This window comes from Bos indicus x Bos taurus, chromosome 11 (genome assembly GCF_003369695.1).
Source record: "Bos indicus x Bos taurus breed Angus x Brahman F1 hybrid chromosome 11, Bos_hybrid_MaternalHap_v2.0, whole genome shotgun sequence".
NCBI lineage: Eukaryota > Metazoa > Chordata > Mammalia > Artiodactyla > Bovidae > Bos > Bos indicus x Bos taurus.
Window position 1 is genome coordinate 10,194,889 of NC_040086.1, and position 285,922 is coordinate 10,480,810.

The following is a 285,922-nucleotide window of genomic DNA, read 5'->3' on the forward strand; positions in this document are numbered from 1 at the left end:
TGTACAACAAGGCACACACCAGGGTGTCTGAGGTCTTTTCCACCCTCCTGAGCTAATTTAGTTACTCAGTTCAGTCTTTCCTTCATCACTGTCTCTCAAATCTGTTCACTTTTCCCCAGCCCCTTTACAGCTAACTGGGTGTGTAAGTTCTTGCTCCGGGTATTTCAGCAGTCTTGAAAATGGTTTTCCCACCTCCACTGCCTTCTCATAGATGCCCGAGGGACACCTTTCCAAAATACACCCTGGGCCATGTCATTCTCTGTTTAAATCCTGAAATGGTTCCTCCAAGTGTCTAGAGGTTAAACTTTAAATTCACTGGAATGGCGCGATCCGTGCTTTGGACCCTGCCCGCCTCTCCAGCCTCTTGTGCCTTGGGGTCTAGCATTAGTGCCCCCTGCAGTTGCTTCGCCACCCTGTGATTGCTCAGGCCTCTTCCCACTGCCCAGAATGCCAGTTACCTCCTTTCTTTCTTCCTACCTCTCTGCCCCCACCCCACCCCATCTTAGCTGACATCCTGGGCATTTATTAAGACAGTTCTGGCTTTGATACCTTAGGAAAACACCAATCCCAGTGACCTCTTAGGTGCTCCTCTTCTGGAGCAGCAAAAACCCAGAACCTTTTTTTTTCTCAGGTGTGCTTGGATTTAGTTTCTTTGTGACATTGTCAAGATTTCTCATCTCTTGGTCTGCCTTCTCAACTGCAAAATAGAAATAACAATAACAGGGCTGTGGTGAAGGCTGAGTTAATGCATGCATGGGTGGCACCCAGCAGGCCTCCTCCTCTTTTTTAGTACACCATCCTTCGGCATTCCTTTATGCCAGTAAGCTTCTCTTTCATACTAATTGTGAGTTAGCCCATCTGTCTCCCCCTGTAGCCAGACTGAGAGTTCTTTGAAAGTGTCTTTCATCTCTGCCTCCCCCAAAACACAGGAGATGGGCACATGTTCGTGAAGGAGCATGCGGTTCATTTTAGAAATGAGTGAGGTGCCTGTGAGAGTGTCCTAGTAGAGATGTCCATTGTGGTTGGATCCAGCTGGGTCTAGAGCTCAGCAGAGAAGTCTGGATTGCAGTGCAGTTTGGGGAATGAGGTGGGAGTGTGTCAGCGGTGGCTGAAGGCATGATTGGGATGAGGTGTATTGTTTTAATTCAGGTTACTTAGAACACTGAACCTGAGGCAGAGCTGGTGCGCTGGTGCTTTATTGGTAGATCCACTAGATCTACCACTACATCTACAACCTTAAGCAGTGGTTGAGGAAGGCTAGGCAGGGAAGGCGAAGGAAGCTCGAGGCGTGTTTTAACGAGTGGGCCACTGCTTCAGCAATACACAGCTGGCCTCTTGTCTGTGTGTGGTCTCTGGATAGATGATGCAGAAACACTTTGTTTGGGCTGATGGGGAGGGGGAGAGCTAGCTTAGCCTCCTCTCTGTTCTGTCTCCTGTCCTTCGTTGCTCCAGGTTTGCCCCATTGGGTGTTTGCTCCCCATCACTTGCTGGGATTGTGTTAGTTGACCACCAGAAAAGCCAGATCCCATGCCCTGCAGCATGGCATCAAATGCAGGTCCCGAAGTGGCAAGGCGAACAGAAGGGCGCTGGCCAACAGGACTTGATCAAGGCAGAGTAAGCAGCTAGAGGCCCGGGGATCAGGTGAAGCTGCAAATCACCTGAGGAGAGAGGCCAGGGCAGGAGGAGGGTGGAGCCCTGGGAGGTTCTGAGAGTTAACCCACAGCAGAGGACCGGGGTCACCCGCTGGACAAGAGGCCCCAGAGGAGGTGTCACAGGGCCAAGGCAGAGAGAGAGAGTGCTGATAGTTTCCGGTGGCCAAGGTCAAATGGGCTTGAGTTCAGAAAGAAAGTGGCATCTGATTCTGAGATGCCTGCTGAGCTGGCCAGAGCTCCCTCTACTGATGGAAGAGAAGGAAAAGAAACTGGTTTGTGGTGGTGAGGAAGGGGAGGGCAGTTTGTGTGCACTGCTGTGTCCCATACTCAGGTTCAAGTCGGGCGGCCAGGGGACTGGCAGACGCAAGCATGGTTGTCTGCAGATGACAATGGGAGCTGCTCATGGATCCCAAGGGATTTCTGGGACCTGGGATAGGATGTGACAGTGGGTAGGGAGGCTTTGTGAGGCACTCGGTGTACCAAGGATGGTGCAGAGCATGGGAACAGCCTCCTTTGATCCATCTAAACCTAGAACTGCCTAGAGTTGTGATAGAATACAGTCTCAATTTTATCTCGTAGGAGCCCCTCTCTTTTGGGGGACCTTGGGCAGATTTCCAGGGTCAACATTACCTTCCCCGAGGTAGAGACAACTTAATGAAGTTATATAAGGCTTGTGTCCCAGCTCTTGCACTTATAAGCTATATGAACTCAGGGAAGTTGCTTAACTTTTCAGCCTCAATTTCTGTATCTATAATATGAGGCTGATAGCACCTTCCTCAGGTGATGTTTTTTTCTTCAGGTAGCCTTTGGGGAAAGATTAAATGAAATAACATGTTTGACCCAGGTATTCAATAAGAAGTGATACTGGGGGAGGCTGATATTGAGTAAATGAAAAGGAAATGAAATATAAGCAGCCACGTTCCCAAGACATATACTTGTGACACAAATAATCATGTTTTGGATTCCAAAGGCCAGGTGGTCCCCAGGACCCCAGTTTTTGGCTTGTTTCCATGAGTGATTGCCATCCTCTTTCTACCATCCTACTCTTAGCCAAGGCTGGGGAAGCATTAAATGTTTGTGGTACTCCTACCTCACCTCAGTTTGAATTTGCCTTCTTCGTTCCCATCTTCTGTGCTATCCTGCAGTGAGAAGCGGGAGTGGAGGCAGTACAGAGAGCCGAGTCTCTGCTGGCTAATCACAGAGAGTAGGCCAGGCTCCAGAGCCAGCGCTGCCCTCCTCAGCCTTGAGGCTGAGTGAGCCCAGAGCCTGAGCGCTGCCGCACCGGGCACGTCCCTAGGGAAGCTTCACGGCACTGAATTCCTTGAACCCCATCCAGCAGGCCTGGAACACTGAGAGGACACGGCATCTGAGGGTGAGCGGCCTCTCCTGCACCCCAGGACATTAACCTCCATGCTGCCCTCCTCCTCTGTGTGCGGGGACGCATGTCCATTCACTCCGGCTTCCTTCATCTCTGCCACACGAGCCAGCTGAAACCGGCAGTGCCCCTCCCAAGGGCAGACGGCCCCTGTTGCTGAGGTGCTCAGAACTGGGGCCTGGGACGTTTGGCCTCCATTTCTCTGCAGAAGGCCGGGGAGTTTGGGAGTGAGACCTGGACTCATCTCACTCAAGTAACTGGTGTCTGAGTAGATTTATGTCTGTCTCTCTGTGATGTCTTACTTTTTATTGTGGGAAATTTTAGCATACAGATGAAAAGAAGTAGAGTGTAGTGATCCTCTTTCCTCTATGAGGCTCTTCACTCACCTCTGCCCCCAGATTATTTTGAAGCAAATCCCAGACAGTTTATCATTTCATCCAAAAGTATTTTAGTATCCCTACAAGATACTTAAGAAGAACTACAATACCAGTATTGCACCTAAAAAAAAATGTCATCAAATATCCAGTGTTCAGATTTCCCTGATTGTCTTAATAAATGTTTTGTTTTATAGTATGTGTATTTGGATAAGTTTCAAGAAAAGGATAATAGACTGTATATATATTATATAAATGGGTTTCCCTGATAGCTCAGTAGGTAAAGAATCTGCCTGCAATTCAGGTGACCCTGGTTCAATTCCTGAGTATGGAAGATCCACTGGAGAAAAGATAGGCTACCCACTCTAGTATATTCTTGGGCTTCCCTTGTGGCTCAGCTGGTAAAGAATCCACCTGCAATGTGGGAGACCTGGGTTTGATCCCTGGGTTGGGAAGATCCCCTGGGGAAGGGAAAGGCTACCCACTCCAGTATTCTGGCCTGGAGAATTCCATGGGGTCACAGAGTTGGACACAATTGAGTGACTTTCATTTTCATATTATATAAATAGTATATACTATACTATTTATATATAACTATATATATATAATAGTTGTCTCTTGAGTTCCATATTCTAAACTGCTATTATCATACCAATATAACACATATGTATATGAATATATCTTAAACTTTATTTTTCATTTGTCAACAATTCAAATATATCGAATGTTATCATCCCAGAATACAAAGAATGTAACATGGAGGAGGACTGAGATCGTAGGTTCTCAATACTTAGTCACTAGTGATGGTAGAGATTTTCTTTTTAGTGTTTTCTATGTAAAACATTAATTTAAAGATGTCCTGCCACGGCTTTGCAAGAATAGAGTTGCCAGAGGGGGAGTACAATGGAAAAACAGAAAAAGACCCAGGGGTGTTAGGAAGAGATTGAAGATGGAAGTCAAGGAGAGAGAATATGTTTTGAAACTAAATATAAGGATTTCTTTCATTCAGAGTGTAAGCATCTGTATTAGCTTGGACTGCTATAACAAAATACCACAAACTGGGGTGCTTATCAACAACCAAGATTGATTTCTCAGTGCTGGAGGCTGGAAGTCTGAGATCAGGGTGCTAGCATGGTCAGGTTCTGGAGAGAGTGGCCTTTTGGTTACACGTGGCTGACTTTGTATTCTCACATGGCAGAAAGAGAGTAAGCTAGTTCTCTGACCTTTTTTCTTGGGCTCCAAAATCACTGCAGGTGGTGACTGCAGCCATGAAATTAAAAGAGGCTTGCTCCTTGGAAGAAAAGCTATGGCAGACCTAGACAGCATATTAAAAGCACAGGCATTACTTTTTTGACAAAGGTCCGTATAGTCAAAGCAATGGTTTTTATAGTAGTCATGTACAGATGTGAGAGTTGGACCATAAATAAGGCTGAGCACCAAAGGATTGATGTTTTCAAATTTTGGTACTGAAGAAGACTCTAGAGAGTCCATTTGACTGCAAGGAGATCAAACCAGTCAATCATAAAGGAACTCAACCCTGAATATTCACTGGAAGTACTGATGCTGAAGCTGAAGCTCCAATACTCTAGCCACCTGATGTGAAGAGCCGACTCATTGGAAAAGACCCTGATGAAGGGAAAGATTGAAGGCAAAAGGAGAGGGGGGCAGCAGAGGATGAGATAGAAAGTATCACCACCTCAGTGGACATGTATCTGCGCCAACTCCAGGAGATAGTGAAGGACAGGGAAGCCTGGTGTGCCACAGTCCATGGGGTCGCAAACAGTCAGACTGAGCATCTGAACAACAACAATAACTGGCCTTTTATGTAAGGGTATTAATCCCATTCACAAGGGCTCCACCTTTCTGACCTAGTTACCTCTCAAAGCTTTACTTGGTAAAATACCATCACATTGGGAATTAGATTTCAATAAATGAATTTTGGGGGGCACAAACTTTCAGTCTATAACAGCATCCAAATGTGCCCTGAGGAAAGAAATTATATCCTCTTGTTTCTGCCTCAAATTACCCAGTAATGTGCCAAGTAGATAGTGCCCGGCACCTGAGAAGGAGTACTCTCCTCCCAGCATTGCATGTGGAAGGACTGGGGAGTGAAGAAAGGAAAGAAAGGAAAGTGATGGGAGAGCAACTTGCTTCTGAGTTGCTCTAGGTGATGGATATAAAATCCTTCACTTTGGGAAGCCTGTCAAATAGCTGAAGGGGTGATTTTCCAACTTTTCAAATGATGGTAGAGGTAATAAATTTATACTGAAGATTTGAAAGGGTTAAAAAAAAATGTTTATGGAAATGGACCAGGTAGACACTCAGGCAGTAGGAGAGCCTGGGTATTGAACAAGAGTTAAATGCTTTCAACCTCTGCTCCACAGGTCAGTTTCAAAATTCTAAATCCTCTGACTTTAGATTAAATATGGGACAAATACCAAGTAAAGCTTTTCTTCAAATGCAGCAACTGGATGGTTGTAAGAAACACTTCCCTAGAAGATAACTCAGAAGAGCCTTTGGAGCTTTCTTCATTCAAGCCATACCAAATTGGCCAAAGATGTTCCACTTTCAGAACAAATGGAATGGTAGAAGTGCCACAGGCACAAGCCTTTTATCACAGAAAGAGGCATGCAAACGGGCAAGAGAGTGATGGCGCTGCAGTCAGCACTGCGTGCAGTGAGGAAGAGTGTAGAACAGTGACCCGGAGAGACAGCCCTGTCTATCCCCAAGTGAAAGTGAAAGTTGCTCAGTTGTGTCCAACTCTTTGTGATCCTATGGACTATGCAGTCCATGGACTTCTCCAGGCAAGAATACTGGAGTGGATATCCGTTCCCTTCTCCAGGGGATCTTCCCAACCCAGGGGTCGAACCCAGGGATGGAACCCAGGTCTCCCGCATTGCAGACGGATTCTTTACCAGCTGAGCCACAGGGAAGCCTCTCTATCCATATTCCTGTCAAAATTATTTTTAAACACTGAGGCCAGTCTGTCTGTCTATCCATTTTCAGAGAATTGGCTTAATGGAGAAGGACGTGGCAAGTTTTTTGTCCCCTGAAATTGCTAAATAGGAGGGTCATGAGATGACTCTGAAATAAGTTGAGGAATTTGAAAGGTGGAGAATTTTATACATATTAGAGGTCATTTCTCCCCGCTTTGCTGAGCTCTTCAGAGTCTGCTGTGCGTATGGAATGCATGGCCCGCTATTTCCATCTCATTAATGACGGCTGCACAACAACAAAAGGGATGGCATAGATCAGCGTGCACGCAGTGGGGAAGCTAAGGAAAAGGTTGCCCAGCAATTTTCATCCTGGAGGAGGGAGGTATTTCCAACTTTTCAAAGATTTGTGCTCCCAGGGTAATTTGTTCTGTTTAATTTTTCATATTTTATTCCTGGTATTCATAGGTTAAGAAAGTACAACTTTCCCAAGTACTGATTTATAGATAATGTTTATAAGCAGCACATAAAATGTTCAGTTTCACAAATAATAACGTCCATTGATCCTTTGAAATGCAGTATCAATTCTTACGTGTAATATTATAGAGTGTAATATAGAGTGTAATAAGTGTAATATTATACACAAAATCTTTGTATCCTGAACTACAGGAAATTGAGCAAGTGGTTTCTGTAGCTATATTTGCTTTTAGTCAATAACACTTTTCCACAATGAACAAGTACTAACAAATATATTAATATTTGTTATGCCAAATGCTTATTCTTTCTCAACTTGTTAAGCAATGCCATTCTAGCTACTACTGAAAGCATTTATTTTAGAAGCTTTAATCTGATCTGGGAAAATGGGTTCTTCTACAACTTGACAGATAGTATATATACGTCTCAAAGCTTTTAAATAAACCTTCCAACACTGAAGTATTCATGTGAAGCTTGTTTCTAAAAAAAAAAAATCACTTGCTATCTGAAGAAAGTATTAAAACAAGTTATCTTTTGAAGCAGATAAACATTCTTACAAATCATCTTTTACTTAAAAGAACCACAAATTAACTCACTGTCCTTAATAATCTGTTAGATTACTGTTGTCTAGAAATAAGAATACATGAAATGCATTTTCAGCTATCATAGGGTCCAAGGTGACATTTAGTTTTCACATATTGAACAGTTATAGTATAGCCTACAATGGAATAAAAACACATAATGCTTCAGATAGTCAAAAGGAGCTACATGGTTTCTAAGATACTTTAGCTTTTGTGTGGTCATTAAAACCCAGTAAGTATTTGAATATGGCAATATAAAGGCAGGCAATTAAAATCTCGAATATCACTCTAAAATCAAAGACGTGAAAATCTTGTTTTTCTTCATCTTTCATTTACATGGTTAAATATCAGAACCTTACTGTAGAAAATATCGTCACTATTTATAGCTGTCCACAAAACAATGAAACTTTAGAAATTTAAAATTATAAAAGAAGCTTCAGTTCTTCATTCATAGTAAGCAAGACTTCTAACCTCAGCAAACTTCCCTGGATCCTTTCAAATCAAGATATCTTCAATTTGCATTTGACCTTGTCTTCCAATTGACATCTCCTTAAATCATTTCAGTGATGAGATCTATGACAAGGTCTTCAAAAATATCCACTGGCTCAGTATAAGGATTCTAACCATCCCCAAACCCATACATCTTGCCGGTAATTCTTTAGAGAGAAGTTTCTTTTACTAGATCTGCATTCTGTACCTCCTCCAAAACTTTCTTCATTTTCTTCCTCGAAGGTGGGGTTTTCTCTCCCCCACTTCTCAAGAGTATTTTTATTCTTCAGGTATGTCCTTGATGTCCTACCAGTGCCATTCAGACCTGGACTTGGTTGGCTGGCTGGCGTGCCAGGTTTGGAACAGAGCTGGATGCAGTGCCAAAGCTTCCCCGAGTCATGGCTCAGCGACGAGCTGGTATCATGACAAGAGCAAGAGAATCCCCCCTAAAGGGAAACCTGCATCACTGCTTCTGTGGTTAAGTGTGGATGGGTGGTGGGGCAACGTGATTGCTGATGGCAATCTTGGAGGATGGAGGGACAGTAGTGACTTTACGCCTAGAAGGGGGTTGGGGGTAAACTTAGAACTCCAGCCCCTTGCAGTCCTGAGCTTAGAATCAAGTCCTCTTTTGGTCATAATCTTCCTATTACTTAATGATCTCGTTCTTCCTGCAGCCCAGATTCAATTGGGATGAGCAGCCATTTCCTAAGGCTCTCAGGTACCTCAGATACCTCCTGCGTTACCCACCTGAAGTGATTTTTAGAAAGGAATATTAAAATCAAAGACATCACCCTGGTCTATGAAGCAAATGAAAGCTATATGAACGGTGACATCCTGGAGTTAGATTTCAAAATAAGACCTGGAATTTGTTACTTGTCATTGTTTCCTCAGCCAGGATACTGTTCTGGTGCCTGAGCAAAGAACTCCCCTGATACTTTGTATTTGAATTGATATAGGTAGTCCTTCCTTTTAAGATGAGTTGAATGGGAACAGTCTAAGCAGACTGCCTGAATTCCAGCCTGTAGGCACCATTGGAGGCCTGGGAGAAGCTTGGAGATGTTGACACCCAACTTCATGTGCAGGACAAGCCTTGTTTTCTGACTAGGCTGCTATCTTGGCCCTCTTCTTTATGCCTATTGTTTATTTTAATCTCTAGATTCTTTCTCACTCGCTTTTTCCTTATAATTTATTTGTTGAAGGAACTATTTCTCAGAGTCTGTTTGTAATGTATCCTCATGGTATTAATAGGTTCCCCTACCTTTCATATTTCCTATGAATTATTAATTAGATTTATAGCAGTGATATCCAAGTGTGGTCACCTGACCAACAACATTAGCATCACCTGGGGATTTGTAGGAGATGCTAAATCCTACACATCCAGAGAGGCTGGCTACCAAGGTCACCATCTTGGTGAGGCCTAGCATCCCATTTTTGTGAAGTCAACCACTGAAGTAGAAAGGTCAAAACAACTGGAATGGGAAGGGATGAACGGAGTGGGCAAGGTAGTGGCTGGTCTACAAATAGGTTGGGATCTCTAGTTGTTTGTTTGTTTTTTTTTACTAATAATGAGAATTTTGATTTTTTTTTTTCCTGCTTAATGTCAGAGCAAGTGGAGTAGAATGGTGGGCTTATGGTTAAACAGTTAGTTTAGCTCATTTAAAATACTTCAAAAACTATGATTACTAATGGTTGTGTTCCCTGCCTTTCTTATAGAAGTGAGGGGACAAGTGTTCACTCTCCCTCAAAGCATAAGTCATCACATCTTGACACTTTCTAGAAGACAAGGGAGCTCAGATATGGCAGGCCTTCCTCTGGAGTTTTAGGTTCCCTTCGTACTTGGCAGCCAGGGACAGCTGGTTTAGAAAGATCCTTCATCTGCACCAACATCTTGTTAATTTTCCACAGAGATAAATTCAGGCCTTTTGTCAGGAGAAATCTTTCCAATCTTAGTCGAAAGCATCCGCTCAGAACTGGCTGTCCTGGAAGACAATCAGGACTTAAACAGCTGAGGAAGGACCAATAGGTGGAACTGTGTTTTTGTGACCTCAACAGGCCTATTAAGTTGTGAAGCCAAACTTTGTTTTCCAGAGCCCCAGATAAGTTACTTTAAACCCATCTTGAAAAAATAAAAAGCAAAGGATATGTACGTATTAGTTAACACTTATGCAACTGAATCCCACAAGAGAATGGATTTTACTTCATATAACTTTTATTTTATTATTTTTATATGTATGCTATTTTATTTATTTACTTATTGAACTATAGTCCATTTACAGTACTATGTTAATTTGAAGTGTACAACATAGATTCAATACTTTTGTAGATTATACTTCATTTTTTCATTTAATGTGTATACACTTTTAAAAGTTAATTTTAAGACGAAAAGGAGCACTTAGATTAACATAATGATAAAACATGACCACAACTTGTTAGAATTTTTCTACATATTAACACTACGATATTGGAAATCCAGTTTTCAATGGAAAAAAATCCCAAGTTTTTATTTTGGAACGTAAGTAATTTGGCTCCTTTTTGTTAAAAAAAAAAAGATTATTTATATTTTTGGCTGCTCTGGGTCTTCGTTGCTGTGCTTGGTCTTTCCCTAGTTGCAGTGGACAGGGGCTACTCTCTAGCTGTGGTGCATGGGCTTCTCATTGTGGTGGAATCTCTTGTTGGGGAACACAGGCTCTAGAATGTGGGCTCAGTAGTTGTGGCTAATGGCTACAACTTGGTTGTGGCTCCTCGGGACATGTGGGATCTTCCTGGGGCAGGGATCGAACCTGTGCTCCTTGCACTGGCAGGCAGATTCTTAACCACAGGATCACCAGAGAAGTCCCTGGGCTCCTGTTTTAGATGAAGATATGTCTGAAAATGAAACCTGTGCATTGACCTAAGATCATTGGGGAGACAGTGAAGAAAGGTGCAGAGGCTGGAACGTATGCATTCTACTCTTGATAGACATTTGGGTTGCTTCCATTTGGACCACCTACAAATGATGCTATGTAAATATCCTTGTTCATGTGCCCTGGCACACACGTACACAAGTGAAACTGCTTGGTCATTTAGTGTATGTATTTTCATCTTTATTAAACCTTACCACATTGTTTTTGCAGAGTGGCTGTATCAGTTTACACTCCCACCAGCAGTGTGAGTTCACTTGGATGGATTCAAGTCATTTCCTTTGGGAGTGGAGAGACATAAGTCTTGAGAAAAAGGAGGAAGCCAGGCAAGGGAAGGTCTTGGGTGTGAATCCAAGAAGTTTAGACTTTATTGACTTTCCTGTGAAGCCACTGTTGATTTTGGAACAGGGAATAAAATACAAAAATGAGGCTTTCGGAGGATAAGTCTTTAAAGTTCTCAGCTGGTTTGTGTTGCAGGAGAGAGTGGTGATGGTGGTGGGGTTCACTTAAGCCAGTAGGATGCAAGCTCACAGAAGAGAGGAGAAAATTTGTGGGGCGAACTAAGACCCAGAGCATCCTTGGTCTACCAACTCTTGTCTTTAAATAATTTAGTTAGGGGCTTCCCTGGTGGCTCAGTGGTGAAGAATCTGCCTGCCAATACAGGCGACATGGGTTTGATCCCTGGTCCAGGACAATCCCACGTGCCACAGAGCAACTAAACCTGTGTGCCATAACCACTGAAGCCTGTGCACCCTAGATCCTGTGCTCTGCAACAAGCGGAGCCAGTGCAATAAGAAGGGTACGTACCACAGCTAGAGAGGAGCCCCTGCTCGCTGACACTAGAGAAAAGCCCACGCAGCAGCAAAGACCCAGCACCACCAAAAATAAGTAGATAAATAAATTTAAAAAAAATCTAGTTAGACTATAGCACACTGCTAAAGCCCCTCTAGAAAACACCACGGCATTATTTAGCAAAGATGATGATTCCCATAGCCAATGACTGAGAAATCCCCCAAATTTACCAAAACAAACAGGAAAACAAAATCACCCCAAAAGAAGGGATTTCGAGAAGGAAAGAAATGCCTACAACATCAGATGTATGGAGAGATCCATATAAGAACAGACCTGAAAGGCATTCAGACTTTGGCAATTAGTAATCTGATGATGAGCTTTGCTAGGGAAATGTCTGTGACACCATGGGGGCAGAAGTCAGAACACAGTGGCTTGGGAGGGAGTAGGTAGTAGCAAAAGGAAACCAAGTTTAGAACATACTGTCAGGATGGTTGGCTGAGCACAGACTCAGCACACACCAACATTTAGTATGTGATAAAGATAGTAATTTGAACCGGTGGGTAGAGGGTACAAAGTCTGATAAACGGTGATGTAACACTTGAGAAAAATGGTAAAGTGAAAACCTATCTTGTAACATATATCAATTTAAAGTCCAGAGAAAACAAAACCAGAAAAGAACTAAAAGAAAATGTAGGTGTACATAAACTTGGGGATAGTTAAAGCATTTCTGAGATTGACAACAAACCTAGGAACCTTCAAGAAAAATATGGATAAATAGGGCTTTCCTGGTGGTCCCATGGTTAAGAATCCACTTGCCAGTTCAGGACAACAGCTTGATCGCTGTTCTGGGAACATCCCACATGTCACAGGGCAGTAAATCCTGTGCACTCCAACTACTGAGCCCATGTGCTCTAGAGCCTGGAGCTGCAACAAGAGAAGGCACCACAGTGGGAGAGTAGCTGCCCCCCGCTCGCCTACAACTGGAGAAGCCTGCCCAGCAATGAAGACCTAGCACAGCCAAAAATAGATAAATAAAAATTTTAAAAAGAACGAATGACAAATGATAAAAACAGAAAAATATTTACAATATTTTTGTAAAAGGAAAACCGAGTTTAGAATAAAACGGATTCCTATAAATAAATAAGGAAAAAGAAATAACCCAATATAAACATGGATATGAGACAGTCACAAAAATTCAATTGCATTAGGGGTCAACAGAGGCACAGGTAGTACAAGCCCACTGAGTAGGCACTAGACACGAGGAGGAAAGCACTTTGCTGCCAGGGCACTTCCTTCCCTATTTATTCCAGCAGGAAGGATCCGCCCTGCAAACCTGTTCCCTTTGTGTAGCCTAGAGGAAAAGCTGCTGCTGCTGCTGCTGCTAAGTCGCTTCAGTCGTGTCCGACTCTGTGCAACCCCGTAGACGGTAGCCCACCAGGCTCCTCTGTCCGTGGGATTCTCCAGGCAAGAACATTGGAGTGGATTGCCATTTCCTTCTCCAATGCAGGAAAGTGAAAAGTGAAAGGGAAGTCGCTCAGTCGTGTCCGACCCTTAGAGACCCCATGGACTGCAGCCTACAAGGCTCCTCCGTGCATGGGATTTTCCAGGCAAGAGTACTGGACTGGGGTGCCATTGCCTTCCCATATCTTCTTGTCCCCTCCCCAACCCTAGATGAAGCTCACCCTCAAATTCCTGTAAGAAATAAAAGACAAAAATGAAAATTAGAAGCTAAAATAACCTGAACTAATGTCCAAATGGTCTAAATAAAACCTGGGTAGGTAGAAACCAAAGGGTTTTGCCTGAATGCTTTGCAATAATGTCTCCATTGGTCTTTCCACCTGTGCTGTGATCCACGCTGAAGCCAATTATTCCATTCTTGTGCAAAGTCCAGTCCCACATTCCTTTGAATTCAGACACATTTGCTGATGTTTATGTCTCTCTCTAGGATGGCCAAGGTTTACAGGCCCAAACCTTTTTCTCCCCAAACTTGCCCTGTGCCCGGGAAACCACCTCCATGTTCCCAGGGTACACTGTTTTCTTCCACCTCTCAGTTCTTCATTTCTATGGCTCCTTCCCTCTGTCTCAAATATGCTTAGAAGGCAAGAAATGACCATTTGTGAAATGAATTAATTCTTCAAACAATGTGGTTTTTCTTTTACTGAACACCTTCCTCCCTTTGAGCTCCTTTATGGGCCTCCTACTCTTCTGCTTGTCAATTTAATCTCTGGCCTGCTGGAAACTCCCTAAGGCCTGAGACTATGTTTCTTCTGGGCTAGGCTCTCCTGGTCTGCCTAAGCCTGCCTGTTTGCTTTGGCACCAGACTCTCAGTGCTCAAATCAGGAAAGTCTCAGGCAAATTAGGATGAGTTGGTCACTGGAGTCTTGCTACTCTTCCATTCCATGGATTGTGAAAAGAGCTAGGATGTACTGTTGCAGGGATGGCTCAGCCATGGCCTCCAAAACACATTTTTTCATCATCTCCTGCAGGCAGGACTAGGTCAAAGAGTGTGGTTTTTCCACTGAGAGAAAACGTCACATGATCTAAGAATAAAGTGAGACTAAACCAGCAGATAAATTTCCTAAATGAAAGGGAAGCAAACCCTGAAATACAAGTCTGAAGACACAGAAAATCCACAAGAAGGGCCTGTGAAAGAAGAGGCTTGGAGTTCATCTTCCAAAGAAGCTTCCAGCCCCTGCTCGTCCTCCTATGAATCCACGGGCAAGTATTGCATTCTCTGAGCCTCAGTTTCTGTGTCTACAAAGATTGGGGATGAAAATGCTGTTCTGGCAGGACCATTGAGGGAGTTAAAAAAGGGAAGATATGTGTAGTACCAAGCCTAGCACTTGGTACCTGGAGATGCCAGAGACTTCCCAGCTTGCTTTCCACCTCCCCCATCCCCTCTACTCGCCCCCCACAGCCCCCGCCCAAACCAACTGATGCCTGGCCTCCAACTTTCTTCTTTTCTTTTCACTTCCCATTCACTGTCTCTCTTCTCTCCAAGATTCCAATCCTCTACTTATTGCTCCCTCATCATATGTTTCCTAAATCCAAAAAAGGAATTAATAAGATGAGGGCGAAAATCAGCATAAAACCTAGAAAACTCGGAAAGTATGAAACATTGCTCTTGCAGGGTGTGGCTTGTTCTGTGGTTTTCCTTGTCTGTATCCTTCTCCAAAGAGTCATGAACTGGGGTTTGTAGAGCTGCAGTGGCCGTGGGATGTGGAAGATTCTCCTTCATCTCAATCCTGTGGCGAGAAGAGGCCAACGGTCTGACATCTTTCCTGAGGATTGCCTATTCTCCTGGAGTAAATGCCTCAGCTGGTCCTGTTGTGCTTGGACAAGCTAAACCAGCAAGTAACAGGCCTCCCTAGGACATGCTGATTAGATAAGCTGATGAGGACCATGGAAGACACAGACAGTAGATTAAAAAACATAACACGAACGTTACTTTTACAGTGTTGATGAATAGACAAAGACTTTTTGGTTCTAAAGTAGTTGGTTGGTGAGGCAGTAGAGGAAGGGCTATTTTAATAGCAGAGGTAGAAAAAAGGAGTGGTGGGTGGGTTCTAAGGTGGCAAGACCCACCTTAAAGGAACTGAATTCAAGGACCCAGGAGCAGCGGGCCACTGCAGAGTGGGTGAGTAGAATGAATTTTACATATATGGAATTACAACTTGGTTGTAGGTTTTGGTTTGGGGATGTGAGTGAATGAACTGGGTAGTCTAGGCAGAAGTCCCCAGCCCACTGAGGGTCAGGTGAGAATTTTATTGCTTTTTGCTAAAGATCTGGGGAAGACAGAGAGAGCAAAGATAAGGGGCAATCTAATTGTTTAAATTAATCTTTATCTATTACAACACAGTAAAGGACAAGTAAGAGAATGACCAGTTTATCCAGTGTTGTTTTCTGCGCTCTCGTCTCTGCCTTCAGAGAAGGGATCATGTATGCGTGTGTGCATCTGTGCAACATCGGACTTCTACAGTAAGGGGCTAAGATCTACCCCTAGTTATAGTCTCTGCATGGAAGTCTGACTGCCCGTTTTTAATCCGTGCTTTTCAGCCATGGAAGTCACAGTGGTTGGTCCTGTGCCTATTTCATACTTCTTCCTGTTTAGTAAGGATTATTTACAACCTTTTTGGAGGCTCCTAAGAATCCAGGAAACATGGAGCTTGTATAAAAATCCCCACTTGAACTAAGCTTTCCTAAGGGAGGCGTCCTTTTATGATGGACCTGCTGCTTTGGCTCTTGAGGGGGTAAGAAAGAGGGCACGCGTGAGGGGCCAAGGGGTGAGTCCACATCTCTCTCCCTTGATGGAACGGGCCAAGTTGTTCTTGTGTATCAGGACCTCTGGAGATCAGATGGCTTTCCAAAGTGTCACCCAGCCCTTGATGAAATTCTGCCTTAATAATCAGACCCCTTGGCTCTGTGGGCTTCTGTCCCTGAGAACGTGTGTTTCCCTCTCTCTCTAACCAGGCATCCTGGAATTTGGAACTGAGCTGTGAGCTCAGGAGCTGAGGGGTTTCCTCAGGAGTACCCCAAAGACCCACCAACTATGGTCTTTCTCCCTCTCACCCCTCCAGCTTGTTTTTTTTCTTTACCCCCAACTGATTTTGGATGGTCCAGTCTAAAAAGAGTCATCTTTCCCCATCAATTACAGGCACTCAATAAGTGGCTTGTTGCTTGAATGAATGCCTGCTCACTCTCCCTTCAGTCAAGTTCATTTTCCCAGAGAGGCAGTAATCAAGTACTTGGACTTAATTATGGAGACACTCATACATCTCTTTTTCCTCCCTACTGTGAAGCGGGATGGTGGCCAGGCCAACAAAGGAGATAACTTCAGCACGAGTGATGCCATCACAAGAAACAGCAGAGTGTGTTCTCCAGTGTTACCATTCCCCAAACCAGAATCAACTGGTCTTGGCTTTCTTTTTCTCAACCTTCATTGTAGGAAGGATTGCTTCTTGAGCTATTTGAGATCTACTTTCCTCTCTAAAGAACTGGGTTCTGTGTTTATTTTGATTTATTTTCTCAAAAGTACATGACTGGGATGATTTTTATATAATCTTGAGGACAGGGGCCCTTTAGGATTCTCCTAATCAAAAATGAATCCAGCTTGGTTTGAGGCTTAATCAGGCACTGAAATACTCACTTTTGTATCATAGGTCATGAAGTGGGTCTGACTCACCCTCCTCTTGTGTTTTAGCCATCATCACCTTAATCCAGTACAAGAACAGCCCTAACGGAGAAATAGAAAATGACCACTCACACCTCCTTCATCCCTGCTTCTTTTACCTGAAGTCTGGGCAACCTGCAGCATCATTTTATATCAGACTTCCTAGAACACAGTCTATCTCTTTAGGAAGAGTCATTTCAGCTCGATCAGGTCTTGTCACTCGCCTGCTCTGTGCTGGGTACTGTGTAAGCATACTACACAAAGTAGCCTGCTGCTGCCTCATATGGGGTCATTTCTCTTGGTTAGCAATTCAGTCAGCAGTCATTTCAGGGCCTTCTGTATATATGCAAGGCACTTTGCTAGGCTGTGGGGGCAGCATGAGGATGAACAGCACATGGATCTTGTCTTCAGAGAGCTTACAATCTAGGGGGAGAGGCAAGATACATGTGTTTCAATTAACAACTGGAAATAATATTGTGAATAAGCATGGCTCGTTGAATAAAATCAGAAAGTAAGTTGACTTCTGCTTTTTGTTGCTTTTCAAAATTTATTCTGTATGTTTAGAGCTTGCTCTGCCACTGGATAAAATTTAGACAAGTTACATGATTGTTCTGGTCCTCTTTGGTCTGATTTTAGTAATGATAATGTCCATCCCAGTAGTAACCCAAACTTCCGTTGCAACTTAAAATTGATGCTTCTTTCCAGTCCCAGCTTGGCATTGTTAGAGAATAGAAGCCTACAGCAGTTGGTGGTCTGGGTGGGGAATCTCCTCCTCCTCACTTCTATAGTACCAGGGATCTGCAACCCCTTCAAGATTGTTGCTGGGGGAGGGAGAAGAGGGAGAAGGGTGAGAATTCTGTCTACACATTTATGATTTCCAGCCTCACTAGGCTCCTCAGTGGAATGTGGTGATTCGTTTACATATCCCTGATCTGACCCCACTGTTGTTCCCCACAAAGGCCAACCTTCACCAGCCCCCTCAATATCTACCCTCCAACATTCCTCATGGAGAATGTCTATGTGGTGCGGCGGAAATTTCCTCTGCTTTTACCCTCACTGAGCACCTCTTCCCTTCCTGTTTCTTTGCTGTCTTAGACGAAGCTGCCCTCCTCCCCAGGTTCTGGCTCAGTCTGTCACGTGTGCTGTGTGCTGTGAATCCCTCAGTCAGCAGAACAGGATAAACTGGCATGGAGAATGCCAAGAGCTGGAGACCGAGTCCTTTTTCAACAGGGCTGTTCTTTGTTGTGGCTCATTCAATACAGCTTCTCATAATTAATCCCTGCATTTAATATAACTCCAATCAAAGTAAAAAAATGAATATTTTATTATTAAAATTATGTAACTGTTTCTTATGATAAAATGTTCATGATATAAAATTTCCCATTTTAACCATTTTTGAATGTACAATTCAATAGTATTAGTTCAGTTCAGTTGCTCAGTCGTGTCCGACTCTTTGAGACCCCATGAATCACAGCACGCCAGGCCTCCCTGTCCATCACCAACTCCCGGAGTTCACTCAGACTCATGTCCATCGAGTCAGTGATGCCATCCAGCCATCTCATCCTCTGTCATCCCCTTCTCCTCCTGCCCCCAATCCCTCCCAGCATCAGAGTCTTTTCCAATGAGTCAACTCTTCGCACAAGGTAGCCAAAGTACTGGAGTTTCAGCTTTAGCATCATTCCTTCCAAAGAAATCCCAGGGCTGATCTCCTTCAGAATGGACTGGTTGGATCTCCTTGCAGTCCAAGGGACTCTCAAGAGTCTTCTCCAATACCACAGTTCAAAAGCATCAATTCTTCAGCGCTCAGCTTTCTTCACAGTCCAACTCTCACATCCATACATGACCACTGGAAAAACCATAGCCTTGACTAGATGGACCTTGGTTGGCAAAGTAATGTCTCTGCTTTTGAATATGCTATCTAGGTTGGTCATAACTTTCCTTCCAAGGAGTAAGCGTCTTTTAATTTCATGGCTGCAATCACCATCTGCAGTGATTTTGGAGCCCAAAGAAATAAAGTCTGACACTGTTTCCACTGTTTCCCCATCTATTTCCCATGAAGTGATGGGACCAGATGCCATGATCTTCGTTTTCTGAATGTTGAGCTTTAAGCCAACTGTTTCATTCTCCTCTTTCACTTTCATCAAGAGGCTTTTTAGTTCCTCTTCACTTTCTGACTCTCAAAAATACAATATTTAAAAAATCACAAAATTATAAAAAATATATATGAAATTTGCTTTAAAAATAGAGCCTTTTTTTGCAAAGTAATAGGTTATAAAAATGAAAATTAAAGGAGTAATAAAGGACTTAAAATTTTTTAAATTAAATAATGATAATAGTAAAAATATATCTAGGAATTTCTCTGGAGCTGTTGAGGGCAGTGTGGGGTCAGTTCAGTTTCAGATAGTACCTTGTTCCAGCTTATGCTTCTTCTTAAGGTCTATAGGCGCCTTCCAATATAGTCGGTGCTAACTATAGGGTTTTAATCTGTTGCACCTGTCACTTCCAAAGCGGTTCCCTCTGTTTATTTTGGCTTCTTCTGCAAGTCTCTTCAGTGTCTAATTTCCACCCTGAGACAAGGTGAGGGGCAAAGGTGGTCACTTATTTAGGCTCACTTTTTCAGTTGTGCTGCAGGGAGGGAGGAACACTGCAAACAAATACCAGTGGCTGTGTGGGGAGTGCTCGCAGTGTTTGAGCCACACTGGGTTTGCCCCCACTCACAGTGTGCGTGCTTTCCTGGTCTACACTGCTCAGGCTCCAGGTTGCTCTGCAGGGGAACTCTCTCAAGCGGGCCCTGGGTTGCGTGCACTTCCCAGGTCTAAGCTGCTCAAGTTCTGGTTCTTGGGTACTCCACAAATGCACAGACTTGGTTGGGCATGCGTTTTGTGTCCTTCCCAGGTCCGAGCAGCTCAGGTGACATGCTGAGCACACTCTCCACAGATGGTCGGTGCGTCTTATCACCTCCCCTGTCCTAGCTGCTCAGTTTCCTGGGTGCACAGCAGGAGCACCATCTCAGGGGTGCCATGTGCCTCCTCTGGGGAGCTGATCTCTGGCTGGACCCTCCTGGCAGATGTCAACCATCCAGGATCCCAGGAAGACTTGGTTAGCAACTGGGAGCCTGCTCACAGTTTGGCAGAGGATGCCGTCTCTGGGGCTGAGATTGCCCCTCACCTTCTGGCCCTGGCTGTCACCTGCCTGCCTCTCTGCCTCGGGTGGCGGGGGGGGGGGGGGGGTGGAATTGGCCCCCCCTGGCTAGCTCTCCTCTGGTATTCGCTCAGTCCTTTGTTCTGTGAGCAGGCTGGCAGTGCCTTAGGTTAGAGGTTTTTGCAGGAAAGTTCTTTCTCTCTCTCTCTTTTTTTTCTCTCTCTCTTGCTATCCCACGGTTGGGTTGCTATCTCACGTTACCTCCCTCAGATTGTCCTCAGGGCATTCAGGCCCGAACCTTGCCCTAAGCAATGCAGCCCGCACCTCCCTGTTCAGCCCTTGCTTGCTGGTGGCAGATGCGAGCGTCTGGGCTACTTCTCCACTGGGAGTTGTGGTTAGGCGTGTAATCTGTGGGTTTTATTTATTTATTTTTTTCTCCCGGTTATGTTGCCCTCTGAGATTCCAAATCTCCTCAAAGACCCGCTGGTGAGAGGGTTTCCTGGTGTTTGGAAACTTTTCCTCTTTCACGACTCCCTCCCTGGGACGGGTCTCCATCCCTAACTCTTTTGTCTCTCTTTTTATCTTTTATATTTTGTCCTGCCTCCTTTTGAAGACAAGGGGCTGCCTTTCTGGGTGCCTGGTGTCCTCCGCCAGTGTTCAGAAGTTGTTTTGTGGAATTGCTCAGCATTCAAATGATCTTTTGATGAATTTGTGGGGGAGAAAGTGGTCTCCCCGTCCTATTCCTCTGCCATCTTAGGACTGTCCCTAGATTCCTTTTTATTTTAATTGTGTTTATATATTGTTCTTTGGAAGGAATGATGCTAAAGCTGAAACTCCAGTACTTTGGCCACCTCATGCGAAGAGTTGACTCATTGGAAAAGACTCTGATGCTGGGAGGGATTGGGGGCAGGAGGAGAAGGGGATGATAGGGGATGAGATGGCTGGATGGCATTGCTGACTCGATAGACGTGAGTTTGAGTAAACTCCGGGAGTTGGTGATGGACAGGGAGGCCTGGCGTGCTGTGATTCATGGGGTCGCAGAGTCGGACACAACTGAGTGACTGAACTGAACTGAACTGAACTGATATATTTTTGTAAAGATAAGATTGAAAATTCAACAGGAATAAAAAGGTATACAGTAGCCAGGCCTGCCTCCACATCTCTTGTTAGCTGCCCAATTTCTATCTCCAAACGCAATCAGTGTCCATTTCTCCTACCTGCTCCCATGGTCATAACTTGCCATTGCTTTTAACTTGTGCTACTCCATGTCTGAAATACTCTGTGTCAACATCCTACTCTGACCCCCACCACTGTCCTCTCAGCTCCACACACCACTTCAACCTCACCATGACCCCTCTCATCATGCAGCACCTGCCCTTTTTCCTGTCTGGGTGAGATTGTAGGCCCTCCCGAGCTTCACTGGCTCACAGCCTCCAGCCACATCCGCCTAGAAATCCTTACTTTCTGTTTCATAGCACCTCGCTCAGAGTTGATCAGCCTGTGGGATCGCTCATTTAAAAATTCTAAGCAGGGATTTCTTAAGTGGTCCAGTGGTTAAGAATCCACCTGCCAATGCAGGAGACATGGTTTCAGTCCCTGATCCGGGGAGATCCCATGTGCTGCGCGTGGAGCAGCTAAGTCCATGGGGCCACAGCTACTGAGCCCAAGTGCCTAGAGTTGGTGCTACTGTGATGAGAAGCCTACCCATGGCAACGAAGAGCAGCCCCCACTTGCCTCAACTAGAGGAAGACTGTGCACAGCATAGAAGACCCAGATCAGCCAAAATAAAAAAAATAAATAACAGTAAAAGTCTTAAACAGAGTAACCAAAGAACTTATTGCTTAAACTGAATCCCTTTTGAGGATGAAAGTGGACATTGCTAATAATGAAGCCAAGACAGCAGGGCAGATGGTGCCTGTCCAGGGCAAATTAGGATGCACGGTCAACTGCAGTCCTAAGGGACAATCACATTTAATTTCAGAGCAGAGATAAACACACTGAGTCCAACAAATGATTAAATTTCTGCCTTTGCTGCCAAGCCTTCTCCTCTAAATGTAAATTTTAAAATAGTGAATTTCCCCAACATTGTTTTCTTTAAAAAATTCTATCCTTTGGAATACGAGTTTCAGCTCCTAAACTCAACGGTGTTAGAAACATTAGTTTCTAAAACTCTCTGTCTATATTTTTTAAAGGTGCTGACATTTAACCCCTGTTGGTTCTGAGTGTCCCTCATGTTTTCCATTTTGGGGTTGGAGTGGGACACACTGCAGGGTTCTAGACTCCTAGGGACTTCCATCAGTCCCTACACTTGATGTTGTTTGTTCTTGTTCCATATAGTCCTGGTTCACTGGTGCCTGACTGTCACTGGGGAGCTCCCCCTTGTGTTTCCACGTGGCCTTGAATGAGGGACAGCAGATAGCCTTGCTCTTTCTTATGAACATCCTCTCCTACACTTCAATCTGGTTAGCCAGGAGTCTTTTCTCTTCCCCTAAAGGAAGAGGCTCTTCTTGTTTCTGCTTTCTGCTTTCACACATGCTCTCTGAGGCAAAGCATGGAGTAGTCTGGCTATTTGAATAGGGGAAAGAAAAGGAGGCAAAGAAAATACCAGGCTGGAGGAGGAATTGGCTCATCTGAGGAGTGGTTTTGTAGGGGTCTCAAGTTGGCCCAGGTTGCCAGAGCATTGTCTCTTGGCTCAGGAAGTACAGTCTAGGGGAGGGGAGGCGTGGCCTTGCTCTGGGTCCCACTTGGGGTCTGAGGGATGAATTCCTAGGTACCCACAGTTCCTTTGTGGTCTCAATCATTCCAATCAAGTTTGCCAAATGATGGCTCCAGTGGCAGTTCTGTCAAGGGCCACACACACACACACACACGCACACACGCACACACACACACACACACGCACACACACACACACACACACACACACACACACGCGGGTTTATAAATGCTGCCCACCACCACTGTCAGGCTTCCCAGGCGGTGCTAGTGGCACAGAACCTGCCTGCCAATGCAGGAGACATAAGAGACGCAGGTTCGGTCCCCGGGTCAGGAAGATTCCCCTGGAGGAGGGCGTGGCAACCCACTCCAGTACTCTTGCCTGGAGAATCCCATGGACAGAGGAGCCTGGAGGGCTATCGTACATGGGGTCGCAAAGAATCGGACACTACTGAAGCGACTTAGCAGCAGCAGCAAACTTAAGTACAGGACTGCCATCTGCTAAGCCTTCATTCTTCCCTAGGAAACACGTCCATCATTCATAGTCCCTAGTAAGGTCAGCTTTCACCAGCCTCCAAGCAGGACCTCCAGAGGGCAACAGAGAGCAGGCACAGAGGAGAGAAAAGGACTCTGGTTGAGAGCTTGCTGTGGGATCTTGGCTCCTGGAGAAGTAACTATGATAGCTCCATTCCTGCAAACTGCCAGGAATGTCACTCCCCACTTCCTCAGAATATACATGTCATAACCTTCCTGAGAGTGTAATAATTATAATAATATTCCTAGTCAATACTAATTATTTCCTGTGGGCCAGAAAGTGAAGTCACTCAGTTGTGTCTGACTCTTTGTGACCCCATGGACTATAGCCTACCAGGTTCCTCTGTCCATGGGATTTTCCAGGCAAGAATATTGGAGTGGGTTGCCATTTAACATTGACCTAAAATTTTATATGTGTGTGCTAAGTTGCCTCAGTCGTGTCCAACTCTTTGAGACCCCATAGACTGTAACCCACCAGGTTCCTCTGTCCATGGGATTCTCCAGGCAAGAATACTGGAGTCCGTTGCCATGCCCTCCTCCAGGGGATCTTCCTGACCCAGGGATCAAATCTGTGTCTCTTTTGTCTCCTGCAAAATCTGCCTTTTGTCTCCTGCAAAATCTCCAGCCACTGCCTAATCTGGGCCTTGTCTCTTTGGGCATCTCAGCTTCCCATTAAGATATCTACCATATATTTTTTTTTTGTCCTCCTGTACAGACTTGTCACTATCACAGTTCTCTCCTTGATCCTGGATACAGTTTGAAAGCAGCTAAAGTTGACAAGAATCTGGGGCAGCCAGTCTTGCACCACCTGCCAAATCTTGGCACAATCTGAGAGCCAAATGTTATATATACTGGAGTGAGTCTTGCCTATGGAGAATTTCTTATGGGTAAAAGTTCTAGGTAGGCCAGCTGGGGCCTTAAAATGCATCCTTATTCACATTAACACAAGGACCTGAACCTTGTAGGCCTCTCCAGGGTAGGAGGCTTGTTCTCGCTTCATACTTTGCCCCCCAGGCCAGGACCCTGTGTCAACCTGTTTAAACCCTGCCATATGTTAAACCCAGGTTGTGTTCGGATGGTATCTGGCCAGCAGATGGAAAGGAATCTGTCCCTGTGAGTAGCCACCCCCTCTGCCAGATCTCTAAAGAAAATGGAAGCACAGAAGTCAGAAGCTGAAGTTACTAAGAATCTCTGTCCCTCCTTCTTCCTCATAGAGCTCAGACTAGGATGGGTCCATGTGGAATGGTCTTTTGGCCTGGGTTACAGACCACCTGGGCTTCCCTGGTGTCTCAGATGGTAAAGAATCTGCCTGCAGTGCAAGAGACCAGGGTTTAATCCCTGGGTCTGGAAGATCCCCTGGAAAAGGGAATGGCTACCCACTCCAGTATTCTTGCCCAGAGAATTTCATAGAGGAGCCTGGCGGGTTACAGCCCTTGGAGTTGTAAGGAGTCAGACGTGAGTGAGCAACTAACACTTTCACAGACCACCTAGAGCCCAGACCAGAGGGGGCTGAGCTCTATTGATATCAGCACCATTGCCAACTGGGGCCAGTTAATTCTTTGTTGTGTGTGTGTGTGTTGGGGGGGGGGTGTCTTGTGTACCCCTGGCCTCTGCCCACTAAAGCCCAGAAGTACTCTCCTCCCAGGGTGAGAAAGAAAAATGTTTTCAGATATTGCCAAATGTGCTCCCCCGCAGGGTGGGGGGGATTGGATAACTGTGACTGAGAACCACTGGGTCCAACTTTTCCCTTCCCTCTAAGCTGATGCGTGGGTCTCTGCAGTTACCACTCTGCTGGGGAGGAAGGACCACAAGTCCAGGCACTTATCTTAGAGCTTAAAGCCAGCTGGGTGAACCAGTCTCTTTGGAAGTAACATGGAGAGAGGCCAGATGGAAGGGAGAGGAGAGCAAAGGGTTGGCCACATCTCCTCTTAACAGTTTTTGGCTCACAAAACTCAATCATGGGGGAGGGCAGGGATGGAATTGGCCAGAGGCATCACAGGGCAAGTCTCCCCCTCTCTCCCCATTCTCACTCTCCTCCTGCCCCGCCCCAACCCGCCACTCTGTGTATTGCTTTTATTTTCTTCCCCAGAAGACAGGATTTCCCCTAGGATGAAAAGGAGCTCAGTGCTAGAGGAGAAGGCTAGTGGGTGGGCTGATCTAGAACAAGAGATTGGCAGGGCAGGAGCCAGAGGTTAAGGGTGTCCCTGAGGGAAGAGTGAAGGGATTCATCATGGGGTCCAGGGAGCAGGGAATAAATGAAGTCGTGAGGTGGAGACAAAGTGGAAAATGTGAAGACTTGAGGTCTTCATTATGTTGAGAAGCAGGAAGGAGGAGAGTCAGAGATTAGGAAGTTGTTTGTTAACATTTTGTTTTTTCTAGAGATACAGACTCATAGGAACACAGGATGTTAGAGCTCGAAGGAAACTTAGAGACTGTTTGGTCCAATCAACTCCATGCAAGCTTTCTTATTAATTCAGCAGCATTAGAATTTGAGAGTGATAGTTGTTCCCAGTCTTTCTCTCTATGCATGGAATCAAATGAGAAATAAGATACAAAGGTCAAACCTCTGGAGATTAAAACAACTTCATAACAGATAAAGCTGATTAGAGAATTTGTTTGGAATGAACAGCCACAAGCAGGCTTCCTAACTCATGCCCCAAGAATCAAACTTCTCTTCGCAGCACTGGAAGACTGTACGTGCAGGACAAGAGCTTGTCCCGGGAAACTTACTGCAAAGAGAGGAGGAGAGGAGGGCAACGCAGGCCTTCTCTGGTGCAGGCAGGTCTCAGAAGGATCTGAGCCGTGGCACATGCCCATTTTATTCCCCAAATTCATCAGGCTCATGAGCCATTCCTCATTCACTAAGTTGTTGTTGTTGTTCAGTTGATCAGCTGTGTCCGACTCTTTGTGACCCCACGGATTGCAGCACTCCAGACTTCCCTGTCCTTCACTATCTCCCAGAGTTTGTTCAAATTCATGTCTGTTGAGTCAGTCAATGCTGCCATCCAAACATCTCATTCTCTGTTGTTCCCTTCTCCTCTTGCCCTCAATCTTTCCAAGCATCAAGGTCTTTTCCAGTGAGTCAGCTCTTCATATCAGGTGGCAAAAGTATTGGAGCTTCAGCTTCAGCAACAGTCCTTCCAGTGAATATTCAGGGTTAATTTCCTTTAGGATTGACTGGTTTGATCTCCTTGCAGTCCAAGGGACTCTCAAGAGTCTTCTCCAACACCACGGTTCAAAAGCATCAATTCTTTGGCGCTCAGCTCTCTTTATAGTCCAACTCTCACATCCATACATGACTACCGGAAAAACCATATCCTTGATAAGATGGACCTTTGTTGGCAAAGTGATGTCTCTGCTTTTTAATATGCTGTCTAAGTTTGTCAAAGCTTTTCTTCCAAGGAGCAAGTGTCTTTTAATTTTGTGGCTGCAGTCACCATCTGCAGTGATTTTGGAGCATCCAAATATAAAGTCTGTCACTGTTTCCATTGTTTCCCCATCTATGTGCTATGAAGTGATGGGACCAGATGCCATGATCTTAGTTTTCTGAATGTTGAGTTTTAAGCCAGCTTTTTCACTCTCATCTTTCACCTTCATCAAAAGGCTCTTTAGTTCTTCTTTGCTTTCTGCCGTTAGGGTGGTATCATCTGCATATCTGAGGTTATTGATATTTCTCCCAGCAGTCTTGATTCCATCCAGCTTGTGATTCATCCAGCCTGGCATTTCACATAATGTACTCTGCATATGAAAAAGCAGGGTGACAATATGCAGCCTTGACATATTCCTTTCCCAATTTTGAACAAGTCTGTTGTTCCACATGTGGTTCTAACTATTGCTTCTTAACCTGCAAACAGGTTTCTCAGGAGGCAGATAAGATGGTCTGGTATTCCCATCTCTTTAAGAATTTTCCACAGTTTGTTGTGATCTACACAGTCAAGGGAGTAAAGAGGTAGAGAGGTGAGTGGAGAGTACTTTTCTTAAAGATACAGAAAAGACAAAAGTTCCTACTTTGTAGGGAAGAATAAAATAATTGGATGGGAAGAAACGAGTTCCCCTTAACAAGCTACCATTTATTAAGTACCAATTCTGCTCCAAGAAGACTGAAACCGAGAGAGGTGAAGGGTTATCTCAAGGTAACACAGCTCTGGGGACAGAATAAGGTTCTCCAGATTCCTAATGTCAATACTCTGCCATTTCATACTTGTAATGACAGGAAGTCAGTTATGCAGATGACACCACCCTCATGGCAGAAAGTAATTTTGTGTGGGTTTTCTCTAGCCGTGGCAAGTGGAGACCCCTCTCTAGTTGTGGTGCTGGGCTTCTCCTTGCGGTGGCTTCTCTTGTTGCTAAGCGTGGGCTCTACAGTGTGTGGGCTTCAGTAGTTGGCACATGGACTCAGTAGTTCCAGCTCACAGCATTGGAGCTCAAGCTCAGTAGTCGTGGTACATAGGCTTAGTTGCCCTGCAGCTTGCGGAATGTTCCCAGACCAGAGATGGAACATGTGTCCCCTGCACTGGCAGGCGGATTCTAACCACTGGACTGCCAGAGAAGCCCCACCTTGGAATATTTTATGAAGATTGTGGTAGAGATACATAAACATAAGTGCACATGTCTATACAAAAACTCATTGACCACAAGTACACATTGCTGTAATTTTTAATCCCTAATCTAATAGCTGCAGATTTAGGTACCTGCAGTGTGATAAGATCCATTTTATTGCATCTCAGCAGTCCTCAAAGCTTTAATGACCCAACAGTTGAATATATTCAAGTGAGCTGTAATAATGGTGACAGCCAGTTTTGCTCACTCCATTATGCATTCCAGACACAGGCTTCTGCAGGATCCTGGATGTGCTACTACCTGCCTAAAAAGTGGGAGGCTGTGGGGCAGAACTGGGTCATCTCTGAGGTCCTTTAGACTTCTACCTCTCAGAGAGAACTCAAAAGGATAGAAATTATTCAGAGAGATAAGCCAGCATTTCGAAATCCAGGCTGAAACAACACTGCCGTGCAAAACCACCAAGTTAAAATCTAAGAAGAAACTTAGAGCAAAGATGTCTGCCTATGATCCTGGGCGCTCTGTTCAGACCCTGCACTACCCTGGTCTGTCAACCAACCAGGCATCAGAAGCCTGCAGGAGTGTCCCTTCCCCCACCCTGGTCACATGGCTGGCCGCCACTGAGCCCCACAAGTCAATCTCCAATGCCCCAAATACTGTTCAGCCTGGAAATCACAGAGCGTCCTTCTCGCCACCTAACAGCAACAGAACAAGTAACTCTGGCCTCCCTGAAATTTGGATTGTGGTTTCCAGTGCTAAGAGCTTGAAGGTAAGTTTGCAGTGTGGAGCTTTAGATAGTACACAAAGCTATGCAGATAAGGGAAACATGCTTTACAGAATGACCACAGAGTATTTAAGAGTGACCTTTACACATACTGAGGAGAAAAAGATGAGAGCTGAATAAATCCTCCAATTGAGCACTGAATATTTGCTTTTCCTTAAAAAAATTATAGTGCATGTCATCTTGGTGCTTTGAGTTCATTGGTTTGGGGCACAAAACCTCACACCAAATGAACAGAAATGACAGGAGACTCATTCTTTCTGACACGCTGGTGAGTTCTTTTTTGTTCTCATGTGGTGAAACCGAGGCTTTTTCTTCCAGGCAAATAACTTCCTATTGTTTTTGCCAAAGTTACAAGACTGAAATATTTATGAAGTAAGGAAAAGCCCTGAGACTTGCCTCTTCCCCAGAAAACTATGGGAAAATAGATCGCATCTTTTAACGTAATATCTTGGGATAGAAACTGAATAATGGCTAGTCTACTTACATTAGACATTTCTGTTGTTAGGTTTTGGATAAACCTGGTTATGTTACTGGAAGTTTGCTTACGGATATTTTGTTCCTTGTTTTTCTTTCCTCTCCTGGGACGTGCACAGTTGGGGTCTGCTAAGCCCAGAGGCAATTGATAACCTATCGATTGTGAAGATGGCCTTTCTCTGGCTTCTAGCTTAGTTTTTTCAGAAGTCCAGTACGACCCCATGCCATTCTTGTCAATTCAGTTCACAAAAGAAACCCTGATGAGCCCTTGGAGAGGTCCTTTTCTTAAATACTTTAGGCTATCAGAGGGGTTCATTGGATCCCATGTTGGGCAAGTCCCATGTTCTTAGCTGCTGCTGCTGCTAAGTCACTTCAGTCGTGTCCAACTCTGTGCGACTCCACAGACAGCAGCCCACCAGGCTCCCCCGTCCCTGGGATTCTCCAGGCAAGAGTACTGGAGTGGGGTGCCATTGCATGTTCTTAGATATAAGGTCAAATGGCTTAAAATATGGGATAGGAGGAAAAGCTCCTAAAAGACTGATCTTTTTTTTTAAAAGGCTGACTTTTGATTAATGTGGCACAACCCTTTTTTATAGTTAGTTTTTTTTTTTCCTTCAGGAAATATGAATGTCTAACTTCAAGGATTTATTATCACATTTTGCCCTTCTTCCCTAATAAACTAGTTCTGTTTGTTTGCAGTGTCTAATGCAAATATCTGGAACAAAGTAGATTTGTTGGACTGAACGGATGAGTCCTTGTGGAAGGGAGGTGGGGGTGGGGTTGGAGGTTGGGAGGTGGGAGATGCGGGGTGGGGTGAAGGGGAGTGTTTAAATGGCAGGTGATTCAATCACCAGGGTTTTGAAGGTCAAAACACACTGTTGGCCCCTAAGACAGGCTGTATCATCACCTCCTTGCTCCAGTGGACATGAAAGCTGTTGGGCAGGGACCCTGATGTTCACTGGTGTGGCACTCCGGTCCTTAGCCTTACAGGCTTAAGGCATTGATTTGATCAGTAGGGTTTTTATTCTCAGGCTTCCCAGTTGTGATTGCACACTGGTGGCAGGAGCAGTAAAGTGGACTGGGGCCTTTAAGTGACAATGGACAGAAGAGAATTTGGTCTGATCCCTCACTGTAAAGCCATGCTCACTCCCAAGACAATCTATCGTCTAAAGAAGGATGAGAAGACAATGGTGAGCTAGTTGCACAGTGGAGGGGCTGGTATAGGAAAAACTGCTGTTACAAGTTCTTTCACTAGCCTAAATACTGCCTGCTGAACTGCTGTGTTCTAACACCATTCCTCTGGCAATGTATTGAGGTGGATTGTTGTACTGGTTAATACTTTTTGGATGCAAGTAACTAAAATCAACTGAAGTTTGTTGTAGTTCAGTCTCTATTGTTGAGTCTTTGAGACCTACAGCATGCTGGGCTTCTGGTCCTTCACTATCTCCCAGAACTGCTCTAATTCACTTCCACTGAGTCAGTGATACTATCTAACCATCTCAGCCTCTGCTTCCCCCTTCTCTTTTTGCCTTCAATTGTTCCCAGCATTGAAGAGAAAGGGGGCTTAGTATAAGGCCATGCGGAAGTATTATGATTGGGACCTAAGAAAGGGTCTGGAATTCAGAAGTGGAAGGCTTCTTTCAGACCCCCTCTATCTCTTGTTTCTTTGCTTGTCTTTTCCCCTCCCCACCTCCATCTTTCCCTCCTTGTCTTTCTTCCTTTCATGGGTCCCAGAATCAGAGAATCCAATTTGATTCTTGGCTCCACCATGCCTGGCTCTGTGACTCAGGAAAATTTACTTAATTTCCATTTCCAATCTATAATGTGGGGATCAAAACTATGTACCTCACTGAATTTTAGTCAGGGTTAAATGAGATTATGAAAACAAAAATATTTAGCAATCAATTAATATATGTTATATGAAATGGTGGAGATAGAACTTCTGTTTCAAAGTTTAGGTCATGATTGGAAACTATTATGATTAGCCATGTAGCTGCCAATCAGAGCACTAGTTAATCTAAACATTTTCCTTATGGTCAACACTCTGCTTGAGTTGTTTTAAAAGGATGGCTTTTTTTAAAGATGATCTGGGGCAGCCTGGGTTCTTCTACTACTGTATTCTCCTGGAAGGGAGCTTCTCTCAGACTGTGAGGAAGCAGGATCCAGCACAGAGGAGGTGAGGACAGATTGGTCTCAGCCAGTGCAGAACTGGAAGGTAGGCATCTACCTGAATCTAAGCCACATTATAGCTCCATACTTCTGTGGCTCTGGAGAGTTTTCACCTCTATTTGCATCTGATTGTCCTTTTGATTTAATTTTTGCTTGGTTTCTAATCTGAAAATCCATAGACCGTGAAATATGAAAAACCATATTTTTTAAAACATGTTGGAAAATTCTTACTTCATTTGTATTATTCAGAAACTGTTGACTGTGTCAGAAAGCCAGCTCAAAATAAAGGGAATTTATCAGCTCAACACAACTGAGAAGGCCAGTTCAGAATTAACTGACTTAGGTAGTTACAGTTTTTCAACTTTGGGAGTTGCCTTTTTTATTTCTTTTTCTTGGGGATGGTTTTGATCACCACCTCCTGTACAATGTCCCGAACCTCCATCCATAGTTCTTCAGGCACTCTGTCTATCAGATCTAATCCCTTGAATCTATTTGTCACTTCCACTGTATAATGGTAAGGGATTTGATTTAGGTTATACCTGAATGCGGAAAAGGCAATGGCAATCCACTCCAGTACTCTTGCCTGGAAAATCCCATGGACGGAGGAGCCTGGTAGGCTGCAGTCCATGGGCTCACAAAGAGTTGGACATTTACTGAGCAACTTCACTTTCACTTTTCACTTTCATGCACTGGAAAAGGAAATGGCAACCCACTCCAGTGTTCTTGCCTGGAGAATTCCAGGGACGGCAGAGCCTGGTGGGCTGCCGTCTATGGGGTCGCACTGAGTCGGACATGACTGAAGCAACTTAGCAGCATACCTGAATGGTCTAGTGGTTTTCCCTACTTTCTTCAATATAATTCTGAATTTGGCAATAAGGAGTTCATGATCTGAGCCACAGTTAGCTCCCGGTCTTGTTTTTGCTGACTGTATAGAGCTTCTCCATCTTTGGCTGCAAAGAATATAACCAATCTGATTTCAGTGTTGACCATCTCGTGATGTCCACGTGTAGAGTCTTCTCTTGTGTTGTTGGAAGAGGGTGTTTGCTATGACCAGTGCGTTCTCTTGGCAAAGCTCTATTAGCCTTTTCCCTGCTTCATTCTGTACTCCAAGGCCAAACTTGCCAGTTACTCCAGGTTATCTCTTGACTTCCTACTTTTGCATTCCAGTCCCCTATGATGAAAAGGACATCTCTTTTTGGTATTAGTTCTAGAAGGTCTTTTAGGTCATCATAGAACCGTTTGGCTCAGTCTGGCTCAGCTTCTTTGGCATTAGTCATTGGGGCATAGACTTGGATTACTGTGATATTGAATGGTTTACCTTGGAAAAGAACAGAGATCATTCTGTCGTTTTTAAGATTGCATCCAAGTACTGCATTTTGGACTCTCTTGTTAACTATGAGGGCTACTCCATTTCTTCTAAGTGATTCTTGCCCACAGTAGTAGATATAATGGTCATCTGAATGCAATTCACCTATTCCAGTCCATTTTAGCTCACTGATTTCTAAAATGTTGATGTTCATTCACTCTTGCCATCTCCTGTTTGACGACTTTCAATTTACCTTGATTCATGAACCTAATATTCCAAGTTCCTATGCAGTATTGTTGTTTACAGCATCAGACTTTACTTCCATCACCAGTCACATCCATGACTAAGCATTGTTTTTGCTTTGGTTTAGCCTCTTCATTCCTTTTGGAGCTATTTCTCCACTCTTCCCCAGTAGCATATGCAGCACCTGCTGACCTGGGGAGTTCATCTTTCAGTATCTGTTATGGTCTTCTTGACAGACTGGAACCTGGGGACAGGAGTCGACCTAAAGAAAGCGAAGAAAAGAAGGACACGGGGGACCCAAGTCTCTAGTGGAGCAAGGGTACTTTATTCATGGCAGCATGTGCTTATATATTGTTATACAAGGAAGCTTTAGGCAGAAAGATAAAGTTGAGCGAAAAACACTGGAACCAGACACTTAACAACAGTAACTAAGGGAATAACAATAGTCACAGGGCCAGAAGACAATCCATGTATTGGAAATAGGAACATGACTAAGTAGTTTTACAGAAAAGTAAAAAGGGTCCTGAAAGGGATCCATGTATGCATTCCACCTCATGACCTCAGTCCTGAGAACTGCATGCAGCTGTGCTCGTTCCTGTTTTCCAGGAACTGATAAGGAACAGAAGGCCCTTGAGAAACAGAAAGCAACATATAGGATTCCTTAAAATTAAACATTCCCTGATAATTCCTCCTTTTTTATTATTTTTGTTAAAAAGGTCCTGACCAATTGAGTTTGTTTAGTTTGAACAATACTTGTTGAAAGGCATCAGTTCAGTTCAGTTCAGTCACTCAGTCATGTTCGACCCTTTGTGACCCCATGAATCGCAGCATGCCAGGCCTCCCCATCCATTACCAACTCTCAGAGTTTACCCAAACTCATGTCCATCGAGCCGGTGATGCCATTCAGCCATCTCATCCTCTGTCGTCCCCTTCTCCTTCTGCCCCCAATCCCTCCCAGCATCAGAGTCTTTTCCAATGAGTCAACTCTTCGCATGAGGTGGCCAAAGTACTGGAGTTTCAACTTTAGCATCATTCCTTCCAAAGAATACCCAGGACCGATCTCTTTTAGAATAGATCTCTTTTAGAATAGAATGTTCCCCATCTATTTCCCATGAAGTGATGGGACCAGATGCATGATCTTCGTTTTCTGAATGTTGAGCTTTAAGCCAACTTTTTAACTCTCCTCTTTCACTTTCATCAAGAGGCTTTTTAGTTCCTCTTCACTTTCTGCCACGAGGCTGGTGTCATCTGCATATCTGAGGTTATTGATGTTTCTCCCGGCAATCTTGATTCCAGCTTGTGTTTCTTCCAGCCCAGCTTTCCTCATGATGTACTCTGCATATAAGTTAAATAAGCAGGGTGACAATATACAGCCTTGATGTACTCCTTTTCCTATTTGGAACCAGTCTGTTGTTCCACGTCCAGTTCTAACTGTTGCTTCCTGACCTGCATACAGGTTTCTCAAGAGGCAGATCAGGTGGTCTGGTATTCCCATCTCTTTCAGAATTTTCCACAGTTTATTGTGATCCACACAGTCAAAGGCTTTGGCATAGTCAATAAAGCAGAAATAGATGTTTTTCTGGAACGCTCTTGCTTTTTCCATGATCCAGCGCATGTTGGCAATTTGATCTCTGGTTCCTCTGCCTTTTCTAAAACCAGCTTGAACATCAGGAAGTTCACAGTTCACGTATTGCTGAAGCCTGGCTTGGAGAATTTTGAGCATTACTTTACTAGCGTGTGAGATGAGTGCAATTGTGCAGTAGTTGGAGCATTCTTTGGCATTGCCTTTCTTTGGGATCAGAATGAAAACTGACCTTTTCCAGTCCTGTGGCCACTGCTGAGTTTTCCAAATTTGCTGGCATATTAAGTGCAGCACTTTCACAGTATCGTCTTTCAGGATTTGGAATAGCTCAACTGGAATTCCATCACCTCCACTAGCTTTGTTCGTAGTGATGCTTTCTAAGGCCCACTTGACTTCGCCTTCCAGGATGTCTGGCTCTAGGTGAGTGATCACACCATCGTGATTATCTTGGTTGTGAAGCTCTTTTTTGTACAGTTCTTCTGTGTATTCTTGCCACCTCTTCTTAATATCTTCTGCTTCTGTTAGGTCCATACCATTTCTGTCCTTTATTGAGCCCATCTTTGCATGAAATGTCCCCTTGGTATCTCTAATCTTCTTGAAGAAGTCTAGTCTTTCCCATTCTGTTGTTTTCCTCTATTTCTTTGCATTGGTATACAACAAATATAATTACCAGGACAATTACCAATGTTACAGCACCAGACCCAATACTATGAGTAAAACTTTGGAACCATCTTCGAGAGTGTAGCCCAGATAATTGATCAACTAGCTGTTCAGCTAAAGTTTTCAAATTATTGGAAGAGGGCAGACTTTTAGAGAAGGTTTCAAAGATTTCTTTTTGTAATAATTGTGCATTTAGGGAAGCATTATCGTGTATGTCTTGCAAATGAAATTTAATTTGTTCCCAGTTGTAGGCACTATAGTTGAACTGAACAATGGTGATACAAAATTGAGTAGAATTCCAATCACATTTTAATCTTATTTGCTTTTGTAAATCTATTAATTGATCTCTGACCCATTTGATGGCTATTTTTAGTTCCTGGAGCCAGTCAAGTGGTTTAAAGGCCACAGTCATTGCAGACGTCCTGGGAGTTGTGACTCCATGTGTCTTGTTTGGGATGGGCTGGTGATCTTACTCCTGGTTACAGTGGTTCTCATGTGACTGCTGCCTTCCATGATCCTGTAGGTGTGAAGGAGGAGCTGTACTGAGGTGGTAGAGTACACCACTGAGGTGGTTGTATATACTGAAGTAGTTTTCAGGAAACATACGTTTTAAAAATAGGTAATAGATACCTGATATCAGCATTTGGATCTTCAAGTCACTACTTAAGAATAGATTCTTGGGGGACTTCACCCTGGCTGTCCAGTGGTTAAGACTCTGAGTTTTCAGTGCAGGAGGTGTGGGTTCAATCTCTGGTTGGAGAATTAAGATCCCATGTGCTACACCGCACAGCCAAAAAAAAAGATTCTTGGATTGAGTCTTCATTTCCTACCTCCTTGCACAAATCCTGAAGGGAGAAAACAGAAATCAGGATAAGTTTGAGATTCAGTTCCTTGGGTCCTTGTCCTTCAGACATGGACAGTAGACATCATTCTAAAACCCACAGTGCTAAACTCTTTCAGATGGGAAATATCTTACTTGAATTTCTCAGAAGCCAAAAATGTACTTATCTTCATTCCATACATTCTGCATGACTTCACAGAGGTTGAAACACACACTGATATGGAAATGGAAAAATGCTAACAGGCTTGCACTTGTGTGAAAAACACCAAGTTGAACTACTTCCTGACAGCCCAAGCCTCTGAGGAGATGCTGCTTTTGCAGGGGAGGCAGTTGCTAGTCACAGTGTATGTTCTAGGAATGAGTTTCTGCCCTTCATGACATAAAGGTGTTATACCTGTGTGACCACATGGTAATGTTTGATGTTGAAATGAATAGACCTTTATATTACCTCACAGGATTCTTTGGAGGATTAAATTAGACCAGGTATATAAAGTGCCACTCACCACACTTACACAGAGAAGGCAATGGCACCCCACTCCAGTACTCTTGCCTGGAAAATCCCATGGATGGAGGAGCCTGGTAGGCTGCAGTCCATGGGGTCGCTAAGAGTCGGACATAACTGAGTGACTTCACTTTCACTTTAGTTCCTGTATTTCATCTTGAATTTCTTCATCTATCTGTGCCTGAGTGGCCCACATAGTATGAGCATCTTTGGTCCAATTTTGAATAAAGTTTTGTGTTTGAATTGAGGTTTGTTAAAGCGATACCTGCGACAGCGGCAGCAGTATAAATGGCTATTAATCTCAAAATGCCGAGAATTAACCATCCAGTGAACCGTTTAGATCGCTGGAGTAATTGAATGAGTAGTCGGGAGGCAAGTCCTGCCATGGGACCCTCTTTCTAGGGATTCGTATTTCAAAGAAACAGAGGAATTAAGACAAATATAAAATTTGTAATCTGTACAAGTCACAAAATGTAGAGTCTTATTACATTGTAAGTTCTCTATAGCTATAACAAAAGGAAGAGGAACATAAGCTTGTATAAAATTTGAATGACTCTAACGAAAGGAATAGTTATTATGAGTTGAAGAGCAAGCCCAGTGGAACCACACCAGCCACACTCACGTCCATCAGGGACCAGCAGTTGAAGCTCTCTTGACTCTTTTGGCTCTCTGTTGTATTGTTTTCGTAGAGTTCCACAAAAGTGTCCCAGTCACCATTCTCCTGGATCCAAGGCTTTAGGTGGTCATTTAGGTAAGCGGCCATCCAAGTCGTGACCTGACTCACCAATACCTGCATCTCCTTGTCTATGCTTTTCATGCATAGTGCCCCACGAAGGAGAAAAAAGCCATAATGCGACCCCAGTTTACCCTGTCCCAGAAGAGTTCATTTATTACCTGTTCAAAGCTCTGATACGCTGTCCCTGGGGTGATGTGGAGCTGGGACGTCAGGTCGCTGAATGTCTGTTGGTACCTCAGTTCAAACTCATTGCTTGCCTCCCTCAGGGCTTGCTTTACTGTTGTCATAGGGATCATTTTCCGGGCGTCCAAGCTTCTGCTGTGGCCAATGGCTCCATTCACTGCAGGGCTATCTGCCACATGCCAGGATGGGTTGCCATTGATGGCACTGGGGATTTCCATATCTGATTCTGTCCCTTCTGGGGTCTCAGTTCTGTTCTCTTCCATATCACTAAACTGACTCCAGCTGTATCCTTTCTGGGAAAGCTTGTAAGAGAGAAAGTCAACCACTAGTTCCCGGTTGCTCTGAGACATTTTTATAATAAGGATGGGTTCCACCAGTCTATTGTCTAAAATACCTGTAGTAAAAAAGGGGGTTAGGTATATAGGTCCAATAAGTATGATTAATTAATTCAGCTTGAGCAGGGGAAGCAAAAGCAAGCAATGCAAGCAGAGCAACAAAATTATTTTCCGGATTCTGACACTTTTGTGGAACTCTACGAAAACAGTACAGCAACAGAGAGCCAAAAGGGCAAGAGCACTTTAATTCCGGATTCAGAGGATTCCCTGTTGAAAAACCAGATTTTTAGCTTGATTAGTAAGGGTTTTGTTTATCTCTAGGTAAGGAGATGATAAGGTCGATGACATTGAGGGTGGTGTTTCTTGGAGATTTTTAGAGTCACCATGGTTTGTATTGGAATTTTTTTTTCCCAGGAATTTTGTTGTTTCTTTTTTATTTTTAACGCTGGAGGCTCTCCTGGGGTGGATCTTCTGAAGAGGGAGCCAGCTGATTTTCGCTGGATTTATCTGGAGAAATACAAGCATACCCTTTTCCCTGTAAGATTAATTTCCCAGATTTCCATTGTTTAGTTAGCCCATCTTGATACCAAATGGGCAGAGGAAGGGAAGTGTCTTTCAATTCCTAGAAATCTTTTTTCTGCTTATGTCAAGATAACTCCTTATGGTAAGTTTTAAAAATTTTTTAAATAAATAAAGCTGTATTAGCAATAGTTATAGGATTAAAGAATATCTTGCATTGGAATCTAGTAAAGTCTGCTCTTGATAGGGAAGATAGAATTGTTCCTGTGTATTCCTCCTTTTTTTATTTTTTTATTTGTAGTTTCAGTGTGTGAAATGGGGGAAGTGTGGTTCCTAATAATAGATTGTAATTCAAGAAAAAGTTGTTGAATAATAGATTGATTAGAATTTATGGTAGAAGTTTCTATATTTTTTAATATAAAAACTGAATATGAGGAGTCAGAAATTATACTAATAGGGTAAGGATGTAGGTGAATAACCTGAATAAAAGCATATAGTTTGTTTTGTTGAGCAGAATGAAATTTAGTATAAAAGACTTTACATCTTTTAAGAGACCAAAATGAGGCTTTAGTGTTTTTAGTCCCATCTATATAGAAAACATGAGCTTGAGGTATAGGTTGTGATGTAACAATCTGAGAGATAATAAATTCAATATATTTGAAGAAATTCCAAAGTTTATTAGAAGGGTAATGAAATGAAATTCTCTAAAATAGTCTAAGAAGGCTATTTGGAAATTGGTAGAAGTTTGTAATGTATTTTTAAATTGAGCTTCATCAATAGGCAATAAAATTTGATGAGGATCGGAGCCAATTAAAGTCTTAGTTTTATTTTTCTTATTGAATAATTATTAGAGCAATCAAATCAAGATAGGGCATAAGTGACTTTATCTCTCTAAAATGGGTATATATCCATTTTATTGGGTGTTCTTGTTGGGCAAGAAGTCTTGTAGGAGAATGGAGAGAGGGGAGTATAAACAACTCTAAAGGCAATTTAAGTCTAATATGAGTAAGAAATTGTTTTTGTAACTTATTTTGTATTAAACAGCGTTCTTTTTATGTCTCTTGTGAAAGTTAATGAGGGCTATTTAAATCAAGCTCTTTTTTCAAAGTATTAAATAAATTAGTCAGTTGATAATTTATAATGCCCAAAGAGGGTCTAACCCAGTAGTTGGGGAGTAATATGTTGTCTATTAACAACAGATTTTAAGTAAAGGTAAGGTGTAGAGGCTTGAATATTTTTTAGGAGCAATAATTAATCTAGAGTCTTTTGAGCATTATTGAGTTATGTCAAATATCTGTTGAGTCTCTAAAATAGATGGAGCTGAAAACAATATATCATCCATATAATGAATAACAAGAAAGTCAGGAAATTGTTTTCTCACAGGTTCAAGGGCTTTGGCTACATAATATTGACACATGGTGGGAGAATGCATCATTCCTTGAGGCAATACAGTCCATTGATATTGCTTATGAGGCCTGATATGATTAGAAAAAGGAAGAGAGAAGGCAAATCTTTCTTGGTCTAGAGGGTGTAAAGGTATAGTAAAAAAGCAATCCTGTGAATCTATAATAATAATAAGCCAGTTTTGAGGAATAGTGGTAGGTGATGGAATTTTTAGTTGTAATGTATCCACAGATTTTATAGATACGTTAACTTTTTGAAGGTCTGTTAAGAAATGCCATTTGTTAGATTTTGTTTGTTTTACAAAAAATGGGAGAATTTTAAGGGGAAAAAGATTTCTCAATATGTTTTAATTTTAATTGTGTATCGATAAGTTTCTTAGCAGCCTTTAGCTTCTCTTTTGTAAGGGGCCATTGTTTTGTCCAAATAGGCTCATCACTTTTTCAAGTTATTTTAATAATTGCATTGTTTGTTAAGTGAGCAGTGGCCCCTAAGAAAAATGTGGAATATATATTTGAGCTTGTCATTGCATAAGCAAATCTCTTTTTATTAAATTAAGAGGTGCATCTATCATGTAGGGTCGTAATGTTGTAGCTGGCCTTTTGGTCCCTCACATGGATATATTTAGACATTTTGATAAACCGCTTGTATTTTAGTTTGAGAAACTCTTGCAATTTGGCAAGAAATTTTCTGTATAGCCCAAGATTTGGGCCATAAATGTTTGGAGATAATAGTAATATCAGATCCAGTATCAAGAAGACCAGAAAAATTTTTGCCATTAATTTTTATATTTATATTTGGTTGGGTATATTCAGATATAATTGATGTTCATAAGGATTGTTTTTGATCTGTACTGCTGAATCCACCTGTCCACATACCATCAGAGGAGTTAATAGAAATGTAAGGCAAAAGAAGTAATTGAGCAATTTTATCTCCCTTTTTAAATTGCCATAATATTTGAGATGACATTATAATTTGAATTTCTCCCTTATAATCGGAATCAAATACTCTAGGGTGAATAGTAATTTCTTTAGAAGTCAGACTAGATTGGCCAAGTAAAAGACCGAAGGTTTGTGGGGGTAGGGGTCCAAAAAGTCCGGTAGGCATTTTGGAAGGGATTACTTAAGGAAAAAAGAGAAAATCATTTAAGGCTGGTATATTGATGGCAGCACTGCCTGATGTTGAGGATTTGAGGGAAAAGATGGAGTTTGTCCCTGGTTTTTATTGATGGGGACCTGGGGAATCTCTAGGTTGGAGTTTTTCAAAATAAGCTTTCCTTCAACATCATATTTAGACTGACATTCCCTGGCCCAATGTATCCCCTTATGGCAACGAGGGCAAATTCCTGGAGGTTTTCTAGCAGTTTTAATTTTCTCTGTGTGTTTTTTAGGACAATCTTTTTTTTTTTTTTTTTATGTGTCTTATCCCCATATGTAAGGCATCTTTCATTTCCCTTTTTAAAGGCAGCAGCCATTGTTTCAGCTAGTATTTTCATTTTTTTAGTTTCTGATCTTAAATTGCGAAAGCCTTCAGATAGTCAATAATAGTCCCAGTGTCACAAATTGGAGCGATAGCTCTTTGACATTCCTGATTTGCATTCTCATAAGCAAGCAGTTTTTCTAGCTGCCTTTTGGCTTTTCCTCCGATAACACTATGGGAAATGGCAACTTTCAACCTAGCTAAAAAATCAGCATAGGCTTCATTAGGTCCTTGAAATATTTTACTGTAACTGTCTTCAGGTTTTATTGACTTCTAACATTCCAGGGGGAAATACGATGTTGGGGTTTACCCACATCCATAGGTTGGGCTCAAAATATGGACCATCTTTGTCAGAATTGGGTGGCTCAATTCTTCGGAGTTTATATTTGGCAAGGTTTTGTTCGGCTAAGGGCAGGTGTGACGTGGTGAAGGTTAGAAAGAATTCGTTTTCCATGTCTGTCTAGTAACTCATAAAGCTTTTGTCGTGAAGGAGAATGAGTAGAAAGTTTTTTCTTACAAATGTGAGTGTATGTTAAAGGATTATCATTGTCATTTTAAAAAGTATTGTTAGCCTTAGTGTCAAAAAGAGCCTCAGAAGAGTCATTGTTAGAGTTGTTTTGTCCTTGAGTTGAGAGGACGTTCACTTTGGTGCCTGTTGTAAGAGGAGGAGGAGCAGTTGGGGCAACTGGAGCAGTGCTGGTGGGAAAATTCTAAAATATTTTATGTTGTTCTAACTGGGCCTTTTGTAAAGTTTTATCATCTAATTCATAGTCATGTTACAAGTGTTTTGCCTGTTGTCGAATATCAGGGGGGCTAACATTTTTTTGGAAAGGTAAAATCATGGCTTTAATGAGGGCCCATAAGGGCCAGAAACCTATTGGAATATTTTTTCCATGTCTTGCGGCTCGTTTAACATTCTCTCTAATCTGGTTCCAAATATTTAAATCAAAATTGCTTTCATCAGGGAACCAGGGATTATGTTCAATTACCGTTTGGAGACAAGCCTCTAATTGCTGACGCAAACCCAAAAGTCCTTGAATTTTAAATATATAATGAATAGAAAAGTGGTGGGGCTTTCCAGCCGTTTGTCCCATAACCCCTCACTTACCGACCTCAGTAGGTCCGCAGTCACTCCGTCCGCTTGCCAAGGGCGTACTCCAGGTCTCTGTTTTGGACGCCACTTGCTATGATCTTGACAGACCGGAACCTGGGGACGGGAGTCGACGAAAAGAAGGTGAAGAAAAGAAGGACGCAGGGGACCCAAGTCTCTAGTGGAACAAGGGTACTTTGTTCATGGCAGTGTGTGCTTATATATTGTTGTACAAGGAAGCTTTAGGCAGAAAGATAAAGTTGAGCGAAAAACACCGAAACTAGACGCTTAACAACAGTAACTAAGGGAATAACAATAGTCACAGGCCCAGAAGACAATCCATGTATTGGAAATAGGACTATGACTAAGCAGTTTTACAGAAAAGTAAAAAGGTTACTGAAAGGAATCCATGGATGCGTTCTGCCTCATGACCTCAGTCCTGAGACCTGCATGCAGTTCTGCTTGTTCCTTTTTCCCAGGAACTGATAACCCTTGAGAAACAGAAGGGTTTCAGAAGAGCCTTGAGAAACAGAAAACAACATACAGGATTCCTTAAAATTAAATGTTCCCTGACGAGTATCATATCTTTCTGCCTTTTCATACTGTTCCTGGGGTTCTTAAGGCAAGAATGCGGAAATGGTTTGCCAATCTCTTCTCCAGTGGAGCACGTTTTGTCAGATCTCTCCACCATGACTTGTGGCCATCTTTTGTGGCCCTACACAGCATGGCTCATAGTTTCATTGAGTTAGACAAGGTTGTGATCCATGTGATCAGTTTGGTTAGTTTTCTGTGATTGTGGCTTTCGTTCTGTCTACCCTCTGATGGATGAGGATAAGAGGCTTGTGGAAACTTCCTGGTGGGAGGAACTGGGGAGGAAGTGGGTAGGTGGGAGGAAGAGGCTGTGGGTAAAACTGGGTCTTGCTCTGGTGGGCAGGGCCATACTCAGTAAATCTTTAGTCTAATATTCTGCTGATTGGTGGGGCTGTATTCTCTCCCTGTAGTTTGGCCTGAGGTCAAACCATGGTGGGGTAATGGCAACCTCCTTCAAAAGGACTTATGCCTGCATACAGCCCCCAGGACTGTTGTAGTCAGTGCCCCAACACTGTGGCAGGCCACTGTCAACCCACACCTCCACCGGAGACTCCTGGACACTCACAGGCAAGTCTGGCTCAGTCTCTTGTGGGGTTACTGCTCCTGGGTCCTGGTGCAAACAAGGTTTCGTTGTGCCTTCCCAGAGTCTGTTTCCCTGGGAGGGGGGCGGGGCGCGGGGGGGGAGCGTTGAGTACTTTTACTGGACCTGCAGGTTGGGAAATCTGTTGTAGGCCCTAGAACTTTTGCAACAGTGTGAGAAATTCTTTGCTATAATTGTTCTCCAGTTTGTGGGTCATCTGCTTGGCAGCCCTATGGTGACGTACCGGGGTCCAGCCCCGGTTGGATCCAGGGATTCCCTCAGGATGACGGCGTCGGCGATTTAAAGGGATAGCATCAGTGGAGAGAATCAGAGGTCTAATTATAATTGGTTTACGTGGGAAATCAATATACCCCCACGCTCCAATTACTTTGGCCTGAAGAAAGAGTAGAGACAAAAGGAAAGAAAAGGAGACGAGAAAGAACGACACGAGGAGACCGAGCTTAGTGAGCAGGGTCCGTAGCTTTATTTCTACCAGGGGCTTTTATACCTCAAGTTGTACATAGAAGATAATGGGGGATGCAAAGTCATGTAAGGTCAGCAGACCTTAATCATTATCGCAAATACGAAAGCTTTGGGTGATTTACATCATCTTCTGGTCAGGAGACCTGCTAACATTTTCCTTCTGATAAGAATTAGTCAACCAGAAAAACTTATTTTCTCCAAAGGTGACTTTTCTTAGAGTTTAGTACCACTCCCCGAAAGCACTAGACAGGGTTGCATTCCTATAGGGCAAGAGTGTCGTGGGGGTAATCAAGGGAAGAATTTATTAGCTTAGGGGTCTAGGGTTATTATTAACATTAAAGCTTCTACTTATATTTCTTATATATCAACTATAGTAATCAATACACTCCCAGGAACACAGTGGGTAAGAAATATGGGAACTTGGCAGCAGGCATTAACTCAACAAAGAAATCTCTATCAGTTCTATTTTAACAGTTTTCTAACTCCCCGAGAGGCTCTGCATTGTTAGAATAACTAAGGCTCCTTGTGCCTCATATGGCTGGGAGGCCGTAAACAATCACATGCATAGCTGCAAGAGTCCGGAAACCTGTTAGGCAGGTTAGAAGGCTTTCTGAGGGAAACACAATTGGAACACACCTTATAATACCCTGGAGACTTATTAACTAGAGTTGCTTTTCTTACAGATAAAAATGGTTGGGGATAGCCCCTCATGACTGTCAGAGGAGTTGGTGAAAGTCATGAAGCAGTAAAACAGACAGGCTCAGGATTTGGAGTAGATGCTCAGGCAGGCCCAGAGGGGCACCCCTTGAGTTCTGGCTCGCCTTGCCCACCAGAACTCTCCCACATGACCTTGTCATGGGTGGGGACTCCCATGCTGGCTCCAGGCAGTGACACTAATGGTGATCTCCTCCAAGAGGACTTATGCCACACGCCTTGTCTCCCAGGTCTGCTGCAGCCAGAGCCCCTATCCGTGTGGCAGATCACTGCTGATCCATGCCTACAGAGGAGACACTCAAACACTCACAGGCAGGTCTGGCTTAATCTCTTGTGAGGGTCACTGCTCCTTCCCCTCAATTCTGGTGCACACAAGGTTTTGCTCGTACCCTCCAAGTGTCTCTGGTAGGTCTGAGATTTGATTTTAAATGTGACTGCACCCCTCCTACAGTCTTGTTGTGGCGTCTCCTTTGCCCTTGGACATGGGGCATCTTTTTTTGGTGGGATTGAGCATTCTTATGTTGATGGTTTTCAGCAGCTAGTTGCAATTTTGGTGTTCTCGCTGGAGAGGATGAATGCATATCCTTCGACTCCACTATCTTGACAGTGAAAATAGGCAAAACCGGGAAAGGAGTACATCAGGGCTGTATATTATCACCCTACTTATTTAACTTATATGCAGAATACATCATGCAAATTGCCGGGCTGGATGAAACAGAAACTGGAGTCAAGATTGCTGGGAGAAATATCAATAACCTCAGATATACAGATGACACCACCCTCACAGCAGAAGGCAAAGAAGAACTAAAGAGCCTTTTGATGAAGGTGAAAAAGGAGAGTGAAAAAGTAGGCTTAAAACTCAATATTCATAAAATGAAGATCATGGTATCCAGTCCCACCACTTCATGGCAAATGATGGGGAAACAATGGAAACAGTGACAGACTTTATTTTCTTGGGCTCCAAAATCACTGCAGATGGTGCCTGCAGCCACGAATTTAAAAGACACTTGCTCCTTGGAAGAAAAGCTATGATAAACCTACACAGCATATTAAAAAGCAGAAACATCACTTTTCAACAAAGGTTGATCTGGTCAAAGCTATGGTTTTTCCAGTAGTCAGGTATGGATGTGTGAGTTGAACCATAAAGAAGGCTGAATGCTGACAAATTGATGCTTTTGAGCTGTGGTGTTGGAGAAGACTCTTGAGAGAGTCCCTTGGACTGCAAGATCAACCCAGTCAAACCTAAAGGAAATCAATCCTGAATATTTATTAGAGGACTGATGCTAAAGCTGAAGCTCTAATACTTTGGCCACCTGATGCAAGGAGCCGATTCATCAGAAAAGACCCTGATAATTAAAGGCAGAAGAAGGGGATGACAGAGGATGAGATGGTTGGATGGAATCACTGACTCAATGGACATGAGTCCCAGCAAGCTCTGGGAGATGCTGAAGGACAGGGAAGCCTGGTGTGCTGCAGTCCATGGGGTCTCAAAGAGTCGGACATGACTGAGTGAACAACAACAGCAACAGCAACAAAAACAAGGGAGTTATAGTGTCATCAGAATTGTTTCTCTACTTTCCTTCCATGTATTCCTCCACAGGTTAGGTGGGATTAGCCCTCAAGTTCATCAGCTTCACAATGCCAGAATCAGAACAAGGCAGTGTTTTTGGATGGCTCAAGTGGAAGTGTCCTGGGAAGAATTCTGATTGGCCCAAATTTGAGCATGGGGTCATCTCTGAATCAATGTCTGTGACTGGGGACTGGGAAGCATTTAATTGGCCAACCTAGGTCATATGACCTTTCCCTTTTGTGACTGGAGGCATTCTTTGTGGGAAAGAAGATTTGTTACTCAGCTTCTCTTTACTCCTCAGCTATGCCTGAGGAGGAAGGTATCAACTTTCAAAAAACCACAAACCTATAGGAGCTACCAGTACACATTAGTGGAAAACCAACTCTGCTTATAATTTTTGGTAAAATTAACACATATTTTTATTTATTATGTACCGGGGTCCAGCCCCGGTTGGATCCAGGGATTCCCTCAGGGAGGACGGCGTTGGCGACTGAGAGAAATAGAGAAAGAGATAAGGAAAGAATTTTGCAGTTAAGAAAACAGAGGAGAGAAAAGAGGCTGATATTCCTTGGTTTACGCAGAAAGCCAATAAAGCCCCAGCACGGGACTTGCTCTGTTCACATAGGCCGCAGGCGCCCTCTCGAATCGTGGAAGGTGCCCCACCTTAGGCACCTTCTCGAGTGGGTCTTAGAAGCCCAGGCAGGAAAGTGAATGCAGAGAGCCCCTGCGCTCCATGGAATCAGCCTGAATAGGAAAAGGAAAGAGAAAGAACGACATGGGGAGACCAAGCTTCGGTGAGCAAGGCCCGCACTTTATTTTCCAAAGTAGTTTTTATATCTTAAGTTGTGCATAGAGGATAATGTTGAGGGGGCGGGTAGAGTCATGCAAGGTCAGCAGTCCTTGATCCTTATCGAAGCCAGGCTTTCTTTCTGCAAACTTATCATATGCAAAAGTTTTAGGTGATTTACATCATCTTCTGGTCAGGAGGCCTGTTAACATTTTATGACCCTTTCTTCAGAAAACTTATTTTTCTCTAAAGGTGATTATTCTAAAGTCAGATGCCACCCTCCAAAAGCATTAGATAAAGTTGCATTCCTATAGGGCAAAAGTGGTGGGCTATAACAAGAAAAGAATTAACTCAAGGGTCCAAGGTTACAAACATTAAAGCTACTACTTACATTTCTATACACCAACTATATTAATCAATACACTCCCAGGGACACAGTAGGTAAGGGATATGGAAACTTGGCAGCAAGCATTAGCTCAACAAAGAAATCCTCTACTAGTTCTATTTTAACAATTTTAACTCTGAGAAGCTCTGCATTGTTAAAATATCTTAAGCTTCCCATGCCTGTCGTGGTTGGGAGGCTGTGAATCTGAACAAACCTGTCAGGCAAGCTAGAAAGTCATCAGAGGGGTTTGAATTGAAACACTCCTATTATGCTCAGGAGGCTTATTAACTAGAGTTTTAAGTTGATTTTCTTACAGAGAAAGGTGGTCAGGGATAGCCCCCCATTAATGTCAGAAGAGTTGGTGAAAGTCGTGAAATAGTAAAACAGACCGACTCTGGTTTTGGGGTAGATGCTCAGGCAGGCCCAGAGGGGCACCCCTTGAGTTCTGGCTTGCCTTGCCCACCAGAACTTTCCCACATGACCTTGTCGTGGGTGGGGACTCCCATGCTGGCTCCCAGCAATTATGATTGTATAAATACTGACTTGCATAATGTACCATGATTGCTTTTCCTTTCTACAACTCTTTATTCTTGATAGAACCTTGGTTCCTCTCAAAATATTCAAACACATCCAGAGTATTGATTGTTCTAAGGATTCCCTTGGAGAAGGCAATGGCAACCCACTCCAGTACTCTTGCCTGGAAAATCCCATGGACAGGGGAGCCTGGTGGACTACAGTCCATGGGGTTGCAAAGAGTTGGACACTACTGAGTGACTTCACTTCCCTCATTTCACTTACTTCATACTTATCACTGGAGAAGGAAATGGCAACCCACTCCAGTATTCTTGTCTGGAGAATCCCATGGATGGAGGAGCCTGGCGGGCCATGGTCCATGGGGTCTCAGAGAGTCGGACACTACTGAAGTGACTGAGCATGCACGCAGGCAAGGATTCCCTTGGAGGCATTGTGTCCAGAGCCCGACCTAAGATATACCTGTTCCTCCCGGTACTGCTGCTTTCTTATTCTTTAAAGGTTCCAGGTTTGTTGCATTCTGCTTTTCATTTTGTCATGGATATGATGTTTTTCTCTAGTCCACTTGAATATGTTAATTGTATGGTTTTTTAATGGTTCTTTGGCTGCTTGCAGTGTTCCTATTTACTTGGACCTTTACTTTTCCTGTTTGTTTTGGTCTGTGTCATTCTGGTGATTCAGCTGGCCATCATAATTTGGAGTAGAGCAGCTAAACAGATGTTTGACAGCCTGAAGTTCTTGAATGATAGACTAAAGATGGGCAATTGGGTGGCAACTGGGGGCTTACCATATTGTAGGAGATCTTCAGAATGGCAGAATCTTTTAAGTCCTCCAACCTCCTCTCTGGAGTGTGTAATCTTCATTAGTGTTCTAGGAGTCAAATATTCAGAGGGCTGAGTGGCTAATGATCTTTAAGTAAATCCTTTTTTACCCCCAGTGAAATCACTCCTTCTTGCTCTCAGTTATTCAAGGGCCTTCTGAGCTAACCTTTCCATCTTCTGGGGTAGGGGAACCATTCTAGAAGACTGAACTTAGGGGAGAGATCCGAGGATTTAACTTAGTCCTTATAAAGATTTTCAACCAAGCTTCCTGTTTTCAGCCACATCCTTTATCCTGGTCTTCAGATATATTGACTGCCTCCAGCTCCCCTTTCCCTACTTTGAGAACAATTTTGTATAAGTTAAAGACTATGTAATACTTGATGGTTCAGGTAAAGCATTACAAAAAAACCTGTCTTCTTCTGCTGTTTATTTTTCTTCTAATTATAGAACATTTTCAAACAATAAAAATAGAAAAAATAATAGATAAAATTATTTAAATAGAAAAAATAATATGATGATCCTTTTGTACCTACAAAGCTTTCAATAATGCTTTTCAAAAGGCAGCATAACCATTTCAATTAGTGTTGTTGTTGTTTAGTTACTAAATCATGTCTGATTCTTTTATGACCCCTTAGACTATACCCTGCCAGACTCCTCTGTCCATGGGATTTCGCAGGCAAGAATACTGGAGTGGGTAGCCATTTCCTTCTCCAGGGAATCTTTCCAACCAAGGATCAAACTCATCTCCTGCATTGGCAGGCAGATTCTTTACCACTGAGCCACCAGAGAAGCACTTTCAATTAATGGTTACTGGTTAATTCAGGTTTTCTAATTCTTTAAAGTTATTTGATTATTTCCATTATTTTTCTAATCAAGTATCTATTTATTAGCCTTGTGTCTAAGAGCTTGTGTCTAGTTCCAGAAACTGTTTCAGACAGTCTGGGTTTGAATCCCTGTTCCCCCATTTAAGCAGTCAATAGAGCTCTCTGTGCCTCAGTTTACTCATCTGTAAAATGGGAATAATAATGTTACTTATTTCATAGCGAAGATTCAAGTAATTCATATGTGCAGAGCAGAGCATTTAAAACAGTGCCTAGCATATTGTAACAGTAGTTGCTATTATTATCTAAGTTAAATATATTGGCATGAAATTTTTCAAGACATTCACTTATAATTTTTAAATTCTCTACTATAGTTGTAGTTACATCCTTTTTTCATTCCAAATTATGTTTACTTATGAATATTCTTCTTGATTAGTCTTGCATGATTTGCCTATTTTAATAATCTTTTCAAATAATTGCCTTCAGATTTATTAACCATCTCTATGCTTGTTTTCTATTTCATAATTTTTGCTTTCATCTTTTATATTAACATTCTGCTTTCTTTTCTATCTTATTCTTTTTGTAGGTTCTTTGGTTAAATGCTTATCATATTTATTTTCCTTCTACTCTGCTCTCTCCCTCTTTCTTTCCTTTCTTCCTTCTTTCTCACTCTAAGTATATTATACCCCACAAGTTTCAAGTTGTAATTGTTCACTTCTAAATATGAAATAATTTCCATTGTGATTTTCTATAAAATCCATCATTAAAGATTATTTTAGTTTCCACATATATGTATGTATAATACATTTATTATATATATGTTTATAAATAAATGTTTGTTTATATATACAATCATTCTTTGGTATCTGTGGAGGACTTGTTTTAGGCTCACCTCCTCCATACCAAAATCTGTGATGCTTAAGTACCTTATATGAAATAACACAGTATTTGTATATAAACCATTTTCCTATATGCTTTAAATCATCTCTAGATTACTTATAATATCTAACAATGTAAATACTAAGTAAAAAATTATAAATACAATGTAAATGTTATGTAAATAGTTGCTAGTGCATGACAGATTCAAATTCATGATTTGTGGAACTCATGAATGCAGAATCCACAGATAATATGTATAGTTTTTTGGGGGTTGTTTTTGTTATCTTATTAATACTATATAAGTATGATACAGATTCTTTAAAATTTACTAAAGGAGGTCTTTAGTAAAGGTCTTTCCCAAGACCTAGTTTATGTGCTCTCTTTGTGTGCTCTTTGTAAATATTCCATATGTACTTAAAAAAGCACACCTCTTTTTTCAAGTACAAATGGAATATTTCCTAACATATGGCTTCCCTGGTAGCTCAGTTAGTAAAGAATCTGCCTGCAATGCAGGAGACCCTGGTTCGATTCCTGGGTTGGAAAGATCCCCTAGAGAAGGGAAAGGCTACCCACTCTAGTATTTTGGCCTGGAGAATTCCATGGACCGTATAGTCCATGGGGTCACAAAGAGTCGGACACAACTGAGTGACTTTCACTTTCACTTTCCCCAACATACATATATTTGAGGTTCCTCAATTTGTTTATATGTTTTTTTTTTCTTAATTTTTTTCATCTGCTCTAAGGTCTTCCATTGTATGAATTTGACCATTTCTCCTTGAAATTATACCTTTTTATGTTGTGTACATTTTGAGGTTGTGTTCATCTTTTACTTTATAGATATGAAGGTGGAGGAGGAAGAGGCTGGGGTAGGGAAGCTGGACTACAGGAGGCGATGTCAGGATCAGGAAGGTAAGTAAGGTCACTGTGAGGAATTGATGCAAGTTCTCAGAGGGTCTAGACTTTCCTTGGATATCTTTATAACAGCCCTTTCAGTTGGGGGAAACTACAGAGCTGATCCCTTTCCCCTGACCCACCCACAGTGTCTACCCCAGATCTGGTGGGACTAGCTTTAACCATATCTTACAGGGACCATGTGGTCAGGTTGGAGACCGGTAACTTGGATTTTGCTAGGATTATGGCATAGCTTCCCCAATATAAAATCAAACTCGATTTTACAAGCTCTACAAATCATACGAAATGCCAAATATCAACATTTTATAGATTTTAAAAATAGCAGCTCAGTTAAAACCAGTGAAAGAGGGTATTGAGTGGTGATATTTTTGTTGCTCCAGAATTTCTTACCCAGAGACCCTAAGTATCCTACATTCTACAGAAAAGCAGCCACAGAGTTTATAAAGAGGCACTACCCCAACCATTTTGGAAGGAGATAGCAATCTTCCTGTCCAGCTTGATGCTCCCTGAGCTGCAGTTGATGGAGAAGAATGTGGTGAGGAGCTGGCACTGTCCTGAGCCAAACTACAAGATGTTCACAGGGAGAGAACAGGTCCTATGAGCAAATAAAGAAGCTTTGGAGTGGGTTAGTGATTCCCTACAGTTCACCAGCTGAACAGCCACACTCTGATGGTTATAGTAGAAAAAATAAGACAAGTTAGATCCAGGGCAAAAACAAAATATGTCCCTGACAGCTATCTCCCCTGATATTTTTTAAAAGGGTGCTCTTTGCAGTTTTCATAATCATGTTCCCATTCACCATTCTATTCTGCCTTCTCAAAAACCATGCCTATTTAGTAGAGAAAGAATTTTTATTCCTGCAGTTTCGGTGAGAATACTGAGTCCCAGATGTGCATGGTCATACAGAAAGGGAAGAACAAGCCAGGGAGCACCCAGGCCAGCTAACACTGGCTAAAGGCCTTTCTGATACATCTGCTGTTTCCTATCTCCATTCCTGGCCTCAGGGTGGAGAATACAGTCTCATCATTGAAAGAATCAAGAATGCTAAACCTTTAGAACAGAACTGCCTGCCTGCCTACTAAGTCACTTCAGTTGTGTCCGACTCTGTGCAACCCTTTGGACTATAGCCCACCAGTTTCCTCTCTCCGTGGGATACTCCAGGCAAGAATACTGGAGTGGGTTGCCATTTCCTTCTCTAGGGGATCTTTCCAACCCAGAGATCAAACCTGTGTCTCTTTGTGTCCTGCGTTGGCAGGTGGGTTCTTTATCATCAGCGCCACCTAGAGTAGAACTGCTGCTGCTGCTGCTAAGTCGCTTCAGTCGTGTCCAACTCTGTGCGACCCCATAGACGGTAGCCCACCAGGCTCCCTGGTCCCTGGGATTCTCCAGGCAAGAACACTGGAGTGGGTTGCCATTTCCTTCTCCAGTGCATAAAAGTGAAAAGTGAAAGTGAAGTCGCTCAGTCATGTTCAACTTTTAGCAACCCCATGGACTGCAGCCTACCAGGCTCCTCCGTCCATGGGATTTTCCAGGCAAGAGTACTGGAGTGGGTCGCCATTGCCTTCTCCGAGAGTAGAACTGCTTACCTCTAAATATTGGTATTCGTGGCTTACCTCAAATTCTAGCTTTGCTCAGGCTTAGGGTGGGGGACAGAAGGAAGGAAAAGCATCAGTCATTCTGATACTGGTTCACTAGGAAGTGAGGCTGCACTTCATAAAAATGTCTACCTCACATTTCTCATTAACCCCATTAACCCAAGGGAGACTGAGGATCCAGAAGAGCAAGCAAGGATGTGGTGGGGTGAGCTGGAATTCTAAACAGATCTGAACACTAACATCCAGGTAACCTTACTCTCCAGTGCCTAGGAATGCACCTGCCAGAGTAGGCACAGACAAAATCTGCTTAGCAGAATGGACCCCAACATGTCTCTAAAAGGTTTAGACACACTTCTTCAAGGTTCAGCTTCATGTGGTTTCACTGTGACATGTGCAGTCAGTGATGCCCAAGCATCTGGTATGTCAATTTCAGGAATTTGAATCAAGAGGTAGCCTCTCCTCCAGAAAAAAACTAACAAACAGCAACAACAGAAAAAAAAAAAAAAAAACAAAGTTAATGTAGAGCTTGATGTAAGAACACAAAGTCTAATTTCTCAGTCTGCCACAGTCTTTCAAATTTTAATTGTTGGGCTTCCCTGGTGGCTCAGAGTGTAAAGCGTCCGCCTGCAAGGCGGGTGACCTAGGTTCGATCCCTGGGTCAGGAAGATACCCTGGAGAAGGAAATGACAACCCACTCCAGTATTCTTGCCTGGAGAATCCCGTGAACAGAGGAGCCTGGTAGGCTGCAGTCCATGGGGTTGCAAAGAGTCAGACACAACTGAGCGACTTCACTTTCTTCCTTTCTTGTTTTCTTTCTTGGGCCTCAAAAATAGTCATGATGATCAATAGTTGCTGATCAGCCTTAGGGAAAACTTTTATCACAAATTAATCAATGTGATATGCCACATTAATGAAATGAAGAATAAAAATTATATGGTCATCTCAATTCATGATTAAAAAAAATTACTCAACAAACTGGTTATAGAGGGAATGTATCTCAGTATAATAAAGGCCGCATATGACAAGCCCATAGCTAACAACATAGGAAAGGAAAGGAAAGTGGAGCCTCTCAGTCATGTCCAACTCTTCGCAACCCCATGGACTGTAGCGTACCAGGCTCCTCCATCTGTGGGATTTTCAAGGCAAGGGTACTGGAGTGGGTTGCCATTTCCTTCTCCAGAGGATATTCCTAACCCAGGGATTGAACCCAGGTCTCCCACACTGCAGGCAGACGCTTTACCGTCTGAGCCACCAGGGAAGCAAAGCTGAAACTTTTCCTCTAAGATCAAGAATAAGACAAAGATGCTCACTCTTGCCACTTTTATTCAAAATAGTACTGGAAGTCCTAGCCAGAGCAATTAGGCAAGAGAAAGAAAAGATAAGAAGAAGAAATTTTAAAATTTGAAAGGGAGAAGTAAAATTCTCTCTATTTGCAGATGTCATGATATTATAAATAGAAAACCCCCCAAATTCTACCAAACTGTTAGAACTAAAAAAAAATTAAGATTTCAGCATATAAAATCAATATACAAAAAATCAGTAGCATTTCTCTATACTAGCAATGAACTGTCAAAGAGAAATTAAGAAAATACTTCCATTTTGATATATGGCAAAACCAATACAATATTGTAAAATAAAATAAAATAAAAAATTTACAATTGTGTCAAAACCTAGAAATGAATTTAACCAAGGAGATTAAAGATCTGTACACTGAAAACTATAAAACACTGATGGAAGAAATTGAAGACAACACAAATACATGGAAAGATATTCCATGCTCATGGGTTGGAAGAATTAATATTGTTAAAATGTCCATATTACCCGAAGCAAACTACAGATTCAATGGAATCTCAATCAAAATTTCAGCGACACTTTTCCCCACAGATACACATTTTTAAAAAATCCACAAATTCATATGAAACTATAAAGGACCTTGAATAACCGACACGATCTTGAGCAAGAAGAACAAAGCTTGAAGATCACACTTCCTGATTTCAAACTATATTACAAAGCTATAGTATTCAACATGATATTGGCATAAAACGAGACATATAGATCAATAAAGATCAATAGAGAGCCTGGAAATAAGCCCACACATATATTAGTCAATTAATTTACAACAAAGGAGCCAAAATATATGATGGGGAAAGATAGTCTCTTCAATAAATGATGTTGGGAGAACTAAACAGCTACACATCAAAGAATGGAACAGGACCCCTATCTTACAACATACAGAAAAGTCAACTTAAAATGGCTTCAAGACTTGAATGTAGAACCTGAAACCATAAAATTCTTATAAGAAAACATAAGGGGTGAGCTCCTTGATATCAGTTTCAGCAATGATTTTTTAAATTTGATATTAAAAGCAAAAGAAACAGGATAAAAGATGAGTTAAACTACATCAAGCTAAAACTGCTTCTGCAAAAGAAACTGTCAACAAAACAATAAGTCAACCTATGGAATAGGAGAAAATATTTGCAAATCATAAATCTGATAAAGGGTTAAGTCTAAAATATATAAAGATCTTATAAAACTCAGTTACCAAAAAAAAAGACTACTCCATTTTAAAAAAATGGGAAGAAGGACTTCCCGGGTGGTCCAGTGGTTAAGAGACCGCCTTGCAATGCAGGGGATACTGGTTTGATCCCTGGTCCAGGAAGATCCCAAGTTGCCATGGAGCAACTAAGCCTGTGCTCCACAACTATTGAGCCTGTACTACACAACAAGAGAAACCACTGCAATGAGAAGCCCGCACACTGCAGAGAAGAGTAGCCCTGCTCACTGCACATAGAGAAAGCCTGTGTGCAGCAATGAAGACCCAGTGCAGCCAAAAATAACTAACTAAATAAATAATTTTTTTTAATGGGAAGAAGAACTGAATAGAATTCATTCCAAAGAAGACATACAAATTGTCAACAGGTACATGAAAATGTGCTCAGCATCATTAATCATCAGGGAAATGCAAACTAAAACCACAAAGATATATCACCTCCCAACTGTTGGATGGCTATCATCTAAGACAAGGGATAACAAATGCTGGCAAGGATATGGAGAAAAGGAAACCATTTTGCATCATTAGTGGGAATGCAAATTGGTGCAGACACTGTGGAGATTCCTCAAAAAATTAGTAACAGAAATACTGTATGATCCAGCAATTCTACTTCTGGATATATATTCAAAGGAAATGAAGTCATTATCTTGAAAATGTATCTGTACTCTCATGTTCATTGCAGCATTATTTATAATAGTCAAGACATGGAAATAGCTTGTGTCCGTCAGCAATTGAATGTTTAAAGAAAATGTGATATATACATGAATATTATTCAGCTATTAAAAAAAAAGAAATCTTGTCATTTGCAACGTGAATGGACCTTGAAAGTATTATGCTATGTGAAATAAGTCAGAGAGACAAATACTCTATGATTTCCCTTACATATGGAATCTAAAAATCCAGACATAGAAACAGAGAACAGGTTGGTGGTTGCCAGAGGCCGGGGGTGGAAGGTGGGGAATTGGGTGAAGGTGGTTAAAAGGCACAAACTTTTAGTTATAAGATATCTGAATGTAATGTACAGTTATGGTGGCTATAGTTAATAATACCGTATTATACGCTTGAAAGTTGCTAAGAGACTAAATTTTGAAAGTTAACACAAGAAAAAAATTCATAACTTTGTGTGGTGATGGATGTTGACTGAACTTATTGTTGTGGTTGTCATTTTGCAGATGTACATATATCAAATCATTATATTATACACCTTAAATTAATATAATATTATACGTCAATCATATCCAAATTTAAAAATAATAATAGGGGAAACTGTGGAGGTGGCAGTATGGTTGAACTTAAGTACATGGAACTTAATGTACTATCTGCTCAATTATTCTGTAAATCTAAAATTGTACTAAAGAGAAAGTGAAAGTGAAGTCGCTCGGTCATGTCCAACTCTTTGCGACCCCGTGGTCTGTAGCCTACCAGGCTCTGCCATCCATGGGATTCTCCAGGGAAGAATACTGGAGTGGGTTGCCATTTCCTTCTCCAGGAGATCTTCCCGACCCAGGGATTGAACCCAGGTCTCCCGCATTGCGGGCAGACGCTTTACACTCTGAGACACCAGGGAAGCCCAACAACTAAAATTTTTAAATTGCACTAAAAAGCAAAAAATGGGCCAAAGAACTAAACAGACATCTCTCCAAAGAAGACATACAGATGGCTAACAAACACATGAAAAGATGCTCAACATCACTCATTATCAGAGAAATGTAAATCAAAACCACAATGAGGTACCATTTCACGCCAGTCAGAATGGCTGCTATCCAGAAGTCTACAAGCAATAAATGCTGGAGAGGATGTAAAGAAAAGGGAACCCTCTTACCCTGTTGGTGAGAATGCAAACTAGAACAGCCACTATGGAGAATAGTGTGGAGATTCCTTAAAAAACTGGAAATAGAACTTCCTTATGACCCAGCAATCCCACTGCTGGGCATACACACTGAGGAAACCAGAATTGAAAGAGACATGTGTACCCCAGTGTTCATCGCAGCACTGTTTATAATAGCCAGGACATGGAAGCAACCTAGATGTCCATCAGCAGATGAATGGATAAGAAAGCTATGGTACATATACACAATGGAGTATTACTCAGCCATTAAAAAGAATACATTTGAATCAGTTCCAATGAGGTGGATGAAACTGGAGCCTATTATACAGAGTGAAGTAAGCCAGAAAGAAAAATACCAATACAGTATACTAATGCATATATATGGAATTTAGAAATATGGTAATGATAACCCTGTATGCAAGACAGCAAAAGAGACACAGATGTACAGAACAGTCTTTTGGACTCTGTGGGAGAGGGCGAGGGTGGGATGATTTGGGAGAATGGCATTGAAACATGTATAATACCACATGTGAAACGAATCGCCAGTTCAGGTTCAATGCAGGATACAAGATGCTCGGGGCTGGTGCACTGGGATGACCCAGAGGGATGGTATGGGGAGGGAGGTGGGAGGGGGGCTCAGGATGAGGAACACATGTTCACCCATGGCAGATTCATGTTGATGTATGGCAAAACCAATACAATATTGTAAAGTAATTAGCCTCCAATTAAAATAAATAAATCTATAATAAAAAATTAAAAAAACATTTAAAAAAGCTATTAATTATTTTAAAAATTGTTGACCAACTCAAGACAATATAGATGAAAAACTGATAGTAGAAGGTCTTTCTGGAGAGCTGAGAGGATTCCAGTTGCCTCTTTGAGCACAGATTTAGTGGTGGCTTCTTAGTAGAATTCTGAATTAGGGTCCTTGCTAGCTCTTGAAAATTCTAGCTTACAAAATCATTTTTGAGAAATTCTTGATAACTCGCTTCTCTGATAAGTAGTAGTTCACATGGTCTTTGGTTGTTAGTGAAAATGGCCTTGATGGAAATGCATATGGTTTTCCCATTAACAATCAAAGCTGAGACTTGGCATTTTGGACTAAATCTGTGACCTGTTAAAGGCCTCTCTCCTGGCCCATGTGTCATAAATCATATGTAATTATTGCTGCTCTGGACTAGCAAGAATGGGGAGATGTGAGTTACGCTCATTCTGAAAGAATTCTAACTATAGGCCCAAAGGTCCCCCTTCCAGGAACTGCTGAGTTGGTTCAGAATTGGAATTCGGTCAAGCCCAGTGGCCCCGTCCAGGAATCCCATGTCTTCTGATCTTTTCCGGTGGCCTCAGCTCTTTGTAACTGGAGGATATTAAGGAGAAATGCCAGCTTTCAGTCACTCTGCCTACCCTCTCTTTTATTCTGTGCCCACAGACTGCCGTTCCATTCACATCGGGCTTTCCGTTCCCAGTTACCCTCACAGGAAAAGAGACCAGAAGGGACAGCTTCCAGGCCTGCAAAAGGCCCACTGGGGCTTGCGGCCAGACAAGCCGCAGCAGGGGCTGGCCAGTGCGTGCGGCAGTGTGGACCATGTCAGCAAGACACGTGAGTTTGGGGAACATTCTGGGAACCATCTGCTGGGGGGTCCAGACAGGGCAGGGCAGGGGAGGGGGACTCGCAGGAGAATGTGAGGAATGCCCCCGTGGCTCAGGCCTCTTAGGCCCCTCTGCTCTGCTGCCACAGCAGACCAGCCCCTGCTCAGAGAGTCCCTTCAGTCAGGCTGAGCCCCTGTCAACTCTGGTAACTTTGAGACCTCCGCTCTGGCACATTCCACTTTGATTTCATGGTTTAATTCTCAGAATTATTTCCTGTTTCTAAATTCCTAAGGGCAAATATCCAGCCGCCCTAAGAACCAATAACAAACATGACTGGTGAGAGGTGTTGTGCTCAGTAAATCGAATTCTTTGTTGCATTACTTCCACCCTCTCTCTTCACCTGAGCTTGAAGGAATGGTCTGGAATTGTCTGGGTGCTCTGCACCACAGTTTCCAGAGCCCTGGAGGCTTTCTCCCAGGTCAGCAGAACCCCTGAGGCATGCCTCTGCTGCTGCAGGAATCAGTTCTGGGCTTGTTAAAAAGCAGTTTTTTGTTCCTTTCTGTGGAAAGAAAAATATCAATCTTGAGAGGAGTGGAAAGACTAGAGCACAGCTGCTGTGACATTTTATCCTTTTGTGTCTTCCCTGGTTCTAGGGATATGATTTCACCTGCAGCACATCCCAAATCTGTGAAATAAATAGCATCTACTTGATTTCTACTACACATTTCCATGGTCTTGAACAAAGCAAAATGAGTTATCTTACCATCTGAACCTTCAAAGGGATGTCAGGCAGTAGCAGCCTCTTAACATTCCTGTAGCAGACAGTGACATACACTCTGGCAAAGACCATTTGAGTCACCCCCATCCCAGCACAGCCCTGAACAACTGCGGTTATTGGCACCAAGTCTACCAAGGCCTATGACTTCTTCTGTGCCTATGTGGGAGAGGGGTTAACGGGGAGTCCTTCGGCGGTGTCTAATGTAAGAAATGAGCTCTGATACACACATACACACAAACATGCCCACACATACATATTTGGGAGTTGGCATATCTGAGACCCAAAGAAGGGCAAGCCTGATAGGGAGGCCTGCTCCCCAGGCTGGGTCTGGATGCCTCTCACTCACTCTCTGGAGCATTTCCCTGTCACCCCAGAACATTCAGGGATGGAGTCACCCTTTAAAAGTGGAGTCTGCTGGGTCCTTCCTCAGTCAGGAAAGAGGAAAGTGGGTTAGAGCTGGTACTCTCTGCAAATGGTATATATTGATGCAACATGGTACTTCACAGAAGTGGTCATGAATGGTGGATTTTGTGTTGTTTGGGTGGTTTCTGGTTGAGTTAAGGGGACACTGGTTTTAACTGGAAACCAAAGGGAAGAGAAAGGAGAATCCTTTGGTACATTTGCACATTCAGTCCATTCCCTTCAGCCTGCTGTCCCCATGCATGGCACATGGCATGGCTGTGGAACAGAGGAGACAGTGGGAAGGCATAGGAAGACAGGAAGTTTCAGGCCACGTCTTCCAAGCTTGGGTAAAGTAAGAACTTCTTTTAAAGGGAAAATAACTTATTGTAGACTCATGAAAGTGCTTTTGTATATTTGTAGAGCCCCAAGGGACCATAAAATCCTAGTTTGAGAAATAATATATTAATTCATTAAGGCTTTTTTCCATAAAATATCTTAGAATTTTGAATTATAACATGTTTTATCCTTATAGCTAATAAAATAAATCTTTTAAAGATTATCTTCAAAATGGAAACACGAACTTTAAAAATTCTGATAGAACCCACCTACCTCTAAGAATACTTTCCAGGCCCCAGTTACAGACATTCTTGATTTAAGGGGGCTACAAAGCCTGCAAGCAAAGTCAACAACCACAGTGAGTTTTCACCCATGGCAGCTGAACTTGTTCCAGCCCTTTGTTAGGGGTGGTAGAGGTCCACCCCTCTGTCCTTCACTTCTTCCAAATCAGAGGGGGCATTGTGTGTGTGATGCAAATATAAACCCTGCTCTATGAGATTCCCGGGTCAGTGACAGTGACCTGAGGAACGGAAAACAAAACAGTGCCCAAATCATTGTACTGCATCATCTAGATAATTGCCTGAATCTGCCACTTTTCTTTGCTGCAGGGAAACTGACCAGATGTGTTTTTCCTCTCTGAGTGCCTTGTCTATTCTGTGAATCCATTCAGACAGCGCAGGCAGGCATTCCAGCTGGCCACAAAGTCCACGAGGACCTAGCTTTACGGAAGAGAGGAATTGTGCAGAATGGGGTCAGCAGGTAGACCAGGCACAGTGGCTAGACATAGCTAAGCCTGTGTAGTTGAAGGATTGATAGGTGACTCCTTCAGTTCCTGCCTCACAAAACAACAGGAATCCAGCAAGATGATGTGTGTGCAAAACATGCATACCGTGAAATGGTATTTCATAATAATTTTGTTAACTAAATGTGTCACATTAATAAAAAGGAGATATTATTATCCTCATCTTCAGATTGGGAAATCAAGGTTCAAAGAGATGTAGTGTGGTACAGCAGGAATCAGTGAAGCTAGAAATTGAAAACATCAGTAGACTCCAAAACCCGTGTGTTCCTCTTCCACTACACTTCTGCCCTTTGTAAGTCATCACCAGTCAGTCATGACCAGCTGGACATGGGCTAAGAATTATATTTTTTCAAGCAGCCAAACTACCTTATGATGAAAGGGATAGGTAGATAGTAGTTACCCCATAATATAATATGCCATAGCATAGGATTATTTGTCCCACCTCCACCCCTTCCTCCAATATGAATATTATTTTGGCCACCCCTTCCTCCAGTTTTGACTCTAGCAGAACACATACAGGGAATAGAACCATCAAGCTGTGGTGAGAATCAGTAAAAGCCATGCTTCCTTCCCTTGAAAGAATGCATTCTCTGGCTCTGAGAGCCTCTGGAGAAGCTATTAGGAGCAAGAGGGTAAAGAGCAGCTGTAGAAATACGACTGCTCTTTGGCTCTTCTTGGCTGGTGCTAAGAACTGGAGCCAAGATCTAAGAGAAAGGAAACGGCCCAGGCCCAGCCTGGTGTGCAGGCTCTGGGGCCTCAGTGCCTTCATCTGCAGAGTGGAAGATGGTTGTCGCGTGACAAACTGTTGCCATTTGCCTGGGATAGAGGGCTTTCCCAGGACGAGGGACACGGAACTGTCAGTGCTAAAGTCGGTCAGTTCAAAGAAAGTCAGGATGTTGGTCACACTGAGCTGTGAGCTCCTAGGTAGAATAAAAACAGACGCAAAGTCCTTCACGTGGCACATGGTACATTACAGGCACTTGACATATGTTACTTCAATTGATTTGTGTTAACCCAATTTAAAAGCAAGGAGCCCAAATCTTTTTTCCTTTATGAGTAGACCTCTAGTTTGGCTGTTCTCACTGGTACTGAGAAGCTAATGAGATCCTTCTGGAGGGAGGGGTGTGAAAAAGTATTAAGGTCATCTTCTACTTGCCAAGCACTGAACAACTCAAGAGTCACTGAAAGATCAAAACCACCAAGATGAGCAGTAGGGGAGAAAGCGGCTGTTTTCTCCCCAGGTGTTTGAGCCTCATGTGACTTCAAGGCTTTAGGACTAAAAATAGATTTCATATGGTCTTTCCCATTTCTGATAAGGAAGGTGTGAGGGTTGGGACAGAGAACAAATTTATCTCTAAAGCATCTCCTCCACTAAGGGACTCCAACATAGGAACAAAGACAATTGGATTTCTTTTATTTCCTGGAATTATCAACATATACAACATTCAAACAAACAAAAATCCCTATTGGAAGAGAATCCTGAGTTAGTGAACTTTATACCTTAAGGGGAAATTGAGGTTGAAAGTTCAGTTTTGCAAGTGAACCAATTAAAGTTCTGATAAATATAAAGTTATTAGGGCTTTCCTGGTGGCTCAGTGGTAAAGAATCCGCCTGCCAATGTGGGTGACACGGGTTCGATCCTTGATCCGGGAAGATCCCGCATGCCATGGAGCAACTAAACCCACGTGCCACAACTATTAAGCCCGTGCTCCAGAGCCCGAGAGCTACAACTACTGTGCTCACACGCCACAGCTTCCGAAGCCCAAGCGCCCTAGAGCCTGTGCTCCACAACCAGAGAAGCCATCGCAATGAGAAACCCGCAACTACAGCTAGAGAGTCGCCCCCGCTCTGCAAATAGAGAACGCCGTGCAGCAAAAAAAAAAAAAAAGTATATCTATATAAAGTTATTATAACACATATGTTACTTGGATTTACCTTACTCCCTGAGAGTTAGCGTCCTCGCCTCTGCATAAACTTCTGTGAATTTCCAGTCCCAGTAGCACTCCTGCTACGAGACCTGCGTGCTGGGCTCACGGTCTCACCGTGTCTCACTTCTTGTACCTGTTCTCTGTTCTCACCTCCAGGCAAGCCACAGCTCAGGAATGGGGCTCAGTCCTCCTTTGGTCTCCCCCAAATGGGTCACATCCCACATATAAGTGAGGAGCAGGCTTTCTTGAGGTTCAGAACCATAGAGCCTTTTCACCTTGCAGAGATACACAGTTTTTAAAGAGAGATACTAAATATTTGGGCTTCCCTTGTGGCTCAGCTGGTAAAGAATCTGCCTGCAATGTGGAAGACCTAGGTTCGATCCCTGGGTTGGGAAGATCCTCTGGAGAAGGGAAAGGCTACCCACTCCAGTATTCTGGCCTGGAGAATTCCATGGACTGTATAGTCCATGGGGTCTCAAAGAGTCAGACACAACTGAGTGACTTTCACTTCACTCACTAAATATTCCCTTTCTTAAAAATCCCGTTGTCACTTGAAATTTCCTACTGGCTGCTTTTCTCTACCATATTTTTGGCAACTCCCACCTCACCCCCACTGCACCTCACCAGTCCCATCACATCTCCTGATTCTCTTCAGCCACCTCCAGCCCCAGCTTCTCCCCTCCCTCTCAGTACATACACTCACTCCCTTCACCCACTTTTTGGTCACATCTGTTTCCCTCTGCCCCACCTCAGCTCACCACCCATTTCTGCACGGCTAAAGACACACAGAGTTGGATACAACTGAGTGACTGAGCACACACACACACACACACAAACACACAATGTATTAACTAAAGTTAATACAGTCTCACAAAGTCTGTCTCGTCTAAGTTTAGCCCTTTAGCTAGACTTAACATTCTTTTATAACTCTTAAACTTGCAGTTTTTGAGAAGGAATACAGAAGAAAATCTCCATGCCCTAGAATTTCATATAAGGGAGACTCATGATTAAGAAAGTAATTTGATCACAAGTATCAGAACCTCCTGGAGAGGGAAATGCACTACCCACTCCAGTAGTCTTGCCTGGGAAATCCCATGGACAAAGGAGCCTGGCAGGTTACAGTCCACGGGGTCTTGAAAGACTCAGACACGACTTAGCGACTAAACAACAACAATCAGAAACCTACGTGAGCTGTCTTGAGCAAGGAGGGAGTGAGGAAGAGTAACAGTTTATACTACATGAATAAAGGAGTTTCTCACAGTCCCAAAAGAACAACCAACCAGGCTCAGCAGGAGGATGAACACCCTCAGTCCCCTCTCTGGAACTCGTGGCCTTCCCCTTGCTTCTTCTATAAGTCTGCTTTCTTTCTCGCTGTGTGTAGCCTTTACTGCCTCTCCGTGCCTTCAGCTTTCAGTTTGTACGCTCCTTCCATTAGGAAACACCCAGCTATCTCAGAACCCAAATTCAAAATTTCCAGGCTTGAGTCAGGTGTCCAATGAACTGTTCCTGGTTCAATTAACCATGGCCAAGAGGCACAGTTCAGGTACTCCACAGACACAGCCACAGAGCGTCATCCCTTGGGTGAGGGAGTGTATGGGCCAGCAGATGACCCGAAGCTACTGATGGGACAATTCCCGCAAACACTACAGGTTCGCAGATTCTCTTCCCTGCCTTCCCAGAGAGCACATTTTGAGTTTATGGACTGCTCTCTAGGAAAAAAAGAAAAAAAAAACAACCCTACTGTCCATGAAACTAGGACTTGGGGCCTTCCTGCCTTCTCTTGAGGACCGCCTCAGATGAATGCTGGCATGACTTTGGAGCTCCCCGTTTCTGTCTCTCCCACTCCTCAGAACTTGGGACTGTTCTTGATCCCCTTCGTTGCTGTTGTTCAGTTGCTCAGTCGTGTCCAATTCTTTGTGACCCCATGGACCACAGCACACCAGGCTTCCCTGTCCATCACCAACTCCCAGAGCTTGTTCAAATTCATGTTCATTGAGTCGGTGATGCCATCCAACCATCTCTTCCTCTGTCATCCCCTTCTCCTCCTGCCTTCAATTTTTCCCAGCCTCAGGGTCTTTTCTAATGAGTCAGCTCTTCGCCAAAGTATTGGAGCTTCAGCTTCAGCATCAGTCCTTCCAGTGAATATTCAGGATTAATTTCCTTTCAGATTGATTGGTTGGATCCCCTTGCAGTCCAAGGGACTCTCAAGAGTCTTCTCCAACACCACAGTTCGAAAGCATCAATTCTTCGGTGCTCAGACTTCTTTATGGTCCAAATCTCACATCCATACATGACTACTGGAAAAGCCATACCCAGCTCCATTTCCTTGTTCATGGCTTCTTTCCGCTGAGGCTGGTCCCTGCTGATATACTCATGAGTGTTAAGCAGTGAAATTCATTCACCTGGCGAATGTTTATTGAATGCCCATGCTGTGAACCCTTTTCTGGGGCCAGTAACACAACGTAAGCCAGACAGACCTTGACCTCACCAAGGTGGGTGTCCAGTGACTCACGTGGAGCCTGGGAGAGAGTGCTTGTGAGAAGACTCTGAGCTGAGGACCCCAGGCCCTCACACTGACTTCCTGGTGGTCTTAAACACCTCCTGGGTCTTCTAGGAGTTGAATACCTGCAGGCTGCAGTCCAGTTGCACTCCAGGTGATTTTGTGCTTTGCTCAACTAATGACCGGACAGGTGCCCCGCTCCCTGTCACCAGTAAAAGCATGATTCTGTTTGATTCTTTTCGTGTGTTTCCTCAAGCTTGGTCCTGCCAAGGTTGGATTTCTCCCAGAAACTGCTAGTTTAGTCCACTTGGGCCATCACTGTGTAACTGTTGCTGTGAGCTCTCGACCAGAGGGGCTCTTATCTGCAGCCTCTCTCATTTGTGGATGAACTTGCATGTGGGACCTGGAGTGCATTGGAGATGCAGTGAAACCCTGAGGCACGAACCCAGCACATCACTAGATTTCTGTGGACCCGAGGGAAGGGAGATGGGGAGGGGTAGCACGGGAGTAGTAGTGCTCAGAAACGAGAAGGATTGAGCTCTTGGAATGTTATGAGGGAGGAAAATGTCAGACCTGTTGGTGACATCAATCATAGCAATGTTTACTGGGTGACTGGCATATGCCAAGCACTGTGCCAATCATGTCACATACATCATCTCATTTGATGGTCACCATAATCCAGTAAAGCAGGGGTGACTATTCTCACTTTATAGACGGAGAAACTAAGGCTCAGTCTGCTTAATGCTTTGCCAAGATCCCACTGCCAGTAATTATCAGAGTCGGGAATTGAACCCAGGTCTGAGCTCTTAAAGCACCACATGAATAAAGAGAATCCTCTGGCATCCTTGGTGATCTCTCTGTGGGTGTTCCTCTGGGGTTTCGAGATCAGACACAGCCCCTGACTCAGTGTGGCGTGCAAGGTCGGTCCAGTGGTGTTCAGAAGGAAATGGGCTGGCGCCAGCCACAGTGCAATACAAACAGTAGCCTGAGATCCTTTAGGGGCCCATCTCCTCACTGCCCTGCCCTGCTAAGGAGCCCGCCAAAGCAGGAACTCCTTGGTGGTGGCATTTGCTTGGGGCGTCCGACCTAACCACACAGCCCTGAGCCTCTGCTGCTATGTTCTCGGGTTTAAAGTGGGCACACTTGATCTTTGAGTCTCAGGCCTGAAGATGTGGTAAGGGAGCCAGTGGCAGAGGCAGGGGGTTTGGGGGTTGCAGTGCTAGGTGAGGGTGTCGGCAAACTGCTCTCCTCTAGGCTCCCCTAATTAGGGGCCCAGTTGGGCCTTCTGTGCTATAAACCAGTTCTCAGATTTCTCATCCGTGAAGTGTTTGGATTCAACCATCGTTCAGCTTTCTCCCAGCTCTGAGACTTGGCAAATTCAGGGTTCAGAGCTTCTTGGAGCAGCAGCCACTCATGACCTCTAATCAACCTTGGCACATTCTAAGTACTCAGTAAGTACTTGTTGAACTGAACCCAGGAGATTAGGAGTTTCTCAGCAGAGCAAAATAATTCCCCAGGGGGGTTCACCACTTACCCTGAATGACCAGTTCCCCTGTCCATGGGCTCTCAGAAAACACCCACCAAGTGATATTTGGCATTTTGTCTTGGAAGCAGACTTAGATGGAAAGGATCAGGAGTTGGGTTGTGAAGTTGAGGAAGGGGAGAAACCAGCTTCAGGGGACATTATTGACCAAGGGCAGTTGCTGTGAAACTTGAGACCTCAAAGCACCTCTTCTCATACCACCCCACCTCCACCCTGGGGCTGGAGGACTGAGAGAGGCCGGGCCAGGACCTGCTCCAGCCAGCTCACCTGCAGCCAAGGCCCTAAGGAAGTTCCGGGGAGTCTCAGGGAAAATCCTACCTCTGCCGTTATAAAGGGGCCTGAGGAGAGGTGCCCGGGCTCCCCTAGGGCCCCCAGGCTTGGCGGGAAGGGCTCATGGGGGAGGGGGCAAAAGGGCAGTCCTGCCAGGCCTCTGGCGCCTGCAGGTGCCACCCCCCTGCTGCTGTGGAGACCTGGCTGCCTGCAAGAGGCTCTGCCTCGGCCACCAAGACCTTCTCTCCCCAGTGCATCTGAGAACCTGAGGGTCTTTCCTCTCTTGCTCACTGCTCACTTGCTCTCTCTCTCTCTCTCTGTCTCTCTCTCTCTCACACACACACACAATTCTCCTATACTCAGAATATCTTTAATGCACTCTCGATAGTTTTTCCTCTCACGTTTACTACATCTTCTCACATAACGCTCTCCCCACTTCCCCAGTCTTTCACATATTCCTTCTCTCTCTCTCCCTCTCCCTCCCTCTCTCTCTCCCTTTCCCTCTCTTTCCCTCTCCCTCTTCTCCTCTCCCCTCACTTCCCCTGGTGCTTAACTGGAAACAAAAGTGAGTTTGTTGAGCCCTGCTGGTGGGGAAGAGGAGCCAGCGGCAGCAGCCAGGGTGGCAGCAGCGGAAACAGGCTGGGGCCAGAGGCAGTGTCCACAGCCGGAGACCCCAGCGCCCAGCTCTTCCGGGCAACAGGTAATGCTGCAGACAGAGCTGGCTCAGGCATCCTGCTCTTTGTTCTGTCTCATCCTTTCATACCAGCTCCACTTATCTGCCTTCTAATTTGGCCTTGAAGGGGGAGGGGGATTGAAGATTTAGGGAATGGCAGGCACAAAAGGTCCAAGGAGTCACGTGCTCTCCTCCTCGGAGAACTGTGTGTGGTCTGATGTGGCTGGAATCCAGGACATGTGGGGTCAACCAAGGGTAGCTGAAGTTAGAATATACAGGGTCCAGGATGGCTGGGGTGTCTGGATGAGGGATGTGATAGAACCTACCCAGGCACGTTAGGGCCAGATCATGATGGATGTTTTGAGCCATGTCATAGACCCTAGGCTTTAGATCCTAGAGAGCTATTAACTATTTTTCACCTGAAGAGTAACATGACCAAATCTACATTTGAAGAAAGTAGTACTTGAACTCTCATACCACGGAGAACTGGTTTACCCTCTCAGAATAAAGCAGTCCTAGCCTTCTCCCAATTTAAGGAAAAAATAAGGTTATTTGTTCAACTGTTAAATTTTCGTCTATAAAATTTCTGTAAACCTTTGATGCCTGCCAACAAGTATCAATAATCAATAAAAAGGATGTAAGTTTAAAGTAGTAGAAAAATTCAGAAGTAAAAAATCATTTAAGTAAATGCAGTCCTTGAAGCTATATACAGATAAATTGGTAGTATTTTCTGCTAGTAAAATTATTTCTAACTCATATGCACAATACTTTATGGTGCTGCACCCCAGAATACCATGACTCCCAGAAGTGTGCCAAAGGAGCAGGTTTGAAATGTCTTTAACGCTAACTCTGCTGCTATCTAAGGCATGGGATGGATGGGGCAACAGAGACAGTGGGAGCAGCAGCTGGTTCTTGTGCTGACAGGAATGTGAGACAATAAAAACCTGAATAAAGGTGGTGGCAATGGTGGGGAAAGGGAAGGGAGCCAAAAAATAGTCAGGAAGTGAGTGAAAGAAGTTAGTGTCTGATTAGACATGGATGATGAGAGACAAGGAGGCTTCAAGAGTGAGCCCCAAATTTCTCCTCTAGATGGCTGGATAGCTAGGGGCACCATTAATCAAAACAGAGGAGGATAAGGCTAGGGTGACAGAAGAAGAGAGGCAGAGCTATTTTGAATATGTTGAGGCTGACTCGAGAAGACTGCCAAACTCCCAGATGGAGCAGTACAGTTGGCTGTTGGAAACGCTCAGTACAGTTAGGACCTAGAGACCCTGGTGACCTTGGTTATAGGATGATGCCAGAAAGAATATGAGATGGTCCAGGAAGAGTGTAGAAAGAGGGGAGACAAGAAGGCCAAGGAGGAATCCTGAGGAAGATCAAGATTTAAGTGAGACATGCAAGAGGTGCCAGGTTAGGACATTGAGAAGGAGTCCTCAAAGAGATAGGAAAAAATATCTAGAAAGTACTGCCTTAAAACAACCAAGAGCATTTCAGTTCAGAGGATGCAGTCAGCATCACTGATATCTCAGAGAGATAAGCCAGACCATAGCTTCACAGTGCTGTTGATTATTTTGTTTTTACTGACTTACTGATTTGAGAATGAGACAAAAAGAGAGACCTGAGAACAGAGTTAAACTTGGGTGCTTAGCATAAATGAGATTAGCAGGGTACAGTAGGGAGTAGTGGGGAGTATGGCAAACCGCAACGCATATGCTTATCCATCACTCAGCTCTAGCTGATTGTTGCCAAGTAGAAATACGGGCAGTCATCAGGGTGTCTGAATTTTCAAGAAAGCTCTCTATATTTTTACATGAAATCTCATAATTCTTTATGTTAGCAACAATTTAAAAAACTATTATAGTCTATGAGAGCTGAATTAAACACATGTTTGTGCTGCCAGTTTAAAATCTCTGCCTTAGTCAACATCTTAAGCATGGTGGGGATGAACCAGTTGCAGCATATTGGGAAGTGATTGGTAAGGAGGAAGGAGAGACAGTGAGTGTTAACCACCTCTTCAAGAAGTTCAGGGGAGAGAAGGAGAAAAGAGAACAGGATCAGGTAGGAAGAGCTGTTTACAGGCTGAGAGGAAAAGGGTGGAGGAGAGAAGGTGAAGACCCAGGTAAGGAAAGGCTGGTTGAAGAAATAAGAATCCAATAGAAGGGAACAGATAGGGCCAGGCATGGGCTAGAGGAAGAATTCTTTTGTTCAGAGATAGACTGCAGCAATGGTAAGGACACAGAAGGACTAGAAGGGAGGTAGTTGATGGATTTCATGCCTGGAGGCCTTATTTTCTAGGTGAAGTGGGGTAGGAAATGCATCAAGAGGCTTGCTTAGAGGGACATGGGAAAGGACACTGACAGGAATGAATGGAAGTGACTGTACTTCTGAGACCTGCTAACAGTGGGAACCCTCATTTGTACAGCTGGGTGGTTTTATGCAGAGGGGCTCATGAGCCTGGGTGCTAGCGCTGGTGGCAAGGGGAATTAGCACCTGTTATATTCCAGGCCCTGTGTCTTGTGTATTATTCTCCCTATCTGATTTATTGGGACAACAACCTTGTTCGCTCAGACTGAATTCACTCCTGAGTAAGTAGCACCTCTGAGATTCACACTGACATCTAGCTAGATTGAAAACCCAGAGGGCGCCTTGTATCCACCATACCATTGTGTACCACGCTGCCTCTCCCTGCACCCCAGGACACACTTGCAGAGGTCAAGACTGGGCCAATTAGTTCTTGTTTGGGCATCAGCTGTCTGGTGTTACTGGGAAGTCAAAGAGTAAGAGGGTAGAGTCTGTGATGAAACAGTAGCTAAAATTATTGACTGTTGGGAGTCAATGGAGAAATAAGGGAGGGCCAAAGAGGATGATAAACTGAGGAAACAGAGAAGCTTGGAGGGAGAGGAAGACTTGATGAAGCCCAAAGACAGTCAAAAGCAGAGACATTACTTTGCCTGCAAAGGTCCGTATGGTCAAAGATACTGTTTTTCCAGTAGTCGTGTACAGATGTGACAGTTGGATCATAAAGAAGGTGGAGCGCTAAAGAATTGATGCTTTTGAAATGTGGTGCTGGAGAAGACTCTTGAGAGTCTCTCAGACTGCAAGGAGATCAGTCAATCCTAAAGGAAATCAACCCTGAATATTCATTGGAAGGACTGGTGCTGAAGCTGAACCTCCAATACTTTGGCCACCTGATGCAAAGAGACTAAAGAGACTCTTTAGAAAAGACCCTCATGCTGGCAAAAATTGAGGGCAGGAAGACAAGGGGGTGGCCAAGGATGAGATGGTGGATGGCATCACTGACTTAACGGACACGAGTTTGAGCAAGCTCCAGGAGTTGGTGAAGGACAGGGAAGCCTGGTGTGCTGCAGTCCATGGGGTCACAAAGAGTTGGACACAACTGAGCAATTGAACAGCAACAGCAAAAGAGAGTCAGTAACAGACTGAACTAGGGCAGAGGCAATGGAATTGGTGAGGAAGAAAAGGATTCTTGAAAACTTTTAATACAGCAATGGAGCTGAGAGAAAGAGGTGAGGTGAGAATGATCCAGGATGTCTACCAATGCAGCTGGGTAGACGGTCATGCTTTTGATGTCACATGATATGTGTCTCTGTCTCTGGCTCACCATGCTCTGGGTACCCTAACCAGCACGCTCTACCTCAGACCTTAGGCGTACTCTCAGCACTTGTAGAAGTGGCTCATTCTCATTTTTCAAGTCACAGGTCAAATATACCCTCCTCAGAGAAGCCTTTCTTGATCTTGCTATCTAATGTAGCTTCATGGTCTTTTCTTTTTTTTTCAGAACACTTATCACTGCCTGCAATGACTGTTTATAGATTTGTTTACTTGTTTATTGTCTGTATCTGCCACTGGAGAGGCTCAGGAGATCAAGGATATCTGGGCCTTCTTCACAGCTTTGCTTCCTTGCACCTAAACCAGTGCCTTACACATCGTAGACATTCATTAAATATTAAGCGAGAGAAAGAAGGAAGGGAGGGAGCATGGGAGAAAAGGAGACAGGGAAGACTGGAGAAGTATGTTTGGGGAAGGGTACGTGTTCTGTGTTTGAGTGCTGACCTGAGGTGCCTGAGAGACCCCCAGGAGGCAACACCCCCTGGGCAGCTGGAAAGCAGACTGGGAGGTCAGGGACAGACTGTCATCTTGCCCGTGAAGAAGGTGGGCCCACACGGCACACTGGTGCAAGCACATCCTTTCACAGGGCTGATCGCCCCTTTAAGGCCAATGTGGGAGGTGACTCTTTGGGGCCCAGTGGAAAAGGGATCCCTCCATTATTCTGAAGTTGGGACAGAGTTTTTCTCACCTCGCTTATCTGTTCTGTTCCCTATCCTTACTGCTGCCCTGGCTTTGGCCATTTTCCATCTTTCTTCAGTGTCAGCTACAAGTCCCTGGAGTCTGAATATGGACTAAATCCTCTCATCTCTTTTATCTGGGAGAATATCCCACCCACATCCATCCACATCCAACTCTAGCTTCACCCAGAAGGTGGACTTAGTCTTACTGAATAGGAAATACTTTCCCCTTGCCCTTGGCTCCTGCTCCATTTCAAGGGCCTCCACCTCCCACAGGGCACTCAGCAGAGCTTGCTGCCCTCCTTTTGCAGGGTCTCCAGCTGCTGAGCAGCTCCAGGACATCCTGGGGGAGGAAGATGAGGCTCCCAACCCCACCCTCTTCACAGAGATGGACACTCTGCAGCATGATGGAGACCAGATGGAGTGGAAGGAGTCGGCCAGGTGAGTCCCTCCCTGGAGGGCGGCAGAGGGGGGCTTCCCACGGCAGTCTGCCTGGGCCCGGGCTGAGCTGACCAGCGGCACCTTGAGTCCTGCCAGGGCGCTGCCTGGCCCCCAGAGACCCACCCACCTGCCTTTCCTTGGTGTCCAGAATTGGCGTGGACACGAAGGAGCAAACAGAGACGTAGGACTGTCTCATCCTTGAAGACATGAAAGTCCAGGTGGGAAAGTAGAACAGACGCCCGTGAAGCTATGAGAGAATAACACAAGGGCATATGTCCTTTCATGTCAAACTAAATGTTGTGAAAGGGAGAGCACCAAGCAGGCTGGGATAGATGCGAGTGCTGCCTGGAGGAAGGGGAACGTGTCCCGGGAAAACTCCAGTCGGGCGCTCCAGTGAGCACTACCAAAGCGACTTGGTAGAGTCTGCGGCAGGACAAGCAGAGTGGAGCTACAGAGGCACATGGGGATCAGAGGGAGCTGTGTGTCGGGGCGACAGAAGAGCGAGGAGAGCCAGACGGCTGGAGGGGACCCACACGGTGAAGTCACGGGAGCCAGCAGAGAACCAGGGTAAGGACTAGTGCTGACCGTGCCCTGTGCCCGGGGCACAGAGGCCTCTGAACTAGACCGATTAGCGATGCCAAATGCTGCCTAGGGCCCAGGGAGAAGGCAGGGTATAAGAAGGGGCAGCAGGAAGGGCCGGCAAGAAGAGGAGGAGCCCTGGGACAGAAGTTGAGAGTCTGGAAGACAGAATATAACAACGTTCTCCAACTTTTTTGTACTAACGCCCCCACACCCAAATTTGTAATTAAAATTAACTTTGCTCAAGTAGAATTAAATTTTTATTATAATAAGAGAAATGCAATGCTAAGACATTATGTTTTTTCTGGTAGGGTTGAGCTTTGGAGGCCCACAAACAATATTTTAGACTTTTTTGCTCTCCTAAGAATGCTTGGACTTACTGCCAGCTGTGCCCAAGGTGGTTCTGCCTGGGGGCCACCACAGCACCCAGAACCTGGCAGCTGCCCCAATCAGAGCCTGGGCCCCATCCTTACCTACCAAACTCATTCACCTCAGTAGTTGTTCTATAGAACGAGGAGCAGATTTTGACATTCCCAAGCTTCCCCATCTCCAGTCTTTCCTGGGAGGAAAAAGAGGCCATTGAGTGACTAGCAAATTCCTGCAGGCCTCAGAAGCATTGAATTCCTAGCCTCATGGCTGGGCCCGATCCCTGTCCGGAAGGTATAGAGCCTCTTCTTATCAGTCCATTCAAGGAGCCCTTACTGCATGATAACAATTCATGGCTCCTCTCATTCGATCTGCACAATGACCCTGGGGAGGCAGGAAATATTATTATCCTCATTTCATAGTTGAGGATACTGAGATTAATAGTCAGATCAATGCAAGAGTCAGAGCATGCAGGTAGCCAAGTCTGGATGCCAGTCCAGGGCTGTCTGAGTCTCCAACTTGAGGGCTTAGGCGCTTCCTAATGTTTTCCCCATTTTCCCAGCCACCTCTCTCCCCTTCCTTCAACTTCTAGGGACTCTGTTCTGATTTCCAAGGGAGGACTTAAGTCTGGAGGGATTTGACTGCCGTGAGAGATAAACAGGGACAGCCACAGAGCCCAGGACATCCATCTGGGGCTGATAAGTGAGAGGAGGACATTTCAAATGCCCAGAGCCCAGTGTGGGCTACTGTGGCTTAATGCCTCTGAAGGACTTATAACTCCCTGGGCAAATGCCTTTCTTGTCCAAAGCGGGGAATATTGAGAGAACAAAAGTTGAGAAAGGCCTTCTCCAATGCCCAGTAGAAGAGGGTGACTTCTCCCCATCCTGGGCAAGGTGTGCATTCAGAACCCCTGGCAGGCCCCCATGAGTGCCTGTCACTCGCACACACAGGACCTTTTCTGAGAAGGCCTGGGGCCCTCAGACACATGGCTGTTGCCATAGATGAGATACCTAGTTTCTAATCTGAGTGTGGAGGCTTAGAGCCTTGCACACAATAGACCCTGAAAGGAAAGTGATAAACTATAGATAATGATGTTTCTGGAAGAAGGCCCCTTATGAAATATAAAGGGGCCTGGCATTGCCGTCTGCAATGGGTGTGGGTGTTTCTCCACAGGCAGCTTTCCAAGGACAGTATTTGAAGAGACCTGAGAAGGGCCCCCAGTGTAACCCGAGCAGCTCCTCACACCCACAGTGAGAGGAACCTGGAGGCTGGAGGAAGTCTAACAGCTGAACCCAGTGCCAGGCTGATGGAAAGAGTAGCATCTTGCGGGTCATTTTTGAGGAAGGAAGAATTCGGGGGAGAACCACTCAGTCCTCCTTATCTTGAGCTCCTTTCTCCACCCTTCTTGCCATTTCCTTCTCCAGGGGATCTTCTCGGTCCAAAGATCAAACCTGCGTCTCCCACATTGCAGGCAGATTCTTTCCCATCTCTCCAGCTCACCCTGGCTAGTTTGCAGCTCACTCTTGGAGGTCTGGGCAGAAGGCCTCTGCAGAGGTCAGAGACAAGATTTGGTTGCTGGCCAGCCAGTCCACCTTGGCCTGGACAGCGGTACTGGAGGCTCCTCCTGGCAGACTGCAACAGGAGAGGTGCATGGGGGCCTGTTAGGGGCCTGTCACCCCCACCAGAGAATGGCAAGAATTGCCCTCAGCTGACAGGCTGTGCAATCTACTCAGGAAAGCCAGAGGTCTCAGAAGTTTCCAGAATCTAAGAACCAGCAAATCCCAGTGGGTTCTGAGCCTCCTTGGAATAACAGGAGAAAATGATAGGAGGCAGGAACAACCCCTTCCATGGACACTCAGACCCTGAGAGGGTTGCAGATCTGTACCCACATCAAAGAGATTGGGGGAGGGCACCCTTTAATAAAAGTATTTAATTTGTTAGGAGAGTGCTTGCTTTATTGAGTTAGGAGATTAACAGATGAAAATCTCAAATCCGCAAGGAATTTTCCCCAGCACTGCTTTCTGGGGGTTATTAATTTGGGGGGATGTTTTGGGCCCTTAGAGAAGGAATCACCACTGGACAGATTTAAACGGCTTTTTGAGCTCCACTGAGCCTGGTCCCTGTGTGGATGGTTGGGAGTGTGCATGTGGGCGTCATTTCTAATGTGATCAATGCTGGTAGGTCAGGCTGTTAATAAAATAGATTTTTATCAAGTTTGTCTCTTTAGGGTTCCCGGGTGGGGAGTGCAGCTGGCTCTTTGCTGATACTGACCTTGCCTGAAGGGAGGGTTGGATGGGTGGGGTCGGGGGGACTCCCTCACTGTGAGCAAACAATTTACCCAGGATTCCGTTGTCTCTCAAGCTTGGATCTGCCTGGCCGCAGGGGAGGAAGGGAAGGAGGATGATCTGAGCTGGAAGCCAGGCAGCGCGTGGAGGGGCTTTTGGGGTTACTCAAAAAATAAACATTGGAGCCTTCCCTGAACTCTGAAAGCAAACTCCAGATCCAAGCTGCTTCTGATCTCAACTCAGCAGACCTGAGCTGAACTTGCCAGAATGTTCTTATAAGGCACATACCCTCTGAAAATATTCCTGCCACGATCAGGAAAAGGCAGAAAGAGGGGCAGGAGAAGTAGGTCGGCTTAGTTGCGTCAGACCAAATCAGTACATTTTCAAAAGCCCTGAATGGTTCTCCACACCCAGGCAGAAATGCTTCCTCACTCCGTACCTGATGAAAAAGGAAGCCTGAATTTTTCTTCAACCCTGAAACTGCTCCTGCTTACAGCCTTGTAGAATGTTCTCCTAACATCATCTGCCCTCTTCATCTGCACCTCAGTCCTCTGGTCTTGCCACTCACCTGGAATCACCCTTAAAGGGCCTGAGATGCCCTCTCTATGTAGAAAGCAGAGGAGGGAGCTGAAAGTTCTTAGCGCAGATATCAACAAATGTCACTCATTCGTTCAACTACTATTTAGTAAGCATATCCTGTAAGATGTGAGCCACGTGCTTAGAGGTCCAAGAAACACGGCAGATGCCATGCCTGTTCACTCAGACTCTCAGTCTAACGGAGCCCGGAGGTAAATAACTAGACGCTTGGTGATGGGGTGCTAAGAAAGCACAGTGTAGGGGCGCCTAACCCAGACAGAAGGGATCAAGGCAGGCATACAGAAAGAAAAGCTGTTCACATAGACCCCTGAAGGGCGAGCCAACGCTAGCCAAGAGAGGGCACAGAAGGGGGATGAGGCCCCCGGAACAGGCGGAGCAGCAATAGGGCAGAAGTTCCCAGTAGCTGCCCTAGAGAGAGTGGCCAATGACGCAGGCCCTGTGCAGACCATGTTGTGGAGTTTGCACTTGATGCTGAGAACTTTGGAGGACCACTGCAGGGTTTGGGCTGGGAGAAGGACAAAACTGTCTGCTTGAGAGAGATCACTCAGGCTTCAGTGTGAGGCAAGCCTGGGCTGGTCCGGAGGCTGGTCCAGGGAGAAGTGATGAGCTGATGAGGTGAGGTGGTGCCCATCTGAATCAAGATGTTGACAATGGAAATAGAAGGTGTGTACTTGAGACACATTTTTTTATATGTGTGTGTGTGTGCGTGTGTGTGTGTGTGTCTGCATTTCCTTTTAAATATACTTTTTTAAAAGCAGTTTTAGATTCACAGCAAAATTGAGCAGAAGGTAGAGTTCTCATGTGTCCCCTGCCCCTACATATTCATAGCCTCCCCCATTATCAACATCCACCACCAGAGTGGTGCATTTGTCTCTGCTGATGAACCCTGCTGTTGTTCAGTCACTAAGTCATGTCCGACTCCTTGCAACCACATGGACTGCAGCACACCAGGCTCCTCTGTCCACCATCTCTTGGAGCTTGCTCAAATTCAGTCCATTGAGTCAGTGGTGTTTTCTAACCATCTCATCCTCTATTTCCCCATTCTACTTTTGGCTTCAATCTTTCCCAGCATCTGGGTCTTTTCCAGTGAGTTGGCTCTTCGCATCAAGTGGCCAAAGTATTGGAGCTTCAGCTTCAGCATCAGTCCTTCCAATAAATATTCAGGGTTGATTTCCTTTTGGATTGACTGGTTTGATCTCCTTGCAGTCCAAGGGACTCTGGTCTTCTTGAAAACTCAATTCAAAAGCATCAGTTCTTTGGCATGCAGCCTTCTTTATGGTCCAACTCTCGTATCTGTACGTAACTACTGGAAAAATCAGTAGCTTTGTTGCTTTTTAATACTCTGTCTAGATTTGTTGCAAATTTCTTTCCAAGGAGCAAGTGTCTTTAACTTTCATGGCTGCAGTTAGCGTCTGCAGTGACTTTGGAGACCAAGAAAATAAAACCTGTCACTTTTTCCCCTTCTATTTGCCATTAAGTGGTGAGACCAGATGCCATGATTAATGCTGAGTTTCAAGCCAGCTTTTCCATTCTCCTCTTTCATCCTCAAGAGACTCTTTGGTTGCTCTTCACTTTCTGCCATTAAAGTGGTATCATCTGCCTATCTGAAGTTGGTGATATATTTTTTGATGAACCTAAATGGACATCATTACCACCCAAAGTCCATAGTTTACATTGGGGATTATATCTGTTACTGTACTTTCTATGGATTTGGATAAACATGTGGTGACATGAATCCACCATTTTAGTATCACATGAGGTAGTTTCACTGCCCTAAAAATTACCCATGTTCTGCCTATTCATCCCCTTTTCCTTCTTAATTTTTGGCAACCACTGGTCTTTTTATTGGATTTGAAACATAGCTTAATAGGACTTAATGACAGATGGCATGTGGGAGAGAAGGATGATCAAGGAGATGCTCAGGTTTCCAGCTTGAACAAATTGTTAACTCACTGCCTCAATTTAGGAAATAGAAGAGGAATAGTACAGTTTTGTTCTGTTGGGTGTTTTCTTTTCTTTAGGGGAGGTTGGTGATGAGTTCCATTTTGAACATGTTATGTGTGAGGAAACTCCAAGTGGAGATGTCCAGCAGATCACCATGTAGACACAGAGGTCTGGAGTTCAGTAGAGAAGCATAGGTTTGTGAGTCATCAGAATCTAAATGGAAATCAAAGGAAAGGATAAGGTTGTCCCCAATGTCTGTGAAGTGAGGAGAGCACCCGGGACAGAACCCCCAGGAACAGTAATATTTGAGATGGGCACAGAAAGCAGAACCCACAATGGAGACTGAGAAGGAGCAGCCAGAGAGGTCGGAGGGTGAATGAGAAGAATGCTGTGACCAGGAAACAGGGGCAAGATTGGGGAGTGGCCAAAAAGTGGTGGGAGAACTGCAGAGTACCCATCGGATGAAGAGACATGGGGCCAGTCTCAGGGGAGGGGATGGGGACAGAGGGTGGAGAAGAGTCAGGAGGACCAAGGCGGGTTCTTTTGGACGGTTCTTCTAATGTGCTTGTCTGTGAAGGGCAGGAGGCTGTCAAGGCGAACAAGGGATCACGGAGGCTTTTGTTATTTGAGAGAGATCGGAGCATATTACATGCTGACAGAAAGGGTCCAGATGAAGGAGAGTGGTTTAAAGATTCAAGAAGCAGAGAGGACGTGCAGAATGGAAGGCTCAGGGCCCAGGGCACAGTTTGGGAGCTCCCCGCAGCAGGAAGCCCGCCCTGGCCCCTATGACAGGCCTGAAGGTGCAGAGAGCTGAGCAGTTGCAGCAAGGTTTGGGGGCTCTAGGCAGGAATGGAGAGTTCTTAGCTGATGATTCCCAAACTATATCTCATGTGGAGAGCAGAGTAGAAGAGCTGACTGGAGGAGTTGTACGTTGCCACGTGGTCCTGAAGCAGGTAAGTAGCTCCAGACACTGGCTATAGTGGAGCCACTGCATGGAGATTTATGGTCAGAGGAAAGATTTTAAGACTGTTTGACTCTGACTTGATGCTTATCTCCTGGTTTGAATAATCATACTATTCATCATTATCAAGCTACTTTCAGTAGCTCAATAGATACATCCAATATCTAACATGGTCCTTCCTTCTCTCTCTACTAGACGAACACTGATACCTGATGCTTATGCTGTGAAGTGAATGTGAAAGTTGCTCAGTCATGTCTGACTCTTTGCAACCTCATGGACTACACAGTTCATAGAATTCTCCAGGCCAGAATACTGAAGTGGGTAGCCTTTCCCTTCTCCAGGGAATCTTCCCAACCCAGGGATTGAAGCCAAGCCTCCCACATGGCAGGTGGATTCTTTACCATCTGAGCCACAAGGGAAGCCCAAGAATACTGGAGTGGGTAGCTTATTCCTTCTCCAGCAGATCTTCCCATACCAGGAATCAAACTGGGGTCTCCTGCATTGCAATTGGATTCTTTACCAACTGAGCTATCAGGGAAGGACTAGCTGGAAAAACTGATTTTTTTTTTCCTTCCAGTTTTATTGAGATATAACTGACATATAAGTTTAGGATATAACTGAATAAGTTTAAGGTGTAGAGCATATTGATTTGATTTATATACATCATGAAATGATGATCACAGTAAGTTTAGTGAACAACAGTCATCTCATAAAAATTAAAGAAACAGAAGAAAAAAATTTTCTTGTGATGAGAGCTCAGGATTTACTCTCTTAACAACTTTCATATGTAACATACAGCAGTGTTAATTACCTTTATCATGTTTACATTACATCCCTAGTACTTACTTACAACTGGAAGTTTGTATTTTGACTGCTTTTATCCAATTCTCCCTATTTCCCCCACCCCCTACCTCTGGTAGCTCCAAATCTGATCACTTTTACTATAAGTTTGTTTGTTTGTTTTATAAAGTTTTTTTAAAAATTGTTTGGCTGTGATGGGTTTTTGTTGCTGCATGTTGGCTTTCTCTAGTTGCAGTGTGCAGACTTCTCATCGTGGTGGCTTCTCCTGTTGCAGAGCACAGGTTGTGGGTGCATGGGCTTCAGTATTTGGGGCTTGCAGGCCCTAGAACACTGGCTCAGTAGTTGCTCTGAGGTATGTGGGATCTTCCTGGACCAGGGATCGAACCTGTGTCCCTCGCATTGCAAGGTGGATTTTAACCACTGGACCACCAGGGAAACCCCTGTTTGTTTGTTTGTTTGTTTTGCTGCAAAAAGCATTCTTATTTCCACTTGGTCCAAGGCATGAGAGAGGGCTCCAGGGTGTTAAAAGTCTGCGTAGTGGCTGCAGAGAGGGGCTTCAGGCAGCCCTGATATTAGGGGCCACCTCAAAGGCCACTGGTCCCCAGAGGCTCCTAGTTGTGCTTGAGGGTGAGCCTTTCGAATAGATAGATATTCGCCCAACCCAGCCTGGGGACCAGACAGCCTGCGGAGGTAGGTCAGGTGGTCACCCATCTTTCTTGATGAGTTTCGTCTCCTCACCTAGGAAGTGGTTCTCCAGGAAGTCACAGATGTGGAAGTCTACATGGGCAGAAACCAGGCCATGCCGATCCAAAAGGGCCTGGCTCAGGTTCTGCTCTAAGAGAAGGGTGGCTTCCTTAGCGTCCTGGATTTTACCTCACTTATCTTGAGAGGCTTCTGCATGTCCAGGAAGAGGGCGCGGCTGCCCTCTTCTTTTTTTTACCCATTTGTTATTCAATACTAAGTCATGTCTGACTCTTTGTGACCCCATGGACTACAGAATGCCAGGCTCCTCTGTCCTCCATTATCTCCCAGAGTTTACTCATATTCATGTCCATTGAGTTGATGATGCTATCCAACCATCTTATCTTCTGCTACTCCCTTCTTTGGCCTTCCATTTTTCCGAGTATCTAGAGTCAGCTCTTCACATCAGGTGGCCAAAGTATTGGAGCTTCAGTTTCAGTTCTTCTAATGAATATTCAGGGTTGATTTCCTTTAGGATTGATTGATTTGATCTCCTTGCTGTCCAAAGGACTCTCAAGAGTCTTCTCCAGCTCCACAGTTCAAAAGCATAAATTCTTTGGCACTCAGCCTTCTTTATGACCCAACTCTCACATCTGTACATTACTGGAAAAACCATAGCTTTGACTATAGGGATCTTTGTTGGCAAATGATGTCTTTGCTTTTTAATACACTGTCTAGGTTTTGTATTACATATATAAATTACGTATGTATTCAGTCCAGTTCAGTTCAGTTGCTCAGTTGTGTCCGACTCTTTGTGACCCCATGAATCGCAGCACACCAGGCCTCCCTGTCTATCACCAACTCCTGGAGTTCACCCAAACTCACCCATCACCTTGAGTCGGTGATGCCATCCAGCCATCTCATCCTCTATTGTCCCCTTCTTCTCCTGCCCCCAATCCCTCCCAGCATCAGAGTCTTTTCCAATGAGTCAACTCTTCGCATGAGGTGGCCAAAGTATTGGAGTTTCAGCTTTAGCATCATTCCTTCCAAAGAACATCCAGAACTGATCTCCTTTAGAATGGACTGGTTGGATCTCCTTGCAGTCCAAGGGACTCTCAAGAGTCTTCTCCAACACCACAGTTCAAAAGCATCAATTCTTCGGCTCTCAGCTTTCTTCACAGTCCAACTTTCACATCCATACATGACCACTGGAAAAACCATAGCCTTGACTAGATGGACATATACAAATTATATATACATATATCTATCTAAATTTTTTATGAAAAATTTCAAACACAAAAGTAGAGAAAATAGGATAATAGTGAACCCCCATGTATCCACCATTCAGCTTCATCAGTGATTAATATTTAGTCTCCAAAAGCAAAATATTTTGTTTGCTTTTAGGGATTTTGTTTTGTTGCTTATTTTTGCTTGAATCTTTTAAACAAAACCCCAGATGTTGTAAACATTTTAGTACACATCTTTGTGAAATTAGACTTCTTTTGTAAACACAATCACAGTGTCATTATCTCTCTTAACAAAATTAAGAATAGTTCCTTAATATGATGGGAAATCCAGTCTAGATTCAAATGTCCCCTCTTATCTCAAAAAACATCTTTTCACTGTTGGTTTGTACAATTTAGAATCAAAACAAGGTATACACACTGATTTGGGTAGTTACATTTCCCATCGTGTTAGGATCACAACCTTTAGACTCAAGAGGTGCTAAAGGAATGGTCCTCTCTGAAAATCCTTTGTCAGGAGTTCTAAAGTCAAGAGCCCCCACCCTCCCCATCCCCATCTAATATGTCCAGCTTTGCAACTACAGCCCAAACTCAGGTGAGCTGTCAGCGCCTGTGGATGATGCTCAAGGGAAAGAGAAGTGCCACTTCATTGACAGGATATTTTAGGCTGTAAGTAACAGAAGCCCATTCAAGCTAATTTATGCAAAAACAGGGAGCATCAGCAGAACACGGGATGACTTCATGGTACCCAGGGACAGTCAGGTCTCTCAGGGGCTGGACCTGGGAAGTCAGGCTGTCCTCTATCTCTGCTTCTGGTCTCTGCCTCTCTCTGGGTATCTTTTTTCAGTCTGCTGCAGCCAGCTTCTTTACTTGTCTCTGCCGTAGGCCATTCCTCAGCCTCTATACTCACAACTACTCCACTCAAGGAGCCATCCCAGAATGTGTTCCTCAATCCATCAATTTGTAATTCTTCAGAGATACTCTAGACTGAGCCACTTGAGCTGGAAACCACAGTTATATCTCTGGTTCTGCCCTCTTGCTTTCCCTGCATACCCATTCAGTAAGTTCGGAATGCATCCATGCATGCTAAGTCACTTCAGTCTGTATGTGACTCTTTGCGACCCCATGGACCCGCCAGGCTCCTCGGTCCATGGGGATTCTCCAGGCAAGAATACTGAAGTGGGCTGCCATTTCCTCCCTCAGGGGATCTTCCCTACCCAGGGCTCTAACTCGCGTCTCTTATGTCTCCTGCACTGGCAGGTGGGTTCTTTACCACTAACGCCACCTGGGTAATAGTCAGTCTTAAACAAAAGCTGCTAAAATGTTCTCTCCATTCCCATTTTCTCTTCTGTATTATTGCTGCATTCTCCACAGGGCTCCTTTTTTCTAACCATTTTTGCTGCTGCTTAATTTTATCTTTCCAAACCATATCTTTGGTTTTATGTCTTACTACTGCTTGTTTTGGGCTTCGCTGGTGGCTCAGATGGTACAGCATCTGCTTACAATGAAGGAGACCTGGGTTCAATCCCTGGGTCAGGAAGATCTCCTGGAGAAGGAAATGGCAAGCCACTCCAGTATTCTTGCCTGGAAAACCCCGTGAACAGAGAAGTCTGGTAGGCTACAGTCACAGCGACTTCACTTTCACTACCTGTTTCAGAGAACAGTGCCTAAAGTGTTTTTCATGTCAGGTTACCACCCATTACTATAGATCATGAAGTCAAGTTAGGGGGCTAAATTAGCCTTTGAAAGTTCAGTCACTCAGCCATGTCCGACTGTTTGTGACCCCATGGACTGCAGCACGCCAGGCCTCCCTGTCCGTAACCAACTTCTGGAACTTGCTCAAACTCATGTCCATTGTGTCGGTGAAGCCACTAGCCTTTAAAAAGCAAAGTAAAATCGAATAGAGTGCATGGCATATGGACTGGGAAGTATTATTTAAGAAACTTAAGTTTTAAGCACGTCATCATGAATATAGATATATATATTATATAAGGATAAAAACAACAAAAGGGCAGTATGTGTGAAATGGTGGGAGAATGGCTCTCATGAAGGCAAGAGGCTTGCCCTCAAATCCTGTCTCTTAGAAGCTGCCTGACCAGCCCCTCATCCTCAAAGCGTCTCCCTACCTATACAGTTAAAATAGTAACAGAACTCGGGGATTGACTTGCTGATTAAAGGAAATAATATATGCAGTGTTTAACATAGCGTCTAGCACATAGAAGGTACTCAGCAAGCTTTAACCATTGTTGGTATTATTGTGCATGTGACAAAGTGAATGGGAATCAGAGGAAGGAGAGGTCTCTTCAAGCTGGGCCCCTGGGATGCCTTGGTCATGAAGGAGGTGGCCTTTGCATCAGGCCCTGGAGAGCAGAAGTGGAATGTGTTTCCCCAGTGGCTCAGTGGTAAAGCATTTGCCTGCAATGCAGGAGATGCAGATTTGACTTGTGTCCCGCACGGACATGACTTAGTAATTAAACAAGCAGAAGTGGAAGAGAGAGCACCCAGGGGGAGGAAGGGGCCTCTCCTTGGAGGCAATGAGGAGAAGGTGCTGGCTGACTCTGAGGAAGAGTCTATAGACTCTGACAAGTCTATAAATGACAGAACCATGAGGTAATTACAAATACCCCCGGACATCCAGACGAGTAGCCTTCAGAGAAGTTTGGCTCCAGAAATCTATCCTGAAGGAGCCAGTTCAGAATTTGCTGTAGCTTTTTCTGTTGGCAATCACTTAGCCATGGCCTCCTCCTTACCCCTTAACGAAGATGTAATGTACAACAGGATGGGCCCTTCACCAAATGCATGAGCTGGGTGCACGTCCCCGAGCTCCATTCAATTCTTCACAGCTCCTGAAAGGCCACACTTCTGCCGTATCCCTGCCACCTGTGCTACTGGGTACACTTTTGGGGAAGAAGTGGTTCTCTTCTATGTGAATTGCACTGCATAACTGAAGGTCCTTGGAAGAGACTCCTAGGTTTGCAAGAGGAAAAACTTTCAATCACCAGGAGTTAGTCGGCCATGGAAGCTCATAGGTTCATTCCAGAACAGTCTAAGACAGAGTCTCTGCCTGTCTGGTCCCAGTCCCAGGCAAGTCTCATAGAGGATTCCAGGCATCTTATTCTGAGTCTATCAAACATTTGAATCACTTAGCTAATGTGCCTCATTCTGACTGTATGGTTTTCTAATGATAATTTGACTTTCCATGTATGGCTGCCTGTAAGGAGAGAATGCAGGGGCTAGAAGATAAGAATAACTAACCCTTCGTTATTATTGTTCAATCGCTAAGTAGTATATGACTCTTTGCGACCCCATGGACTGCAGCATGCCAGGCTTCCCTTTCCTTCACTGTCTCTGGAGTTTGCTCAGACTCATGTCCATTGAGCCCATGATATTCTCTAACCATCTCATCCTCTGCTACCCTCTTCTCCTTTTGCCTTCAGTCTTTCCCAGCATTAGGGTCTTTTCCAATGAGTCGGTTCTTCACGTCAGGTGGCCAAAGTATTATAGCTATTGTAAATCCTATTGTAAATTAAATAAATTGGCCTTTGGGTTTATATCACAACCCTTGTGAACTTGGTTAGTGTTCGTCAGTATCTCTGGACCTAATCGTCTCTGGGATAATGTAAAGGCAAATTTCTGAATCTAGTCTGGAGTGGATATTCCAAGAAACCTGTGGGGACTTTCTGGTGCCTTCAGCTCCTGTTTATACCTTCTAAATTCCTACATATGCTTGTTGACCCTTGACTCATGCCTCCTTGCTCAGTCTTACATACTTCAGTTCAGTTCAGTTCTCAGTCGGGTCCACCTTGTTGCGACCCCATGAATCGCAGCATGCCAGGCCTCCCTGTCCATCACCAACTCCTGGAGTTCACCCAAACTCATGTCCATCGAGTCGGCGATGCCATCCAGCCATCTCATCCTCTGTTGTCCCCTTCTCCTCCTGCCTCCAATCCCTCCCAGCATCAGAGTCTTTTCCAATGAGTCAGCTCTTCACATGAGGTGGCCAAAGTATTGGAGTTTCAGCTTCAGCATCAGTCCTTCCAATGAACACTCAAGACTGGTCTCCTTTACGATGGACTGGTTGGATCTCCTTGCAGTCCAAGGGACTCTCAAGAGTCTTCTCCAGCATCACAGTTCAAAAGAATCAATCTTCAGCACTCAGCTTTCTTCACAGTCCAACTCTCACATCCATACATGACCACTGGAAAAACCATAGCCTTGACTAAACTGACCTTTGTTTGAAAGTAATATCTCTGCTTTTTAATATGCTGTCTAGGTTGGTCGTAACTTTCCTTCCAAGGAGTAAGCATCTTTTAATTTCATGGCTGCAATCAGCATCTGCAGAGATTATAGAGCCCCCCAAAATAAAGTCTGACACTGTTTCCACTGTTTCCCCATCTATTTCCCATGAAGTGATGGGACCAGAGGCCATGATCTTCGTTTTCTGAATGTTGAGCTTTAAGCCAACTTTTTCACTCTCCACTTTCACTTTCATCAAGAGGCTTTTTAGTTCCTCTTTACTTTCTGCCATAAGGGTGGTGTCATCTGCATATCTGAGGTTATTGATATTTCTCCCAGCAATCTTGATTCCAGCTTGTGCTTCTTCCAGCCCAGCTTTTCTCAGGATTTACTCTGCATATAAGTTAAATAAGCAGGGTGACAATATACAGCCTTGATGTACTCCTTTTCCTATTTGGAACCAGTCTGTTGTTCCGTGTCCAGTTCTAACTGTTGCTTCCTGACCTGCATATAGGTTTATCAAGGGGCAGGTCAGGTGGTCTGGTATTCCCATTTCTTTCAGAATTTTCCATAGTTTATTGTGATGTACACAGTCAAAGGCTTTGGCATAGTCAACAAAACAGAAGTAGATGTTTTTCTGGAACTCTCTTGCTTTTTTGATGATCCAGAGGATGTTGGCAATTACATCTCTGGTTCCACTGCCTTTTCTAAATCCAGCTTGAACATCAGGAAGTTCACGGTTCACATATTGCTAAAGCCTGGCTTGGAGAATTTTGAGCATTACTTTACTAGCATGTGAGATGAGTTCACTTGTGCAGTAGTTTGAGCATTCTTTGGCATTGCCTTTCTTTGGGATTGGAATGAAAACTAACCTTTTCCAGTCCTGTGGCCACTGCTGAGTTTTCCAAATTTGCTGGCATATTGAGTGCAGCACTTTCACAGCATCATCCTTCAGGATTTGAAATAGCTCAACTGGAATTCCATCACCTCCACTAGCTTTGATCATGGTGATGCTTTCTAAGGCCCACTTGACTTCACATTCCAGGATGTCTGGCTCTAGGTGAGTGATCACACCATCTTGATTATCTGGGTCATGAAGATCTTTTTTGTATAGTTCTTCTGTGTATTCTTGCCACCTCTTCTTAGTATCTTCTGCTTCTGTTAGGTCCATACCATTTCTGTCCTTTATTGAGCCCATCTTTGCATGCAGTGTTCCATTGGTATCTCTAATTTTCTTGAAGAGATCTCTGTTGCTGCTGCTGCTAATGCGCTTCAGTTGTGTCTGACTCTGTGCGACCCCATAGATGGCAGCCCACCAGGCTCCCCCATCCCTGGGATTCTCCAGGCAAGAACACTAGAGTGGGTTGCCATTTCCTTCTCCAATGCATGAAAGTGAAAAGTGACTGACTCTTAGCAACCCCATGGACTGGAGCCCACCAGGCTGTCCGTTCATAGGATTTTCCAGGCAAGAGTATTGGAGTGGGGTGCCATTGCCTTCTCCTTGAAGAGATCTCTAGTTTTTCCCATTCTGTTGTTTTCCTCTATTTCTTTGCATTGACTGCTGAGGAAGGCTTTCTTATCTCTCCTTGCTATTCTTTGGAATTTGCATTCAAATGGGAATATCTTTCCTTTTCTCCTTTGCTTTTTGCTTCTCTTCTTTTCACAGCTGTTTGTAAGGCCTCCTCAGACAGTCATTTTGCTTTTTTGCACTTCTTTTCCATGGGGATAGTCTTGATCCCTGTCTCCTGTACAATGTCATGAACCTCCGTCCATAGTTCATCAGGCACTCTATCTATCAGATCTAGGCCCTTAAATCTATTTCTCACTTCCACTGTATAATCACAAGGGATTTGATTTAGGTCATACCTGAATGGTCTAGTGGTTTTCCCTACTTCCTTCAATTTAAGTCTGAATTTGGCAATAAGGAGTTCATGATCTGAGCCACAGTCAACTCCTTGTCTTGTTTTTGGTGACTGTATAGAGCTTCTCCATCTTTGGCTGCAAAGAATATAATCAGTCTGATTTTGGTATTGACCATCTGGTGATATCCATGTGTAGAGTCTTCTCTTGTGTTGTTGGAAGAGGGTGTTTGCTATGACCAGTGCGTTCTCTTGGCAAAACTCTTATTAGCCTTTGCCCTGCTTCATTCTGTATTCCAAGGCCAAATTTGCCTGTTACTCCAGGTGTTTCTTGACTTCCTATTTTTGCATTCCAGTCCCCTATAATGAAAAGGACATCTTTTTTGGGTGTTCTAAAAGTTCTTGTAGGTCTTCATAGAACCGTTCAGCTTCTTCAGCATTACTGGTTGGGTCATAGACTTGGATTACTGTGATATTGAATGGTTTGCCTTGGAAACGAACAGAGATCATTCTGTCATTTTTGAGATTCCATCCAAGTACTGCATTTCGGACTCTTTTGTTGACCATGATTGCTACTCCATTTCTTCTAAGGGATTCCTGCCTACAGTTATAGATATAATGGTCATCTGAGTTAAATTCACCCATTCCAGTCCATTTTAGTTCGCTGATTCCTAGAATGTTGACGTTCACTCTTGCCATCTCCTGTTTGACCACTTCCAATTTGCCTTGGTTCATGGACCTGACATTCCAGGTTCCTGTGCAATATTGCTCTTTACAGCATTGGACCTTGCTTCTATCACCAGTCACATCCACAGCTGGGTATTGTTTTGCTTTGGCTCCATCCCTTCATTCTTTCTGGAGTTATTTCTCCACTGATCTCCAGTAGCATATTGGGCACCTACTGACCTGGGGAGTTCCTCTTTCAGTGTCCTATCATTTTGCCTTTTCATACTGTTCATAGGGTTCTCAAGGCAAGAATACTGAAGTGGTTTGCCATTCCCTTCTCCAGTGGACCACATTCTGTCAGACCTCTCCACCATGACCCGCCCGTCTTGGGTGGCCCCACAGGGCATGGCTTAGTTTCATTAAGTTAGACAAGGCTGTGGTCCTAGTGTGATTAGATTGACTAGTTTTCTGTGATTATGGTTTCAGTGTGTCTGCTCTCTGATGCCCTCTCGCAACACCTACTGTCTCACTTGGGTTTCTCTTACCTTGGATGTGGGGTATCTCTTCACGGCTGCTGCAGCAAAGCGCAGCCACTGCTCCTTACCTTGGACGAGGTCGCATACATCACAGTCCTTCAAATTCACTGTCATGTTTGGTTTGTGAACATATTACTGAACTCAGATTTGGCTGCTCAGCACTCGAAGGACAATACTCGAAAAGACAAGTGCTAGTAGGCATGGAAAAGTTGCTTTATTCAGAAGGACAGCAACCTGGGGAGATGGCAGATTCCTGTCCAAAAGCCAACTCCAAAGCTTCTGCTTGATCATGAAAGTTTGTTGTTGTTGTTGTTGTTTGTGTTTGTGATCATGAAAACTTTTAAGTGGAGAATTATTTGGGAAGTATATCAACATCTTCATTATCTTCCACTGTGTGCCGACTTTCTTCTGATTGGTTGGTGGTAAGGTAAAAGGAATCTTATGTTCAGCCTAATGTTACCATACTCCACTTGAATGGAGGCTTTTGTTCCTACAGAAGAGCTCAAAAATATTGTTATGTATATTCACTGGGGCTTCCCAGGTGGCTCAGTGGGAAAAAACCCACCTGCCAATGCAGGAGACGCAGGAGATGCCAGTTGGATCCTTGGGTTGGGAAGATCCCCTGGAGAAGGAAATGGTATCCCACTTCAGTATTCTTGCCTGGAGAATCCCACGGACAGAGGAGCCTGGCAGGCTATAGTCCACAGGGTCACCAAGAGTCGGACACAACTGTTGGAGGAAGGGGAACCCCTTCTATGATCTGAGAGTGGGCTCTTATCTAACACTTGGAAATGAATTGTCCAAGGAGACAGACATGCTGACAAAGCAAGAGACTTTATTGGGAAGGAGCTTCTAGGTGGAGAGCAGGAGGCTAAGGGAACCCAGGAGGAACCCAGGAACCCAGGGCAGAACTGCTCTGTCACATGCTCGCAGTCTCAGGTTTTATGGTGATGGGATTAGTTTTCAGGTTTTCCTTGGCCAGTCATTATGACTCAGAGTCCCTCCTGGTGGTGCAAGCATTGCTCAGCCAAGATGGATGCCAGAAAGGATTCTGGGAGGTGGTAGGATATATAGTGATTCCTTTTGACCTTTTCCGAACTGTTCTGGTTGGCAGTTATCAGTTCCGTGTTCCTTACCAGGACCTCCTGTCGTAAAATAACTCATGAAAATGGTAACCATGGTGCCTGGCCTGGGTGGACAGTTTCAGTAGTGTGTTTCCCCTAACATGACTGTGTGACTGAGCATGAGCGCAGAGCTGCACGCGTATCTCTTGAGGAGGAGCCAGGACCCTGCCTTACGGTGTACTATTGTTTCTTGTCAATTCCGCCTTAGTTTCTGCATTCTTTCCCTCCCCTAATAAGCAACTACTTTAATCTGCTCTGTGGAATTCAGAGAAGGTCAAGGATACTGAGTGAAGCTTATTCCCTGTACAAACAAGAAATGGGGGACAAAGAATTTGTACCCAGGAGGGCCCCACAGGGTCCTGCTCTCTTTTGTCAGCTTAAAAAATATTCATAACCTAAAAGTTGAGGATTACGTTTTATTCAGCAGGAAATTTTAGGACTTCAAGTCCAGGAGATAGCATCTCAACCTCTCTCATTTCTCCCTGAGAGAAATGCTCTGACATCACAGATATTCTCCTTCCCGAGTGCCCTTAGGGCTCACCAGCTCCCATTCGAGGGCTGCAGTCACTGAGACTGTGACATCCTTGTTTACTGATATGGCAGGAAATATTCCATTTTTCACTTTTAAAACTACACATTATATGTGTAGTTCTAATCAGTTGTGTAAATAACTTTTTACATTATTTCAAATACACATTTTAATGCATGTGCTTGTCATCATGTAGTATGAATTTGCCAAATAAACTGTAGGAATGGGTTTAGGACTTCCTCTTTCAAAAAGCTTTTCCTCATCTCTTGGTGCTCTGTCAAAGACTGAACCTAAGAAGTATCTAAAGGTTCCTCAGATATCTCTAGGAAAGCTCTTCATTGGCCCATATAAGAGAATTAAAACTGGCTTTTGGTTTCTGCTGGAAAATTCAGGGTGCTGGTTAAGACTCAGTGTTAAAGAGCTTTGCTGGATAGTGGGGGAAAACTGGTTACTTTTAAGAAACGAATCTGTTAGAATCACAAAATTTATTATAAATCAGCATCAGGCAGAAACTGACAACACTGTGTTTTGATACTCTGTAGCTAATACACTGCTGTCAAGTTTTAGGAGGATGGATGATGGGGTGGGGATGGCAGAGTTACAGGATGAAAGTGAATAAGGCCATGCAGATAGAGAATTACCACAGTGTGTGTGTGTACTTTACACCTTAGAGGTGAGTAAACTTCATCTGAGAAATAAATTTATATAGTTTTAAATCTTAGAGCAAGTGTTTAGAGGCTATGTAACCTTATCATTAAAGATTGCATTCTATAGCAAATTACATTTTTAAAAAAAATCTTTAAATCAGGATGTCCTAAGGGGAAATTTTCAACAAATTAGCCAGGGCAAACTTTAATGATAGTGATATGTAAAATAAGTGCAGAAGAAAGGGACAATCGCTCTAATTGATATATGTATACACACACATGGCAGATTTTACTCTTATTGAACCACACATAAGAGCTCTCCTGGTGGCTCAGCGGTAAAGGTCTGCCTGCCGATGCAGGAGATGGGGGTTCAGTCCCTGGGTCGGGAAGATCTCCTGGAGAAGGAAATGGCAACCCCTCCAGTATTCTTACCTGGGAAATCCCGTGGACAGAGGGGCCTGGTGGGCTACAGTCCATGGGATCACAAAGAGTTGGACACGACTTAGCAAAAAACAACATCATCAACCACTCTTAATGGCCCACTCATTGCTTTGTCTTCTCAAAGGCCTGTGTGTTGCTTTTAAAAAGTATTGATGTCTGATTCTCAGACCCCTAGATGCTCATGTCATTAGTCTGCAGTCAACCTGGATTTTGGAATTTCTGAAAAATTCCCTGATGATCCTTATGCAGCTAAGGGTAAGAGCCATGATACACATGCTATAGTCAGGGCAGGGCCAGTGCAGGTTATAATTTGTTTCCATCTGAGGATAGAACTAGAGTTTAGGTTTGTCAGTTTTCTGCCCTTTTTGGTTCCTTATAAGGAGATTTGGCAGTGCTTAATATTAATAGCTACCACTCTTGGAATTAAATGAAAAGCAACTTCCACTAATCGTATAGTGACCGAGTTACTAGTCACAGAAAAGGCCTCAGTTCTGGACCTCAGTTCAGTCACCTTTGCGTGACTGAGAACTGCTTTCTGTGACATGTGACTCTTTGAGCTTCCATTCCGCTCCATCCCAGCTGGGAGGGGCACCTGGTGCCTACCCTGGCCTGGACAAAATCTCTGAGAGCTCTTTTCCAGCCCAGAGATTTTCTTTCCACTTGACCTGCTTCTCCATCTCTAATTCCCCACTTTTGAAGCCAACCATGGTATAAAGGTCACTTTGCAATGAGCTGCTTGGGATTACACATTAACCATTTTATCAGGCTTCCAAGAGTTTTTAAGCCTAGCTTTGGCCAGAGGCTTTTTAGAGTCGATTCCTTTGAAACCCTGTGACTCAGATTGGGATGTGAATCCATACAGCCAGGACTCAAACCCAGCCAAAACCCAGCTTGGGACTTGAATCCACAATCTTTTAACTGAGATCACATACCTGGTTTCAGGACTTAATGAGGCTCAGGTTCTAGGTCTTATTTCAGAAAAAATTCAGTGAGAGGCAAACTGATAGCTAAGAAGTGGATTTATTTAGAGTGAAACACACCCCACAGAGTGTGGGCCATCTCAGGAGGTGAGAGCAGTCCCCAGATATGGCTTGCTTAGTTTTTACGGGCTGGGTAATTTCATAGGCTAATGAATGGGAGGATTATTCCTACTATTTGGGGGAAAGGATTTCCAGGAATTGGGCCACCACGCACTTTTTGATCTTTAACATGCAGCCTTGGAACTGTCATGGCACTGGTGGGTATGTTACTTAGCTTACTGATGTGTTATAGTGGGTGTACACTGAGGCTCAAGGTCTAGAGGAAGTCAACTCATCTTGAACCTGTTTGGTTGTAATCAGTGTATGCCATGTCCTCAGGCTATATCATTCTTTGAAAGTTTGTGCCCTGCCCCCTTCCCCCCTGTTTCACTTTTATTCAATATGAACATGAGACTTCACTGGTGGCTCAGACGGTAAAGCATCTGCCTGGGAGACCCGGGTCCAAACCCTGAGTCAGGAAGATCTCCTGGAGATGGAAATGGTAACCCACTCCAGTATTCTTGCCTGGAAAATCCCATGGATGGAGGAGCCTGGTAGGCTACAGTCCATGGGGTCGCAAAGAGTCGGACACAACTGAGCAACTTTACTTTCTTTTCTTTCAGTATGAAAAGTATTTAAATGTTTTATTATGGAAAATTCAAATTTACGCAAAAGTGGTTTGTAGCAGAATGACCTCCCTCAATGTACCCATCACCCAGCTTTAATGGTTATCAGCTAATTCATGCCCAATCTTGTGCCTCTATTTCAACCCACTACTCCAAATACACACACCATGTTATGCTGAATCAAATCCCATACACCGTATCAATCCATCTGTAAATATTTTAGTAGGTGACTCTAGATGATAAGGCTGTTTCTTTCGTCCCTCATTTTTTAATTATGATAAAAATATGCTTAATATAAAATTTACTGTCATAACTACTTTTAAGTATGTAGTTTAGTGGTGTGTGTGCTCAGTAGCTTCAATCATATCCAACTCTTTCGACCTTCCAACAACACAAGAGAAGACTCTACACATGGACATCACCAGATGGTCAATACCAAAATCAGATTGATTATATTCTTTGCAGCCAAAGATGGAGAAGCTCTATACAGTCAGCAAAAACAAGACCAGGAGCTGACTGTGGCTCTGATCATGAACTCCTTATTGCCAAATTCAGACTTAAACTGAAGAAAGTAGGGAAAACCACTAGACATTCAGGTATGACCTAAATCAAATCCCTTACAATTGTACAGTAGAAGTGACAAATAGATACAAGGGATTAGATCTGATAGAGCACCTGAAGACCTATGGATGAAAGTTCATGACATTGTACAGGAGGCAGTGATCAAGATCATCCCCAAGAAAAAGAAATGCAAGAAAGGAAAAATGGTTGTCTAAGGAGGCCTTACAAATAGCTCTGAAAAGAAGTGAAAGGCAAAGGAGAAAAGAAAAGATATACTCATTTGAATGCAGAATTCAAAAGAATAGCAAGGAGAGATAAGAAAGCTTTCCTCAGTGATCAAATGCAAAGAAATAGAGGAAAACAATAGACTGGGAAAGACTAGAGATCTCTTCAAGAAAATCAGAGATACCAAGGAAACTTTACATGCGAAGATGGGGACAATAAAGGACAGAAATGGTATGGACCTAACAGAAGCAGAAGATATTAAGAAGAGGTGGCAAGAATACACAGAAGAACTATACAAAAAAGATCTTCATGACCCAGATAATCACCATGGTATGATCACTCACCTAGAGCCAGACATTCTGGAATGTGAAGTCAAGTGGGCCTGAGGAAGCATTACTATGAACAAAGCTAGTGGAGGTGATGGAATTATAGTTGAGCTATTTCAAATCCTAAAAGATGATGCTGTGAAAGTGCTGCACTCAATATGCCAGCAAATTTGGAAAACTCAGCAGTGCCACAGGACTGGAAAAGGTCAGTTTTTATTCCAATCCCAAACAAAGGCAATGCCAAAGAATGCTTGAACTACCACACAAATTGCATTCATCTCACATGCTAGCAAAGTAATGCTCAAAATTCTCCAAGCCAGGCTTCAATAATATGTGAACCGTGACCTTCCAGATGTTCAAGCTGGATTTAGAAAAGGCAGTGGAACCAGAGATCAAATTGCCAACATCTGCTGGATCATCAAAAAAGCAAGAGAGTTCCAGAAAAACATCTACTTCTGTTTTATTGACTAGGCCAAAGCCTTTGACTGTGTGGCTCACAATAAACTGTGGAAAATTCTGAAAGAGATGGGAATACCAGACCACCTGACCTGCCTCCTGAGAAATCTGTATGCAGGTCAGGAAGCAACAGTTAGAACCAGACAAGGAACAACGGTCTGGTTCCAAATAGGAAAAGGAGTACGTCAAGGCTGTATATTGTCACCCTGCTTATTTAACTTATATGCAGAATTCATCATGCAGAACGGTAGGCTGGATGAAGCACAAGCTGGAATCAAGATTGCCGGGAGAAATATCAATAACCTCAGATATGCAGATGACACCACCCTTATGGCAGAAAGTGAAGAACTAAAGAGCCTCTTGATGAAAGTGAAAGAGGAGAGTGAAAAAGTTGGCTTAAAACTCAACATTCAGAAAACAAAGATCATGGCATTTTGTCTCATCACTTCATGGCAAATAGATGGGGAAACAATGGAAACAGTGTCAGACTTTATTTTCTTGGGCTCCAAAATCACTTCAGATGGTGACTGCATCCATGAAATTAAAAGACGCTTGATTCTGGGAACAAAAGTTATGACCAACCTAGACAGCTTATTAAAAAACAGAGACATTACTTTGCCAACAAAGGTCTGTCTAGTCAAAGCTATGGTTTTTCCAGTAGTCATGTGTGGATGTGAGAGTTGAACTATAAAGAAAGCTGAGTGCCAAAGAATTGATGCTTTTGAACTGTGGTGTTGGAGAAGACTCTTGAGAGTCCCTTGGACTGCAAGGAGATCCAAACAGTCCATCCTTAAGGAAATTAGTCCTGAATATTCATTGGAAGGACTGATGCTGAAGTTGAAACTCCAGTACTTTGGCCACCTGATGTGCAGAACTGACTCAGTGGAAAAGACTGTGATGCTTGGAAAGATTGAAGGCAGAAGGAGAAGGGGATGACAGAGGATGAGATGGTTGGATGGCATCACTGACTCAATGGACATGAGTTTGAGTAAGCTCTGGGAGTTAGTGATGGAGTGCTGGCATGCTGCAGTCCATGGGATCACAAAGAGTCGAACACGACTGAGCGACTGAACTGAACTGAACTTATGTATGGGAAGATGAAAGCATTTCGACTCACAGAAATCATTCCCTTCATATGCATCTCAGCTACCTGGGACCAGAGTCCTGCTTCTTGATTTTTTTATATCCTTTGTTCCTCACCATAGGGAGTGGTGGCAGCCAACAACTCTTGGATCAAAGACATTTTTCTCACACTTGGGCACTCTGTTTTTAGAAATTCATATTCCCAGGCTTGAAATCACTAATGGCTGTGACATCCTTGTTTACTGATAAGGTAGTGAATATTCCATTTCACAGTCCACACCCTGCATTTGGGAGGTTTATCTCCTACATCTCTTTCAATCTACAGGTCCCTTCTCCTTTATTTTTCCCTTGCAGTAGTCATTATTTCTAAAGAAACTGCATTGTTTGTCCTATATGGTTTTCTAAATACTGGATTTTGTTAACTGCATCCTTGCAGTTGAGTTTTCCATGTTCCTCCGCCCCTGTTTTTCCTGAAAGTGCAGTTGAGTTGAGACTTATTTGATTCCTAACTGACTTTTCCACAAGACTTTCATGGGTGGTAGTGTTTGCTTCCATCGAAGGCAGCTCCTGTCCAGCTGACCTTTGTGTGGATGTTTGTGACGTTACTAGACTCTGATGATCATTGCTTAGATCATTTTGAAAAATCTTTAAAAAAAAATCTTTTTAAAAAGGTGGGGGGCACTTCTCTGGTGGTCCAGTGGTTAGGACTCCACTCTTCCAATGCAGGAGGTGTGGGTTCAGTCGCTGGTAGAGGAACTAAGATCCCACATGCTGCTTTGCACAGCCAAAAGTTTCTTTAAAAAAAAAAACAACACAGTTAAACCCCATGATTGTTGAGATATCTTTTTCCTAGTCATTTCCTCATAGCCAGACTTCACCCAGAGTAATCATTGAGGCCTCACTACCTCAAAGAGAAAGGAGCAAGCATTTAATGGAGCCACTCTGGGTAGGAGACCAGAAGGGACACCAGAGAAGAAATGATGGTCCCTATCCTCAAAAAGCCTGATGTGTATTTGGAGAGGCAGGTATACACTGAAACAATGAGCAAAGACGATTGACTAAAAATTAAATGTCATTTTAGCCTCTGGGCCCCAGAAGTCAGGAACTTTACTTGGAAAAATCTGTAGCAGAGTTGCCTGTATCTGACCCATATATTCTGAGGTAAACTGGTCTAGGATAAGACCTGGACGTCAAGATTTTAACACATTATTGACCGAAGGAGTTTTTGCAGAAACTTACGCCTGTGGCGTTAATATGTCTCTGGTCACTAATGTGTTAAAAGTATTCGAAGGGACTTCGAAGGTGGCGCAGTGGATAGGAATCCGCTTCTCAATGCAGGAGACATGGGCTAAATCCCTGGTTCGGGAAGATTCCACATGCCTCAGAGCAACTAAGCCCGTGTGTCACAACTACTGAGCCTGCGCTCCAGAGCCCGCGGACTGCAGTTACCGAGACAGCCTGCTGCAGCTACTGGAGCCCGCCCGTCTAGATCCTGTGCTCCACTATGAGAAGCCTGTGCGTTGAAACAAAGAGTAGCCCCCGTTTGCAGCAACTAAATAAAAAGCCCACGCGCAGCAACAAAGCCCCAGTGCAGCCCACAAAGAGTATCTGAGGGGTTTTGTTTGTTTGTTTGTTTATCACCTCGGGTCTTAGTTGCAGCTTGTGAGATCTTTTGTTGCAGCATGCTGACTTGGTTGCCTCATGGCATGTGGGGTCTTAGTTCCCTAACCAGGGATCAAACCCACCTTCTGTGCAATGGAAGGCAGATTCTTAACAACTGGATCACCTGGGAAGGTCCATCTGAGGTATATTTATATACAACTAAGTTTAAGAATGACCATCCTAGGAGAGCAGTTCTTAAAGTGTGGAATATTACTCAGTCATGAAAAAGAATGAAATAATGCCATTTGCAGCAACATGCATGGACCTAGAGATGGTCATACTGAGTGAAGTCAGACGGAGAATGACAAATAGCATATGATATCACTTATATGTGGAATCTAAAAGAATTATACAAATGAACTTATTTACAAACCAAAAATAGACTCACAGACATAGAAAACAAGCATGGTTACCAACGGGGAAAGTGGGTGGGGGTAGGGGATAAATTAGAACTTTGGGATTAACAGATACACACTGCTGCTGCTGCTGCTGCTGCTGCTGCTAAGTCGCTTCAGTCGTGCCCGACTCTGGGCGACCCCATAGACGGCAGCCCACCAGGCTCCCCCGTCCCTGGGATTCTCCAGGCAAGAACACTGGAGTGGGTTGCCATTTCCTTCTCCAATGCAGGAAAGTGAAAAGTGAAAGTGAAGTCGCTCAGTCGTGTCCGACTCTTAGCAACCCCATGGACTGCAGCCCACCAGGCTCCTCCATCCATGGGATTTTCCAGGCAAGAGTACTGGAGCCGGGTGCCACTGCTTTCTCCACACACTACTGTATGTAAAATAGAAAAACAAGGACCTAAAATATAACACAGGGAACTATAGTCCATGTCTTGTAATAACCTACAGTGGAAAATAATCTAAAAAAGAATCACTTTGCTGTATACCTGAAACGGACACAACATTGTAAATCAACTATATTTCAGTAAAAAACTTTTAAAAAAGAAATGCAGAATTTGGGCCCCTTCCCAGACCTGCTGAATTAGAACCTGCATTCTAACAGGATCCCCAAGGTACTTGTATGCTCATTAAAGTTTGAGATATGCTAGTGTAGAGGTATGTACTCTACTTTAAAAATCAGAGAAAAGAAAGTATAGAATGACCAAGTTGGAAAAGAGCCTTCAGAGATCCACTCCATCTCTTCAACTGGTGTTCTCAGAGCCATTCTAAGGGAAGAGGCCATATCCCGTCTTATACAAAAAGAATGGGACCCAAGTGCACAGAGCTGTTTACCAGCACTGGGATCTCAGACAAGTCCAACTATCCCTGAGCCACGCAGTTCTATATGACTGTAGGGTAGAGGGCCACACAGGGCACAAATAACCTGGGAGCTTCTATGGCTAGGCTACCCTGCTCGTGGTGTGCATTCAGGCAGCAGTATTTTTATTTTTTTTTATTTTTTATTTTTTTTAGGCACAAATAGTTTTATTGGAACATTTTTTAACAATAGAAACTGAAAATAATCCAAATATTCATCAATAAGGGAATGCTTAGATAAAGTCAGCTATTTTTTTTTTCCTTGTTAATTTTCTGTTTAGTTGATCTATCCATAAGTGTGAGTGGGGTATTAAAGTCTCCCACTATTATTGTGTTATTGTTAATTTCTCCTTTCATACTTGTTAGGATTTGTCTTACATACTGCAGTGCTCCCATGTTGGGTGGATATATATTTATAATTGTTATATCTTCTTCTTGGATTGATCCTTTGATCATTATGTAGTGACCTTCTTTGTCTCTTTTCACAGCCTTTGTTTTAAATTCTAATTTATCTGATATGAGTATTGTGACTCCTGCTTTCTTTTGGTCCCAATTTGCATGGAAAATCTTTTTCCAGCCCTTCACTTTCAGTCTGTATGTGTCCCCTGTTTTGAGGTGGGTCTCTTGTAGACAACATATGTAGGGGTCTTGTTTTTGTATCCATTCAGCCAGTCTTTGTCTTTTGGTTGGGGCATTCAACCCATTTACGTTTAAGGTGCAGCAGTATTTTTAAAAATCTCTTTAGGCAATTCTAATAAACAGTCCAAGTTGAAAACCAAGCCACAGACCTTGGGTTCTCTCCATGTTTCTATGTTCTAAGGTGAAAGGGAGCTTAATTTCTAGCTGTAGTCATTAAAAATACAAAATCAAGTTAGGTCTTGGGCTTACTATTTCAATATCTGGATTCCCAAAATAGTTGCAAGGACAACTGAAGACATATCCATAGTGAAGCTGTTGAGTATCCTGGACTTTTTAAAAAATCAAGTTCTCAAGGGATGCTGGTAGCAGGAGTCTAGTTCTGGCATTGCCTTGAACCTGGAAACAGATAACTTTGTTTTTCTACAGACTATACTCAGGTTGGTTGAGACCTTGTCTGCATATAGTGCTTTTTTTTTAAATGAAGGTAATTTTTGAGATAAAAATGGGCAATTTGAGTGATTAAACAGGAGAAAGACTCTCAGGAAGAAGAGTAACCATCTCCTGACCAGAACATTTGGACCTGTCCTTTGATTTCTTCCTTGCAAACCCTTATGTTAATACAAATTTTAGAAAAACTTTGGAGGGATATCATAGAGACTTGGATCTAGCATAATTTAAATAATGTTCTCCCAAACATATTTCCCAATTAAAGATGTCCGCTCTACCTTTGTGAGTCTCCAAGGCAAGTCCCTGAGTCTCTGCTCCAGCCCCATGTTTTTGGTCTTCACCTCCCAGGACTCCTCTAATCAAACTTTCCCATTCTTCAGAGTTTGAAATAGTTAGCAGTTGCAAGCTATCATATATACAGTGGATAAACAACAAGGTCCTGTTAATAGTACAGGGAACTTTATTCAATGTCCTATAATAAACTATAATGGAAAAGAATATGAAAACTTTATATATATATATATATATATATATATATATATATATATATATATATATATATATATATATATGTATATATAGCTTCCCTGGTGGCTCAGACAGTAAAGAATCCACCTGCAATGCAGAGACCTGGGTTTGATCCCTGGGTTGGGAAGATCCCCTGGAGGAGGGCATGGCAATCCACTCCAGCATTCTTGCCTGGAGAATCAGCATGGACAAAGGAGCCTGGCAGGCTACAGTCCATGGGGTCGCAAAGAGTCAGACACAACTGAGTGACTAAACAGAGCAAAGCACGTAGCGTATTAGTTCAGTTCAGTTGCTCAGTCATGTCCGACTCTTTGCGACCCCATGGACTGCAGCACATTAGGCTTCCCTGTCCATCACCAACTCGCAGAGATTGCTCAAACTCATGTCCATTGAGTCAGTGACGCCATCCAACCATCTCATCCTCTGTCATCCCCTTCTCCTCCTGCCTTCAATCTTTCCCAGCATCAGGGTCTTTTCCAATCAGTCAATTCTTTTCAGGTGGCCAAAGTATTGGAGTTTCAGCTTTAGCATCAGTCCTTCCAGTGAATATTGGATCTCCTTGCTGTCCAATGGACTCTCAAGAGTCTTCTCCAACATCACAGCTCAAAAGCATCAATTATTTGGCATTCAGCTTTCTTTATAGTCCAACTCTCACATCCATACATGACTACTGGAAAAACTATAGCTTTGACTGCATGGACCTTTGTTGGCAAAGTAATGTCACTGCTTTTTAGTATGCTATCTAGGTTTGTCATAGCTTTTCTTCCAAGAATCAAGCATCTTTTAATTTCATGGCTGTAATCACCATCTGCAGTGATTTCAGAGCCCAAGAAAATAAAGTCTGTCACTGTTTCCATTGTTTCCTCATCTATTTGCCATGAAGTGACGAGACTGGATGCCATGATCTTAATTTTTTGAATGCTGAGTTTAAGCCAGCTTAAACAGTCAATAAACACATGTATATTAGGGAAAAAGTCCTCTTCATCCTGTGTCCCTCTAAGCCCCCAAGGTCCTTCCAGGCTCCCAGTTAACTGTTCTCAAATGAATGTATTGAATCAGGATGTTAAACATTAATACAGCAAAGTATTCACACAATTGTGTGAAGAGGAAATCTGACAAAGGAAAAGATATTTAACCTCACATGTAGTCAAAATAGTGCAAATATGATATAATTTTTCAATTACTAAATGAACAAAGTTGAAAAGGAATGACAATGTTAGAGTTTGAGAGACTTCAGAGAAATGTGAGGTCTCCTGTACGCTAGTGGAAATAAGAATCGGCATGGCTTTCTGGAGAACAGTTTGACAATGTATGTCATACACGTAAAAATGTGCAGACAAGGGCCAAGGATATTCAAACCAACCTTATTTACAATACAGAGTAATTAGAAATCATATAAATGTCTACCAAATTAGGATTATTCACATAAATTTTGGTCTGCTCATACAATGGTATGTTAGAGAGCCTTTAAAATGATATGAATATTTACAGAGATAAAATGTCTAACAGGTAATACGGTTCTTTAGCGCTGCACATGGGCTTCCCTGGTGGCTCAGGTGATAAAGAATCTGCCTGCAATGTGGGAGACCAGGGTTTGATCCCTGGGTGGGAGAAAAGCATGGCAACCCAGTCCAGTATTCTTTCCTGGACAATTCCATGGATAGAGGAGCCTGTGAGGTTACAGTCCATGGGGTTGCAAAGGGTCGGAGATGACTGAGAGACTTTCATTTCATTTCATAGATGTGAAAGGATATCCATTAGATATCATGTCCTTATACTGTCATTAATATAAAATGTGTGTGTGTGTGTGCATGTTCGTGTACACAGAGATCTAATATGTAGGTCATCATAATATCAATCATAATGTCATCTGGTTGGGAGAGCCCTGAATGCCTTTACTTTCTTATTTGCTTATTGTCTCTAAGTTTACAAAAGCAATGTTCTTTCCTTTTACATTTACAAAGCTAACAGTAACAGAATGTGCATTATGTGCCAGGCACTTCTCTAATTGCTATAAACTATTATTATTCCTATTATCCCTTAGGGCTTCCCTGGTGGCTCAGAGGTTAAAGCATCTGCCTGGAATGCGGGAGACCTGGGTTCGATCCCTGGGTTGGGAAGATCCCCTGGAGAAGGAAATGGCAACCCACTCCAGTACTCCTGCCTGGAGAATCCCATGGAGGGAGGAGCCTGGTAGGCTACAGTCCATGGGGTCGCAAAGAGTCGGACACGACTGAGCGACTTCACTTACTCATTCATTATTATTCCTTGGAGAAGGCAATGGCACCCCACTCCAGTACTCTTGCCTGGAAAATCCCATGGGTGGAGGAGCCTGGTAGACTGCAGTCCATGGGGTCGCTAAGAGTCAGACATGACTGAACGACTTCACTTTCACTTTTCAGTTTCATGCATTGGAGAAAGAAATGGCAACCCACTCCAGTGTTCTTGCCTGGAGAATCCCAGGGACAGGGGAGCCTGGTGGGCTGCCGTCTATGGGGTCACATAGAGTCGGACACGACTGAAGTGACTTAGTAGTAGTAGTAGTAGATTATTATTCCTTAAGAAAACAAAGGTGGTAAGAGACTGAGTAACATGTTCAAACTCCATAGCTAGTAAATGTGAAGCTGGGATTCAAAACCTGGTTGGCTCGTTCCACAGGCTGCACTCTCACTATCCTGAAAGTGAAAGTGTTAGTCACTCAGTTGTGTCTGACTCTTTGCAACATCATGGACTGTAGCCCACCAGGCTCCTCTGTCCATGAAACTTTTCAGGCAAGAATACTGGAGTGAGTAGCCACTCCCTTTTTCAGGGGATCTTTGCCACCTAAGGAGCGAACCCAGGTCTTCTGCCTTTCAGGCGGATGCTTTACCATCTGAGCCACCAGGGAAGAAAAGTCCATAGCTGGTGAATGTAAAGCTGGGATTCAAGCTGGTTGTCTTGCTCCGTAGGCTGCACTTTTATGATACTAATTAACACAGTAGAGTGAAAATGTCTTAAATCTTGCCCCCAACAAACTCATACCTCCCTTCAGAAGTAATCATTTCACCATCTGATAGGCATCCATCCAAAACTACTGCCGGATTTGCTCAGACACGTGTGTGAAGACCCCCGTGCACACCTGCACGTGTTTTTCTTCTTGTTATAAAGTGGGATGATATTGTCCATCCTGTCAGTACACATAGTTCATCCTCATACTTTTTATCTCTGAGGGGTATTCCGTGGCATGGACATACGGAACTGATATGACAAAGTCCTTACTGAACGCTGGTGGTTTCCAATTCTTCACCCTAATGGACAAAGCTGAAGTGAGCGTCTCCTAGTATCCACTTTACTGTGTGCAGATGTGCAATGATACTCCTGTGATAACTACCTAGAATTGGAACTACTGGGTTGAAAGACAAAAGAGGCTCCCCAATTCCTCACCTCAAGAAGGCTGTGTGGCTACACTATATGTATATATATATATACATGATATATATATATACAAACACACACTATATAAATATGACACTATATATACATACACACATACTGTGTACATACATACAGTATATGAGTGCCCACCTCCCCGTGTTTCCACCAACACAGGAAGTTGTCAATCTTTTAAATTTCTGACAATATGAGAAGCAAAGGATGCTGTTTCTTTTGCATCAACATTCATTTTAAATTTATTCATTTGGGGTTGTGCTGGGTCTTTGATACTGTGCAGACTTTTCTCTAGGGGCGGTGAGTGGGGGCTACTCTCTAGCTGTGATGCATGGGCTTGCCATGGCAGTGGCTTCCCTTGCTGAGCATGGGCTTAAGGGCTTGCGTGCTTCAGCAGTTGCAGTAGGTGAGCTCAGTAGCTGTAGTTCCTGGGCTCTAGAGCACAGGCTCAATAGCTGTGGCACGCAGGCTCGTTGCCCCTCGGTGTGTGGAATCTTCTGGGATCAGGGATCAAACATGTGTCTCCTGCATTGGCAGATGGATTCCTTACCACTGGGCCACCTGGGAAGCCCACAGCAACATTCTTTAAGTGTTCTTGATTAGTAGGAAAGTTGAACATCTTTTCAGAAGTTTATTGGCCATCTTCATTTCTTTTCAGTTGTTCACTTTTCAGTTGGGTAATTTGCATTTTTCCTATTGTTGTGAAGAAGCTTCGTGGATTTCCCTGCCAGTTCAGTGGCTAAGACTTGTACTTCCAATGCAGCGGTGTGGGTTTGATCCCTGGTCAGGGAACTAGATCCCACATGCCATGTGGTGCAGCCAGAAAAAACAATCCATTGATGTCCTGTTTGCTGCAAATATTTTCTGAGTATATTGCATTTCTTTGAACTTCATTTATGTCTTACTGTGTTATGCACAGGTTTTAGTATATTTTTGTATAACAAAGTGCCCATTTCTTTTCCTTTTTGGTTTTACATACTGTTTAGGAAGTCTTTCTCCCCAGCCAAGGATATAAGAATATAATATTATAATAGGAATTATAATATATATTATATTATAGAATATGTATATTATATAATGTTATAATAAGAATATAATATTCCTCTATATTCTCTTCTAGTATATTTGTATTTGTGTTTATAGATTTTCACATTGTTATTTATTTAATTGTGGGGCAAAATAGATATAACATAGACTTTACCATTTGAGCCATCTTAAAGTGTACAGTTCAGTGACATTAAGTACATTCCCATTGTTACAGAACCATCACTACCATCCATCTCCTGAACGCCTTCCTCTGGCAAAACTTAAACTCTATTGCCCTTAAACAGCAATTCCTCCACCCCTCTCTCCTCAGCCCCTAGCAACCACCTGTCTCTATGAATTTGACTACTCTATGCCCCTCATATAAGTGGAATCTTACAATATTTGTCCTTTTGTGACTGGCTTATTTCGCTTAGCATAATGTCTTCAAGTTTCATCCATGCTGCAGCATGTGTCAAGATTTCCTTTCATTTTAAAGGCTCAACAATATTCCATTATAGATTAATTTTTTGTTTAGCCTTTTTTTTCCAACTACAATTTTATTTTATTTTTAAACTTTACAAAATTGTATTAGTTTTGCCAAATCCATATACAATTTACTAGTGTTTGGTGAGAAGTAGGGACTTCATTTTTTTACACTTAGGTTGGTCATCTTTTAATTTTTATCACTGTATTTATTTCTTGGCTGTACTGGGTCTTCATTGCAACACGTGGCCTCTTCATTTTACACCAGCTTCTCTAAATGCAGTGCGTGGTTGTGGGGCATGGGCTTAGTTGCCCATTGGCACATGGGATCTGAATTCCCTGACCAGGGACTGAACCCTGTCCCCTGCACTGGAAAGAGGACTATTAACCACTGGACCACCAGGTAGTCCCTATCGGCCTTTTAAACAACTCCTCCATCAGAACCCAGGCCCCATGGGGGCTCAGGTCTGTTTCTGGGCTGTTGTTTTCTAGATCCCTTTGTCTACATCTGGGCTGGAATTATAATGCTTTAATTACTCAAGGTTTTCAGTAAGTTTTTATATCTGCTAAAGGCATGTCCCATCCCCATTCTTCTTTTTTAGACTTTCCCTAACTATTCTCTGACATTCCCCAACTATCCTCTTTTTCAGAGGAACTTTAGAGTTCGTCACAGCCCAAAAATATTCCCATAGGATTTTGACTGGAATAGTTTGAAGCTACTCAGTAATTTGAGGTCGAAATTGAATAAAACTGAGCGAGCAGGTCTCCGGCCAGGAGCCTTTGCCACCTTGCGGCTCTGCAGGCTGTCCAGTGCTGCCCTCTGCAGAGGAGTCACAGGCCGGTGCCGCCTCTGCCAGTGGCCCAAGGCCTTCCCACGTGGCCCTCCCCCTCAGCCTATGATCCCGAGGCTTCTAGAAAGGACAAATTCTTACACATTTTTGGTTTAATTTCTTTCCTCCCATAAATTACATTTGGATTTTACCCTGAACTTTCAGAACCAAAATCCAAGTGTGATTCATGGAAACCTCAGGCCCTACAGTAGAACTGTGGGGAAATGATCGCCTCTCCCAGCAAACCATACCCTTAAAAGGCAGGCACTGAACACACATGTGACCAGTAGACAGGTAACTAGGATCCAGTGGATGGTTTGTTTTTTAAAGAGCTCCATTATTGCAGGATACCATAAAGTTCCCTTGTTTTAAGTGTATTAATTAAATGATTTTTAGTAAATGTGCAGAGTTGTGCCACCATCACCAAACCCAGTTTTGCAACATATCCAATAAAGCAATTATCCTCCAATTAGAAAATAAATAAAAGGAAAAAAAGAACAGTCTTCACACCCATGTATGGTCATTCTCTGCTGCCATTTTGCCCTCAGCATGCCCTGAGCATGGCCCCATCAGGAGGAGTGAGGGATGAGTCCCCAGGAGACCCTCTGCCTATGAGTAGAGGGCCAATGCCCCCACAATGTGCAGAGCATGACCTGCAAGCCAGCATCCCTCTCCTGAAGAGACCCAGCTGGGGGCTCCTCCTGAGGGCAAAGGCCATGCTGAGCCCCGTCCTTACCTCTACAGGTGGATAAAGTTTGAAGAAAAGGTAGAGGAAGGAGGTGAACGCTGGAGCAAGCCCCACGTGTCCACGCTGTCCTTGCACAGCCTCTTTGAGCTCCGCACCTGCCTGCAGACGGGAACCGTGCTGCTGGATTTGGATGGTGGCTCCTTACCACAGATCATAGGTGAGGCAAAGACTGCTGTGGCCCCCGCAAACCAGGGCAGCATCCCCCTTCCCCTGCCCCATCTCTTGCCCACCCTTGGTCTATGTGGCATGCCCACCTCTGATGCCTGCCTAATTCTGCGGAGACCAGGTTTTGGGTCTGATACTCCCAAAGCAGCGTCACAGTTACTCCTAGTCTCAGATGCCTACAGAGAGGGCAAGATCAGCCTCTGAAATACCATTCAGCAATGGAACGAAACGGAGAGCGCTTCTGAGCCTAGGTGGAGACACCTGTTGCCATGGCAACCTGTTTCTTATCAGGGTAAATGGATCATCACTCATCTTCAGGAAATTAGCTCTCGTTTGATGGAGTGACAAAGGAAGGGAGTAGCTTGCCTCACTGTCCCTAAAACCCCTTGTGAATTTTGTTTTAGCACATTCAGTTTTACCAGATGTATGCTGCCCCAAATACTTTTCTAAAAAGAATTCACACTGGAACTAAAACCATTTGGCATAGTACCTTGTGCTTCTTAGGGTCTTTCATGGTTACAATTTCATTTACTTTCCACAATATTATTGATAGAAAGAGCAGAGAATCCTATACCCATACCTGCATGCACACATGCACCCACAATGCACTCACATGAACCACATCTGCACACATGCACCCACATGCACACACCATGCACCCCCATGCACACACATGCACCAACTCCCACAGACACACACTTTTACATATACGGAGCCTGAAGGTTCATGACTGGTCCACATTTTCAGTTTGTGGCGAAGGTTGGGACTATTTCTACATTCCATGCCTCCTTTAGTTCACTTTTAATCCCACAAATAACAGGTGAAGCTGAAGACCCCCACACCCCTGGTCATTCTGTCCCCCGTGGACAAGGCGTGTTTGTTTCCCACTTAGACGATGTCATTGAGAAGCAAATTGAGGATGGCCTCCTTCGTCCAGAGCTCCGCGAGAGGGTCAGCTACGTCCTCTTGAGGAAACACCGCCACCAAACCACAAAGCCCATCCACCGCTCCTTGGCTGACATTGGAAAGGCGGTCTCCTCCACCAGCAGTGAGTTGGGCCATAACGCTTGTTCCTTCCATGCATCTCAAATCTCCAACCCTCCACCCTTGATATCCCAGAGCCGAGATGCCCAGACTCTAGCCTCGCTGGACCTGTCAGATAAGTGCAGGAATCAGTACAAAATTGATAATGCTGCTAGCTGAAGAGACTTGAGGAATCTCTGTAGATCAATTATTTTAAAATGGAAAACGTTTAGCCTGCAGCAGGTACATACGCAGCACTTACCCTGCTCCAGGCATGAGTGCTCCCTAGGTGTAAACTCACTTCATCCTCACAAGAGGCCGTGACCAGCTATTGTTCTCATCATCCCCAGAGCGGGAGGCTGAGGCATGGAGAGGTTAAGTTACTTGCCTCAGGTCAAATGATCAGCATGCTGTGGACTAGGTTCCCTAGGCTGAGGCCTGGAGAGGTTAAGTTACTTGCCTCGGGTCAAATGATCAGCATGGTGTGGAATCAGGCCTAAACCTGATGCCTATTTCATCAATTGTGTAGCTATCCCACTTTCAACAGTACAGGTATTTTCTCTAATCACATTCACACTATCCACTTGCTTCAAAAGATTCTGAAAAAAAAACAAGAACAAAATCCAAAACAACCAAACCATCCTTTCTTCCTCGAAGGGGAAGAGATCTGTCTTGCAGCCTAGCTTTATTCAGGTGAAGTGATTGTAAACGAGGACTGTGCTGATGTGCGTCACTGTAGCAAGTCTGCTAGAGTTAAACCCCTTCTGTGCCTCCCAGGTCGAAGCCCAGCCCGGAGCCCCAAGGCCGGCCCGAGCCTACACCACTCCACTGAGGACCTGAGGGTGCGGCAAAGTGCGAATTACGGCCGTCTGTGTGAGTTTCTTCTTTCTCCGCTCGGTGCAGCCCTTTTGTTCTGGCTGGGACTCTGAAGTCAACTTTCACACTTTCATAGCAGAGGAGGTAAAGACCAGGGTCTGTCTAGAATTCTCAGGCGTCAGAAGAAATCTAACATTCACGCCAAACCCTGGGCTGCCCTCATAGTCTAACTTACTACCAAAATTTTCTAAATGATTTTTCCAAAAAATGCAACTCTAAATCAAGTCCTGTCATAATCAATACCCAGTCCCATGCGCTGGGCGTCCTTAACTTGGCCTATGGCTTTGTTTTCACCAAACTAATCATTAATCCTGTTTTTGGTGAGAAGTCTTCCTAGAAACAGAATTTAAAGCAGGCTAGATCTGTCTTGGAACCCAGCTTTTCCTCCAGGACAGTCGGAGAATGTTCTCATCCTGCCTGACAGTCTTGGCCCCCGAAGTGAAACACTGATGGAGCTGCAGCCCCCACGGGGGCCTGGGGGGCACAGCCACAGACCGGACTTTGTCAGGCAGCTTGTCAGGGATGGACAGACGGGTGAGCCGTGAGACAAAAAAAAAAAAAAAAAGAGGGAATTTGGGAAGTGCAAAGGAGTATTTTCCTTTAAGCACTTTCACTAAAATGACAAGATACGAACAAGCACAGGTCAGGGCTGCACCACTGACCAGGCCAGGGGAATGCTTTGAGACCGCAGTGGCGATGTGACCACAGGTGCAGCTGGGCTGTGCCGTGGTCTTTTCTGTCTGTTCTCAGTGACCCCAGGATGTGCTTAGTCTCCCTGGTCTTGGTTATTCCGCAGAGCAGTGCTGGCAGTAGAGGCTGTGAATGGTTTGGCATGAGCCTTCTGCTCATTTATTCACTGTGTATGAAGTCACCCTGTGCCAACGTTGCCATGGTGGGAACCTGGGTAAAAGGCATGAATAAGTGGTTACAGGTTTGTGTGCACACACACCCCCCACCACAAGACGGCACCTGGGAAGGCTCCGAGAGGAAGAGACACTTGCCTGAGTCTTGGAGAATAAATAGAAGTCTTCCAGGAGCATGGTCTTTAGAACAAAGGAAACAGCAGGTGAAGGGAAGGCGCTGTGAAGGGCACCGCATATTCGGGGAAATATAATGATTCCGTTCACCAGGGATGTAGGATGTAAAGGAAAGAGGGTCCAAAGTGAAGAGGGCCTATGTGTCTTGTAAAAGGTCCTGGCCTTTATTCTGAGGGTAATGAGTTCTCCTGAGAAGTCTGATGCGGGCACATATCATGATCAGAAATAAGCTAGAAGAGACTGAATGACTGGGAGCAAGAGATGAGGGCCGTGTTCAGGCAGCAAGAGCGAGAATGGAAAGAGAAAGACGCTGGTGGAATTCAGCAAATGGAGTTGAAGCTGGCTCCAAGGTCTGCTCTGATTGCCCATGAACATGTGGGATAGGGCATTGGGTGATGTAGGGTCTATGCTGCTGCTAAGTCGCTTCAGTCGTGTCCATAGAGGGAGTGATTTGATGGAAGACAATGAGTTTTGTTTCCTAGTGTGTGGAGTCTGAAGTGCCAGGCAGGGCTGCTCAGAGAAATCTGGAGCTTAGGGGAGAGATCTGGGCTGGAGACATAACCTGGGCACCCCCGGCACAAATGTGGATGGGGAAGAAACAGAAATGGATGGGATTGACCGAGGAGGAGGGGGTCAGGGCTCTGAAGGGTTTGAGTGCAAAGCAAGACCCTGAGAAAAGCCCAGACTGAGAGGATCCTGGATGGAAATAAAGGAAAGCAGAGTCTGGCAGTACAGGGACTCCAGAGACCACAGTAAGCCTGAGGGGGCTCGCTGGATTTGGCTGCTGGTGGGAAATGAGAGCTGGCCTTCTCCTGCCTTCATGCAGCAAGGAACTGTCGGCCATGGGGAGCCCCACCTACCTCCCCTCTGCCAGCCCAAATCCCCAGCCCTCTTTAAAGACTCGCATGGGTCATGGCAGACAGACATGAAACTGCTCTTCTCTCTCCAACAGAGTCGAAGCTTGGTGACGCCTGGCTCCTCACCCAGCAGGGCGTCCGTGTCCCTCCCCACCTGCAGGGCCTGTGCAGATCCCTGGGCAGCGGGCTGAGACCAGGGAGTAGCATATTGAGGAGTGAGAAGGAAGCAGTAGAACCTGGGGTCCAGTAACTCTTCTAAGAAAGCTGCCATTGAAAGGAAGAAAAGAGAGAGGATGCTAGCTGAGAGGGGCTGCAGGATAACAGGGGAGTTTGCTTTGGTTGTGAAGATGGGATGAGCCTGTGTAGAGACCAAGAGAAAGGGATCTGTGAGCACCTGTCTCCCCTGATGGACCTCCTTTTCCTTTTCTCCTAGGTCACGCCCAGAGCAGAAGCATGAACGATATTTCTCTCACCCCAAATACCGACCAGGTAGGAAACCACTGCCCTTGGCTGCAGCGGAGGGCCAGGGCGGGAAGAAGTCTTTGGTTTTAGGGGTGGGGAAACCTATGGGCAAAACTCTAGTCCCATGAAAAAGTGGGGTCCCCAGGAAGGACATAGGTGGGGCTCTGGGCAGCCATAGTGACTGACAATCCATCACTTGGGCTGTGCGCTAGGCCCTGGGGACAGAGAAATGTGATCAGATGAGGTGTCAGCTGTCCTTGAACTGGGGATTTATTGAAGAGACTGCCACACAGAGTTTGCCTCCTCTGTGACCCATCCACAAGCACTTTGAATGATGAAGTGGGGACTTGGGTGGGTAGAGAAGCAGTAGGGCCTCCCTATGGAGACATTAATGATAGTGAATCAGCTGGACTGCGCAATGGTATATCTTCTCCTTGGCTGGTGCTGGATAAAGTCAATTCTTGTTTCTCACCAGCTTGGCTGAAAACTTGCTAAGGTCCGTTCAGTTCAGTTGCTCAGTTGTGTTGGACTCTTTGCGACCCCATGAATCGCAGCACGCCAGGCCTCCCTGTCCATCACCATCTCCCAGAGTTCACTCAAACTCACGTCCATCGAGTCGGTGATGCCATCCAGCCATCTCATCCTCTGTCGTCCCCTTCTCCTCCTGCCCCCAATCCCTCCCAGCATCAGTCTTTTCCAATGAGTCAACTCTTCGCATGAGGTGGCCAAAGTACTGGAGTTTCAGCTTTAGCCTCATTCCTTCCAAGGAACACCCAGGGCTGATCTCCTTTAGAATGGACTGGTTGGATCTCCTTGCAGTCCAAGGGACTCTCAAGAGTCTTCTCCAACACCACAGTTCAAGAGCATCAATTCTTCAGCGCTCAGCTTTCTTCACAGTCCAACTCTCACATCCATACATGACCACTGGAAAAAACCATAGCCTTAACTAGATGAACCTTTGTTGGCAAAGTAATGTCTCTGCTTTTGAATATGCTATCTAGGTTGGTCATAACTTTCCTTCCAAGGAGTAAGCGTCTTTTAATTTCATGGCTGCAGTCACCATCTGCGGTGATTTTGGAGCCCAAAAAGATAAAGTCTGACACTGTTTCCACTGTTTCCCCTTCCCATGAAGTGATGGGACTGGATGCCATGATCTTCGTTTTCTGAATGTTGAGCTTTAAGCCAACTTTTTCACTCCCCTCTTTGACTTTCATCAAGAGGCTTTTTAGTTCCTCTTCACTTTCTGCCATAAGGGTGGTGTCATCTGCATATCTGAGGTTATTGATATTTCTCCTGGAAATCTTGATTTCAGCTTGTGCTTCTTCCAGCCCAGCATTTCTCATGATGTACTCTGCTATAAGTTAAATAAGCAGGGTGACAATATACAGCCTTGACGTACTCTTTTTCCTATTTGGAACCAGTCTGTTGTTCCACGTCCAGTTCTAACTGCTGCTTCCTGACCTGCATACAGGTTTCTCAAGAGGCAGGTCAGGTGGTCTGATATTCCCATCTCTTTCAGAATTTTCCACAGTTTATTGTGATCCACACAATCGAAGGCTTTGGCATAGTCAGTAAAGCAGAAATAGATGTTTTTCTGGAACTCTCTTGCTTTTTCCATGATCCAGCAGATGTTGGCAATTTGATCTCTGGTTCCTCTGCCTTTTCTAAAACCAGCTTGAACATCTGGAAGTTCATGGTTCACGTATTGATAAGGTCAGAAGCCCGCAAACAGCTCGGGAGCCCCATGACTATGCCCCTGAGGGAAGCACACAGGAGGCTGCCCTCAGTTCCAAACACGCACACCTCAGAGGCAGAAGGTCTCAAGGTCCCCTTGCCTCTGCCCCCAAAAGGTAGAAAGGAAGGTGAGAAAGGGCATCTGAAATTTGGTACCAACTTCTCAAGGGCTTGGGTGACTTCCAAGGGTTCAAGGCAGCCCCAAGTTTGGGAGTAGGCAAAACAAAAGCATTCCCTCAAGTCAGTGAAGTCAGTGTCTGGATGGCCTTTTGGTGGCCAAAATAGCAAAACAACAATAACAAAATCAACCAACATTTGAGGTCCACATATTGCATGCACTACACCGTGCGGGGCATTTCCTGTGCATCATGAGGGTACTGTGTCATCTTCCCTCTACAGATGAGAGCATAAAAGAGTTAAATAACATGCCCAAGTTCATGCAGCTGAAAGGTGGCGTGGCCATGATTTGATCCAGTCTGACTCTAGAGCCCTTAGTTTGGGACTGGCTTAGGAACGAGTACCCTGGAATATTATTTAGAGAAGAACCCCACTGTACTGTAGTCATGGGCAGACAGTTGAGCCGTGACAAGAAAGCACTGACTAGTGAAAGTTTTTCACAACGTATCTTTTTACTGCCTAAGTGGTGACAAGAATACTATCCGCTACGTTCCCCAAGCAGAGCTGCCTTTTACTGAGGGACTGGAGCCCAACACCAGGCACCAGCATCCAGTTCTCCTAACCAGTTGTAGGATGCTGCTTCTCAGTGTTTGTAGCAGCAGTTGGCTTGTTGTGGGGACAGCAGTTTTGTACAACAGTGGGTTTCTTTAGGTGCATCTTTTTTTTACCACTCCACATCGGCCCTGAGTTCCAGTGAGTTCCCAGTGGGCAGAGATGGATTCAGACAGTGTGGCCATGTGCAGTGACTTGGCAGAGCTGGACAAGAGTCCCCCGGGTTTAGGCAGTGGGGCCAGCAGGACCCTGGTTAGACAGGCCCACATCCAGACCATCACCCAGCCAGAACGCTCTCATGGTCCCTTGCTGGGGTACTACCACCCCGCCTCCTTACTGGGACCACAGGCCCGGATTTTGCTCCTCTCTGCTCCTGGTTACACGTGTGCTACATGGGCTATCCCAGAGCATTGTGGTCTCAAAACCTTGTTCTCCAGGACATGCCTACCACCGACCTCTCCTCCAGTCCCCTAGAGCTTCTCCCTGCCTGGAGCCCGAGTACATAGAGTTGGCAGGGGCACGGTGGCTGCCCTGGCATGCTCAGCCCTCCATCCTGAAGAACCTGCTTATGAATCAGCTGACAGAGCTTGGGACAAAGGGACCTTTTGAGTCCTGGGGATTCTGGCCTTCCCATTAACACCTGCTGTTGCTTCTTCTTACTACATTAGGGTCCTTCGTGTTGTTGCCTGGGTGGTTATGACAGTTTTACGTTTCTGAGTGGTTTTAAGAGATTATAAGGGTGTAGCCCTTACTCACAGAGCCTCATCAAGTGCTGGTAGGGCCCCAGCCCAGTCTGTATCATGCACTCCATGAGTCAAATCAGGAAATGGCTGTGAGCCCAAAGGGGCAAGACCTGTTGGCCATGCCCATGCCTACAGCTGACCCCTCTTCAGGGACAGAGGAACTTATCTTCACTAAGCTTCTGTGCTCACAGGAGAGACTCCCATCAGGTGGGGAGTGGGTAGCAAAACTGAGGCACCCAAGGATCTCTCTGAAGCACCAGCCTGCTCCTCCTGGGCCCTTTCTTCCTTTGTCAGCTACTGTGGCCTCCCACGAGCCCTGTGCTACCCAAACGCCCCTCCCCACCTCTTTCTCTGAAACTGTCTCTGTCCCTCGCCCACCCCTTGCTACCTAGAGGGAAAGTGATCTGAAGAACTAATGCACCCTAAGATGTTCAAGATGAACAAGAGCATGTACGTGACCACCCCTGGGCGTTTTCTTTGTCTGAGGGGACTCGGGAGGAATAAATGTCTTATTCATAGAATGGAAGTCATAACCACAGAGAGTGGGCAGGGGGTTGTCTCCAGCACCTTTCACATCAGACCCCACTCACTCCGCCTATTTGACCTTTCTGCCCTGAACAGACACCAGCCAGAGGGACTGGCTGGAGGGCACTTCAATAGTCTCAGCTGGAAAGGTTCAGAAGCTATGAGTTTCCTTGGAGGTTCCCTGGGGGTGACTTGGGGCACCGAAGTTTCCCATAGACTTGGATCCACAGGTACAGGGATTCCCATCAGCCAGAATGCTGGTGGCAGAGAGAAAACAAAGTCCGTCCACTCTGCCCATCAGGATGGTCTTGTTCCTCCCATAGCCACTAGGGTGAAGGCAAAGACGGAGGGCTAGGCAATGGAGTGTATGAGCCAAGACCCCCATCGGCTTGAGCTGCAGCTGGGGGATGAGACTCGCTGTCCAGCAAGCCTGGCTCTCTTCTCTGACCCCTCAGCTCATACTTCAGTAGAACAAGGAATGTCCTGGGGGCGTCAAGTCATTGCCTGCTCCTTCCCGTCTATGAAAGGATTAGTTGGTCCCTGGGGTTAACCAACTTTGAGTCTCCTCATCTGCAGGCTGCAGGAGAGTGTTGGGCTATTTCCTTCAGTCTCTAGAGAAACACTGGGAGAATTTTGTAAGGTTAGGCCTTCAGAGTAATCTGAATGAGCTGAGTAAGAGCCGAAACCACTGCATATGAGTACCCATGGGTATCTCATGTCCCCCTCACTGACCAGCGGAAAAACAAATTCATGAAGAAGATCCCCAAGGACTCAGAAGCCTCCAACGTGCTTGTGGGCGAGGTGGACTTCCTGGACCAGCCGTTCATCGCTTTCGTACGTCTCATCCAGTCAGCTATGCTGGGAGGGGTGACCGAGGTGCCTGTGCCTACCAGGTGAGAGCTGTTGACATCCGCCCACCACACCCATCCTCGGGTGGCCAGCTGTCCATGCAGTCAGCCAGCAGTGCTGCTGGAGACACCCCTAAAATGAAGAAGGAAAACTAGGGAACTGGCTGGGGAGGGAGATCTGACTGGGGAAGAGGTACATAGAGTTTATTTAAAATAATCATAAACAAGAAGTAGCCAACAGGTGGGAAGGGGGTTGTTGGGTGAGTTCTGGGACCCCAGGGCATGGTGAGGGTGCCTAGGCAGAAGTGAAGAAGAATGTATCTCCAAAGCAAATATGGGATTCATGGGAGCAAATATGGGAGATGTTTATGGTCAGTTAAAAAGTTGAGAATGGATACTATTTCAGACCAGAAAATCCTTCTCTCCATCTGGTTTTATTTTTCCTTCTCGCTTTTCTCCTCCTCATCCATCTTCTTTGCAGATTTCTGTTCATACTGCTGGGACCTTCTGGGAGAGCAAAATCCTACAATGAAATTGGCCGTGCCATTGCAACCCTCATGGTGGATGACGTAAGTGCCACAAGAAGCAGGTACTCCTGAATGTCAAGGCTCCTGCATCAAACATTGCGCCTTCATTCATTCACTTATTCAACAGTCACATTTGAGCATCTCCTGTATGCCAGGCCCTGTACAGGTGTGAGGATTATGACAACGAGGGAATAGTTACTGCCCTTTAGGAGCACCAATCAAGTGGGAGACACAGCCTGACAACCCGAGAGTGAACCACATGCCAACTGCCCAGGCAGTCGGGGGGCCCTTCACACACGATGGAGCTTCACAGTTAAGGATGAGCACAAGCTTAGGAGGCAGGCATTCCAGGCAAAGGGAACCAGGGCCACAGCTCAGAGATGGAGAGCTGGATGGGAGTGGTTTGATATAGGCTCAGTGGAAGAGTTTCAAGAGCAGAAGGTGACACCAAAGAGAGGAGCCAGAGCCTGTGGGCAGAGTTGAGAGTTGACCATCTGTGATGGGGAGACTAGGGGAGTTTAGAAACGAGCACAACCAAATCAGATCTGTAAAGTCAGGAAGAACATGCTGGGACAGTGTGGAATGATGCAGCCTGACCCTCCAAAGATGAAGGGCTGGGACGTAAAGCAGTCGAAATGCCTGAGCTCCTTTGATTGGGCTCCACAGGTTTTCTGATGAGCTTGCTCTGTGGGAAACAGAGCAGGAAGGTAACTCAACCCAGGTCAGATGACTGGAATACAGAGACCTGGTTTTCAGGCCCAGAAGGCACCTTTCTTTGAAAGTATATGCAGTGTGCCCCAAGGAGGTGGATGAGATGGGGACGGCAGCAAGGCAGCAGCCCTCTCTCTTCCTACACCTCTCTCCCTGCCAGCTCTTCAGCGATGTGGCCTACAAGGCCCGGAATCGAGAGGATCTGATCGCGGGGATCGATGAGTTTCTGGACGAGGTCATCGTGCTTCCCCCGGGAGAATGGGACCCGAATATCCGAATTGAGCCACCCAAGAAGGTGCCTTCTGCTGACAAGAGGTGTGTGTGAATGAGCGGTGGCAAGCGGGGAAGTGGTCCAGAGGGAGCTTTCAGTCTGTTCCTTTCTTATTTGGGTTTGAAAAAAAGACGTCAACATACATGGGTTTATGCTTTTTTTTATTTCTCTAAAAAAAAAAAAAAATCAGAAGCAAATATGCTGAATGTGTGCATCTATAAAACCCGGGTGACCTGTGAGGGGATATTGCTGGATCCTTTTATGTATTTTTCTCCGTATTTGAAGATATTTGATGATTGTAGCTGAAGAGGTTAAGCCTGATGAGGCCAGTCCTGGGGGTGCTGAGCTCTTCGCAGGACTGGGAGCCCTACTGTCCCCTGTCCCCCTTCTCCTTCCAGGAAGTCTGTGTTCTCCCTGACTGAATTAGGCCAGATGAACGGCTCCGTGGCGGGAGGCGGCGGCGGGGCTGCTGGAGGCGGCGCTGCAGGCGGCGGAGGGGGCGGCGGGGCCGGCGGAGGGAGCGGCGCGGCTGATGGAGAGATGCCAACAGCGCATGAAATCGGGGAAGAGCTGATCTGGACAGGAAGGTGCCCACTCCAGGCCTGCCGGCCACTCCAGCTGTCCTAGATTTCTCTGCTCCTTTTAGGAATCTTCTCCTCCTCAGTCTCCAGCACCCACTCCAGGCCTTGCGGTATCTGAGCGCTGCACGCTTTTCCTCCCCCGCCTGCAAAGCTCCTCCGGGACAAGACAGGAAAAGGGGAAGTGCGCATAAAGTGAAGGAACCCAGACTTTTCTTAGCACACCCTCTGTTAACTGTATTCATTTTCTAGGGCTGCGGAAACACATATCACAGACTAGGTGGCTTAAACAATAGAAATTGATTCTCTCGAAGTTCTAGAGTCTAGAAGTTCCAAATCAAGGTGCCAGCAGGGCCAGGCTGCCTCTGAGATTCTGGGCGGACTCCTTCCCTGACTGTCGCTAGCTTCTGGCGGCAGCCAGCGGTCATTGCTGCTGCTTGCCACTCATCCTGCCTGTGTCCTTGCATGATGCTCTGCCTGTGTTTCTGTCTTCATATGGCATTTTCCTTTTCTTGTGAAGATACCAGTCATATTGGATTAGGGTCTGCCTAATGACTTCATCTTAACTTGATTTCATGTGCAAAGACTCTGCTTCCAAATGAGGTCACATCTACAGGTTAGAATTTTGATACATCTTTTTGGGGGACACAATTCAGTCCATAACAGTACCTTTTGCATTTTTTAACCTTGTTACCTAGTCAAAAAACTTGTTTTAAAAGAAAACAATAGATTTTCCTGGCTTGTTTGGGTTTCTTTGCAAGCTTTTAGAATAACTTCGGTTGATCTGAATTTAGGAAAGGACAGAATCAGTCCTGCAAAGCTATGACTTTGAGAAGGGAGTCATGCTTTATATGCCTTTGGCTGTCTGCCAGCCAGTGTTTCCCAGGTTTACCCACTCCCTACCCTGATCCTTACCCAGGGGACATTTGGCAATTTTCAGAGACATTTTTTGTTTGTCCCAATTGAAGGGGAGATGATACTGTTATCCAGCAGATAGAGACCAAGGATGCTGCTCAATGTCCTCTGATGCACAGTACTGCCCACCCCCACGCGCCACCCCCCCCCCCCCCCCCCCCCCGCCATTAACAAAGGATTATCCAGTGGTTCTACTGTATGCTAAACCCTGCTGTATGCTAAACCCTGCTGTATGCTAAACCCTGCTCACTGTGTTCAGAGCTTTGGAGAATAGCGTCCCCAGTAAACACTCTCCCCAAACCTTAAATTTCCCACTTGTTTGTTCCACGAAGTAAATAAAACAGTTTTAAGGTTCAGGATCTGCCCTTGATGAATCTGCTATAAACCAGGATCTCTCCATCTCCTAACGCTGGACACACGTTTACCAAGCACCGAAATCCTGCAGATAATCAGGGACACGAGGAAGATAGCCATCACTGGACCCCAGGATTTTCATTCCCTGTAGAATGTTAGGTCTGCCCCCAAGACATGATCCCATAAGGCCTTCCTTCTCCCGCTCGGGCTGTCTGTGACCACCCTTCCCAGTGGAGATAGTGGGTCTAAGGAGAGAATTCTTCCCTGATGTGAAATGTTCTAGTGAAAAGATCCCTTCCTCCATCCATCCCTAGTCAAGTTCCCTTCCTTGCCACAAGCCCTGCAGGCTCCTGGGAATAGCTCTGCCCCTACACTGGTGTTTGTGGTGAGAAAGCAATCCCTGGGCCTGTCTTGAGCAGGTTCTTCGGTGGCCTGTGTCTTGATGTCAAGAGGAAGCTGCCCTGGTTCCCCAGTGACTTCTACGACGGCTTCCACATTCAGTCCGTCTCTGCCATCCTGTTCATCTACCTCGGCTGCATCACCAACGCGATCACCTTTGGTGGGCTTCTGGGAGATGCCACTGACAATTATCAGGTGTGTGTAAATTGGAGACGTGAGTGCAAATCTCAGAAAAATCCGTTGCCACAAGGTGGTGGTAAGGAGCTACAAGCCATAATCCCAGAACCAAGGTAAGGATTCCATCTACCATTCAGGGTCAGTTCATCACTTTTTGCAATCCTTTACACTTCAAAAAAATAATAATAATAGCAAGCTGACATAATTCAAAAATCTAAAGCTAAATCATATTACTAAAGACCAAATTTAAAGATGATATAAATAGATCAAATGTTTAAGGGGAAATCATCTGCTTTGGTATTTGATATTTTTCCTACCGATGCTTGAATGGATTTAATCATCACAATTAATTGAGTTGCTAATTGTGACCTTCTTCCTGTACTTTTTAAAAAACCTAACCTTAAATTCTTAGCTTGCAGTTAAGATATTTTTAGAAATGTCTATCATGACAATAAGACAGGTCTCCCTGGGGAAAACAGTTCAACAGCGACACTAGCCTGAGACCCAGACAAAGGCCTTCTTAATGGGGGCCTTCAGGATAGCACCACTGGAAAGCTCAGAGCACCAAGGTGAAGACCCATTTTCCTAGATAAACTGAAATGAGTGCGTATCTCCAGCCCACACCACTCTCCTGAGAAGCAGGTTCAATATCCAACTGCCTCCTGGGCATGTCCATATCGCTGCCCCTTGGGATTCCCCAACTCACAGGGCCAACATTGCATCTATTGTCTTCCCTCCAGACCTGATGCTACCCCAGCCAATGAGCAAGACCATGGTTGACCCAGATATTCACACATCATCCTTGACTCATGAATCCGGGGTTCCCCAGTAGGCCTCATGACGTGGTCCTGCTTGCCTCTCAAGCCCCAGATCAGATCAGTCGCTCAGTCGTGTTCGACTCTTTGCGACCCCATGAATCGCAGCACGCCAGGCCTCCCTGTCCATCACCAACTCCCGGAGTTCACTCAGACTCACATCCATCGAGTCAAGGATGCCATCCAGCCATCTCATCCTCTGTCATCCCCTTCTCCTCCTGCCCCCAATCCCTCCCAGAATCAGAGTCTTTTCCAATGAGTCAACTCTTCACCTGAGGTGGCCAAAGTACTGGAGTTTCAGCTTTAGCATCATTCCTTCCAAAGCCCATCTCCCAGTTATTCCCCTTCTCAGATTTCTGTCCTCACTCATCTGCATTGTTTTCCATCAATCCCGATCATCTTTCAGTTTTTCAAAGCCAGGCTCCCTTTTAGCTCCAGCCTCTGTACACTCTGTTCCCTTTTCCCAGACCACACTCTTTCTCATCACTCCACTTACCCTATGCTGCTGGTCTATTCTCGGCTCAATTTTGGGGTCTCAGCTTCAGTCTGTCTACCTCTTGGGAGGCTTTCCTGACCACCCTTCACTCCTACTGTGTGCTCCTGTGACACCCTTATCTTATCCCAGCTTATCACATTCCTTGGCAGTGGTTCTTAAGAAGAGATGATTTTGACCCCTAGGAGACATTGGGTAACATCTAGAGACAATTTGAGGTATTATAACTGGGAGGTGAGGTGCTACTGTGATGCTAATGAACATCCTACAATGCACAGGGCAGCCCCTCCCACAACAAAGAATGATCTAGCCTGAAATGTAAGTAGTGCTGAAGTTGAGAAACTTCTATATGGAAATTGCCTAGTTACTTGTCTGTATCTCCCACTAGAATGAAGATGTATTTACTTGTTTGCTAATGGGTCCTCAATACCTAGCACAATGCCTGATGCATAGTTGGCCCTTAATGGATTTTGAATGAATGAATGATCTGATCTCTAAAAGCACCTACTAGATCTTTGAATGAAAAAATGACTGGGTAGATGAGTGGGGTGTCCTCTGGAAGTAAAACGGGCATGGGGTACAAGCACAACCATTGGCAGCCCTGTTTTTGAGGCCCTGCTGCTGCTGCTGCTAAGTCGCTTCAGTCAAGTTCGACTCTATATGACCCCATAGACGGCAGCCCATCTGGCTCCTCTGTCCCTGGGATTCTCCAGGCAAGAATACTGGAGTGGGTTGCCATTTCCTTCTCCATTTGAGGCCCTAGAGTGCCAAAAGGAAGTCATATGGGGCCTAGAGTTAGGGAGAGTGACGCTGGCAACTGTGGGAGGTTGCGGAGTCGGAGATGGGGAGCAGAATTTGAGGAGGAGAGGACCTAGGACAAAGGACAAGTGCTGTGGCCTGAGCTCTTGCCAAGATAACTGGGTTCTAGCTTGTTGGAGAGGCCCCTTCTCATGCTTCTATTGAGCCTCACAGTCCTCGTGCCCCCAGGGAGTGATGGAGAGTTTCCTGGGCACTGCCATGGCTGGCTCCTTGTTCTGCCTCTTCTCGGGACAGCCTCTCATCATACTCAGCAGCACGGGACCCATCCTCATCTTTGAGAAGCTCCTCTTCGACTTCAGCAAGTAGGTGCCCTTCCCGCCTCCCCGCCTCCTGCCGATTGCTCCTCACTTGCAGCAGTTATGCGGGGGTTAGGGTAGGGGGGAGCCCCGAGCCCCATTGCCTCTGGAAGGCAGAGGGAAGCGAAGACCTCCAGCCCAGGGCTCTCACCCCGTCTCCCCCTGTGGTTATAATCCAGGGGGTGGGGGGGTTGACGGAGTGAGAAGGTACCAAAACTGTTACCTGTAGGAGGCACTGTGAGGCGGTCCATCCTGACTCCCCTCCGCTACCTGCCTTAAAGCCATTTTAGTGCATATTAGCAAAGCGCATAGGGAGAAATCCAGGCAAGACAAGAAGAGAGCATTCACACCACTAGCAGAGTGAGCAATTATGACTTGAAAGCCAATACAGTGTATAAAATGTTTCAGGCTGGAGGTTGGAAGGCTATACCCTGACTCAGGCAGCTCTGGGCTCAGTTGCTGCATCTACAACCTGAGCCCATTTGTAAGCCCATTTCTGCTCCAGCTTGGTCATTCTGAAATTCTCTGTTTTCATTCACTCTGGCTGTTTGTTACCAAATGTTTCAGAACGGAAGTGTGTGAGCACCTTTACCACCCCATGAGATCCTTGCCCCAGAATTCTCACAGACCAGACAACCCCACCCAGGACCTGCCCACAATCCCAGTCCTCTTGTAGTTCCTAGGGGGGTATCTGTGCCACAGGAGGAGCAGATGAGCCCCCCAGGGTGGGTCTGGGGAGCTGAGCACAGCCAAGAGCCTGGGCTGGAGGTCTTTGCTTCCCTCTGCCTTCCAGAGGCAATGGCCTGGACTACATGGAGTTCCGCCTCTGGATTGGCCTGCACTCGGCCGTCCAGTGCCTTATCCTGGTGGCCACAGATGCCAGCTTTGTCATCAAGTATATCACCCGCTTCACTGAGGAGGGTTTCTCCACCCTCATCAGCTTCATCTTCATCTATGATGCCATCAAGAAGATGATTGGTACCTTCAAGTACTACCCCATCAACATGAACTTTAAGCCTGACTCCATCACCACCTACAAATGCGAATGCGTCGCCCCTGACACAGGTGACCGGTAACCCCAGAGATGCCCTGGGCCCTCACCCACCAGCCACTCCCCCCACCCACTCCCCCCACAACATCCAGACCCCTTCTGCCCCATTTCTCTACTCAAATGCAGGAGAGTGAGGCAGCTTGGGAGGGGCAGTTCAGCCAAGGGCTTTCTGTCCCAAGGGAGCAAGTACAGGGGCTTAAACCAGTTTTTGGAAGGAATCCAAGGGGACAAGAGCTCTAATGAGGGTCAAAATCCCAGAGCCCAGGGTTATAATTAGGAGGGAGCAGTGACAGTGATACCCCGGGAGACAAAGAAGGCATGCTTGGCCTCAGCGTGGGGTGATGTGCAGACTACATCTGTCAGGAGTGCTGCTCAGGGGTTCCTGCGTCAGGCCAAAGGTAGACTTGATGGGACCTCAAGTCCCTCCAAGTTACATGAGTTCATGACGCCGTGAGCTCTCCCTGACACATCTCTGCCAGTGTTTACAGCCGAAGGGTGAACATCCCTGCAGATGGTGACATGTCCAGGGTAGAGGGCCAGTCAGGGTGAGGAGAGCCTGGTAACCATGTCACTAAAGAATGATTGGAGAACCTGGGGTTAACCAGATCTTAGAGTGGTATGAGAGAAGGACTGTCATGTCACAGAGGGGCCAGATTCACCCTGCGTAACTATAAGATGCAGAAGGAAGGCTGAGGAATGAAAGCTCCAGGAAGCCAAATGCTGGCTGAATTCAAGGTATAACTTACAGTGGTGGGAGCCACCCCCCTGAGAGGTACGGGTCCCCTCGGTGGTAGCAAACTGCTTGGACACCACCTGGATATCCATCTGCCAAAGGTATCTTAGAAAGGACCCCCGCTCTGGGTGGGAGGCTAAATCAACCAACGTCAGGCCGATAATACTCAGTGCCACTCCTGTGAAGGTCCTTCTGACCAAAAAAAGCATCATCTGTAATGTTAGGACTATCCGTCGGTGAACCACTGGCCTCCTTTATAGTCATAATCACGCCCCTAGGAGCCCTCAGAGGGATGCACCCAGAGTGCCCAGGATGCTATAGAGCAGAGCCTAGAGGGACATCCACGTATCTCCTAGCACCACCAGGCTGGACTCACAGAGCAAACTGAGGTCCAGAGACACCCAAGGTCACACCAGTTTCTTAGCTGTAAAAGACGGGTATCAGTGCTGCTGGTCTCATGGGATGCTTGTGACGTTTTCATATCTATACTCAGATTGGGTGGGAATTGCACATAAGTAGACACTGTGTTGTTTAGCACCTTAATACATATGATTGATTAAAAATAATTGATCATAAGTCAGCCAAAATATTTGTTGCACAATTACCATGCACTCTACTTTTGGCTAGGCCTTATAAAGTTTTCTGAGCTCAGAGAATGTGGTTTTGGTTGTACACTCTCACCCTCTATCACTGCACTGAATTTGTAAAGATGTCTAGACCTAATTTTTTCTTTTTTTTCTCTATCATTAATTTTGAGGTATTTCATTAAAATCCAGCAGTAGGTAAAGCTGTCCTTCATCCTGATCCAGGGCATGTTGCTTGCCCAGGAGACTGAGGAGATCCTACCTGCTGGCTCTTGTCCTCATACCCTAGAGTAAATCCCGCCTCTGTGGGCCAAGCCCCACTGGGGTGCTTTCATTTTCTGCTCACACCCTTTGAACTACAGATCCATTGCATTAAACACACGTTCCCACAAACATGGCTTTTAGTACTACACATGATTGATTTCTTTCAGAAATAGTCCAAATTCTGAGGTCATATGAACATTCTGGGAACCATCTATCCACAGGAGAAACCAAATATAGGGGTTCCCTAGGAACAGGGGACCCACTCCAGTGTTCTTGCCTGGAGAATCCCAGGGACAGGGGAGCCTGGTGGGCTGCCATCTATGGGGTCGCACAGAGTCGGACAGGACTGAAGCGACTTAGCAGCAGCAGGAACAGGGGATGTAAGCCTGAAAGGACATATAAAGTAGGATTTGAGAACCATTATCGAATCCACCTAACTCCAAATAGCATCTGGCCTGGCCTGGCCCAGGTCCCTAATGTCATTGCATTTTTTTGGGTCATGCTATTACCTTGGTTCTCAAAGTTGGTCCCTAGAAGCATCATCAATACTATCTGGGAACTTGTTAGGAATGCAGATTCTCAGGCACCACCCCAGACCTGCTGAATCAGAAACTGGGGGTAGGTAGAGCCAGTTGTATATTAACAAGCCTTCTGGGTGAGTCTCACGCTGAAGTTTGAGAACCACAGCTCTATTAAACCAAATCATTATTAGCAACTAGCCCTAGTGAGATGAGGTTTTCAGTTTCCTCATGAAAAGGAAAGGAACAGGAAACAGGACGAGCTAGTTTTGATTAGGAGAATATGAAGGAAGATTCTAGATGTTTAGCAGGCTGGAGTGAGGGAGCTAACTAGGATGGTTTCTTTCCCAGTCCACGGGCCACTCATTTTCCAACAGTTCCATAATCCCAGTGTTACTGCAAAACCCAGTTTGACCATGGCACTCTCACTCTATTGGAAGAGCTTGTTTGGGGGCACTCTTTTTAATTGAATCTTGTTTCCATTGTAACTGATTTGTATTCTATTTATGGATGCTGCATACACTGACTTGGCTGCTTTCAATCCCAAGTGAGTACCACTTTGTAAACACTAGAATTTAAAACTAGTTGATAGTTGGACCTTTTCTGGGATTATCCATGTTATAGTTCTTCCTTCATCTCCAAGTGGCTTTCAAATAAACCTTACATTGTTCTCAATATCAAAGAACGATAAAGCCTAAGCAGAAGACATCAAAGGAAAATCTGGTCTGACAACTTGGGCCACTGAACGGCGCTGCGCTCCCCAGCTCAGGTGGTAGCTGGGAGTCCTGTGGCATCTGTGCGTGTAGCCCTGAGTCAGCCGTGCTGCCTGCCTTCTCTGCTCCGCTGTTAACTGTGCATCATGTTCTTTTGGTCGGTTGTGTGAGAAAAGGCAGCAGCTGTCCTCGATTTCTCTTCAGAATAATTGTAACAAACCTCTGGGTTTGTAGAACGTCTCAAAATATTCTGCTATGGGTCAAGACTGAATTCCTTAGCCACTCCCAGCCCCAAATGCCCAAGTATGGGCCGCATTAAAGGGTCCTTGATCACATCCACCCCATGACAGTTTATTGGAGGTTGCAGGATGCTTCAAGAATAGCCTCTTCTTCCCTCTGGGTTCCTAACCAGAGCTAGAAGGAGCCAAATGGGGCATATGATGGATTTCAGGTCATTGCCAGCCAGCTGGCTAGGCCTCCTTCCTTCCTGCTCAAGTCAGCCACAGAGGAAGAGCTGAGTCAGCCTTCATTTGGAAGGCAAGGAGGCTCCGGCCCTGCTCCTTCACTGGTGCAGTGCAGGAGCAAGAGAGATGGCAACAAGCAGCCCTCTGAAGCTGCCTTTTAATAAATGGCTGCATCCCCCAGGGACAGGGGTTATAGTTCCTCTCAACTCATCTCCTGGCCCCTGAAAGGAACCCTCCTCTGCTCCACTCACTCAGGGACACTGAGGCTGGGGCATGGGAGCGTGGACAAGGGATCCAGAGTGAAGGCTGAGAGAAGCACCTCTGGGGACCAGATTCTCCTTCAGGTCCTGGACCCAGCTTTAATTTTCCTCAGCAAGCACTTAAGGGGAAGATTAGGAAAGATATCGAACAAGTTCTTGCAGGCCCAGCTGACCTAAAAAACCAAAACAAAACACATATGGAGAGCACAGAAGAGAAGGGAAGTGTAATTTGAAAGGGAGCAGAGAAGGAAAGGAAGCTCGCTGTTTAGAGCTGGGAGGTGTGTCGGCTCCAGCCAGCCTGTCTGGGATAGATAGTGGCTCCCTCAAGTAGGAGTTGTGTGACCTTGGGCAAAGGGCAGGTTACTTCGCCTCTCTGGGCCTCAGTTACCTCATCCTTAAAATGGGGAGATTTCTTGGGGATTTAGGAACTTAGCAAATGATGTGTTTAAGCGTTTGGCATAACGCATGGCAAAGGGTAAGTTCTTTGAAAATGTTTTTTACAGTCTAAGAGCAGAGACATTGGTCAGGTGAGTGGTAGGGTTTCATAAGGCACATTATTTACCCACTTGTGTTAGAGTTTTGTCTTGGCAGCAGTTTTTAAAGCCAGCCCTTTGAGATCAGACAGGATCTGTCCTATCCTGATGCAGCTAGTCTATCAGAACTGTGGCCTAGGGTCCCTCACCAGGCAAAGTGAGAAGAGTGAAGCGGGGCAGCTACCCTCACAGTGAAAACCAGTCTTTAGCCCTAAGGAACCGGAAGGAAATATGAAAGGGTGGGGCCCAGGGTGGGGTGCAAGCTCCCCACCCCGCAGTTGATGACCCTTCCCCATGCCCTTTGCTCATCCGCAGCGAATACAACCCTGTTCAATGCTTCAGCCACGCTGCCACCAAATACCAACACTTCTCTGGTAAGTCCTTTCCTCTTATTTCCGACATTTAAGGGCTTTTGTCTGTCGGAGAACTGTGGGTATCACATTGCAAAGGCTTGTGAACATAGGGTGGCCTGATTCATTGGGGACCTTCGTTATATCAAACTACCACACTTCTCTTAATACAAGCATACATAATGGCTAGTGGCAAGCATCTGTGTCGTTCATTATGTGGGTTCCTGAATATTTGCACATTAACTTTTCAAAATATAAATTTTTAAATAAATTACTCTCCTTTTATTATACTTAGAGACATGTATATGAATGTATGTACACGTACATACTTAGGAACACATATATATGAATATGTATAGGAATGTATATTATATACACATATGTAATTGTTTTGTGTGCCCTGGATTTTAAGCATCTGGGACACCAAAGGTCAAGTGACTGAAGTGACTAACCTCGCAGAGGTCTGACAAGGGTGGGGTGTGAGCCCCAGTATGTGAAAGGGCGTTCGAAGAGGAAGGAAAGGGAGGATACATGTGAGACACTCCAGGAGGGTGGTGTGGACAGGACCCACGGTTGACTGACTGGGATGGGAGCCAGACCTGCATTTTTCCTCCTAACACAGCAGTACCTCCTAGAACACAATGAAGAAGCATGTGTCAGCTTCTGACCTTCCCAGGGAGCTTCCTGCTTGTCGTTCCTTGAAATAGCCTGTCCCCAGAAGCATAACTGTTGCTGGGCACCATCATGGGGCAGGAGAGCTGGGCCCCCCGCCAGCATGGGAGGGCTGTGTGGGCTGCCTGGAAGCTGCAGGTGGGGGGACACAGCTGACCTACCAGGAAGGGCCTGACTCTTTCTCTCCTGTCTTGGTCTCCAAGTACAACCCCCTTAACCTCACAGCGCTGGACTGGTCCCTGCTGAGCAAAAAGGAGTGTTTGAACTATGGTGGGCGCCTACTTGGGGACTCCTGCCAGTTCATCCCAGACCTGGCCCTCATGTCCTTCATCCTTTTCTTCGGGACGTACTCCATGACCCTGACCCTGAAGAAGTTCAAATTCAGCCGCTATTTCCCCACGAAGGTAACTTCACCCTGCAATTAGAAGGGGGCCTCTAGTCAGACAGTTCACGTGGCAGCCTCTGCTGAATCCCTGAGAGGGTTCTGGTCCAGGTGATGGGTCCACATCAGCTCTTGCTCACTGAGGGTTTTTTCGTTAAGAGCACAGACTTTGTAGTCAGAGAGAACTGGGTTCCTTTGTTGTCAAATCTCCATGACAACACTCGATATTACCAGACTTTTTTCTTTAGCCTAGTAGCATATTGTGGTTTTCTTCATTTTATTTCCCCAGCGACTAATAAGTTGAAAATCTTTTCATGTGTTTATTGGCTGTAAGACCATTGACTTTCTTCTTGTAAGAGGCTGTTTCAATTTCTTGCATATGTTCAACCGGATTGTCTTTCTCTTTCCAATTTGCAACTTGTTATACAGTCTGGATAGAAACTTGTTTGTGATCATATATCTTCTCCTGCTCTACGCCTGGCTTTGCTACTTTGCTAATGGTATCTCCTTTCTTTTTTTTGGCTGCGCTGGGTCTTCATTGCTGCACAGGGGCTTTCTCTAGTTGCAGTGAGCAGGGGCTACTCCCTAGCTGTGGTGCACAGGCTTCTCATTGCGGTGGCTGCTCTTATCGCGGAGCATGGGTTTAGTTGCTCTGGCGGCATGTCGGATCTTCCCGTGTCCTCTGCATTGACAGGCAGACTCCCAACCACAGGACCACCAGGGAAGTTCCTTAATGGTATATTTTGATTAATGGAGATTCTTAGCTTCACTGTAATCAAATATATCAAATTTTTCCTCAAAGAAAATATTGGATAGGAAATATTCTGTTATCTTCTAAAAGCTTCATTGTTTTTCCTTTCATGTTAAATCCGTAATTTTCCGGGATTGCTTCTGATGTTAAGCGTGAGAGAGTGGTTTTATTTTGATAGCCAATCGCTCAAGCACTTTTTTTTTTTTTTTAAAAAGAGAGGCTATCCCTTCCCCACTGCTCTGCAGTGCTTCCCTTGAAAGTGAAAGTCGCTCAGTCATGTCCAGCTCTTTGCGACCCCATGGACTGTAGTCCATGGAATTCTGCAGGCCAGAATACTGGAATGGGTAGCCTTTCCCTTCTCCAGGGGATCTCCCCAACCTAGGGATGGAACCCAGGTCTCCTGCATTACAGGATTCTTTACCAGCTGAACCACAAGGGAAGCAGTGTGTCCCTGGCTATATATCAAATGTTCATATGTGATGGGATCTGTTTCTAAGCTTTCTATTCTGTTTCACTGATTTATTTTATGTCAATATCAGTCTTCATTTATAAGACTGATTAATACATATGTATATCTTACAGACCAAACTTTCCCTCCTTGTCCTTTTTTTCCAATAATGCCTTGGCCTTTTGCATTTCCACATAAATTGTAGAATCTTAAATTTCACCAAAATAAAAACTTGTTGGAATTTTGATAGAATTATGTTGACTCTAAATGTCAACTTGAGGAGAAATTCTGAGTCTTCTGATCCATGAATATGGTATGCTGTGCTGTGCTTAGTCACTCAATCGTGTCTGACTCTTTGCGACCCCATGGACTATAGTCTGCCAGGCTCCTCTGCCCATGGGAGTCTCCAGGCAAGAATACTGAAGTGGGTTGCCATGCCCTCCTCCAGGGGATCTTCCCAACCCAGGGGTCGAACCCAGGTCTCCTGCACTGCAGGCAATTCTTTACCAGCTGAGCTACCAGGGAAGCTCCCATGAATGTGGTATGCCTTGCCATTTATTAAGGTGTTTTTTCCTCTTCATAGTGTTTTATAAGTTTTGATCTTGAGGTCTTGCACATTTTTTATTAGATTTATTCTTAGGTTCTTCATTTTTTTTTTTTTTTTTACCTATTTACTCTTTCTAAAGAATCTTTTATGTGGCCTTTACAAAATACAACTTGAGTGAAAAGTAGTGTACTTGCAACACAAATGCAGTAAATCAAAGTCCTGGGACTTCCCTGGTGAACCAGTGGTTAAGACTTTGCCTTCCACTGCAGGGGGTGCAAGTTCGATTCTTGGTTGGAGCTAAGATCCCACATGCCTTGTGGCCAAAAAACCAAAACATAAAATAGAAGCAGTATTGTAACAAACTCAATGAAGACTTTTAAAAAACCACCACCTTTTCCGCTGTCAAATTACTTACAAACCACCACATTGCCTCTTGAAATTCAGTGTTGCAGAGAAGAGTAAGAGCATAGCCATTTCACAGCTGTCAGATTGGTAAAAACACAAAGGTTTTGGAAAACCAGGTGTTGGAGACAAAAAAGCAATGGGTGGGAATGTCACCAAGTTCATCCAGCTTAGAGAACAACTGGCCCTCTCTGAGACAGCTGAAGATGGGTGTTCTGACTCTGGAGCTCAGGCTCTCAGCAGTTCTCCTCTTTGCTGCTAGAGGATGATATCTGCCCGGAGTGGGCAGGAGCTTCTCTGACGTGCTCATCTCTCTTTTGCAGGTTCGCGCCCTAATAGCTGACTTTTCCATCATCTTCTCCATCCTGCTCTTCTGTGGAATTGATGCCTGTTTTGGCTTGGCAACCCCCAAGCTGCTGGTGCCCAGCGAAATTAAGGTTTGCTCTGGAACCCTGCTCTGGGCATTTTTTCTGCCTGCCCCCCAGCTGCAGATCTCCTCCCCTCTATGCTGATCAAGTTTTTAATGTACTCAGCCAAGAGACCACATTGGTTCTCTGTATATGCTTCACACTTTCACTACACAGCCTCCTGGGGGCAGTCCTTTGAGGTGGTGGCTTGCAGATAGATCCATGATGAATTTCTGCTGTGTAGCCACAGGATAAAGGGAAGGTGCTGGAATCCACGCTCCAGTCCAGCTGAGGCCCCTTGATTTCCACTTATGGGTCTACAATTCCTTCACTCATGGTAGTCTGTAAGATGAGCCACTTGGGATCTGTTGAAAATGGTCCTTTAAAACAGTGATCCTCGAGAGTTCCCTGGTAGCTTAGTGGTTGGGATGCTGGGCTGTCACACCATGGCCCAGGATCAGTTCCTGGTCAGGGAAATGAGATCTTGCAAGGTGAGCAAAACAAACACAAACCAATGATCCTCAGAGTGTGCTCTGGAAATCTGGGGGTGGCGTTCAGCACTCTGCATTTTAACAAGTCCTCCAGGAGCTTCCAGGGCCTGCGTAAGTTCCATAAATTTCCCATTAGTAGTGGTGGTTTACTTGCTAAGTGGTGTCCAATTCTTGTGACCCCATGAACTGTAGCCCACCAGGCTCCTCTGTCCATGGGATTTTCCAGGCAAGAATACTGGAGTGGGTTGGCATTTCCTTCTCCAGGGGATCTTCACAACCCAGGGATTGAACCTGGGTCTTCTGTGCTATAGGCGAATCCTTTACTGACTGAGCCATTAGTCCAGAGTTGGTGCTATTTGCTTGTAGCTCTGCTTGAGCCCTGCTCCCTCACAAGGAGCACCGTCCACCTAAACTGAACTGGGAGGTAGAGGTTCTAGAACTGACCCTCCCTACTTTTGAGGGCTTGACTTTTGCAACATTATTTCAGCTTTAACATCTCCTAAAAACTCATGTTGGCCTTGAAATTTAAAGTACTTCTTTCTCTTAAATAAGCAGAGTATAAACTTCAGCCCAGCTCCTGCACAGATAATGCCTTATTCTCAATATGCAAGTCTGAATTAATGTCTGGTGTTTTACAGACAACACTATAACACTCCCCAGACAGATGACTCAGAGGCGAGGCAGAAAGTGCCAGGCACTGGGCCTCTCATTTTCTTTTTTCTTGCTTTTAGGCCTCATTCCCATTTCTTGTTAGCATATTTTGCAATTAGTGTCCACAAACTCTCTCCCAACTTCCTCTGACTCTCCACCACCTTGTTTCCCAAACAAGCCCAGGGCAGCTGCAACAAATCATATCCTTTGTTCTGTAGACACCACATCCTTCCCAAGACCCCTGTGCCTCCTGGATCTCTTTAAAGTTGCAGGTGCCTAATGCTTTAAGGAGAAAGAATATACTTGAAAAGTACTCCAGGTGTGGGAATAGCAGAGGTCTGGGACAGTGGGCCAGACAACAAGTGCTCCAGGACAAGGGAGAGAGGAAAGGGCCCTCTCCTTTGCTCTGTTCAGCCCACACGGCCTGACCGAGGCTGGTTCGTGGCCCCCTTTGGGAAGAACCCGTGGTGGGTGTACCTAGCGAGCATCCTGCCCGCCCTGCTGGTGACCATCCTGATCTTCATGGACCAGCAGATCACTGCCGTCATAGTCAACCGGAAGGAGAACAAGCTGAGGGTAAGCCTGGTGCTAGGAGGCAGGGGCACAGCCTCTTCCCATAGAGTCAGAAGGGATGAAGGAGGGAGGTGTTGCTTCTTGCGAAATGTTGGGCCATTTGTGAAGCAAGTATGAGGGCAGGAGACTGGAGTTCTGGGGGGATGGGGGGAGGGGGGCAGGGGGAATGTGACCTCCAGATGTGGATAAAGCCAAAAGGGCCAGGACCAAACCCAGGTTGGGCCCCTGGGCACGCGCTTCTCGCTTCTCCCAAAGTGACTTTCCCAACTCTGTCTCCCGACATTGAACTCGGAAGTCTGAACAGATGCTAACAAGGGGATTTTGATCCAGAACCATAGACAGAGGAGCATTCTTCGCCTTCCTGGCCCCTCCAGCTCCTCTCCCTGCCTCTGGGTCTGAGGAGACTCCAGCTATCCTCTCCCCCATCCCAATCTGGACCACTCTAGGCCTGGGCTAGACATGCCCCATTTGGGGCTTCTCATTAGGGAATTGTAGAGATATTGCTTTGCTGGGTAGAAGGCCCTGCTTCCCAAGGACCCAAACCCAGGGCCTCTCCGAGCCTGAACACCTCTCCTCCCTGACCTGCATCAGTTCCCTGGTTCACCAAACTCTGGGGGTGGTAAGGCCTGACCACCTTAGGGCGGCAGTCCTTCCAGAGTGCTATCCAGAAGGCTGAGGAGAGCCCTCAAAACCTCTTCTGCAAAACGGCTGCTTTGGGAGAGTTCTGTCTCTCCCACCCCACCCAACAGGTGGCTGGGAGCAGGCTCCCTAGACAGCTTCCTCCCTCCCACTGCCTCTGCAGAAGGCGGCTGGCTACCATCTGGACCTGTTCTGGGTGGGCACCCTCATGGCTCTCTGCTCCTTCATGGGGCTCCCCTGGTACGTGGCTGCCACGGTCATCTCCATTGCCCACATCGACAGCCTCAAGATGGAGACAGAGACCAGCGCCCCTGGGGAGCAGCCCCAGTTCCTGGGGGTCAGGTAGGTGAAGGTCAGGGCCTGGGGACCACCTGAGCCGGAGTTGGGGTCAGTCTGGGGGGTGGGGAAGGGGGTTTTTACCATCGAGGTATTTGGGTGAATAGGGCCCCTTCTCTAACAATCCAGAGCCACAGGGATAGGAGTGATAGCTCTGAAGGGAGGGAAGAGGAAGACAAAACTTCAGCTGTTGTAGCATCTTTTTAACAGATTCCCAGCATGCACACCAGCCCCGTCACAGAGTCTCCTTCTTGCCTATATAGGCCACTCAAGGGTTCCCACAGAGCATCTTCTGACCTGATTTTTGTCCCCTCTTTAAGATTCCCTGCCATGCCATCCCTCAAACCCCCCAAATCAGGGTTCACGTCTCGCTCAATCTCATTCCTCCAGAAAGCCTTTCCAGGACCACTTCTACCCCTGGGCTGTGGCCCATGGCCTGTCACTTATGTTCCTTCCCTTGCCCCTCCGCTCATGCCCAAGTCAGGTCCTTGACCTGTTTCAGGCAGGGAAGTGCGTCTTCCACCCCTTAGGAGCTCTGGGGTGAGCCCACATCAGACACTGATGTTCTCATACATGGCTGTCCTAAGAACTTCTGCCCATGGCTTGAGAATACCTGGGCCACCCAGCAGGTCCCGAGCGAGGTTCCTGGGGTCAGGGCAGCATCCTCTCCTGGATCCCCAAGCCCCAGATGTCTGGGCCTGAGCAGTCTGCCACAGAGCCCCAAGCTCCCTCCAGGCTTGTGCCTGTGTCTGAGCACTCCAGAAAACACACCTGCCCTGCAGCCCCCGTACCTGCTCTGCCAGCAGCCTGGCCCCCTTCCCCTACATCCTCATCAGTCATGTCCCAGACGTGAGGTCCTATTACAGTTGATAGGCAGGGATAATGAGCACTTCATCTCCCACTTCATCCGCACAGCAACCCCTCAGGTGGGCGCCATGAAGTACATTCTCCTGATGCTGAAGACGTTTAGGACCTTGACTGATGCCACATGGCTCGTAAGTGGCAGAGCCAGGATTAAAGCCAAGTCGATCTGGCTCAAGCACCCCCTGAACAGCCTCCTGAAGAACCCTACAAATGCCCTCACCTCAGTCAGATTCACCCTCTACCCATGTGCCGGGCAGCTTGTCCTCAGGTCACTGGTTTACTCTCTGGAATGGGAGAGCAAGGCAGAGCCCAGGGCCTCGGACACAGCCTTCAAGTGCCCACAGAAGGCTGGAATGTCACAGAGCATGTCCCAGCCCACCCTGACCATGTGCTCTTCTCTGCCAGGGAACAGAGAGTGACTGGCACCATCGTCTTCATCCTGACAGGGATCTCTGTCTTCCTGGCTCCTATCCTGCAGGTGAGGCTCCACACCCTCTGCGAGGGCCCTGTCCATCTGCGAAGGCACTGGCCTGATGCTTCAGAGCGCGGAACAGGCTCTCCACATGGCCCCTAATAGGCCAAAGATATCCCGTCATCACTACTGTTTTCTGTAATATTGTATCCTTTACATCTCTGTTCCCTGGACTTCTCTGGTGGCTCAGATGGTAAAGCGTCTGCCTACAATGTGGGAGACCTGGGTTCAATCCCTAGGTCAGGAAGATCCCCTAGAGAAGGCAGTGGCACCTCACTCCAGTACTCTTGCCTGGAAAATTCCATGGACAGAGGAGCCCGGTAGGCCCCAATCCATGGGGTCGCAAGAGTCAGACACGACTGGGCCACTTCACTTTTACTGTCAGCACCAGGCCATCCTCATTGCTCTTTCTTACCCCTCCCAGGGTCCACCCTCACCTTTCTGGAGGACATTTCCACCCTTGCCAAATTCCATCCTTGCTTAAATCAGTAGCTTCTTAAGTTGGCTTTTTCCATTTTGCGGTTGTTGGCCTCCTCGTTCACATGTTTTCTGAAGTTTAAACTTACAGGGGAGGCTTCTGTCACTGCTCTTGGGGCCTGTTTTCTGCTCCTCTGTCTTGCATGTCTTGGGCACATTAAGTGACTTTTTCCTCCTACTATAGCTTCAAATAGTCCCTTTAGATCAGCTGGAAGAGGTGATAACGATGAGGAATATATTTGGAGCATATATCTCCCAGAATGGCTCATTCATGGGTGAGCTTGTGAAAAAAAAAAAAAAAAAAGACTAATGAACCATGATGTTAATTGATTTATGATGGGAAAAATTTCTGGCTTGAGAATTGGTGCTGAACACAACCAAACAGTATTGAATAATTTTTTTAAGGGATGTTTCCATTTTGCAGGAAACAGATTACATACAATGGGGGAGAGAGGGACGTTTTGTTAATTTAAAAGAATATTTTAAATGGTCAGGGAATATTTGCTTTTACGGAGAGGCTTCCAAAGAACCATTGTGCCTGTCAATCCCAATACTGTCCAACAGCTGAGTGTGTGTGTTAAAAAAGCTCCAACAGGCACTTTAGGAGCCAGGAATTCCTACGAACACTGCAGATGCAGGGTCTGCCTCCCTGTGAGAGAGTGACTACTGTGCCCCAGCTGGGGAGTGTTCAGTTATTTATTTAGTCATTTCTCACAAGCTCTTGTATTTGAATGGAACATAAAGCAATTAGAAAACCCCACTCATTTCCCTCCTTTTGTTCCATTTGCATTTTATCAGTTATCTCATGGACACATTATGAGTATCACTCTTCTAGGGTTTTGAACTCATGTTTGCTGTGGGCTGTGCTTAGTCGCTCAGTCGTGTCTGACTCTTTGTGACCCCACAGACTATAGCCCGCCAGGCTTCTCTGCCCATTGGATTCTCCAGGCAAGAATACTGGAGTGGGCTGCCATGCCCTCCTCCAGGGGATCTTCCCAACCCAGGGATCGAACCCAAGTCTCCCACATGCAGGCGGATTCTTTACCATCTGAGCCACCAGGCAAGCCCTAATTTTAGTAAATTTTTGTTTTTGCACTAATATTGTCTATCTTAACATAAATATCAACAGCATGCCCAGGGAATATACTTAAAGTAATTGGGATGAAAATAGTTCTGTGCATAAGATATGCTATTGCCCAAGCATCTGATGATCATACTTTAAGCGATGTGTAGCCTCATTGCTCTTTCTTTGGTAAAATACAGTTTCCTATTGTAAGCAGCAATGGAAACTCCTTTCTGCTGCAATTTTCCACACAAAAAGCTTGTGTACTGTATTTATTAATTTATGCATCTTATAAAAACAAATGAGGGGACTTCCCTGGTGGTCTAGTGGGTAAGACTCTGGAGCTCCCAGTGCAGGGGGCCCAGATTCAATCCTTGGTCAGGAAACTAGATCCCACACATGCCGCAACTAAGACCCAGCACAAATAAACAAATAGATATTTTTAAAATGAGGGACATTCCATTGTGTGTGCGTGCATATATATACACCGCAATTTCCGCATCCATTCATGTGTCAGTGGACATCCAGGCTGCTTCCACATCCTCGCTCTTGCAGTGTTGCTGCAGCAAAAACTGGGGCGCACGCTTCTCTTTCAGTTATGGTTTCCTCAGGGTCCATGCCCAGTAGTGGGATTGCTGGGTCATATGGTAGTTCTTTTCCTAGTTTTTTAAGGAATCTCCATAGTGTTCTCCATAGTGGTTGGTATCAGTTTATATTCCCACCAACAGTGCAAGAGGATTCCCTTTTCTCCACATCCTCTCCAGCATTTATTGTTTGTGGTACATATACACAACGTATATTACTCAGCTTTAAAAAAAAAAGAATGCATTTGTCAGTCTTAATAAGGTGGATGAACCTAGAGCCTATTGTACAGAGTGAAGTCAGAAAGAGAAAGACAAACGTTGTATATTGACGCGTGTGCATGGAATCGAGAAAGATGGCACTGCTGAGCCTGTCTGCAGGGCAGCAGTGGAGCGGCAGACACAGAGAACAGACTTGCGGGCATGGTGGGGGAGGGAGCGGGCGGGGTGAATGGAGAGGGTCTCGTGGAAACATACATCACCACGTGTGGAATAGAGAGCCAGTGGGGATTTGCTGTGTGACTCAGGGAGCTCAACCCAGTGCTGTGTGCCAGCCTAGAGGGGTGGGATGGGGTGGGAGGTGGGAGGGAGGCTCAAGGCGGAGGGGACGTATGTATATCTGTGGCTGATTCATGTTGATATGTGGCAGAAGCCAGCACAATATTGTAAAGCAAACATCTTGCAATAAAAAAAATTTTAATAAAATTTCAGCCCTGTGGGGGGCGGAATGAGAAAATTCCCTGGCAGTCCAGTGGTTAGGACTTGCACTTTCATTGCTGTGGCCTGGGTTTGATCCCCGGTTGAAGAGCTGATCTCACAAGCCAGGCAGTGCAGCAAAAAGAAGAGAAAAACAAGCTCTGTAAACAGGGTGAGGTGCCATCTAGGGGGAAATGTTCATTATGGCGTTAACTGTCATGACAAAGTTTTTATGGGGTTTATTATAGCTCCAAATGCTCTGATACTGTTGTTGCATTCCATCACAAAAGGATTTGAAAAATCTGGCTGCCACTCTTTTACAATGAGTGGAAATATATATATATAATCATTTTATTTAGTCTTTTTGACACATTTTATAACAGGAAAGACATCTAAAGTCTTACCATAAGATTTAAGATTTCTGATGTAATTATATCAAGGTATATATCAAGGATTTCAAAATTGTTCGATGATTGAAGCATTATCATTAGTTTGTTGCTGTTGTTTAGTCGCTAAGTTGTGTCCAACTCTTGTGATACCAAGGACTGTAGCCTCCCGGGCTCCCCTGTCCATGGGACTTCCCAGGCAAGAATACTGGAGTGTGGGTTGCCATTTCCTTCTCCAGGGCATCTTCCTGACGCAGGGATCGAACCCACATCTCTTGCGATGCAGGTGGATTCTTTACCCACAAGCCACCAGGGAAGCCACTGGTTGACACCAGTGCTAAACGCGACATTGCTTTTAGGTAGAGATATTTGGTATAGCCAGTTCAAGAAAAATACAACTTTAAAACAGATTTGAGTTACTGGATAGAATCCCAGAATTTATTTCCAATCAAGAAAATATTCCATGAAGCTTGTTTAAGTTTTTGCAACTCTAAATTTTCCTAGTTCTATCAACATAGGCAAGTACTAGACTCATTGAGAACTCACACTAGAGAACTATTTACCCAAGGCCATGCTTTAGTTGCAGAGAAGGCAATGGCACCCCACTCCAGGACTCTTGCCTGGAAAATCCCATGGACGGAGGAGCCTGGTAGGCTGCAGTCCATGGGATCGTTGAGTCAGACATGATTGAGCGACTTCACTTTCCCTTTTCACTTTCATACATTGGAGAAGGAAATGGCAACCCACTCCAGTGTTCTTGCCTGGAGAATCCCAGGGACGGGGGAGCCTGCTGGGCTGCCGTCTCTGGGGTAGCACAGAGTCAGACAAGACTGAAGCGACTTAGCAGCAGCAGCATGCTTTAGTTGAAAATTTTAGTTTTTATCTATGTAGCCAACAGAGAAGATGCTGCAGATTTTGAGGGTGTAAGTTATATCCTAGATGTTAGTGTTTTTATTGTTATTTTTGTTTCTATATCATTTATTAACTTCACCTATTTCTGTACCAATTCCCCCAGTAGAGTTCTGTTCCAGGACTTCTCAAACTTCCATGTGTATTAAAATTCATCTGGAAATTTTGTTAAATGAAGATACTGACTCAATAGCTGTGTGGGGGGCCCCAAATTCTGCATTTTTAACAAACTCACCAATGGTACCAAATCATGCTGGTCCAAAGATCACACTTTGAGCAGCAAGGAACAAACCCACCTCCTACCCATCTCTCTGAACCAATGAACGGTTAGACTGACATTAGATACACTGATGTTTACTAGAGGATCAGTGATAATCTTCAGTCCTTCCATCACCAATTTGCAAATATTTGGTTATCTTGCCAAACAAAGGCACTGGGGGATGAAGTGACTGTGTATCTGTTGGGCAGCATAAATGTCTTACAGACTCAGTTTTGCAGATTCTCAGTTCATTCCAAGCCCCAAAGGGTTTTTCTTGTTTTACTTTTTGTTTGCAACTCGCCACAGCTTGTCAGGATTGTGAATTTCTGCCTACAGCCTCAGAGGAACTCCTGATCGTATCAGAAGCTTCCCCTTTTGTCCCCATATTGTTCTCACGGTCTCAAACTCAAATTATATAGGAAGGTCTTATGTTTGTAGGACCCTGATCCTTGTTCTTCGCTTTAGCAAGTGGTATAAAGCTGACACTAGAGGCACCTTTTTGCTGCTTTACTCTGTCATTAATATTTGAGAAAAGCTCCTCCCTGGATATCCAAGAAAGATTTGCATCAGTTTAATCTAGAATTCTAGATTACAGCCCCATCACTGGTCAGAGTGTAATGTCACAGGCCTTTCGGATTTTCTGAGAAAGCTCTTTTAGCCTGCAAATGACAAGATGTTGTTCAGTTGCTAAGTGGTGTTTGACTCTTTGCAATCCCATGGACTGCAGAACACCAGGCTTCCCTGTCCTTCACTATCTCCTAGAGTTGCTCAATTTCATGTCCACTGAGTCAGTGATGCTATCTTACCATCTCATTCTCTGCCACCCTCTTCTCTTTTTGCCTTCAATCTTTCCCAGCATCAGGGTCTTTTCTAATGAGTCGATTCTTCGCATCAGGTGGCCAAAGTATTGGAGCTTCAGCTTCAGCATCAGTCCTTCCAATGAATGTTCAGGATTGATTTCCCTTAGGATTGACTGGTTGGATCTCCTTACAGTCCAACAGGCTGTCAAGAGTCTTCTCCAGCACCACAATTCAAAAGCATCAGTTCTTTGGTGCTCAGCCTTATTTATGGTCCAGCTCTCACATCTGTACATGACTACTGGAAGAAACCATAAGTTTGATTATATGGACCTTTCTCAGCAAAGTGATGTCTTTGCTTTTTAATATACAAATGACAAGACTGGAGACAATTCCCTAGGCTTAATAATGAGGTGATGATAATCAGTCACTGATAACTGCAAACTAAGACAGTCCAGTTCTTCTGTTTGATGTGGTTTTCACCCTCGTTAGAGCAAAACAGAAGTTTCAAGCCATATTAAATGTGTCAGACTTCCCTGGTGGTCCAGTGGTTAAGAATCTCCCTGCCAATACAGGGGACATGAGTTCGATCCCCGGTCCCAGGAAGATTCCACAAGCTGTGGGGCAACTAAGCCCAAGGGCCACAACTATTGAAAATGTGCTGTACAAAAAAGAAAAGAAAAGAAAATGTGCTGTACAAGAGAAGCCACTGCCGTGAGAAGCCTGCAGACTGCAACCAGAGTAGCCCCACTGTCCTCAACCACATGCAGCGACTAGGACCCAGTGCAGCCAAAATAAATTAAATTTTAAAAGATTTGTGTTGTTACAGATTATAGCTTAATCTTTTATTTAAGATTTCATTTCTCTCTTAATTGCTCCCACACTTTGAGGCTGATTCTGCTAAGTCTGCTAAGTCGCTTCAGTCGTGTCCGACTCTGTGCAACCCCATAGACAGCAGCCCACCAGGCTCCCCCGTCCCTGGGATTCTCCAGGGACGGAGAACTCCAAGAACTCCAAGAACACTGGAGTGGGTTGCCCTTTCCTTTTCCAATGCATGAAAGTGAAAAGTGAAAGTAAAGTCACTCAGTCGTGCCCGACTCTTAGCGACCCCATGGACTGCAGCCTACCAAGCTCCTCCATCCATGGGATTTTCCAGGCAAGAGTACTGGAGTGGGGTGCCATTGCCTTCTCCATTGAGGATGATTAGGCCAGATTTTTTTGTCAGACTATTTTCCATTATAAGTTATTACAAAGTATTGACTCTTGTTCCCTGTGTTGTACTGTAGATCCTTGTTGTTTAAACGTTGTATATACAGTAGTGTGTATCTGTTAATCCCATACTCTAATTTATTCCTCCCTGTCCCTTTCCCCTCTGGTAACCGTACATTTCTTTTCTTCGTCCGTGAGCCTGTTTCTGTTTTATACAGATTCATCTGTATTATTTTTTAGATTCCACGTGTAAGTGATGTCATATAGTATTTGTCTTTGTCTGACTTAGTATGGATATTCTCTAGGTCCATCCATGTTGTGCAAATGGCAGTATTTCATTTTTTATTGCTATGTAATAGGATAATACTTCATTGTATGTATGTATGATGTATACTTATCTGTAGATATACACAAAGATACCCACCACATTTATTAAACCAATTGTCTGTTGATGAGTTGAAATTTTTGCCTTATTTAATAATAAGGCAAAAACCTCCTCATATACAAATGGAATGATGTCATGGACCCATGTTTCCTTTAAGTTCAAATGTCATAGAGTGAGTCCAAATCATGCTTTGTGTTTAAAAAATAGCCTGCTGCTACTACTGCTAAGTCACTTCAGTCGTGTCCGACTCTGTGTGACCCCATAGACAGCAGCCCACCAGGCTCCCCCGTCCCTGGGATTCTCCAGGCAAGAATAGCCTAGTTTATTTTAAATGAGAGGTTGTTGATTTGTTTGGATTTGCCAGCATTCTTAAATGGACTTCTAAAAGTTGGATATAGTACTTTGTGTTCTTGCGAGTGTTCAGCACAGCAGCCCTGGGAGGGAGCGAACCAGCCTTGTGCAGGTAAAGGGAAGGAGAAAAGAAGGAAAGACACAGCTTACGCAGTGGAGACGTACCTTAGAAATCTTCTAAAGAGTCTCGTGCCCACTGTAGACCAGTATGAGTGATAAGATCCCATGTTTGGAAAAGCGAACTACCCAAGAGCATGATGGGAAGGATAGCTACCCACGAGACCATCAGCACTTGGTTGTCGCCCATTGGTGGTCACTTCATACACTGTTCTGCTTCTTTTTTACCTGATTGTATATGTTGCATGAGTTTTGTTCCTCAGCAGGTACTCCCCACTAGTAGGTAAGCTCATCAAGGGTCACCAGCCCCCTGCAAGCTGAGCAGTGCAGTTTAGGGGGGCCCTTAGCTGGGGCTGGAGGTGGGAAGGGGCTGGCACGAACGAGCAGTCCGTAGATATTTGCCATGTTCCAGGTTAATCTTCAGCCGGACTACACGGCTTCTGTAGGGCATAAAGTTGGGGGCGGGGAGGGGGGAGGCTGGGAGAGCAGCTGTTCACTGGGCTAGAAAAGGGGCAGCAGAGCCCCAGTGACCATCTCCTCCCCCACGGACACTCTTGCTCCAGATGTGCTCACAGATGCTTCATTCCTCCAAAATTCCAACTCTTTCAACACCTGGGGAAAGCCGAGGCTGACCAGGCTGCCTCCGTGACTTGGCAGACACTGCCATCCTGAACAGAGTGGCCAGCAGCCTGCTGTGGTCGTGGCCCAGTCCAGAGCTCTGCCTCCCCTCTCGTTTCAGTACATCCCTTTGCCAGTGCTGTATGGAGTCTTCCTCTACATGGGTGTGGCCTCCCTGAATGGCATCCAGGTAAGGACCCTTAGGTCCTTAGGTCCTCAGTTTACAGATGAAGAAACTGAGGTTCAGAACTCAAAACCCAGATCATGCTGATTCCTATGAGCATTTCACTACCACTCTCTGTTTGCTAAGGCAAGCTGTACAGAAGAAAACATTTTGCTATTTACCATGATATACCAGATAGCTTGTGTTGCTTTCAAGTTGCATTTTCCTTGAAAGTGGAGTGTTTACTGGGGCCTGAACCAGGGCTTTACCCCTCCCCAAGAGCTCAGCACCCCCCCATAAAATCTCATTATACCTCCTCCTAGACCTCCATTCCCCCTCCTTTGCATCCTCGAGACCTGACCAGGGGCTCCCCTCAATGAGACCCTGCTATGGCACCCATTCTACCAGATCCAAGCCCCCAGCAGGGCCAGCAGGGTCTCCAAGGCCTGGCTGAGACTCACACTGTCCTCACCAGTTCTGGGATCGCTGCAAACTCTTCCTGATGCCCGCCAAGCACCAGCCAGACCATGCCTTCCTGCGGCACGTGCCGCTGCGCCGGATCCACCTCTTCACCCTGGTGCAGATACTCTGCTTGGCTGTGCTCTGGATCCTCAAGTCCACAATGGCCGCCATCATCTTCCCAGTCATGGTAAGATGAGCACAGGCTTCTCCCTCCTTGTTCTGCAGGTTCAGCCAGGGAAGGTGTCCACTGGGAGACCCACCCTAGTCTCCTCCACAATGGCCTCTCTTGGGGTCACAAAGGCAGGCACAGATCAAGATTCGGGTTGTGACTCCAGGCCAGATGGAGCTAGGGGGTTGATGGTGGAATGGAGAGGCTTAGAGGGGGCACAGGTTGTGTGTGGTGGGTGGATACTGTAGTGACAATCCACACACCTGCCTCCACCCAGCTCAGGTCAGGGCGGCTCAGTGAGAATGCAAAAGCCACCCAAACTCCCCTTCTCTGTGGTGTGATGGAGCTGGGCAAATTCAACAAGGAGACTGAGTGCCCCACTGCCAAAATTCAAACCAAGTGCAGAAGTAGATCTATGCTAAGTATATACCTTTCAATAAAATTGAATTTGAAAAATGAATGGGGGGATGGGATAGGGAGAGCTAGAATCAGAGATTTAGAACTTCAAATTTTAATGTCATTAACATGTCATTGTTTGGAGAGGCTGGGGAAAGTATGTGAGAATTCTTTGGCTATTCTTGAAATTGTGGGTAAGTTTTAAATTATTCCAAAATTAAAAGTGAAAAGAAGAAAAGCCCACAACATGTATCTGTCCCCATGGGAAGCAGTGGGCTCTGCCCCTGCCGGGGCCTGGGAAATAGAGGGGGTTACTATGGGCTAATGCTTTGGGGAAGCCCTGGGTGGGCCCCAAAGCCTGCAGGGCTGGATTAGGGGCCAAATTGAGGACACAGAGTAGATCGGAAATATCCTGAGGGCTCTGAGTCAGTGCTTCTTGACCCTGGCTGCTCATAAGAGTCACTTGGGAACTTTATAAAAGTACATGTGGGCCTCACCCACAGATTGATTAAGACAGAACCTCAGAAAAACCCAGGCATTGGTGTTTGTAGTAAGTTTACAAGTAAGCATAAATCTGCATCCAAGGTTGAAAACCACAACTCCAGGGAATGTGAAATGGATCCTCTCCAACAGTGGGGAGTTCAGGGGTGATGCTGCGTGCTGAATCACCCCTGAACTGGAGAAGTGTTGAGAAGGTTCCAAAGATGCCAGCAAAAGTCCCTGAACTGACTGAGGGAGGGAAAAAAAAATGCTGGAGTTTGGGGCCTTGAACCCATGGTTTACTCTGAACTCTCACCACAGATCCTGGGTCTCATCATTGTTCGAAGGCTTCTGGACCTCATCTTTTCCCAGCATGACCTGGCCTGGATTGACAACATCCTCCCAGAGAAGGAGAAAAAGGAGGCAGATAAGAAGAAGAGAAGGAAAGGGGCCCATGAAGACAGTGACGAGGAGGTGGGGAGGATGGGAGGCCTCAGCTGACGGGAGGGATCAAGACCCTCCCTCCACCTCTGCCATGGCCAGGGAGGGGTGGCTTCTCAGGTATCCAGGGGGCACTGCCTGGGCCCAGCCTTGGTCTGATGTGCTGAGATCACGTCTGTTTCTGTGAATACCATTATCGTAGGCCAGAATGTATGAGCCCCCTCACCCAGGGAAAAGGTTGGCCAGGCCCACTGTCTCCAATTTCTGTGGGCCCCTGGGCTCATTGTAACAGCAGTATAGGCCCCAGAGGGGACAGTGCAGAAGCCTCGGCTCCATCATCAAGGTTATGACAACTGACCTCCAAAGGACAGAGCAGGCCTGGCGGGGAGGGTGCTAATGGGGACTCACTAGTAGACTGGATTCCTGGACAAGTGGGAAGATTGGGGCCGAGTCTTGCTTGGAGCTGTCCCTAGGGTCCTGGGGAGGGAGGTGGGGGAAGAGGCACAGGTCCTCACTGAAAGAGTGACCAATTCCCCAAATGTCTGGGACCTCTCAGTTGCCCCATCAGCCCCTCCCTTCTCCCATGTTCCTCCCCATCTCACCCTAAAACAGGGAGTCAACAGACAAGAAGCCAGTCCCGAATTTATAGTAAATCACAAAATATTTGTGGATAAGATTGTCTACTTCAAGTTTTCATTACAAATGATGAAACTGTCCCCAAAATGGAAGTGATTCACCCAAAATGGTCATGTCTAGGAGGGAATAAGAAAACCATTCCCCACTTTGGATCTGGTCATTTCCCATATACTGAGCTGCCCATGCCATTCCTAATAACCATGTCTGGCTCCCATCCTTCCCAGTCTGACCCAAACCCATATCCCTGCCTCCACCATCAACTATTCTAGCAATCTTGCCTTTTGCAGATCAAAGTTGCTCACAGGCAAGCCCTTGCTGACTGACTAATGACAATCAAACCGCCTTCTGATGATAGTGATAGGCCCAAACTCCCCTGGTCCTTGATTACTGTCCTCTTCCAGGAAGGTAAGAGGCCCACAATCCCTGTCCACATGTTTTTCATTGATTTCCCGCCCCCCTCCAAAGGGCTGTGCTGCACAGCTTACAGGGCCTCGGCTCCCCGACCAGGGAATTGAACCCGGGTCACAGCAGTGAAAGCTCAGAATCCTAACCACTAGGCCACCAAGGAACTCCCCTTTGTGAATGAGTTAGATGATTTGAAAGTTAGGTTCTGCAAACAAAGAAGCCGAGAGTCTAAGTGCCTTTTAAAGACAAATATTCTTTCATTGATTCATTCAATAAATATTTGAGTGCCTACCACATGCCAGGAACTATTTCAGGGGAGGGAAAAAAGCTTCCTTTATATATGCAAAGGAAAACTGGGATCCAATTTACATAAATTCATTTTACACACATCTTCACAATTGGTGTGAGGTTCACTCCCAAATGACTGTTATCATGACAGTTGAAACAGTTCTAATGAGTAACATTCCTGCAAGAGTAGTGTCCTCTCCAGTGTCCTCAGTGGGCCCCAGGGTATTTGCAGTACCCACCACCTGTCTGGGTGTGAAGAGGATGGTGATTTGCACACTGCGGATGCATGTGTTTTCCATCCTGGCAAGAAAGCCAACACTGTTGTACTGGTGGTGTTTATCAGCTCTTCCCACTGTTGCTCTCCAGCCCCAGTTCCCTCCTCCCTCAGTTATAAAGATTCCCATGGAAAGTGTCCAATCAGATACCCAAAACAGTATCCACTGCATTCAGTTCAGTTCAGTTCAGACAGTCACTCAGTCGTGTCCAACTCTTTGCGACCCCATTAATCGCAGCACGCCAGACCTCCCTGTCCATCACCAACTCCCAGAGTTCACTCAGACTCATGCACAGCGAGTTGGTGATGCCATCCAGCCATCTCATCCTCTGTCGTCCCCTTCTCCTCCTGCCCCCAATCCCTCCCAGCATCAGAGTCTTTTCCAGTGAGTCAACTCGTCGCATGAAGTGGCCAAAGTATTGGAGTTTCAGCCTCAGCATCAGTCCTTCCAATGACCATCCAGTACTGGTCTCCTTTAGGATGGACTGGTTGGATCTCCTTGCAGTCCAGGCAACAGTTAAAAAGCATCAATTCTTCAGCACTCAGCTTTCTTCACAGTCCAACTCTCACATCCATACATGACCACTGGAAAAACCATAGCCTTGACTAGATGAACATTTGTTGGCAAAGTAATATCTCTGCTTTTTAATGTGCTATCTAGGTCGATCATAACTTTCCTTCCAAGGAGTAAGCGTCTTTTAATTTCATGGCTGCAATCACCATCTGCAGTGATTTTGGAGCCCCAAAAAATAAAGTCTGACACTGTTTCCACTGTTTCCCCATCTATTTCCCATGAAGTGATGGGACCAGATGCCATGATCTTCGTTTTCTGAATGTTGAGCTTTAAGCCAACTTTTTCACTCTCCTCTTTCACTTTCATCAAGAGGCTTTTTAGTTCCTCTTCACTTACTGCCATAAGGGTGGTGTCATCTGCATATCTGAGGTTATTGATGTTTCTCCTGGCAATCTTGATTCTAGTTTGTGCTTCTTCCAGCCCAGCGTTTCTCATGATGTACTCTGCATATAAGTTAAATAAGCAGGGTGACAATATACAGCCTTGACGTACTCCTTTTCCTATTTGGAACCAGTCTGTTGTTCCATGTCCAGTTCTAACTGTTGTTTCCTGACCTGCATACAGGTTTCTCAAGAGGCAGGTCAGGTGGTCTGGTATTCCCATCTCTTGAAGAATTTTCCACAGTTTATTGTGAGCCACACAGTCAAAGGCTTTGGCACAATCAATAAAGCAGAAATAGATGTTTTTCTGGAACTCTCTTGCTTTTTTGATGATCCAGAGGATGTTGGCAATTTGATCTCTGGTTCCTCTGCCTTTTGTAAAACCAGCTTGAACATCTGGAAGTTCACGGTTCACATATTGCTGAAGCCTGGCTTGGAGAATTTTGAGCATTACTTTACTAGCGTGTGAGATAGTGCAATTGTGCGGTAGTTTGAGCATTCTTTGGCATTGCCTTTCTTTGGGATTGGAATGAAAACTGACCTTTTCCAGTCCTGTGGCCACTGCTGAGTTTTCCAAATTTGCTGGCATATTGAGTGCAGCACTTTCACAGCATCATCTTTCAGGATTTGAAATAGCTCAACTGGAATTCCATCACCTCCACTAGCTTTGTTCGTAGTGATGCTTCCTAAGGCCCACTTGACTTCACCTTCCAGGATGTCTGGCTCCAGGTGAGTGATCACACCATGGTGATTATCTGGGTCGTGAAGCTCTTTTTTGTACAGCTCTTCTGTGTGTTCTGCATTAACAGTAAATAAAACACATTGTGTCTCTCCCTTCCTACTTACTACTAATCCTCTACCTCTTCCTCAAGGAATTTTCACTTTTAACTCAGATCTGTTGGTCTTAGGACTCCTGTGCTAGGCAGAATTCAAAAAGAACTGGGCTATAAGAATTGGGACTCCAACTATATGGAAGCCCCAAATCAGAGTGTATAGATTTCAGTGGTCTTCACTTTAGTGTGGGCAAACCCCCTCTTTCCTTCCTTACCCCTTGTGCCCCCAGTTGCCCATGGCACCACCTGCCCCCTCTTGCACTGTTTCAGATGCACTAATCCAAACATGGCCTGTTGAGCCTCGCATGTTGCCTATGATTGTTGAAATGACTGAGAGCTCAAATCCCAGCTGAGCTGCTCCTCTAGGAGAGCAAGTAGCATCACACTAGGATTATGAATTAGTCAAGGTCCTAGGGCTTGCTCCCCGAGGTTCTGAATGAGTGACAAACACCTTCCACATGTTGGAAGGGAACCTGCCCCAAAAGGACCAGATGTGGTTTATGAAGACCCTGGGGGATTTTTTTTGCTGTCTTTACCCACTCCCAGCCTCAGCTTCCTATCGGTGGACAGTGCTGTCATCAAGACAACACAGTCTATCCTGGGCGTAGTCTGAAAGATCCCAACATGAGTCCTGACCCTGGTGCCCCTAAGGGCTTGGCACTTTCCCATTTTAGGCATCCTGCCAGCCCCCACAAGGACCTTCCAGCAAAGGGGCTTCCCCTTATATTCTCCCACAGAGGTACTTCTTCCTTGTGAATTTCCCACTCTCCTTCTCCTTTCCTCTTGTATACATCCATCTCCCTTCCTCATTTTCCCCTGGCCCCTGCCATGCCTCCCACCTACCTCTGGGTGAAGGAATACCTGAAGTGGAAGCCACCCACCTCCGGGGTCCCTGTATCATCTGGTGTAGCACTGGCCACGGGGTTAGAGAACAGAAAGGAGAGGAAATGGGTGAGGGAAGCACTGGAGAAAGAGTATTCTCCAGAATAGTTCTCAAACCTGCTCCACATCTGACACTTTAATTTTCCTGCCAGGACAAAGATCTTCCAGTTGGAGTTACTCACTCTGATTCTTCCTTCAGTGATTCAGAACTTGACCGAAGGTAATAGCCATGAGACAGTCTCTTTGGGTGTTAGATAAGAGAATAAGCAATGGCTTGAATGCCTAGGATTTCTCAAGTCAGTGTCTCAGTAAAAGGCCTCTGCTGCTCCACCTCAGGACACAAAGGCGCAGACCTGATGAAGTATCAAATAACAAGTCCGTCCTCTTACTGACGTAATGTGATGACTACACACGAGGGTATTCGTGTTTGGTAAAGGAAATTATTATAAAATATGAAGTAGAATGAAAATTGAAAGTAAATACTGAAAAAAAGACAATAGAAACTAGACATGATTTAAGTATATATTACTGAAAGCCGGGATACGTGAACTTTAAGGATCAAAACACCAAGCACTTTAATGCTCTGTGGAATAAAACAACAGCATGGTTAATTAGCAAAGGTGAGAAAAGGTATCAGGGAAAACTAAATATCAATGATCGAGTGGAGATAAAAATAGTCAAGAAAGAATTCAAGGCCCAGTTTCCAGCAACTCCCATGCCAACAATGTGATTCCTTGCTGTTTTTAATGAGAAGCCACCCTCAAAAAAGGTGGGACTACTTGATGACTGAAAACAAGGAAAGGGATCAAAAATAGAAACAAGGAATTCAGAGTCAATAGAGTCTGCCTCAGTCATCACTGTGGAAGGTGGTGAGGGCAGTCGTACTCCCACGGTGCACCCTAAACTGGACCGGAGTCACTGTGCTACATCTAACGGGAAAAGCATGGGCTGTCCGACTCCAGATATAGATGGCACACACCCAGAAGATTGTAAGACACGTGTACAAGAGAGTGTAGATCACCTAAGGGATCTTCTGAGTTATAAGTCAAACCTGTTATCACATTGCCCGGACGAGATTTATCACCAGTACAAGCGTTAGGCCCAAGGCCACCATAACCCAGGAGTGTCAAGTCCAAATGACATATGTGCCTGCCATCTCATCCCACTTCCTGAGCCAGGGCTCCTGGGCTCCTCATGCCACTGATCTTAATAAATAAATGTGTTAGGAGAAAAGCACTCTGTCTATCTTGATTTATTTTCATTTTAAAGTAGCCTATACAAAATTGAATCTCCAATTGCTCCAATTTCAGTTAATGGAGAGAGAATTTGGATCAGGATAGAATACCTCCAAAACCCTGTTAAAGGACACAAAGCATAGGACAAGGTCAAAAATGCGGAATATTTCATCAACAGTAATGGTACCTCAACTACACTGGTATTTTACTGAATCTATGAAAGTAGATGGAAGCAAAGATGACTAATAGCAGGATTCCATTTCAGTGAAGAAAAGAAACTCAGCAACAGGATCTAGTTTAGCAGATTAGCATCCACGATCTACCAGGCGTGGTGCTTAATCCCTGGGACTAGAGCAAGACAGACATATGAACAAAGATATACACCACCCTGTGCCAAGAACAACGGAGGGACAGGAATCTCAGGGAGGGATCAACCTTACCCAGAGAATAAATAGGAACGATAAATAGGAGTCCACCGGGTGTGCATAGAAAAGGAAAAAAGAGAGAAAAGGCACTGCAGGTGCCGAGAAGAGGCCTGAAATACTGCAGACACAGGGCTAAGAACAGGGCAAACTGCAAGCAGGAGTTCGAGCAGAGAAGGTTCTTGTCTTGCCAGGCTAAGGAGCATGAATTCTCTCCTTTGAACAATGGGGGACCAGTCAGGTTCATGATCCAGAAGTTCCCTCTGGCAACCATGTGGAAAATAGGTTGAAGTAGGGCAAGAGCAGCAACTGTGACAGCTGAAGGCCAAGCAGATAGGATACTGCTAGTTCCTGTGATGTGTTAAGAGATCAACAGCAAAGACAGAACTGTTTGCCCTAGAACCCTGTTCTGGGAGATAGCATTTAAAAACACCATACCCTAGAAAAATCATTCTTCCCTCCTCTCTTTCTCATTCAGCATCACCCTGCACTTCAAAATCTCCTGTCCAGCCTCACCTGCCTTCAACTACTCACAGAGCCCAGTCTTCATGGTGCCACAGGTGAAGATAGAGATGGAGCCAGAGTGTGACTTCACAGACATGGACAGATACGGGAGAGAGGCTGACGGCGAGACCACCCTCTAGGAGGAAGAGCTTCCCCTGGACGGGGCACAGTGAGGGCCTGGCTTAGTCTTCACCGTGAGGGTCTGGGCCAAAACCCTTCACTTTTCAAAGCCTGTTCCTATATTTATCAAGCAGAGAGAGTCATTCTGCCTGATCGATGAAAACTGGAGATCTGTCATGCAAAGCCCTTTCCTTCCCTTTGTAGTTATGAAAATAACTAAAGCTTACTGGTACACGTTATTTTAAAATGCAATCCAGCATAGAAATGATAACATTTCTTTTGAGATGAAAAAAATGCTTGCCTCTCAAAACTGTAGATAAGATAAAGGGGCACTAGTCAGTTTTTATTTAAAACAAATACCAGTTAAAAATTTTTTTAATGCTTAGATTTTAAATTATCTAGATGGTCTTAAAAGAACTGTTAAAATACTTGTACTTCAATAGACCAAGGTTGGAAATTTTGTTTTGCAAATTAAGAAATGCTAAAAAGGTCTTCTTATCTCTCCATCCCATGCAGTTTTCTATGAAGAGTTTGAACCATCTGCATTCTGGGCCTTGTTCCAGCACAGAAGTGTGACTGGGGCTTTCCCAGTTTGACAGCTAGTTCTGAAAGTCTGGCTGTGAAAGAACCAACACATTTGAGTGGATGTTTTAAAAACAGTTAAGTGAAATCTCAAATCATGTGGCAAATCAACCAAATGATCCTTTAAATTAGTATCACTGGTTTTTCAAGTACAGAATCACATTTCTTGATGCATTTGGGTAGCTCTTTCCTGCAAGTTTTCAATGGCCTGATTCCCAAAGTCCAACTAGCATTCACATGAACACTGTATGTTAGGCAAGGCCAATGTGAAATTTTGGAAGATTATAACTCTGTAATACTAGTCACACTAGTACTTTAAGGAATAACTGGAAACAAACTGGGTAGACTAAAACCCATTAATCACAGACCTTGCTTAAGATCAGTCTTTTTATCTTCAATTCACATTGAACAAGCACCAACCATGTTTATTCACCACCTGTGTGTGCCTGACAGCCACAGTGCATCTGACATTTACCTTCTCCAAAACAGCTACGGATTTGAATCTTGTGTAAATTAGTTACTTACCAGACTTACTCAAGATGACAAATACAGGTGCTTTTTCTTCATTCCTTTCATTTTTTAAAGGTACACATGACACTGGACTCATTAACCAACTTGAGTATGGGGACAGCTAATTGCCTCTGATCCCCAGAGCCAGTACAGTGCCTGGTCCACAGAAAGCTCTCGGTGTTTATGAAATTAAATATCAGAAGTCCCTTCTAGGGATACTGCCACGAGTAAAACGCTAAACCTCCACCACTTCTACTGAAAGCAACAGAATTACTTAGCTGCTCACTCATCCAGAACCATTGCCTGAGTTTAAGTATAAATTCTTTGTCTTCATCTATACCAATTCTGGGAGAGCTAACAATCTACTCTTAACATTGCAGTTTTAAAACCTGGCTGATTTCCAATAGCACTTTGTCCAAGCTGTGTTGTAGAAATGGTATGGATTCAGGATTAAATGTGCTTGATTAATCAAACAAGCTGGAAAGCTAAAATGTTGATTTTTTTTGTTGTAAATTGATCACTGTAATTTTTACCTTGTATGTTATTTGCATTTTGTACACATACACAGGAACATTTTAATTTTAATAGCTTTTAACAGGTTGACATATTGTTACTTCTTCATACAGGTCATACTTTTTTCCACTTGTAACTACAATTCAATAAAACTTAATCCCATTTGCTCATCTTGCTCCACGTTTAATAATTTAGGTGAGTCAGCAGGTATGATGTACAGACAGGAACTATACCTCATTTACAAAAACATTTCTAGAACTATCACCCCTCTTCCTCTCCAGAAAACTATCAAAAGCATAAAGGCAGCAAAGGAACAAGCAGGGGAGAAGGGCGGCTCTGCATTGTTCTCCTTCCTCTCGCTGCCTCAAGCTGCCTGGAGCGGGAGCTGCTCCTGCTTTATGAAAGCCAACTACTCAGCCCTCGAGCAGAAGACACAGGACCCATCCGAGCCGCAAACATGCCTGCCACAGCAAATACCTTCCGATCTGTGCAATCTAATGTTTTAAACACATACACACACAGGAAAAAAATTTATACATATTATGTGGAGGAGGGGGAGATTTGGCAAAACACATCAAGAAGTCCCGTGTAAATTGAACATATGGTTTAAAATACTCAGAACAAGACTAACCACTGAAATGAAGCTTACAGATGAAACTTCTGGCTTGGGATGTACAATTAAAAGGACTAGGCTGGTTTCTCCACAGCTCTTTAAACCAATTTGTTAAAGTCAAAGGATTGGATGTTACCAAATATAGGAATATTTAAATTGATTACATCCAATGAGAAAAATTAGGCCACAGGAGGATAGTAGCAGAAAGATGAAGTATTTCAGAAACTCTTTCCATATCAAGTCAGAAGTGTTTTATTTAAAAAATCAAAATGATGCAAAAAGTCCCTTAATAAAGTCTGATTAAATTCAGTATTAACTCTCACTATCAAAAATTGATCAAGGAAAGCCAACAGGTGCAGCAGAGAAAAGCTGCCAGCTGTTGACAGTTCTTTGGTGGAAAAGTAAGTTGCATACTTATATATAGCTGCCCTAATGATTATCAAGCCCAAGTTATGTTTTCCAAAAATAGGTTTCAAGATACACTAAAGAAACCATACAGACACCTCTAACAGTATAAAAATTTGACAGTGAAGTTTCAGGATATAGGAAAAGTCAAATATGACAACACACATGAATAATTTATAAAATAAGCCTTTCAATCCTAGAAAAGTAAAATGGGGAGACCCCAAGCGGTAAGGAACATAAAACAAGGGCTAATAGCAAATGGGAAAACCCCAGACATCTTCCCAATGACTGAGTCACAAAATGATAGGGAGACTATCAACATGCAGTTTTCCTTCTTTATCATCAACACATATAATAAATTAGGGTAAATTTTTTCCTACTCAATTACCATCATTTCTTTCTTCTTTAACTTTTCCCTAATTTTCTCTAGCAACATTTTTCCTTTGGTTTGACCAGTTGAACTCAAAAGGCTTGGAACCTAAAAGTGAGTATCAACTCATCATTGGAATAGCACTTGGGAAATGCAATCATAGAAAAGCCAAGCTTGGGCACATTGGTGGTGTAATGGTGAGCACAGCTACCTTTCTAAAGAAGACAAATTTCAACTGAAGAGGCCTGACACAGTTAAGCAGCCATTCTCAGGGGGACAGGGTCCTCCCTGTGAATCTCTAGGGTAATGTTTCTCTTGGTTGGATCACATGACCCAGCATGACAGTGGCATGCTCCCTGGTAGGTTACTGCAGAGCTACGTGTGCAAACACACACTCATTTAAGCTTACAATAAATACAAAGCATTGTTTAAAGCCATGTAAGTAAAGAAAAAATATTGCATGTCTATTGACCTGGTTTTCCTCTTGAACTGGCTTGGAGTGCTGTTCATGACACAGAAGACACAATAGTCAATTACTTGCTACTCCAAGTTCCTTAGACTTCAGTACTTCCTGCTCTTCGAGCCTCAGCACTTTTTTTGCAGCAATAATGGTATTCTTCATCAGCATTGCCACAGTCATGGGACCAACACCCCCAGGGACTGGAGTGATGTAACCTGCTTTCTTCTTGACTCCTACACAGAGATAAGACAGGCAAACTCTTTAATTATGGCAAAGGAACTCTATGTACTTCAACATATCATGGAAGAAGCAGTCAAAGAAAAAGCAATAATATACATAAGCATCTCAATAAACCTCAAACTCATTAAAAAAAAAAATCACATCTACAATACCCAAGAACAAGGGCTTTTGAACATATTAACAAAGTAACACACATTTAGAGATTTCCCAGGCGATCCAGTAGTTGGAACTCTGAGCTTCCACTGCAGGGGGTACAGGTTTGATACCCGGTCAGGGAACTAAGGGCTTCCCCGGTGGCTCAGTGGTAAAGAATCTGCCTGCAATGCAGGCAACACAGGAGACTTGAGTTCACTCTCTGGGTCAGAAGATCCCCTGGAGGATGAAACAGCAACCCACTCTGGTGTTCCTGCCAGGAAAATCCCATGGAGAGAGGAGACTGGTGGGCTATCGTTTATGAGGTTGCAAAGAGTCAGACATGACTGAGCAACTGAGCACTCACAGGGAACAAAGATCCCACATGCTGTGCAGTGTGGCCAAAAAAAAAAAAAAACCAGTAATAAAATAACATGCATATAATAAGCAGAGTTATTCAATGAATATACTTAAATAACCAGCCATACTTTTCCTCCATATTAAATCAGTTTAAAAAGAAACATCTCAGTAGCTAACTGTATAGAAGTGTAACTATAATAATAATAAGGATTACTTCAATTAAAACCTGCTTACAATATTTTCTTAATTTTATTCTATTTATTTAACTATACTGTTTGCCCAAAGCACCAAGCAAAGTAATTTTCTGGAAAGTAAAAAGAATTTTTTTAATCCAATCTAAAGGGAAAAATCACTTAGATACCTAGGCTTGGGTCTGACTGCTTGAGAAGAAATAGAAAGCTAGAAATAGAATTATCAGCATAAAATTCAGATAAATTCAGAACTGAAAGGAGAAATCTATCAGGGAATTCCAAAATTTTAGTAATATGGCTTTTTCCTGGACTTTTAATATTGCAAGTCTGAGATCTCTTCTCTCAGTATGAAAATGAGAAGTCTGTAATACTTTTTAGGAAACTCAATGGTTTAGAAAAATCACTTCATTAAATTTTCAGACTCATTAAAAGTCTTGTTTTCATTATAGAATAACCCTAAAGAGAAGAAAGAAATTTCCTGAAAACTTTATATTTGTTCTCCATAATTTGATGATACAAACACCTAAATTCTAGAATGACTATAATTTTTTAAAAGATTTCTCTTAATTATCATGGAAAGCATGATAATAAATGGTAATAATGATAATAATGGTAAAAATGATAATAAATGGTAATAACCAAGGTAATATAAGTATAAAAGTTAAAGAAAAAGTAAATAGTCTGCCCTAATTGTTCAATAAAAGTAGTATTTATTGATTTTTATATTTTAAAAAGTTACCTTCAAAATCCACATCTCCAACCAACTTGGGTTTAGCAGTTATGGGATCTTGAATTCTATTTATTCCCACATCAATGACAGCTGCTCCTTCCTTGATCATATCTGCTGTGATCAGATTTGGAATACCTAAAAAAGGAGATCGGAATGATCAATTTAGTACTGAAAAGAATATCCCACCTGTAGGATTCTTATCAATTTCAAGATACCTGCAAGAATGAATTAGCTTGTTTTATAAAAACTGATAAAAACTATTAACCAGGGAAACAATTAAACTTCATATAGTGAACAGAAATATTTTGAGGCTGTAGAAATAACATTTATCCATCAAATATATAATAGAAAGCCAGAAATCAGTATTCCAACCACAACTCTCATCTTTGTAAGCAGCTTTGACATTATGGTCAAACCTAGGGGAATACAGAATAAAACGACAGGGCAGCAGGCAAATTCGAAATAAGAGGTCCATCTTCCTTCTCTGAGCAAGGTACTTCCACCCCCTCCCTGGTGCTCTTACCTGCAGCGGAGATCACAATATCTGCAAGAGCTGTATGTTTCTTTAGCTCCTCCTTAGGAGTGTATCGATGAGATATTGTGACAGTGGCATCGCCTATGAGTTAAAAAACAGATGTCTTGATTTCTGAATCAAAGCTAGGAATGGATTAGATCTCAGTTAGGCAAGCCATGCCAGAAATTCAAGACCTCTGAAAAAATAATTGACAAATCTTACACCATACTTTCTGGGAAGCCAATTGTCATTAAAAAATAACAACAACAACTAATACTCAATTTCTTGTAACTTTTACCTGTTGGTCCTAGCTCTACCCTTTGGAGTCATATATCATTAGATTTATTCCTTATCCTTTTTAACAGTCTTTCTAAACAAAATGTCACTAGAATTACTCAAGGATTTTTCTTAAAAGTGTGCTGAAAGATATGTGGAAATATTTAGTTCTGATATATTTTATCTCTGATATAATCATGTATGGTCATATTATGATAATCATATAACTTTGATTTGAGAGTTTTTCTCAAATTAACAGAATTTGACATAATGATGACACATTACAGTCATATGAATTCAATCCTTTGCAATGGTCTAAGATATTTTTTTCCTATCAAATGGCACAGATGAGGATACTAATTTTGAATAAGTTATACTTCTTAACTCCAACTATCAAAGCCATAACTGAAAATTCTAATTGTCTATAACCATGCTTCCACTCAAAACTCAAATTTCTGAGACATATCTACTTCTGAACTAGTTCCATACTGCTGCTGCTGCTGCTGCTGCTAAGTTGCTTCAGTCGTGTCCAACTCTGTGCGACCCCATAGACAGCAGCCCACCAGGTTCCCCCATCCCTGGGATTCTCCAGGCAAGAATACTGGAGTGGCTTGCCATTTCCTTCTCCAATGCATGAAAGCGAAAAGTGAAAGTGAAGTCGCTCAGTCGTGCCTGACTCTTAGCGACCCCATGGACTGCAGCCTACCAGGCTCCTCCGTCCATGGGCGTTTCCAGGCAAGAGTACTGGAGTGGGGTGCCATACTAGTGAATATAAATTAACTCTCAAGTAACACTGAGTACATCTTCTTCCACAAAGATTACTCCCAAAGTACCTATTAACAAAACTATAACAGAGACAAATAAAGCTTAACAAACACCTCCAAGCATCCACAGGGTAGTCTCTCTCACAAGGGAGAGGAGGACACCCTCCCGAGAGCAATATTCTTACCTCCGGGCCGTTCATGTGCCCCATCTGTGTGCAGCAACATTGCAATGGGCATTCCAACATTTTTTGACCTTCCGGCCACAACCACATTCTTCCCTAGGGTTGGAATGCCTATGAAAAATGAATATATTTGCGTTTCACACAGTGCCAGATTATCTTAGAGCACCTAAGAAAAAGGAAGACTGACACCTTAGGATGTAACTCTAATTGTGATAATGAAGGAAATTATCAGCTTATTGACTCATCCGTCAACTGAACCATCACTTGCTACACACAGTGAAAGCTGAAAGGAAACACGAGCTGCAAAGTGTTATACGAATGTGCACCATCACCACTATCAAAGCTTAAGTTTCCTTCAGAGTTTTCTGGATGAAGCAGCAAAAACAGTTGCAGGCAATTGCTAAGGGAGTTAGGCTCTGGGGAGTAGGACTAGATGATCTAAGGGGGGTTTCCACTGTTTGTTCTGTAGGAATTTTTACCATTTCGTAAGTATGTTTTGATAATACTGAGATGGAGATACCTACCAGTTCGCTTAATTATTTCCCACACACCCCATGGAGTAGCTGGTAACATGGAACACTGGTCCAAACACATTCGCCCTACATTAATTACATGAAAGCCATCGACATCTTTGTCTGGAGAAACAGCATTGCAGACCTTTCTCTCATCGATGTGCTCTGAAAAAGAAATCAGAGCAGTGGTCAAGTCACTGTTGCATAGTCAGCACTGCTTGACTCCAGCGTACTCGAAACCCATTCCCCTTCTATAACTCACCCCACAACTTATTCATCTGTGCGTTGGGAACACACAGCAAGCAAAGCCAAATGCCAAGACCAAACCAGTGTCCTCTTGTCCTCTCCAAACCACTTCCCTCCACTGTCCTTTGTATTAAGACCTCAATACCAAGTCAGGGAGTAATTGGTATTCTGAGTAGGTCGGTCCCATATCTAACAACATACTCACTCTCTTGAGTTTACCTCCCCTTTCTTTAAGACAAATACATATGAGGAGCCAATTGTATAAACTAAACAAGCCTCTCCACGCCTCAGAGATCATTTTAAATAAAGCTATGTAAATCTCACCTGGAAGAGGCAGCTGAACAAGGAGGCCGTCTACATTATCATCATTATTTAGTTTATTGATCAAATTCAACAGTTCTTCCTCTGAAATTGAAGCTGGTTTCAGAATGGTCTCACTGTTGATTCCTATAAAAAATTTTCAAGGTTAAAAAAAAAAAATAGACTATGGAAGATGGCGGAGGAGGAGAACACACAGCTCACGTCTCCTCACTCTGTGTCAGAGGTGCGTCAGAGAAGTTCTTCTGGAGCGCGTGCTGGGCACTGGCAGAGGGCCTCGGACACCTAGGGGGATGGGAGGAGTCCCAGCGCAATCTTTATTTCAGAAAGAAAAAAATTTTTTTTTCTTTTCTGTTTAGTGTCCTTCCCAGGTAGGGTGTGGGAAGGAAGTGGGGAACAGTGGAGGCAGGACAGGACCAGCACCCCTGGGGGAAGCTGGGGGAGAGGAAGCAATCCCACACTCAGGGAAGCATCCTCACAGTGGGGGGTCAGCAGGGAAAGGCAAGGATCTTAGGGGGACCTCAGGATGAGAGGGGAACGCAGCAGCCAGTGTGTGGGGGGCAAGATGGAGTGGAGCCTGTGCATACGGTCCATGCCGCAGCCCTTCACACCCCAGTCTGTGTGTCTCATGGTGGGGAGGAGGGCTGGGTGCTGCAGAGTGGGATTTGGGGAGTGGATCCGGGGAGGGGACAGCAGTTGGTGGTAAGGGGATGGCCTGAGGTGTTGGTGGGAGGAGGGTCTTGGACCACAATGGCAGCAAGGCACCATTGTTGAGTGGCACATGAAGCGTGGGGCCACCAGGGCAGAACCTTTCCCGGCCCACCAACCCAGCTTCCTCGGGCAGTAATGGGAGCACACGCCTGCCCAGGAGGTGTGGCAGGCTCGCTCACCTCTCAAGCCACAGTCTCCCCACTCTGCTCAGGCCCTGGCAGGCTGCTGGGGTTCCAGCCTGAGCCCCACCTTCACCAAGGCCTCCTCTGGCTGCTGGGGTCCCAGTGGACCCAAGCACCACCCCTGCTCAAAGCCTCTGTGAGTCATGGGTCCAGGCAGGCAGAGGGCTGCCCACCTCCAAGGCTTCTTCCAGTTGCTCCAGCCCCTGCAGACATGCCCATGGAAGCCTGTGCTCCAGTCAGCCTGTGCTGACACGTGTGCTCTGGGCCAGCTTCAAGAGCAGACCCTAGTGGAAGGAACACACACAGAGCTTTTCTTTGTTTGTTTTTTTAATTTATTTTTTCTTTTCTGCTTAGCTTTCAGTTTCAGTTCAGTCACTCACTACTGTCCGACACTTTGTGGCCCCATGGACTTCAGCACACCAGGCTTCCCTGTCCATCACCAACTCCTGGAGCTTGCTCAAACTCATGTCCATCGAGTCGATGATGCCATCCAACCATCTCATCCTCTGTCATCCCCTTCTCCTCCTGCCTTCAATCTTTCCCAGCATCAGGGTCTTTTCCAATGAGTCAGTTCTTCGCAGCAGGTGGCCAAAGTATTGGAGTTTCAGCTTCAACATCAGTCCTTCCAATGAATTCAGGACTGATTTCCTTTAGGATTGACTGGTTTGATCTTCTTGCAGTCCAGGGGACTTTCAAGAGCCTTCTCCAACATTACAGTTCAAAAGCATCAATTCTTCGGTGTTCAGCTTTCTTTAAGATCCAACTCTCACACCCATACATGCCTACTGGAAAAACCATAGCTTTGACTAGACGGACCTTTGTCAGCAAAGTAATGTCTCTGCTTTTTAATATGCTGTCTAGGGTTGTCAGTTTTCATTCCAATCCCAAAGAAAGGCAATGCCAAAGAATGCTCAAACTACCGCACAATTGCACTCATCTCACACACTAGTAAAGTAATGCTCAAAATTCTCCAAGCCAGGCTTCAGCAATATGTGAACCATGAACTTCCTGATGTTCAAGCTGGTTTTAGAAAAGGCAGAGGAACCAGAGATCAAATTGCCAACATCCGCTGGATCATGGAAAAAGCAAGAGAGCTCCGGAAAAACATCTATTTCTGCCTTATTGACTATGCCAAAGCCTTTGACTGTGTGGATCACAATAAACTGTGGAAAATTCTGAAAGAGATGGGAATACCAGACCACCTGATCTGCCTCTTGAGAAATTTGTATGCAGGTCAGGAAGCAACAGTTAGAACTGGACATGGAACAACAGACTGGTTCCAAATAGGAAAAGGAGTACGTCAAGGCTGTCTATTGTCACCCTGTTTATTTAACTTATATGTAGAGTACATCATGAGAAATGCTGGGCTGGAAGAAGCACAAGCTGGAATCAAGATTGCCGGGAGAAATATCAATAACCTCAGATATGCAGATGACACCACCCTTATGGCAGAAAGTGAAGAGGAACTAAAAAGCCTCTTGATGAAGGTGAAAGTCGAGAGTGAAAAAGTTGGCTTAAAGCTCAACATTCAGAAAACGAAGATCATGGCATCCGGTCCCATCACTTCATGGGAAATAGACGGGTTAACAGTGGAAACAGTGTCAGACTTTATTTTTGGGGGCTCCAAAATCACTACAGATGGTGATTGCAGCCATGAAATTAAAAGACGCTTACTCCTTGGAAGGAAAGTTATGACCAGCCTAGATAGCATATTCAAAAGCAGAGACATTACTTTGCCAACAAAAGTTCGTCTAGTCAAGGCTATGGTTTTTCCTGTGGTCATGTATGGATGTGAGAGTTGGACTGTGCAGAAGGCTAAGCACCAAAGAATTGATGCTTTTAAACTGTGGTGTTGGAGAAGACTCTTGAGAGTCCCTTGGACTGCAAGGAGATCCAACCATTCTGAAGGAGATCAGCCCTGGGATTTCTTTGGAAGGAATGATGCTAAAGCTGAAACTCCAGTACTTTGGCCACCTCATGCGAAGAGTTGACTCATTGGAAAAGACTCTGATGCTGGGAGGGATTGGGGGCAGGAGGAGAAGGGGATGACAGAGGATGAGATGGCTGGATGGCATCACTGACTTGATGGACATGAGTCTGAGTGAACTCCGGGAGTTGGTGATGGACAGGGAGGCCTGGCATGCTGCGGTTCATGGGGTCACAAAGAGTCGGACACGACTGAGAGACTGATCTGATCTGATCTGAGGATTGTCATAGCTTTTCTTCCAAGAAGCAAGCATCTTTTAATTTCATGGTTGCAGTTACCATCCAGAGTGATTTTAGAGCCAAAGAAAATAAAGTCTGTCACTGTTTCCATTGTTTCCCTATCTATTTGCCATGAAGTGATGGGACCAGATGCCATGTTCTTACTTTTTTGAATGTCGAGTTTTAAGCCAGCTTTTTCACTCTTGTCTTTCACTTTTCATCAAGAGGCTCTTCAGTTCCTCTTCGCTTTCCACCATAACGGCAGTATCATTTGCATATCTGAGGTTATTGATATTTCTCCCAGCAATCTTGATTCCAGCTTGTGCTTCATCCAGTCTGGCATTTCACAAGATGTACTCTGCATATGAGTTAAGTAAGCAGGGTGACAATATACAGCCTTGTCATACTCCTTTCCCAACTTGGAAACAGTCTCTTGTTCCATGTCTGGTTCTAACTGTTGCTTTTTGACCTGCATACAGATTTCTCAGGAGGCAAGTAAGGTGGTCTGTATAAAAGAGATAATGAATGAGAACCTACTATATAGCACAGGGCTTCCCTAGTGGCTCAGGGGTAAAGAATCCACCTGCCAATGCAGAAGATGTGGGTTTGACACCAGGGTAGGGAAGATCCCTTGGAGAAGAAAATGGCAACCCACTCCAGAATTCTTGACTTGGAAATTCCATGGAGAGAGGAGCCTGGTGTGTTACAGTCCACAGGGTTGCAAAGAGCCGGATACGACTCGGTGACTAAACAACACCAAGAATAACTGTACGGCACAGGAACTCTACTTCATGCTCTGCGTGACCTAAATAGGAAGGAGATCCAAAAAGAGAGGATCTATGTATACATACGACAGCTTTACAAATAGCTGAGGAAAGAAGAGAAGCAAAAAACAAGGGAGGAAGGGAAAGGTATACCAACTAGATGCAGAGTTCCAGAGACCAGCAAGGAGGGACAAGAAGACCTTCTTCAACGAACAGTGCAAAGAAACAGAGGAAAACAACAGAAAGGGTAAGGCTAGAGATCCCATCAAGAAAACTAGAAACATCAAAGGAACCTGTCATCCAAAGATGGCCACAATGAAGGACAGAAATGGTAAAGACCCAATAGAAGCAGACGAGATCAAGAAGGGATGGAAAGAATACACTGAAGAATTGTACAATAAAGATCTTAACGACCCAGATAACCACGATGGTGTAGTCTCTCACTCAGAGCCAGATATCCTGGAATGTGAAGTCAAGTGGGCCTTAGGAAGCACTGCTGCCAATAAAACTAATAGAGGTGATGGAAGTCCAGCAGAACTATTTAAAATCCTCAAAGATGATGCTATTAAAGTGCTGCACTCAATATGTCAGCAAATATGGAAAGCCCAGCAGTGGCCACCGACTGGAAAAGATCAATCATCTTCCCAAGAAGGGCAGTACTAAAGAACGTTCAAACCACTGGACAATTACACTCATCTCCCATGCTAGTAAGGTTATGCTCAAAATCTTCTAAGCTAGGCTTCAGCACTACATGAAGCAAGAACTTTCAGATGTTCAAGCTGGGTTTAGAAAAGGCAAAGGAACCAGAGATCAAACTGCCAACATTCACTGGATCACAGAGAAAGCAGGGGGATTCCAGAAAAAATCTATCTCTGCTTCATTAACTATGCTAAAGCCTTTGACTGTGTAGATCATAACAAACTGTGAAAAACTCTTAAATGGGAATACCAGAACATCTTACCTGCCTCCTGAGAAATCTGTACCCAGGTCAAGAAGCAACAGTTAGAACCAGACATGGAACAACTGACTGGTTCAGGATTGAGAAAGGAGTATGACAGGCTGTTTATTGTCACCCTGTTTATTTAACTTATACACAGAGTACATCATGCAAAATGCCAGGCTGGATGAAGCACAAGCTGGAATCAAGATTGCTGGGAGAAATATTAACAACCTCAGGTATGTGGATGATACCACTTAAATTGCAGAAAGCAAAGAGGAACTAAGGAGCCTCTTGATGAGGGCGAAGGAGGAGAGGAAAAAAGCCAGCTTAAAACTCAATATTAAAAAAACTAAGATCATGGCATCCAGTCCCATCCCTTCATGGCAAAGAGAAGGGGAGGAGGTGGAAGCAGTGACAGATTTCCTCTTCTTGGGCTCTAAAATCACAGTGGATGGTGACTGCAGCCATGAAATTAAAAGACTACTATTTTTTGGCAGGAAAGCTATGACAAACCTAGACAGTGTGTTAAAAAGCAAAGACATCCCTTTGCTGACAAAGGTCTGTATAGTCAAGGCTATGGTCTTTCCAATAGTCATGAGGAGATGTGAGAGCTGGAAAATAAAGAAGGCAGAGCGCCGAAGAACTGATGCCTTCAGAATGTGGTGCTGGAGAAGACTCAAAAGTCCCTTGGAAAACAAGGAAAAAAGACCAGTCAATCTTAAAGGAAATCAACCCTGAATACTCATTGGAAGGACTGATGCTGAAGCTCCAATACTTTGGCCACCTGACGTGAACAGCTGACTCATTGAAAAAGACCCTGATGCTGGAAAAGATTGAGGGCAGGAGGAGAAGAGGGCGAAAGAGGATGAGATGGTTGGATGGCATCACCGATTCAATGGACATGAAATTGGGCAAACTCTGGGAGATGGTGAGGGACAGGGAGGCCTGGAGCGCTGCAGTCCATGGAGTGGCAGAGAGCTGGACACGACTGGTGACTGAAGAACAGTGACTGATTCACTTTGTTATAAGAAGAAAGAAACACAACACTGTAAAAAGAATTACACTCCAGTAAAAACTTCTAAAGAATTTTAGGCAAAAGTATTCGAAGAATAAAAGAATAAAATAAAATAGAGGCATTTATTGGGGCAAGGCTACACTGCCTGCCACGCTATCAGCAAGGCTTTTAATCATCACAACCGCCCTGGTAGCTGGAAAGCTTCAACAGGCTCACAGAGGTAACCTTGAGTAACTTCTCAAACAAAACACTGAAAGAGTACTAGCTTGGTACTTTCTATGTATTATTCTACATAATCTTCATTAACCTCGTCTTATAGACAAGGCTCAGAGAAACTGAAATACAAGCCGGCTAGTGACAAAGCCAGTCTTTGCAGTTCCAAAGTCCATGTTCTTTCCACTATACCATGCTACCTCCCATTCCAAAGTTTTAGAAAGCCATAGCTTACTAGTTTCTAGATGTTCTAAAGGTTTTACTTTTATAATTTTGTTTATAATTACTCTGGCCATGCTGGGTCTTTGTTACTGCGTGGGCTTTTCTCTAGTTGCGGTCAGTGGGGTCTGCTCTCCAGCTGCAGTGCGCAGGCTCATTGCAACAAGGCTTCCCTTGTGGAGAAGCTCAATAGTTGTGGGGCATGGGCTTAGCAGATCCATGGCACATGGGCTCTTCCCAGATCAGGGACTGCACTTGTGTCTCCTGCATTAGCAGGTAGATTCTTCACCACTGAACTACTAGAGAAACCTAAAGGTTTTTCATTGAAGAGGGCAGGAGGCCTCAATCCTCAGTGATAAAGAACAGAGTATGCCAAGGGCTCATGGTGCAGTGGTCTCACAGCCCTTCAGAAGGGTGGGCACACAGTGCTCAGACCACTGACCCACAGAGAAGCAGGCAGGGGCACAGCTGAGCCTACTCACCTCTGATCTGTGGCCACACAGTCTCCAGGACAGTGAGACCTAGAACCCAAACCTCCCATCATTCAGACCTGCTCCTTCTGCATCCAAACCCTCAACCACGGCTAAACTGTATGCTTTAATTGGCTTTGGAACCACTGGTGGAGAAACCACAGCCTATTTCAAAGAAGCCAGAGTCATTTCCTGCAAATCCATGACTATATTCTAGGCCACATCACTGAGGTCTCCTCAACCAAATGCTCAAATACTTTAGTCACAGACTCATTGCTCAAGGAAAGCAGATGTAAACGGTGTTCAAGGTCACTTATCAAAGTTGGCCTGTAACAGAATTTAGATTACATTCCAGAAGACACCAAGAAACCAACCATATTCCTCCAGTCCTAGTCTATAAACCTCCTTTCTGACAAATATTTGGATTCAGTTGAACGCATTAGCCTCCTCTGTTTGGGTTTCCTAAGCAGAAAAAAGAAACGTAAGTTACAATAGTTTGCCTCCGATTAAATCTCAATTTAACAGTAGTTGGGGTCTGAGAGTGACACATACCCACGCTGGCAGCTGCTCTGGTTTTGTTGAGGACGTAGGACTGACTCGCAGGATTCTCTCCAACCAGAACCACGCTCAGGTGTGGCCGCTTGTTGCCTGACGCCACCCACTCTTCCACCTCCTGCCGCACTTCCTGCTTGATCTGCTCAGCAAGTTTCCTTCCAGAAATGACAACAGCTTCATTTCTGCAGAAGGCAACAGAATCACAAAAACACATGGCTTGAATTTTTGTAAAGAATAAATAAAGACTACGCAAGTGTCATTAAGTACCAATAACTTTGGGTGGAAGGGGAGGAGGAATTGGAAGAAGATGGTCAAAAGGCACAGTGGGCCCTTCTATTTATTCGTTCCCCATTCAAGGATTCACCAACCCACGGGTTGGAAATACTTGGAAGGAAATTCCAAAAAGCAAAACATGAATTTGCCCTGCACCTAGTAACTATTTACATAGCATTTACATTGTATTTACAACTATCTACCCAGCATTTACATGGTATTAGGTATTATAAATAAATAATCTAGAGATGATTTAAAGTATATGGGAGGATAGGTTATATACAAATACCATGCCATTTTTTATAAAGGACTTAGAGCATCTGGGAATTTTGGTATCCTTGGAGTTCCTGAAACAATCCTACTCATATACTGAAGGATAACTGTACAAACTTCTAGTTATAAGATTAACAAGCACTAGGGACATAATGTCGCAGAAGGCAATGGCACCCCACTCCAGTACTCTTGCCTGGAAAATCCCATGAACTGAGGAGCCTGGAAGGCTGCAGTCCATGCAGTCGCTAAGAGTCAGATACAACTGAGCGACTTCACTTTCACTTTTCACTTTCATGCATTGGAGAAGGAAATGGCAACCCACTCCAGTGTTCTTGCCTGGAGAATCCCAGGGACGGGGGAGCCTGGTGGGCTGCTGTCTATGGGGTCGCACAGAGTCGGACACGACTGAAGCGACTTAGCAGCAGCAGCAGCAGGGACATAATGTACTATATACAGTGAAGACTTTAGTTAACATTGCTGTATAATATATAGAAAGCTTGCTAAAATAAGAGATCCTAAGAGTTCTCATCACAAGGAGAATTTTTATATTTTTATAACAGTATCTATATGAGGGTTTCTCTGGCGACCAGTGGTTAAGAATCTGCCTTGCAATGCAGGGGACACAGGTTTGATCCCTGGCCCAGAAGATCCGACATGCCACAGGACAGCTGAGCCCATGGGCCACAACAAGACAAAAGCCACCACAATGAGAAGCTGGAGCACCACAACCAGAGAGTAACCCGGCTTGCCAAAACTAGAGAAAGAATGCGCGCAGGAACAAAGACCCAGCACAGCCAAAGATTACATAAATATTTCTTAAAAACATATATCTATATGAAATGATGAATTTTAACTAAACCTACTGTGGTAATCATTTCACAATGTATGTAAATTACACCATCATGCAGTATCCCTTAAACTTACACAGAGATGTATGTCAATTATTAAGTTGCTAAGTCATGTCCGGCTTTTCTGAGACCCCATGGACTGTAGCCCACCAGGCTCCTCTGCTCATGGGTTTTTCCTAGGCAGAATACTGGAGTGGGTTGCCATTTCCTTCTCCAGGGGATCTTCCTGACCCAGGGATCAAACATGCATTTCCTGTATTGCAGGTGGATTCTTCATCACTGAGTTACTAAGGATGTGATGTATGTCAATTACTTCTGAAGAAAACTGGAAAAAAAAACTTTCCCAAACTAAAAGTTTAGATTAGACTACATAGTTCCTAATCGAGGGACAACTAAAATCTGAAGGAGAGGTTCAAGTGGTAAATCTGTGTCCAGCTACATATTTAAGAAAATAAAATTGATTGAAATAATTACTACCATTAATCTAAACTTGGAGAATTTAAGTAACTGATAATTAGTACTTGACATAATGTCATGTCACTAGATGCCATGTTTAGCTCTTCTGAATCCAGAGTCTAGGTTCTTAATGCTATACCATCCTGCCTCCTGATGTCTGACAACTGTAGGAAAAAAAAAATGCCGTTAACTTGCAATGTTTTATTTGATCTCTCACCGCTATGATGTTAGTTTGTTCTCTATGCTTATATTCCATTTGTAGTTTATATTTTGCCCGTGTTAGCATCTAGTCAAATGTTTTGAATCATTTCCCAGTTAGTGAATTGGCTTTTAATCTATATGTACTTTTAAATATTTAAATGATGTTATGCAGTTAAACCAATAAACAATATACTGGACAATACCTACTGCAAAATTTCAGGCTAAAATTGAAGAAAATCGGGAAAACCACTAGGCCATCCAGGTATGACCTAAATCAAACCCCTTATGATTATACAATGGAGGTGACAAATAGATTCAAGGGATTAGATCTGGTAGACAGAGTGCCTAAAGAACTATGGATGGAGGTTTAATGTTGTACAGGAGGCAGTGATCAACCATCCCAAAGAAAAAGAAATGCAAGAAGGCAAAGTGGCTGTCTGAGGAGGCTTTACAAATAGCTGAGGAAAGAAGAGAAGCAAAAAGCAAGGGAGAAAGGGAAAGATATACCCAACTGAATGCAGAGTTCCAGAGAATAGCAAAGACAGCTAAGAAAGTCTTCTTAAGTGAACAATGCAAAGAAACAGAGGAAATTAATAGAACAGGAAAGACTAGAGATCTATTCAAGAAAACTGGAGATATTAAGTGAACATTTCATGCAGGATGGAACGTACAAAGGACAGAAAGGGTAGGGGACTCAACAGAAGCAGAAGAGATTAAGAAGAGGTGGCACGTATACACAGAAGAACTATACAAAAAAGGTCTTAATGACCTGGATAAACTGCTATGTTCAATATGTCAGCAAATTTGGAAAACTCAGGAGTGGCCACAGGACTGGAAAAATTAGTTTTCATTCCAATCTCAAAGAAGGTCAACACCAAAGAATGTTCAAACTACCACAAAATTGCACTCATTTCACATGCTAGCAAGGTAACACTCAAAATCCTTCAAGCCACGCTTCAGCAGTATGTGAACTGAGAACTTTCAGAGGTACAAGCTGGATTTAGAAAAGGCAGAAGGACCAGAGACCAAATTGCCAACATTTGTTGGATCACAAGAAAGCAAGCGAATTCCAGAAAAACATCTATTTCTGCTTCATTGATTATGTACACTAAAGCCTTTGACTGTGTGGATCACTACAATTACAATTGTAATTGTAATAATTACAATTACTACTGTGTGGAAAATTCTTCAAGAGATGGGAATACCAGACCACCTGACTTGCCTCCTGAGAGATCTGTATGCAGGTCAAGAAGCAACAGTTAGAACCAGACATGGAACAACAGACTGGTTCCAAATCAGGAAAGGAGTACGTCAAGGCTGTATATTGTCACCCTGCTTCTTTAACTTACATGCAGAGTACATCATGAGAAATGCTGGGCTGGATGATGCACAAGCTGGAATCAAGATTGTTGGGAGAAATATCAACAACCTCAGATACGCAGATGACACCACCCTCATGGCAGAAAGCAAAGAAGAACTAAAGAGCCTCTTGATGAGGGTGAAAGAGAAGAGTGAAAAAGGCGGCTTAAAACTCAACATTCAAAAAACTAAGATCATAGCATCCAGCCCCATCACTTCATGGCAAATAGAAGGGGGGGAAGTGGAAACTGACAGATTTTATTTTCTTGGGCTCCAAAATCACTGCAGATGGTGACCGCAGCCATGAAATTAAAAGACACTTGCTCCTTGGAAGAAAAGCTATGATAAACCTAGACAGGATATTAAAAAGCAGAGATGTTACTTTGCCGACAAAGGTCCGTAGTCAAAGCTATGGTTTTTCCAGTAGTCGTTTACAGATGTAAAAGTTGGACCATAAAGAAGGCTGAGCGCCGAAGAACTGATGCTTTTGAATTGTGGTGCTGGAGAAGACTCATGAGAGTCTCTTGGACTGCAAGGAGATCAAACCAGTCAATCCTAAGGGAAATCAACCCTGACTATTCACTGAAAGGACTGCTGCTTGAAGCTAAAGCTCTATATACTTTGGCCACTTAATGGGAAGAGCCGACTCATTGGAAAAGACCCTGATGCTGGGAAAGATTGAGGGCACAAGGAGAAGCGTGCGACAGAGGATGGCATCACCGACTCAATGGACATGAGTCTGAGCAAACTCCAGGAGATGGTGAAGGACAGGGAAGTCTGGCGTGCTGCAGTCCATGGGGTTGCAAAGAATCAGACACAACGACAACTCCTCTCCATAGTTCTTCCTCGAAAAGATTTTTCAGAAGGATAGGGATTGTGGACTTCCCTGGTGGTACAGTGGATAAGAATCCACCTTCCAATGCAGGGGACACAGGTTCAATCCCTGATCCAGGAAAATCCCACATACCTCAGGGCAGCTAAGCCCACGTGGCACAGCTGGGAAGCCATCGCTCTATGGCCTGTGCGCTGCCCCTACGGAAGCCCCCACACCTAGAGCCCGTGCTCTGCAGCAAGAGAAGCCTGTGCACTGTAACGAAGAGTAGCCCCCGTGTGCAGCAGCTAGAGAAAGCCATCGCACAGCAAGGAAGACCCAGCACAACCAAAAATTAATCAGTTATTTATTTTAAAAAAGAATTGGGATTGGAAGGGGGACCAGGGAGAATCCATCTCATAGATGGCAGTGTGCTCTACCACAAGACCTCAGTACCCCATCCACAGCTGACACACCAGGAGTGAGTATCTGATGCCCAGAACAACAATTTCTAGGCTGGCCTGCAGTCTAGTTGGTGCAAAAGCTTATGCATCAGGAGTAGTGGTAGGGAACTAGATCAGTAAGAGCCTCTCTCTGATCTACATTCACATACTAGAATCACAGGGATGAGAACCTGCTTGTTAGGGGACAATGAGACAACTCAGATCTAGAAGAACCTGTAGTCCCTCAAATATGTTCAAATCTCTGAAAGCCTATCTCTCCCTAATAACAACTGATTATGCAGCTCTTCCTGGGTTCCAATGTGGAAGATTCCTGGCTTTATTTCCACATATATCCGTACAGTAAAGTTCACATTACTTCAAGTAGAACAAGAAGGTGTACCTTACGAAAAAGGACCACCACTGAAAACAAGACTTTCCCTTCAGATTTCTGTCCCCAGTGTCATAAGGAATGTTACAACTCAACACTAATTAAGAACATGATTCTTTGAAACATCGAAACAACCTATTTCCCCTTATATCGCATATTTTTTTTTAACAGCACATATTTAACACTCAGGGATGACATCAAGGTACTGGATATTTTGTATGGTCAGATATAATTAATTTGCCAGGCCACTGTTAAATAAAATGTTAAAGCTCTAACAGTCTAAGTCTTCAATGCCTGCTTTTAAGTTGCATTGTGATTAAATACCTACTTTAAACCAAGTCTCAGTGTCTTAGATGTAATGCAGTAATTTTATATCTAAACCTTATATTAATCTGTATTTCCATCTTTTGAGATAGTAAGATGATATCAACGGACTTCCCTGGTGGTCCTGTGGCTAAGAGGACCCCATACTCCCAATGCAGGGGCCCCGGGTTCTATCCCTGGTCAGGGAACTAGATCCCACATGCCACAACTAAGAGTTTGCATGCCACAAGTAAGATCCCATATGTAGCAACTAAGACCTGGAAAATGAATAAATTATTTAAATAAATAAACATTTTTAAAAGATACCACAATTTTATAGCAAACCAAATGCTTTTACCTAGATTTTACTTGATGATACTAGTATAGTGTAAAATATATAACAGCATTTCATATATATTCATGGTAATATTAAGGAAATTAAGGAAAACACATTAATATTTACAAATCCATTTCAGATTTAGGGTTGAAGCGAACTTCTTCAAAAGGGCTTTGCTGATACAAGTACCCCTGGCAACATTCTTGATCTATGATAATATCGAAAATACCTGTCCTGGGACAGAAATAGAGTGCAAGATTAGTTTAAAAGGGCTTAGGACAGTAATTTATATTGAATGAAATAAGATATAAAGTGCTAAGCATATATATTAACTAAAAATTAATTTCTAACTCTCTTCTGTTGGTTAGATTTACAGAGACACATCTTTAACAATACAATAGAACTGAACTGAACTGAACCGAAGGATCTATAAAAATATTGAGTGAAGTTAGATTTCACTTCACTAAAAAGTTCCTTTTGAAAGCAGTAAACTTAAGAGAAAATGGTAGCAGCACACTGGGACTAAGCATGACACAATAAAGCTAAGGACGCAGGGTCCTGGGAGAAACCAGTGTTCCAAATTTCAGAGGCAAGTTCTGGATGTTATGCCAGGTGCTTTACAAAAAGAGTCAAACAGTAACAAGAACCAAAACAAAGCCACAATGCAATAAGTGTTGTTCATAATATAATTATTTTAGCCCTCCTCCTTGGACCACAACTCTGCCAAATGTGAAACACAGTCCTATGAGGGCCTCATTACCTAATTTCCCAACTTTTTAACTTTTTTTGCTGAAGGGCAGGTAAAGTTACTGCTTCTGCTGCTGCTAAGTCGCTTCAGTTGTGTCCGACTCTGTTGGACCCCATAGTCGGCAGCCCACCAGGCTCCCCCGTCCCTGGGATTCTCCAGGCAAGAACACTGGAGTGGGTTGCCATTTCCTTCTCCAATGCGTGAAAGTGAAAAGTGAAAGTGAAGTAGCTCAGTTGTGCCTGACTCTTAGCGACCGAGTGGACTGCAGCCCACCAGGCTCCTCCAGCCATGGGATTTTCCAGGCAAGAGTACTGGAGTGGGGTGCCATTGCCTTCCCCAAAAGTTACTGCTACCCCAGAATAAATGGAAATGGAGACTGAATTAGTCCCACAGGGAATCCAAAATGTATTAACCATATTAGCTAACACTTATTTAGAAGTGCTTGACTAGAAAGGACTGAAGGACTGTCCAAATAAAATTAGAAACCAAAATCCGTCAGTAGCATCTTCACTTTCCCACCCACTCCGGTACAGTTGCCTGGAAAAATCCCATGAATGGATGAGCCTGGTAGGCTGCAGTCCATGGGTTCGCTAAGAGTCGGGCACGACTGAGCAACTTCACTTTCACTTTTCACTTTCATGCATTGGAGAAGGAAATGGCAACCCACTCCAGTGTTCTTGCTTGGAGAATCCCAGGGACGGGGGAGCCTGGTGGGCTGCCATCTATGGGGTTGCACAGAGTCGGACACGACTGAAGCAACTTAGCAGTACTAGATTTTCCATGAAAAATTAGTATCAGATATAATTTACAATTCATGATCATGACTTATTTTGGAAAGAGTTCTGTTATCTACCAATTAGTCAGCAATGAGTGAACAAAGACACAAAGGGAGATGGAACTCTACATTTATTAAACACTAGACATTTCAGTTCGAGTTTTACATACATTACTCTCAGTTACTTGGGACTATTATAATAAGCCCATTATACAGAACAAGAAACTGAAACAATAGTCACAAAATTCAAACACAAATTTCTGCCTCCAAAGTTCTTTTCTTTTTTTTCTATACCCCATGGTCTACAATACTATCTAACCATGAAAACTCTCACACTACCCCCACCCATCCACCCAAAGGAATACATGCAGACCTATATTTTTAAAAAGACGTTTTAATTTTACCAACTAGCAGTAATCAAAGCAATACATCAGAACCCTGAATACTAAATGTACTTACTACCTTCAGAGATGTGGAAACCTATTCATCCAGAAAAGTGAAAGGAGGACACTGGTTACTAGACAGTGTGAGCAAACTGTTCCAGTTCTTTAGATTACAAATTAGAAGCTCCTTATAAATCTCTTTTCAATCATGGAAGCGCATGTGGCCAGAACTCAGGAAGGGAGGAAGAGGGAGGAGAACAGGGAATAATAAAACATGGGGCTGGAAAGGCAGATCAGGGTCAGACTAAGAAAATCCTTGAATGTCTCCCCAGAAATCTTCCAACAATGGATTAGAGACTTCCCTGATGGTCCAGTGGCTAGAACTCAGGTCTCCCACTGCAGGGGGTCAGTTCCATCCCTGGTTAGGGAACTAGATCCCACTTGCTGCAACTAAGACCCAGTACAACCAAATAAATTAATATTTTTATGTTAATTAATTAATTTTTGGTTGTGCTGGGTCTTCGTTGTTGCCTGAGGGCTTTCTCTGGTTGCGGCAAGTAGGGGCTACTCTTTCTTGCCAAGCACAGGCTTCTCATTGTGGTGGCTTTTCTTGTGGCGCTGGGAGCACAGGTGGCCAGGGAGCACAGGCTCTAGGGCTTGCGGGCTTCAGTAATTGCAACTGGCAGGCTTAGTATTTGTGGCACGTGGGCTCAGTTGCTCCACCGCATGCGGAATCTTCCCCGACCAGGGATCCAACCTGTGTTCCTTCATTGGCAGGTGGATTCTTATCCACTGTACCACCAGGGAAGTCTCAAATATTTTTTTTAATGCATTAATCCCCATTCTGTGGTCCAACAGCACCTTGGAAAACATCTCTAATAGCATTTTTACAGACTTGAAATTACACACTGTTCTGCCCCTTGACAGGTAGGGAAGTTCCACTAAAGAAAGAACCATTTTTTACCATCTTTGAATAATGCACAGCCTAGCACAGTACCTGGATAAAGGGGCTGCTGTTACAAATAAGCTCTAAAGACTGAAAGGAAAGAGGGTGCATAGATTTAGGGAACTGAAATCACAGCTCTCCCTCCCCCCAAAACTCTTCAATCTATGTTTAGAATGGGAATTTGTGGTCCAGAAAGATCATGAAATATTTATAACCTCCCTAAGAAAACTCAAGACAGAGCTTTCCCTCTTCTCTTCCCGGGTGTTCACCACCTCAGTTTACTTGATCTGGCACTGACCAACTCCAGGCGGGCTGCAGTCAAAATCCCGGTGACTACTGCACATTTATTATTCTCTCGGGAGGGAAAGGAGCAGCTTGTAGAGCAGCACGAGCCACATCCACAACCTGGAGGAAGTGCTGGTACCGGGCGAGCAAAGCTTGTGGGGGATTTCATCAGACTGTTCTAACCCTCTCCGCCGCTAGGGTTCCGGGAAGGGGCGGGTCGCTAGCGGCTGCTCACTTACAACTCTTACTCGCGCTCGCCAAAACGTCACGGCTTTCCAGCTCTCGGTTTCACGGCCAAGGTCGGTCCTGGCCGGTGACTTCTATATGCTCCCACGTAAATCGTGGCGTCCCAGAGCCCGCCTGCACCTCTGCTCCACACCGTGGGCCCCGTCCCACCGGCGGACTGGCCTCGAGACAGGGCAACGCCCGGAGCTTTGCCGGAGACCGGCTCCCTCCCGAAAGGCGGGCTCCCGGACTCAGCCCACACGCAGAGCGAGAGCCCTAGCGGTACGCTGAGGCCAAGCGGGGCTGCCGCGTCGCCCCGCCACACCCCTCTCTGTGGCCACCACCGCCCGGGACCGAGATGCTTCAGAAAGGCGTCCCTAGGCGAGCCGGCGCTCAGCTCCCCTCGGTTTTCCGCGCTGACCCAGCCCGCCGACCCTCTTACCGCACTGCCGAGAGGTGGAAAGGGCGTTGATGGAGGCGGCCACTCTGCGCGGACCGGAGCAGTCGGGTGACCAAAGAGGTTATAAAGGAGGCTGCGGCCATCGTCAGCTCGGGGAAAGATGCGCGCGCTGGCCGCACGGTTATACCGCGGCAGCGTGGCAGGCCTCGCCTCCTGCCGGCACCCATTGGTCCCTGCGCTCTCCACTTGCAGTCTGCTGGGCCGCTGAAGGAGCCAATCGTTGTCTTCCTTTACCTTGGAGAATCCCCTGCGTGACTCTGAAGACTGGAGAGCTTGCCTAGACTGGCTGAGCCAGCCAAGCCCCTGCCAAACCGTTGTCCCGGAAGCCCGGACAAGTCATTCATTCATTGAGCAAATATCTTGAGTGCCTACTGTGTGCCAGACGCTGTTAAGAGTGGATAAAAAGATAGGAAGATGGAATAGCAGCTAGTATATGTAGAAGAAAGGTGCAGTTAGAAAACAACTATTTGGCAAAATCATAGTAAAAATTGAGACTCATCAATGAATGTCAAAACAACTGAAGTTGGATGAGGAACAAGTGATTTACATATAGTTTTGCTAGATCTTCCAAACAAAAATACAAGATGCCCAATTAAACTTGAGAGGACGAGTCATACTTTACTTTTATCTGGCGACTTCCCTGGTGGTACACTGGTTAAGAGTCTGCCTTCCCTGCAGGGTACCAGGGTTCCATCCCTGGTCCAGGAACTAAGACCCCATGTATGGCAGGACAACTAAGTTCGTGCAGAGCAACTACAGAAGCCTGCCAACTCTGCAAGAAGAGAAGCCAACGCAATTAGAGAGTAACCCCCAGCCCACCTCAACAAGAGAAAGCCCTTGCCTAGCAACAAAGACCCAGCAGAGTTAAAAAAAAACAAAAACAGTATTTATCTGTTATCGGAAATTCAGATTAAACTGGGCTTCCTGTATTTTATCTGTCTGGCAGCCTTATTTGCATAGTCTCAAAGTATCTCTCCCACAATGTTTTTTTATTAATAGCAAACGGGGGAAATGGCACATTTACAGCGGAGAAACCTGACAGTCATTACCTTAAACAAGTGATCAAAATTAACACCACCAGTAACAGGACAAGCACACATTATACGCCCTCAGATATGATGCAGTGAGGAGGACACACCACTTTATAAGTCATGGCCAGCCTGAATATTGAATGGGGTGATTTTCTTAAACCACTGAATTCCCTAAACTCATTACAGATTTCTTATTTACACATATAGAGGAGAGATCATAGACCTGGAATGTTAAAACAGTCCAGGAAAAAGCCACAGTCCTGAAATTTTGGAAGGTATTCGTAAATCTAAACCCAAGAATGTATCAGACAAGTCAAAACTGAGAGAGGTTCTACAAGAAAAGCACCCTGTACTCTTCAAAAACGTCAAAGTCATGAAAGACAAAGGATGAGGTGCTTTTCTAGATCAAATGACCCTGAGCATGATAATTAAAGGTAACACGTGATTCCAGCCCCACCCCACCCCACCCCCACAATTACTTTTCTTTTTCCTTCATTCTTCTTTCTCTCTTTTTTTTTTTCCTCTAAAGAACATAGCAAACTCTGGGAGATGGTGAAGGATAGGGAAGGCTGGCATGCTGCAGTCCATGGAGTCTCAAAGAGTCAGACACAACTGAGCAACTGAACAATAACCTCGATATTCCACGTTCCAGGGTCTACTAAGGCTTCTACTTTAGCTTCAGATTTTCTTCCTTTCCACTTTCTGTTAGAATCATTAGATGATGAGGGTGGTTCTCTCACCCATGGAGAAACAGAGTGACTCCTAACTTAGTTAATAAACCTCTTCCCTTTAAAGGGATGGGACAATCAGGCACAAACAGCAAGGAATGTAGAAACCATTGGCCACTGATGTTGCACATAAGGCATTCCAGGAAAGTGCACCCCTGCCTCTTCCCTGACACCCCCTCACTCCTTATGATTGCTAAGGTTTCCAATTCTTCAGGTTAAGACTGAAAATGTTGCACTGTTACAGGAAAGGGAACCCTTTCTAGGGCCCCTGTGTGGGCTCTTATTGAATACTCAGAAATTGTCTAAGGAGACACATGTACTGACAAAGCAAGAGACTTTATTGGGAAGTGTCCCCAGTCAGAGAGCTTCAGGATAAGGGAACCCAGGAGAACTGCTTTACCACAAGGCTCACAGTCTTGGGTTTTATGGTGATGGGTTGTCTCTGGCCAATCATTCTGACTCAGGGTCATTCCTGGTAGCACACAAATCGCTCAGCCAAGAGAGATCCAGTGAGAAGATTCTGGGAAACTGGTAGGACATATGGACTAGTGTCTCCCCTTTTGACCTTTCCCGAATTCTTCTGGTTGGTGGTAGCTTGTTTGTTCTAGGTTCCTTACCAGGACCTCCTGTTGTAAGATAACTCATGCAAATGGTTAATGTTGTGTCCAGTCCAGGCAGACAGCTTTTGTCAGTGGCTCCCCTAATAGCACTAGTATCTGTAAGGAATTCTATCAAGTAGCCTGCTACATCAATGACCACCTGAGGCAAGGCATTAGGTATGTAGATGGTATCTCTAGGCAGAGTCACTTTTGGCCTTGGGCCCCATCAGTCTTCTGATTGCAAAACCCTCAATGGCCACGGCCCCGTGGCTCTCTGGTGTCTGGGGCATTCCCTCTTCCAATGCCCTATAGGGCATGTTTATTGCCATCCTCCCTCTGGTGCCCCTTCTGTTCACACAGGGTACACTGGTCCTATCCAGGTACCCATGGGGCTAATGGTCTGCAAGGATCAGATTGGTCCAGAAAAACCAGTTTCCCCTTTGTTGGCCTTTGAGTGATCAAAACCACTGCCATCATCTGGGCCTTTTGCATATTTCTCTGGGTGTGTTCAGTCTTTTCAGCCATATCCCTATTATTGAAAAACAACTAGGCCAATTGGAAGAAATCGTTCATCAGGAGTCTAAGGATCAGCAGTTGTTTTCTGAATTTTGTGCCTAATGTCTGGGGCACAGTGGGCTATGAAATTCATAGCCAAAAGATTTTGTACCTTGGGGAGGAAGGAGCTTCGTTTGTATGGGATCCTGACCCTGTAGGCTGGGTCAGTTAATATGTCCTCTGTGTCCTTCCTAAAGTTATACCTCTGAGCTACACATGCCTAAATTCCTTTTGGGTTCCATTGCCAAGATACAAAATTTGAACATCTCACTCCATTTAAATATCCTAACTCATATTGTGGCCAAATCAGATTACATAAGCTAGTAAGTTTTTTCTGTTTTAATTCCTGTTGTCTTAATTTTTCCCAATCCCATCCCAGAGTATATGGCACAGAAGGGACAGGATTGATACAGCCTGACCTGTTTCAGGCCTGAACCTGAGGTGATTTGCTAACTCCTGTGTTATCTATGGAGAAGGCGATGGCACCCCACTCCAGTACTCTTGCCTGGAAAATCCCATGGACAGAGGAGTCTGGTAGGCTGCAGTTCATGGGGTCGCTAAGAGTCGGACACGACTGAGCAACTTCACTTTCACTTTTCACTTTCACGCATTGGAGAAGGAAATGGCAACCCACTCCAGTGTTCTTGCCTGGAGAATCCCAGGGACGGGGGAGCCTGGTGGGCTGTCATCTCTGGGGTCGCACAGAGTCGGACACGACTGAAGCGACTTAGCAGCAGCAGCAGTGCTATCTATAGGTTTCATTCTGCTGTCAAAATTCACCATTTCCTTCCCTGGCAGTCTAGTAGTCAGGACTCCACACTTGCAGTGTAGGGGGTGCAGCTTCAGTCCCTGGTTGGGGAACTAAGATCCTGCAAGCTGTGTGGTGTGGCAAAAAAAAGTCCACCAGGCACTTATGATTTTAGATGTTATCCCTTCCAAGGTAGTCTCCCAACCAGACATTAGTGCCCAAAAAGTTGTTGCAAAGGAATGGTACAGAAGGTATTACCCGGTGTGGATGATCAGCAGGAGCTGACCTAGCTGCAAGTTGGAAATAAAAGGTCAGCACTTGTCAACAGAGGGCTTCCCAGATGGCACTAGTGGTAAAGAACCCACCTGCCAAAATAGGAGACATAAGAGATGCAGGTTCGAAGCCTAGGTCCAGAAGATTGCCTGGAGGTGGGCATGGCAACCCACTCTAATATTCTTGCATGGAGAATCCCATGGGCACAGGAGCTTGGGTTACAGTCTGTGGGGTCACAAAGAGTCAGACATAACTGAAGCAACTTAGCACACATGCACTTGTCAACAGAAAGTACATCTTGGTAGCCACACCAGTTTTCTGGGGTTAAGAAAAGAAAGAAATGGAATAGGAATGAACACAGAAGAAAAAGTTCAGAGTCAGAAGAACAGTATAAATTATCAAAACCTCCAGCAACATTTCTGTCCTAGACCTGCTGTTGGATGTGCATAAGCATAGCCATTCCACACCATCTTTCTATAATAAATCATGTTAATTGCCATCATTCCTCTAGTCTGGACCTAGGTTCTGCATTAGAGCCCCAAAGCATTCTGGGTTGACCAGTCTGATAAAAATGGGTACACATCAGCAGAGGATCCTCCCTGGTACACCTGGCTCATGATGTCCCACAAGCCCATCTAGGACCAACCCCTAAGTCTCAATATTTTCTTACCTTATCACTGTTCCTTCATGGCTCGCCAGCTGAAAACCTGCAAGCTAGATTGGGACTTCAACCTAAGGTCTTTTTTCTTTTATTTACTTATTTATTTTTATTTTTGACTGTGCTGGGTCTTCATTGCTGTGTGTGGGCTTTCTCTAGTTTTAGCAAGTAGAGGCTACTCTTCATCGCAGTGTGCGGGCTTCTCATTGTGGGGGCTTCTCGTTTCAGAGCACGGACTCTAGGGTGCACAGGCTTCAGCTGTTGCAGTTCACAGGTTCTAGAACGCAGGCCCAGTAGTTGTGGGGCACTGGCTTAACCGCCTTGCAGCATGTGGAGTCTTTTTGGACCAGAGATTGAACCCATGGCCCCTGCATTGGCAGGCAGGTTCTCCACCGCTGGACCACCAGGAAAGTCCCCCACGGTCCTTTAATTGAGATCACACACCTAGTCTCAGGATCTAATGAAGTTCAGGTTCTTGATGTCTTGGCACAGGACAAATTCAGTGAGACACAAACTGATATGTAAGAAGTGGACTTATTTAGAAAGAAACAGACTCCACAGACAAGGTGTGGGCCATCTCAGAAGGCAAATACAGCATGATTGGTTTTTACGGGCTGGGTAATTTCATAGGCTAATGAGTGAGAGGATTATTCCAACTATTTCAGGGAAGAGGGGGTTTCTAGGAATTGGGGCCGCTTTTGGGCCTCTTACAGTTGGTCTCAGAACTGTCATGGCACCTGTGGATGTGTCACTTGACATCCTAATGTATTACAATGATTGTATAATGAGGATCAAGGTCCATTGGAAGTCAAATCTTCTGCCATCTTGGACCTAGCTGGTTCTAACCAGTTTTTCTCATGCCTATGGCTATGTCAGGGCTTCCCTGGTGGCTCAATGGTAAAGAAGCCACCTGCCAATGCAGGAGACGGGGATTCGATCCTTGGGTTGGGAAGATACCCTGGAGAAGGAAATGGCAACCGACTCTGGTATTCTTGCCTGAGAAATCCCGTGGACAGAGGAGCCTGATAGCCTACAGTCCACAGGGTTACAAAAGTGTCAGACAAGACTTAGCGACTAAATAACAACAGCAACATGGCTATGTCATTCTTTTAAAGGTTGTGCCGTGCCCCCTTCCCTCCTGTTTCAATATGATGTGGGCTTATTAAACCAAGACCATTCATATCTCCTGACTCATTTCATTTATGCAAGCACAAAGCACCTTTATAACCAAACATCTATTAATAATCCTTCTAATAATAACTAAGCTTTACTGAATACTTGCAATGTGTCAGGCACTGTTTTATGACCTTTGCATATACTATCCTATTTAATTTTCACAATAACCCTATGAAGTAAGTGCCATTATTACCTTCATCTTACAGATAGGGAAAATGAGGCATAGGAAGTTAAAGAACCTGTCCAAGGTCAGGGAGCTAGTAAGGGGAGGGCAGAGACTGAAGCCAGCCAGACTGGCTCTGGAGCCCATGCTTTGCTGTTAGTTACAATTTATTGAGCACTTCTTTGGTGTCAGACACTGGGTTCAGTCTCTTGGACTGCAAGGAGATCCAACCAGTCAATCCTAAAGGAAATCAGTCCTGAATATTCATTGGAAGGACTGATGCTGAAGCTGAAATTCCAATACTTTGGCCACCTGATGCAAAGAACTGACTCAATGGAAAAGACCCTGGTGCTGGGAAAGATTGACGGCAGGAGGAAAAGGGGACAATAGAGGATGAGATGGTTGGATGGCATTACCGACTCGATGGACATGAGTTTGAGTAAGTTCTGGGAGTTGGAGATGGACAGGGAAGCCTGGCATGCTGCAGTCCATGGGGTTGCAAAGAGTTGGACATGACTGAGCAACTAAACAGAAATGAACTGGGTTCAGAACCATCTTCTTTGACCCCAATAATCCTGTGGGGTACGTATTATGCTGAAAGATGAAAGCACTGAGACTTGGCTCTTGCTTGAAGTCACTCACCAGCAAGATGAGCTAGATGGGCCTGACATGGAAGCCTTGCCTGTAGCCCTCCACTGCATGTGGCCTGAGTATTTAATGAACAGACAAGGAGGAATCCAGACTACACCCAGGCCAAGTAACTTAGAACCATAAAGGGGTGAGAGAGAACAGTTGGGCAGAGAAGGCCATTGTGGTAGAACCCACAGAGTTGGTAGCTAAACTCTAACAGTGTTCCATGTCTAGAAGGAACCCACAGAGATTATGAACACCAACCCATTCTACCACCCATCAAACCTCCAGCGTAACTGATTTACCTGAAGAAATCAAGGACTCATTATCATCCCAGAGCAATTTCTAAGTAAGGATTATGCCAGGCATCCCTCATGATCTGGAACTCATAATGGCACCAGGACAGCCACTACAGTTGTGAAACACTGAAATATTTCTGTATCAGTCAGTGAAACCTGCTCTCCTAAGCACTCTGATTGTCTATCACACCCTAGCTTCTCTCCCTAGGGAAATTAATATTGACACCCAGGCCATGATCCTGCTTTCACAGTAGGCCAGTTTAGAACATGTCTATCCATCTCATATCCCCTGAGTTTTTCCCATCTTGGAACATACTATTTTTTGGCCAATGTACCTTCTATTTTAATACCACTAAAGTAGATAGCACTAAGACAGGCAGCCCAGTCTCTAGAACATTCAACCAGAGAGACCCGTGACTTTTTTTTTACTCTGAAAGCAATGTGTGTTCTTCATTTAAAACACACACACATATATGCATACACACTGGAAACTACCCAAAAAAAGGCTAAGAAGGAGAGACAAAATAACACTCCAGTACCAATCAGAAACACTCAGGATTAGGTAAATGGCACTGTGCTTGGGTGTAAGGATATTTTTTAAAAGTTGAAAAAGTTGCACACTGATTCTAGCCCAGTGAGGTGGAAGACAAATCATATTAATAGTTGAGTAGGTAAGTGCCAGAGGTTTGCCCAGGGGTCTCAAGAAGCTGAGTAGAGGGATAAAGTACTAGGCAAAATACTATCCTTGCTTTTAGACTGGAGTCACCTTTATGGCCATAGTGAAAGTGTAGCCTTTGGGAAGCAGGCTGAGGAGCATGTTCAGCCTTTTTGAAAGAGCCATAGAGCAGACAGAAAAAAGGAGAGTCTACAGCTCACAGGCAGTAATTCACCTCAACTCATAAAAGCTGAAATCTTTGTACAGAAGACTGCACAGAAGGCTTCAGTGATTTACAGGCCCACTTTGCAAATCTCCTTCATGAACCGTTATGGGGTGAAAGGCATCTGGTTAAGGATCCTGTGGCTGGAGAATACCAATCTCAGAATTTCCAGGACTTAGGTTCTTTGTTCAAGTCTTCTCTTTCTTATCGTTGAACTGGGGGTGACTCCTGTAAAGCATTCCAGCTACTGGAGGAGTATGTGGCACCCTGACTATTGCAGAGAAGAGTCTATTCTCACTCTATGATGGATGTGCTCCTTTGACGTTAACCTTCGCTTTTTGTCCCTTTTGTTATTATAATCATACATAATAGCCTGCCTCTTCATACTGTTCATGAAGGGAACCCTGCCCCTCTGCCTGGCTGTAAACTAAGTGTGCCTTTGTTCAGCTCACAGGGAGATGATCTGACCCTGCCACCTGTGAATGACTGTAAGAATGAAGAGATTAACACATCCTCTCCCGGAGGCTGGCCATTCCAGGAGGTATTGGCAAGATAATGGCTTCTACTTTACTTCCTCAACTCGTCCCCCTCTCTGTTCTATAAAAAAAACGCATCCCGACCCCCCACAAGATGGTTACCTTGAAATGTTAGTCTGCCATCTTTTTGGTCAGTTGACTAAAGCCATACTACTTTGCCTCAACAGCTCATCTCTCAGATTTATTGACCTGTTGAGTGGCGAGCAGAGTGAGCTTGGACTTGGGTAACATAAGGAGATGCAATTCAGTTTTCTTCTAATTTCAAAAGGAAGCAAGGGAACCTTATTTGACAGGATAGCAAAGTGGGCAGGGAGTCAGAGTGTGGAGAAAAGGGAACTAAATTTGTAGACAATTAACCATGTGCGAGGAACTGTGCTAGAAACTTCCCCTATATCTACTCATATAATCCTAATATTTCTGTGATGTCAATATATTATTATCAGATCAGATCAGTCACTCAGTCGTGTCCGACTCTTTGCAACCCCATGAATCGCAGCACGCCAGGCCTCCCTGTCCATCACAAACTCCCAGAGTTCACTCAGACTCACGTCCATCAAGTCAGTGATGCCATCCAGCCATCTCATCCTCTGTCGTCCCCTTCTCCTCCTGCCCCCAATCCCTCCCAGCATCAGAGTCTTTTCCAATGAGTCAACTCTTCGCATGAGGTGGCCAAAGTACTGGAGTTTCAGCTTTAGCATCATTCCTTCCAAAGAACACCCAGGGCTGATCTCCTTCAGAATGGACTGGTTGGATCTCCTTGCAGTCCAAGGGACTCTCAAGAGTCTTCTCCAACACCACAGTTCAAAAGCATCAATTCTTCAGTGCTCAGCCTTCTTCACAGTCCAACTCTCACATCCACACATGACCACAGGAAAAACCATAGCCTCGATTAGCTGGACCTTTGTCGGCAAAGTAATGTCTCTGCTTTTGAATATGCCATCTAGGTTGGTCATAACTTTCCTTCCAAGGAGTAAGCGTCTTTTAATTTCATGGCTGCAGTCACCATCTGCAGTGATTTTGGAGCCCAGAAAAATAAAGTCTGACACTGTTTCCACCGTTTCCCCATCTATTTCCCATGAAGTGGTAAGACCGGATGCCATGATTTTCGTTTTCTGAATGTTGAGCTTTAAGCCAACTTTCTCACTCTCCACTTTCACCTTCATCAACAGCGTTTTTAGTTCCTCTTCACTTTCTGCCATAAGGGTGGTGTCATCTGCATATCTGAGGTTATTGATGTTTCTCCCGGCAATCTTGATTCCAGATTGTGTTTCTTCCAGTCCAGCGTTTCTCATGATGTACTCTGCATGTTAGTTTATTTAACTAAGTTAAATAAGCAGGGTGACAATATACAGCCTTGACGTACTCCTTTTCCTATTTGGAACCAGTCTGTTGTTCCATGTCCAGTTCTAACTGTTGCTTCCTGACCTGCATACAGATTTCTCAAGAGGCAGATCAGGTGGTCTGGTATTCCCATCTCTTTCAAAATTTTCCACAGTTTATTGCAATCCACACAGTCAAAGGCTTTGGCATAGTCAATAAAGATGTTTTTCCAGAAATAGATGTTTTTCTGGAACTCTCTTGCTTTTTCCATGATCCAGCGGATGGTGGCAATTTGATCTCTGGTTCCTCTGCCTTCTCTAAAACCAGCTTGAACATCAGGAAGTTCACGGTTCACATACTGCTGAAATATATATATTATTATACCTATTATAAAAGAAGCAACAAACTCACAAAGTTAGTTTGTCCATGACCACCAGCTAGTAATGGCAGTGCCAGGATTAAACATAGGTCTGTCTCCATCCAAAATTCCTGTTCTTTCATAAAATGTGCCAATCGCAGTTATGTGAGGTCAGTTTGAAGAGAGGTCATTTGTCAGAATGCAGGGGTCATGTGAGAAGAAGCACATTGACTGAAACCATCCACCCTGGTCAGGCACCATAATAATAATTTGTGTCAATTATTTTACTACAGGAGGTCCTGGTAAGGAACATGGAACTAACAAGTCACCACCGACTGGAAAAGTTCAGGAAAGGTCAAAAGGAGACACCACCTCCCACCTACCAGAATTCTCAGTGGCGTCCATCTTGGCTGAGCAATGCGTAAACCACCAGGAAGGACCCCTGAGTCAGAATGACTGGCCAAAACAACCTGGAAACTAATCCCATTACCATAACACTTGAGACTGCAAGATGTGTGGCAGAGCAGTTCTCCCGGGTTCTGCTAGCCTACTGCTCTAAAGAACCCTGCCCAGTAAAGTCTCTTGCTTTGTCAGCACGTGTGTCTCCTCTGACAATTCTTTCCCAAGTGCTAGACAAGAGCCCACTCTTGGGCCCTGGAAGGGGTCCCCTTTCCTGCAACAGTTGGAAGGGAGCAAGTGGAACAAGGATGGCTGACAAGCTTATGGAACATTTAAGGACATGATCCTCCACAAAGGTTGTATTAGTACTTTATTAGCCTGCCTGCCTGTCTGCCCTCCTGACTTCTTCCTTTTCTTTTCATCTTTTTCCTCCTTTTTCTCTTACTAAATGTTTACCATTTACAAAAGTTTCGTATGATTTTTTAAAGGAGAGAGATGAATTTTAATCACTTTAACCAAAGTGGTTAAAAATTCATGTTTCTGACAGCAGTACTAAAAATTGTTATGGAAAATATTGTTTTCCATTTTTTCCCAGACTTCAGTACTTATTGCCAATTCATCATGTTCTTGTTTATTATCTCCTTATAATTAATTACAAATAAAACATATTTTATCATGAAAAAAATTCTACACACTTTCTACTTGTCCTCATTTTTTTACATTCAAGATTAAAGGTGGTGGTAATAATGAGGGCGGAGAAGGCAATGGCACCCCACTCCAGTACTCTTGCCTGGAAAATCCCATGGATGGAGGAGCCTGGTAGGCTGCAATCATGGGGTCGCTAAGAGTCGGACACGACTGAGCGACTTCGCTTTCACTTTTCACTTTCATGCATTGGAGAAGGAAATGGCAACCCACTCCAGTGTTCTTGCCTGGAGAATCCCAGGGACGGGGGAGCTTGGTGGCTGCCGTCTATGGGGTCACACAGAGTTGGACACGACTGAAGTGACTTAGCATAGCATAGCAATAATGAGGGAGATGATTAGCTGCAGACAGCAACATAACTAAAAAGTAGCACTTACTATGTGCCAGGCATTGTTCTAGATGCTCTATGCTTCATAACTCATTTAATCCCACCATAATCCCATAAAGCAGTATACTGATATTATCCTCATTTTGCAGAAGATGAAACTGAGGTACAGAGTGGTTAATAACTTCCTGAAGATCACACAGCTAGTAAATGGCAAATCTAACTTTCAAATCCATTTTCTTTCTTAAGAAACTAGAAAAATAGCTTTTGAATTTTAGGAGAAAAAAAAAAAAGATGTCAGCAACACAATCTTTAGTTTCTGAGACTAATAATAATAGCCAAGATATACTAGCACTGTTCTGAGTATTTTACATCTATTGTCAAATCCTCTTATCAGTCCTATTATTGTCCCTATTTTACAGATGAGAAAACTGAGGTACAAAGAGATTAAATAACTTGCCCTAGGTGCACAGCTAGTTAAGTGGCAGAGTTAAAATAGCAAATGAAAAGGGCAAAAATATATGAGAAAAGGCATTAAAGATTTTATAGAGTCACTGGGGTCTCTGTGACTGAGGACAATATGACCCAAATTCTTGCCACCATTTCTCACTCAGGAGTACACTTTCAGTGGACTTATGTGAGACCATGTACATGAAATTTTTGAAATTGTAAAGCACTAGAGAATTTAAAGAATCTTTCGTGTGATTAAAAAGACTGATGCAAAAAAAGTGCACTTTCAGAGAAGTCTGCTCTTTACCGCAGGACATGCCTGGGTGACAAAGATTTTCATCAGTACATTTGGTTTCTGCCTGACTCTCTTCCCCCTCACTGATGGCATTTACACAGCCTCTCACCTAATCACCACAATGGAACGAGAAGATGAAAAAGCACTCAAACGATTCCCCCAAGGTCACCACATTTATAAACTTTCCCTTTGGTTCTCTTCCTGGAACTTTCAAGATTAGTCATAAGTTGGGATTTCTCTCACCACCTGTGGCCTGAGTCCTAAGATAAGAGGTAGCGACAGCTTAGCTACTTCACTGTCTTGTCTTTTTTCATCCACTTGTGACAGGGGCTAAAACACAGGCTGCCAAGAGCACATTCATGCTGGGAGGAGTGGGAACTTGGCTGTGACCAAAGAGGGAAGCCACACTGGCTTGAGCAAGGTTGTGTTCAGGCAAAGCTGGAGTTTACCAAATGATGAGACAGGGCACTTACACAGAATGAAAATGCAAGGTTGCAAATCCTGCGGAGGGAGCTAGAAAGGGGAACTGTGTAATGAATAGGGGCGGGCAGGGGAGGTGTGGGAGAGGCTCAGAAAAGGCAATATTGGCTGCGGTATAATTTGCTGCTTAGCTTCTGCTTTCAGCATCTGCTGTGACCACATGGTATGTAGTGATCTCTCTGGCTAACTGAGCCAAAGAAGGAGGAAAACCTCACCAGTATTTGTAAACTATAGACTGTGTCTGAGGGGAGCAAATTACCCTGTAGCAATTAGCAATTTCTATTTCAATACTTTACTCTTTCTCTCTCTCAGAAGTCTTACCATTTTTTTAAACTTTTTTACATTTATATTTTATAATTTTTGAAATTGAAGTGTTATTGTCTTACAATTTTACATCAGTTTCAGGTCGATATTTTTATACATAAATGATCACCACCATAAATCTAGTTACCAAAGTTATTAAAGTACTGTTGACTATATTCCTTATGTCCTACGTTATATCTCTATGACTAAATAAATTATTTTGACTGGAAGTTGGTACCTGTTAATCTTCCTCATCTGTTTCACTCCTCTCCCCCTACCCCCACCCCCAGCCCTGGCAGCCACCAAGTTGCTGTGTATGTGAGTCTGTTTCTCTTTCGTTATGTCTGTTCATTCTGAAATCTTATGTTTGGTCCCTAAGTGGTCTATATTGATGTCCTGGTAAAAGTTTGACCTGGGATGTTTCCCAAATTCTTAAGGCTCCCCCACCTTCCCTCTGCTCTCAAATCTAGCTATCTGGGAAGGTTTTCTAATAAATGGCTGGCTTTTCATAGCCTCAGTGATTCTCCAACTTAGAGAACAATTCCAGGAAAAGGGAGAAAAACTTTCATGAATTTCCTTCTCCTCATGTTGTCTGGAAACATTTTTAACAACAATTAGATTAGTTAAATAATACAAATTATTATGAAAGTATACATTTCTAAATGTACTTATGTTTATAGCTTTTAAACAGTTATCAAATCACACAGTTATAAATTAAACACCAACAAAGCTAATAAAGGAAAGTTAATCAAATCAAAATAACATCTGTCGACTAAAAAAAAGGTGCAAAATGTGAGAGCTGCAAGTTAAGTTTTATCTGAGGCAAATGAGGACTGCAGCCCAGGAGACAGCACCTCAGATAGCTCTGAGAAACTGCTCCAAAGAGGCAGCCAGGGAAGGTCAATATCAATATAGGTGGTGAAGGGGGAGTGCAATCAAGCATACATCTTACAAAAGGTTTTTTTGCTAGTCATGAGGAACAGATGTCACTAGGAAGGGATTTACTGCTTTTCTAGATATGAAGATATGCAAGGATTGTGAAATCATGATCATGAAACTGATCATGAAATCAGTTCCTGAAAATATCTGACTATCTAAAGACCTGTTCCGCCAGTTTTCCTGCCACACAAAGTGCCTCATTCTCCACCCTGAACCCCCTTCAGGGCAAGCCAAAGGTCAACAGCTGCAGCAGCATAGGGTTCAATCCCCTAAGGCAGGTGGCAAATGTCCTTGACAAGTGCCAATTTGTAGTTGACACATCATTACTTCACGTGACAGGTAATATTTGGGTGAAATGAAGTCACCTGCAACAAGAATGCAGTAGTGACAGGTACATAACAAACACTTTTGCACTGGGCATCCAGAACCACTATTTGCAAAGTTATCCTTCTTCTCCCACAATTATTCTTTTTCTTGACTTCTTCATTCCATGGATTGTCATGTGGCTGTCAGTTGGTACCGAGGCATTGTTTTCACATTGGTTGCTTCTGTTAATGTTTCATTAGGTCATAACAACTTGGTACTTTGGTGCCAACAAGAGCAAGCACAAACCAAAGGATGCTATGAGAGGATCAAGCAGAAGATCTAAAACATTTTTGTCCAACATGGCAGCCATTAGCCACATGTGGCTTCTGAGCACTTAAAATGTGCCTAGTCCGAACTGAGCTATGTGTAGATGTAAATACATCCATATCATATTTGCAAAACGAAAGTAAAATATCTCACTAAAATGATTAAACTGACTCCATGTTAAAAACAATTATTGTGGATACATTCAGTTCAGTTCAGTTCAGTTCAGTCGCTCAGTCGTGTCCCCTTTGTGACCCCATGAATTATAGCACACCAGGCCTCCCTGTCCATCACCAACTCCCAGAGTTCACTCAAACTCATGTGCATCGAGTTGGTGATGCCATCCACCCATCTCATCCTCTGTCGTCCCCTTGGAGACTAATCCCTCCCTGCATCAGGGTCTTTTCCAATGAGTCAACTTTTCACATGAGGTGGCCAAAGTACTGGAATTTCAGCTTTAGCATCATTCCTTCCAAAGAACACCCAAGACTGATCTCCTTCAGAATGGACTGGTTGGATCTCCTTGCGGTCCAAGGGACTCTCAAGAGTCTTCTCCAACACCACAGTTCAAAAGCATCAATCCTTCAGCACTCAGCTTTCTTCACAGTCCAACTCTCACATCCATACATGACTACTGGAAAAACCATAGCCTTGACTAGACAGACCTTTGTTGGCAAAGTAATGCCTCTGCTTTTGAATATGCTATCTAGGTTGGTCATAACTTTCCTTCCAAGGAGTAAGCGTCTTTTAATTTCATGGCTGCAATCACCATCTGCAGTGATTCTGGAGCCCAGAAAAATAAAGTCTGACACTGTTTCCACTGTTTCCCCATCTATTTCCATGAAGTGGTGGGACCGGATGCCATGATCTTCGTTTTCTGAATGTTGAGCTTTAAGCCAATTTTTTCATTCTCCTCTTTCACTTTCATCAAGAGGCTTTTTAGTTCCTCTTCACTTTCTGCCATAAGGTGGTGTCATCTGCATAGCTGAGGTTATTGATATTTCTCCCAGCAATCTTGATTCCAGCTTGTTCTTCTTCTAGCCCAGAATTTCTCATGATGTACTCTGTATATGTTAAATAAGCAGGGTGACAATATACAGCCTTGACGTACTCCTTTTCCTATTTGGAACCAGTCTGTTGTTCCATGTCCAGTTCTAACTGTTGCTTCCTGACCTGCATACAGGTTTCTCAAGAGGCAGATCAGGTGGTCTGGTATTCCCATCTCTTTCAGAATTTTCCACAGCTTATTGTGATCCACATAGTCAAAGGCTTTGGCATAGTCAACAAAGCAGAAATAGATGTTTTTCTGGAGCTCTCTTGCTTTTTCCATGATCCAGCAGATGTTGGCAATTTGATCTCTGGTTCCTCTGCCTTTTCTAAAACCAGCTTGAACATCAGGAAGTTCACGGTTCACATATTGCTAAAGCCTGGCTTGGAAAATTTTTAGCATGACTTTACTAGCCTGTGAGATGAGTGCAATTGTGCGGTAGTTTGAGCATTCTTTGGCATGCCTTTCTTTGGGATTGGAATGAAAACTGACTTTTCCAGTCCTGTGGCCACTGCTGAGTTTTCCAAATTTGCTGGCATATTGAGTGCAGCACTTTCACAGCATCATCTTTCAGGATTTGGAATAGCTCAACTGGAATTCCATCACCTCCATTAGCTTTGTTCATAGTGATGTTTTCTAAGGCCCACTTGACTTCACCTTCCAGGATGTCTGGCTCCAGGTGAGTGATCACACCATGGTGATTATCTGGGTCGTGAAGCTCTTTTTTGTACAGTTCTTCTGTGTATTTTTACCACCTCTTCTAAATATCTTCTGCTTCTGTTAGGTCAATACCATTTCTGTCCTTTATCGAGCCCATCTTTGCATGAAATATTCCCTTGGTATCTCTAATTTTCTTGAAGAGATCTCTAGTCTTTTCCATTCTGTTGTTTTCCTCTATTTCTTTGCATTGATTCCTGAGGAAGGCTTTCTTATCTCTCCTTGCTATTCTTTGGAACTCTGCATTCAGATGCTTATCTCTCTCCTTTTCTCCTTTGCTTTTCACTTCTCTTCTTTTCACAGCTATTTGTAAGGCCTCCCCAGACAGCCATTTTGCTTTTTTGCACTACTTTTCTATGGGAATGGTCTTGATCCCTGTCTCCTGTACAATGTCATGAACCTCTGTCCATAGTTAGTCAGCCACTCTGTCTATTAGATCTAGTCCCTTAAATCAATTTCTCATTTCCACTGTATAATCATAAGGGATTTGATTTAGGTCATACCTGAATGGTCTAGTGGTTTTCCCTACTTTCTTCAATTTAAGTCTGAATTTGGCAATAAGGAGTTCATGGTCTGAGCCACAGTCAGCTCCTGGTCTTGTTTTTGCTGACTGTATAGAGCTTCTCCATCTTTGGCTGCAAAGAATATAATCAATCTGATTTTGGTGTTGACCATCTGGTGATGTCCATGTATAGAGTCTTCTCCTGTGTTGTTGGAAGAGGGTGTTTGCTATGACCAGTGCGTTCTCTTGGTAAAACTCTATTAGTCTTTGCCCTGCTTCATTCCGTATTCCAAGGCCAAATTTGCCTGTTACTCCAGGTGTTTCTTGACTTCCTACTTTTGCATTCCAGTCCCCTACAATGAAAAGGACATCTTTTGGGGGTGTTAGTTCTAAAAGGTCTTGTAGGTCTTCATAGAACCGTTCAACTTCAGCTTCTTCAGCGTTACTGGTTGGGGCATAGACTTGGATTACTGTGATACTGAATGGTTTGCCTTGGAAACGAACAGAGATTATTCTGTCGTTTTTGAGATTGCATCCAAGTACTGCATTTCGGACTCTTTTGTTGACCATGATGGCTACTCCATTTCTTCTAAGGGATTCCTGCCCACAGTAGTAGATATAATGGTCATCTGAGTTAAATTCACCCATTCCAGTCCATTTTAGTTCGCTGATTCCTAGAATGTCGACGTTCACTCTTGCCATCTCATTTGACCACTTCCAATTTGCCTTGATTCATGAAGAGTCAGACACGACTGAGCGTCTTCACTTTCACTTTTCACTTTCATGCATTGGAGAAGGAAATAGCAACCCACTCCAGTGTTCTTGCCCGGAGAATCCCAGGGACAGGGAAGCCTCGTGGGCTGCCGTCTGTGGGGTCGCACAGAGTCAGACACGACTGAAGTGACTTAGCAGCAGCAGCAGCAGCATGGACCTAACATTCCAGGTTCTTATGCAATATTGCTCTTCACAGCATCAGACCTTGCTTCTATCACCAGTCACATCCACAAGTGAGTATTGTTTTTGCTTTGGCTCCATCCCTTCATTCTTTCTGGAGTTATTTCTCCACTGATCTCCAGTAGAATATTGGGCACCTACTGACCTGGGGAGTTCCTCTTTCAGTGTCCTATCATTTTGCCTTTTCGTACTGTTCATGGGGTTCTCAGGGCAAGAATACTGAAGTGGTTTGCCATTCCCTTCTCCAGTAGACCACATTCTGTCAGACCTCTCCACCATGACCCGCCCATCTTAGGTGGCCCCACATGGCATGGCTTAGTTTCATTGAGTTCAACAAGGCTGTGGTCCATGTGATTAGATTGACTAGTTTTCTGTGAGTATGGTTTCAGTGTGTCTGCCCTCTGATGCCCTCTCGCAACACCTACCATCTCACTTGGGTTTCTCTTACCTTGGACGTGGGGTATCTCTTCACGGCTGCTCCAGCAAAGTGCAGCTGCTGCTCCTTACCTTGGACGAGGGGTATCTCCTCACTGGCCGCCCCTCCTTACCTTGAACATGGAGTAGCTCCTCTTGGCCCTCCTGCACCTGCGCAGCCACTGCGCCCTGGACGTGGGGTAGCTCCTCTTGGCCGCCGCCCCTGACCTCGGGCGTAGGGTAGCTCCTCTCAGCCACTCTTGCGCCCTCGAAGCCTTGCCCTCTCGGCCGACACCCCTGACCTTGGGTGAGGGGTAGCTCCTCTTGGCCATGCTTCTGTGTGGTCCGTCGCAGCTGGCGCGCTTCTAATGGATACACATTAGGCTAAATAAAATATATTATCAAGATTAATTCCACTCAAATTCTTTAATTTTATTTTTGCCTTCTATATATACATATAATGATATATATTTTTTTCTTTCTACTAGAAAATTTAAAATTACATATGTGGCTCAAATTCTATATTCTAGACCACACCTTTCTAGAATAATTGTGTGTGTGTTGAAAGAGAGAATGTGTACAACAAACTGAAAATATCATATCAAAAAATTCTCACAGAAAACACATGGATAATGAAGAAGTTTCCGGGTTAAACCACTGCTCTTCCACTTAATCCTTGCATTCTTTCTCAGCAGCCAAGGTTACAGAACCAGCATGGGAGTTTCCCATGGCTCTCACTCTAGTAGCTTACTGGTAATAATATCTCTGTTGTTTTCCTACATGGTTTCTTTTTTTTTTTTTAATTTTGTTTTTAAACTTTACAATATTGTATTGGTTCTGCCATATATCGAAATGAATCCCCCACAGGCATACATGTGTTCCCCATCCTGAACCCTCCTCCCTCCTCCCTCCCCATACCATCCCTCTGGGTCGTCCCAGTGCACCAGCCCCAAGCATCCAGTATTGTGCATCAAATCTGGAGTGGCGACTTGTTTCATATATGATATTATACATATTTCAATGCCATTCTCCAAAATCATCTCACCCTCTCCCTCTCCCCCAGAGTCCAAAAGACTGTTCTATACATCAGTGTCTCTTTTGCTGTCTCGTATACAGGGTTATCGTTACCATCTTTCTAAATTCCATATATATGTGTTAGTGTACTGTATTGGTGTTTTTCTTTCTGGCTTACTTCACTCTGTATAATAGGCTCCAGTTTCATCCTCTTCATTAGAACTGATTCAATGTATTCTTTTTAATGGCTGAGCAATATTCCATTGTGTATATGTACCTCAACTTTCTTATCCATTCATCTGCTGATGGACATCTAGGTTGCTTCCATGTCCTGGCTATTATAAACAGTGCTGCGATGAACATTGGGGTACACGTGTCTCTTTCCCTTCTGGTTTCCTCAGTGTGTATGCCCAGCAGTGGGATTGCTGGATCATAAGGCAGTTCTATTTCCAGTTTTTTAAGGAATCTCCACACTGTTCTCCATAGTGGCTGTACTAGTTTGCATTCCCACCAACAGTGTAAGAGGGTTCCCTTTTCGCCACACCCTCTCCAGCATTTATTGCTTGTAGACTTTTGGATCACAGCCATTCTGACTGGCGTGAAATGGCACCTCATAGTGGTTTTGATTTGCATTTCTCTGATAATGAGTGATGTTGAGCATCTTTTCATGTGTTTGTTAGCCATCTGTATGTCTTCTTTGGAGAAATGTCTGTTTAGTTCTTTGTCCCATTTTTTGATTGGGTCATTTATTTTTCTGGAATTGAGCTGTAGGAGTTGCTTGTATATTTTTGAGATTAGTTGTTTGTCAGTTGCTTCATTTGCTATTATTTTCTCCCATTCTGAAGGCTGTCTTTTCACCTTGCTTGTAGTTTCCTTTGTTGTGCAGAAGCTTTTAAGGTTAATTAGGTCCCATTTGTTTATTTTTGCTTTTATTTCCAATATTCTGGGAGGTGGGTCATAAAGGATCCTGCTGTGATGTATGTCGGAGAGCGTTTTGCCTATCTTCTCCTCTAGGAGTTTTATAGTTTCTGGTCTTACATTTAGATCTTTAATCCATTTTGAGTTTATTTTTGTGTATGGTGTTAGAAAGTGGTCTAGTTTCATTCTTTTACAAGTGGTTGGCCAGTTTTCCCAGCACCACTTGTTAAAGAGATTGTCTTTAATCCATTGTATATTCTTGCCTCCTTTGTCAAAGATAAGGTGTCCATATGTGCGTGGATTTATCTCTGGGCTTTCTATTTTGTTCCATTGATCTATATTTCTGTCTTTGTGCCAGTACCATACTGTCTTGATGACTGTGGCTTTGTAGTAGAGCCTGAAGTCAGGCAGGTTGATTCCTCCAGTTCCATTCTTCTTTCTCAAGATAGCTTTGGCTATTCGAGGTTGTTTGTATTTCCATACAAATTGTGAAATCATTTGTTCCCTACATGGTTTCTTATAAAAAAATATTTGGGGGAAGGATCCGGGCAATTCCATCCCTTCCAGAAAATATGTACCCCCTTACCTGGTTATTTCACTACCATTTGATCAAAGATTGTTCTCCACTGAGGAAACCTGAGGCAGACAAAGAACAACAGAAAATAGCGAGACTGTATTCTTTGGGCAAGCAGATGCAACTACTTCCCAAGGTACACAAGAACTGCTGCAATTCAGGGGCTGTATCAGTTTTAAAAATTGATCTAATATAATATTTATGTACAACAGAAACTAATATGACATTGTAAAATAACTATGCTCCAATAAAAATTAACTTTAAAAAAGTAAAATAATTTTTAGCTGGGAATTCCCTGGTGGTCCAATGGTTAGGACTAAGCACTTTCACTGCTGAGAGCACAGGTTGGATCCCTGGTCGGGGACCTAAGATCCCACAAGCTGTGCAGTGCTGCCAATAAACAAATAAGCAAATAAAATAATACCTAAATATTCAGTTACATTATTTAGCAAATATTTGCTAAATACCTGATACACATCTCCACAGTAGGCATGATTAAAATACAAAGATAAAGAAGTCAGGGATTTGCTTTCAGGAAGCTGGTCATCCAATAGAGGTGATAAAACAGATCAAAATTTCTTCCTTTTTTAAGTAGCAAATATTGATTGAGTAAATCTATGTTCTAGAATTGTCTACGGGCTTTTCAGGTGGCGCTAGTGGTAAAGAATTTGCCTGCCAATGCAGGAGACATAAGAGATGCAGGTTCAATCCCTGGGTTGGGAAGATCCCCTAGAGGAGGGCAGGGCAACCCACCCTTGTATTCTTGCCTGGAGAATCCCATGGACAGAGGAGCATGGTGGGCTACAGTACATGGGGTCGCAAAGAGTCGGACATGACTGAAGCAACCTAGCATATAGCATAGAACTGTCTAAGAGAATTCTATACCTTAACTTATTTAATCATCACAACCCTATGAGATTGCCCCATTTTACAAATAAGAAAACTGAGGCCAAAAGTGATGAAAATACTCAAGGTTATATGGTTATTAAGCAGCACTCAGGGTTCAAATACTGTCATCTCCAAAATAGGAGTTTTTTAGTCACTATTCTTTCATCTCTTTTCAGAAGAAAAAAAAGAAACTAATATTAGTATCGTCTTCTTAGAGAAAAATTAGAATTACACAGAAAAATAGAAAAGATACTCTCAAAGTCCTACCATCTAACACAACAGGTGTTAAATATGAAAATACTACTCTTTAAAACACGTTTATGTATTTGGTTGCACCAGTCTTAGTTGGGGCACCCTTCGATCTTTGTTGCTGCAGTTAGGATCTTTAGCTGCAGTGTGTGGGATCTAGTTCCCTGATTGAAACCTGGCCCTGTGCATTGGCAGTTCAGAGTCTCACCTACTGGACCACCAGGGGAGTGTCCACAAACACTACTTTTTAACTTGAACTACAATAATATATTCTAAGAAGGATATAGATAAAGGGCTACAAGAGTTCAGAGCAAGTAAAGAGGATTTCCGCTAGATCTTGAAGGACAAAGTAAGATGTGGATATTGGGGCATTCCAGGCAAAAAGAACTGCAAGAACAGGAGCGTGGCCTGAAGGAGGTCCAAGGGTTATTGGGCAAACAGCAAGAAGTAGTTTGGCTGGAAAACCACCTTGAGTAATGAAGCTAGAAAGCTAAAGGCCAAAAAATAAAAAGACTAGAATTCCACTACCTATCATCTTATCAGTACTGGTAATACTGTACTAATTACCATTTATCCCTGTGTCAATTTCCTTTATTAGCCTGAGAATTCCAGTCTATATCCCTCTTCATTCATTGAGCATTTATTGTGTGCCAAGCACTGTGCAGAGCACTGGGGATAACAAGAAAACAAGGTATATCTTTGCCTCCAGAGGAAATTCACAGTGTAGCGGCAAAGAAAATAGCTCTATTGTGAACATAAACAGTGAGCTTTCTGTCAGTTGCTACCAAGTCTGGCTAAAGTAGACTATTACCAACATATCTGGCCATGGTCTCCTCTTCTCTGTACCCTACTTGTACCTTGTAGAAGCCTGGTCATAGGGAAAGACAATCAGATGCTTGGAAAATAGAATCACTCATCAAATCAGGAGTGTAGCAGAATGGGCCAGATAGAAGTAAATGGGAAGTAAGAGAATGACTGAAAAATGCCTATGGGATTTGAAAACTGACACTGGAGAGCATGGTGAGAAAAATTTCTGTGGGAGGGCCGGCACTCTGCAGAATGTGGACTGGTTGGAGTTGAGGAACAAAGGAATTGGTAATGTTGTGGATGAAGACTGTAATTGGACCAGGACCCTTTTTCAGATGGTGTTTTGGGGGGCCTAACTTACGGGACTTTATTTTCAGCACCAGACACATCCAAAACTGAACATCATCTCTGCTTTGGCCGAGCTGCTTCATTCTTTCTGGAGCTCTTAGTAATTATCCTCCACTCTTCCTCACTAGCAAACTGGACACCTTCTGACCTGAGGGGGCTCATTGTCCAGTGTCATATCTTATTGCTTTTTCATACTGTTCATGGGTTTTTCCTGGCAAGAATACTGGAGTGGATTCCCATTTCCCTCTCCAGTGGACCATGTTTAGTCAGAACTCTTCACTATGACCCATCCATCTGGGTGGCCTTGTATGGCATGGTTCACAGCTTCATTGAGATATGCATGCCCTTTTGCCATGACAAGACTGTGATCCATGAAGGGAAAGTAAATTCTGATGCTATAAAGAACTACCTTGCATAGGAACCTGGAATGTTAGGCCTATGCATCAAGATAAATTTGATGTAGTCAAGCAGGAGATGGCAAGATTGAACATCAGCATCTTAGAATCAGTGAACTAAAATGGACGGGAATGGGAGAATTTAATTCAGATGACAATTATATCAACTATGGTGGACAAGAATCCTTCAGAATAAATGCAGTAGCCCTCATAGTCAACAAAAGAGTCTGAAATGCAGTACTTGGGTGCAATTTCAAAAACAACAGAATGATCTGGGTTCATTTAATCCAAGACTATGCCCCAACCACTGATGCCAAAGAAGCTGAAGTTGACCAGTTCTGTGAAGACCTACAAGACTTGCTTCCTGCTGCTGCTAAATCGCTTCAGTCGTGTCCAACTCTGTGCGACCCCATAGACGGCAGCCCACCGGGCTCCCCCATCCCTGGGATTCTGAGTGGGTTGCCATTTCCTTCTCCAATGCATGAAAGTGAAAAGTGAAAGTGAAGTAGCTCAGTCGTGTCCAACTCTTAGCGACCCCATGGACTGTAGCCCTCTGTCCGTGGGATTTTCCAGGCAATAGTACTGGAGTAGGCTGGCATTGCCTTCTTCCACAAGACCTGCTTGAACTAACATCAAAAAAAGATGTCCTTTTCATCATAGGGGATTGGAATGCAAAAGTAAGAAGTCAAGAGATACCTGGAGTAACAGGCAAGATTGGCCTTGAAGTATAAAACGAAGCAGGGCAGACTAACAGAATTTTGTCAAGAGACCACACTGGTCATAACAAACACCCAAGAGATGACTTTACACATAGACATCACCAGATGGTCAATATTGAAATTAGATTGACTATATTCTTTGCAGCCAAAGACAGAAAGCTCTACACAGTCAGCAAAAACAAGACCTGGAGCTGACTGTGACTCAGATCATGTACTTTTTGCATAATCCAAGCTTAAATTTAAGAAAATGGAGAAAACCACTAGGCCATTCAGGTATGACCTAAATCAAATTCTTTATGATTATACAGTAGAGGTCATGAATACATTCAAGGAATTAGATCTGGTAGACAGAGTGCCTGAAGAACTATGGATGGAGGTTTGTAAACTGCACAAGAAGGGGTGCCCCAAACCACTCCCAAGATAAAGAAATGCAAGAAGGCAAAGTGGTTGTCTGAGGAGGTTTTACAAATAGCTGAGAAGAGAAGCGAAAGTCAGAAGAGAAAAGGAAAGATAAACCCAACCGAATGCAGAATTCCAGAGAACAGGAAGGAGAGATAAGAAGGCCTTCCTCAATGAACAATGCAAAAAATAGAGAAAAACAACAGAATGGGAAAGACTAGAGATCTCTTCAAGAAAATTGGAGATATCAAGGGAACATATCCTGCAAGGATGGGAATGATAAAGGACAGAAACAGTAAGGCCCTAACAAAAGCAGAAGAGATTAAAAAGACATGGAAAGAATACACAAACTATACAAAAAAGGTCTTAATGACCCAGATAACCACGATTGTGTGGTCACTCACCTAAAGCCTGACATCCTGGAGTATGAAGTCAAGTGGGCCCTAAAAAGCATTCAGTTCAGTTCAGTCACTCAGCTGTGTCCGACTCTTTTCAACCCCGTGGACAGCAGCAGGCCAGGCTTCCTTGTCTGTCACCAACTCCCTGAGCTTGCTAAACTCATGTCCATCAAGTCGGTGAATGTCCATCAAGTCGGTAAATGTACATCAAGTCAGTGATGCCATCCAACCATCTCATCCTCTATTGTCCCCTTCCCCTTCTGCCTTCAATCTTTCCCAGTGTCAGGGTCTTTTCCAATGAATCAGTTCTTCGCATCAGGTGGCCAAAGTATTGGAGTTTCAGCTTCAGCATCAGTCCCTCCAATGAATATTCAGGATTGATTTCCTTTAGGATTGACTGGTTTGATCTCCTTGCAGTCCAAGGGACTCTCAAGAGTCTTCTCCAGCACCACAGTTCAAAAGCATCAATTCTCTGGCACTCAGCTTTCTGTATAGTCCAACTCTCGCATCAATACATGACTACTGGAAAACCATAGCTTTGACTATAGGGACCTGTGTCGGCAAAATAATGTCTCTGCTTTTTAATATGCTGTCTAGGTTGGTCATAGCTTTTCTTCCAAACAGCAAGCGTCTTTTAATTTCATGGCTGCAGTCACCATCTGCAGTGGTTTTGGAGCCCCCCAAAATAAAGTCTGTCACTGTTTCCATTGTTTCCCCATCTATTTGCCATGAAGTGATGGGATCAGATGCCATGATCTTAGTTTTTTGAATGCTGAGTTTTAGGTCAGCTTTTTTCACTCTCCTCTTTCACCTTCATCAAGAGCCTTTTTAGCCTCTTCTTCACTTTCTGCCATAAGGGTGGTGTCACCTGCGTATCTGAGGTTATTGGATATTTCTCCCATAATCTTGATTCCAGCTTGTGCTTCCTCCAGCCCAGCTTCTCATGATGTACTCTGCATAGAAGTTAAATAAGCAGGGTGACAATATACAGCCTTGTCATACTCCTTTCCCAATTTGGAAACAGTCACTTGTGTCATGTCCAGTTCTAACTGTTGCTTTTTGACCTACATACAGATTTCTCAGGAGGCAGGTAAATTGGTCTGGTATTCCCACCTCCTGAAGAATTTTCTACAGTTTGTTGTGATCCACACAGTCAAAGGCTTTGGTGTAGTCAATAAAGCAGTAGATATTTTTCTGGAACTCTCTTGTTTTTTGATGATCCAACGGATATTGGCAATTTGATCTCTGGTTCCTCTGCCTTTTCTAAATCCAGATCGAACATCTGGAAGTTCATGGTTCACGTATTGTTGAAGCCTGGCTTGGAGAATCTTGAGCATTACTTTGTGCAAAGGACAAAGTTACTTCCTTTGAGCATTACTAATGCATTACTAATTAGGAAGCATTACTACGAACAAAGCTAGTAGAAGTGATAGAATTCCAGCTGAGCTATTTTTGATGGAGGTGATGGAATTCCAGCTGAGTTATTTCAAATCCTAAAAGATGATGCTGTTAAAGTGCTGCACTCAACATGTCAGCAAATTTGGAACACTCAGCAGTGGCCACAGGACAGGAAAAGGTTAGTTTTCATTCTAATCCCAAAGAAGAGAGATGCCAAAGAATGTTCAAACTACCATAAAATTGCACTCATTTTATATGCTGAGCAAGGTTAAGCTCAAATCCCTCAAGTCAGGCTTCAGTAATATGTTAACTGACAGTCCAGATGTTCAAGCTGGGTTTAGAAAAGGCAGAGGAATCAGAGATCATACTGTCAATATTTGTTGTATCACGGAGAAAGCAAGGGAATTCCAGAAAAACATCTACTTCTGCTTCATTGAATCTGTAAAACCTTTGACTGTGTGGATCACAACAAATTGTAGAAAATTCTTCAAGAGATGGGAGTAACAGATCACCTTACTTGTCTCATGAGAAACCTGTATGTGGGTCAAGAAGCAAGAGTTAGGAACAGATGTGGAACAAGTGACTGTTTCCAAACTGGGAAAAGAATATGACAAGGCTATATATTATCACCCTGCTTATTTAACTTCTATGCAGAGTACATCATGTGAAATGCGGGGCTGGATAAATCACAAGCTGGATAAATCAGATAAATCACAAAACTGCCAGCAGAAATATCAACAACCTCAGATATGCAGAGGACACCACTCTAATGGCAGAAAGCAAAGAGGAACTAAAGAGCGTCTTGATGATGGTGAAAGAGGAAAGTGAAAAAAGCTGGCTGGAAACATTTTAAAAAAAAACCAAGATCATGGCATCCAGTCCCATCACTTCACAGCAAATAGAAGGGGGAAAAGTGGAAGCAGTGATAGATTTTATTTTACTTTTGTTGGCCTTCAAAATCACTGCAGATGGTGACTGCAGCCATGAAATTAAAAGATGCTTGTTCTTTGGAAGGAAAGCTATGACAAACCTAGACACCATATTAAAAAGCACAGACATCATTTTGCCAACAAAGATCAGTATAGCCAAAGCATGGTTTTTCCAGCAGTCATGTACAGAGGTGAGAGCTGGACTATAAAGAAGGCTGAGTGCTGAAGAATTGATGGGTTGGAACTGTGGTGCTGGAGAAAAGTCTCAAGAGTCTCTTGGACTGCAAGGAGGTCAAACCAGTCAATCTGAAAGGAAATCAACCCTGCTTATTCACTGGCAGGACTGATGTTGAAGCTTAAGCTTTAACTGACTCATTGGTAAAGCCCCTGATGCTGGGAAAGATTGAAGGCAAAAGGAGATGAGAGTGGCAAAGGATGAGATAGTTAGACAGCATCACTGACTCAATGGATAGGAATTTGAGCAAACTCCTGGAGGTAGTAGAGGGCAGGGAGGATGGTGTGCTGCAGTCTATGGGGGTCTCAAAGAATTAGACAGGACATAGCAACTGAACAAAACAAATCTGAAGATAAAAATACACTTTTTTCAAAGATCAATAAACACATGAAGATTCTCAACATCCGGCAACAGGGAAATGCAAATCAAAAGCAAGAGAAAGTACTTCACACACACTAGGCTGGCAATAATCAAAAAGATACATAATAGCAAATGTTATCAACGTGATGTGGAAATATCAGAATCTTTGGGTATTTGCCAGTGGGAATGTAAAACGGGGCAGCTAATGCGGAAAACAGTCTGGCAGTTACCCCAAAGGTTAAACATACAGTTATCTGTATCTGTATGACACAGCCACTCCTAGGCATATACCCAAGAGAAAAGAACACATGCATCCACACAAAAACTGTAGCAAGAGTATTCATTATAGCCAAACAGTGGAAACAACCCAAATGTGCATCAATAGATGAAGGGATTAAAAATATATAGCATATTCATGCAATGGAATATAAAAAGAATAAAGTATTGACATATACTACAATGTGGGTGAAACTTTAAAACATTATGGTAATTGAATGAAGGCAGTCACAAAACACCACTTATATGAAATATTCAGATTAGGCAAAGTCATATAAAAAGAAGGTAGATCAGTTGTGCCAGGACTTAGGAAGAAGGAGGCACAGGGAGCAACTGCTAATGGGTACCTGTTTTGTGGGGGAGGTATTGGGGAAAAAAAAACCTGGAACCAGATAGGGGTTGAAGGACTCTGAATACTCTGTGATAAAAAACACAAAAGCGTACTTTTTGGAAGGGTGAATTTGGGGCTTCCCTGGTGGCTCAGTGGTAAAGACTCCACCTGCCAATGCAGGAGACACAGGTTCCATCTCTGACCCTGACCCAGGAAGATTCCCATATGCTGAGAAGCAACCAAGCCTGTGTGCCACAACTATTTCGCTGTGTTCTAGAGCCCATCAACCACAACCACTGAGCCCAGGTGCTGCAACTACTGGAGCTGGTATGCCCCAGAGGCTATGCTCCCTCCACAACAAGAAAACCCACCGCAGTGAGAAGCCTGTGAACCACAGCTAGAGAGTAGGCCCTGCTTGTCTCAACGAGAGAAAACTGGTGCTCAGCAACGAAGATGCAACACAGCCAAAAAATAATAAAATAAATTCAATTATTCAAAAATAAATAAAGAGTAAATTTTAAATCTCAACTTAAAAATCAAATTAAAATTTAAAACATTTGTTTTAGGAAATTAAGACTCAAGGCTTTCTATGCCATGGGCCCAGGTTCCATCCCCAGTCAAAGAACTAAGATTCCACAAACTTCACACCACAATGGAAAAAAACAAAAACAAAAAACTAAGGTTTCTGCGCTCACAAAGGATCCTTGCCACCTAGGGAGGCAGGAGGCACACAGCAGCGACAATCAGAACCAAGCGCAAGGTCAGCCATTCTTCCAGGCCAAGGACCATGAACCCACCAAGACTTCCGGAGCGGAAACCCGACCTTAGAGGCCCCTGATTGGCTGAGGTGAAGGAGCGGGCGGTGCAAAAAGGGGTTTGTAGATACGCTCTAGGGATGGGGGGCGGTGCCGAACGAAGCCTTAGATCGCGAGATTTTGCTGGTTCCGCATTTTGGGTCTGGAAGGTGGGGGAGGAGTACTAGGCGGGTTCAGTTGCTCACACCCGCTTGCACCGGCTCTGCTTCGGTTCCACCCGGGCTTGGAGCTGTGGCGGCGCCGGCTTCGGCTGTCCGCCGGCTTCGGACCTTCCGCTCCTTCCCGGTTCCGCGCGGACTCCGAGTCCTGAACGCGGCGGGGGCCAGCGGCCCCTCCCCTCCGAGGACAGAAGATGAGCTTCCTCTTGTGAGTGTGGCCGGGGCTCCGGGGCTGGGTGAGGGCCAGAAGGGGCGATGGGGCGCCTGAGGCGAGGGCAGTCCCCCGGGCCGGGGTAGGGGTGCCAGGTCCTTGCTCTGCTAGCGCTCGGAGTCTTGGGGGAGTCTAGGATGTGGGCAGAAGCCGAAGGAGATGAAGGTCCAGGCAAAGGAAGCGGAGCGAGAAGGTTGGGGTATAGAAAGGCCCCGAGGCCGGTAGCGCCTCGAAACTTTTACGCCCGAGTGCGCCTGAGGGCAGAGAGACGATCCGGGGCTCCCAATTTCTCTCAAGTCCCCAGTCTTTTAGTAACGATGCATGCTGACTAAGCTTTTTATTCCACCGTACGCCAGCTTTATTATCGTCAGGATTAAATTACCCCCGCGGAAAAATGCCGCCCCTGGAAAATGTGGGAGTGTCTGTAAAGTTAAGCTGCGGCCTTTACAAACAGTTCTGATTCAGCCCATTTTGTGAATTTGTGTAATGAACTAACATCTTTTTAACTCAGTAGAATCCTGTTTTAGAGATGGCTGTTGGACCCAAATGAGCCTTCAAGTGGGAAAACTTTGTAAATTCTCTGATGATTCTTAAGCACATTAACGTTTGGGAAGCATTGCTGTAACACATTTTTTTCCTCGAGTGGCCCTCTCTACCTAGTGTGCTGCTTAAATATGTATTGTATGAGCGAATCCATTTTTAGTTATGGGCATCTTGACATCTAAGTGTATCATAACCAGAGTTCACTCCGTTTCTTATTGTGAGAAATTTGGATTCTTTTCTAGTATTTTGCTATTGTAAAATAGGATTACAAAGCTTTGACTAACAGTCGCTTTTCCCCTCCTTTGGATGATTTTTTAAGCGAATAGCCTTCAAAGTGAGATTACTGTATCAAAATCTATTTGATTTATATTTTAATTGAAAGTTTCCTTATTACCAGAACAATCCCCCCCATAACCAGTCTTTTTCTTATGTTGATGTTTAGTTAGTGGTTTGTTTGTGGATGCACAGTTCTTATTTGTTTTTTGGACCTAAATATGGCTCTGTTTATTTCGTTTAAACTTTGTTTTGTTGATAGACAATTGACTTTACGCTTTTTGGCTATTATGAATAATTATGCTATAAACTTGTGTATAGATTTTTGTTTTGGATGTATGTGTTAATTCTCTTGGAAATTTCCCCACAGCCTCTCTAGCGCTTGTTAATTGAATTTTTGATTATAGCACATCCTAAGTGGATGTGAAGTGGTATCTCATTGTGATTTTAATTTGTTTTTCCTTAATGATTAATGATGTTGAGCACCTTTTTGTGTGCTTATTGACAATTTGTGTATATTCTTTGAAGTAATATCTATTCACACACTTTGACCATTTTTTAAATTGGCTTGTCTTTGATTTTAAGTTGTAAAAATTCTTTATCCTGGATATAAGTCCCTTAATCACATCTGCGTTTTACAAAATTTTCTCCAATTTTGTAGATTCTTTTCACTGTCTTGATGGTGCCATTTGAAGCACAGACGTCTTCATTTACATGAAGATCGTACAGAACCTTGAGACATCTTTTCTTGCTAGTTTTCCATATTTAGCTTCCTGTCATTCACAGCTTGTTTTTATTGTAAAGGGCCATTCCCTCTAATGTAATACTTCCCTATTAAATTTGGCTCTTTATTATGTTAAACACAAGCTTTCCATGTTAGATTTTTATTGTTTTCATAACTCCTTTTTACTTAACAATCAGTCTTATTTAAAATTCAGATTACTCAGGTAAAGTGAAAGTCCTCAGTCTTATTTCCTTCCCTTCCTGGAAGTAGTCACCAGTATCAATTTGATGGGTGACATTTTCTGTGCATTTACAAAATAGACTTCTGCCGTACATTTCATATTGTAATATGTGTGGCCATGTATTGAAATCTGTCTATGTGAATTCATGTAGCTCTGTCTTGTTCTTCTTAATTGCCATATGGTATTCCATGATATAGATGTGTCATACTCATTTCACTGCTAGTAAGCTTTAGGATTGTTTCCAGGTTTTTCACTATTAAAAACAATCTTGGAAAACACATCCTTATTCATATCAAGGACAGATACCTAGAAACAGAAGGGACAGATTGAGGAGCATTTCACATCTGTTCATTTGTTACTGTTTTTCTTTCTGAATTATATAATCATCTCTTTAGCCCATTTTTCTAAAGCCTTTTTCTTAACCAATTATAAAAGCTCTTTATTATGTAGTTCACACTTTGTAATATGTATTACAAGTACTTTTTTTTTCTGAATTAATGAAGTTTTAATTGTTATAGTTAGAAATCTGTCCATTTTTTTACAAGCTTTGTGTCATATTAGGAAGACCTTATGAATGGTGTGAGATAGGAATAAAAGCTTACTTTCCTTCTCCAAAACCAGTTGTTTATTTTCCCTGCCATAAATTCCAAATGTTAGTGATTCTTCTGTAGTTTGCTTTGATGGCACCACAAGTATTTTGATACAGAAAACTGGATTTTTAAGCTATAAGAGCCTTAGAACTACCACTCTCACAGCACTGCTTTCTGTAGATGAAAACAGGCCAAAAGGAGGTTAGGTTTCTCGAGTCATCACAGAGTTAGTGGCAGATCAAGAACTAGAATCCAGGTTTTTTCTTCTTTTGGTTAGGTTGCCCTTTCTATTATACCAGACTGCTTTGTGCAGCTTAGTAAAATTGCCCTCTTTGTGAAATTGTGCTGCTATTCCTGTTTCTGTGTAGGGGAAACTTTTTTAAAATTTTAAATCTTTATTGTGTGTCCCCTACCCCCACATTGTCACACTTTTCAGGAAATGTTTTTTAATTTCAAAACAATTTATATGCCTAAAATTTTCATTCTATGTCCGGTCCTAAAAATTTATATACTCTTACTTTTAACCTAACAGTAGTAGCCGCTCTTCTAAAACATTCAAACCAAAGAAGAATATCCCTGAAGGATCTCATCAGTATGAACTCTTAAAACATGCAGAAGCAACTCTAGGAAGTGGGAATTTGAGACAAGCTGTTATGTTGCCAGAGGGAGAGGACCTCAATGAATGGATTGCTGTTAACAGTAAGTTTTTTAATAACTTTCAACATTACTAGTTGATAAGATTTTGCTAAAATCTTTGTGTTAATGAATTTTCTTTTATGCATGTGAATGAAAGTCACTCAGTCATGTCCGACTCTTTGCGACTCCATGGACTGTAGAGTCCATGGAATTCTCCAGGCCAGAATACTGGCATGGGTAACCATTCCCTTCTCCAGGGGATCTTTCCAACCCAGGGCTTGAACCCAGGTCTCCCGCATTGCAGGCAGATTCTTTACCATCTGAGCCACCAAGGAAGCCCTTTTGAGTGTAAGTATCATAATAAAACATTATCTGTGAAGAAACATGTAAGTGCAAATACATCCAAAGTGTTTTCTCTTCAGGGTGTAGTTGTGTGGTTGAGTAGAGAGACCTGAGGGAGAAATGAAGAGTGCTTTGGGGTAATCTCTGAGAATGGTCTGAATTGCTGAGTAAGGGCAAATGAGAAATTGATAAAACACAAAGATCATACCTGTGATGGACATAACTTTGTAGGGATCCATCTTCACAGTTGTGCCCCAACTGCCAACATCTTTCATTTGCCTATGTATACAGAAAAGTCAAGCATACTTGCTTTGGTCAGTCACTTCATTATTGTGACTTTGGAGTAGTCAGAACGAAATTGAGAGCCTGGGAGAAAGCAGAGTGATCCATGAGCTGAAAGTCACTCTGAGTTCAGGAAAGTAAGGGCATGACATGGGAGGGTATGCTGAGACTGGAGCATCATTTTGGAGCCCATCATTTTTGAGATGAGATCAGTTCTGGATGATAGGGTTTAAGTCTATTAGGAATTTCTGTTGTTCCAGGAATCTTTAGAACTTTTTAATGGAAATTTTCAGACATACAGACATAGAGAAACTAGTAGAATGAATTCCCAGGTATCTGTTATCCAGCTTCAGCAATTATCAATTCATGGCCAGTTGTGCTGTTTCTGTACACTACCCTGATTATTTTGAAGGAAATCCCAGACATATTTCTGTGATAATGAAAATGTATCTTCACTATGGCCATTTAGCACTTGAAATGTGGCTACTGGGACTGAAAGTGAATTTTAAATTGCACTTCATTTTAATGTAAATTGTCCTGTGTGTCTAGTGGCTACCATGTTAGTACAGATTTGGAGCTTTGGTCAAATTCAGGTTTGATTTTGTTTAAGACTGCATCTCAGGTGGTGGTACATACTTCCAACAGTGTAGATGCTTCTGTGTTGATAATCATTGCCTTGGTAGTGTGGTCTAATAGGAATATATTGTAAGTTATAAATATAATTTAAAAATTTCCAGTAGCCACATTAAGAAAAATTTTATTTTCCTCAACTCATTAAAACATGTTATTCATATTACTAAGGGAAAAAAAACAAGGTGCAAAAGTATATAATGTGTTTTCTTTTGTGTTAGATGGGATAAGGAAACTTACGGGGCAAGAGACAGAAAAAATTAGGAGGGGGAAGTTGGAATGGTTGGCATTTGATCTTTTTAAAAAAGTATTTATTCATTTGGGTGCGTTGGATCTTAGTTGTGGCGTGCAGGATGTCTCCTTGCCGCTCATGCGAGCTTCTCTCTAGTTTTGGAGCATGGGCTCTGAACTCAGGGCTCAGGAGTTGCCCAGTGGCATGAGCGATCTTATTTCCCTGACCAGGGATTGAACCTGCATCCCCTGCATTGAAAGGTGAATTCTTAACCCCTGGACCACCAGGGAAGTCCCTAGACTTTTTTCTCTCTATATTTTTATCTCTCTTTTGTTATGTGAACCACGTTAAGTATTATCTATTCAGAAAAGACCCCTTTTTTGTAATCTTATTCAAATTATCTTATTCTTTTTTAGATTTTTTACTTGACGGATAGTTGATTTACAGTGTTGTGTTAATTACTGCTGTACAGCACAGTGATTGTTATATATACATGTATTCAGTTATGTCTGTGTTTTTTATATTTTTCAGTATTGTTTATCATAGGATATTAATTCTCCCTACTGTTAGTAGGACCTGTTGTTTATCTGTTCTGTATATAAGAAGCTTAGTTACTTCACTTAGTATGGTAATCTCTAGGTCCATCCATTTTGCAGCAAATGGGATTATTTCGTTCTTTTTTTTTTGCCGGGGGGGAGCCAGCATGCAGCATTTTCGTTCCCCAACCAGGGATTGAAGCCATGCCCCCTGCATTGGGAGCACCTAGTCTTAACCACAGGACCAGCAGGGAAGTGCCATATTCTGTTCTTTTTTATGGCTGAGTAATATCCCATTGTGTATATGTGCCACATCTTCTTTATGCATTCATCTGTCTTTGGACTTTTAGGTTGTTTCCACGTCTTGGCTATTGTGAAGTGTACTATGAACATAGGAATGCATGTATCTTTTTGAGCTATAGCTTTGTCTGGATATATGCCTAGGAGTGGAATTGCTAGATAATATGGTAATTCTATTTTTAGTTTTCTGAGGAACATCCATAATGCTTTTCACAGTGGCTGTACCAACTTATATCCCCACCAACATTGTAGGAGTGTTCTCTTTTCTCCACATCCTTTCCAGCATTTGTTATTTGTCCACTTTTTAATGATGGCCATTCTGACTGGTGTGAGGTGGTACCTCATTGTAGTTTTGACTTGTGTTTCTTTAATAATCAGTGATGTTGAACATCTTGTTTGTTGTTGTTTCTCATCTTTATTTCTTTGTTTTTGGCTGTGCTGGGTCTGTATTACTGTGTGTGGGCTTTCTGCACTGTGTGTGGAGCATGGGGGCTGCTTTGTAGTTGCACTGGCTGCTTACTGCAGTGGCTTCTCTTATTGCCCAGCACTGGCTCTGTGGCACACAAGCTTCAGTAGTTGTGGCACATAGGCTTATGGTTAAGGCATGTGGGGTCTTCCCAGATCAGGGATAGAACCAGTGTCCCCTGCATTGCAAGGCAGATTCATAACCACTGTACCAGCAGGGAAGCCCCAGTGGTGAACATCTTTTCATGTGTCTGTTGGCTATTTGTGTATCATCTTTCATTCTGAAGGAATCAGTTGGCCTTCTTCAGCCTTAGATTTTTCTTTGAGACTTAACTGCTCTAATCAGCTAGTCTCAACCTTTTGGTTCCAGGGTCCTTTTATTCTCTTAAAAATTATTGAGAACCCAAAGAGTTTTTAATTATGTGAGTTGTGTTTAATGATCCTGTGTTAGAAATTAAAACTGAGCAATTAAAAATATTTTTTTAATTCATCTGAAAATAGCAATAATAAACCCATTACATGTTAACATAAACGTATTTTTATAAAAATAGCTATTTTCCAGAATAATGTTGGTGAGAAGTATGGCATTGGTTGCAAATCTTATTTAATGTCTGATGGCTGGATTCTCGTACTTGCTTCTGCATTCAGTCTGTGTGGTGTCACACCGTGGAGCCTCTGGACAGCTCCACCATGCCTCCTAAGAGAGTGAGAATTCAGAGCAATTAAGATGTTTCTGACCTCACAGTTTCCCCTATGAAACAGGGAATCTCTGGACCATATTTTGAGCAGGCCAATAGAACCAGCACACCATCTAGGCGCATTCTTTGTTTTGAAAGAGTATTCAGTGTATTACTTTCTTAGAAAACATGACTAATTTAAGAGGAAAATTTATAAGTGAGGGGGTTTTGTATAAAATTCCTTTTAACACGGTGGAGCTTTGTTATTCATTTGTTTTTTAAGAAACTTGGAAAAGCCCTAGTTGCATTTAGGTAGTCTTTTAGACAGGGAACTGAGACATTTTAACAAATCTTTCCAAGGCTTTGTGGTTCTCTCTGCACAAAGCAGTATGTTTCAGTCAGTTACGCCTGAGTTTCTTACCCCCTTCCTCTTCTATTTTCTTCCGGTTCTAGCTGAAGCTCTTTAAGGAGGTACTCCTTGACTGTCAGCTTCCCAAGATGTTACCTTTCCTCTGAATTCTTCTAGCGCTTTTTGTTGGCCTTTGGACGCTCCCTTATGTTGTATTATCCCACTCTTGATTTTGTCCTTTTTGTTAGCTAGAGACTCTAGGACAAGGGACTTTATCTCATGTATTTTTTATGTCCTCAATATGCACTGGGTCTCAATTTTTTATGATAAATTAGATTTTTTAAATGCCTGATATAGCTGAAACACCTCCCTCACAGTATATTCACAATACTTTTCTTCTCTTTCCTAACACAAATGGTCTAGTCGAGACTAATAAGGTATGGATTTTCATTTGCTTGGATATCATCAAATTGTATATTCTAATACAATAATTACCTTTAAGTTAGAATTTTTGGGTTTTTTTTTTTTCCATTTATTTTTAAATGAAACAAAGATGAGCATTTTTAATGATAAAAGGTACAATTCACAAAGAAGATACACATCATTAACCATTAGACACCAAACAACAAAGATACATAAAACAAAAATCAGAAGATATATAAGGGAAAATAAAAAAATATATAATCATACTACTACTACTAAGTCATTTCAGTCGTGTCCGACTCTGTGCGACCCCATAGACGGCAGCCCACCAGGCTCCCCCGTCCCTGGGATTCTCCAGGCAAGAACACTGGAATGGGTTGCCATTTCCTTCTCCAATGCATGAAGGTGAAAAGTGAAAGGGAAGTCACTCAGTTGTGTCCAACCCTCAGCGACCCCATGGACTGCAGCCTTCCAGGCTCCTACGTCCATGGGATTTTCCAGGCAAGAGTACTGGAGTGGGGTGCCATTGAGACATATTAACATTTCTCTGAGAATATTTTATCAAGTCCAGAAAAAATTAAGAATAGGAGCATCTTGAATAATGTCATTAATAATTTAAATATAGTAGATTTTATTTATATTAATTTGAACATTTCATACAAAGATAGGCACAATAAAGGACAAAAATTTCAAGGACCTAACAGAAGCAGAAAAGGTGGCAAGAATACACAAAAGAACTGTATAAAAAAGCTCTTAATAACCCAGTTAACCATGATGATATGGTCACTCACTAGACCCGTTCATCCTGGAGTGTGAAGTCAAGTGGGTCTTAGGAAGCATTATTATGAACAAAGCTAGTAGAGGTGTTGGAATTTCAGCTGAGCTATTTCAAATCCTAGAAGATGATGCTGTTAAAGTGCTACGCTCAATATGCCAGCAAATTTGGAAAACTCAGCCGTGGCCACAGGACTGGAAAAAGTCAGTTTTCATTCCAATCCCAAAGAAAAGCAGTGCCAAAGCATGTTCAGATTACTGTACAATTGCATGCATTTCACATGCCAGCAAAATCCTTCAAGCTAGGCTTCAGCAGTACATGAACTGAGAACTTCCAGAGGTACAAGCTGGGTTTAGAAAAGGCAGAGGAACGAGAGATAAATTGTCAACATACCCTGGATCATAGAAAAAGCAAGGGAATTCCAAACAAACGTCTACTTCTGCTTCATTGACTACGCTAAAGCCTTTGACTATATGGGTCGACGACAACAAACTGGAATATTTTTAAAGAGATGGGAATACCAGACTACCTTACTTGCCTCCTGCAAAACGTGTATGCAGAACAAGAAGCAACAGTAAGGGACTTCCTTGGTGGTCCAGTGGTTAAGAATCTGCCTGCAATTCAGCGGACACTGTTTTGATCCCCGGTTTGGGAAGATCCCACATGCCATGGACCCGTGCACTACAACTACTGAGCCTGTGCTCTAGAGTCTGTGAGCGGCAACTGCTGAGTCCATGTGCCACAGCTGAGTCCATGTGCCACAGCTGCTGAAGCCCACCCACCCTAGAGCTTGTGCTCAGCAGCAAGAGAAGTCACTGTAGTGAGAAGCCTGGGCACCACAACAGGGTAGCCCCCACTCTCTGCAACTAGAGAAAGCCCTCACACAACAACAAAAACTCAGAACAGCCAAAAATAATAATTAAATAAAATTATTTTTTTTAAAAAAGAAGAAGCAACGGTAAGAGTTAGACATGGAACATTGGACTGGAATCAAGATTGCTGGGAGAAATAGCAGCAATAGCTGGGAGAAACGACCTCAGATATGCAGATGATAACCACATTAATGTTAGAAAGTGAAGAGGAACTGAAGAGACTCTTGATGAAGGTGAAAGAGGAGAGTGAAAAAGCTGGCTTTTAACTTAACATTCAAAAAACTTTAAGATCATGGCATCCGATCCTATCACTTCATGGCAAATAGATGGGGAAAATGTGGGAACAGTGTCAGATTTCATTTTCTTCGACTCCAAAATTACTGCAGATAGTGACTGCAGCCATGAAATTAAAAGATGTTTGCTCCTTGGAAGAATAGCTATGTCAGTACTAGACAGTGTTTTAAAAAGCAGAGACAACACTTTGCTGACAAAGGTCCATACAGTCAAAGCTATGGTTTTTCCAGTAGTCATGTATGGATGTGAGAGTTGGACCATAAAGAAGACTGATCGCCAAAGAATTGATGCTTTTGAACTGTGATGCTTGAGAAGACTCTTGAGTCCCTTACGTCAAGGAGATCAAGTCAGTGAATCCTAAAAGAAGTCTACCCTGAATATTTGTTGCAAGGATGAATGCTGAAGCTGAAGGTCCAATACTTGGGCCACCTGATGCAAAGAGCTGACTCATTGGAAAAGACCCTGATGCTGGGAAAAATGGAGAGCAGGAGGAGAAGGGGGCAGCAGAGGGTGAAATGGTTGGATGGTATCATTGACTCAATGGACATGAGTTTGAGCAAACTCAGGGAGTTAGTGATGGACAGAGAACCCTGGTGTGCTGTAGTTCATGGAGTCACAGAGTTGGACATGACTTAGCCACTGAACAATAACAATCTTATATTCTAAACAAATGTATTTAAAATTTTGTATCTCATACATTGTTACTTGATGTTCATAGGGCGTTTAGAAAAACTGGCAAAAAGATAAACGTTACTAAATTTCAAAGAGTAGAATTCGTTTTGTGATTCAGTTATATATATACACATATTAATTTTGAAATTGTTTTCCATTATAGATTATAACAAGATATTGACTGTATCTTGTAACAGTCAATAATCCCTGTGCTATATATACAGTAAACCTTTGTTGCTTGTTGCATATCTTTTTTTTTTTTAAATTAGAAATCTAGCATTCTATTCATGCTGAGTCAAACAAGTAGAATCAAACTAAACCAAGGCAAACAGACTAAATTTTTTAGTTAGGCAAAAATTCAGAAGTTTTCTAAAATTTATATGTTATGCACATTATATATATGAATACAGAGTTTTCTACTAGGTTTGATAAAGGCTTGAGAAAGAAAAATTTAAAAAAAAAAAGGAAACGGGAGCACTGAATAAGAAATAGAAAAAGTGAAACAAACGCGATAAAAGTAAAATTTCCTCATATGGTCCAGTTGTTTTTAAACATGGTTGCTCGTTAGAAACATATCTGGAACTCTGGCACAAAAAAAATCTATTCCTATGTATTTGTATTTTTCAAAAAATTGCAAATTAATTCTGATAATGTGTCCAGATTTTAAGAAGTGATTACAGGTTTTCCTATTAAATGGTAATTTTGGTAATACAGAATTCTGTTATTTTTCTTTTGACCAATCATGATACAGTGGTATTAAATGAGAGATAGTTACATAATCATAGTAGTGGGAGATATTTATCAATTTTCACAGCCAGACAAAAAAGATAATTACAATTGTAAGCCATAATGGGGACATGATTAACCTAAGAACATAATTACATACAATTTGAGGGGTCAAGCAGAGTGATGTGGTAAATGGAAGTGCATACCTGCACATGTTTTCATCCACCCAGTCAGTCTGTCTTTTTGTTGGTGCATTTAATCCATTTACATTTAAGATAATTATTGATTGTGTATCCTGTTACCATTTTCTTAATTGTTTTGGGTTTATTTTCTGTAGGTTGGTCTTTTCCTTCTCTTGTTTCCTGCCTAGAAATGTTCCTTTAGCATTTGTTGTAAAGCTGGTTTAGTGGTGCTGAATTCTCTTAACTTTTGCTCATCTGGAAAGCTTTTGATTTCTCCATGAAATCTGAAGGAGAGTCTTGCTGGGTAGAGTATTCTTGGTTGTAGGTTCTTCTTGGTTGTAGGTTTTTCATCACTTTAAATATATCTTGCTATTCCCCTCTTGCACATAGAGTGTCTGTTGAGAAATCAACTTGATAGTCTGATGGTAGTTCCTTTGTATGTTATTTGTCGTTTTTCCCTTCTTGCTTTTAATGTCTTATCTCTGTCTTTAGTTTTTGTCGGTTTGATTACTGTGTGTCTTGGTGTGTTCCTCTTTCGGTTTATCCTGCCCAAGACTCTCTGTTTTCCTGGACTTGGTTGACTACTTCCTTTCCCACATTAGGGAAGTTTTCAGCTATTGTCTCTTCAAATATTTTCTCAGTTTCTTTCTCTCTCTTCTTCTGGGACCCCTATAATCTGATTATTGGTGCATTTAATGATGTCCCAGAGGTCTCTTAGGCTATCTTAATTTCTGTTCATTCTTTTTTCTATATTCTGTTCTGCAGCAGTAATTTCCAGCATTCTGTCCTCCAGATCATTTGTCCATTCTTCTGCCTCAGTTATTCTGCTATTGATTCCTTCTGATGTATTATTCATCTCTGTTTGTTCTTTAGTTCTTCTAGGTCTTTGATAAACATTTCTTGCATCTTCTCAATCTTTGTCTCCATTCTTTTTCTGAGATCCTGAATCATCTTCACTATCACTATGAATTCTTTTTCTGGAAGGTATCCTGTCTTCATTTAGTTGTTTTTCTGGGGTTTTATCTTGTCCCTTCATCTAGGACAGAAATTTCTGCTTTTTCATGCTAATTAACTTCCTGTAATACGGTTTTTGTTTTAGTTGCTGGGGGACTGTGATTCTTCTTGTGTCTTCTCTCTGCCCTCTGATGGAAGAGGCTAAGAGGCTTGTGTAAGCTTCCTGATGGAAGGGACTGGTGGTGGGAAAAAGTGGGTCTTGCTCTGGTGGGCAGGGCCTTGCTCAGTAAAGCTTTAGTTCAATTATCTGCTGATCGGAAGGGTTGTCCTCCCTCCTTGGAAGCTTTTTGGCTTGAGGCGACCCAGCCCTGGGTTTTATAGGCTTTATGGTAGGGTTTAGTGGTGATTTCCTAGAGGGTTTACGCCAAGGGGACCTTCCAGTGCCACGGACGCTGTAGTGAGCCCCTGTTGACCTATGCCTCCTCAAGAGACCCCCCAACACCAGCAGTTAGTTTTGGTTCAGTCTCCTGTGGGGTCACTGCTCCTTTCCTCTGAGTCTGGTGCACACAGGGTTTTGTTTGTGCCCTCCAAGACTGGAGTCTCTGTTTCTCCCAGTCCTGTGGAAGTCTTGTAATCAAATCCTGCTGGCCTCAAAGGTCAGATTCCCTGGGGATTCCCAGTCCCTTTGTCGGATCCCCAGGTTGGGAAGCCTGATGTGGGGTTCAGAATCTTCACAACAGTGGGAGAACTTTTGTAGGTCACCCACCCAGTGGCTGTGGCATTTGATTTTATCATGATTGTGCCTCTCCTACCATCTTGCTGCAGCTTCTTCTTTGTCTGTGGACATGGGCTATCTTTTGGTAGCTTCCAGCATCCTCCTGTCTATGGTGGTTCCGTAACTAGTTGCAGTTTTGGTGCTCTTGCAGGAGGAAATCTAAGTGCACGTTCTTCTACTCCGCCATCTTGAACTGGAAGCTCAGTTGCCATTAAGTTATTAATATCTCTAGTATTTTCCTGCTTACAGGCTGTTTAAAAGCTTAGTATATTAAAAATAAGTGTATATTAAAAGTTTACCTAAGGGAGTTCCCTGGTGATTTCAGTGGCTAAGACTCTGAGCTCCCAGTGCTGGGGAGATCCCACGTGCTGCAACTGAAGATTCCACATGCTACAACTAAGACCTGGCACAGCCACATAAATAAACATTTTTTTTTGTTTACTTTAGGTGTGACAATTAAAAAAAGAGAATTTATAGTGCCCCTGGATTGTTGAATCTCCTGAGGATTCTTGACTGAATCCTGCAGTTGAAAGATCTGATGTTTTATTGTATTTACATGGACATTTTAACACAATTCTGCTATTAATTTTCCAGCTGTGGATTTCTTCAACCAGATCAACATGTTATATGGAACTATCACAGAATTCTGCACTGAAGCAAGCTGTCCAGTCATGTCTGCAGGTCCAAGGTACTTATACTGGCTATTATATAGGTATTTGAATTACTAAATAAAGCTAATCACCAATTGATATAAATTAAATAGTATAGACTTGTTGTTTTTCTTGCCTGTTTGCTTGTGAAAACAAAAGCTTACCTTTAACCTTTTAGTTATTAAATACTTGGATATGTGTTTCCCAGTGTTTTGATTTTTTATAATTGCATTGTAGTAAGTATGAATGTTCCGGAGAAGGCAATGTCATCCCACTCCAGTACTTTTGCCTGGAAAATCCCATGGACGGAGGAGCCTGGTGGGCTGCAGTCCATGGGGTCGGGTCGCTAAGAGTTGGACACAACTGAGCGACTTCACTTTCACTTTTCACTTTCACGCATTGGAGAAGGAAATGGCAACCCACTCCAGTGTTCTTGCCTGGAGAATCCCAGGGACGGGGGAGCCTGGTGGGCTGCCATCTATGGGGTTGCACAGAGTCGGACACGACTGAAGTAACTTAGCAGCAGCAGCAAGTATGAATATTCAGTAGGATCGGAAGTAAAGAAATTTAGGTTTATCTTGCTTTTGCAAAAGTTATTTTTTCAATTTTGTTAAATTTATGGTTTTGTTTGTTTTTTAAATTAATTTCTTAGAATTTTTAGTTGACCTTTAATATTTGATTTTTTTCCTTGTGTTTATTTAATTACTTCCAAGTTGTGCTGCTTTAGTTACCTGGCTTAAAGATGCTAGATTAAAATTTCCTGACTAATAAATTTCTAGAAATATTGACAAAGAGGTAGAACCCTTTATCACCCACAAGATTAAGATGTTATAGAATTAATGTTTTAGTATCCTTCCAGTCTTTTTTCCTATAGCAATTGATTGCTTTTATGTGATGACAGATGGTATTAAGAGATTTACCTCTTGGGAAAAAATAGTCCTTTCTGAATTTGCTATCGTTTTTATGTAAAGGTGAAAAAGGTCCCCAGTGAATTTGAGTTCTGTGATTATTACATTATTTTAGGAGAGATGTTTTTTGTTTTGTGAAGTATTGTTTTAGCCCTCAAATTTCCTATCTTTGGCTTAAATGATTCATAAAGTGAAGTTTTATTTATCATTCTAGCTTAGCAAAAGTGAGGTAGAAAAAAATGCATGCCTAAGATTTATTCTTTAGAACCCTCTCAAAAAAACAGGGTTTTGTAATCTTGGCTCTATTGATAATTACATAATGGCCAACAAGCTCAGAATATGGAGGATCCACCAGCACCTTCCCCACTCCTCAGCACCCTCTGTCTAACTGACAGGAACTCAGTTCCTTGGCCTTTCTCAGGGCTGTGTTGTAAAACAAATTCTGGCACAGCCAGCTGCCATACTGTCTTTTTCTTTTCCATTATATTTCAGAATATTGTGTAAGTTGAGTCGGCCCTCCATATGCATGGTCCCTCTGCATCTATGGATGCAACCAACTGTGGGTCGTAGCATTTACTGTTGAAAAATATCTGTGTATAAGTGGACCTCTGTGGTTCAAACCCATGTTGTTTAAGGGTCAGCTGTCTTTCTGCAGGGAACTCCCAAGTAATCTTCAGTAGAACTTTGGTTAATTTGCTAAAATTGTGTGTGTGTGTGTGTGTGTGTGTGTGTGTGTGTGTGCGCATGAACACACTTAACAACATAGACATACTGTGAACCTACTATGATTATAAGTTGCAACATGTATTTGAAAACTTTATTACTAAAACTTTTTTCTCTCCAGATACGAATATCATTGGGCAGATGGTACTAATATTAAAAAGCCAATCAAATGTTCTGCACCAAAATACATTGACTATTTGATGACTTGGGTTCAGGATCAACTTGATGATGAAACTCTTTTTCCTTCTAAAATTGGTGAGTTAATGTTGTAGAACTAATATTCTTTTTAAATGATAAATGTGTTATGTTCTTTTTAATGCTCTATTAGTGTAACAAAATCCAATAAAGACTGCCAGATTTCTCTACAGAAAGGTTATAGACGTGTGCTCCTTCCAGCCATGCTCGTGTCTGCCTGTGTTTCTTCGTCAGTACTAGTTGCCTCTCAGTGTTTCTTTTCTAAAATGGGTAAATGAATTTCTAGTATAATGTTCATTTTACAAAATATTGAAAAGATCGAGCATTTTTTGGCTTATTGATCATTGTGTGTTTTCTGTTTATACCCTTTTTCTGTTTGTTTATGTTAAGGCTATATTAGATCTTTGTCGTGCATGTTGTATTTTTCTTTAGGTTGCCTTATTGACTTATTTTGTTTATGAGGGGTTTTTGGCTATGTATGTTATTTTGACCTATTAATCTTTGCCTTTATGATGATTGGATTTTAATACAATGATCAGAAGGGACTTTCCTACTTAAAGATAATAAAAATATTTGTTGATGCTTTTATTTAGTTCTTTTGTGGTTTTGTTTTTAAATCTTTGTTCTGTCAGGAATTTTTTCCCAATTATAAATGCTAGTCAGTTTGTCCGGTACCATTTATCAAATACATGTGTCTTTTATCCCCTAATTTTCGTGTGTGTACAGCAAATTGACATATGTTTTGGAGTCTTTTAATGTCTTTATTCTTATAGAAATTCCACACTGTTTTAGTTAGCATAGCCATGCATCTTTGAACATCTTGTAGGGCTAGTCTTTCTTCCTTGCTCTTCTTTTTCAGAATACTCACGGCTATTCTGGAAAGTGTTCTTCCAAAGAATTTATAAACATTTTGTCAAGGTAAAAAGAAGACCTGTGAGATTTTTATTAAGATTTCATTCAGTTTGTAAATTAATGTAGGGATTCTTGTTCTCTTGACAATACTGAGTCTTTCTATCCAAGAACAGTCTTTTAATTATTTCTTATTCCCTCTTGGAAAAATTCTGTATTTTACTTTAGTCCTTCAAGTTTCTTAAGTTTATTCATAGGCACTTAATGTTTTTATTGATAATCTGGTTTCTAACTGGTTATTGTTTAGTATATAGGAAAGCTGTTGATGTATCTATGAATTTTATAATTGACCATCAGTTTCTGACTATTTCTTTTGGATTGGTTTTCTTGGGTTTTTACAGTTTATAGTCACATCAGACTAAGGTAATAGTAATTTCATCTATTCTTTTCTGATAAATATACTACTTGTGTACTCTTAACTAATTGCAGTAACTAGTACTTTCAGAACAGTGCTGAGTAAAGGGGATGAAGGCAAACATCCTTTAATTTCATGTGAGTGCTTCTAGTCTTTCAGCATTAAGCAGAAATCTTACTTTTGGTTAGAGGTTTGTGAATTTTTAAAAATCAAATTGATTGTAGGGTTTTATCAGATGCTCTTCTATTTTCTGTTGTTGATCGTAAGGTTTTCTCTATTTTTTACAATGTTCCGCTGCAAGAGGTTTTTTTTTTGTTTCTGGATATTTTGATTAAGATTTTGGCATTGATATTCATGGATGTGATTGGTCCTTGTCATTTTCAGTATAGGGTATCTAATGAACAACATATTGTTAGATTCTGTCATGTCTGTTTGGGTTGCTATAACAAAAATACCAGAGACTGGAGGTCTTATAAGCAATAAAGATGTGTTTCTTAACTTCTGAAGTCTAGAAGTCCAAGATCAGAGGCCAGCATGGTCAGTTTCTGTCATAGGTCCTATTCCTGGTTTACAGATAGTAAGAAAACAGTCTTTTTCTTGTATCCTCACATGGCAGAGAGGGAAATCATCTCTGTTTCTTCCTATAAGGGCACTAATTCTAGCCAAAGGGGCAGAGGCCTTATGGCCTTATCACCCCGAAGGCCCCACCTCTTAATACCATTGTCTAGGGTGTTAGAATTTCAATATGATTTTGAAGGAGGCACAAAGCCTGCAGTGTGGGAGACCTGGGTTTGATCCCTGGGTTGGGAAGATCCTCTGCATTAGGGCATGGCAGTCCACTCCAGTATTCATGTCTGGAAACTCTGTCATGGACAGAGGAGTCTGGTGGGCTACAATCCACAGAGCCACAAAGAGTTGGACACGACTGAGCAACAAAGTGTGTGCACGTGCGTGCATACACACACATTCAGAACATGGCAGATTCCTTTTTGAAATCTAATCAGAGGCTTTCAGGAGAAGAATTTATGTCATGTTGTTGTATTTGGTCTGTTTGCTGTTGGTCAATTTTTCTGTTCTATAAAGCCTTTTGTTTCCTTTCTCATAGATCCTTTATTGTATATTGGCTGTGCTTGAATGTTAAAATCAGCTTGGAAAGTGCTTAGATTAAAATAAATCACTTGTATATATTTATCAGAGTCTCCCTCTTAATGGAGGTAAAGAATACTTTTGTCATTATTCTCCTTTCTTCAGCTTCCCAGTTCTTCAATATTTTATCCTAATTTTCTGGAATTATTTCCCCCTTCATTAGCTATTATCCAGATCTTAACTTATGCCATTATTTATTGTTTTAGACAAAACTTGATTGTTACTCATTTTTAAGCTAATATATCCAGCTTATTAATATTCTTTTTAATAGCAAGGTGCCCATTTGCTAATTCTGAGAGAAAAAGGATTTGACTTAAAAATCCATCTTTTCAATACATGAACATAAGACCAAGTCCAGAAAAACATGTCCATAGCCCTCAGAATAACGTGTGAAAAGGCACGCTGTTACAAAGACTGGGGATGAGGGGTGGAGGAACACATACATCAGCTTACAAGAGCAAAATACACTGGATTTCAAACTATTAAGGACTGGTTGAGAAGTCAAGAATACAGAGTGCAGGGAAGGAGAAAGTGTTTAACTTTTGCTTTCTGAAAAATTAGAGAAAGGGCCATGTTCAAGAGCAGCGTAGTGTCATTAGGCCAACTGCTGGAGGTTATTGGGAAGCAGTTGCCTTCTTGTGTGTTTGTTAACTGTACTCAGTGCCTATTGTATTGTCTTCTGTGCCTGTTTCCTGAGAAACATTGATCTTGTCAACAAAATTCTCAGGAATGCAGCCAGTCAGATCCCCACCTGCACTGCTTGGAGAGAGATGACTATGATCTCTCCCAGTTCTTTTAGGAGGAGATATTTATTTTCTCTGAAAAATAGGGAGGTGCCATTCTTCCCCTTTATAGAAAGTATTATTCCTCTTCTTACACTATAGGGAAATGGAAATAGCACTTAAAAAAATTAAATATAAAGTTGGGGACTCCTAGTCTAAGAAGGAAGACTAGATTTTCAGAGTACCTCAGAAGATAAAATATTTATTTGTAGACAGTAGATAACAATGACTCAAGGTGTGCCTTTTTCTTTTGCTTGGGAAAGTTTCCAGTCCTGGTGGAGTGTGTGTGTGTGTGTGTAAAAATCTTTTTAGAGTTATAAATTGCCAAAAGTAAAAATTTTCTATTTATAGTCTAAACTGTAAATAGAACTTCCTGGGAGTTCCCTGGCAGTCCAGTGGTTAAAACACGCTTCCAATGCAGGGGATTCGAGTTCGATCCCTGACTGGGGAGCTAAGATTCCCAACAGGCTGCATGACAGGGCCAAAAAAACAAGAAACAAACAAACTTGTTGCCATTAATTTTAGGGAGAAATTCTCCAGTATTAAACAAGTAAAATTCAACTTTGATTCAGCGTCATCTTCCATAACCTGTCACTTGTGCCTGCTATTCTAAGGCAGTCAGCAAAAGTGTGGTATGAGGATACCTCACATACTTAGGTTTGGGTGGTTTTTTCCCTTGCCTTTTTGAAAAATATATATATGAATAGAAGCTTGTATTTGTGAATTTGTGTATTGGAGATGTTCATGGCATTGTCTAAATTTTTCTGCCATTTATTTTCCTCTTACTGATAAAAGACTGATTGAGACATATATATATTACAGGTGTCCCGTTTCCTAAAAACTTTATGTCTGTGGCAAAGACCATCCTAAAGCGTTTGTTCAGGGTTTATGCCCATATTTATCACCAGCACTTTGATTCTGTAATGCAGCTTCAGGAGGAAGCCCACCTCAACACCTCCTTTAAGCACTTTATTTTCTTCGTTCAGGTAAGTTGAATTGCATTGAATTTGGTGTGTCCTTTGACATGGACGTATTTGAATTGGTAATTAATAAAGTATTTATAGTATCTTATTTATAGATATAGAGGTAAGCATGCAGCTCTCCTGTTTTATTCCCTTTTTCTTGTTTATTTCTTTGATGTACATAACAGAATAGAAGGCATCACCCCCATTTGGGGCCTTTTGCCTCTGGAGAGACCTGCCCCAGTCTCTGATTGGAATATGACATGAAGCACCAAGCACCCAGGGAAGCTTGTCAGCACCCTCACGTCCCATTGCCACTGCTGAATAAAGGGATGCCATGGGAAAAACATCTGGGGTTGTGTCGTTTCATGAGATGTCTATGCCTGGAGGAGAAACTTTTGGAAGAACTTGTTAGCTACTATCTTAAGTTTCCAAAAGTCTACTTCAGGCTGAATCTTACGAAGTTAGCAGCTAGAAATGTCACAAAGAACCACCCCTTCAGAGGTGTGGCCTATTTCCTTATGGGCCCTTAGTTGGAATTAGAACTTTTTAAAGTCAAAATAATTCACATTGTTTGAAAAAAATGATCAAAGAATAGGGACTCCTTAGCCTAACTTTAGAAATATATAATTCTTTATGCAAATATAAATATATCTCTCTATAGATATTTTGATGGGAAAACCAGTAGCTTTTACAGTAGATATAATCTATCCAATTCTCTGTACCACACAGAGGAGAATGTACTGTGCTTTCTTTTTTGTCTTTCTTAGAGATTGTTGCCTGTCATAGATAGTATGTAGATGTAGGTATGGAGGCCACTATCTATTAAGTCCCTTGTATTTTAAAATAGGGAGTAAAAATGATCCTATTTTAAAATATTCATAGATTATTTCATCATTCTTTTGGATTTCAGAAAGCTGGAGTTGGGAATCCTTTCTCTGAATGACATAGAGTTTTAATTTTAGATCTTTTTTTAAATTTTGTTTTTCTTCTTTTTTTAGGAGTTTAATCTGATTGATAGGCGTGAGTTGGCACCTCTTCAGGAATTAATTGAGAAGCTTGGATCAAAAGACAGATAAATTTTTCTCGGGAACAGTTACCTTCTTGCTTCATCTACTGCTAGAGCTATCTCATTGCTTTGTGTTATAGACTAGTGATACAGACTTTAAGACAGGATAAAAAGACACCAATTGTCTGTGTCTACTGATAAAATTGTCCCAAAGGTAGGTTGGCCTAATACCTTCAGAGAGAAAAGTTCAGGACATGCTGAATTTGAGGCACTGTATGATCACTGCTGTTACTACCACAGAGTCATTTCTGGTTGTAGTATATGAGGACCAACTTGTAGTTTATTAGTTTACGTATTCATTTACTGAAGAAGATGACTGAAGTCTGATTCAGGTAACAGCATGATGGATATAAAAAATTTCTACCAATAATTTGTTAACAAGCTTCCAGAACAAATTTCCTAATAATGCAGTCAGGTCGGTTTTATTCTGCCTTTATTTTACAAATAGAAGAGGCGTTTTGAAATTAGATTAAAAACGTTTGTGTCACTTTGGATAACCTTTTAGTTTGAAGTTTGTATGCTCATGTTTTTATAGGTTATATACGTGTATTTTTTTTTTCAAAATCCATAATTGCAGTTTAAATCATCATAAGACATGGTATGGGAGCAACCAGAGTTATTTCTAAAATGACTTTATTTTTTAATCTTCATTTGGGATTTTATTCACAGCCTGTCTGGATTTTTAGTGTGTATCAAAGAATTTTTTTAAGGCATCTAAGAATTAATTGTCTTGCAGATTTTTATTTTGAAAAGCTTCATTCAGATTAATTTTAATATGTAGGTTTTGGCTGAGAAAAGGAAGACTTCCAAAAAAATTATAACAAATTTGGGGTCTCAAAAACCATTATTTTCATTCATGTTTTTGGTTTCAGAGGCCTTGAAATTTGGATAGAATAGAAGAAAGTACTCAAGAGTATTTGATTATTTTGTTTTGAGTTTTCCTTAAAATAGAAACTACTTCTATGTATTTTTATTGTGTCTTGAGACTTAGTTAAGAGTAGTATAGAAATGCATGAACTTTATCCCAGTAAGGTTAAAACATAAGGAAAACCATAATAAAAAACCTTAAAGGTATGCACATTTTATAACCCAGCTAAAAGTTTGGTGTGCTACATGTTCTTTAATCTGTGTGTGTGTGTGTATGTGTGTGTTGGGGGTAGAGGGGTATATGTTTAAAGGAGACAAAAATGGGATAAGTAAAAAAAAACTTCATTCTGTTAATAGTCAAAGGATGGATTGGCATTTTATTCTGTTTTAATTGTTTTTGTATCAAAACTTGAAATTATTCTGTTGGGGTAAAAAGAATCTCCTTTAGTGAAGAAAAGATCTAATTTTCATTAGATTTTTCAGATTTAGACTGTTTGAAGTGTATTGAGGCACACATATTACTAAAGACTTGCCAGACTGGCAACACTTGAAATTCATCAACATTTGTTTCAGAGCTATGATTTTTTGCAAAGTACTCACCATGTTCCTTGATACCTTTGGTTAAGGTTAAATTTGAAAGTTTTTTTGTTATTTATTTTTATTATTCTACAGATTGTAAAGAAAAAATGACTTAGAAACTCCGTTTTTGTAATAAGTGAATTTCAGTAAATTCTTAAATATATATAGAATTTTAAAGGAAACAAAACATTTTATCTGATTTAGGCTGAAACCATACATCGTTGTTTTGGGAAATAGTGGGGAAATCCCTTATTTAAAAAAGTCCTCTATGAACATTCTATAATCTTCATTTTAAGATTATCCAAAAGAACCATCAGGCATTCTGTATGTTTATGTTGATCATTTCCAAACAAGAAGGTTTTTAGAATGTTAGGATGTTACTGCCTCTTGACTTTGAACAGTGTTGGCTTTAATTAAGTCTGCTAGGAATGAAATATTTCTCAAGTAAGATTATATTTTTATCATTTCTAATATTTCAAGTATCATCAAATAAAAGTATTTTTACTTTCTTTCATTTATTTTCAGTGGTAGAAATCCTCCCTCTCTTCATGACTTAGAGCCCTAAAACTAAGCAACTAAATTAACAATAGTAGAGCCAGCTTAATAATGGGACATAAATTTTAAAATTTGTTGGTAATTAAGAATTCAGGTAATTCAAAATGTCCCTTTTTAAAAAAAAAAAAAAGCAATACCAAAAAAAAGCATTCCCAGTTAATCTGGCTTAACCAACAGTGCAACCAAACATTAGTGTTAACATTATTTACATCCAAGGCCAGGGAGTGAACAGGAGAGATGGAGCAAAGGGCAGAGAACATGGAGAAGAGAGCACCTTCTTGGCTTGGCTGGAAGGCCAGCCTTTGATTAAAGTTGGACGGAGTCAGTCTTTCTTTGACTCCTCTCGATCTTGATTTATCTCCCTGAGTAACACTCACTCCCCTGGCTCCTCCTAATCAGAAGTCCTCTCTCAGTGTCTCATCACTGCTCTTCACACCCGACTAAAATCATGGTTGGCTAGTACTTGCTGAATTATGCAGTTAATCCTATGGTGCTTTAATTTCCAGGCCTTTAAAAAAAAACTTTTGGACAATGATGTGCAGATTTTTGTTTAAATAGTGAAACTTCCTTGTACTACAGTTTTTGTATTGACAATCAAATGGCTCCTTTATTCTTTGCCAAACTGTGAAAAAAGTGGTTTTCAGTAGGCTGCCAGTTAACAAAGTATTTCCTTTCATCTTAAGACCTGTAGATCCTTAGCTCATGTAGCTGCCTACTTGAGAAATGCACATCTGTATTCATCATGACATTGATAACAGCAAAAGGAAAGTTTTTCTAGTAGAGCAGAGGCAAGAGGAGCAGTCCTCATGGTGACATTAATTTTTCAAATATTTTTGAGATTTCATGATAATGCTGTTTGGCCCTCTCTCTGAGCAGTGAGGTCACATTAGAAGTGGAGAAGCTTCTGAACATTACATCATTACCTCATACGCATAAACAAACCACTCCCAAAGAGTGTAAGTCCTAGACATTTGTTTCTAAGCAGCTTTAGTCATGCTGCTGGTGTCGCCTTTGCCTGACTGTAGGAGTCTGTCTCTGCTTTCTGTAGAATTCTGGCCTGAAAATACTAGCTGGGACACCAAACTAAGCAGCTTCAACAGGGACATTATTTCCTCCTAATACCACTTCAGTAACTGGTTCAGGACTTGGTTTTAAACTATTGTACAATTCTGGCAAAGAGGGAAAATAGTAGCTCTTCAGTCTTCCTGTGCTTTTGCATTAGATTTTGATATTTCAGACTGTAATGGGCTTTGGGGGATGATATTATCTGTGGTAGCAGTAATTTTACTGAAGCAACTGCATTGAAATTCACTTGGGTTTTCTCTCATCAGATTCTGTTTCAAACAAGTATTCTGTAAATCCGAATGGATTACCAGTGTGCTATAGATTTATTATAGGACAACATTCTATGTTTGGTCTACATTGAAAATAACTTGCTTAAGTTAGTCTTGATTATCTAAAATATTTTTAAATGTTCTTTACATGAAAATTTATTTTGTATTTTTAAACCTTTAGGGGCTTTTATCTATTTTTCTAAGTCGGTTAACTGTACTTTTTAAAAAAAGTGTTTTGTATCTACTTTTGTAACTTCATCAGAATAAAATATATTGAAAGAAAGAAAGGACTGATGAAAGTATGTCTCAACACATTTGTTTCTATTTAACTGTGAAACTTGAGAATTTTGCAGGGTTTGTGGAAGATTACCTTGGCTTATCATTTAGGAATGAACTCTTAGAAGAAAGGGAAGTTCCTAAGTGAACTAAATGTATTATAATACCAGGGCCCCACCCCCGGGAAACAAACTGTGCCTTGGGATGCAGTGGCTAAAACCCATCCCAGACAAAAAATAAGTTTTCTCCTTACCACACTGGACAGGCTCTTGACCTCTTTTATACATTGCTGATTATGAGATTGAGAAAAGGGAAGAGGAAAGACTAGACTCATTAATTTTCTGACCTTGAAAGGAGTACTCAGCATATCTGTAAGATACCCCCCACACCCTAAACAGCCATTTTTCATTATCATAGGAGAAATACTAGTTATTTTTAGAGGTTCGAATTACAGATTCCTAATTTTAGGTCTGTTTAATATAGCATTGCTACAATTGTTTTGACCTATTGCAAAATTCAGACTTAAATTGAAGAAAGTAGAGAAAACTACTTGGCCATTCAGATATGACCTGAATCAAATCCCTTATGATTATGCAGCGGAAGTGACAAGTAGATTGAAGAGAGTAGATCTGGTAGACAGAGTGCCTGACAGGAGGCAGTGACCAAAACCATCCCACCAAAAAAGATACAAGAAGGCAAAGTGGTTGTCTGAGGAGGCTTCACAAATAGCTGTGGAAAGAACAAAAGGAAAAAGCCAGGGAGAAAGGGAAAGATACAGCCAAATGAATACAGTGTTTCAGAGGATAGCAAGGAGAGATAAGAAGGCCTTCCTCAATGAAAAATGGAAAGAAAACAATAGACTGGGAAAGACTAGAGATCTAGTCAAGAAAATTGGAGATATCAAGGGAACATTTCTTGCAAGGATGGGCACAGTAAAAGACAGAAATGGAAAAGACCTAACAGAAGTAGAGAGGCCTCCCTGGTGGCTCGGGCAGTAAAGAATTCACCTGCAGTGCAGGAGACTTGGGTTCGACCCCCGAATTGGGAAGATCACCTGGAGGAGGGCATGGCAACCCACTCTAGTATTGCCTGGAGAATCCCCAAGGACAGAGGACCCTGGTGCACTACAGTCTATGGGTCACAAAGAGTTGGACAGGACTGAACGACTAAGCACAGCACAACAGAAGCAGAAGAGATTAAGAAGAAGTAGCAAGAATACACAGAAGAATATACAAAAAAGGTCTTAATGACCTGAATAACCATGATGGTGCAGTGACTCAGAGCCAGACATCCTGGAGTGTGAAATCAAGGGGGCCTTAGGAAGCTTTACTACAAAAAAGCTAGTGGAGGTGACAGAATTCCAGCTGAGCTATTTCAAATCCTAAAAGATGGTGCTGTTAAAGTGCTGCACTCAATATGTCAGCAAATTTGGAAGATTCAGCAGTGGCCACAGGACTGGAAAAGGTCAGTTCTCACTCCATTCCCAGAGAAGGGTAATGCCAGAGAATGTTCAAACTATGGAAAAGTACTCACTCCACATGCTTAACAAGATCATCCTCAAAATCCTTCAAGGTAGTCTTCAGCAGTTTGTGAACCAAGAAATTTCAGATGTACAAGCTGAGTTTAGAAAATTGCCAACATTGGTTGGATCATAGAGAAAGCAAGGAAATTCCAGCAAAACATCTGCTTCATTGACTACGCCAAAACCTTTGGCTGTGTGAATCACAACAAACTGGAAAATTCTTAAAGAGATGGGAGTACCAGACCACCTTAACTTGTCTCTTGAGAAACCGGTATGCAGGTCAAAAAGCAGCAATTAGAACCTTATGTGGAACAACTGACTGATTCAAAACTGGGAAAGGAATACAAGGGTTTATATTGTGACCCTTTTTATTTAACTTATACCCAGAGTACATCATACAAAATGCAAGGCTGGATGAATCACAAACTGGAATCAAGATTGTCAGGAGAATATCAGCAACCTCAGATACACAGATGATAGCACTCTAATGGCAGAAAGTAAAGAGGAACTAATGAGCCTCTTGATGAAGGTGAGAGAGTAAAAAAGGTGGCTTAAAACTCATTCAAAAAACTGAGATCATGGCAACTGTTCCATTACTTTATGGCAAATAGAAGGGGGAAATGTGGAAGCAGTGGCAGATCTTATTTTCTTGGGCTTCAAAATCATTGTGGATGGTGACTGCAGCCATGAAATTAAAAGATGCTTGCTCATTGGAAGGAAAGCTTTGACAAATCTAGACAGTGTATTAAAAAACAAAGACATCACTTTGCCAACTAAGGTCCGTATAGTCATAGTCATGGTTTTTCCAGTAGTCATGTATGGACGAGAGAGTTGGACCATAAAGATGGCTGATCGTGGAAAAATTGATGGGTTCGAATTGTGGTGCTGGAGAAGACTCTTGAGAGTCCCTTGGACAGAAAGGGGATCAAACCAGTCAACCCTAAAGGAAATTAACCCTGAATATTCATTCAAAGCTGAATGATGCTGAAGCTAAGCTCTAATACTTTGGCTACCTGAGGGAAGGGCCGACTCACTGGAAAATTCAGGTAGCTCTCTGGAGAAGACAAAACTGGAACTGCCTTAAAAGATGGGTGGTTACAACATAACAGTTTTTGCACGGTTTGTATAGGGAAGTGAAGCAGTCCAATATTAGTGAAGGATATATTTCAATTGGACAGGTAGGTAGAGGGAAGTCAAATGAAGGAACTTGGGTTTTTTGCTTGTAGGTGATGACTCTGAAGGATTTTAATTAAGCAAATAATGGACAAGTTTTCATTTCAGATGGCTCCAACAGCAGTTCCAAAAACTGAGGGTAGGAGGAAGATACTAAAGCAGATAGTCCAAAATAACCACTCCCCAGGTGATCCAGGGGTTAAGGACTTGCTTTCTAATGTAGGGAACATAAGTTCAATCCCTTGTCAGGCAACAAGATCCCAGTTGCCATAGGCCAGCTAAGCTTGTGGCCTCGTGGGCCATGACTACTGTGCCTGCATGCTCTGCAGCAAGAGAGATCCGCAGGCTACGCTGAAGACCCAGCACAGCCAGGGTGGGGGGTGGGGAAAGTGAGCCACTGTTAAGTTATGGGGTGAAGACTGTTGGAGCAAAAGTACTGATTTTCAGTAAAGGAAACAAGGAATTTTGCAAATGCAGTTCAGTGAATTTAACACTGGTCTCTTAGTTAAAAATAACTAAACCAATTAAAATTACTTTAGTGTTCAGTTCTGGCTCTGCTTGTTTCCAGTTGCACAAACGATGTCAAACGTGTCTCTTCTCAGCTCTCCTTTCTTCTGTGTCTGCTTCATTTCCACTGTGGCACTACCCACATGGTTACAAAGATGGTCCCCAAGAGTACACCTTCTACCAGTTTAGCAATCCAGGTGCAAATGAGCCTTTATTTTCCTTAGTTCCCAAAAGTCTCTAGACCAGTTCTGATTGGTCTGGCTCAGATCATGTGACCAACTCTAAGCCAATCCCTAAATCTGATCAACCAGCCTAGGTTATGGGATATGGTCTGCCTCATTGAGACCACCCTGTTTTGAGTATCAGAGAGGTGATTCTCCACTATACTCTGGAAGAAATATCTTTGGCAATTTAGTTACATCTCTGAAGAAAAATTGAAAGTTTGTAAATTATCCCTAATCCCACCAACCCTAATTGTTAAAAGAATCAAGCAAAGAAAAAAAAAAAAAAAATGAGGCTATTAATAGTAATGCAAAGGAGAAACTGGGGCTTCCCAGCTGGCTCTGGTAAAGAATCTGCCTGTCAAATGCTGAAGCTGCGCACGACATGGGTTCAATCTCCGAGTCAGGGAGATCCCCTGGAGGAAATAATGGCAACCCACTCCAGTATTCTTGCCTGGGAAATCCCATGGATAGAGGAGCCCGGAAGGTTATAGTCCATGGGGTTGCAAAGAGTTGGATGCAATTGAGCATTAGCACTGATGAAAGGAAAAATTATGAGGATCAAAATAATGAAAACTCAACAGTAAATTTAAAAAATCTAATTGCCTTTATTGACTTTTAATTCAGGCAGCATCTCATCTAGCCAGTAAAGGAGAGTTCCAAAGGGCTACAGAAATGAAAAGGCTTAAAAGGCAAGTAAAAAGGTTATTTCAGGCTTAGGCAACCTATCTACAGGAGACAAAAGGTTTCTCTGTGACATATTATCTTATTGGTGCTGAACAGAATATGACTGATCAGAAGACAAGGCTTGAACTGACTTTAAAAGATGAGTTGGTTACCACATAAGCCATCTTGCACAATTTACATAGGGAGGTACAAGCAGTCCAGTAATAACGAAGGCTATATTTCAGTTGAGAAGGCTAAGTGCCGAAGAATTGATACTTTCAAATTTTGGTGCTGTAGAAGACTTGAGAGTCCCATGGACAGCTAGGAAATCAAACTAGTCAATCCTAAAGGAATAAACCCTGAATATTCATTGGAAGGACTGATGCTGAAGCTGAAGCTCTGATACTTTGGCCACTTGATGTGAAGAGCCGAGTCACTGGAAAAGACGCTGATGCTGGGAAATATTGAGGGCAGGAGGAAAAGTGGGTGACAGAGGATGAGATGGTTGGATAGCATCATTGACACAATGGACATGAGTTTGGGCAAACCCTTGGAGATAGTGAAGGACAAGGAAGCCTGGCATGCTGCAGTCCATGGGGTTTCAAAGGATTGGACATGACTTAGTGATCAGACAACAACAAGTAAGGAGAACACAGTATCTCCCCAAGAGCAAAAGCGGAGAAATTTTAAGCTAAGGCTATATGCACATTCATGAAGGGGCTTGGCCAAGGAGAATTCAGTCTAGAACGGGGGCAAAAGTTGTCAAAGTTTTAGTTGATTCAAGTCAGGAGGGTCAGGAAAGGTCAATATCATTCCTTAGCTTCCAGTTGATCTGTTGGTTGAGCTTTCCAGGGAATGGGAGTGGTGTTTGGATTTTGCAAAACAACTCCAAGAGTTTGCCAGGCTATCCAAAGTCTGTGGCTCAAGTGGCTCTTCTGCTGAGCCATTTCCTGCAGGCACCTTAAATTCAGGGATATCCAAAACTGAGTTAGTCGACCCTCTTCACCCCAAACCTAGTCCTCCCCTACCCATTTCACTGTCCAAGCCAGAAACCTGAGAGTCATCCCTGACCTTCATCGCCTCTCCCGCCAATACCGTCTTCCAGTCCATTCATTCACCTCCCAGGTGTCTGAGTCCACTCCTCCCATTCCTGCTGCTGTTCAGGCCTTTAGTCTCTGGACCATTGCGACTGTCCCCGCTCTTCGCAGGGACCAGTGATCTTTCTAAAGCCCAAATCTGAAAACGACTCCCCTGCCTAAAATCCTCCCCCAGGTCCCCCATGGAGCGAGAAGTCGAAGCTCCTCCGTTTAGCAGCAGGTTTTCTGGTGGAGAGTAGGAATACGGGCGTTCCACCTATGGCACCAGGGTCCTTGTGGCGAGGGAGAGTCCGAGCACCGGCTTCTAGGCCGAGGCGGAAGGACCCACTGGAGGCGAGGGCTGGGAGGCAGAGGAAGCCAGGTGAGAGGGCAGACGGCGGGGCCCTGGGCGTCCTGGGCGTGCGTGGCGGCTCGCGGCCTCCGGACAGCAGGGGGCGGCCTCGCCCGTGGCGGCGGCAGCTCTGGTCCCGGACTCCTCGTCTTTCGGGCGACGCGGCAACCTCGGACGGCGGGCCGCGTCGGCCGGGCATGGCGGCGTGGAGCCCGGCCGCGGCAGTACCTCTGCTTCGGGGAACCCGCCGGGTGAGCGCGGACGGGGACCGAGCCACTCTCCCCGGGGCAGGAACTGCGCTGGGACCGCGGGGCGGGCGGGATTTGGAGAGACGGCCTGCGGAGGGCGACGCACCGGGCCAGGGGCTTCGCCTTCCTTTCTCTCATTCATTGATTCGCTGCTTCATTCATTCAGTGGCCCCGGCCACGGGTACTGAGAGAAGTGTCAGGCCCGGCGCGTGCTGGGGGAGCTCCCCAACGGGGTGGGGGTTGAGGCCGAGGGAACGGATACATAAACAGTCGTAATACAGCAGGCACGGAAAAGGCAATGTTGCTTTACCGAGCCGAAGACAAGGAGTCAGAGCCTGGAGTCGCGGCGTGCGTGCTGGTTCCTGTGACTGAGTCAGGGCTCCGGAACGTCCTCCTGGCTTCTGTGACCTTGACCCTTTCCAAATCTCACACTCCTGGAGTAGGGAGCCAGTAGAGGGCACTCACCATATGCTCTCCTAATTTTCTGTCCCCGTTGCTGATTCATTCTTCCTTCACTCCATCCATTTCTTTTGCTTTCCTCTCACATTCCTCCTTCTCTTGGACCTGCCTCCCCCAAGCATGAAGGGCACTGCTGCTGGTGACTTTCATTGTGGACAGTCGACATTCCAGGGGTTTTGTCAGTAGATTGCTTGTTTAAAGGCCGCTGTCTGTAGATCAGCAGAGATGAGGGAAAGACTTTTCCCAAGGAGTCATAGTGCTAACCCCACTCTCACCCTTTAATGACTGCTGCGCTGCCTGCCACCTGGCTACCCTGCCTGCCACCTGGCTACCCTCTGCCTTTGCCCCCATCCCCACCTCCAGGGCACTGTTTTCAGAGGAGGTCTCCCGTCCACCCAGCCTTACCCAGGTCCACAACATAAGCTTCTGTCCCTCTGAACAGCACTCAGTGTCCCTCCAGATCTTTCTCCTGACCTGCATTTTCAGCTGCCTGCTAGAATCAGGACTTCTTTGCGGGTACCTGGTACATATGCCCATTTTCTCTGGTGGCTCAACCGGTAAACAATGTGTCTGCAATGCGGGGAACCTGGCTTCAATCCCTGGGTTGGGAAGATCCCCTGGAGGAGAACATGGCAACCCACTCCAGTATTCTTGCCTGGAGAATCTTCAAGGCCAGAGGAGCCTGGCTGGCTACAGTCCATGGGGTCGCAAAGAGTCAGACATGACTGAGCAACTGACCACACAGTACATATGCCCTGAATTGTATGGATTTTCACCCCTGCTCATTCATTCATTCATCCATCACTCAAGTTCTCCTGGGGGCCTGCCCTGGCTCAGTTCTGGAAGACTGCAATAGCAGGACAGACCCATGTCTTGGCCTCTAAGACCAATTGGTGAAAGAGTCAGTGCACAGGGTATTTTAAAGAAGGTGCTCTGAAGTTCTATAACACAGGACCCTGCTCTAGGCCATCAGAAAAGGCCTGAGGATGGGCAAGACTGAGGGGGTGAAGGGATGGTACCTTCAGCACCAGCATGTGAAGAGCACTCCACCCACCATCCTCCTCCAGCCAGGGAGCCTGGTACTATTCCCTTTTTAAGGATACTCTTATCTAGGAATCTTTCCTGACTTGCTTCAAAAGGCATTGTTACATTGGCATCAAGAAGCCTGTGTAAAAAGTCCAAAATCTTTACCCTGACACTGAAGCCCTGCCATACTCTGTTTTCTTTTTTTCAGTATTTGTTTTTACTTATTTGTTTGGCTGCACTGGGTCTTAGCTGAAGCCTGCAGAATTTTTTTATCTTTGTTGCAGCATACAGGAGTTTTAGTTGCAGCATGCGAACTCTTAGTTGCTGCATGTGGGATCTAGTTCCCCCACCAGGGATCGAACCCAGGCCCCCTCCATTGGAAGTGCAGAGTCTTAGCCACTGGATCTCCAGGCAAGTCCCTGCCATGCTATTTTCAGTCTCTCTTTTCAGCATGTGCTTAACCTAGCCAAGGGGCTGCTGACATGATTTTCTGCATCTACATCCCTAAGGGTTGAGACACATTCCCATCAGAAGCACTGGCTCCTTAGGGTAGTCACTGGGGGAGGGAAGAATGTTACTTCCAATGGTAAAAAATCTAAAAATGTTCCTCTTTCAGATCCTTTCATAGAATTCTGTTTCTTCTTTCCAGTAAGAATTGCAGAGAATAGCTGCCTTATTGAGCAGTAGGTCACAAGGTTATACCCCACTGGAGAGAATATGGAATGTTAATCAGGCCTAAAGGGTGGGTGCTATTTGGTCCCATTAGTACATGGTCAGTGGCATGCTTGCCCAAGCAGGGCATGCCTGGCCTCTCCGGGTCTGCATCTTACTAAGGGATCCAACCTTGGGAATGTCACTTGGTGCTTCAGGCACCTCACTATCATGAGGAATAAACATCTGTTGAATGAACTTAGGGAAATTGTTATCTCTGGAGTCCAAGTTAGTTGTTTACAATTCCACTCCTCCCTCAAAAAAAGTTTATTCTGCATCCTGGGGAACTTAAATGGGCATCCAATGCCATGCAGTGCCCCCGGTTTAGCCCAGGGCCCTGCCTTGCAGGGGAGGTCAGAGGGGCCTGCACAGTGACTCTCCTCTGTTCTGTGGCAGCTTCCTCTTCTCCACTGGGCCCAGCGTATGTTTGCCTCACAGACCGAGGGGGAGCTCAAGGTGACCCAGATTCTCAAAGAAAAGTTTCCTCGAGCTACAGCTATCAAAGTCACTGACATTTCAGGTAAGGTCTTCTCTCATCTTTCCCACAGAGATTGGTAGGATTTTACTCGCTGGAGGGGAAGAGGGCAGGGGACTTGGAGGATACCCACCACCAGTGGCTTCTCAGGATGTACGGATTTTGGACAGATAGACCTTGGCCTCGCCTCCCAGAAAGGGTGGAGGTGGGAATGCAGAGACTTCAGCAGGGAACTTCGAGGACTCATGGTTGCCAACCTGGCCCGGCTCAGATTAGATTCCTTTCAGTCACTGTGGGGCTCAGCTCCAGTCTTCAGTTTGACTTTGAGATGAGCCAGACTTTAATTTTCCCACATTCTTCTGATACCCTAGAATGCCAGAGCTGGAACAGATTCCAGGAAGAATGAGTCCAGAGAGGCCAAAGAACTTGCCTGGCCCTTCACAGGGAGGTGGCGGCAGAATCAGGACCCAGGGAGACTGTCCTGAGCCCAGTGACCAGCCCTAGCCAGGCCCCGCCTTTCTCGAATGACCGCTGGGGCCTCAGAAGTTCAGGTTGACTGTGTATTAGGAACAGGCTGGGCAATCAACATCTGCCCCCATTGGACAGGAAAGATAAGGCCTTTATCCAGACACGCCTGTGGAAGAGTTGGTGATTCCCACACCCAGACAGTCTTTATCACTCTCCATTACTCTAGGGCTCACTGGCTTCTCTGAGAACATAACTTTTACAAGGATTAGGAGAAAGTTCAGAGAGTCCTTTTATCCTGGTCACTACAGGAAATGAACCAATCTAAAGATCTGTTAGAATGGCAGGTTGAGTGAGCCCTCTGCAGGGGTCCCAGGGCAATGCTGAGGTCTTCATGTCACCAGTCTTGTACCTGCCACAGGCCCAGTTAGGGCAGAGCTGGAACTTGACCTCTGCTCTGGCTCTGCCTAGTCCTGGTAGAGTGCAGAAAGGGGATCAAGGCTGGGAACCTTGGTTTAGCCAAAGCTTAGTCTCCTAGAACATATAAGTGAAGTCGCTCAGTCGTGTCCGACTCTTTGCGACCCCATAGACTGTAGCCTATCAGGCTCCTCCGCCCATGGGATTTTCCAGGCAAGAGTGCTGGAGTGGATTGTCATTTCCTTTTCCAGGGGATCTTCCCGACCCAGGAATCGAACCCGGGTCTCCCGCATTGCAGGCAGACGCTTTACCGTCTGAACCACCAGGGAAGCAAAGAAAAGCTTAACAAAGCCTATTGAATGAATGGCACTTTCTTGCTGAATTGTTTCATGCTAGAGCAGCACATTTTATTGTTATCATTCATCAGCCCTAGCTCTCTAGCCACATGGAGACAAAGCTTGGTGTAGGGGTAGATGGGTCCACACAAACTCTGCTTTGAGAGCTGTCCCTTACCTGCCACAGCCCCGGGAGGAAACCTTTAATTCAGCTTGTAGAGCAGGGGTGTGGGGAGCCCAACTCTGTGATTAGCACGTCTTCACTGTTTATTGTAATGCTGTGTCCATATCATTCAGCTCTCTGCTGAATGATAGCATTCGGATCATCTCTTTCACACTTCCTTATTCCTTTACTTTCAGATACGACTGCACGTGGTTTTCAAATCAGATTTTAATGTGTTTTTGCATTTTTAAAAATACCAATTACTGGTCCTTTGGAAAGTGGGACATGGAAATTCAGTCCCTCCCACCTTCTTCCATGGCATTTGCTGGCTTAATAAAAGGAACTAGTAGGCAACTGACATTTCTTAGGCTTTGCGTGTTTTGTGCCTTATCTTTCCTACCCTGGAAGCAGTAATGCTGAGTACCAGATACAAGTGCTTTGCAGAAGGAAGAGCACATTTGGGATTGAGGCAGCCTGCCAGGAGGAGGTCAGGGTCAGATTGTAAGCCATGGTTGTCTAACAATCTTAGCAGCTTTCTGCTGAATGATGACATTCAGACCTTCTTTGGATTGTGTGGTACTTATTCAAGGACATAAGGAACTGTGGCTGCTGTAACTTAATAACTGAAACACTTTCAAATGACATTTATTTCAGGAGGCTGTGGGGCAATGTATGAAATTAAAATTGAATCAGAAGAATTTAAGGAGAAGAGAACTGTCCAGCAGCACCAGATGGTTAATCAGGTCAGTAGAGGCAGCAGTGCTTCTCTGTCACGTCTTTGCATCTGAAAGGGCCTGCGAGTGGAGACAATATTGCACTATCCATCCTAGGAAAGCATAACGCAGCACCACATCATGTGAACAGGACTCAGGATCGAGAAAAATATAAACTGAAACTATCTGGGATTGTACTGTAGGCAAATACGAATGTTATTCAAAATGGAAAACAGGCCACCCAATAGTTATTTTATATTTCCCTGTATAGTACTACCAAGGTTTACTGTTATTATTGCATATTGAATAGTGTTTGTAAACATAAGACAAAAAAAGATACATGTTCTTGTAGATTTGAAGGTTTCATTTAAGCCTCTTTTAGGACTACTTTACAGGTGGGTAAACTGAGGCATGGCCTGATTGAGAGCTGCTCCAGCTGTCCCAGACCCAATGACAACAGCAGGGGGCTGGAATATCAGATTTAACCTGATTAAGGCCCAGTGTATTCATTATCTGTGCTTATTTCACTTTAAATTTATACCAGCCTTGACCCTTGCACCTGTGTCTGTAAACTCAACCCCTCCATCAGTGTGTTTATCGTTCTGGAAAGTCGGACTTTGTAAACTAGTGTAACTTTTGTAAAGCACAGCTCTGGCCACGAAAGTCAAATCCAGGTGTTCCAAACGACTCTTCCAGGCCTTTCCCACCCTTCTTGGCATGGACCCTCCCTCCGGCCCCCGGCCATTGGTCTCTCCATGCTTCTGGCCCTTGGCCCTGATCAGACCTCCTGCCTGGGCTGCGCCTCCCTCACTTCTTTGCTGGGCTCACATGCTGCCTCAATTTCCTAATTTGTAACAGGGAGAGTAACAGGGTTTGCCTCTTTGGAGGCATTAGTGGTAAAGTCATGTAAAGCACTGAGAAGAGTATCGGGATGCATGGTGAGCCCTTCAGAAACATCAGTGGCCGTCACCATCTTACCCGTAAGCACTGTGAGGAGCCTGCACCAAGTCCAAGGGGCAGGACAGCAATCGCCTCCGCTTGGGAGAATGTCATCTATGTCATCCTGGGCTCAAAGTTTCCTGTGGGCCCCTACTGAACATGCGCCCTCTCTGGTCCCATCCTTGCTGGATCACCTTGCTTACTTGTCTGTCATTGCCCTAGGAAGCCGACTCTGCAGGCCAGCCCTGCATCTGTTTTCTTTTTTCGTAAATTTTATTTTATATTGGAGCATAGTTGATAGAGGGAAAGGAGAGCTGGCCTGGGTTTGGTTATTATTTTACAGAGAAATTCAGTGTTTAATGCCTGAAAGACTTTCCACTTGAGAGAATTCACCTCCTGGTACTGGTGTACCTTTAACCCGGGGCAGCTACACAGCATGACCCACCACCACGGGAGCAGGGTCGGCAGGGGAGGAAGGCCTGAGCCTGACCTCCGCCTCGTTCAGGTCCTGGTGCTGCAGGGACTAAGTATCTATTTGATTGTGGTTCCTCATTTACACTCGGGCCCTGACATCATTTGTGGCCTTAAACAAACCTCCTAATTTACAACTTGATTTATTCTGATCTAGAGTAACATTGGCGAATTGGTGCTGATGAGCATGGTTTCGTTTAAAAAATATTTTTACATGAAGCTATATATTTTTTTTTCTTTTATTCAAGTAATTTTTAAAAAGTTTGGCTGAGCTGCTCAGCTTGCAAAATCTCAAGTTCCCCAACCAGGGATTGAACCCAGGCCTCCGTAGTGAAAGTGCTGACTCTTAACTACTAGACCACCAGGGCACTCCCAGTGTGGGTTTTTTTTTTAATATAATTTTTTTTCATTTATTTATTTTTGGCTAAGCTGGGTCTTCCTTGCTACAAGGGCCTTTCTCTGGTCGTGGCGAGCGGGGGCTACGCTCAGGCTCTGCCGGGAGGGCTTCTGGTGGTGGTGGCTTCTCTTGGGCAGCAAGGCTCTAGGGTGCACGGGGTCCAGCACTTGCGGTTCTCAGGCTCTAGGCTCAGGCTCAGTAGTTACGGCGTATGGGCTTAGTTGCTCTGCAGCATGCGGGATCTTCCTGGATCAGGGATCAAACCCACATCTCCTGCAAGGGCAGGCGAATTTTTTACCACCGAGCCACCAGGGACGCCTCCTCAGTGTGGTTTTAAAGAACAGCCGTTCTTTGCTCAAAGAGCAAAACACAAGGAGCAGCCTAGAAGCTCTTCACCGGGGCAGCCTAAAAAGTTAGAATGCATGTAATGGAACACTGTGCTGATACCGAAAAGAATGAGGGGCCTGATACGGAAAGACCTTACGTTAGGGGGAAACGCAGAGTGTGGAACGGTGTGTTTGACATGCCATCGTTTGTGTTTTAGAAAGGTAGTGGGGTGGAATATATATTCATATTAGCTTGAATATGCATTTTTTAAATTCTCAGAAAGATACACATGCAAGTAACAACAGTTTTATATTTGGGAGGGAGGTGGAAACGGGGACAACTGTGGGAGGGAGACTTCAGAACATGCCTTTTTTATGCCTTTTGATTTTTGAGTGAACTTAGTGATTCCAAAAAAAAGTGTTTTCCAAAAAAAAAAGGTGAAGATTGTTTAAAGAAAGTGTGTGTGCAAAGTGTCCTACAGAGATAAAGCTATTAATATATAAAAATATTCCAGTAGAGACTTACTGTAATCAATGTCAAATACAAAACAATGATGATGCTCTTCTGCTTCCTTAGGCACTAAAAGAAGAAATTAAAGGTATGCATGGATTGCGGATATTTACCTCTGTCCCCAAACACTGACCATACCCTGGCTGTGTTGATGCTACTGCTAAAACTTCGGATGACTCTTCCTACCACCGTGCTTCCTCAGCATATGACAAAAAACTTATCTATTTTGTTCATAGACATTTCCATATTGTAATTATAGAAGAATATGCTATCTATTTAGATATTAAATTAAAGGCAACAGATAAGTAAAAATTTTTTTCATTACAAAATATGTACTGAATCCTGCTCTGTGCCTAGGCAACATTCTTAACATGGGGATAATGTAATTAATAGAAGCAGACCAAGAAAGACTATATGAAATTTTTGAAGGGTCATGACTAATGCTTTTAGTTCCTTTATTTCCAAAACATGTCCTTTTATTCAAACTGGTCTTGTCTTTTGAACAGTTCTGTCCTGATGCTAGAGGCAGAATGGAGTGGAAGCTTCCTTGTCAAGAAACTTTCTTGTTTCTTCTCTTCTATGAAACTGCTCCAGTCCCTTCATCTTACTGAAAAGAAAGGAAAGACTTTGGTTTTGCTCTTCCCTTAGTTTACCACTCTCTTTCCCTTTCCCTCCAAACTTCTTACCAGAATGAGCCTGGACCCTCTGGATTCTGAGGAGTGAAGATCCCCCACCCTTTGCACCCTGGTGGAAGGTTGAGCCCACCTCCCATGACAGAAGCTGAAAAAGCTTGCCTTCCTAGCTCCTTGGCAAACAAAGCACAGGCAGATGATCTAGACTCAGCCAATCAGATGGATCTGCCTTGAGCTCTGCGCTGGGAGCAAGTGACGCTGTGAAGCAGGGGCAGTGGCCTGTCCATTTTGGCAGCTGTGGCAGCAATGTCCAGTGTTCTGGGAGGTGGCTGTGTCATAGGCCATCATCTCTGGAGTCCATGGTGGTATCACGCTGTCTGCAACATGATTTGGGCTTTGTCTTCCTCTTCCAGTCCATTTTTAGAAGCTGGTTCGTCAGGGTTGCCAGAAATTCTACGATTAACCCCCTGTCCTTTCACTAAATTCTTTTCTGCTCACACTGGCCTAGTCAGTGTCTGATGCTTACAAACAAGAGCCCTGATGGGTTCACCTGCCCCGCACAGTGCATGCAGCTCCTGCTCGCCTGCTCCCGCCTCCCCGCTGGAAAACTGAGAAATCACATCCACTGACACTCTGTCCACATGACCCATCACCATGGTGATGGGAGGTTGACCATCCACTCCTTCCTCAAACTCCTGTGTGTTCCATGGAACTGACCAGCAGAGAAATCATTGGTCACTATCAGTTCTTAAGATTCCTCTTACCTCCCTAAGAAATAAAAATATGTAGGTAAAACAACTTTGAGCTCTGGAGCAGCACAAATTTTAAATGTTCCGTTCATATACTGTGCCCTCATTTTTTGGTTTAAAATTGTCCTCTAACCCCACAGTATAGGGGAGGGATTGGTGTCCTGCCAAGGCAGAACGGACTTTTACAGAGAATAGATTCATTCAGTTATATCAGAGTTGAGAAGAAAGGATAAAAGAGAATTCCTAAGGGCCCGCAGCACCCTGAAAGAGCCACACACCCTGGAGGACAGCTTTTAGGTGGCGTAATGAGGAATCACCTAAGTCCCAGAGATGAGGAGGCAGGGGTCAGTGAGAACAGAGAGACCACAGAATTAGATACAGGTTGATTACTTGTGTGGAGCCTAATTATCCTCTTGAGGGTGGGCTGGACACAGTGATCTGCTTCTAAAGAACAGATTAAGGTGGAAGTGACAGTGTGCAGCGTCAGAGACTAGGTCATAAAAGGCACTGAGGCCTCCTCCTTGCTCTCTTGGCCAGCTTTGCTCTGGGGGAAGGCAGCTGCCATATTGTGAGGACACTCAAGCAGCCTGTGGAGAGGTCCAGGTGATGAGGAGCAAGGCGTCTCCAACAGTCAGTGAGCCATTCATCCTGGAAGTGGGTCCTTCCAAGTCCATTACAGTGAAGTCTTCAGAAAACTGTAGTCCCAGGGGACACCTTGACTGCAAACAGCCAGAACTACTCAGCTAGGCTACTCCTCAATTCCTGACCGATAGGAACCGTGAGATAATGTTTGTTGTTTCCAACTATAACATTCTGGGATAAATTTTTATGCAGCAATAGATAATTGATACACATGTGCATTACTAGGACAACACTGGGGATTACACATATTAAAGGAAGGGCTGAAAAGCCAAACTGCAGAAAGGACAGGGCTACAGCTAAATGTCAGGACCACTGCCACCACCACTTGGGGCTCCCTGCCTCTCCTGTCCGCTCTCTGCAGATTCACTTTATTGTCTCTCACTGTAAATCAGCGTTCACCACATGCTGTCAGTATACAACTGACTATACCGCCAGTAGCTCTTAATTTTACAATCTTAATGTATACCTCATGAAAAGGACAGGAGAAGGCAATGGCACCCCACTCCAGTACTCTTGCCTGGAAAATCCCATGGACGGAGGAGCCTAGTAGGCTGCAGTCCATGGGGTCGCAAAGAAGTCGCACACTACTGAGCGACTTCACTTTCACTTTTCACTTTCCTGTATTGGAGAAGGAAATGGCAATCCACTCCAGTGTTCTTGCCTGGAGAATCCCAGGGATGGGGGAGCCTGGTGGGCTGCCGTCTATAGGGTCGCACAGAGTTGAACACGACTGAATCGACTTAGCAGCAGCATGAAAAGGACAGACTTTCCTTCCAACTTCCGCTTCAAAGGATGCTAGGGAGGGCCTCTAATCAGGGGCCACCTGGACTGATCAGGAGTTAGAGGACACTGAGCCTGCCTCCGGACTCTGGTTTGGAGTGGAGGGAGGAAAACTGCCAAAAGAAGTAGGGGTTCTATTTTCCAAAGCAGAGAGGGGGACGAGACAACAGTCGTGCTCAACTGCAGGAAAAGGTGAGGGAGAGAAAGTCTGGTAGGAGCGTGGTGGCACTAGAGAAACTACGATCTTCCCTCTGCTTCACCACATCCCTGCCCACCCCTAGTTGTTCTTACTCCCAAATTAAAAGGCAAGCTGGGAGAGGAATCACAGTATTTCTTTTTAGCTGACTGAATAGGAAGAAACTGTTTAATGTTAGCAGCCACAGTATATATTACACTGCATCTGATACAGCCAATTCCTAGAGCTTAGATTAAGGGCTACTTATGGAAACTGCTGAATTAAGATGATACATTTTTTGAGTTAAATGTCCTTTTAAAAACAGTGTATAGTTTTCCTGTGGAAAATCCAAGCTAACTAAGCAAGTCAACCTAAGTAAAGGACATTGCCAGGTCCTCTGCCCCCCCTCCTGTTTTGTTAAGAGGGGCTCCTGCGATGCCCCTCTTACTGGGATCAGGGCACCCAACTAGCAGTTGTGGGACAGGCTGGCCTGCAGCCTGGGAGAGGACTAGGGCCGCAAAGTCCCACCCAGACAATGGCAGCGCCAGGGGGTCTTGGAAATCCTGACTGGAAAAGGTGAGTAAGATCAAAGGACAGCTACTGGCTGGTGGAAAGCTCTGGGCAAATAAATCTGGTTCAAATGGGGAAATATCAAGAGACTCAGTCAAGGAGAAGCGGAAATTGAAAAAATTGGCCTAGGAGCTGTCTTGAGGGGCGTTGGTAACTCCGAGTTAAGAGCAAGTCAACACTAGGAAATAAAGACAGCGACTGTCAACCTAGTGCAAATCAGAACTGCCTCGAGTAGTATTTTAAAAATACCCATACCTGGCCCCTCCCAGTCAGACCAGCTAGTGGATGCCGGAGCCTAAGTTGAAGACAGACTCGACGTGAACCGCCACGGACTCCTTAGAGCCCCCGGAGTAGGGACTCAGCCCCCTTTTGCCTGCCCCCACCGGGAGAGGCCGGCCCTGCCCGCCCCCTTGTCCCTCTAGGGAGCTGCTGCGCATGCGTCAGTCGGCCCGCTCGCCTCCCGCGTCCAGGGGGCGCAACCCCAGGTCCCTAACTGCAGAGTAGACCGCGGCAGTGCGCGCCCCGCGCCCAGCCCGGCGCAGCCCCGACCCAACCTGGGCGGAGGCCACGCTGCCCCTCGCGGAGTCAGACCCGGGGGACCCGGGGCCAACGGGCCGGACCTCCACTAGCCTCGACCTTCTCCGGGCAGCCGCAAAGAGTCGCCGGGAATGGAGCCGGTCCGTGTTCCCGCCCTGCGCTCGCTCGCGACAACTCAAATCCGTCGACGCGCCGCGGAGCCCCGGGCTGCGGTCCACAGCCACTGCTCAGCGCAGCCTCCAGGCCCAGCCCCCGCCCCCTCGCGCCGGGTCCCGACCTCCCCGGGGCTCCGGCGCCCCTCCCCGGGCCGCGGCGGGGTCTCCACCTCTCGCTCGCGGGGCCGGCTTTGGACGCGTTTTTGTTTGTTTGCTCTGCCAGTGTTGATAAGTGCAAGTCTTCCGTTTGTCACCTCATTTCAGGGAACTGATCCCTTCTTAAGTTGTGATAAAATACTCAGATACTGTGAATTTAAAGGAACATTCATGTACTTAAATTTTTTGAGAAAAATGTAATATTTATTAGACAGAAAAGAGGATACAAGTAAAAGGTGCCAGAAGGTTTCATTTCTTTTAGAAAAAGAATAAAAAGAAACAATCATGTTGACCTTTGTTCAAACGCAGTTTATTCAAAACCCAGTGTCTATGTTAGCCTGGCGTCTCATTCAGCAGGCAGCTTCCCTGGCAGTTACAAAAACAAAAAGGTTGTTAGGAGCAGAATAACCAGATAAATGGATAAACATGTAAGAAGTTAAAACAACTGAAGTTCAATTAATCACTTTGTTGTTATTCAGTTGCTCAGTCGTGTCCAACTGTTTGTGACCCCGTAAACTGCAGCATTCCAGGCTTCCCTGTCCTTCATTATCTCCCAGAGTTTGCTCAAACTCGTGTCCATTGATTGAGTCAGTGATGCCATCCAACCATCTCATCGTATGTTGCCCTCTTCTCCTCTTGCCCTCAATCTTTCCTAGCATCAGGGTCTTTTCCAATGAGTCGGCTGTTGTCATCAGATGACCAAAGTGTTGGAGCTTCAGCTTCAGCACCAGTCCTTCCGATGAATATTCAGGGTTGATCTCCTTTAGGATTGACTGGTTTGATCTCCTTGTAGTCCAAGGGACTCTCAAGAGTCTTCTCCAGCACCACAGTTTCAAAGCATCTATTCTTCAGCACTCAGCCTCCTTGTTTCTACTCTCACATCTGTGTATGACACTAGAAAAACCATAGCTTTGACTGTACAGATGTTTTGTCAGGGGAGTGATGTCTGCTTTTTAATACACTGTTTAGGTTTGTCATTGGGCTTCCCTCATAGCTCAGTTGGTAAAGAATCTGCCTGCAATGCAGGAGACCTGGATTCCTAATCCTGAGTCAGGAAGATCCCCTGGCAAAGAAAATGGCAACCCACTCCAGTATTCTTGCCTGGAGAATCTCATGGACAGAGGAGCCTGGCAGGCTACAGTCCATGGGGTTTCAAGAGTCGGACACGACTTAGCAACTCACCCACCACCACCTAGGTTTGTCATAGCTATTCCTCCAAGGAGAAAGTCTTTTAATTTCACGGCTGCAGTCACTGTCCACGTTGATTTTGGAACCCAAGGAAATGAAATCTGATCCTGTTTCCACTTTTTCTCTATTTGCCATGAAGTGATACTGGATGCCACGATCTTCATTTTTTGAATGCTGGGTTTTAAGCCAGCTTTTTTGCTCTCTTTCACCTTCATAAAGAGGCTCTTTGGTTTTTCTTCACTATCTGCCATTCAAGTGGTATCATCTGCATATCTGAGGTTGTTGATATTTCTCCCAGCAATCTTGATTCCAGCTTGTGAGTCATCCAGCCCAGCATTTTGTATGATGTACTCTGCTTATAAGTTACATAAGCAGGGTGAAAATATATAGCCTTGTATATTCCTTGTATACTCCTTTCCCAATTTTGAACCAGTCCACTATTCCATGTCCAGTTCTGTTGCTTCACTTTAGGTTTTTGGCTTTTTATAAGCAGTTTTTAGCACAGTTTATCCCTGGAGAAGGGAATGGCAACCTACTCCAGTACTCTTGCCTGGAGAGTCCCACGGACAGAGGAACCTGGCAGGCTACAGTCTATGGGGTTGCAAATAGTTGGACATGACTGAGTAACGAAGCACACACACAGCACAGTTTGCCTAACTTTCCTTTTGTTTTAAAGCTAATTTTATTTGTCCAAGTGAAACCTTTTTTTTAATGGCTACATTGGGTCTACATTGGGGCACTCGGGCTTTCTCTAGTTGCTTCAAGCAGGGTCTACTCTCCAGCTGCAGTGCACAGTCTTTGTTGCGTGGCTTCTCTTGTTTCACAGCATGGGCTCTAGACAAACAGACTCTAGACCGCGAAGCTCAGTAATTGTGGCTCATGGGCTTAGCTGCCCTTAGGCATATGGAATATTCCTGGACCATGGATCAAACTCACATCCCCTGCATTGGCAGGTGGATTCTTTTACCACAGGACTACCAGGGAAGTCCTATATAACTGTGTTTAGAACAGTTTGATTCACCAAAAAAAAAAAAAAGATAGTATAGAGAGTTCTCACACTTTCCCCTAGTATTAACAGCTTACATTCTTATGGCACATTTGTTACAGTTAGTAAACCAATATGGATACAGTATTTCAAATTAAAGCCCAAAGTTGATTCAGGTTTCCATTGTTTTCCCCTGATGTCTCAGCCAGGTAGCCCCTCCACCACACCATATTATTTTTAGTCTTACTGTCTCCTTAGGCCTCTATCCCTCAAGACAGTTTCTCAGAATTTGTTTTTGGTGACTGTTTGAATAGCGGTACATACAAATATATTCTGAGGGGTAAATTATAGATGTGATTGATTGAAAGCAATTTTAAAACAAAAACAAAACCACAAAAGGAGTCACAATCCAGTTGGCCAATTGAAAATTATTCTAATGGCAAACCTTAGGTAATCACATCTTAGATACCACACACACACACACACACACACACACACGTGCTCTAACATTATTAAAAAGAAAACAAGTGCCCTGAGTTTCAGACCTTAGGAAGTAACAGCTTCACCCAAACAGGATGAGTTTAAAGGAAGGCATTGTCTGGGGTAGGATTTGATAGATTTATAAACAAGGTTAGAAGGGAAAGACTTTAACACACGCATTGTTAACCAGTAAGTGAAACTGCAGAACACATTTTGGGACTTAGTAAAGCATAAGTTCTGTGTTGGTGCTAAAAGAATTCAGTGAAAGGCAGAATGACAGGTAAGAAAAGTTTATTAGTATAGGACACTTGTGAGGGGGTACAAATGGGGAGGCAAGGGAGTACCTCGCTGAAAGCTGGGTGAACTGCATTTCTATAAGCAAAGGAAAAGTGGGGAGAGAAAGAAAACCACCAGAATTCTTCCTCATTCTTGATTAGACATAAAACTTCCATCATCAGCTCCTCCTCCATGCCAAGTGGGGGAGTTTTCTCGTCCCTACATGGTCAAGCCAGGACTGTCATGGTGCAAAGGAAAGGGGCAAAAAGCCTGCAACATATACTAAAACTGGTAAATCATCTTAGGTTTCAGTATAATGTCATCTTTTCCCTATATTTTGGTTTTTAATGTTCTCAGAGGACCCTGTCCTAGGAATCATTAACTTACTGATCTCACTGGGCAGGATGTGGGTCTCGTTCCACCATTGTTTTATTGTTTAGGGGAATGTCTCATGCTACTGTTGCGTGGTTTTGTTACTACACAAGCCTGCTTTCTTGAGTGATCGTTAACTTCCAGGGGTCTCTCATAACTTTTTTTTTTTTAACCTATAATCCTCTAGTGGGATTAACTATTTAATCACCTACTTTGCCCCTTCACTCTGTACCTATCATAAATGTGTTACTATTAACCTGTAAAATAAAGGAAGAAAACTTTATAAACAGGCTGAGATTTTCCTTTCTTTATTTAACAGAGAACTGTTGGAAGAAAATAATACCTTGGGTAGAAATGGAAATTCTTGATGCTTTGGAAATTGTTCAGTAATTTTTCCAACACTTCAGGCACTGACCAAAGCAACTAAAGCTATAAAATATCTTGAACTATTTACTCACTGTCCCATGACTTCATCTGTTTTTGGTGCAGAGGCTACAACTTAAAATAGTGACCATAAATTTATGCACACAACACTTGTTCTGTACAAGCCAATTGAGCTATTTTCTGAATCAAATTTGCAAAGTCCTAAAGAAAAATAAGCTTCAAAGAACAGGATGTTTTTCAAGTCAGTCTCTTTGAAAGCTAATGTTAACTTGCTCTATTCTAGACTTTTTCTGGTAGTTAATAGTTTGGAAATGAGCTCATAATATGATATAAGAAGGTCAGATTTTAATATCTTTGGTCTCCATTCATCTGATTAAATGCCAGAAGCAGTTAATGTATTAGTTTAATGAGCATGATGGCTCATTAAAACAAATATCTATCATTTAAGTGTCAGCTGATTTTCTTTCTGCAAGACTTAAAAAAGAGAATTAAAACAATCCCCTGAAGAGGTCTGGATCTAGATAAGTGGCTTTATCAATATCATGTCAGTAAAGGCATAATAATTCAAAAGAAATTTTAATTATAAAACTTTAGAAATTATATTAAACATAGTTGTAAGTTGGGCTGTCAGTAAGTACAGTCCTCTACATTTCACTTTGGTAGCCAGTGTAAACGGTAAGCTGATTACAACTAACTTACCTTGAAACACAGGCCACCCTGAGCAACAAGTCTGAGGCCCTCCTGACATCTTCTGGTCCTCTTATGTGTGCTTATGAAATAAGCCCATAAAGTGGGGGCAAAAAGGTAATTTTCCTATCTAAAAGTAAGACAGACATGAATAAATATTTTTCAAAGCCAAAAAAAAAAAAAAAAAAAAGAATACGTCTCAACCTAACCCTTCCTTCTGACCCATTTATAACTGGTTCTCTGTGATCTCTAGGTAGATCTCTTTATTGAGAATAATTACACACTGGATTTGGTAGCTGACTATGCATGTGACTGTTTCACTATCCATCCATCCTCCTACTTCAGTGCTAATTTAAGAATGCAAATCCTATGTGGTCAGATTTCTTTGACGACAGTGAGAAATGTTTATTTTATCCTGGCTAAAGTTAATCACACTTTCTGAAGTGAGCCCTTACATTTACTGCTTTTTAAAAGTTTCAGTAAGCTAAAAAAAAAATTAAATTTAGGTCCTAACTGTAGTTATCGGCACACTGCATTCAAGTTATAGCCTAGCCTGGGAAAGTGTGAGCTGAATACAGCTGCTTCTGCCACCAAACTTCCAGCTGAAACAGCACCAAGGTGACTGAGAAGTGAACATGTGCCGTTTTCATGTCTAGACTGTCTGATCTACGATTTGGTGAAGAACTCCGCTGGTGCCATATGTAAAACTCAACAGGTTGATTGACCGAACTTTTACAGATTTCAGTTAGTCATTTGGGATCACATAGACATGCTGAGAAAATCATGATGAACTAACCATTGTCTTCACCACAGTTATCCATTTGGTACCACTGTAAGTATTTTCTTACTTTACTCGAGTAAGATTTTGTTTTGTTCAAGATTTCCTCCAAGTGAATAATGGCAAAGTTTAGCAAACTAGCATAGTTCAATTTATTAAGTTACAAAAAGTAACATTCATGCTTCAATTTATGACAAACTCTGCATATAAATAAAGGAGCAGAAGCACTCTACTATGCTTTTTCATTCAGAAAAAATGATTAGGAGGTAGAATCCAACTTTTTGTTATTTATAGATGCTGCCAAAGGTAGAAATGTTTATCAGATTTCAAATACTGTATGTTGGAAATTGGGACTTGGCAGCTTTGAATGTAAAACTTCATCTTAGCAGGAGAAACTTGACTAAGGGTCAAAACTTAGTCAAGGAGTATTAATAAATAAAATAATTCATTAATAATTAATAAATAAAATATGTATTGTGGTGCTAGCCATCCATCCAGTATTTTTTTAAATTTATTATGTATTTATTTGGCTGTGCTGGCTCTTAGTTGTAGCATGAGAACTCTTATCTGGGGCATGTGGGATCTAGTTCCCTGACTGGGGATCGAACCTGGGCCCTCTACATTGGGAGTGTGGAGTCTTAGCCACTGGACTGCCAGGGAAGTCCCTATGCAGTATTCTGAAGAACTTGCAGTAATAGTCACAGTTGTGGGTAGAAAAAACTCCAGTGTTGTTGATTTTTTAAACACTTTTAAAGTGATATTAAATATAGGCATGCCTTGTTTTTATCTGTCTTCACTTTATTGTGCTTTGCAGATATTGCATTATTTGCAGGTTGAAGGTTTGTGGCAACCTTGCATTGAGAACATCTTATGGGCACCATTTCCTAACAGGGTTTGCTCACTTTGTGAGTATCTCTGTGTCACATTTTAGTAATTCTTAAAATAGTTTAAATTTTTTTTTAAATTTCACCATTGCTGTATTTGTTATGATGATCTGTGATCTGTGATCTTTGATGTTCCTATTTAAAAATTTTTTATTAGAGTATAGTTGATTTTAAAATGTGTTCATTTTTGCTGTACAGCAAAGTGAATCAGTTATAGATGTAAATGTGTACATTCTTTTAAAACTTCTTTTCCAATATAGGTCATTACAGAGTATTGAGAAGAGTTTTCTGTGCTGTAGAGTAGATCCTTACTACTACTACTACTACGTTGCTTCAGTTGTGTCCGACTCTGTGTGACCCCATAGACGGCAGCCCACCAGGCTCCCCCGTCCCTGGGATTCTCCAGGCAAGAACACTGGAGTGGGTTGCCATTTCCTTCAATGCATGAAAGCAAAAAGTGAAAGTGAAGTCGCTCAGTATGTCCGACTCTTCGTGACCCCATGGACTGCAGCCTACCAGGCTCCTCTGTCCATGGGATTTTCCAGGCAAGAGTACTGGAGTGGGTGGCCATCGCCTTCTCCGAGAGTAGGTCCGTACGAGTCATCTATTTTATATAGTAGTGTGTATATGTCAATAACCATCTCCCGGTTTATCCCTCCCCTACCTTTCCCTCCTGGCAACCATAACTTTATTTTCTACATCCGTGACTCTACTTCTCTTTTGCAAATAAGTTAATTTGTACCCCCTCTTTTTAAAGGTTTCATATATAAGCAATTATCATATGATATTTATTTTTCTCTGCCTTACTTCACTCAGTATGACAATCTTCAGGTTCATCCATATTGCTGCAAATGACATTATTTCATTTTTTTTATGGCTGATTGATGTTACTATTGTAATTGCTTGGGGAGCCATGCACCTCACCCATATAAGACAGCAGACTACACAAACTAAACCTTGTGTGTCTTCTGACCGCTTACCGACAAGCCATTCCCCATCTCTCTCCCTCTCCTTGGGCCTCCCCATTTCCTGAGACGTAACAATATTGAAGTTGAACCCTAAGATGGCCTCCAAGTGTTCAAGTTAAAGAAAGAGTTGCACATCTCTCACTTTAAATCAAAAGCTAGAAATAATTTAGTGAGGAAGTTATGTCAAAAATCAAGATAGGCCAAAAGCTGAGCCTTTCGTGCCAGTTAGCCAAGTTGTGAATGCAAAGGCAAAGTTCTTGAAGGAAATTGAAAGTGCTACTCCAGTGAACACACAAGTGATGTGAAACAGCCTTAGTGCTGTCATGGAGTTTTAGTGGTCTGGATCGAAGATCAAACCAGCCACAGTAGTCCCTTAAGCCAAAGCCTAGTCCAGAGCAAAGGCCTAAGCTCTTTTCAATTCTATGAAGGCTGAGAGAGATGAGAAAGCTGCAGAAATAAAGGGTGAGGCTAGAAGAGGTTGGTTCATGAAGTTTCGGGAAGGAAACCATTTGCATAATATAGAAGTACAAGGGGAAGCAGCAACTGCTGATGTAGAAGCTGCTGAGTTATGCAGCTGTAGCTAAGATAATTCATTGAAGGTGGCCTCACCAAACAACAGATTTTCAGTATAAATGAAACAGCCTTATCTTGGAGGAAGATGCCATCTAGGACTTTCACAGGTAGAGAGGAGAAATCAATGCCTAGTTTAAGAGCTTCGAAGACTCTCAGTTCAGTTCAGTTGCTCAGTCGTGTCTGACTCTTCGAGACCCCATGAATCACAGCATGCCAGGCCTCCCTGTCCATCACCAACTCCCAGAGTTCACTCAAACTCATGTCCATCGAGTCAGTGATGCCATCCAGCCATCTCATACTCTGTCATCCCCTTCTCCTCCTGCCCCCAATCCCTCCCAGCATCAGAGTCTTTTCCAATGAGTCAACTCTTTGCATCAGGTGGCCAAAGTATTGGAGCTTCAGCTTCAGCATCAGTCTTTCCAATGAACACCCAGGACTGATCTCCTTTAAGATGGACTGGTTGGATCTCCTTGCAGTCCAAGGGACTTGCAAGAGTCTTCTCCAGCACCACAGTTCAAAAGCATCAATTCTTCAAAGACTAGTTAGGTGCTAATGCATCTGGTGGTTTTATGGTGAAACCCGGCTCATTTACCATTGTAAAAATCCTAAGGTCCTTAAGAATTTTGCTAGATTGACTCTACCCGTGCTCTGCAAGTGGAACAATAAAGCCTGGATGACAGCATATCTGTTTATTACATGATTTATGGAATATTTTAGGCCCACTGTTGAGACTCACTGCTATTAAGAAGAAAGATTCCTTTCGAAATATCACTGTTCATTGACAATGCACGTGGTCACCCAAGAGCTCTGATGGAGATATACAATGAGATTAACATTGTTTTCATATCTGCTAACCCAACTCGGGACTTCCCAGGTGGCTCAGCGGTAAAGAATCTGCCTGCAATGCAGGAGGTGGGTTCAATTCCTGGGTCAGGAGTATCCCTTGGAGGAAGAAATGGCAACCTATTCCAATATTCTTGCCAGGAAAATCCCATGGACAGAGGAGCCTGGCGGGCTACAGTTGGTGGAGTTGCAGAGTCGGACATGGCTGAGTATACACGAACAATACAACACAACACTCATTCTGCAGCCAAGGGGTAATTCTGACTTTCAAGTTTTAGTAGTTAAGAAATACATTTTTTATTTTATTAGTCATAGTTGATTTTAACTAAACAAGAAAAACTTGGCAATATCTATTAAAGTTCAGATAGAAAATAAAAGGAATGCATTTTGTAAGGCCACAGGTGTTATAGTTAGTGATTCCTCTGATGGATCTGGGCAAAGTCAGTTAAAAACCCTCTGAATTGGAAAGGCTTCACCATTCTAGATCCCATTAAGAACATTCATGATTCACAGGAAGAGGTCAAAACATCAACATTAATAGGAGTTTGGAAGAAGTTGATTCCAATCCTCACAGATAGCTTTGAGGGGTTCAAGACGTTCCTGGAGGAAGTAACTGCAGATGTGGTGGAAATAGCAAGAAGACTGGAATTAGAAGTGGAGCCTGAAGATGTGACTGAGTTGCTATAATCTCATGATAAAACTTTTCACAGATGAAGGATTGCTTCTTATCGATGTCGGTATGTTGTTCTTTCAAACATAAAGCTACTGCACACTTAGTAGGCTACAGTATAGCATAAACATAACTTTTATATGCACTGGAAAGCCAAAAAAAGTCTTGTGACTTTATTATTATATTCACTTTATTGCAGTAGTCTGGAACCAAACTTGCAAAGAAAGGGGTTTCCCGAGATGGAATCTGCTCCTGGTGAAGATACTGTAAAGACTGTTGAAATGACAGTAAAGAATCTAGAGTATTACATAGACATAGTTGATTGATAAGGCAAAGGCTGGTTTGAGAGAATTGACTCCAATTTTGAAAGATGTTGAACTGTGGGTAAAATGCTATCAAACAGCATTGCATACTATAGAGAAATTGTCCATGAAAGGAAGGGTCAATAGATGTGGCAAATTTCATTGCTGTCTTATTTTAAGAAATTTCCATAGCTATCCCCCTCTCAGAAACTACCACCCCAATCAGTCAGTAGCCATCAACATTGGGGTAAGATCCTCCACCAGCAAAAAGACCTAACTTGCTGAAGGCTCAGATGATGGTTAGTATTTTTTAGCAATAAAGTATTTTTAAAAATATAGATATGTATGTTGTTCTTTCAGACATAATGGTATTTCACACTTGCTAAACTTCAATGGAGCATAAACATAACTTTTATGTGAACCAGGAAACCAAAAACAAAATCACGTGACTGTATTATCATATTCACTTTATTGCAGTGATCTAGAACCAAACTTGCGATATCTCTGAGGTTCGCCTGCACACATCTTAGCACCTTTGCTATTTTTATCCAAATAGACTTTGACAAAGTAGGAAAATAATCCTTTTCATATTCATTTCCTCAAATGCAGAATCACTTTCATTTCAACTATAACATACAACGTGTCTGCTTCAATTACCGAAAGAATTCCTTCATACTGAGCTTCTAATATGTAGACTTTCACAAGTCCTTGTAGGGAGTAGGGAGAAGAGATTCCTATCAAAATTCATGGCCAAACCTGGCCCTCACTCTCCTGCCTTTGCTTCTCTGTGTAACTGGTGTCTGTGTGCCTCCAGTCTTCAGTTATTTGGAACTACGGTTTATGTGCATTCCACTCTGTTGTCAGGCCTGTTCACGTGGTGCTGGGAGCTTGCGTTCAACCTCAGCCAACCACACTTCAAGTTTCTGGGCCTCTAGTCACAGTTTTCCTATGTATATGCTTCATATGTATATATATATATACACATATATATACACACACACACTCTCTCTCTCTTTCTCTATATATAGAGAGAATGTGTTTCATATACATATATACATATATTTAATTTGCACCCCAAAATGGTTGGGTCTCCCATTTGAGGATTCTTTGGACAGTCACTCTTCGTTTTTGTTAGGCCATCTCTTCGATCCATCTCCATTTGGATTTCTTTATTCAATTCACTGACTTTATATAGCTTTTTTCTTCTCTGTTGAAGGGAAAGATTGCTGGAACTCTCTCATGTTGCATTCCCCCCAACCCCCCACTGCACCATACTTTAGGTTTTTAAAGAAGTGAATTTGAGGTTTGAAGATCATGAACTCATTGGAGCAATGAGTTCCTTTTACTGTATGAGAGATTTATTTAATTTATTTTTAATACTTTATTATTGTATCAGCTGTGTTGGGTCTTTGCTGCAGCATATAGGCTCAGTAGCTGCCTAGTACAAGCTTAGTTGCTGTGGGGCACGTGGGATCTTTGTTCTCCAGCCAGGGATGAACCCACATACCCTGCATGGGAAGGTGAACTCTTAACAACTAGACCACCAAGGAAGTCTCATGAACAGCCATAACTTTTCTTTGGATTTGCTGTCAGATTTGACTTCCGATTTGCCTTCTCTGCAATTTGAAAGACTATTATCAGACACAGTACATGTCATTGGCTGAGTGTCATCCTCAGATGTCTCCAGGAGGCTCAATCTCTGACTTGACAGTTTCTATTATCAACTGTGCCATTTATTTGATCATTGATTCAGCTGTCTTAACTATGGTATCCACAAGCATTTCACATTGACTGCTATTGTCTGTTGATCAATTTCTGCATGTCTTCACTGATTTTCTGGTTCTCACTATCCTTCTTTCCTCCATCTCTTGTATTTTCTGAAAGATACGTGAATATGGATATATGAGTATGGTAATATTCATACAAGTCCTGGTCAAATTTCTCTCTATTTTATTATCTGAAACTGGTCTTTATTTCAATTTGGTTTGTGTGTGTGTGTGAACTATGGGTTATTTTTTAAAATTATTTTTAATTGGAGGATAATTATTTACAATGTTGTGTTAGTTTCTGCCATATAACAACAATGAATCAGCCATAGGCATGCATATATTCCCTGGTTGAATTTCGTGAAGACTTGGTGAGTAATCTGCCCTACTGTCCTGTTATTGAGGAGTTGTTGGTGTGCCTTTTGAGTTTGTTGGTGTGCCCTTTCAACACCTACCTTTTAAAATATAAATGGTGGTGAAAGAAATCAAAGAGGACACTAATAGGTGGAGAAATATACCATGTTCATGGATTGGAAGAATCAATATAGTGAAAATGAGTATACTACCCAAAGCAATTTATAGATTCAACGCAATCCCTATCAAGCTACCAACAGTATTCTTCACAGAGCTAGAACAAATAATTTCACAATTTGTATGGAAATACAAAAAACCTCGAATAGCCAAAGCGATCTTGAGAAAGAAGAATGGAACTGGAGAAATCAACCTGCCTGACTTCAGGCTCTACTACAAAGCCACAGTTATCAAGACAGTATGGTACTGGCACAAAGACAGAAATATTGATCAATGGAATAAAATAGAAAGCCCAGAGATAAATCCACGCACATATGGACATCTTATCTTTGACAAAGGAGGCAAGAATATACAATGGATTAAAGACAATCTCTTTAACAAGTGGTGCTGGGAAATCTGGTCAACCACTTGTAAAAGAATGAAACTAGACCACTTTCTAACACCATACACAAAAATAAACTCAAAATGGATTAAAGATCTAAACGTAAGACCAGAAACTATAAAACTCCTAGAGGAGAAGATAGGCAAAACACTCTCCGACATACATCACAGCAGGATCCTCTATGACCCACCTCCCAGAATATTGGAAATAAAAGCAAAAATAAACAAATGGGACCTAATTAAACTTAAAAGCTTCTGCACATCAAAGGAAACTATTAGCAAGGTGAAAAGACAGCCTTCAGAATGGGAGAAAATAATAGCAAATGAAGCAACAGGCAAACAACTAATCTCAAAAATATACAAGCAACTCCTACAGCTCAACTCCAGAAAAATAAACGACCCAATCAAAAAATGGGCCAAAGAACTAAATAGACATTTCTCCAAAGAAGACATACAGATAGCTAACAAACACATGAAAAGATGCTCAGCATCACTCATTATCAGAGAAATGCAAATCAAAACCACTATGAGGTACCATTTCACACCAGTCAAAATGGCTGCAATCCAAAAGTCTACAAATAATAAATGCTGGAGAGGGTGTGGAGAAAAGGGAACCCTCTTACACTGTTAGTGGGAATGCAAACTAGTACAGCCACTATGGAGAACAGTGTGGAGATTCCTTAAAAAACTGGAAATAGAACTGCCTTATGATCCAGCAATCCCACTGCTGGGCATACACACTGAGGAAACCAGAAGGGAAAGAGACACATGTACCCCAATGTTCATTGCAGCACTGTTTATAATAGTCAGGACATGGAAGCAACCTAGATGTCCATCAGCAGATGAATGGATAAGAAAGCTGTGGTACATATACACAATGGAGTATTACTCAGCCATTAAAAAGAATACATTTGAATCAGTCCTAATGAGGTGGATGAAACTGGAGCCTATTATACAGAGTGAAGTAAGCCAGAAGGAAAAACATAAATACAGTATACTAACGCATATATATGGAATTTAAAAAGATGGTAACAATAACCCGGTGTACGAGACAGCAAAAGAGACACTGATGTATAGAACAGTCTTATGGACTCTGTGGGAGAGGGAGAGGGTGGGAAGATTTGGGAGAATGGCATTGAAACATGTAAAATATCATGTAAGAAACGAGTTGCCAGTCCAGGTTCGATGCGCGATACTGGATGCTTGGGGCTAGTGCACTGGGACGACCCAGAGGGATGGTATGGGGAGGGAGGAGGGAGGAGGGTTCAGGATGGGGAACACGTGTATACCTGTGGCGGATTCATTTTGATATTTGGCAAAACTAATACAATTATGTAAAATTTAAAAATAAAATAAAATTAGAAAAAAAATAATAAAATAAAATATAAATGGTGGTATGATTTTTTTTTCTCCCCCCTAAATACTGCAGTGTTCTGTCAGTCTTTGGGAATCTCACACACACTGGCTTTTACTTAATTTATATTGCTTTCAGCAAGTGTCTAACGGTGGCTCTGCCTTCTGTGCACCACGGAAAGTGCGATTTCCACTCTTCTCTGGTCTTCAGTACAGCGGGCTAACTCCACAGTGACCTGCGAGGTCAGGTTCTCCGAGGTAAGTTCATGCCGTCCAACGTGGCCACTCATTTTGCTCATGGGATGAGAAAGGACGCTTTACATGAGAACATACTTGTATTCTTCGTCCTCCTCCTAGTTTTTTTTTTTTTTTTTTAAGTTGCTATTTCTTCAGAAGATTCCTGACTTGCTTTGTATAGCTGAGTTCAATCTCTGTCTGACAAATGTGATGTATTTCTTAAGAACACCAATTCCTCACTGCATGTGTTTTCCTAAGTCAAAAGGATCCCCGAGTTCGGTGCCCCAGTCTGGGTGTAGGGGTCGGGAAGGGGATCCGGGCCTGGCAAACGCGCAGCCTGCTCCTGGTCTCTCTGGGGACCCCACTCCCCGAAGCGCCACACGGAGATGGCCGATCCACCGCCTGCCACGGTCCCTGCAGCCTCTTGCCTGCTTTAGTTTGTAAATGACTCTGTTGTTCTCCCAAGTCCAGAAGTGCGAGCTGAAGCTTTGTCCAGGCAAAGGGCCACAGGTCCGGGAAGGAAAGATTGAGATGGGTAGGTACGGCCCTCGCCTGTCAATGTCCTGGAAGCTTCGCCCTTGGCTCCGGATCCCAGCAGGATGGAGCGCCCCAGAGGGAGGTCCTACGGGTCTCTGGGACGCAACATCCTGGGAGGAGCCCCGAGGTCCAAGAGGCCCTCTTAGGTAACAAGGGAGGTGGTCCATGGGAGGCCCAAGGGAGGTGGTCCCAGGGCTCCTGGACCACTACTGGGCCTTCTAGCTGGCACTTCCAGCCTAACTAACCTCTACCCCGTTCCCTTCTCTCTCAGCCACCCCTAAACCAGATTGTGTCTTGCAAGCTCCTCGCCCTCTTCCGGGTAGAAAGGGACCAAATACATTCAGTCCATGTGGCAAAATAAATGTTAAGTCAAAGCCAAGCATAAAATGGAATTCTATCATTGGAAAATTAGCTTCAGTGGTAATTATCGTCAATAATCTGATACTTTATGGTTACAAATTCAACTGAAAACTTAAAATCATATAATAGGGTGTACAGACAGTATCTCAGATGTGTCAGGCTTAGATTGTTCCTGTGGTCCTCATATTACACATTTGTGGAATAAAACAAATATTTATGTTCACATCATAATGTCACATCATTGATGTCATTAACCTTAATTCATGAAGGACAGTTTTTAAGTAAAATATTCTAGAAGGAACTTTGTTCCTAGGATTCATAGCTTGAATTAAAGTTTTTAAAACCCTTCTTTTTTTGCTAAAAAAATAGTTGGCAAACTGTAAGTTATCTTTTGTTTATTTAAAATTTTAGCTCAGACAAGAAGCCAGAAAAGGACTAATCAAAGAAAGAACAAGGAAGTAAATAATAAGCATAAAAGCATAATTAATGAGGTAGGAAACAAAAGATAGTGGAATAATAAATCAAAATGCTGGTTCTTTTGGAAAAAATTAACAAGATCAACAAATCAATAGCTAAACTAATTAAGGAAAAAAGGAAGAAAGAAAAAAAAAATACACAATAAGAAGGCACATAGGGGAAATAACCATAGGAACAGAGGAGACTAAATAAAAAAAAAGAGAGGCTATTTTGTACAACTTTATGTAAACAAATTTCAAACCGCAGATAAAATAAATAATTTCCAAGGAAAAATTATTCCCACAATGGACCCTTGTGGAGGGAGAAAACAGACCAGTCTCCATAAAATAATAGAGAAATTTATCAAATAAATACATCTATATATCCCATATATCAGAATTCCCTGGTGGCCCAGACGGTAAAGCATCTGCCTACAATGCAGGAGACCCAGGTTCAATCCCTGGGTCAGGAAGATCTCCTGAGAAGGAAATGGCAGTATTCTTGGAAAATTCCAAGTATTCTTGGAATTCAAGGAAATTCAAGTATTCTTGCCTGGAAAATCCCATGGACAGAGGAGCCTGGTAGGCTACAGTCCATGGGATCGCAAAGAGTCAGACATGACTGAGCAACTTCACTTACAATTTATTTGCAATATATACCATATATAGGGGAATTCTATCAAATTCTTCAAACACCAGATAATCCTAACATTATGCAAATTGTTCCAGGGACTAAAAAATGAAAGAAAAAAAAAGCTAAATCCTTTTGTTAAGCAAGTATATAAATTAATTAATAAAATTAAACTTGTTTTAAAAATCCTGAGGGATCCACAAAGAACTATATTAGAACCAGTAAATGAGTTCAGCAAGGTTGTAGGATACAAGATCAATATATCAGTTGTATTTCTATATACTAATAATGAATAATCTGAAAATAAAATTAGAACAATTCCACATACAATAGCATAAAAAGAATAAAATACTCAGGGATAAATTTACTTAAATAAGTATAGGATTTTTACACTGAAAACCATAAAACATTATTGAACGAAATTGAAGAAGATCTACAATAAATGGATAGACACCACCTGTTCGTGAGTTAGAATATTGTAAAGATGGAAGTGCTCTCCAGATTGATCTATATAGATGCAACACAGTCTCTATCCCTGTGGCTGCCTTTGTGGCTCAGCTGGTAAAGAATCCACCCGCAATGTGGAAGACCTGGGTTCGATCCCTGGGTCGGGAAGATCCCCTGGAGAAGGGAAAGGCTACCTACTCCGGTATTCTGGCCTGACAGTTCAGCTGCTTTGGAAAACAGTCTGACAGTCTCTCAAATAGTTTAACATAGAGTTATCATATGACCCAGCAAGTCTAGATATCTACCCGAGAGAAGTAAAAGCATGCCAACACAAAATCTTCTTTGTGAGTGTTCATGGCTTTGTTTCTAGTCGTCAGAAAGTACAAACAATACAAATGTCCATCAGCTGGTGAATGGGAAACAAAACGTGCTATATTTAAAAGGAATGAAGTACTGATACATGCGACAAGTATGCATGAATGTTGAAATCATTATGCCAAGCGAAAGAAGCCAGAAAAAGACCACATGGGATTCTATTTACATGAAAAATCCTCAGTAGACAAATTCTTAGAAAAAGAAAGTAGACAGGATTGGGGATAAGATGTGACTACTAATGGGTATGGAGTTTCTTTTTGTGGTGATGAAAATATCTGGAATTATATAGTGTTGATCCACACACAACTTTGTGCATAAACTAAAAGCCACTGAATTGTACACTTTAAAATGGTGAACCTTATGCTTTAGGAATTATATCTCAATAAAGCTGTTACTCTTATAACCTATATGAAAGTGGAGGTAAGAGAATAGGAAAGAACTCTATAAAGTGATAAGAAATTACTTCCAGTTGTTGCTGTTAGGATATAAAAGTGCAATCAACTGGAAGCAAGGCCATGAACTGGTAGAAGGATAAATAAATTGTTCTGGCCACACAGCAGAATAATACACAGCAATAGAAAGGAAGGAACAACTAGTATTTTTAACAATTATGAATCTCATTCATTATGCTATGTGAAAGAGGCCAGATGATACAAAGGGCTAGATACCATCTGATCCCATTTGTATGATATTCTTTTTTTTTTTTAAGTCGTTCAATAGTGTCCAACTCTTTGTGACCCCATGGACTATACAGTCCATGGGATTCTCCCATCCAGAATGCTGGAATGGGTAGCCTTTTCCTTCTCCAGGGGATCTTCCCAACCCAGGGATTGAACCCATGTTTCCCGCATTGCAGGCAGATTCTTTACCAGCTGAGACACAAGGGAAGCCCAAGAATGCTGGAGTGGGTAGCCTATCCCTTCTCCAGCCGATCTTCCCAACCCAGGAATTGAACTGGGGTCTCCTGCATTGCAGGCAGATTCTTTACCAACTGAGCTATCAGGGAAGCCCATGATATTCTAGAAAAGGTAAAATAATAGAGAGAGGAATTAAATCAGTGCTTGCCAGAGGGTAGGAGTGGAAGAAGATTGACTGCAAGGGGACAGGGAACTTACTGGGGTGATGGACATGTTCTGTATCTTGCCTTTGGTGCTGGTTACCTAGTTTGATACATCAGTATAAATCAAACTATACACTTAAAAAGTAGTGAATATATCATACTTCAATAAACCTTCCTTTTAAAAACAGTTGGAAAGTATACTTTATATGCTGACTTTTGTGTAAATAAGGGAAATAAAGGTCTATATACAACCCAGCAATCCCACTGCTGGGCATACATACTGAGGAAACCAGAATTGAAAGAGACACGTGTGCCCCAATGTTCATCGCAGCACTGTTTACAATAGCTAGGACATGGAAGCAACCTAGATGTCCATCAGCAGACGAATGGATAAGAAAGGTGCGGTACATATACACAATGGAGTATTACTCAGCCATTAAAAAGAATACATTTGAATCAGTTCTCATGAGGTGGATGAAACTGGAGCCTATTATACAGAGTAAAGTAAGTCAGAAAGAAAAACACCAATACAGTATATTAATGCATATATATGGAATTTAGAAAAATGGTTAACGATGACCCTATATGTGAGACAGCAAAAGAGACACAGATATAAAGAACAGACTTTTGGACTCTATGGGAGAAGCCGAGGGTGGGATGATTTGAGAGAAGAGTATTGAAACATGTATATTGCCATATGTGAACTAGATCACCAGTCCAAGTTGGATGCATGAAACAGGGCACCCAGAGCCGGTGCACTGGGACAACCCAGAAGGAAGGGACGGGGAGGGAGGTGGGAGTGGGGTTCGGAATGGGGACATATGGTGGATACACCCATGGCTGATCCATGTCAATGTAGGCAAAACCCACCACAATATCGTAAAGTAATTAGCCTCCAATTAAAACAAATAAATTAATTGTTAAAAAGTATATTATGTCTGCTTATTTTTGTAAAAGGACAGATTGGAAAGATAGACCAGAAATTTAATGAGATTGGCTTACCTAGAGGGGCTAGGTGGGAACGCAGAGGGAAGAAGACAGGAAAGAATGAGACTTTTCTGAATACATCTTTTTCATATAGTTCTGACTTTTTAACTGTGTTAATATTTTACATATTCAAAAAACATGAGTAAATCAATGAGGATGGGGGAAAATACTTAACATTTTAAAATGAACTTAGCTATAAGTCAAATTGGTAACAAATTCATACAGAAGAAAAAATAATGATTAGTTCAAGAACTTTGAACACAGTCCTCTTTTTAAAAAAAAAACTTTTAATTTTGTATTGGGATATAGCTGATTAATGATGTGATAGTTTCAGGTATCCAGCGAAGGGACTCAGCTACACATATGCATGTATCCATTCTCCCCTAGGCTCCCCTACCATCCAGGCCGCCACATAACATTGAGCAGAGTTCCCTGTGCTGTACAGTAGGCCCTTGTTGGTTATCCATTTTAAATACAGCAATAAACACAGTTCTCTTAATGGCACATATTCTGAGAGTTCAAAAATCTACAAAGAAATCTTGAATTTTACTTGATATTTTTGTTGTTGACAGTGGTATGAGTGTAACAATTCTGAAATCATTTTGTGTGTATTGTAGGATTGAACAAATGACCTAAATATATTGATATTGTTGGGAGTGAATGTTTTCACTGTGGAAAAAGGAAGATACCGAGAGAGAATTAGGCCCTGGCACCAGGAGCTAAGCTGTGGAGTTTATTAAAACACTTATTAAATTATTATAATTAAAAATTATAAAGTAAACAATTTAAATTAAAAGTAAACAATTTCACAGAACAGCAACATCAGAGAAGGTCACTCTGTGATGGTGATAAGACCCAAAAAAAAGCAGGGTTACCTTATAATCATGTCCACAGCTTCCCGGTGGCTCAGATGGTAACGAATCTGCCTGGAATGCAGCAGACCCAGGTTTGATCCCCCTGGGTTGGGAAGATCCCCTGGAGATGCGCAAGGCAACCCACTCCAATATTCTTGCCTGAAGAACTCCCTGGACAGGGGAGCCTGGTGGGCTACAGTCCCTGAGGTTGCAGAGTCATACACAACTGAGCAACTACACTTTCACTTTACCTTATAATCACGTCCAAACACAGACAAAAAAATAAATAAATAAAAAACGTGAATATTGTTTTTTGTTCTAGTTCTTTTTAAAACAATTATTTATTTATATTTTTGTTTGTGCTGGGTCTTGCTGCTGCATGCAGGCTTTCTCTAGTTGCAGCGAGTGGAGGCTACCCTCTAGTGCTACTGCAGGGGCTTCTCACTGCGGTGGCTCCTCTTGTTGCAGAGCACGGGCCTAAGCCCGTGGGCTTCAGTAATTGCAGCGCACAGGCTCAGTAGTTGTGGCACAAAGGCCTGGTCACTCGGCGGCATGTGGAATCCTCCTGGACCAGGGCTGGAACCTGTGTCCCCTGCATTGGCAGGTGGACTTCTATCTGCTGGACCACCAGGGAAGTCCTTGAATATTGTGTAAACTACAAAATGGCCTAAGTCTGTGATTGGCAGCCTTGTTCCCATGCTTCTGTCTTCCTAGATAAGAAATAGGATACCTGCCCATAGAATTAGTTTTGCCTCCTTACCAGCCACATTCAGAGCAAAGCCCACTCCTTCAAACCTTTCTCCATAATAATCCAACACAAGCCCAAATCCTGCTAAGTTCTTCCTGACACCCTCCCCCTGGGACATTCCACGGCTCCCCGAGTTGAGTGGTTTCTCTTGTCACAACAGGTCAATCAATAAACGTAACTTTGTTCCACTACAGGTGGGCTTCTGGTGGCCTTGGGCTGATGAAGGAACTTTACAATACAGACGGAGAACACAGAAATGAGAGGAAAAGAGGTGTTAGAGTGAAACTAGGGTTATCCATTTGAATGCCATATATATATTTTTTTAATGTGTTCATGCATCTTCTAAATCTGTCCACTGGGAAACGATACTCCAGCAGCACTGGACGTGAATATCTCCCAGATTCTGATTTCTAAATATTTCCCATTTAAAAAGAGCCAGGGCTTTTTGGATTCCAGGACTGGGGCAGGGAAAGTGTGAGGTAAGCCTGGAACATGTTGTGTGACAGAAAACAAGAAAAACATGAGGACGTGTCAAAGGTCACAGGCATGAGCTTGAGAGGCTGCCACTGGTTAAATGTGAGACAACTTCTGTATCAAAAATGAATGATTTAAAAATATGCAATTATAAATAATCTATGAGTTCACAGTACTAATATAAATATAAATATTTAATATATAAATATAAAATAAGAAGGAAAAATGTTTTTTCAAATAAAAGAATGCTAATCAATAAATGTAGGAATTATACCATTGAAAAATTACCATTTTTGTAACAACTAGAGTTAATGATTGATTCACATAAGAATTAATGGGAAATAAAACCATTGGGTGGGTGCCCTGGAATAAACACTGCATTTTCCTTCACTACAAACAAAACCCTACCACAGGGTGCAAGATTGTTGGGGAACGGTTACTCATACAGTTTCAAAGCACCTCCTCACAAATTACTGATGTATTACAAAGGGGAAAGTTTTCAGGCACCTCTGCAGTGGAGAATTCTGCTGGACACTGCCTGAGCTCAATGACAAGTCACATTCCCATTAATAGGACAAGAGTACCTCCCCCTGGGAGGCAGTGAAAAAGACACATTGTCTGGGTAGGATTCCTGTCAAATGGACTTGGCTTGAATCTAATAACAAAGAAACAGACAAACCAAAATCAAAGGGCATTCTGCAAAGCAACTGACTTGAACTCTTAAAAGATAACAATATCACAAAAGAAAAAAGGGATAGGGCAAATGTGGCAGCAATCAAGGAGATGAAGGAAACATTACAACGGAATGTACTGTGTAATTCTGGGTTGGCTCCTGGGTTGGGGGGGAATCATAGTTACAAGGGACATTATGACAACCACCTAATATATGATGTTTATATTAGATAATATTATATTGATGTTAAATTTTCTGAGGGCAATAATTATGTCATTATGAAGAATAACCTTATTCTTAGCAGACATAGGCAGAAGGGCTTGGAGGAAAGTGTCCCGATGTTTGCAATGAATTCCCAAATGGCTCATCAAAAAATATGTATAGGTACATATATATATATGACAGAAATGGCAAGGACCTAACCGAAGTAGAAGATATTAGAAGAGGTGGCAAGAATACACAGAAGAACTATACAAAGAAGGTCTTACTGACCAGATAATCACCATGGTATGGCCACTCACCTAGAGCCAGATATCCTGGAGTGTGAAGTGAAGCATGTCTTAGGATGCATTACTATGAATTAAGTTAGCAGAGGTGATGGAATTCCAGCTGAGCTATTTCAAATCCTAAGAGATGATGCTGTTAAAGTGCTGCATTTAATATTCCAGCAAATTTAGAAAATTCAGCAGTGGCCACAGAACTGGAAAAGGTCAGTTTTCATTCCAATCCCAAAGAAGGGTAATGCCAAAGAATATTCAAACTACGGAAAAAGTGTATTCATTTTACATGCTTAACAAGGTTATACTCAAAAGTCTTCAAGCTAGGCTTCAGCTGTATGTGAAATCAAGAACTTCCAGATATACAAGTTGGATTTAGTAAAAGCAGAGGAACTAGAGATCAAATTGCCAACATCCACTGGATCATAGGGCTGATCCAGGGAATTCCAAAAAGACATCTATTTCTGCTTCATTGATTACGCTGTGTGGATCATAACAAACTGTGTAAAGTTCTTAGAGATGGAAATACCAGACCACCTTACCTGTCTCCTGAGAAACCTCTATTCAAATCAAGAAGCAACAGTTAGAAATAGACATGGAACAACAGACTGGTTCCAAATTGGGAAAGGAGTACGTAAAGGCTGTATATTGTCACCTGGCTTATTTAATTTATATGCAGAGTACATCATGCAAAATGCTGGGCTGGAATCAAGATTGCTCAGGAAATATCAACAAACTAATATATGCAGATGATACCACTCTAATGGCAGAGAGGGAAAAGGAACTAAAGAGCCTCTTGATGAGGGTGAAAGAGGAGAGTGAAAAAGCTGGCTGGACACATTAAAAAAAAAAAAAAAACTAAGACCACAGCATCCAGTTCCATCGCTTCATGGCAAATAGATGGGGAAAGAATAGAAACAGTAACAGACTTTATTTTCTTAGGCTCCAAAATCACTATGGATGGTGACTGCAGCCATGAAATTAAAAGGCTTGGAAGAAAAGCTATGACAAACTAGATAGCATATTAAAAAGCAGAGACATCACTTTGCTGATAAAGTTCTATATAGTCAAAGCTGTGGTTTTTCTAGTAGTCATGTATGGGTGTGAGAGTTGGACCATAAAGAAGGCTGAGCACCAAAGAATTGATGCTTTTGAACTGTGGTGTTGGAGAAGACTCTTGAGAGTCCCTTGGACTGCAAGGAGATCAAATTAGTCAACACTAAAGGAAATCAATCCTGCATATTCATCGGAAGGATTGATGCTGAAGCTCCAATACTTGGCCACCTGATGCAAAGAGCTGATTCATTTGGAAAATATCTTGATGCTGGGAAAGATTGAGGGCAGGAGAAGAGAGTGACAGAGGATGAGATGGTTGGATGGCATCACTGACTTAATGGAGATGAGTCTGAGCAGACTCCAGGAGATTGTGAAAGCCTGGCATGCTGAAGTTCGTGGGGTCGCAAAGAGTCAGACATGTCTTAGCAACTGAACAACAAACAACAATTTAAAGTATTTTTATAAAGGCCATTGTATAGAAGTCAGTTTAGTAAAACAAATGAGAACTTTTCCCAACAGTTTCTCTTTTTATCATATTCTTTATTATGTTTGGATTGAAGCTCACTGAACATAGACAATGGTACATAATCTTGGAGTTTCTTCTCCTCGCAATGTTTTGAGGTAGAAATGTATATTGATGATGTTTTAATTCATCCAGATGTAATGTACAGAATTCCCAAGTAGTATTTTCTCTTGAAAGCCTCATGACCTAAATGTGACTAAATAAAATTAATTTAGTTCTTAAAGATTAGCATGTCCAAAGTTACGAGAGTTAGTACCAAACAATTCTATAAAGATTAGAATTAAGAGTTAATCTCATTTTTATGCTTCACATTATTTCATTTATTTATTTTCATTTATGGCTGCTCTGGATCTTTGTTACTTCGTGTAGGCTTTCTCTAGTTGTGGCAGGTAGAGGGGCTGCTCTCTAGTTGCGATGCATGGGCTTCTCAATGCAGCGGCTTCTCTTGTTGCAGAGCACAGGCTCTGGAACACAGGCTTCAGTAGTTACAGCACACGGGCTCAGTAGTTGGGATGCATGGGCTTAGTTGCCCTGTGATATGTGGACTTTTCCTGGACCAGGGATCGAACCTCCACTAACAGGTGGATTCTTAACCACTGAACCACCAGGGAAATCCCACATTATTTTAAAATCATAAAAGTATAAATTTTTTCTTTAAAGTATTTTTTTATAAAGACTATTGTTCGAAGTCAGATTAAAATAAAATGAGTAGTTAATTTTTTTTTCAACAGTTTCTTTCTCATCATATTCCTTCTTAGGTTTGGATCAAAGCTCACTAAGAATATTCTTTCAGCTCAAAAAGAATATAGGTTCTTTCTAAGGTTATCCAATTAACACTGTCTTTCAGTCTTTGTATTAACTATCATTAAATTTATAGTTATTTGTAAATTATCAACAATTGATTTTGTGTAATTCATAGTTTCACAACCATCAGTCATTGTGGCATATTACTTTTGTAGTAATAAATGTACATTATTTAATCTGCTACATATACATACATTTGTACATATAAAACTTAGAAGTATTTTATATTTGGAAGAAATGTAAAAAAAAAGTAAAATTACAGCACAAAAGAGAAATAATGGATTAATACTTTTAAATTATAGTAATATATGCCTTTTATAAAGAGAGAAAATTTATACCTACATGTTGGTCTATCATGGTAATAAAAAATAACATTACAATTTCTTTTTTATGTCTTTAATTTCTGCAAATTTTGTCAAAAAGATTTTCTTTGCATATTCATGTTCAGTTGACAGTACAAACAGATATGTCAATCTTTAGTCACAGCTTACGGAAAAAGAATTCCAGTAGAAAGAGAACAAATGACCAAGTTTGGCAGAGATTCATGAAAGTGTCTTTTCACAATAAATTCCAGAAATTGCAATTATATCTTTATTTTTTTTCAGGACTGATTCTAGTGGGTTCAACTTGTCTTCAACTGAAAAGCTCTAACATCAAAGGCATTTCAAAGTGACCACACAAAATGACAGGATTGAAATATGTCTATTTCTTCATCCTCACATTTTATTGTGCGGATTTTATTTCAAATGTACAGTTTAAAGAGGTGTATGGTGGGAGGGGTTGGTTAGCAGCATGAAGGATCTCAAAGCCAGAGCCAAAGATGCAGAACTCACAAAAGTATGTGGTTAATGAAACGTGGTATGCGTATTTGTTGCGGTAAGTCACGTCTGACCCTACATACCATAGAATATTATTTGGCCTTAAAAAGGAGTGAAATATTGACACATTCTATTCCATGGATGTATCTCTAAGACATTACTACAAAGTGAATGAAGCCAGAAACAGAAGACATTACTACAAAGTGAATGAAGCCAGAAACAGAAGGACAATTATTGTATAATTCCACTGGTAAGAGGAACCTAAGTAGTCAAATTCATAGAGGGCGAAAATAGAAAGGTGGTTGCTAGGAGGTAGGAGGGAGGCAGATGAGGAGTTATTGTTTAGTGGGCATGGAGTTTTTGTTTGGGATGATGAAAAAGTTCTGAGGATGGATGGTGGAGATTAAACTACAACATGAAGGTAATTAATGCCACTGAAATATACATGTGTAAACAGTTAAAACTGTTTATTTGATGTACATTATACGGTAAAAAAAAAAAAGGTCTTAAAAATTGCTAAGTAGAAATAGAAAAGATAAAATAATAAATAAAAAAATTTTAAACTGCTAAGTAAACAGAAGCCAAGGGGAAAAACCACTGTAGCTCAAATAATAGTAATAATTAAAAATAGATAAATAAAAGCATGCTGCTGAGCATGCATGTCATGGGCTGATTTGGTACTAATTTGCCTGTAGAGTGTAATGTTTATCAAAGAGTAAGTAATTTTAAAATGTGCTAATCTGAAGGTGCTTTATTGTTAAAAAGAGTAACTATAATTGTTAGACCAACAACGTGTGCTTCTCGTGGAAGACTTCCCCAAGCGCTCGCTGAAAACAGAGACCCCGCCTGGGGACTCCAGGCTGCCTCTGACTTGAAGTCTCTCCACTGTGCTTCTTAGGGCTTCCCCAGCCGCCAGGAGCACGCCATCAGTACACAGACGCCACGCCGCATCTTCTCGCTAACCCGCCCCTGCCCCTCTCCTGGCTCTGCTCCTCGGTGCCGCGAGCTTCCTCAGGCCTGGCGCTCTGTCCACACCAAACACTTCACATCCACAGAAACCACTCTCTTCCCTCCCTTTTTCAACATACACGTTCATGCAATTAAAATGTGTCGATTCCAGCAATAAAAAGAAAGAAATTATCAAGCCACAAAAACACACGAGGAACCTCAGATGCACACTGTAAGTCAGAGAAGCCAACCTGAAACCTGAAAAGGCTGCACACTGTGGGTGGGATTCCAGCAATACGGCATTCTGGAAAAGGCAGAACTGTGCACACACCAGTGCAAAAAGACAAGAGATTGGCAGGGCCTGGAGGGGAAACAAGGATGAACAGGTGGCACAGAGAGGATTTTTAGGGCAGTGGAACTATTATGCAGGATGCTGTAACGGTGCATACATGTCATCACACATTTGTTAAAACGCTTTGAGTGTACAGGACAAAGAGTGATGCCTAATGTAAACTGTAGACTTTGGTTCATACTTTTATATCAGTATTGACTCATCTGTCATAACAAATGTACCACACTAATGCAAACTGCTAACAGGAGGGAAAATAGGAGGGGATGAGGTGAGTATATGGGAACTCTCTACTCAGTACTCAGTTTTTCTGTAAACCTAAAACTGCTCTAAAATGCTAAAGCCTTTGCCTGTGCGGATCACAACAAACTGGAAAATTCTTCAAGAGATGGGAATACCAGACCATCTTATCTATCTCCAAGAAACCTGTTTGTGGGTCAAGAAGCAACAGTTAGAACCAGACATGGAACAACGGACTGGTTTCAAATTGGGAAAGAAGTACATCAAGGCTGTATATGGTTACCCTGCTTATTTAACTTATATGCAGAGTAAATCACGTGAAATGCCAGGCTGGATGAAGCACAGGCTGAAATCAAGATTGCCAGGAGAAATATCAACAACATCAGATATGCAGATGATACCACTCTAATGGCAGAGAGTGAAGAGGAACTAAAGAGCCTCTTGATGAGGGTGAAAGAGGAGAGTGAAGTTGGTTTGAAACTCAACATTCAAAAACTAAGATCATAGCATTCAGTCCCATCACTTCATGGCAAATAGATGGGGAGAGAATGGAAACAGTGACAGACTTTATTTTCTTGGGCTCCAAAATCACTGTGGACGGTGACTGCAGCCATGAAGTTAAAAAATGCTTGGAAGAAAAAGCTAAACAGCGTATTAAAAAGCAGAGACATCACTTTGCCAACAAAGGTCTGTACAGTGAATGCTACAGTTTTTCCAGTAGTCATGTACGGATGAGAGAGCTGGACCATAAAGAAGGATGAGTACCAAAGAACTGATGTTTCTGAATTGTGGTGCTGGAGAAGACTCTTGAAAGTCCCTTGAATCATAAGGCAGTTCTACTTCCAGTTTTTTAAGGAATCTCCACACTGTTCTCCATAGTGGCTGTACTAGTTTGCATTCCCACCAACAGTGTAAGAGGGTTCTCTTTTCTCCACATCCTCTCCAGCATTTATTGCTTGTAGACTTTTGGATCGCAGCCATTCTGACTGGCGTGAAATGGTACCTCATAGTGGTTTTGATTTGCATTTCTCTGATAATGAGTGATGTTGAGCATCTTTTCATGTGTTTGTTAGCCATCTGTATGTCTTCTTTGGAGAAATGTCTATTTAGTTCTTTGGCCCATTTTTTGATTGGGTCATTTATTTTTCTGGAACTGAGCTGCAGGAGTTGCTTGTATATTTTTTAGATCAGTTGTTTGTCTATTGCTTCATTTGCTATTATTTTCTCCCATTCTGAAGGCTGTCTTTTCACCTTGCTTATAGTTTCCTTTGTTGTGCAGAAGCTTTTAAGTTTAATTAGGTCCAATTTGTTTATTTTTGCTTTTATTTCCAATATTCTGGGAGGTGGGTCATAAAGGATCCTGCTGTGATGTATGTCGGAGAGTGTTTTGCCTATCTTCTCCTCTAGGAGTTTTATAGTTTCTGGTCTTATGTTTAGATCTTTAATCAATTTTGAGTTTATTTTTGTGTATGGTGTTAGAAAGTGCTCTAGTTTCATTCTTTTACAAGTGGTTGACCAGTTTTCCCAGCACCACTTGTTAAAGAGATTGTCTTTAATCCATTGTATATTCTTGCCTCCTTTGTCAAAGATAAGGTGTCCATATGTGCGTGGATTTATCTCTGGGCTTTCTATTTTGTTCCATTGATCTATATTTCTGTCTTTGTGCCAGTACCACACTGTCTTGATGACTGTGGCTTTGTAGTAGAGCCTGAAGTCAGGCAGGTTGATTCCTCCAGTTCCATTCTTCTTTCTCAAGATAGCTTTGGCTATTCAAGGTTTTTTGTATTTCCATACAAATTGTGAAATTATTTGTTCTAGCTCTGTGAAGAATACCGTTGGTAGCTTGATAGGGATTGCATTGAATCTATAAATTGTTTTGGGCAGTATACTCATTTTCACTATATTGATTCTTCCAATCCATGAACATGGTATATTTCTCCATCTATTAGTGTCCTCTTTGATTTCTTTCACCAGTGTTTTATAGTATTCTATATATAGGTCTTTAGTTTCTTTAGGTAGATATATTCCTAAGTATTTTATTCTTTTTGTTGCAATGGTGAATGGAATTGTTTCTTTAATTTCTCTTTCTATTTTCTCATTATTAGTGTATAGGAATGCAAGGGATTTCTGTGTGTTGATTTTATATCCTGCAACTTTACTATATTCATTGATTAGTTCTAGTAATTTTCTGGTGGAGTCTTTAGGGTTTTCTATGTAGAGGATCATGTCATCTGCAAACAGTGAGAGTTTTACTTCTTCTTTTCCAATTTGGATTCCTTTTATTTCTTTTTCTGCTCTGATTGCTGTGGCCAAAACTTCCAAAACTATGTTGAATAGTAATGGTGAAAGTGGGCACCCTTGTCTTGTTCCTGACTTTAGAGGAAATGCTTTCAATTTTTCACCATTGAGGATAATGTTTGCTGTGGGTTTTATTAGCTTTTATTATGTTGAGGTATGTTCCTTCTATTCCTGCTTTCTGGAGAGTTTTTATCATAAATGGATGTTGAATTTTGTCAAAGGCTTTCTCTGCATCTATTGAGATAATCATATGGCTTTTATTTTTCAATTTGTTAACGCGGTGTATTACATTGATGGATTTGCGGGTATTGAAGAATCCTTGCATCCCTGGGATAAAGCCCACTTGGTCATGGTGTATGATCTTTTTAATGTGTTGTTGGATTCTGCTGGGCATACACTCTGAGGAAACCAGAATTGAAAGAGACACGTGTACCCCAATGTTCATTGCAGCACTGTTTATAATAGTCAGGACATGGAAGCAACCTAGATGTCCATCAGCAGATGAATGGATAAGAAAGCTGTGGTACATATACACAATGGAGTATTACTCAGCCATTAAAAAGAATACATTTGAGTCAGTTCTAATGAGGTGGATGAAACTGGAGCCTATTATACAGAGTGAAGTAAGCCAGAAAGAAAATCACCACTACAGTATACTAACACATATATATGGAATTTAGAAAGATGGTAACAATAACCCTGTATATGAGACAGCAAAAGAGACACTGATGTATAGAACAGTCTCTTGGACTCTGTGGGAGAGGGTGGGATGATTTGGGAGAATTGCATTGAAATATGTATAATATCATATATGAAACGAGTCACCAGTCCAGGTTCAATGCACAATACTGGATGCTTGGGGCTGGTGCACTGGGACGACCCAGAGGGATGGTATGGGGAGGGAGGAGGGAGGAGGGTTCAGGATGGGGAACACATGTATACCTGTGGCAGATTCATTTTGATATATGGCAAAACCAATACAATATTGTAAAGTTAAATAAAATAAAATTTAAAAATAAATAAATATTAAAAAAAAAAAAAAACAGAAAGAAAGAAAGTCCCTTGAATAGCAAGGAGATCAAACTAGTCAATTCTAAAGTAAATCAACTTTGATTATTCATTGGAAGGACTGATGCTGAAGCTGAAGCTCCAATACTTTGGCCACCTAATGTGAACAGCTGACTCACTGGAAAAGACCCTGATGCAGGGAAAGACTGAGGGCAGGAGAAGGGGCAACAGAGGATGAGACTGTTTTGGATAGCATCACCAACTCAATGGACGTGAGTTTGAGTAGACTCCAGGAGTTGGTGAAGGACAGAGAAGCCAGGTGTGCTGTAGTCCATGAGGTTGCAAAGAGTTGGACACAACTTAACAACAGAACAACAAAACCTCACTATAAATAAAATTTATTAATTTAAAAACAAAATGTTAAATAATTTTTCCTTGTTATACCATAATATTACCTTGTTTATTGCCTTACCACTAGACCATTCAGGTATGACCTAAATCAAATCTCTTACAATTATACAGTGGAAGTGGGAAATAGATTTAAGGGACTAGATCTGATAGACACAATGCTTGATGAACTATAGACGGAGGTTTGTGACATTGTACAGGAGACAGGGATCAAGATCATCCCCATGGAAAAGAAATGCAAAAAAGCAAAATGGCTGTCTGAGGAGGCCTTACAAATAGCTGTGAAAAGAAGAGAAATGAAAAAAAAAAGGAGAAAAGGAAAGATATACCCATTTGAATGCAGAGTTCCAAAGAATAGCAAGGAGAGATAAGAAAGCCTTCCTCAGTAATCAGCGGAAAGAAATAGAGGAAAACAATAGAATGGGAAAGACTAGAGATCTCTTCAAGAAAATTAGAGATACCAAGGGAACATTTCATGCAAAGATGGGCTCAACAAAGGACAGAAATGGTAGGGACCTAACAGAAGCAGAAGATATTAAGAAGAGGTGACAAGAGTTCACAGAAGAACCGTACAAAAAATATCTTCAAGACCCAGATAATCACGACGGTGTGATCACTCACCTAGAGCCAGACATCCTGGAATGTGAAGTCAAGCGGGCCTTAGGAAGCATTACTACGAACAAAGCTAGTGGAGGTGATGGAATTTCAGTTGAGCTATTTCAAATCCTGAAAGATGATGCTGTGAAAGTGCTGCACTTAATATGCCAGCAAATTTGGAAAACTCAGCAGTGGCCACAGGACTGGAAAAAGTCAGTTTTCATTCCAATCCCAAAGAAAGGCAATGCCAAAGAATGCTCAAACTACTGCACAATTGCACTCATCTCACACGCTAGTAAAGTAATGCTCAAAATTCTCCAAGCCAGACTTCAGCAATACGTGAACCGTGAACTGTCAGATGTTCAAGCTGGATTTAGAAAAGGCAGAGGAATCAGAGATCAAATTGCCAACATCTGCTGGAACATGGAAAAAGCAAGAGTTTTAGAAAAACATCTATTTCTGCTTTATTGACTATGCCAAAGCCTTTGACTGTGTGGGTCACAATAAACTGTGGAAAATTCTGAAAGAGATGGGAATACCAGACCACCTGACCTGCCTCTTGAGAAACCTATATTCAGGTCAGGAAGCAACAGTTAGAATTGGACATGGAACAACAGACTGGTTCCAAATAGGAAAAGGAGTTTGTCAAGGCTGTATATTGTCCCTTTGCTTATTTAACTTATATGGAGAGTACATCATGAGAAACGCTGGGCTGGATGAATCACAAGCTGGAATCAAGATTGCCAGGAGAAATATCAATAACCTCAGATATGCAGATGACACCACCCTTATGGTAGAAAGTGAAGAGGAGCTAAAAAGCCTCTTGATGAAAGTGAAAGAGGAGAGTGAAAAAGTTGGCTTAAAGCTCAACATTCAGAAAACTAAGACCATGGCATCTGGTCCCATCACTTCATGGGAAATAGATGGGGAAACAGTGTCAGACTTTATTTTTGGGGGCTCCAAAATCACTGCAGATGGTGAATGCAGCCATGAAATTAAAAGACGCTTATTCCTTGGAAGGAAAGTTATGACCGACCTAGATAGCATATTCAAAAGCAGAGACATTACTTTGCCAACAAAGGTCCATCTAGTCAAGGCTATGGTTTTTCCAGTAGTCATGTATGGACATGAGAATTGGACTGTGAAGAAACCTGAGAGCCAAAGAATGGATGCTTTTGAACTGTGGTGTTGGAGAAGACTCTTGAGAGTCCCTTGGACTGCAAGAAGATCCAGCCAGTCTATCCTAAAGGAGATCAGTCCTGGGGGTTCATTGGAAGGACTGATGTTGAAGCTGAAACTCCAGTACTTTGGCCATCTCACGCGAAGAGTTGACTCATTGGAAAAAACTCTGATGCTGGGAGGGATTGGAGGCAGGAGGAGAAGGGGACAACAGAGGATGAGATGGCTGGATGGCATCAATGACTCGGACATGGGTTTGGGTGGGCTCCGGGAGTTGGTGATGGATGCGGAGGCCTGGCATGCTGCGATTCATGGGGTTGCAAACAGCTGGACACGACTGAGTGACTAAACTGAAAATCACTGCAGATGGTGACTGAAGCCATGAAATTAAAAGACGCTTACTCCTTGGAAGAAAAGGTATGGCCAATCTAGACAGCATATTAAAAAGCAGAGACATTACTTTGTCAACAAATGTCTGTCTAGGTTTTTCCAGTAGTCATGTATGGATGTGAGAGTTGGACTACAAAGAAAGCTGAGTGCCAAAGAATTGATGCTTTTGAACTGTGGTGTTGGAGAAGACTCTTGAGAGTCCCTTGGATTGCAAGGAGATCCAGCCAGTCAGTCCATCCTAAAGGAGATAAGTCCTGAGTGTTCATTGGAAGGACTGATGTTGAAGCTGAAACTCCAATACTTTGGCCACTTGATGCGAAGAACTGACTCATTTGAAAAGACCCTGATGTTGGGAAAGACTGAAGTGGGGAGGAGAAGGGGATGACAGAGGATGAAATGGTTGGATGGCAGCACCAACTCAATGGACATGAGTTTGGATAAACTCCAGGAGTTGGTGATGGACAGGGAGGCCTGGAGTGCTGCAGTCCATGTGGTTGCAAAGAGTCGGACACGACTGAGGAAATGAACTGAACTGAACTGAATGATATTCTTTAGAATTGCATGGTAGCTCAGCTGGTAAAGAATCCACCCACAATTTGGGAGGCCTGGATTGGGATCTTCCCTGGGTTGGGAAGATCCCCTGGAGGAGGAAACAGCAACCCAATCCAGTATTCTGGCCTAGAGAATTCCATGGACTGCATAGTCATGGAGTTGCAAAGACTTAGACATGACTGCGAAGTAAAAGTTTATCTTTGGTTTCAGATAACTCGACTTTATTCACTTTCTTGAGTAAAACCTTGTTGATCTTTTTATTCTTATTGATAATTTATTTGGAGTAGTTTTATAGTTTATGTACATATTTTAAGGATTTTGACAGAAGTGAGCTCATGGTGGTATTATTTGCCCTACCATTAGCCTGAAAGCACCTTCGTGTGTGAGAAGCCACTTGGCTGGAGTGAGGGGGGCCACTGAGGAGATCGTCAGACAAAGAGTAAGCTGGGGCCAGGTCCTGCAGGGCCTTCTGACAGAGTTAGGGTGTTGCACCTTACCCTGAGAGCTATGTCAAGTGGAGACCATTGAGGAGTGTTACTGGGAAATAGTATCATCTCTTTTGGTTTAAGGAAGATTATCTGGATAAGGAGATTGTTTTCAGTGAGGTGAGTGGAAAGATAAAATGGGGGCTAGAATGCAGACTTTCACATATTGATACCTGTTGAAAAGCTCTGAAAAGCTCGTCTTCCTGCAGAGTCATCTTGTCCTATGTCTCTTGTGCTCGTAGACCCTCAGGCTGCCAGCCACGACTTAAGCTCAGCTTGTGGGTAGATACCTGCCAGCGAGAACAATATGTATCCGTTGGATACATGTCTCTTAAGGTACAGAAGAAGCAGGGGTATATTTGCACAGGCTTTTGTATCAGACATACCTGGTTTGAGTCTGGGTTCTGCCACTTCCTAGCTGATGGTCTTGTGAAAGTCACTAGAGGCCCCTGCCTGGGCCCCTGGCTTTAGAAGGCCCTGCTGTGGTCCTCTCCTGGCCGTGGGGAGTCTATGCCAGTGATCGAGGCCCACATGTCAGTCTATGTCAGTGTACAGCCTGGGCAACTGCACAGTGTGGACTGCTAATAATCATAGAAAGGGGAGGCAGGATTGAGGATACTAAGGTAAAACCCAGCCTTGGCAGGTGTCAGGATGTGACCAATAGAATGACGGGGCCATCAACAGCCTGAGGGAAATATGACAGAGCCTTGGGGGGTTAATTTTATTATTATTAGCAATTTAAAAAAACATTTGACTGCGCTGGGTCTTTGTTGTGGCACACGGGCGTTGTTTAGTGGCCACACACAGGTCAGTTGCCCTGTGGCACTGCAGCATGCGGGATCTTAGTTCCCCTACCAGGGATTGAACCTGAGTCCCCTGCCTTGGAAGGTGGACTCTTCACCAGTGGGCCACCAGGGAAGTATGAAGAGGTCAGTTTCAGATGTGTTATGCCTTTGGCCCTGCCAAACAGCCATCCAGAGCTTCTAGATACAACTTTGGCATTAGGGTCATAGTTGAGGCCCGGTGGTTGAACAAGGGCTCTGAGGGAAAGCCTAGTCATAGCGAGGCTTGAACCTGTTCTCTTGGGCATCTATGCTTAAAGGACATGAGGGGCCGTGAGAAGAGTAGGGGGCTTTAGGCTTCTGGGATAATGGGATGTCACCGGTGGTATTAACACATTCCAGGAGTGGAGGGTTTTGAGAGATCAGTGAAGACAGAATCATGGGCCTGGAAGACAGCTCTTTCTGGAGGAACAAGGATACAGTGAGTGAGTAGTGTGGATGTTGAAACCAGGAGGTTGTCTATACCTGCAGAAACGTGGTGGTGATAGGAAGTGGGGAGAAAAGTGGTGACTTGAAGGCAGAGCAGGATCAGGCCGATGGTCCTGAGAGCACGGTGAGGGAGGAGCTGCAGAAAGAGCATAGTTGAAGAGGCAGGTCCCAGAGGCAGAGCAAAGGATGCAATTCCAGAGAAAATGTCAGGGCAAGGGGAGGGGAGCAGCCCCAAGGAGTAGGAATCAGTGCGTGTGAGGAAAAAAGTCAAAATAGAGGATGACGTTTCAAGGGGAGGGAAGGGGAACTGGGCCTGGGTTTGGGCTTCTTGGAAGAGGAGAAGAGCTAGTATCTGCCAAGGCTTCTGCAGGTGGGAGTCAGAATAGCATTGGAGGGATCTAGATTTTGATGGAACTTTGATTACGTGTGCTATAGTGTCTCCCACGTGTGGTCCTCTTGTGTCTTCTGTGGTGTCCTGTGTCTCTGGCGAGAATGTGGCTGAGTTCCACGTGTTGAATGTATTTTAGCTGATCCCCCCGCTCACTAAGGGCATTCATTCATTTCTTCTTACAGGACAATGAGTGCCTATTGTTTTCAGAGTACACTGGGAGACACAAAATGACTAACAGCTCTTTTAGGTTAAGAAGTCTACAAGGGCATCAGCAGAACTTGTGATAAGGTTGTGGAAAAAGATTACGATTGTTTTAGTTCAGTTGCCAAGTCTAGTCCAACTCTTTGCAGCCCCATGGACTGCAGCATGCCAGGCTCCTCTGCTCTCCACTATCTCCCGGAGTTTGCTCAAATTCATGTCCATTGAGTCAGTGATGCTATCTAACCATCTCATTCTCTGTCACCGCTTTCTCCTTTAGCCTTCAATCTTTCCCAGCATGAGGGTCATTTCCAATGAGTCGGCTCTTCCCATCAGGTGGCCTAAGTATTGGAGTTTTAGCTTCAGCAACAGTCCTTCCAATGAAACTTCAGGGTTGATTTCCTTTAGGATTGACTGGTTTGGTCTCCTTGCTGTCTAACGGACTCTCAAGAGTCTTCTCCAGAACCACAATTCCAAAGCATCAATTCTTCAGTACTCAACCTTCTTTATGGTCCAACTCTCACATTTGTACATGATTACTGGAAATTCCATAGCTTTGACTATACAGACCTTTGTCAGCAAAATGATGTCTCTGCTTTTTAACATGCTGTCTAGGTTCATCATAGCTTTTCTTCCAAGGAGCAAGCATCTTAAGTTCTGTTGCAATCACTGTCTGCAGTGATTCTGGAGTCCAAGAAAATAAAGTCTATCACTGTTCCCATTGTTTTCCCATCTATTTGCCATGAAGTGATAGGACAAGATGCTAAGATCTTGGTTTTTTGAATGTTGAGTTTAAAGCCAGTTTTTTCATTCTCTTTCACCCTCATCAAGAGGCTATTTATTTGCTTCTCACCATCTGCCATTGTAGTGGTATTATCTGCACATCTGAGGCTATTTATATTTCTCCCAGCAATATTGATTCAAACTCATGATTCATCCAACCCAGCATTTCACATGATGTACTCTGCCTGTAAGTTAAATAAGCAGGGTGACAATATACAGCCTTGAGGTACTCCTTTCCCAGTTTGGAACCAGTCCATTGTTCCATGTCCAGTTCTAACTGTTGCTTCTTACCTGCATACAGATTTCTCAGGAAACAAGTAAGATGGTCTGGTATTTCCCTTCTAAGAATTTTCCACAGTTTGTTGTGATCCACACAGTCAAAGTCTTTAGCTTAGTCAATCAACTACTGCTGAAGCCTAGCTTGAAGGATTTTGAGCATAACCTTGCTAGCATGTGAAATGAAATAAATTTTATGGTAGTTTGAACATTCTTTGACATTACTCTTCCTTGGGATTGGAATGAAAACTAACCTTTTCCAGTCCTGTGGCCACTGCTGAGTTTTCCAAATTTGCTGACATATTGAGTGCAGCACTTTAACAGCATCATCTTTTAGGATTTTAAATAGCTCAGCTGGAATTCCATCACCTCCACTAGCTTTGTTCGTAGTAATGCTTCCTCAGGCCCACTTGATTTCACATTCCAGGATGTCTGGCTGTAGGTAAGTCACCACACCATGGTGGATATCCGAGTCATTAAGCCCTTTCCTGTATAGTTCTGTGTATTCTTGCCATCTATTCTTAATCTTTTCTGTTTGTTAGGTCCTACCATTTCTGTCCTTTATAATACCCATCCTCACATGAAATGTTTCCTTAATACCTCCAATTTTTGAAGAGGTCTCTAGTTTTTCCTATTCTATTGCTTTCCTCTACTTCTTTGCACCTCTCCTTGTTATCCTCTGGAACTTTGCGTTCTCTTGGCTATTTCTTTTCCTTTCTCCCTGGCTTTTCACTTCTCTTCTTTCCTCAGCTGTTCATAAAGCCTCCTGAGACAACCACTTAGTCTTTTTACATTTCTTTTTCTTGGAGATGGTTCTGGTCACCGTCTCCTGTACAAGAACTATGAACTCCATCCACAGTTCTTCAGGCACTCTATCAGATCTAATCCCTTGAATCTATCTGTCACCGTATAATCATAAGGGGTTTGATTTAGGTCATACCTGAATGGCCTAGTGATTTTGCTTACTTTGTTCACTTTAAGCCTAAATTTTCCAACAAGGAGCTCATGATCTGAGCCACACTTAGCTCCAAGCCTCGTTTTTACTGACTATATAGAGCTTCTCCATCTTTGGCTGCAAAGAACATAATCCAATTTTGGTATTGACCATCTGGTGATGTCCATGTGTGGAGCTTTCTCTTGGGTTGTTGGAAAAGGGTGTTTGCTGTGACCAGCACATTTTCTTGACAGAACTCTCTTAGCCTTTGCCTTTCTTCATTTTGTACTCCAAGACCAAACTTACCTGTTATTTCAGGTATCTCTTCTTACTTTTGCATTCCTATCCCCTATAACGAAAAGGACATATTTTTTTGGTGTTAATTCTAGAAGGTCTTGTAGGTTTTCATAGAAGCAGTCAACCTCAGCTTCTTAAGCATCAGTGATTGTGGCATAGACTTGGATTACTGTGATGTTGAATGATTTGCCTTGCAAACAAACCAAGATCATTCTGCTGTTTTTGAGACTGCACCCAAGTATTACATTTTGGAGTCTCTTGTTGACTGCGAGGGCTATTCCATTTCTTCTAAGGGATTTTCCCACAGTAGTAGGTATAGTGGTCATATGAA

General features: G+C 43.4%; 5 protein-coding genes across 8 annotated transcripts; 3 read left to right on the forward strand and 2 right to left on the reverse strand.

The window, feature by feature from the left end:
- Positions 1-34,822: 34,822 nt before the first annotated feature.
- Positions 34,823-42,308, reverse strand: LOC113901028 (bcl-2-like protein 1). Of its 2 annotated transcripts, XM_027554853.1 has the most exons (3): positions 42,010-42,308; positions 37,143-37,561; positions 34,823-35,750 (listed from the first exon to the last, which is right to left on the reverse strand). In XM_027554853.1, the coding sequence occupies exons 2-3, from the start codon at positions 37,515-37,517 to the stop codon at positions 35,649-35,651; spliced, it is 477 nt and encodes a 158-aa protein (XP_027410654.1). In that variant the 5' UTR covers positions 37,518-37,561; positions 42,010-42,308; the 3' UTR covers positions 34,823-35,648. The 2 variants fall into 2 exon arrangements, with proteins under 2 accessions (XP_027410654.1, XP_027410655.1); XM_027554854.1 differs by lacking the exons at positions 34,823-35,750; positions 42,010-42,308 and adding an exon at positions 36,351-36,966 and having other exon boundaries at positions 37,143-38,090.
- Positions 42,309-46,579: 4,271 nt separating this feature from the next.
- On the forward strand, positions 46,580-150,368 carry SLC4A5 (solute carrier family 4 member 5). 2 transcript variants are annotated; one of them, XM_027554848.1, is made up of 25 exons: positions 46,580-46,723; positions 50,991-51,062; positions 58,469-58,639; positions 72,480-72,609; positions 107,443-107,603; positions 108,504-108,659; positions 109,412-109,507; positions 111,838-111,893; positions 116,333-116,490; positions 116,927-117,014; positions 117,844-117,998; positions 118,353-118,541; positions 120,221-120,395; positions 122,673-122,806; positions 123,594-123,865; positions 128,236-128,294; positions 129,146-129,346; positions 131,796-131,909; positions 133,436-133,597; positions 134,397-134,575; positions 135,839-135,911; positions 143,875-143,943; positions 144,392-144,565; positions 145,745-145,897; positions 150,289-150,368. In XM_027554848.1, exons 1-25 carry the CDS (start codon positions 46,705-46,707, stop codon positions 150,358-150,360), a joined length of 3,288 nt encoding a protein of 1,095 aa, XP_027410649.1. In that variant the 5' UTR covers positions 46,580-46,704; the 3' UTR covers positions 150,361-150,368. The 2 variants fall into 2 exon arrangements, with proteins under 2 accessions (XP_027410649.1, XP_027410650.1); XM_027554849.1 differs by lacking the exon at positions 150,289-150,368 and having other exon boundaries at positions 145,745-146,538.
- Positions 150,369-154,072: 3,704 nt separating this feature from the next.
- On the reverse strand, positions 154,073-181,806 carry MTHFD2 (methylenetetrahydrofolate dehydrogenase (NADP+ dependent) 2, methenyltetrahydrofolate cyclohydrolase). 2 transcript variants are annotated; one of them, XM_027554852.1, is made up of 8 exons: positions 181,150-181,806; positions 167,607-167,791; positions 160,342-160,464; positions 159,784-159,936; positions 159,263-159,370; positions 158,047-158,139; positions 157,533-157,658; positions 154,073-156,103 (listed from the first exon to the last, which is right to left on the reverse strand). In XM_027554852.1, exons 1-8 carry the CDS (start codon positions 181,329-181,331, stop codon positions 155,940-155,942), a joined length of 1,134 nt encoding a protein of 377 aa, XP_027410653.1. In that variant the 5' UTR covers positions 181,332-181,806; the 3' UTR covers positions 154,073-155,939. The 2 variants fall into 2 exon arrangements, with proteins under 2 accessions (XP_027410653.1, XP_027410652.1); XM_027554851.1 differs by lacking the exon at positions 181,150-181,806 and adding an exon at positions 177,106-177,443.
- A 24,591-nt stretch (positions 181,807-206,397) lies between these two features.
- Positions 206,398-228,981, forward strand: MOB1A (MOB kinase activator 1A). Its single transcript, XM_027554855.1, has 6 exons — positions 206,398-206,655; positions 209,562-209,728; positions 219,746-219,839; positions 221,554-221,687; positions 225,642-225,805; positions 226,783-228,981. Exons 1-6 carry the CDS (start codon positions 206,642-206,644, stop codon positions 226,858-226,860), a joined length of 651 nt encoding a protein of 216 aa, XP_027410656.1. The 5' UTR covers positions 206,398-206,641; the 3' UTR covers positions 226,861-228,981.
- A 7,118-nt stretch (positions 228,982-236,099) lies between these two features.
- Positions 236,100-244,119, forward strand: BOLA3 (bolA family member 3). Its single transcript, XM_027554856.1, has 4 exons — positions 236,100-236,229; positions 238,819-238,942; positions 240,932-241,020; positions 243,701-244,119. Exons 1-4 carry the CDS (start codon positions 236,176-236,178, stop codon positions 243,764-243,766), a joined length of 333 nt encoding a protein of 110 aa, XP_027410657.1. The 5' UTR covers positions 236,100-236,175; the 3' UTR covers positions 243,767-244,119.
- Positions 244,120-285,922: the final 41,803 nt, after the last annotated feature.

What these genes read in the sequence shown, in the direction of transcription:
- MOB1A (XM_027554855.1), top strand. An exon ending in TGAATGGATTGCTGTTAACA is followed by an intron (nt 209,729 to 219,745) that starts GTAAGTTTTTTA and finishes TTAATTTTCCAG; the next exon opens with CTGTGGATTTCTTCAACCAG. An exon ending in ACTTTATTTTCTTCGTTCAG is followed by an intron (nt 225,806 to 226,782) that starts GTAAGTTGAATT and finishes TTCTTTTTTTAG; the next exon opens with GAGTTTAATCTGATTGATAG.
- MTHFD2 (XM_027554851.1), bottom strand. Translation starts at nt 177,290, where the DNA reads ATGGGTGCCGGCAGGAGGCGAGGCCTGCCACGCTGCCGCGGTATAACC. An exon ending in GGCACATGAACGGCCCGGAG is followed by an intron (nt 158,140 to 159,262) that starts GTAAGAATATTG and finishes TTTAACTCATAG; the next exon opens with GCGATGCCACTGTCACAATA. An exon ending in TATTGTGATCTCCGCTGCAG is followed by an intron (nt 157,659 to 158,046) that starts GTAAGAGCACCA and finishes CTCCTTTTTTAG; the next exon opens with GTATTCCAAATCTGATCACA.
- LOC113901028 (XM_027554854.1), bottom strand. Translation starts at nt 37,517, where the DNA reads ATGTCTCAGAGCAACCGGGAACTAGTGGTTGACTTTCTCTCTTACAAG. An exon ending in CGTATCAGAGCTTTGAACAG is followed by an intron (nt 36,967 to 37,142) that starts GTAATAAATGAA and finishes TGGATCCAGGAG; the next exon opens with AATGGTGACTGGGACACTTT.
- SLC4A5 (XM_027554848.1), top strand. An exon ending in CTCCTCTTCGACTTCAGCAA is followed by an intron (nt 122,807 to 123,593) that starts GTAGGTGCCCTT and finishes TCTGCCTTCCAG; the next exon opens with AGGCAATGGCCTGGACTACA. An exon ending in CCTCCCTGAATGGCATCCAG is followed by an intron (nt 143,944 to 144,391) that starts GTAAGGACCCTT and finishes TGTCCTCACCAG; the next exon opens with TTCTGGGATCGCTGCAAACT.
- BOLA3 (XM_027554856.1), top strand. Translation starts at nt 236,176, where the DNA reads ATGGCGGCGTGGAGCCCGGCCGCGGCAGTACCTCTGCTTCGGGGAACC. An exon ending in CAAAGTCACTGACATTTCAG is followed by an intron (nt 238,943 to 240,931) that starts GTAAGGTCTTCT and finishes CATTTATTTCAG; the next exon opens with GAGGCTGTGGGGCAATGTAT. An exon ending in AGCACCAGATGGTTAATCAG is followed by an intron (nt 241,021 to 243,700) that starts GTCAGTAGAGGC and finishes CTGCTTCCTTAG; the next exon opens with GCACTAAAAGAAGAAATTAA.